Genomic DNA, 288,358 nt, shown 5'->3' with positions numbered 1-288,358 from the left:
GTCATTTTTCAGTTGACAGTCCAAAGGGAAAAGTGGTCAGTGCCCCTGACTAGTCAGGTGTTGCTTGTTTTAAAAATTCTTGCAGCACACAGGTTGAAAATCGCTGATTTAGACTCTTTGATACTCTGGATGTGTCATTTGTAAAATGAAGGTGAATGGATGACGATTGATAACTCGACTATTGAAATGACAACTGATAAAGAAAAAGGTTGAGAGGATTAGTGCTATGTCTAGCAACAGCAGTTTCTCAAAACATTCTTGTACTGTCACAGTGGTCACCCGTGCCTGGGGTGGGTTGTTATTTTGATGCTGGCATCGGAAGTGCATTATGTGTGGAGTGTGGCGTACATGGTAAGGATGTGTAACCAGCATCTGATGGAGTCGTTCTCCACCAGATTTGTGCTGATCCCATAAAATGACAGAGTGGAAATGTCTACTTTAAAAGGCACATTTTACAAATTATGTCATGTCTTCATTTTCCTCATTAAATGATTAATTTGGCTTTAATCTTGAGGAAGGAATTAACTTTCTACTCTGCCAGCTATCTCTAAAATAATAAAAAAAAAAACCTTTGAAATATTTCTGAGGCTCAAGAAGAGAAGTCCCCCACTCTGCAATGTTATCTTCCTACTCCCCAAACATGCTTCTGCAAGTTAATATAACAATAACAAAGTTTTGTTATGTTTATAGAATGGAGTTTTCAGCAAGAGCTAAAGGTAAAATATTTAAACATTTTACAACAGACATACATTCACAAAATCATGATTTATTTTTTTTAGAAAAAAGAATAAAAATTTTAATACCAGTTTTTACGATCAACTATGTTAGCTTTTCCAAATTGGAAATCTAATATGCTGAAATCTTCAGGCTGAAACACAGGAACAAAACAAAGAAATGAAATAAATTACTAAATACTTGTTTCATATTTAATTGAAAGTTTAAAATCTGTGTTAAAACCAAAATCAATGGAGCACAAACATGAATAGTACTTTTATAACAAAAATATTGTGAAGATTTACTTTGCCAGATATAGACCAAAGAGGAAAAGGTAGGATTTCATTGCATTTATAAATATAAATTCAGAAAGAATCAATGTGAGCCATGTACCAAGTAATCAAGTGGCATTATTGACTATGTATTTATTTCTTTATAAGTAACACTAAAGAAAAGGGGAACACTCTACTTTTATTTCAGTGAAAATGATGAAATCATAAACACAGCTCCATCTGTCTACCATATTCTTACAAATCATACATGACCACTACTGCTATAAGAAAGCAGGTAAGAAAATTTAGCAAGTTATTAAAGATAGGTTACTATAGAAAAGGTTTGTAGTTAATATTCTCAGAATTACAGAAAAAATGAAGAAGCTACTTCGCTCTTTGCAAGAATCAATAACAACAGCTATTTATTTTTAGTTAAGCTTCATTAAAATTAGAAACTCTGCTTGTGAAAGATAATTATCAAGAGGTTCAGAAGACAAGCTACAGCCTTGGAGAATAACTTGGCCTGAGACATAACTGATAAAGGACTATTATCCAAAATATAAAAAGAATTCCTAAAATTCAACAGTAAGGAAACTGACTATCTGATTAAAAAATAGACAAAAGATCTAAACAAACATCTTACCAAAGAAGATATAAGCAGATGAAGGGAGACTTCACATTATGTGTCATTAGGGAAATGCAAATCAAAACAATGAGATAGCACGGAACACTATTAAGATGGCCAAAATCCAACACGGTGCCAACACCAAATGCTGGTGAGGCTGAGAAGCAGCAGGCACACTATTTATTCCTGGTGGGAATACAAGATGGTGCAGCTACCTGAAGATGGGGTGGCAGCTTCTAACTATAAATGCACTCTTACTCCATGATACCATAATTACACTCTTGGGTATTTACTCAAATGAGGTGAAAACTTACACTCATAAAAAAAACCTGAAAATGAATCTTTATAGTGGCTTTATTCATCGTTGCCCAAACTTGGAAGCAGCCAAGATTTCCTTCAATACGTGAATAAATAAACTAAGTACATCCATACAATAGACTATTATTCATAGCTAGAAAGACATAAACTATCAAGCCATAAAAAGACATGGAGGAAATTTAAATGCATATTACTACATGAAAGAAGCCATTCTGAAAGAGATACATATTTATGATTCTATGTTTATGACATTTTTGAAAAGGCACCTTTAAGGAGACAGTAAAAAAATAAAACTGATGAGCATCATAGGTTGTGGGGGAGGGGTGAATAGATGAAGCACAGAGGATTTTTAGGGCAACAGAACCATTCTGTACGAGCCTATAATCAGGTGGATACCAGGCATTACACATTTGCGAGACACCCATAGAATGCACAACACCAAGAGTGAACCATAATGTAAACAATAGATAGTTGGTTATAACAATACAGTGCAGGTTCATCAGCTGTAACAGACACACGTTCTGGTGTGAGGTGTTAATAATAGGGAAGGTTGCGTGTCTGGTAGGAGTGGCAATGTTACATGGAAACTCTATTTTCTGTTGAATTTGGTTGCAAAGCAAATACTGCTCTAAAACATTATGTCCATATATATTATTTAAAAGCCTATTTTTTAAAATGCAGTGAATGGCCAGATATGGGAAAAAATAATTTATATATTTCAACTATTGAGTTGGAAAGAAATAATGTAAAAATCACTCGGACTCTTAGTTGTATTGCTGTTGCATGTCTCTAAGCTGAACTGCATTGCTGTTTCAAAAAGTTTTTAGTTCTTTGAGTTGTTCAATCTATCATCATTAAAAAAATACCAAATTGTGCTTTCTGGAGATTGCACTTTATAAAAGCATTAATATTCTAACTGTAAGTCTGAGAAATACATAGTATATTACTGTGCATATCACCATATTAAAAACTTTGAAAGGTCTATGCAGGGGTCAGGAACGTTTTGGCTGAGAGAGCCATGAACACCACATATTTTAAGATGTAATTCCGTGAGAGCCATACAATGACCCATGTACGTTACGTATTATCCAGTAAAAATTTGGTGTTGTCCTGGAGGACAGCTGTAATTGGCTCTAGCCACCTGCAACCATGAACATGAGCAGTAGGAAATGAATGGATTGTAATACTTGAGAATGTTTTATATTTTTAATGTTATTATTTTTTTTTATTAAAGATTTGTCTGTGAGCCAGATGCAGCTATCAAAAGAGCCACATCTGGCTCACAAGCCATAGGTTCCCGACCCCTGGTCTATGGTAAAAAACAACAACAAAAGAAACAACCTTTACTCTTTTTTTTTTCTGAAGCTGGAAACGGGGAGGCAGTTAGACAGACTCCCGCATGCACCCGACCGGGATCCACCCGGGACGCCCACCAGGGGGCGATGCTCTGCCCATCCAGGGCGTCGCTCTGTCGTGACCAGAGCCACTCTAGCACCTGGGGCAGAGGCCAAGGAGCCATCCTCAGCGCCCGGGTCATCTTTGCTCCAATGGAGCCTTGGCTGCGGGAGGGGAAGAGAGAGACAGAGAGGAAGGAGAGGGGGAGGGGTGGAGAAGCAGATGGGCGCTTCTCCTGTGTGCCCTGGCCGGGAATCCAACTCTGGGCTTCCGTACGCCAGGCCGACGCTCTACCACTGAGCCAACCGGCCAGGGCCCCTTTTACTCTTTTAACTGAAGCCTTTCCAAAATTTATTTAAACATGAAACTATTTTCTCATGAAACATTTATTTCTTATATATTTAAATAAATATATTTAAATATCTTTAAATATTTAGTTCAGTGTTCCATGAACCACAGTTTGAGACACAGCTATCTTAAAATGCCTTAAAAAGACAATCAACTACTGTATAGAAAACAAAATTTTGTTATTACAATGAGAAAATTGAGGAAATATTTCTTTTTTTCCCAGCAGAAGAGCTATTTCCTTTACAGTAAAAGATAGTTTTAACTGTAGGTATCAGTAGCATCTATCTGCCAGAAAAAATGACTGAGATGGCCCACTTCAGAGCTTTATCATACCAGGTACTCCAAGAAGCTAAGGACATGCACTGCACTGGAATCTTAGTCTTCTGTGTTTATGAGGGTGGCCCTTGTGTCCTGTGGTACTCTGTGTCTTTAATTAATGTATGAGAAATTAAAAAAGGGGGAGTCTCTCTGCTTCCAGAGGGGAGAGTAAGAGAGTAGAAGAAAAGGAACATCACAGCGGAGACACCTGACAAACGCTGTCTCAGCCGGGTGATCGAAGCTAACGTCAAGAGTGACCCTCACGTTCAGAGTGGCAGCCCTCAAGATGATGGGATGGCAATCGCACTGCACCTGTGCGGCCTTCCTCCCCAAACCACATTGTGCCTGTCTGATCATGAGAAAGACATCAGACAAAACCAAAGCGAGGAACATTGCACAAGCCACTGGTGAGTATTCCTCAATGTCGCCCAGGCCATCAGAAACAAGGAAAAGCCAAGAGACTGTCATAGACCAGGAGGAGCTCAAGGAGACATGACGATTGGATGAGATGTGCTGTCTCAGATGGGGTCCTAGAGCAGAAAAAGGACTTCCAGTACAAACAAAGGAAATCTGAACACAGTGTCCAGTGGAGTTAGAAGTCATGTGCCAATAGCACTTTCTTCATTGTGGAAAATGTTTCTCATTAGTAGAATGTGCTAACAGTAAGGGACCGTGGGTGAGGGGCGTACAGAGGCCTCTGCAACACCTTTGGGACTTTTCTGGAAATCTAAAGCTATCCTGAAATGAAAAGTTTAATTATTTTTAAAATCATTTAGCCCTTTACATAAGGCATTAGACAGCAGCAATCTTCCCTCTCGAGACAAATGTATTATTAAGAAATGCATTATTTTATTAACATTTACAGGGCAAATAGGTCTGAAATCTCTCCTTGCCCAACATGTTTTTCAACTTGTCTAAGATTGCTTGGATTTCATAATTTTTTGAAAAGTGTGCAAGGGTAACCTTAGCTATTTTTTCTTCATTTTCCTCCTGTTTTTATCAATAGCTGTATTCTCAGAATCACAGCTGCTCCTGTCATGAAAAATGCATTGCCCGTTGGCTTCCTTCCTGACAAACTGACACCGTTTGAGTAATGGCCTCATGTTTCCCAGGAAGTTGTGAGACCAGCATTGAGTAAGGATATATATCAAAACTTAGAAGATAGCAAATACACTTTAGTAGGGTAACCTGAGTAAACGCAGAAAGTCAGGAGAAGTACACCGGGTTCCCCTTATCTCTCATACTTTAGCAAAGGCTATTTGAATATTCTACCCAGCCACATCTGTGACCGATCCACGTGCTGTGATTGTAAATGCAAACAATACAATAGTAAAGAGTGCAGCACAAGAACATTGATGATTTATTGAAAATGGATGGCCTTCATTCCTTTAACCCCTTTAAAAATCTTGCTTACTTTTATAAATGGTGTCTTCATTATCTGAATTTTGCTAAATATAGGAGGAAGAAAACGATCATATACATTTATAAATGTCACATGAAGTAATTCAGCATCCAATACTCAGTGGTACTTATGTAAAACTTTTAAAAATATACTTAAATAGTACCAAAATGTAAACAAAACAGATGCTGTAGCACAATCAACCAGCAGTCACAAGACCAGCACTCTGGAACTGTTTTGCTCATGAGTCATTTGGCATATGTCTCTAACTTTGTTCTTCTCACCCTTCCTCTCTTACCTAATGGTAAATTACTGGTAATGCTCTGCCCTCAATATATCTCAGTGCCTCCATGTGGATCAAATATTATATGACATCTTCATGGGGAAACATAGAGCTTTGGGTATTTACATGGGAGTCATTCATATGAAAACTATACTTGAAGCCATGGAATCAAAGGAAATATTGCAGAAACATTGGTGTAAGTCGAGAACAGTTACAAGGATTGGTCCTTGCTTCCTCCAGTCCCCCTTTCAAAGTTCAGGGAAGAGAGAAGGAGCAAAGAAAACAGATGAAGGAGTACTTCGGTCAGAGCAGCAGAATGAGAAAGGGTTCAACTGGACCCATGGCTGCTGACAAGTCAAGAAATGCAAGAGTCAAAGAGACTGTGGTTTTGGCTCTGTGGATGACTTTTACAACTACAGCTTTAGAGCAAAGTTTGGGAAAGAGAGCAGTTTGAGGAAAGAATGTGAGCTATGGGAGTAATGTACCAAGTATACAAAACTATTTCAAGTTTTGTTATAAAGAAAAAGAAAAAAGAGAGAAGAGGTAGTAGTTAGAGGTGATGGGAGGGGTTTGGGCAATGAGGTCTACACTGCTTTGACTCTTTCCACTTAAAAAATATAGAGTGTTCTAGTACGATATATAGCATGATGTATCTAAACCTAAATCTGGATGGATGGAGTTGATCATTTAAAACAACACAGGGGAAATTCTAGGAGTACACCCATCAATTAGGCATCATCTACTCAGATACAATGTTTAATCTGTGGCCTGCTCAGGTTGATTTGTAATATTAGCTATCATGGGCTAGTTCTAGAATAAGTGACAAGGAAAGTAAATACAAGGTCAGACAATGGGACACCTGAAATAATGAGGTAGAATTTGTTTGATTTATATTGAAGGTAAAAAGCAGGTAGCAGAGCTGGAGAGAGAAAATATGGTCAGAAGTTGGGAAGCAGAAAGCCAGAAGCTGGGCTTATGCTGCCATTTCTAGGTATTTATGCATGTATGTTTATGCTTATGCATGTATGCATGAATTTGGTCTCTTTTTCTCTTCGTTCTTTTTTGTCATTGTTTACAATTTCTAGGGAGACAAGAAGTTTTGAGACAAAGTTTGAGGTGTTCTCAGCATTGAGTTGTTAATATCCATCTTGCTTAAAAAGCAGTCTTTAGAATTTGGGTCCCAGTGATTTCCTTCATTAACCTTAACGGAGGTATTCTACAATAAGACCAGTGTTAGAAATTATGAAAGGGGACACATCTAGTGATGATACTAACACAAAAACTATACTAGTCTGATGAACCATTATATTGATGTGAGGTGATTCGTCAATTTGCTAACTTGTTGCAGACAGAAATTTTGTTTTAATTAAATCATATTCTAAGGAGTTGATTCTAAAACAAGGCAATAGAGGATAACATTTGTGAGTTGGGTTGCTCATGTTAGCCTGTGGAAGCTGTAGGGCAGGAGTGGAGATGTTTAACCTTGATTGTAAACTCAACATCTGGCAAACTGCCTGAGGCCATGCATAGAACTGGGTAAAATAATAGGGCTCCTGAGGAGGAAAGGACAGCCCAGGGACAATGAGTCTCCACAGAAGATGTGACTCATTTCTCTAAACCCATCTCCTTTAATGCCTTAGTAATTAACAGAGAGACCATCCTATATCATGATACAACAAGCATCTAGAGACCAGAGGACCATTTCAGGGAGAGAGAATCTTTTAGCTCATCTTGATGCATTAAGTTCTTGACATGACTCTTTTTTCTTAAATAAAGATATTATTGATAACATAGAGAATATTTTAAAGTTGTATCCTACTATGAGATTAAGCTCTAACACTCAGGGATGAATTCCATGATTCCCTAAAATTAATTTATTTTCAAAACCATAATTAACAGTTCACTAAAATCTCCGGCACCATCATAGCAATAGAACAGCTCCTAAAATTCCAACTACATGCTCATAAAATTTTGATTACTTCTTGTAATCATGCCATCTGGTAGCTTAGTTATCATTATAGCTTAACACTTACTGGGGACTGGGTGGTTTTTGAAGCCTTTGTTCAGTATTTTCATAATTCGATAACTTAGGAATATAAAAGTAGTTTTTCATCTTTAAAATAATTAAACTATAAATCAGTTGTTCATATATGAAAGAATAATTTAGCTGGTTTCCTCGATATCAAGTACTGCAAGCACTTCCTTTAACATTTATTAAATCCTTGTTGAGTTTAAACTCAACAGGAAATTGTACCTCCGAGATATAGATAAGGCGATTTGGAACATAACAGTATTATCTTCTCTCCAATAATGTAATTGCAAGTAAACTTAAAACTAAATGTCTTATTTTTAATTTTATGCAAACTTAACAATTTGATACAACCTTATATCTTTTAAGATAATAATAGAGATTCCTTTAAGAGACTCTGGAAAGCATGAGCAGAGTCCTCCATTCTCAAGGGTGGCTCTTGGTGGAGGCACCAGGCGAGCAGGACTGGACAAATAAAACTCTTGCTACCTCTGAAAGGGCAGTTGGGAAAAGAAATGGAAAGGGTAGCTTGGTGATACTGACCCCTAGAGAACCATAACAGATGCCTTGACCAACACCTCTCTTTACAGAAATCTGACTTTGCCTGTTCTTGCCAGACTCTGTCTACCGGGGTCGGGGGAGGGGGGTCAAATCCTGCCTCTCAAGTATTCCTGATTGGCAGAGCATCCTAGTTTCAACCTGCTACCTGGGAAACTGCGAGCACACAGCGAGGGCCACCTCCCAGCCCCACACACGAGCCTGACGCTATGTAAGTGTCCCAGCAGGTAAAGCTCACTCCCAAGAAGCAAGCAGAGGAGAATACTCTGCAGGTCCATCACAAGAAAATATAAGCTGAACACTTAAGTCAGCTCTCTACAGGAGAGATGGAGGAGGAAGGAAAGAACAAGGAAATCAAAATAATTGGCCATTTAGAATTTTTAAAAATCATATCATTTTAAAAGTTCATGATGTTTCCTTGGAGTACAGAAGAATACCTAAAATCTCAAAAGTAAGTTTAGAATACTGAGAGAAAAAAATGTCTCAAGCCATGGAAAAAATAAAGATAAAATAAAAGAAGAAATAAAATAAACAAAATAAATACCTGGAAATAGATAGGCAAGGCCTGATGACCATTATTATTACATATTATCTAGGAGAGTATACAAAAATAATAAGATAAAATAAAATAACAATTATAAACATTGAGTAAATAATAAATTATTTTTTCCAGTATAATTTTATACTTAAAAATCCACAATCAACTGAGCAACTAGATAATAGTTTTTGTATTCAAAAATATGAAAGTCAGGATATATACAGAAAAAGGATAATTCAAAAATGTTGAGGGGCCTGACCTGTGGTGGCGCAGTGGATAAAGCATCGACCTGAAACACTGAGGTCGCGGGTTTGAAACCCTGGGCTTGCCTGGTCAAGTCACTTATGGGAGTTGATGCTTCCTGCTCCGCCCGCCTCGTTTCTCTTTCCCTCTCTCTCTCTCTTTCTCCTTTTTCTCTAAAATAAATAAAGCCTTAAAAAATGTTGAGGGGCCATTTTCACCAAACTAGATACCAGAACTTAGTGGAAAAAATAATAAAATAAACATTATTCTGATATGCCGACACACAGACTAAGGGATCATGCTGCAGAGTCCAGGAATAACACTCAATATATAGGAAAATACATCGTATGACAAATGTGATATTGCAAGTGTGAAAAGCATGTTACACTTAATAAAATGTGTTGGCACAAGTGGAGATCCATCTGGTTTCCTATCATTTGAACCCCTCTCTCACATATTATTAAAAATAAATTCCAGAGAGTTTAAAGACAACTCTAAAAAGAAAAAAAAATCGATATAATACTGTAAATAAATTTTCTTGAAAACACAAGAGCACTCTAAGAGTGGAGATTCTTTTTATCAAAACTGAAAATGACAGCTTTATTTTTCTCTATATACCACACACTCACAGAGTATCCCGAGAAGATGTAAAATACTTTCTAATAAATAGAATTAAAATTCAGAAGAGGTGTGGGCTCTAGAGTGAATGCAGCTCAAACTATTTTCAGATTTAGGTTTTTCCTTTTCTTCTAGCAAGGGCATCCAGGGAGAGCATTGTACATAATTCATGGAAGTTGAAAATGCTCTTTAAGCTGTCAAATCACTAAGCAAGCTCCTATTAGAATAGGCAAAACAGGAAGTACCACAGCAATAATTTTGAAGTAAAAATTCCTATATGTATACTGAAAAGTAATCATAAACTTTCATTTCTTACTGAAATCTCAAGGTAAGAACATTAAAAGGCAAACTATAAATGATTCAATGAATGACAATTCTATGCAAGGCAAGCCATTGTTGTTTTTCATAGCCTAAAATGTGCACTTAATTTTAAAAATGTGGTTACCAGGGGGAAGATGGTGTGGGGCAGGGTTGGAGGAGAGTGTAAAGAGGGACAAATATAAGGTAACAAAAAAATGATTTGACTTTGGGTGATGGGTACACAATACAATCAACAGTTCAAAAGCTATAGAAATGTTCACCTGAAACCTATGTACTTTTATTGAGCAATGTCAGTGTGTTAAAGTTAATTTTCTAAATAAAATTTTTTTAAAAATAATGCTGGCCCTGGACAGTTTGCTCAGTGGTAGAGCGTCGGCCTGGCGTGCAGGAGTCCTGGGTTCGATTCCCGGCCAGGGCACACAGGAGAAGCGCCCATCTGCTTATCCACCCCTCCCTCTCTCCTTCCTCTTTGTCTCTCTCTTCCCCTCACGCAGCCAAGGCTCCATTGGAGCAAAGTTGGCCCGGGCGCTGAGGATGGCTCTGTGGCCTCTACCTCAGGCGCTAGAATGCTCTGATTGCGGCAGAGTGACGCCCCAAGATGGGCAGAGCATCGCCCCCTGGTGGTCATGCCGGGTGGATCCCGGTCGGGCGCATGCGGGAGTCTGTCTGACTGCCTTCCTGTTTCCAGCTTTGGAAAAATACAAAAAAAATAAAAATAAAAATAAAAGATAGTGCTTTTCTTATAATAAAATGATAAAAATATACACTTTTCCCCCAAAGTTATACATTTTAGGAGGTTCACTATATTAGTAGAAAGACATGCTAAATCATGGTGATAAAAGACTATCATTATGGAGCACCCAAATCCATCATGTTAAATAGATTTCACATTAATCACGCTTAAGTAATCATAATCCATTATGATAATGTAGACTAAAACTAAACATCAACAACGTATTTGCAGGACAACACAACTTGGATGTAGCAACTACCTACCCCTCACCACAAAATTGTAAACAAAGGTTGTCAGCGGTAACTACACTCAATGCAAAGCACATATGTGCAAAAGGTAAGTTTTATGGCTCCAACAACTGGGCTAACTTCATTAAAACGCACAGTACAATATACAGAGGATGTACTCTAGAACTGTACAACTGAAACCTATATAATATTATTAATCCATGTCACTCCAATAAATTCAATAGAAATAAATAAAACAGATTGACCAATGTCATTCAAAGCTGAAGACTCATTCACATCCCATCGTCCGTGGAAGAGCCTAGGTCCTATCCCATCCTGCATGTGTGTGTTACCGCTTGGTATTTCATAATGAATGTTCACAACTTGGAGTATTCTATAGAAAGAACATGTTAACAACGCCTGCGACCAAGACTTGACAACCTGGCTAAATGAGCTAAGACAAACGTATCCTCTCGCAATTTTTCAGCTGTCTTCTAGCATTCTGTCACCAGCTGCCACAGAGGATGTGTTGAGGGTGAACACAGTAACAGCCTCCTTTCCCTATTCAATCCTAGCAGTTATTTTTTTTAAATTTCTTTTATATACCAAGGTTTCATGTGAGATAGTATTTGACTAATGGAGTTCTTCTGCAAAATAAATGAAATAATGTAAATTTAAAAACTGTTTCCACTATAAAATAAGTAAATAAATACATTTGTGTGTGTGTGTGTGTGTGTGTGTGTGTGTGTGTGTGTTCAGGTCACTGCCTCAGGCAGAACATTGAGACAATAAGATAATTAAGTGATCCTATTTAATTTCCCATTTCTCAGTGATTACAGTCCTGAACACCTTGTTCTCTGGGGAAAAAAAAAAAAGCAGTTTAATCTATTACACTCAGTACTAGCTGTTTGTAGTAAGATAATCATGTCTCTGATTTCATCGTGGCCAGAAGTAGAAGTAAAATTAATTTTTGCCAGAAACTACTGTGGGATATTGAGGAATAATACATTACAAACTTCACAAAACTTCAGTCAAATACAGAGTAGGGCAAGAGTAGGTTTACAACTGTTGTAAGAACACAAAACACAGAGATTATTTTGTATTATTTTTTATTAATTATTGTATTATTTCTCATATGAACAACTGTAAGCCCACTTTTGCTCCACCATATATTACCAACATTAAATAGGCTACTTATAAATGTATTTGCCATGTAAGAAAAATGTAGAGAACAATATGTATATTTTATTTTGAATCAGAAAATATGTTCTTTGTTTGGCTCTGTGGCTACCATACACATTTTTAAAAGCCTTTTATTTGTCTGTATTTTATAATATCATTGAAATATGAATAATTTATACATTCTCACGAAATCTACTTGTACTATGAAATGGTTTAAAGGGCATAAATATTCTTTAAGAATCAATAGCTGGGGGAAATTTTTATATAGAGATATTCTGCAAAGTCCTAACTTGTATTTAAAAATATTTACTGTAGACTAGGGAAGAGATGTATAATAGCATGTTTGTTAATAGCATATCTGACGAAACACTAGATTATTTTCCTTGTTATTAAGGAAAAAATGTCATTCAGGACTGAGTCCATACTCTAATTTCAAGACATATTAGTTCATATTCTTACTTCTCAGGATTACATGATAAAATAAATATAAATACATGAAATATAAACATTTCCTCATATCTTTTAGGGCATTTGCAGTGTGAGGAGACACTACTGTGTTTCATACAAGGTCAGATATGGTTTTTCATCAGAGACTTCTTGTACCAAACAGCACCACCCACCCCCAAGTCTGCTAACACACAGGAACAGGCGTCACAAAAACACGAGAGGCATGAAAACCTGCTGTTTTATCAGCCAGAGACAAGATTTCAGAATTTAAGTAGTGTTTACAATATGTAGGTATATACCAACTGAAGACTTTTTTGAACACTAATTTCTAATCCTTTCAGTCCAATATAACTTCCCTTACGAATAAAACAAACAAACAAACAAACAAAAAAACACCTCTTTTGATTTATAGGTTAGCAAATGGTGACTCTTAAATCCTATACGCGGCCCTGGCCAGTTAGCTCAGCAGTAGAGCGTTGGCTGGCGTGTGGAAGTCCCGGGCTCAATTCCCGGCCAGGGCACACAGGAGAAGCACCCATCTGCTTCTACACCCCTCCCCCTCCCCACAGCCAAGGCTCCATTGGAGCAAAGTTGGCCCGGGTGCTGAGGATGGCTCCATGGTCTCTGCCTCAGGTGCTAGAATGGCTCCAACTGCAGTGGAGCAGCAGCCCACCTTCTGGTAGGCATGGCGGGTGTATCCCCATCGGGCGCATGCGAGAGTCTGTCTGTCTGCCTCCCCTGCTTCTCACTTTGGAAAAATACAAAAAAAAAAAAATCCTATATGCATGATTTATAATGAGGAAGAAATATGGTTCAGTTTTAAAAGACCCTTCTAAAGTGGTTGGAACAACAAAACAGGAATAACGGAGACTGAGAATTTTATGGAAGAATGGGGTAAATCACTGTCAGTCACTTATTTAACTTGCCACATATGGATTTCTTTAAGGTTAAAATGGCTTCTTTTCTTTTCCAAGACTATCCATCCATCCCATAAGTGTCTAATTTAGAGTGGTGTGGGTAGATGAGTCTGTGCTTGAGAAAAGCTTGACTCATTATACAAAGAAAGATTATGAATGTGGGTGGGGGGACATTGCTCACTCATGACTGACTCATCAGGACTCTTTGAACATGTGAGACTCTTCCATGAGGTGGTCATGTTGATGGTAGGTATGTGCCTTTATGTTTACGAGGACTTCGCTCCTACCAGTGGGTGAGCCAATTGATTTTCTGCTTGCTGTAGTTTATTTGCCTGCTGTGTCAATGTTCAGATAAAGTATATTATAATGGCTGAGTCTAGATATGATAAATATGTGGGACATCCAGGTTCATTTATCATCTTGACAGCGAGAATAGTCTTCTGGCCAGCTGGAACTGGACAAAAGTGTCCCAGGATGCTGGAATGGGCTTGGAATGTGTCTGCTGTGATCAGAGGGCTCATATTCTCCACTATTTCCTATCCTGATGCAACGTTCTTGAAGAACCAAAAATTTACCGTAGAGTTCTTTCATATTCAGTGGTTAGGGTGGTGTGGGGGAGGAAAATCTTTTGGAATTTCTGTGATCTCTTCCATATGAATTACTATAGCTCTGATTTCCATCAGTTTTCTTCAGTTAAATAAGTAATTAATAAAAAAAAACCCGGCAGTTTAATTATGAACTGCCATCTTGTATTCTAGGGGAGTTTGAACCAATTAAGATTTTTTTAAAAATGAAAAAACCATTAGAATATCAGTATAAAGGCAACACAGATGTGAGTGACATTGGTCTATCCGGTGGTCATCTTTTAAACCATATCCTACACGCTGGTTCTGACTGCTTTCTAAAGCACAGTTCTGATCAGAGCCCTGCCTGGCTCCACAGCCAGATGGTTGACCCCTTTCTGCATGGCGTCCAAGCCCCTAGGAAACTTAGAAAGTCAAGTCCTTCCACAATCTGGTTTCTGCCTAAATATTCAGTTGTATTCTTTATTCTCTTTAATACATTTTTGGGGGGAGCAGGGGACTCTAAGATATCTAGTGTCTGATATCTATACATTTCTTGTTTATTTTCTGTTTTTCCAGTTGTCACATTGGCCTCAGACTAGATTTCTCTATCTTAGCCGCTTCCTCAACCATACTGAAGGTCAAACAGCTCTCTGAGGTCTTTTTACATACTCACCATCAGACTTCACTTATTTCTCTCCAATTTTCCACAGTACTTTATTCATACCCCTCTCATAAAATGTATTACTTCATGCTTTGTACCATAGTACAATCAAAACACTGGAGACGGAAGCCAGTGTAGGTCACGCTTAGTATTATAAACAGAAGAAGCTAAATGAAGCAATGGGGAACAACATTTTTGCTATTGTTGAACTCATTACTCTCCACAGAAAGCACACTGGAAATTATCATTCTTATTTCATACCCTGTAGTTATACAATTTGTCTTTTCCTATGTTTATTACACTAAGTCATCTGAAATACTTTCATTGAGAAATACAGCTAATATGTTCAACGACCTCTCACTACGGTTACACTGGAAGCCTTGAAGGTGGCTTTCATGCTCTCTGGTTGGTTTCCATTCCCTCTAGAATTATTTTAAAGATAATCATTTATGAACATCAAAAATGTTCAATAAGAATATACACTTGGGAAGGAGGGAGAGGGGGAGGAGAGGGGGAGAGGTACAGAGAGAACTGGATGGAGGGTGGCAGAGGACGATCTCTCTTTGGGTGATGGGTATGCAACATAACTAAATGACAAGATAACCTGGAAATGTTTTCTTTGAATGTATGTACCCTGATTTATTGATGTCACCCCATTAAAATAAAAATTTATTTATATATTAAAAAAAAAAGAAAAAAAAAAAAGAATATACACTTTAGAAATGTCAATTTTACATAAATGTTATGAGACATAATAATTGACTCCCTCTCTAAAAGCATAAAAAGCCATAATTTTTAGCTTACAAAAAATTTTACTTATAAAAATGTGTCTTCTGACTATGACTCTTAATTTATACTTTGAGTATCTTCTAACTAAAATATGTCTTTGCTATATATCTATGCTATATAAATACAAATGTTTTTTTTAATGTATTGATTGATTTTAGAGAGAGGGAGAAAGAACCCTCAGTTTGTTGATCCACTTGTTTATGTACTCATTGGTTGATTCTTGCATGTGCCCTGACTGGGGATCAAACCCACAACCTTGGTGTATGGGGACGATGCTCCAACCAGCTGAGCTACCCAGCAAGGGCTACAAATTTTGTTAAAAATATTGTATAAATTTTTCCTTCAGAACACTCTGGGAAAGAAGAAATAACCCATTTTTTAAATGCTTCTAGTACTAATGAAGCATGTAATCAAGCTTTTTGAGTCATTCTTAATTCTAAGTTAAATTAACGAAACAAAATATAATAGGTAAATACAGAAAAAAATGCATTTTACACAACAAATATTCAGAAAACATGTAAAGCAAGGATAGTTTTTTTTTTAAGGATAGTTTTTTAATTAAAAGTCAGAGCTCCTGATTAACAAAGATATATAAACAAGAGAAGTGAACAACTGATTAATAAGCCATTATTACAATAAAAGATCTATGGATTAAAGATGTCATTTACTAAAATAACCATGAAGGAGAAATGGTAGCTGATTCTGCTTGGAGGGTCACAGGAAGTTTGTTTTAGTGGGAGAAAGAGTATTTCATGTGTGTAAAATGCATCATAGTCCACACCAAAATTGCATATTTGATGTATGGAAATGAGTTTCCCCTAAATGACCATATTCCAGAAATAAAGAAGAGGAATTATATTCTTCTTGTCAGGTGTAGAGTAATAAAATTTTGATTAAAATCATACTATTTATTTAGAACCACTATAGATAAGAACAAAGCAAACAGAACGCAGCGCTGATATCACTTCCTGGGGGACATCTTGATCCTATGTCAAAAGCACTTTCCTCATTACATCAATAAATTCCTTTACACTAAATTCCTCTGGCTGCAGATCTAGGGTTTCTTAAATAACAGCAGCGTCAACATCCCCACAATCAGCTCTTTATTTCATGACTCAATTTATGTCCCATTTGAATTTCACTTTCAACATTATTACTTTGCACATATCATTTTACATGCACTCTTATTATTGCAAACCAATTCCTTCTTTTGATTGGCCATTGTTGTAAAATATTACATAGGCTTGTGACTGGGAGGACTAATGTGCACTTTCTGTTTTGCTGTCTATGTGTGAACTTTGTCCTAGAGAGCACAAGTAGACTCACATTTAAATTTCTATTTTATAGTAACCCCTCCCTATTGACTACTTTAAAATTGCCTTCTTCTTCTTCTTCTTACTCTAAATCTTTGATTGAAAGGTGTTTTATTTATCTTCAGTCTATTTTGTTATCTGTGATACAGTCGTCCCCCTTGATCTTCAGGGAATACATCCCATGACCCTCAGGGGATGCCTGAAACCAGAGAACACCTAATGCTCTGTGTTCTATGATTTTTCCTATACATATATACTTTTGATAAGGTATGATTTATAAATTAAGCACAGTAAGAGATTAACAAAAATAATAAAATAGAGTAGCAGTAACGTCATGCTCTATTGAAAGTTATGTGAGTGGGCTCTCTCTTGTCTCTGACTACCCTGTGCTCACCCTTCTTGGAACACTGTGAGGTGACGCTGTGCAGACGTAGTGGGTGGAGTGCAGGGAATGACATAGGCACAATCACACAGATAGAAAATTCCTTCTTTTCATGCTGGTGGCTGGGGCCAGGCAGGTCCGCATTGGCTTCAGGCCCATGACAGAGGAACTGCAGCACCCAAAAGCGTTAGGCCATTCCTGTTTATTGGAGGTTCGCAGGGATAAGAGAGTGGATAAATAAAGGAAAACCGCTTTTCGCAGCGGAGGGGAAGGGATCAGGGACACCACCCCTCGTTGTGGGGGAGAGCAATCTGAGAGCACCCCTAGCCTTACATACACCACACACACACACACACACACACACACACACACACACACACGGCACTGCCACTCACACACTAATCAGGCAAAGTGCTTGCAGCCGGGACACCAGCGAGCAAGCCTCACACAGCTGTTTTCCTGATGCTTCTCACTGTAGATCTTAGTGACCTCAGCATGCAATCACTTTTCTGTCCTCTCTGAGTAAGAATTTTCCTATTTTCACTTAAAGGAAGCACTTTATGGCTTCTCTTTGGCATATCCGAATTGCCAGTATCACTACCTGTGGGGCCCTGAGTCCCTGAGATGAGGGTTAATTGACCACAAGGGCGTTAGCACCTGAGGAGGAGATGGGCTGCTCTGTCCCTAAAGCGGAGTGCCCACAGCTGGAGACGCTGGGAGGAGCCACGTTCCAGGTGAGACAGCGCAGGAGCTCATCCCTCAGAAGGGTGTGCCCTTTAGAAGTCACCAGTTGTCAACCATTCAGTGCACAGATGATGTGTTGTAGAATTGGGCACCTGAAATCTGTATAATTTTATTTACCCATGTCACCCCAATATATTCAATAAAAAGGGAGGAGGAACCTAAAAATTACAAAATAAAATGCATGGATTGTTTATTTCTGAAAATTTTTCATTTGCTGTTTTAAATTGTAGTTGACGGTGGCTGCACAGCACTGTGGGAAGTGCACTCACAGATAAGGTGGATCCCTGTATTCGAGTTTTTATTTAGCCTCTGTAGTCATAAACTCCATGGTTGTGATAGCTAATGCTTTTATTTACATTTATTTGTAATAAAATTTAATCTGAATTTTGTAAATATAACATAAGCTATTTAGATTTTTTATTCCCAGATTTAACAATTGAAAGGTAAGCTGTACTATTAAATTTTTTATATGTTTTATCTTATATTCAGAGAATAGACCTGTAGGATTTCACCTCTTTAGATGTTACTATGCTTTTTTTCATGTCTAATAGATTATCAATTGTTTTAAATGTTTTATGGATATTTAGGGGAAAATGTATTTTCTATATTGAGTGCTGACTTTTCTAGACACATTAAATATACAATTATGGATAGATTGATAGAGAGACAGATGCCCTATGTCACCTTAAACACCTTGGAGTTAGTTGCTTTTTTCTCTTTTGCATTTTCAAAGGAAGTTGATAGTATCTTTTGTCCTCCCACACTACCCCCAAATATTTACACTATTGTGATTCCTAATTTAATTGCAAGATAATTTTCTTATGTCTTATTTAAAACTTCTATTTTTACTTGCTTTACATTAAAAAGCTGTTTTTCAGCAATAATTTAGATTTAATGTAGACACGGTTTTCCAATTTTTTATGCATCCCATAGCCTCCATGTCAATGGAACACATATCCTGTCACTTTTGCTTCTAGAAATAGTGCATATATGAAAAAATCATTTCCTTCACTTTTAGATCCCTATTTGGATATTCATAGAAGGTTGATTCTGTATCACACGCTCTCAGAACATCAGTATTTTCCTCTATTTTCTTCTGGTACTGTTTTTCTAGTAAGAACAGGAAACATAGATGTTGAACATTGGGGAAAGGTGTGTGACATTAAGTTAATGGGTTCCCCTGCTCAGCCTATCTCAGCCTATCCTCTGTTCCTACTTACACACATTCCCCCCACTCATATTTCATCCAAACATTGTAGTGGATTCCAGCATGGAGAAAACGGAAACCCTAACAGGGATAATATATCATGCACATCTTAGCTGCTAACATGTACATCTTTAGCCAGCTAAAGCCCTGATGTTCCTCCCAAACGATGTAACGCTAAGCAAAGCACTTGGGACCTAAATGCCACCCTGGGGGAAATGCTGAATCAACCAATTACTACAGTTCGAAAATAACACTCCTGTGACATTTGCAAAATTTGTAATGTATTTGTGTTGTTTAACATTGGTGTTCCTTAACAAACTCTTCAACTTCATAAGATGGTGATGAGAGTGATGACTATTTCCTATTATTTGATGTCCCAGGAACATAATGGGTACTCAGAAAGTATTTATGGGACTTAATTGAATAAAGGGAATTGAACATTTTGTGAGTGCTTTACTAAGAAGGAAACACAGTGACCTTCAAAAGGCAGGATTCTTGCATTAGGAAAAAAAATTTTTTTCTAAGCCAATGGCGGAACATAGGAAAAAATGTTAGAAATGTACATCTTTTCATTGAACAAATTACTGACTTGCTTTTTTTTAGCATACTGAGTGTTATAAATACGCTCTTATTTTTTTTAATCAGTGATTAAGCTCTATGATTAGCTGAAGCGTTTTATTAGACACTCACATAAATTCAGGCTACAGAACTCAGTGAGACCTATAACGTTTAGTATACGGACGGTGCCTAAGTTTGATCACACACTGTTAGTAGTCTTGTCTCTGATACCTATCTGCCACCACCTGCTGCCACCTCCCTCCCTTCAGTAAAGACTAGATATTTTAGATACATGGTTGTATAAGACTTGTACATGTCTTTAAGATTATAGAGTTCCATGTCAGTCATACAGATGTAAAATAACAATGATTTCTTTCTTATTCACATTACTTATCCAACAGCAGTCATTTGGAGGAATCTGCTCTCCAACTTATGGCAGCCAAAAGTCAGAAATCCAGGCGCGTCTTCAGGGCCCCATCCTCTGCCACCTGCAGAGGAGAATGCTTCTTTGCTCCCTCTAGATTCTGTTGTTTGCTGGCAGGCAACCCTTGGAGCCCCTTGGCTTTGTACGTGCCTCCCTCCAACCTCTCTCCATTATCTGGATGTGGTCTCTCCCATTTGTCCCTCTCCTCTTCTCATAAAGACACTGGGCACCTTGGATTGGAGAGGACAGCAAACAGCTAGTTGTCTCCCACGTCCGTGAGCATAACTCGGAGATGTGTGACTCTGCACAGCGTCCCAAAGCTCCCCGGTGGAATCCGGCCCTCCTTGCCTGCGGTGCAGACTGGCTTGGTAATCAGCCTTGATTTTCTTCTTCCTCTCCCACCGTCCTGCTTTCCCCCTCCTCTGCAGCTCCATATAAACCACTTACACTTCAGTCCCTGCCTTCAGGTCAGCTTCTGGGAAAACCCTTCCCAAAACAGACAGACAAAGCAAGTCACAGGGCTGCACCAAACTTTGAAGGAAATCGTAGCAGCTATTCGACCGTGCACCTAGAATAGAAGCACCCGAATTTATTATGGAGGACGACACTGGGATGGTTTGTCTCTGCTTCTCCTTTTCTAGAAGTTATAGCTCTTCTTCTTCTTTTTTTGCCTGCCCTTTTCATGCAATGTTGAATGTTGGTGATATTAGCAAGCCTCCTTTCCATTTTCTGCTTCAGAAAATTATTCTAATGATTACCAATCACGGTTTTCCTGTACTTTGCTATTAGATGTGCTTTATTCAACTTAATCATTTTCCTCTAAACCCATTTTGCGTAGATGGACTTTCTCAGGTTAATAAAGCCATTCTCCTCTTCCTGTCTTGGCCTGGATTCCACAGAAGACAGACCTTTGGGCAAAATGTACTATGCCAACTCTTTCCAGAGGGATAAATAAAGCCCCTGTTTAAGCGCAGCGAGGAGAGGAGGGAAGGGCAGCAGCGCCTACCAGGGAAAATGGTAGGAGTGTGTGTGTCCCAGGACCCGCCACATCCTCACAAGAAACAAGCTACTTGCTCACGACTTGGGCCACCTTCTAAAAGCTTTATGAAAGCACTCCGCTGCAGAAGAGCTGGGGGGCAGAGGAGGTGCACTCTGGGCCTGGGTCTCACACCCCTCCAGCCCTTCTGTGGGCAAATCAGAGCCTCTGAGATCCGGTTATCGATGATCTGGACGCTAAAACGTGCTATGGCTCTCCAGGAAGGCGGGTGCGAGGCTGAGCAGAGCTCGGCCCTCAGCCCTCGAGGGGCCAAGAAAACGCTGCTGGCGGATGGGCTATTGGCGGGCAGAACGCAGGGCATGGCCGGACGTCATGCAAGACACCCCGCGCGTCTCCCATCTTCTGCTTCCTTCACCCCACCTCCCGCATTCCGTATTTAACTGAAACTCGGATTTTTCTCCCATTTCTCCAAATACAGATTTTTAGAACTGTTTATTGTAAATGAACCTGGTACAGTATTGAAATGTATTAAGTCCTTATTCTGGGCCAAGTACTTGGGCGAGGCATTAACAGATTATTTTGAATTAACTTTATATCAAAGGAGTTCTGTGTTATAGAGATATATGATATTTTTGTGTGGGTCTACATGTTATTTTACATAAGTGCTGAAACATAATCATGCCACATTTGTTAGTTTGGGAAGGTGCATAGTTCTTTTTCTCTTTTAGCTTCTTTCATGAAAGCTTTGATTTTAACCCCTGCATACAGGAAAATCAGTGTACAAATCCAAGTAAGCCAAGCTATACTTTATTATGTATTCTTACATATTTTAATGTTTTTATGCAAGTCCATATAATCAAAACCAGCTCTATTGTATATATAAAGAATACACACATAAATTATATAGACACATATATACATATATTAGTACACATAAATGCATATAGGAAAATGATTTAGTTAAATAAAATGTATCTAATAGAAAAATATAGGAAAACCATGATTAACATGTATGCATATATGTGTACTGTACACACAATATATGCACAGATATGTGGGTATTTAACACCAGTGTACTAATAACTTTATCTCTTTATTTCTCATACTAAGCAGTATTAATAAAAACATTTTTGCATTTCACCTCTCTCACTCAATATCTCAAAATAGCTCTTATTGGCTAGTGTAACTTTAAATATTTTAATATTTTCTTATGCTCTTGAATGTATCCTAATTCATTCCATCATGCCATGTTTGATGAGTATTTACTTGGTTTCTTGTTAGAAACCCGTGGGAACAAATCTGACACACCATCCTTCATCATACATATTTCTGTATTAGCAATTATTTTCATGGAACAAAATACAAATAGCAGAATTGTAGGGTTTAAAGACATCTGTGAATTTAATTTCAACAACGTCGCCAGATATGACTTTGGGTAAATAAGCCAATCTGGAGGCAAAAATAAATAAATAAATAAGATTATCACACAGCTGATTAATCAGGTTGAAGCAAGTCCTAGTAAGACTCATGCCCATTGGGTAATGTGGTGACAGGGTGGACAGTGGAAGCAGACCCAGGGTCCCTGATCACGTACCCCCTCCATTTTTCTGTCCCATGACCTTGGGCAATTTACACTTACTGACCTTTGTCCCCCAGTTTTCTTATCTATAAAATGAGGGCAATATAAGTCCTATGTCATAGGATCACTGTGAGCATCTGCATCTGTGTGAAGTGCTCCCAAGAGCATGTGGCATGCATTTCATCACCACCATTGTCATTGTCATTGTCATTATCATCATTTTGCACTCAAAGGTCAGACTTCTTAGATGATTTATTCCCACTCCATGTAAAAAGATATCATCTTTATCTCAGATTTGAGTTGATCTAAGCACCTTCAATGCCACCACCAGTGTCCCCCAATAACGATGCTATCATCCCACGGATTTTGCTGACAACTTTGGTGAGACACGAGTTCCCCCCTCAATCACAAGCTCTCTCTGCTCAATTAGCCCACACACGGGGAGTCTCTGAACTCCAGGGAAGTAGTTGTCCCCTTGGGAGCAGCCATATGCCCCAGTTTCCTTGGCCCCGAGAGCAAGAATCCTGAGGCATGTGCTACTTGGTTCTTCAGAGAGTTCTCCAGCACGGATTCCAGATTGCTCATAAAGCTTCTGGAGAGAAGCCACCTCATTAACATACCCATTGCAGCGTCCCCACACACCCCCACCTCTTCTCACTGTCTCCTGTTCCCTTCTCTCACACCTGTGCTTTCTGGGGTCACCTCCCAAGCAAACTGCCTATCTGGGTGTCACTGATTCAGGTCAGCTTCTAGAAGCTCTAAGGTAAAAAAAAAAAATAGCCTCAAAGCTTGGGATAATTAATTGTGTGAAGATTAACCACTTTGTTTATTTTTTTATCAGAACAAAGATGCTAGATTACATTACTGTTACCTGTGTATTTCTTTGTTCTTCTGAATATGTCTGTGTATATGCATTTTATACCCATATGTATTTATATATGTGTATATGTTCATATTTGTGTGTCTATAGATCTCTCCAATATTTTTACTCTTTTGTTCTGTGTGTGAAAATAATGTTCACATTTATATACCAAGCATCAACTGCAGAAAAAAACAAACAAAATAGTGACCATAGGTGAATTCATCAACCAAAATTTTTAGTTAGAAAATCATTTTTTCTTCTCAAATTATTTTGTGAATAGGTATGCATATGTGAGCTCCATTTAAACCTCTTTGAGTTTCATCATTTTTCTCAAATTACATACATCTTCCATCAGCTTTACTTCTTCCTTTATGATTTCCTCACATTCTGCCTTCAGGATACCTCTGAGAACTTGTGTTCCTCTGTGGACCCAATAAAACTGAAGCCTGCAGCGGACACTAAGTGACAGCCTCTCTTCACTGAGAGAGGGCATGCAGGACGCGGGGCATGGTAGATGCTTGGAGTGCCCAGAAAACAGGCTGCCTATCTTATTTTTTAAGAATCCCTGTTCCCAGGTTCTTATATATTCCCAGGCTCAGCTCCCAGAAGCTTCTTCTCCATTTCTGGGGGCCAGCCAGATCAGTCACATACAGTGGGTTGACTTTGACCTTCCTTTATTGAAGACACAGATCTATGCCTATCAACCTTTTCCCTAGATCCATAACTTCCTCTTCCTTCAACTACCCACTATTTGTATTCAAGAACAAAGCCAAACCCCAGCTCTCTCCAGGTAACCCATAGGACAAGGCCCAAAGCTTCGCTAACATTATCAGCCCCTACGCCTCACCCAAACTTAGCCCAGAAGGTGAGAGAGATAGAAAATTCAGTCAGGCCAACAGCGTATGGTGATGCCCCTCTGGAGACACCTGGGCTTTTCTTTTTTGTTTGTTTTGTTTTTGGTGACATCTTCAGGCACTAAACTTTTCACCAGGGCAGTATAACATAGCTGTTAAGAATGTCGTCTCAAGAGCAGGATTACATGGATCCAAGTCCCAATTTACCAACTAATGATGATGATCCAGGCATCATCATTAAACCCCAAGTGCCTCTGCTGTTCTTTATAATATGATTAATGACACTCACTGGTCTGTCTCTCAGGGAAGACCAAGCAGCTCTCACTCGAGTCTAAGCAGTTCGAGAATAAGTTACAGCTACGCCCAAAGTGTCTGCTTAGCACAGAAGGCACACGGACGTGTGCAACTTGGTAAAAGACAGATGTCAACTAGATTTCAGAAGAGTACACACTCACCATCCATTTCACAACAGAGTAGAACCTATTCTCGTTGTGAACAGCCAATTCCTAGAACAACACTCGGAGGCAGAGCGGAGCGATGTGCACCCAGAGATTGGCCCCACGTGTACCCATCGGCTAAGTGTGGCCACCTATCTGTGGGTGAAGAGGAGAGAGGTATGGGGGCCGTAATGTGTCTCCTGCACATCTCTCTCTGTGGAAAGAAGAGAAAGAAAACAGGGAAAGGTGTCTTCCCTGGCGCGCTGAGGTCTGCCAGCATCTGAGACAGTTTCTGTTCTGAGACTTCTTGGAGCTTTGTCGTTAGTCCTGCTGTAAAGAGGGCAGCGGCACCCCCCCCCCAGGTGGAGGTGAGCTGTCTGTCAAGGCAGGGGCAACCCCACCTGTACCTTCACGGAAAAAGCCAGGACTTCTGAATATCCTTCTGGGACTCCTGCTGTCAGATTAGATGTGATCACTCTCAGGTCTTTATCATGGGTGACAAATACAGGCTTTAAATGAACTCCTCAGTTGCTCTATTCCCATTCTGTTCCTTTTCTCACCCAAAAACATGTCTAGCTACAACCTACTATGCCTTTAGAAGCCAAAAATAGTGTGATGTGCATAAAACTTAATGCATAATCCCAATCACCAATGTCATCTGAGATGTGTCCCTGATTTTAATCCTATACAATTATAAAATTGCAAAGAAGACCTTAAAGATTAAATATGTAGACTCTTTTTAAGTTAGAATCCAAAGATAAAAGTCCAAAGCAATTAAAATTAATTATTGTAGTCTTATAAATTAAAAATCTAAAACCCCCAAATTCTTATGTTAAATTTAAAGGGGAAAGAATCAGTCTCCTGAATTTTGTACTCAATCTCATCTCCTTCAGAAGCATGCTGGATGACTACCCGAGAGTGTGCTTCTCAGAGCAGCTCATGACAGTTTAGGATTGCCTTCTTCAAGAGGTGTGGTTCCTTCAGGGCCTGAAACATTAGGGATGCCACAAGCTCTCAAGTGTTTTACTTTTCCTAGTTAAAGGAGTTCATAAAACACCGAACATTATCAGTTTGCTGTCTCCAGCCCCATCAAATTTAGAAAACAAGATAATCATTAGCCCTTAAAACAGCCATCTCAGGGGAAATGGTATTCCCAGAACTCAGTACAGCGTGCTACCAAAACCCATAGCAGAAACCAAATGGGAGAGCCTGCAAGAGATCGTTTTCACGGAGTTACCCTGGCCTGAAGGACAAGCGGTCTATTTCTTTCATTAAAAATCTCTGCCCTTTAACCTTGCAATTACTGGGAAGCAGTCACTCTGAAACTATTATTACTGGTACTATGCAATTGTTAAATCTAAAGGAAGGCTTCCGTACTATTTCTAATTAAAAAGAAACTTGTCATCCTTCACCTTGAGATTGTGAAAAACAGCCACGAGTAGCGTGGTTGTTTCCTAACAGCACTGAAGACTCGGTGTGGAATGCAAAGGTAGATCTGTAAGCACAGACAAGGCTGACTTTGGAAATTCTAGAGAGAGTTAAACCTTTCCAGGCTAAAAATCAGCTGAAGCCTTAGAAAACTGTCGGAACAAATATTGCTAGAAGCCTCTAGTAACCTCCAAACAAAGCGAAGAGAGAATTGACTGCAGAAATCGGTCAGAAACAATGCCAAACAGTGAACCAGTCCTAACTTTCTAAACACCGTGCTGAACGCACAAAAAATAAGGCTCTTTCATACTCCTGCCCTTTAGAATTGCTATGGTAACCTATCCCCTAATTGTAGTCTCGCTATGTAGTTTGTCATTATACAAATTTTCAAATTTCAAGTTGCAACCTTCAACCAGAACCATTGGCTGAGTGCCCAAAGGAAACTTACTAACACATATTCAAATTTCTGAATAAAAGAGCAAGTTTAACTGGTAATATAGTTAATACTGAGCTAACTAGATAGCCGTGCATAATCTACCCCATTTATATCTCATCCCAACTATAATCCTAGCTTCATTTAGTGATACGTGACTTACTCCATAAAGAATTTTAAACATATTGCACTTTCTTCTTTGGATTCGTCTTCTCCATACCATTTCTTCTCATTTGCTTCCTTTATCCTTCCTGTCTCAAGACTGCAGTAGCAGCTAACACTGATTTTTCAGGAGGAATCTATCATGTGCTAACACTTAACAAGCTCACCCTCTGTATTTGCTCACACTTGGCTTGGTGAGCAGGTTAACTCATGAGAAACCATAAGAAAATGCATGCTTCTGGTTGATACGGATCAGCCGGAGAGACATTTTCTCATCTCCAGATCTTCACCCTGACAAGTTCATTCTCAGAAACCTGCAAAAATGCATCCTATAATTGACCTCCAGTATGTTTCAATAGTTGGCAAGAATGTTCTCCTTAAAGCAAAGTTCCAGAATCTTTCAGAAGCTGATGAATGTTAAGATTATTTTCAGGGTTTCTTTTGGTTTATTAATTTACTTTTACTACAACGAAATCTTCAGCATTGAACAACCATGGACAGAGCGTTTGTGATCAGTTCAATTATTTCTGCATTTCTACGAATAAACATAGAAATAATGGGTGAGGGTCAAAGGGATTTTCTAATTTTAATTTTAACATATGAAGCAAGTTTGCTTTCTCCAACACTCCCTCAAAGTGTTAGTTAACCACACTTTCTCTAGCAGTAAAGAAGAGGCAATGGGGTGGTGTGATTGGAGGGAGATGGACAAGAATCATACAGAAGATTTTGCAACCCAAAAGAAGAAATTTGGGTTATAGAAAGTTCAAAATAAAGTTTTGAATAGCTTTAAGCAGAGAAGTCACATTATTTTTAAAATACTACATAAAACACTGATTTGCCTTGTGAGGAACAGGCAAACTTAGAAGCAGGGAGAAAAGTGTAACAAAAAATAATGTAAGATTTTTTTTCCTAATTATTTGGAATATGAAAGTATTTTGAAATCAGTTCCTAATATTACATATTTCTCTATTTTTTTGTTTGAAGCAATTACGCTAAAACTTAGGTAGACTATATATTCTATATGCTTGTTTTTAATGAATGCATTCAAAGAAAACATGTCCAAAAAATATAAGAACGTTGTTAAAATAAATTAACAAATCAGATGCATTAAACAGCACTTCCTTGAAGAAGTTTGCTTGGAAAACTCAGTGTTAAATAGATCTTTCTCTCTATTATGCTCTTTTATATCAAGCATCTTGTTTCTATTTTTTATCATAACAATTCTCTGTTATTTTAGTTGTATATTCATCTGTGTTTTCATCAGTGTAGAGTGCATCTTCCTATCAGATCCTGCCTGTGTGTCTCTCTTTCCCAATGTACTCTGGGATGTAGCACAGGGATGTGTGCAGGACAAACAATACACCAAAGTAAACATTTGTTAAATTAACAAATCAATATTGATATCTTAAAGACCAAAGGGAAAAAAACACTTATTTATTTTTACTTCCATAGCACATACAGGGAGACCTTCGTAGACACATTTAAGGTATAAATAGAAGAAATTACAGAACCTATCCATTTAGGAATATACTTTCTGTAAGTTAATGTATCATTCTTCTATTTCATACCATTGAATACCAGCCTTGGGAAATTACTGATGCAAATGTATTTTAAACTGACAATCTAGTTATGACACATGTCATTACTTATTATTTGAAAATAGTTTGTCTATCAAAAACATAATTTATTTTCTAAATGATTTCTGCCTCCAGTCTGCATTCTTCTAGATAGCTTGTACAAATGGTTATATTGAGATAGGAAATTATTGCTGCATTTGAGAAGTAATTAGAAATTAAAATATGTTGTACAGAATACACAGTTGAATACAATACAATAGCGAGGGAAGACTTCAAATGAAGTTCTAATAAGTAGAGTTAAATAGAAAATTTGGGACTAGGAGTTTTGCTTAATAAGTTTGCAACTAACAGGTTGGAAAAGTTTACAGTATTGATATGCCTTGAATTGCTCTTGATGCTTTTAACAAGATGTGAGTTATAGTGAGGTGAGACTTGGCCAGATACCAAGAAAAATGAAAGTGAATGGAATGTCACTAAAGGAGGCTGTCTCTGTTCTGGACTGCCTTTTAAAATGACTTGAGTCCAGTAATTTACAGCTTTACAGGATTGTAAAAGCCAATTAACTGTATATGGGCAAGCCACAAAACAAAAGATATGATTTTTGACGAGCTAGCTCAATTGTACTAAACTAATTAAGGATATCTCTTTTTTCCCCCAAGACTATTATTTTTACAGAGCCTCAGGGTAATTGCCATTAGCTTGAAAGGACAGAGATATGCAAGCACAAGCCCCCCTAAATAATAAAGGAGGTTCGCCCTGGCCAGATAGTTTGGTTGGGTAGAGCACTGTCCCAAGGCACAGAGGTTGACAATTTGATCCCTGGTCAGGGCACATACAAGAACAGCTCTGTGTTCCTCTCTCTTTCTCTCTCTCTCTCTCTCTCTCTCTCGCTCCCTTCCTCTCTTGCTGAAATCAAAAAATAAACTTTAAAAAAAGAAGGAAGTTCATCAGATTTCAGAGCTATGTGCACCAATTAACTTCATGTAGAGCTTATTGAAAACAAATAGACATGAAGCCTGCCAAAGCTTGAAGAAGTTGTATTAGCACAGAAATTCCAAAGTTTACAAGACTGCAATTATTTAATTCTTAAAGTTTGCTGTGTCCTATGCTACCGGGGTCCCCCATGAGGTATCTCTCAATCTGGGCATTAGATGAGATCACTGAAGATCACAGATAAGAAAGAAACTTCCAGAGTTTAAGAAAAACAATGCACAAGTTTTCTTCACAAATGGCAAAGGAAGTAAGGAAGCCGGAGAGACCATCCAAGGAAGCAGTATTTGAAAATGACCTTGGACTGACCAGGCAGTGGCGCAGTGGATAGAGGGTCGGAATGGGATTCGGAGGAACCAAGGTCACTGGCTCGAGCAAGGGGTTACTCAGTCTGCTGTGGCCCCACGATCAAGGCACATTTGAGAAAGCAATCACTGAACAACTAAGGTGTCGCAGCAGAAAATTGATGATTGATGCTTCTCATCTCTCTCCCTTCCTGTCTGTCTGTCCCTGTCTATCCTTCTCTCTGACTCTTTCTCTGTCCCTGTAAAAAAAATAATTAATAAATAAATAAATAAATAAAAATAAAAAATAAAATAATTCACTAAAAACAAAAAAAGAAAGAAAGAAAATGACCATGGACGATGAATTCTTTCTCATTCTTCCATTTCTTTTTTTTTTTAACAACTATTTTTAATGGGGCGACATCAATAAATCAGGATACATATATTCAAAGATAACAAGTCCAGGTTATCTTGTCATTTAATTATGTTGCATACCCATCACCCAAAGTCAGATTGTCCTCTGTCACCTTCTATCTAGTTTTCTTTGTGCCCCTCCCCCTCCACTTTTCCCTCTCTCTTTCCCCCCTCCCCCCGTAACCACCACACTCTTATCAATGTCTCTTAGTTTCACTTTTATGTCCCACCTACGTATGGAATAATGCAGTTCCTGGTTTTTTCTGATTTACTTATTTCACTTCGTATAATGTTGTCAAGATCCCACCATTTTGCTGTAAATGATCTGATGTCATCATTTCTTATGGCTGAGTAGTATTCCATAGTGTTTATGTGCCACATCTTCTTTATCCAGTCATCTATTGAAGGGCTTTTTGGTTGTTTCCATGTCCTGGCCACTGTGAACAATGCTGCAATGAACATGGGGCTGCCTGTGTCTTTACGTATCAATGTTTCTGAGTTTTTGGGGTATATACCCAGTAGAGGGATTGCTGGGTCATAAGGTAGTTCTATTTTCAGTTTTTTGAGGAACCACCATACTTTCTTCCATAATGGTTGTACTACTTTACATTCCCACCAACAGTGAATGAGGGTTCCTTTTTCTCCACAGCCTCTCCAACATTTGCTATTACCTGTCTTGTTGATAATAGCTAATCTAACAGGTGTGAGGTGGTATCTCATTGCAGTTTTGATTTGCATTTCTCTAATAACTAAAGAAGATGAGCATCTTTTCATATATCTGTTGGTCATTTGTATTTCTTCCTGGGAGAAGTGTCTGTTCATGTCCTCTTCCCATTTTTTTATTGGATTGTTTGTTTGTTTGTTTGTTGTTGAGTTTTATGAGTTCTTTGTATATTTTGGATATTAGGTCCTTATCTGAGCTGTTGTTTAAAAATATAATTTCCCATTTAGTTGGGTTTCTGTTTATTTTGTTATCAGTTTCTCTTGCTGAGCAAAAACTTCTTAGTCTGATGTAGTCCCATTCATTAATTTTTGCCTTCACTTCTCTTGCCTGTGGAGTCAAATTCATAAAATGCTCTTTAAAACCCAGGTCCATGAGTTGAGTACCTATGTCTTCTTCTATGTACTGAATTGTTTCAAGTCTTATGTTTAGATCTTTGATCCATTTTGAGTTAATTTTAGTACAGGGGGACAAACTGTAGTCCAGTTTCACTCTTTTGCATGTGGCTTTCCAGTTTTCCCAGCACCATTTACTGAAGAGGCTTGCTTTTCTCCATTGTGTGTTGTTGGCCCCTTTATCAAAAATTATTTGACTATATATATGTGGTTTTATTTCTGGACTTACTATTCTGTTGCATTGGTCTGAGTATCTATTTTTCTGCCAATACCATGCTGTTTTGATTGTCGTGGCCCTATAATAGAGTTTGAAGTCAGGTATTGTAATGCCCCCAGGTTCGTTCCTTTTTTTTAGGATTGCTTTGGCTGTTCAGGGTTTTTTATAGTTCCATATAAATCTGATGATTTTTTGCTCTATTTCTTTAAAAAATGTCATTGAAATTTTGATGGGAATTGCATTAAATTTGTATATTGCTTTGGGTAATATGGCCATCTTGATTATATTTATTCTTCCTAACCAAGAACAAGGTATATTCTTCCATCTCATTATATCTTTTTCAATTTCCCTTAACAATGATTTATAGTTTTCATTATATAAGTCCTTTACATTCTTTGTTATGTTTATTCCTAAGTATTTTATTTTTTTTGTTGCAATCGTGAAGGGGATTATTCTTTTGAGTTTGTACTCAATTGTTTCATTGTTGGCATATAGAAAGGCTATTGACTTCTGTATGTTAATTTTGTATCCTGCGACCTTACTGTATTGGCTTATTTTTTCTAGTAGTCTCTTTGTGAGTTCTTTGGGGTTTTCGATGTATAGGATCATATCATCTGCAAAAAGTGATACCTTTACTTCTTCTTTTCCGATATGGATGCCTTTTATTTCTTTGTCTTGTCTGATTGCTCTGGCTAGAACCTCTAGCACCACATTAAATAAGAGTGGAGAGAGTGGACAACCCTGTCTTGTTCCTGATTTAAGGGGGAAAGCCTTCAGTTTAGTGCCATTTAATATGATGTTAGCTGATGGTTTATCATATATGGCCTTTATCATGTTGAGATATTTTCCTTCTATACCCATTTTATTGAGAGTCTTAAACATAAAATTGTGTTGTATTTTATCGAAAGCCTTTTCTGCGTCTATTGATAAGATCATGTGGTTTTTGTTCTTTGTTTTGTTGATATGCTGTATTACGTTAACTGTTTTATGTACGTTGAACCATCCTTGAGATTCTGGGATGAATCCCACTTGATCATGATGTATTATTTTTTTAATATGTTGTTGTATTCTATTTGCTAGTATTTTGTTTAGTATTTTAGCATCTGTATTCATTAGAGATATTGGTCTGTAGTTTTCTTTTTTTGTGCCATCCTTGCCTGGTTTTGGTATGAGGGTTATGTTGGCCTCGTAAAATGTGTTGGAAAGTATTGCTTCTTCTTCAATTTTTTGGAAAACTTTCAGTAGAATAGGAACCAAGTCTTTTTTGAATGTTTGAGAAAATTCACTGGTATAGCCGTATGGGCCTGGACTTTTATTTTTGGGGAGGTTTTTAATGTTTTTTTCTATTTCTTCTCTACTAATAGGTCTATTTAGGCTTTCTGCTTCTTCTTGACTCAGTCTAGGAAGGTTGTATTATTCTAAGAATTTATCCATTTCTTCTAGGTTGTTGAATTTAGTGGCATAAAGTTTTTCATAGTATTCTACAATAATTCTTTTTATATCTACAGTGTCCGTGGTGAATTCTCCTCTTTCGTTTTGGATTTTGTTTATATGAGTTCTTTTTTCCTTGGTAAGTCTTGCCAAGGGTTTGTCAATTTTGTTGATCTTTTCAAAGAACCAGCTCCTTGTTTTATTGATTTTTTCTATAGCTTTTCTGTCCTCTATTTCATTTATTTCTGCTCTGATTTTTATTATCTCCTTTATTTGACTAGTTTTGGGTTGTTTTTGTTCTTCTTTTTCTAGTTCCTTAAGGTGTGAAGTTAAGTGGTTCACTTGGGCTCTCTCTTGTTTGTTCATATATGCCTGAAGTGATATGAACTTCCCTCTTATAACTGCTTTTGCTGCATCCCATAGATTCTGATATGTCTAGTGTCATTTTCATTTGTATGTATATATCTTTTGATCTCTGCACTTATTTCGTCTTTGACCCATTCATTTTTTAAAAGTATGTTGTTTAGTTTCCTCATTTTTGTGGGATTTTTTCCCTCTTTTTTGCAGTTGTATTCTAGTTTCAAGGCTTTATGATCAGAAAATATGCTTGGTACAACTTCGATTTTTCTGAATTTGCTGATGTTGTTTTTGTGGCCCAACATATGGTCAATTCTTGAGAATGATCCATGTACACTGGAGATAAAAGTATACTCAGTCACTTTGGGATGAAATGTCCTGTAGATGTATATCATATCCAGGTGCTCTAGTGTTTTGTTTAAGGCCATTATATCTTTGTTGATTCTCTGTTTGGATGACTGATCTAGAGCCGTCACCAGTGTATTGAGGTCTCCAAGTATGATTGTATTTTTGTCAGTTTTTTTTTTAAAGTCAATAAGTAGCTGTCATATATATTTTGGTGCTCCTTGGTTTGGTGCATATATATTAAGAATTGTTATGTCTTCTTGATTCAGTCTTCTCTTAGCCATTATGAAATGGCCATTTTTGTCTCTGAGTAATTTTGCTGTCTTATAGTCAGCATTATCAGATATGAATATTGCTACGCCTGCTTTTTTTGGATGTTATTTGCTTGGAGTATTGTTTTCCAGCCTTTCACTTTGAATTTGTTTTTATCCTTGTTACTTAGATGAGTTTCCTGTAGGCAGCATACAGTTGGATTTTCTTTTTTAATCCATTCTGCTACTCTATGACTTTTTATTGGTGACTTTATTCCGTTTACATTTAGTGTAATTATTGACACTTGTGAGTTCCATATTGACATTTTATACATTGCTTTCTGTTAGTTTTGTGTGTTGTTTGATTCTTCTCTTTTGTTTTTCTATCTTTTGATTTTGTTTGGTTGTATTCTATACATCTTTCCTCTGTTGCTGGCTTTTTAAATCATGTGCTTCTGTGGTGGTTTTTTCAATGATGGTTACCATAAGTAATGAAAAGGGGTTCTACCCTGTTCATTGTAGTGCACTGTCTTGTGAGTACTTTTGCACTCCATCGTCCTTTGCTACTGTTAATCTCCATCCTCTCCCCCCCTTTCTTTTTGTTGTTGTCACAGTTTAAATTTTGTTTTATTGTGTTCTTCTTGGAGCTTTTACTTGTGGCTTTTGTTTTTTTGTTCTTTGTATCTGATTGGAGAGCCCCCTTTAGTAATTCCTGGAATGGGAGTTTTCTGATGATAGATTTCCTCATCTTTTCTGTATCTGTGAATGTTTTTATTTCTCCTTCATATTTGAAGGATAGCTTTGATGGGTATAGTATTCATGGCTGAAAGTTCCTCTCTTTCAGGACTTTAAATATTGGGGTCCACTTTCTTCTAGCTTGTAGAGTTTCTGCTGAGAAATCTGATGATAATCTAATGGGCCTTCCTTTATATGTTGTATTCTTCTTTTCCTTGGCTGCCTTGAGAATTTTTTCTTTGCCATTGGTTTGTGCCAATTTTGTTATGATGTGCCTTGGAGTAGATTTCTTGGGGTTAAGAAAACTCAGAGTTCTGTTTGCTTCTTGAATTTGAGGCTTTAGTTCTTTCCACAGGCTTGAGAAGTTCTCATCTATTATGTGTTTGAGTATGTTCTCCATTCCATAGTCTCTCTCTTCTTCCTCTGATATACCTATTATTCTTATGTTATTCTTTTTGATGGAGTCAGATAATTCTTGTAGGGCTATCTCATTTTTTTTTAATATTTGAGTCTCTTTCTTCTTCTCTCTGTTGTGCCTCAAGTTGCTTGTCTTCTATTTCATTAATGCTCTCTTCTATCTGGCCTGTTCTATTAGCTAAGCTTGTTACCTTGTTTTTCCCCTCATGAATTGAGTTTTTCATCGCTGTTTGATTTGTTTTTATACTTTCAATTTCCTTGGAAATATATTCTTTGTGTTCATTGAGTTGTTTTCTGAGCTCCCTAAATTGCCTTTCTGTGTTTTCGTATATATCTCAGAGGATTTTTAGGATTTCTATCTTGAATTCTCTGTCATTTAGCTCCAAGGTTTCCAATATATTAAATTTTTTCTCCACAGATTTTTCCTCATCTAGCTGTGTTAACTCTCTTTCTTTTGTATCCATGATATTTGATTTTCTCTTCCTTAATGGCATCTGAGGGTGGTTTTGTTGATAGTATTAATGAGATTTAATAAAGAATAAAAAGTTTAAAAAAATAAAAAATCGAAAAGTTGTTTTTTTAAAAAAATTAATAATGAAATAAAGAAAAATAAAATTAAATAAAAATTTTTTAAAAAAGGAAATTATTCCTCCCCCTCCTTTTTTCCTCTCCTCTCCTCTCCCCTCTTTCTTGAGAAAATCCTGTGGTGAACTGTGAATTATATTGTATTAAATAGAACAAACAATGCCTGTAATGGAGGGCCTGAATTGGGGAAAAGTAATAAAAGGGAAAAAAAAAAGAAAAGAAAAAAGAAGGGGGTATGGACCCACAAAAAGCAAATAAAGAAAAAATTTAGCTCAAGAATAAAATGATTTGCTTTTACGTGTTGGTTGACTAAGAGTTATCATGAGAGGAATAAGAGAGAAACTGGAAAATAGGGGGACAAATTAAAAAATTACTATTGTATTAAGTGGAACAAGAACTAGATAAAATAGAGAGCCAGGGATGGGAGCACTGCTAGTGAGTTAAAAAGGTGAAATAAAAAACCTCCAAAATGCCACAAACATAAGTTTGAGTCCCAGGTAAGATAATTTGTTCATTATTGAGGTTTGAAGGAGAGGAGACATAAAGGAGAAAGGAAGAAACTAATATAGAGGGAGAAAAGAAAGAGAGAGAGAGAAAAAAAAAGAGAGAACCACTAAAAGAAGAAAAAAGAAAAAAGAGGAGAGAGAGAGAGAGAGAGATAGAGAGAGAGAGTTAAGGGTTTTGGAGTCCAACCCTCATAGACAGAAAGGAAGAGGAAAGAAAAGATAATGGGAGATGAAACCCTTATGGGCAGTGTAGTTCAAGTAGAGGAGAGAATAAGGCCGGCAGAGAGTTAAATGACCAAATTGGAGGAGGAAAAAAAATATATCAAGAAGGAAGATAAGAGAAACAAATGAACAAATATAATAAAATGGGATAGGTTATAAAGTCTGCAGATTATTTTTGATTTTGAGAGGTTATTTTCTTGCTTTTTCTTTTCTCTTCCTCTTCCTGGTCGGTGACTCTGTACCCCAGGTTCTGCCTCTTTGGCATGCTCAGGTAGAGGTTTGCAGTTGATAAGTCTTTATGGTGATGTCATGTACTGTGCTTCAGTCTCGTTGGCAGTCGAGGCTCATTAGCATTTATAGGCGCCGACAGTGAGAGAGTCCGTGTTCCTGGAGCCTCTCTCCTAGTCTTTCCTGCCTTGATTAGTAGCCTGATAATTCAGCTATGGGGTTGCTGCTGCCTCTGCCTGGATAGTAAGAGGCTCAAAGAGCTGGCAACTCCCCATTCTATTCCCACTCAGCACAGGGCTCTGGGTAAAGCTCAGTCAGTCAGAGCTGCTAGCATAATCAGGCGGGGCTTCTGCCCACTCAAAGACCTCTGGCTCTGCCACTCTTTCCGGTAACACGGGCGGGCACCCACTCCTGGGGCGCTTGGAGGAAACTCTTGCTCACTATCTGCGTGTGCAGACCAGGATTTCAGGCCGGCAGTCTCACACTCTGAGTGAAACCCCCACCCACATGGAAAAGTTGCAGCGTTGGAATTGGCTCTCGTTCCGTCCCCATGCATGGCTTTTTCAAGGCACTGGGGCAGCCCGAGATTCCACTTTTGGCCCACACAAAGGCACCTGACTCTGCCTCTCTGTGGGGTAACACGGGCGCACACAGCCGAGGCACTTGGAGGAACCTCTCATTCACTATCTGCGTGCGCAGACCAGGATATCAGGCCAGCTGCCTCACCCTCTGAGTGAAACCCCCACCCGCATGGAAAAGTTGCAGCGTTGGAATTAGTTCTCACTCCCTCCCTGTGCGCGGCTTTCCCAGGGTGTTGGGGCAGCCCGGAGATTCCGCTTTTGGCCCACACAAAGGCCTCTGACTCTGCCTCTCTGTTGGATAACACGGGCGCCCACTCCTGGGGCTTTGGAAGGAATCTCTCGCCCACTATCTGCGCGCGCCGACCAGGGAATCAGGGAAAATGGCTGCCCCACTTGTTTTTCTTTGTCTCGGTTTGGCGCGAGTGTTAGCTTGTATTGCCCGGGTTGCCACAGGAACAGTTTTTCCTCGGCTTGGGTTTCCGTATCACAGCCTGGTTTGGCAATTTGTGCCGCAACCTGGATCTATTCACCCCGTTTTCCCACCTTAGTTTCTATATTCTCAGTTCCCAGCGAAAGCCACCCTGTTTAGGTTAGTGAGGAAGGCAGAGCATTTCTTATTCCCTATTTCCCCCGGGGTTTGGTTATATATTTAGCCAATTTTTCGCTCGACCATACCTTCGGGTGTATTGCGAAACATCTGGAGGCTCCAAGGATAAGTTTTTCTGTTTCTGGTTGAAGATCTTGTTGAGTTTGGGGGAGGTTTATCGGTATCGCTTCCTACCCCGCCATTACTCTGATGTCATCTCCTCGTTCTTCCATTTCTAACACCTGATCTCTTCCTCTGGGACCCCTCAGGTCTTCTATTGATTGTTTTTCATGTCTGAGGCCTAATCACTTGCTCTTTTGATAGCTTAAAGGCATTCTCTCCTAGAATAGTGTTGTAATAATCCTTCCCTTTTGTTTCACTCATTATTTGTTTAGTGAATTTACAGTTACGTTTTCTTTGCATGTACTTTTCATCCAAAAAATCTCTAGATTTTTCTTCATTTTGGCACATAATTTTTTCCATTATTCTTCAGGGGATACTTAACATAGCTTATCCTAAAAAAAAAAAAAAAGATTATTTGCTTGATTGTATATGTCTTCTCTGTTGTTTTCTGCACAAATCACTTTTTACCAGTTAACAGTGATATGTGAAAGAAAGCTAATCTACCTTTCTTCTTGAATATTGGTCCCAGGACTTCTATTCAACATATATGCCCACTATATAAAAATACTTTTATTAGGTACTTATAGTTACAAAGATGAGTGCAATTAATGTTTGTGGGAATAATGTTTGTCATCCAGTACAGTCAGGCACATGATTTAAAGGCTATTATGAGAAATTTTCTACATCCAAATATTTTTCCCGTGATAAATATCTTGATTTTGTCACATTGCTGTAGGGGAATTGAGTCTTTGACGTAAGACGCTTTAGATAGATCAGGAGAGTTCAAGTTCAGGAACAGTGAACATATGACTTGAAATGGCACATCATTTGGATACTACTGTGAGTGTAAACACCTATGTCACCATTTTTCTCTATCTGAGGGCTTCTGCCTTTTTATCAGGACTTCTGAACTTCCAGTGTAACAACCTACCATCTCCCCCACCCATGCCTTTATACATGTACACACTCCAGTGTTTTTTTATCTTAATGTGACTCTTCCATTTCTAGTAGAGCAAGAGTTACATGAGAAAGTATACTGTAGAAACTTTTTAAAAATACATTAAGTCTTTTAAAAAAGCAAGATGGCATTTCGAATTTATTCTTCAACATTGACTTTAACCAAAGGACAATTCCTAATCATCATAAACCAAAAGATATAATGCCTTACTCCTTTTTACCATATTTTCATCTGGAAGAACAACCAGGATAAATGCATTCACAACTTACTGCTCTCTTAAAGAAAGCAGTAATAGGCTTTCAGAAGCAACCTTCGAAGCACACTTAATTATTTAGCAACATTTAAGTACTCTGCTCTTTTTTCACTATAATTTAATACCTCTAGCATAAGAATTATCCACATACAAATGTTTAAATAGTAGTCATTGAATAAAACTGCAATTAAATTAAAGTTTGTAGAAGCCCTGTTATGTGATAGAATATTCCAGGTGCTAATGAAAACAAAGAATTCATTTATAAATATTAATATTAAATATTAAAGACAATGACAAATGTCATAAAAGGAAGATACATTAATTATTTCCCCTCCACTGTCACCACCACCAAACTCTTCACTTCTTATTGACTATTCTACTTTAAGATCTTGGTTCTCCAATTTTTATATCTGAGAGTCTGGAAATACCAGTTTTCCAACCTCTGCTCTGAGCACACAACCTTGACCCCATGAATTGGTGCCTGTATCACAATTAATGTCACATGCACTTCTCTGAAGTTTTCACAAATAGGCAAGCTCTAATGCATTTTCTTTCTTTTGTCTGGTTTCAAATATCCATGCCACACACTTATATTGCTTTTATAATTAAAAATTAATTGGGGATGGCAATTGTTATTGGAAAATTATACAGAGGACAATGAACTTCATGATTTAACCCTCTGAAATTAACGGTCTCAGTACGTAACACAATGGATGTTAATGTGCCTCACAACCCTAGAGGAGGCATGGAAGCACCATTCACATATACACTGGGGGGTCTAGTAGGTGCAGTTATCTTAGAGACTTTTCCCAGGGATTGCAGAGCAAACAAGATGACTTTCCCTGTCTCATCTCCTTTGGGAGGTGATATGAAGTCCACCTCTCGCTCTACAGACACAGTCTGAGCTGGCAGCAAACCTAATGAAAGGAGAAAGAGGAATAAGAACACTGAAAAGCCAAGGAAGAGCCTGAAGCAACAATAAAGACCCCTAGTTAGGTGTCTGGACCACCAGTGGAGGGTACAGGCTAAGGAGCTGAGGAGCAGTTAGGGTGACCACCACAAGGCAACATGTTGTGGATGACAGGAGTGTGCTATCAGTGAGAATTAACAGTGCCAGTCATAGCCGAGGGCTGTGGCAAAGCCTGGTACCATGTCAGCGATGTGACAATCTGACATTAATAAAGACATAATGTGAGTACAAGTGAAGAGAGAACAGCGCCCAAGCATGCAGAGGTGGACAGTAGTCCACATTTCTACATACGACATAATATTACTGCAGTCCTCAATGTTCATTGTGCCGAGCTTTCTCTAAAAGACCAGATGTGATGGTCTGGTGGTTCCCAAAACCTCAGGGATTAAAAAAAAAGTTTTCAATCTCAACCTGTCTAATGAGGCTTACAAAGAGACCCAGAGAGTCATTATAAATCATTTAACAACCATGTTTTGTGATACCTTGCTTTTATTCAGACCAGGTTTTAACAACACTGATAAAGGCTTGCGTTTCTTCTTTAACATTCAGGAGAGTCAGTTTCTTCTTGAAACTTCCTCTGGTAGGAAAATACTGTCTCAGGAGAAATGATATGCTATTTCTGAACAACTCAAACCATAAAGGACTAGTAAACTGAGAAAAAAATATCCCTTCCTGTACCTTGTACCTATTTCTCCCAGCTTTGATCTCTAAGACCAAAAACAAAACCCAATCACTTTTTTAAACATCCACTCTAATAAACACTTACTTGGGGATAATTAAAATTCTTATCCTTAAGTAGGGAAATTTATCCAAACACATATTTTCCCAAAAGAACACTAGAGCTATAGGGACAGGTTTGGAGACAGAATGGGCATTTTTACCATGAGTTTCCATTTAATTATTTTTCTTACTATTTCTCCCCAAATTAGCAAAAATATTATGTTAGCTATATAATTTGAACACTTTTTACATTTATTTTTTTCTAACATGTTAATAATATGTTTCTTAACATAGAAAAGACTTACCAACAAAGTCACTGGCATCTGGTCTTAGATATTTGTTGGTTCCTTCAACAAATTTCTGGTAAGTAATTCCATGGTAACTTTTTCAGATTCATCCATGATAGCTGATTTACTCCAGTTTTTATAAAATAATAAGAGCTGCAATAATGTCTCCTTTTTTCTAAATTTTATGTTAATGTATTTAAAATTTTTAAAATACAATAAAAGTTTACCCATTTTGACACCCCCACCTCTGGGACCTACAAATCTCTACCCATATTTTCTATGTCTATGAGCATGATTTGTTTTATTTTAGGTTCTACATATAAGACAGGTCATACAGCATTCTGGTACTTGTTTTTCTCTGTCTGACTTATCTCACTCAGCGTAATGCCCTGGAGGGCCATCCCTGTTAATGCGAAGGGCAAGATTACATTCTTTTTTGGGTTGAGTAACATTCCACTGAAGATACATATACCTCAACTTCTTTATCCACTTATCCATCATTGGACACTTGGGTTGTTTCCACATCTTGGCTATTGTAAATAATTCTGTAATGAACATGGAGGTGCAAATATCTTTTCGAGTTAATGTTTGCATTTTCTTTGGATAAACACTCAGAAGTGGAATTGCTGGATCACATGATAGCTCCATTTTTAATTTTTGAGGACCCTCCATATCATTTTCCACAGTGATTGGACCAATTGACATTACCACCAACCGTGCACAAGGGTTCCTTTCTCTCCGTATGCCTGCCAATACCTGTTTTGTCCCTTTCTGATAGTAGACATTCTAACAGGTGGGAGGGAGGAGATATATCAGTGTGGTCATGTCTGTCTTATTCACAGCTATAGCACTAGTTTCTAGGTAGCCCAGGGTATAATTGCTGTCTTAATTGACAACTTGAATGAATGAATAATCTTTAAGAGAATGTTTCCCATTCATTAAATTATTCAGCATAACTTTCTATACACTCCTATTTTCTTTTCATTTAAAAATTATTATGTATTTTGCCCTTTCTTATTTCCAATTAATAATTTATCTCCTGTTGATGATTAGATCAGCATTTCCAGAAAATAAAGTGCTGGACTTAACGATTTTACTATTTAGTTTTATATATATATTATATATATATTAAAATTTATATATATATTTTTAAAATATATATTTAAATTATATATTTTTTTTAAATTTATAACACTTTCCTTTAACTTGGTATAATAGCCTACTTTCCTTCACTTAAAATGTATTTCAGTTGAATAATTAGTTTCTTTATTTCTATTTTTGAGTAAGAATATTACAACATTAAAACTTCTAAGCCCCAAAGCCAGACAGCTGAAGTCCATAGGAACTGTATTTGGAGGCAGTTCCGAACCCCGTCATCCTTTAGATTCCCCAACAGAATGAACAGAATACCTTGTAGGGGTCTGTTAGGGTTACATGAGTTAATATACATAGTTCTTAGAAGAGTTTCTGACACACAAAGAATGCTATATGTCACATACCATATTATTTTTAATTGCTTAACATGATTTACAACCATGGATTTATATCTCAGTAGAGCTTTGAATATATGGCCCATGATATTGTATTGCTATACAGTGTCCCTTCATTGTATATTTTAAATTTTGTCATTTAATAAATTCTTCAGCCAGTCTTTCATTAGTGTAGCTGACAAAAAAATATCAGTGGTTTAAATTTATTTAGTATTCATATGTACTTTCGTTAGTGATTATTGCAAAATGCTATTTATTTTTGTCTGCTGTTTGCAGGTGTATTGAAATTTGATCATTTCATATTATATAATGTCATAAATTTTTTGAATTAATTGATACATTACATAAAATATAATTATATTCAAATTATAAATGCCTCATGGACATCTTATGAGTTTATAAGGTATAAAATATGACATACATTTAGTGAACAATTCAGATTTTTACTGTTAAAGCCATCATTTGTGGCATTAATTCATCTTATCTTTTAAAATGAGTCCCCTTTTTGCCATTTCTTGCCTTTTATTTTCTCTTCTATATTTGCTGTATAAACTATTTTTAATCTCCCATCATTTTTAGAGAACCGATATGATTAAGACCTAAAATTGTCCTTAAGGAGAGCTAAAATTCAAATAACACAGCAGTGAACTCAAAAAAGCAGAAAACTTTGAATTTGTTCTTCCCCCAATTATCTGCCACGGATCTAATATTATGGCACAAATGCAGAATATTTTAGCTATATTGTCAGATAGTTCCACAGACATTCTCCACTTATCCTGTTTTCCTTTCTGTTGCCTAAATTAAATGTCACTTAATGCACCTGATGCTTCCCTGTGTTCTGCTAGGACCCGGCGCCAACTGACATTTAAAATTCAGGGAACAGGAGCAAGATAAGCGGACACCCTTTCTGACTCTTTTAGTTATTTGAATTACCATGGTAATGAAGGGGTTGAAGAAGGAAGACACTGATGAATCATTGGGGTTTGTGAAACCTTGGTGAAAAATTGCCCTTCTGAGTCATGACTGACCCCACGCCTTGTCTGGTCCCATGGTGTGGTCTATAAAATCTCCTATGACTCATTAAGCCAGATAGCCTGTCACTCAGCCTTAGTGTGTGTTAGGATATATCTAAGGGGGAAAAATCATTGTATTTTCCTACTTGCTCTTTGAATATTCTTTAAGTATAAATGTCTTATCACTGGTTTGTTTCTTTTTTGAGGATATTAACTTTTATTCTTTCCAGATGGAGGTTCTGAAAAGCTTTCATCTTTTTCTTCCATTCTTTCCTTGATTTTATCCGGCTCTATTTTTATATCATAGATCTTCTCTTTCTTCAAAATCAATATTCTCCTTACTTTAAAAACGTGTTGTAAATGCCCTCTACAAGTTGCTTGTACATACTTGAAGTTAGTAATGATATTTATTTAATTAGTTAGCAAGCTATGTTCAGGGGTCCATATGGATATGTTGAGTATTTTCCTCATCATGAACAAGAAGATGCCTGTGCTATTTGTCTGAGTCTGCTAATAGAAAGTTAAATGCAGTCTTTGGTAAAGTAAATGTTCTTTTCCTTCAATCCTCTAAATATTTTTCAAGTAGTTTGTAATAATTAAAGTGATAGATAATGCAATTTATATGCATAATATGCTTTAAGGTTATACTGTTTTCATTCAACTGTCATTTGATTTTCACATCAATTATTTGAAACATTTTGTTTATATTGGATACCCACTTTAATTTTACCAAAGAAACTTATTATCAAATAACATCAATGATTATCCAATCTTTCCCAGTTCACAGAGCTTATAGGTTGCAGAAATATGACCTTAAATGATAGCATGTGACTTTAAATCTTATAGTCTTCACTGACCTTCAAGTTGCCTCTGTTAAGATATATTGTTGTTTTAAGCTTAAGGTAGTTGTACAATATAATATCAAATGTTGTATTTGTTATATTAATGTTGATAAATACTATAAAGACAATATTAAAACACCCAAGCATACAACATCTGTGAATCAACTAGAAAAACCATTTTGACTGCAATTATTAAGTTATACACCTTGCCTATTCAATAATATTTATATTTGGTCCTGTCATTAGATTGAACTAAATATGCTACTTAAATAGAACAGTTTATCTGTTTCTCTGAGTTTAAAAATAATGATGATAGCTGTGATACATATATATGACGTTGATCATCTGTGAATCAAGATATAATGTTCCAAAAAACATGGAGAGGACAAACCCTTACAGCAAAATAATTTTTTTTTCTAAGAAGAAGACCAGCTACTATGCATGCTATATGAACTATGTGATGGTCACTATTGCCTAATATTATTATCTAATATTAGTAGACATCTCTAAAAGTGACATTCAGTTTTGTTAACTGGGAAAAACTGAGGTTCATGGAAGTTTTATTTTCTCTTGCTCTGATGATCATGCCATCTCCACAACAAACAAGGTTTCAGATATGCAGTGTAACCTAATCTAGGAAAAACACCCCATCACTTCTGCTATTCTATTCACTAGAAGTTATTCAAAAGTCCAGCCCACAGTCAGGAAGAGGAATTTCATGGGACATCATACCAAGAGGTGGGAAGGGTCTTTGGGGCCCAGTTCAGAGACTGTTTATTAAAGTGATGAAAGTGTAAATAGTGTGAGATGTTTTTGGCGTGTAAGAAAAACAGAAATAGGAGCACGTATCTGTCCTTCCTTATACCATCAAAAAAGCAACAATGGAAAGATAAACCCCAAACTAATAAAAAAAAAACTGGTTTCTTAGAAAGAGAGGCAGAAAACAGAGAGAAAGTGACAGAAAACAGACCTATATCACTTGATGAGCTTTGTTTGATAGATTTGACTTTGGAAACTTGAAAATATCTTACCTGATGAAAATCTCAGGAGGAAAGAAGCAGCATTTCTTAAATATGGAATCTGTCAACACCAATTTGAGTGAAAATTTCTTTGAAAACTGATCATTTTTCTCTTTTAAAATATATTTCTACAATAAGAGAATTTTATTTCTTTGTAACTGAAAAACTTTGAACCAGTAGCACAGCAAAACAAAAGAAAGCTAAACTAAAAACAAATAAACAAAAAAAAAACCCCAGATCATGAAAACTGCATTTTATTTCCCATTAAAACAAACAAAGGTTCCTGGGAGAAATAATGGATTTCAGGGCTGGAGCTGGAAATGTAGAAGCTGAGCCTGGGCTATCTTAGGATGGATCACAACAAAGCTATTAGGGTCCATGGGTGCCTGATGAAAATAAACAGCAAGAAATGTCAACAGAAGCAGCTCCTTCTGGTCAAGGATGGGTTGAAATACAAAACTCCATTTCTGATGGCATTCCAAGGGCAGTAGGATTTCCTTCTGTGGTTGCTAGAATCCATTCAATATTTATGAAATATGGTTGATAGAGGTTAAGGATCAAGCATATTCCCTACCTTTTTTCTAAGGAGTTTGTTTCAGGGCAATTCTGTAGTTGGCCAAGGCAAGTTTTGTTTGGTAAGAAAATAGCTCATAAGTGCAGGAATAAATTAGGAAAAAACCCACAATTTTGCAACTCCTAATAAAATAATGCATTTAAACAATGATCACCAGTTGCTGCAAAGACCATCAGGTGGAAGGTCGGTGGAGAATTTTATAATGTATGGATCAGGCTGACAATACTTGAACCCTCTCATCAGGGGGACCCTTAGGCATTTTATTCCTTTTGATGTGATTGAGTTGGATACAGTATACACAATACTTCCTATAAATCACTCTTTAAAATTTTTTGTTTATTTCTCAGACTTGAAATTCAATATTATATTACTTTCAGGTGTACAGCACAGTGGTTAAACATTTATTAACTTCCAAAGTGATTTGTCTGGTAAATGTAGCACCCACCTGCGAGCCTACATAGTTATTACAATGATATTGACTATATTCTCAGTGCTGTGCTTTGCATCCCTGTGACTATTCTAGAACTACCAAGGGATTTAGTATTCCTTAATCCCTTCACTGTTCTCACCCAGCTCCCTGAGCCCCTCCCCTCTGGCAACCATTAGTTTATTTGTATCTGAGTCTTTCTGTTTGTTCAGATAAATACCAAGAGCTGGGATTGCTGGGTCATATAGTAGTTTAATTTTTAAATGTTGAGGACCCTCCCTCCATACTGTTTTCTACAGTGGCTGGACCAGTCTGCATTCCCACCAACAGGGCTTGAGGGTTCCCTTTTCTCCACACCCTCATCAACACCTTTCTTTAGTTGATGTATTGATGAGAGTCATTCTGACAGATGTGAGGTGATACCTTATTGTGGCTTTAATTTGGATTTCTCTGATGTTTAGTGACATTGAGAATCATTCCATATGTGTATTGGTCATCTGTATGTCCTTTTTGGAGAAGGGTCTATTCAGGTCCTCTGTTTATTTTTCAATCAGACTGTAGTTTTCTTTTGTTGTTGTTGTTGTTTGTTTTTTGGTGTTAAATTGAGTTCTTTATGTATTTTGAATATTAACCCCTTAGCAGATGTACCATTGGCAAATATCTTCCCATTTAGTAGGTTGTCTTTTCATTTTGTTGATGGCTTTCTTAGCTGGGCAAAAGCTTTTTTGTCTCATGTTGCCCCATTTATTTATTTTCTTTTTTCTTCTGTTTCCCTTGCCAAAGAAAACATATCCAAAAAAATATCTATTACTAAGAACAATGTCAAAGACTTTCCTTCCATGTTTTATCTAAGATTTTTATGGTTTCCAGTCTGACATTTAAGTCTTTTTCTCATTTTGAGTTTATTCTTTTATGTAATATAAGAAAATGGTCCAGTTTCTTTTTTGCATACATGCAACTGTCCTGTTTTCCCAACACCATTTATTGAAGAAACTGTTTTTACTCCCTTGTACATTCTTGCCTCATTTTTCATAGATTAATTGACCATATAGGTGTGTGTTTATTTCTAGGCTCTCTATTTTGTTCCATTGATCTGTGCATGTTTTTATGCCAGCACCATGCTGTTTTGATTACTATGGTCTTGTAATATAGTTTGATATCAGGTAGCATGATACTTCCAACTTTCTTCTTGTTTCTCAAGATTCCTTTGGCTATTTGAGTGTGTGTGTGTGTGTGTGTGTGTAGTTTCATGCAAATTTTAGGATTGTTTGTTCTATTTCTATGAAAAATACCATTGGTATTTTGATAGGGATTATATTGGATGTATAGAGTATTTCGGGTACTATGGGCATTTTAATGACATTAAATCTTTCTACCCATAAGCATGGTATATGCTTCTATTTATTTGTATCTTATTCAATTTTTTTTTCAATATTTTATAATTTTCTGAATTTTGTATCACTTTGGTTAAATTTATTCCTAGGCATTTTATTTTTTGATGCAGTTGTAAATAGGATTGTTTTCTTAATTTCTCTGATAGTTTGTTACTGGTGTATAAAAATGCAATAGATGTCCAAATATTACTTTTGAATCCTATTATATTACTGAACTAGTTTATCCATTTTAATAGTTTTCAGTTAACTCTTTACAGTTCTCTTTATAGAGTATCATCTCATCTGCAAATAATGACAGTTTTATTTCTTCCTTTCCACTTTGAATGCCTTTTATTTCTTTTTCTTGTCTGCTTGCCATTGCCAGGCCTTCTACTACTATGTTGAATAAAGGTTGTGACAATGGATATTCTTGTTTCCAATCTTAAGGAAAACACTTCTGGCTTTCCACTGTTAAATATGATGTCAGCTGGGAGTTTTGTCATATATGGCCTTTATTATCTTGAGCAATGGTCCCTCTATTTCCACTTTGCTGAGAGTTTTTATCATAAATGGATACTCAAATTTTGTTAAATGATTTTCCTTACAAATTATTCTTGAAAAAATGTACTCAAACTTCTACATCATATTTCTAGTTAGCAGGAAGTTGGAATCTTAGGTAATACTGCAAATGGTGCAATGAGGATTCAATCAACCAGATTGAGAACTGAGCCAATTAACATGACAAATAACCTAGTGTGTTAAAATGGCAAATAAACAAACAGTCTAAGAGGGAGAGGGTACCTATTATAGACACACACACACACACACACATACATTGCTATATTAGAAATGTAAGTATCAAAAGTAAGTGTAGGATAATATCTAAATCATATTAGGATATTAAAAGACCTACATAAGCACATGTGCAACTACATAATTATTATGCAATTATTAAAAACCAGACTTGCAAACTATACCACACCATTGAGTAAGCACTAATATTATAGTTGAGACAAAATTAATCCCTGACTTCAAATACTTTGCAATTGATTTGTGGAACAGATTATTATGGAGGTAGAAATTATTGTAGACTCCAAACCAATTTTAAAATCATGACTCTTCATTTAAAAGTCTCTGAATCTGTTTCTCCATCTTTAAATGGTGAGTACTTTTTGCTTAACACATGGGGCTGCAAAGAAGGCCAAGTAAAATAATATACTTAGGCCCTGACAGGTGGCTCAGTGAATAGAGCATTTGCCCAGTGTATGGAAGTTCCAGGTTCAATTCCTGGTCAAGGCACACAGGAGAAGAAAGCATTTATTTTTCCCCCTCTCCTTCTCCTCCTCTTCCCATCCCATAACCAGTGGCTCAATTGGTGTGAGTGTGGCTTTAGGCACTGAAGATAGTTCTGTTGGAGCACATCAGCCTCAGGCACTGAAAGTAGCTCAGTACTGGAGTATTGGCCCCAGATAGGGTTGCCAGGTGGATCCCTGTCCAAGTGCATGTGGGAGTCTGCTTCAATATTTCTCCTCCTCTCACCTAAGTATAATAATAATAATGTATTTAAAGCATCTGCAAATTTAGAAGCCTTCATAGAAAGAAAAGAAATAATAGTCATGCAGTATATGTAATAGCAAATGAGTGGACTGGACAGCATGCCCAGGTATTGGAAGAGGGAATCATATTAAGGTAAATGGAGTTTAGGCAAGTTTTCTGGGAAGGTCAGAGCTTGCGTTCCTTCCAGAGTGACAGCCTCAGGGACTTTGCCATGTGATCTAAGTATCTGCCCCAGCATCTGGTGCTCTGCATGCTTGACAGACCAAACAAATGTTTGCTACAGCAATGACTGACTAGGAATAGTATGCTGATAAGGCAAGTTAGAGTTCCTATTGGGTTCTATGGGCTCTAGATGAAGATTCCTAATAATGATGGGACAAAAATCACCCCTGGGGTAAGGGGTGTGCTACTTTGTTATTTGAGCGTTCATATTGCTCCCCCCCCCCTTCAATCAAGTAATTTCCTTTTTCTCTTATGTTCCCAATAGGGCTAGGAAATTTTTAACTAAAAACATGGAAAAATGCTGTTCCCTATAATGAGCAGAAATAAACATTATCTTTCAAACCTTTATTAAATATAGATTCTATAAGTTATAAATTTAGCTCTATACATATTTTCTCCTTAATTAGAAACATCTTGTTACTAAGGTACTAAATATTATAATATTCTTATAGCAAAAATCCATGCATTGCCTCCAGCCAAAATTCAATACTTCCTATTTTTTCCTTGAATCTTATAAAAATCGTATCACTTTGAAATGCCATAAATGATAGTAATTTTAAATACCATAAAGAATAGCCTATTTTAAAATGCCACGCTTTCCTACATGAGGGGAAGAAAGTTCTTCATTGTTTTTGTTTTAACAAGTTGATCATTTCAATAAATCATTTGCATCCGTGGGTAACAGTTACGGTCCCCACTTCCCCCTTCACCATGAAGAGCCTCAAGCCACTTTTGGTCACAGTTAAGCAACACGGCGTGCATAAATCCATCCCCTCCAGCCGGGGCTGCTGGTAGGGCAGGGCGCTGGCGACGGGCTGCCTCACCCGAGCGCCTCGTGCCTCCAGCAGCTGAGGGATTGGACACATGCGCACGATTGGTCTCTTTGTGTGCACGGGAAAGGGCTTAGCGTCCACCCACACTTCCAAACGGGGCAAAACCCAGGACCGCAAGCCTCTGCCCAGGGATAAAAATGCACTGTAAACACGGCCTTGGTAATACACGATTGTCTAGCTCCCACTGGCCTCTTTCCTTAGAAGCGTCCCCGCTGCCTTTTCCCGGGGTCCAATTGGGAGTGGAGATCAAGAGCCCCGGAATAAGGCGTGTGTCCTCCGGCAGCTGGCACTGGGAGCGCAGCGGCCGAGGAGCCGGGCGGGAGCAGCCGGGGCGCAGGGGAGGGGGCCCGGAGTGATGGAGCTCGTCTGGAGCGCCTGAGAGCCCAGCCACCTCGCGGGCCAGAGGGAGGGAGCCGCGCGGACGAATGGTCCCGCCCCCCGCCCCTCCCCTCCCCCGCGCCGGGAGTCGCGATGGTACGCTGCGGCCAGCGGTGCGCTGCCGCTGCCGCTGCCGAGTGAGGCGCCCGCCCGTGGGAGCCCGGGGGTGGCGGGGGCGAAGGTGGGGACCCGCGCGCGGAAGGTGGGTGCTGCTCGCCGCGCCAGGCCGTGTCCCCCATCCGCGGCTGCCCTGCCACCCACCCCGCATCTCTGCCGGTGGGAGATAGGGGGGCACTAGGCGGAGGCGCGCTGCTGGCGGCAGCTGGCTGGATGCGGGACCTGCGCGGACCCAGCAGCGGACGACGGCTCGGGACTCGCAGAAGCCAAGCGCGTTGGCATGGCCTCCAACTTTAACGACATAGTCAAGCAGGGCTACGTGAAAATCCGCAGCAGGAAGCTGGGGGTGAGTGGCTCGCAGGGCTCTCTCCTTCCCCTGCGCCCGCCTGGCGCGACCGGCTGAGCGGGGGTGGGTGGGGGGGGGGGTGGGGAGAGGTGACCCGCGCGGAGACAGGGGCAGCGAGGGGCCGGGCCTCCCTCAGGCAGCGCGCTTGTTGCTCGGTGGGCCGGAGGGTCCGCACCTGCCGCGGGGGGCTCTGCACTCCGGGCCGATGGCTCCGGGAGCACCTGGGTCCCCATCACCCTGCGCGCGGGGCTGGTTTGGAGCCAGACTGAAAAGTGGTGTAGACGACAGGGGCTGGCAGGTCCGAGATGGATGTGCCTCTGAGGGCAGTTTATACACAGTGGGAACCGCCGTGGTCTGTTCTCAGAAGTGGGCGCCTGTCGGGCAGCACTGCTCAGTGGCAGGGGGTGGGCAGACCCGCCAGGGTGTGTGTTTAGAATCCCCATTTTCTAGCCCCGGCTTCCCAAGCCAATCGGGAAATAGTCGTGATGCCCAAGCAGCACCGCGAGTCCCCGCCGGCGACGGCCCGCGAGTTGCCCGCTGGCTGGCTCTCTGGCTGTGTGTGCGCCCGGACAGGTGTCCTTGTGCCCGGGTGCTCGCGGCCGCTGACACAGAAGCGTTCGCGACAGCAAAGTTTATGGAGACCTTTTCATAGTTTTTTCTCTTGAAAGATGCTCTGCCTGACTTGGGACAGAAGCAATGTAGAACCCGGGGTTCAGAACTTCTCTAGTGACCCGAGCAGAAGGTAAGGAAGGACACGTGGATGGTCGCGGAGGACCTGGGGTGTGGGCAGGAGGGCGCGGGAGAGGAGGGCTGACACCCGGAGCCAAGAGCTCCCCAAAGTTGGGGGCTGTGGGAGTGATCGCAGTGACTCGCACGAGGTCCCGCGGGACCGCGCGGTGCAGGTGGGCACCGACCTGGGCCTGCTGTTCCCGGGCGGGAAGGGCAACCCCGCTGGGGACGAAACGTGCTCGGGTTTTTTGGATTCCCAGGATGTCTGTCTACCTTACTGTTCTCAAAGTTCCTGCTCAGACAGCTCCGGAATCCGAGGGCAAAGCGGGCCTTGGACAAGAATGCCCCTTGCGCTCACAGCCGAAGGGAGGAATACTACAAGCTAGCGAGGAGGAGAGGGGGAGAACCTCGTTAATGTTATCACGAAGAAAAAAAGATAAATATATCTCTAGAAAATTAAAGTAAGGTAGGGGAAAGTCAACAGGCACCCAGAGGTCTCCCTGCGGGGAGGCGGTGGACGCGGGTGTTGGAGGCAGGAAAAGCCGACTTGCCTTTCTGTACTGCCTCTGCTGGGGTCACGTTCACGATGCAGATTGTCCCCCAAGGATACAAAAGGGACCCCTTCTGGAACTTCGGCAGATCTGGAGAAGCGGGGAAGACAAAACTGGGTGACCACGAAGCCCCTCCCCCTCAGCCTGGCGCGGGAGGCTGGGGCCGCAGACCTCGAGCCGGTGTCGAGCTGCTTCTTGGGTAGAAGAATGTGCCTCACTCAGTCTTTTCTCGGGAGATAAGGAAGAAGCCACGTGAAAAGCTGCAGTTGTCCAGGCCAGAGGCCGATGGCTTCTCGCAGCTGCCTGGACGCAGTGTTGCAATCTGTCACCCTCCCAGCGGTCAGCCAAGAAAGGAGGAGCGGAGCGAGAGCCAGAGGGGAGAATCGTTTCAGGAACTTGACCTTTGAAGCCCTTCTCTCTCCCTACTTCGTGCTTATTCTTCATTCTTGCTCTTCTGGGTTCTGGGGATCTCGATTGTGTCCGACACCTCAGATGGTATAAGCTGGAGTCCCCCGGGGCGATGTGTGTGTGTGCGCGCTTCCGTGGAGACACAATGTACGTGAAAAGGAGACCGAGGAATGCAACACGGAGAACGGTCCTCCTTGTGCACTTGGTCCGGGTCTCTGGGATTCCTCCCGAGGAGAGCCTTCCAGAACTCCGTACAATAAAAGCCGAGTAAGCAACCTAATTGAAAGCGAGGACCCAGGATCCACGGAAAGAACCCTGAATGCTCTTGGGGTACGATGGCATCATCAGCCTGTGAAATGCCCTTTAGAATTCCTTTCCCCTGAAGATGTGTGCCAGTGTACAGCTTTTACATTTCCAGAGCTGCTCTCTCCCTGCACGCTGTTGATAGTAATAGCTTTGTAAAGGACAGCCATCCCGGAAAACAATAAAGCATTTTTACACACAGATGACTTGCTTTTGTGTTCCATTTGTACTTGAGAGATGCGAACTTCACAGAGGTCAGTGTTGGAACCATTTTTGTTTGTTCTCATCTTAAAATATTAAAATAAATTAACCTTGACTCTTTCGAAGAATTTTTTTTTTTTTCAAAAAAAGCTTTGGAGATGCTTCCCTTCAGAATATTCTAGTACCCACAAGAATGAATTCCAATGACAAAACTTCACCCACTTGGTTGTGTGAAGCTTAATATGTTAAGTGGGCCACTGAGATGATAAAACTCTCTAAGTGACTATTGTGTGCCTTAAAAACGAAAATGTATAGTCATACCCCAAATCATAGAAATAAGAATTATATAAACACATTTCATTTTCATAGTTAACAATACATTTTACTCATTTCATGGACTCAGAACTGTGGACTTTACCAAATAAACTGTGTTTAACTCAAAAGATACATAATGATTCTTTTATGGTTTGTGTTCAAAACTAAATTATAAAATAAAAATAATTCTAATGAAATATGTACAGATAGTTGATTTCTTATGGACAGAACCCATGCTTCAGAAACCTAATTTTATACTATTTTAACTGGGGCAGGAGAGGGGAGGGGTGGCCCGACTCCGAGGTGAGTCATGTCAGAGGTTTTTATGACATGAAAACATATTTTGAGATGAAATATACCATTGACCCCTCACAAAATTAGTGCTTAGTATCTGTTGAATGAGGGCAGAAAAGCATTTTTGCTCTCTGGCCGTGGGCCCGCCCTTACGCAGGCATGGCCAGGTGGAAGTGGTTGAAAGAACCCTGTCGTGCATCTTCTTAGAGATCAAGTGCTACCTGTTGAAGAAAGTTCCTTAGCGGATACTATGTCAAAGTGGTGTTAAGTATTTTATCTGAATTTTTGTTTTGAAATTTGTCTTATCTCATTAACCAACTTTCCTTCACTTAAGAGAATAATTTTGAGGAAAGAAATAGAATCGTTTTTCTGAATTTTATTCTTGTCCTTTAAACTTGTGTGTTTTAGTGATTAAGTAACTTTGACAACTTTCTTGGGAAGTATTAACTGGAACTAGGCATGAATATACCCTATGTCTTAGCAATTGCCATTCATAGGAGGAGACGTAAGAAAAAAAATATATATGTTATTAAATTACTAAAATATCAAAGGTATCAAATCATTAAAAATATAGGGTCATAGCCTGACCAGGTGGTAGCACAGTGGATAGAGCGTTGGACTGGGATGCGGAAGGACCCCAGTTCAAGACCCTGAGGTCGCCAACTTGAGCACGGGCTCATCTGGTTTGAGCAAAGCTCACCAGCTTGGATCCAAGGTCACTGGCTTGAGCAAGGGGTTACTTGGTCTGCTGTAGCCCCTCTCCAACCCCCCCATCAAGGCACATATGAGAAAACAATCAATGAACAACTAAGGTGTTGCAATGAATAACTGATGATTGATTCTTCTCATCTCTCTCCGTTCCTGTCTGTCCCTATCTATCCCTCTCTCTGATTCTCTCTCTCTGTCTCTGCAAAAAAAAAAAAAAAAAAAAAAAAAAAAAAAAATATAGGGGTATAACTAATAGTCATTTCTTTAAGTTTTATATTAATTTTTCATTATGATTGTTTCTATGACTACATTATGCAACATGCCTGGTTCATGGTAGACCTCCACCCTTTTACCTATTGATACTGGTTTTTCTAAACACCAGACACTGACTTGCCTTGCCACGATGTAGGAACATCAATGCTTAGGAGTATTTTGTATTTAACGTCAACTTTTTGGGACAGCAGTTCTCTTTGCTTTGAGCAAAATACTTTACTGGGTTCTGTATTTGATACAGTCAATGGGGAGGGTATGGTAGGATCTTAATCCAGAGCAATTGCTTGAGCATAGGTGTTTTAGACTTCTTAGTCTGGCAAAGTAATGAGCGTGGGTGGATGTGCATGAAGTCACGGGAACCCGAGTGGAGGCAGCTAGGGGATCGCACCTCGGCGGCACCTGCGTGGAGGTTCCAGGCCACCATACTTCCTCTGCTGGGGTGTTGGACCTTCTCGTCTGTGCCAGACTAGCTCTTCTCTGTCGGTTTTTTAAAATGTCCCTTCAGTGTGTGCCAGCTACCAGTAGCACGGATATGCTCTAGGAAACCCTCCACTTCTGGGCCTCCCAGTCTGTGTATCTCACCAGCTTCAGCCTATGCTTCTCACACTTGCTGTCACATGTGCATGGGGGAGGGGCAAGGATCCCTGCACCACGCTTTGCCCCCCTTTCCCGGTAGGCCTCCTGTTCTCCCAAGACCACCGCTGCCAGAGTTCTCCTATTGGCTGTCTCTTAAAACCGTATTCTCTTTCCCTTGCAACCTTTATTTAGTCCTGAACCCTGCGGTTTTTTTTTTTTTACTTTTTTTTATTTTTTATTTATTCATTTTAGAGAGGAGAGGGAGAGACAGAGAGGAGAGACAGAGAAGGGGGGGGGGAGGAGCTGGAAGCATCAACTCCCATATGTGCCTTGACCAGGCAAGCCCAGGGTTTTGAACCGGCAACCTCAGCGTTTCCAGGTCGATGCTTTATCCACTGCACCACCACAGGTCAGGCCGCCCTGCGGTTTTATTCCCACTTCCCAAGCAGCATCTCTAAAGTAAATATTTTAAACTTCCATCTCACTTCCATTCTCCAGATGTGCTTGCCCAGATTTCTAGGAAACATTTCCTGCTTGACCCTCGTAGCGCACCCCAAGCCAATGAAGAGTCCGAATAGAACACACGCTTCTTCTTCCCAGACTAACCACTTCGTCAGGCATGAACATATATGTAAGGAGACATTTCTAATAGCACTGCCACTCATTTAAAAACGATTCAGTATCAGATCTCAGCGACAGTACCGGGTCTTCCATTTCTCTGAGGCACTATGAACAACCAAATGCTACTTCCTATTGGTGCCACCTGGGAGCGTCATCAGTGATCTGTTTCCAGTTGAAATTCTGCTTCTCTAACTTCAGGTGGAAGTGTTGATGGGACCTCCGAATGGTTCCTTCTGCTGCCTGCTCCATTGTCCATGTAGACCTGCCAGAGTAATTTTCCTAAATTTCAGTTTGAAACATATAATTCCCTCCTCTTAAATTTTCCCATGGTTTCTCATGACCTAGAGTAATAATTAAATTTAAATGTGTAATTCAGAGCTGTCCACAATAGCCACCATAGTTTCGTTTAGGGATTTTAAAAAATTATGTAATATTTTAAGCATGCCGGAAATTACGCAGAATCATATTACAGACTACTCATGTTTTACCAATATCATCACAGGACTTTTTCTGATTTAAATTTTTTTTAAGATAGAAAAATGTTGAGATCTGAAGACCCGTTTGAATCTCTTGCCATTTAACACACTGCACATGTGAATGTAGTATTTATCTGTTCTTACAGAGATCTAGTTTGTTCTTTTCAATGGTTATATTGTCTTGTATTGCATGAACAAACCCACTTCCTCTGTTAATGGACATTTATAAGGTTTTTCTATTTGTGCTTCAACAAATATGCTTGCATAATTCTCTCTTATCACATGTATCTGAGGTCCTCCAGAGTGTGCAATGCAGATAAAAGTAGAGTTGCTGGTTTTTAAAAACATGTATGTTTTCACTTTACTGGGCATTTTTAGATTGCTCACAAGTAATTGTTCCAATTTATTAGTCCAGAAACAATGAAATGAGAGAACTTCTTCTTTTTAATTAAGTTTTATTTTTTTTTAATGGGGTGACATCAGTAAATCAGGATACATATATTCAAAGATAATATGTCCAGTTTATCTTGTCGTTCAATTATGTTGCATACCCATCACCCAAAGTCAGATTGTCCTCTGTCACCTTCTATCTAATTCTCTTTGTGCCCCTCCCCCTCTCCCCTTCCCTCTCCTTCTTCCCCCTCCTCCTGTAACCACCACACTCTTATCAATATCTCTTAGTTTCACTTTTATGTCCCACCTACGTATGGAATAATGCAGTTCCTGTTTTTTCTGATTTACTTATTCCACTCCGTATAATGTTATCAAGATTGCACCATTTTGCTGTAAATGATCCGATGTCATCATTTCTTATGGCTGAGTAGTATTCCATAGTGTATATGTGCCACATCTTCTTTATCCAGTCATCTATTGACGGGCTTTTTGGTTGTTTCCATGTCCTGGCCACTGTGAACAATGCTGCAAAGAACATGGGGCTGCATGTGTCTTTACGTATCAATGTTTCTGAGTTTTTGGGGTATATACCCAGTAGAGGGATTGCTGGGTCATAAGGTAGTTTTATTTTCAGTTTTTTGAGGAACCACCATACTTTCTTCCATAATGGTTGTACTACTTTACATTCCCACCAACAGTGAATGAGGGTTCCTTTTTCTCCACAGCCTCTCTCCAACATTTGCTATTACCTGTCTTGCTAATAATAGCTAATCTAACAGGTGTGAGGTGGTATCTCATTGCAGGTTTTTTTTTTTTTTGCATTTTTCTGAAGCTGGAAACAGGGAGAGACAGACAGACTCCCGCATGCGCCCGACCGGGATCCACCCGACACTCCCACCATGGGGCTACGCTCTGCCCACCAGGGGGCGATGCTCTGCCCATCCCGGGCGTCGCCATGTTGTGACCAGAGCCACTCTAGCGCCTGAGGCAGAGGCCACAGAGCCATCCCCAGTGCCCGGGCCATCTTTGCTCCAATGGAGCCTTGGCTGCGGGAGGGGAAGAGAGAGACAGAGAGGAAGGCACGGCGGAGGGGTGGAGAAGCAAATGGGCGCTTCTCCTATGTGCCCTAGCCGGGAATCGAACCCGGGTCCTCCGCACGCTAGGCCGACACTCTACCGCTGAGCCAACCGGCCAGGGCTCATTGCAGTTTTGATTTGCATGAGAGAACTTCTTTTATCATATCCTCAACAGTAATTGATACTGCCATATTTCTTTAAATTATTAAATATTTCAGGCAGACAGAGAACAAAATTTTATTCAAAATAATATTTTTCTATATTTTCTTCAGCTTTTAAAAAAATGAAATAAAATTGAAGTCCCTTCTATATGCCAACACAGTAACTTCAGAAGTAAACATGTTTATTAATTCTATGAAGTTTTTCTATATTTATTAGTTTTATATTGCTTTAAATAATATATACTATTACTTTGTATAGTTTCCACTTTATAAAATTGGAATTATGAAGCATGACTTCCTGAAACATTATTTATTTTTTTGCTCAAGGTTATGTTTCTGAGATTTTCCATTTCAATATATAGATTCCAGTTTATTCTTTGATCTCTATACATACTCCTTTATATAAATACTCCATAGTTTGCATTTCCTAATGCAAGTGTACAAGACTTCTCCAGGTTCAATGCATTGAAGTGGATTTGCTAGGCATTGGCTGGTCCGTATCACAGGTGGGCTTTCCATAGGTGTCTCCCAACACATCCTCACTGAGTCTCCTTCACACTATACATCTCACCAACACCGAGTGCTGTGAGACCTTTTTTTCCTTTGGGTGAATGGCTGTGTTAAAGTTGTACTTCTCTGCAGTTTGAACATGTTTTTGTACGTTTATCAACCTATTTATCTTCCTGGTTTGTGTATTATCTCTTTAGTTTCATGGCCCATCTTTCTATATGATGTCACTATAAAGGAGTTCTATCTATATTTTGAATACTACTGTATTTCTTTGCAGTTATAAACTATATATTCTCATGTTATGGTTCACCTTTCATTTTCTTATAGTCTTCTGTGTCTTGCTGATATTTTAAATTTTAGTGAAATCATCTATTTTCTTTGTGGCTTATACTTTTCGAGTCTTATTTAAGAAGTCATTCCTCACTGCAACATAAAATTACTATGTCCTGTTTTATTTTGTTGTTTTCCTGTAAATCTATGTACACTTAGATTTTTTAATCAACCTATAATTAATCCTTAATGTTAGATATAAGTTTGGACTATTTGTCTCCGTATGTATAGTTAGTTTTTCACCTCCATTTATTAAATATTCTTATCCATGCGCTTGTTAAACCAGACCTATTTCTTATGTTTTCAAATTTGTACTTCCAATATGTGGTTGTATTTACTTGTATGTACTTAATGTTTTGTTGTTGTTTTAAATGATATTTTTTCTTTTAAATGAGATTTTCTAACTGGTTGCTGCTAGTTGATATGAAAGCTGTTGTGGGTTTGTTTGTTTTTTCATATCTATTATCTAGCAGGGATTCAATAACTGAATACTGAATAGACTGAGCTCTTGCTCTGTGCAGTCATTATGTAGGTTCCCGGGGTATGTCAAAGCAGAGAATACGAATCTTAACTTCTAGGAGCATCTATAATAAGGGGTCAGGAGAGTAAACAGATAGAATTATACATTCCTTTTGCACAGGAAGACAGTGAAAACATACAAGGCAACTCTGCAGTTGAGAACCAGGAAAGCCCAGGAAACGGGGCTGCCTTTGAGTCAGTTCTGAGGGAGGAGGCGGAGCCCATTCGGTGGGTGTGGAGGTGGGATGGGGCAGATAACTGGGGCCTGGGGAAGGGGCCATGCAGTATCTTCACTTGTTTTGTTTTGCTGCGTGTATTAAATATGACATCCTGCATTTAGCAGTTTCTTGAAAGCTACAGCCATTTAGATGATAAGAATCTATGTAAATTATCAAGACCAAAGAGAAGGAAACAAAAGAGAACTTGAAAGTATATTATAGTTAAACACTGAAATATTCCATAAGAAAGTTTAAACTAAGTGAAATTTTTCTCTAAAAAATATTAAACTAAACCAGTTTGTTGCTACAATTCTAAAATGGGTTAAAAGATACCAAACCTACAGAGAAACTGAATGAAGAGCGAAAACTACTTTAAGCTGACTGTTTATACACAATACTGTTTTGAGAAAACACTAGGAACAGGTACCCATATTTCTGTATTTCAACAATATTTAAATATGTAAAATTAATGTTATTTACAGTTTAGTAAATTAAACAGTGACTACAGGCAGTCTAATATATTTGTTGTTGTTAATGCCTAGAAATTAGAGTTCAGAGTTTATATATTTAAACTCTCCCTCAAAAAGAAGTTGTTAGTGGAAGATAATAAAATTTTATTTAAAGCATGTATTAACGCAATTTAAAAATGTTTATTGGAAAGCACTTATTTGTGTCATGCTTGCAACGTATAAAATGAATTAAGCTATAGAGTCGCTCCCTAGGATTTCATAATTAAAGATAAAGTGAGCGTGTATTATATTTTCTGCCCAAGTAAGTGTTATTAAATCAAGGCTTTAAGGCAGTGGATGTGTCTGCTTGACCTCAGAACACAGTGCTTTACTTGTTTTAATGGTTTTGATTATTGCAAAGTCATGGAGGTGGCAGCTTGTGAAAACAGTGGTATAAGTAGAATTACAGACACCGTCTTCTACTCACTCAGTTTGATTTAAAAAGCTCGATTCTTTGTGTTTTAATGGGTTTGAATCTACTTTGTCAATGTTAATAAAGTGTCAGTTTATTTGTAACTTGAAGAAGAACACGTCCAGGGTTTCTAGGGGATCTGTTATCACCATCCTTATTAATGCTCGTTGAACACTGCGGCTGCTTGGAGAACTTGTAATGGTGCACTCTTAGAAAGCAGGCTTCCGTTTTCCTTCCTGAATTTTTTTTTTTTTTTGAGATTCAGTGCAATACTTTAAAAATGGATCATTTAATTGAATGGCAACACATAATAATTTGGACTTCGGGGAAGCTTTCTCTGATATTTTGCAAGTATCTCTTAATACATTGCAATAGAACTGGCAGGGGAGATTTAAGTGAGCAATTTTTTTTTATTGCACTAAATTTTGTAAGTTGACTAGAAATGTAATAAAAATATTCTTAAACTGAAACAGCTGGCAAACATTAACCCAGATAAAGCTAAATCACATATCCTTCCAGGTCTCATGCTGGATGGACTTGGGAACAGAGTGCGCTGAGTGGCAGTTGCTGGGAAGAGGCCCCTGCTGGTCTCTGTGAGCAGAACCCAGCCAGGCTCCAGCACAAGGCTTTAGAAGCATTGCTCTGTGTCTTCTGTACATATACACAGCAGAGAAAAAGACACACAGATAATATTCTTTTCGTTTGAGCCACCTGACCTGGGTATATCTAGTTTGGAAAGAAAGGAGAGTGTGTCTTTTCAGGAACTATTTAAATATATAGTCACTCATGTGACATGAAAATAACCAGAGAGAGCACAGATATAGATGAACCACAAGAATTTCCCATTTGAGATTTTGTCATATTTTTTCATATATATATTACCTCACATTTTCTATATTTTGTAAAGTGTTGCCAAATCGTGGTGAATGTCGGAAGAATGTTGTGTGCACAGGTTGTATAGCCCTAGATTAAGCTAGGTTTTTTATTTACACATGATTTTTCCACTGGGGATAATGCATTTCCCATTTTATTGTGCCTTTTAGCTATTTCTTACTGGCTTTTGTTCTCCGTTTTCTGAGCCCAAGTATGGCAGGTTGCAGCCAGGTGGGTGGGGATGTCTAGGAGACTCTGGGAACCCCTATGGAACAGTGGGGACAAGGTTCACAGACAGGTAGAGCTGTGCTTGAAATGGTCTTCAGGTTTTCATCCATTCCACAAACACCTGGTCCTCCCGGCCTCATCGTTGGGAACGTTACTGCCATTGCCAGGGGCTCCCAGGTCATCTCGGACGAACTACTTAAGCACCCTGCACTTGAAGCCTCTCGTGGGAAAAGGGAAAATAACTTTTCCCTTGAGGACGGCAAAGAGGCTGAAATAAAATGAAAGGAGGCAGGGGTGCACACATGTGAAGTACACAGGGAGCCCCACGTGCCGGCGGTCTGCTGGGTTTGCATGTGGGAGATGCGTGCGCGGGGCCATGGAGAAGGTGGACTGGGTAGATGGAGATGCTGAACCTCTCGAGTTTGAGCTGTGGCTGGAGTCTGCTCCCTGGTGCCCCATGATACCGGGGTGGCTCCAGAGAGTCACAAATTGAGGGAAGGGAGCCAGGCTTCCCATCCCACACCAGACAGTCCTAGCCTCTAGCTGTCCTGCTCCAATTTGTCATCGAATCATGTTGAAGTTTAAGTGTAACGTTTTTTGTTTGTTTTTGGTTTTGTTTTCATTGAGGACCTTGTAGCATTTACTCCTTCTGTGGAGGGTTTTGGTTTGCCCATTGTTTCACTTTTCAACGCAGTTGCTTTGTCTTCTTGGATTTCCATGCTTATCAAACGATAGGTTTTGTTTCCCTTGATGTTGAAAAGCATTGAACATCACACACACACACCACACACACACACACACACACACAAAGATGGACCTTATTTGAAATTGCAATCTTTGAAGAGGGAAAAAAAGTGTGTACATAGTCCAATTGGATCTTTAATAGACGTACCGACCGAGTGGTGAGATCCAGCAGCTCTTTAAGTATATACTTAGACCCCACTATTGGACTCTCAACAGGCTGATTTGAAAATCAGTGGACTGCTTTAAACTCTTGAAATTACAATAAAAGACAGAAAGACACTAAAATCAAACTTTTCAAATTAACACCTCCTTATTCCTGGTAAATTTTGTGTGTTTTAAAATTCACAGCAAGTCAGTCCTAATTGTCAACAACAAAAATATATTACCCTTATATCAATGCCCAATGACATTGAAGTAACATTTCATGCCAGTTGTTATTATAACACTGTATTACTGTCAAAAATAGTATGAAAGTATGACAAATATTCTAGTATAATGGAGCTTAATTTTTTGGAAATTCAATAATATGGTGTTTCTTTTTTGTCCATCTTATGATGGACAGAAAACTACCTATCTTGTGATAGGTAGTTTGATGACATTCCGAGAAGAGAGAAAATAAATCTAATACGTCATCTCGGCATGTAAGCTCTATTGATGTATAATTTAACCTGGATGGTTTTGAATTATATTACTTATAAAGAAAAATATGTAAAGCCACGCCAAACTTACCCCCCCATGACTCATTTAAGCACAGGTAGGTAGCACAGATAATTTAAATTGACAAGTTATTTCTAAATCAGAGAATTCTGTTTCTTTGGGTCACCAGAACATGTATATACAAGTCTATATTATTCTTCTTTATAATAGAAATATCAACCACGGGGGTATATACACAGTAATAGTTCATTCACTGGGTGTTGCACATGAAAAGCACGCCAGGTGTGCTGTGACACAAAGAGAGGGTTCAGGTAGGAACAAAACACCAGCATCCATAACACAGCGCCCAGTGTTTCGAGGGCCATAGAAAGACACAAACTATTTTTGATATTGAGAGAAAAGGACAAATCGTTCTAGGTGGAAGGAGGGGAATGTTCAGAAAACTACTTTAGAAAGGAGATATCATTTAAGCTGGCGATTAAAAATATGGTTACCTTGGGTTATGCAGAGATGGGGTAAGAGAACGAAATAAAGAATTCAAGGATTTGGATAATCCTAAATTGTGTACCAACTGTGCATAATTAATCATTCTTTCTTTTACTGTGGGTGGTATTATTTTTTAAAATTTCACCACTAGTGTTATCTTTGACTTGTTGTATTCTCTGTCTTTAAAACAGAGTAAATTTGCTCATCTTATGAACGCTTAAAAAAATTATCTGGAATCTCTTATGTACTTTTAATTTTTAATTATCTTTAAGGATTCTTAATATGCTTGGGAAACTATTTTTCAGCCAATAGGAATTTTAATTCTGCTTGATACTTCTTTACATACTGATTATTATCTTACAAACATCATACTCTTTAATTATATAGTATATAACAATTTATATTTTTATTAGTGTTTCACCACTAACTAAGCTCCCTGAGGTTAGAGACCACTTTCATTGTTATCACTACCTTCTCATAATATAGGCTGACTGATGGCAGTTGCTCCATAAATACTTGTTGAATTAATAAATAAATAAATAGAATGTAAAGAAGGTTTCTCCAAACTGATTTTACCTAAAAATCATAATGACTCATTTTTTTTCATTTGGTATCAAGAGGACACATCAAGGGTAGTTGACCTCACAACAAATGCATTAGTAGATTCGGGGTCTGTGTTAAAATCTTGGGAACTATATAATTCTGAACATGATATTTGCATATTGATTTTTAAAAATTCCTATATTTATAGGGAGATTTGAATATCTGAACATCAACATTGACTACCTGCTGAGCACATAGCTCCTTGCTCAGCAAGCAAGGAAGACAGAGCCTTTAGGAGAACGTGTATGGACACCATGGCTTAGTAGTTACGGGCATAGATTCTATTGCAAGGTTGTCTGGCACTTACTGGTAATGTGACTGTGGAAGTTTATCTCCTCTTTGTTCTGAACTTTCCTTTTTTGCAAAATGGTATTGGGGTGAAGACTGAGTGAGATAAATCCTTTAGAAAAGTGATGCAAGTGTGTGAAACAGTGTGTAATTATTATATCATTACTAGTACCATGCCACCCCACTCTTCTGGCCACAGCTGCTTAGGACAGAAGTTCCTCTTTCTAAGCTGGAGAGATCTAACTCTGTGTGTGCTCTGTGGCGACCTCTGCCTATAAGAGAGTAACTGACTGATAGGATGCTGTATGTGTGTTCCCTTTGTTTCCAAATTCTCTTAGCTGCCTTGATGGTGCTGTAGATGAAGTCTAAACTCAACATGACATCAAAGCCACTCAGTATCTGCCCCTCGCCTCTCCAGCATTCCCCTGTGCTACCTGTTACCCCTGGCACCATGTGCTCTCGCCACAGAGAACTAACTACCTGCCATGGGCTCCATCCTGCATCTGGGAGATGCTCATATTGCTCCCTGCACATAGACCTGCAGCATTCCTCCTACTGAATTTGCTGATTTAAGTTCTCCTAGAGATGGTGATCCCAAGTCCATGGTAGAGCTTTGTGGTAAATCTGAAAATTGGGAATTGAGTCCTCCAATTTTGTTTTTCTTTATCATGATTGTTTTGGCTACTTGGGGTTACTTACAATTCCATACTGAATTGTGAATGCTATACATTTTTGCAAAAGGCCAATGAGATTTTGATAGGCATTGCACTGACTAAATAGTCCACTTGTTGGGGGCAGGGATATTGTTATTTTAACACTACTGAGTGTTCCAATTGATGAACATGGGACATATTTCCATTTATTTAGGTCTTTAATTTTGACAGTATTTTGTAGTTTAGGCATTTCTTTGGCTAAATTTGTTTCTAAGTATTGTTGATACTATTATAAATAAAATTGTTTCCTTAATTTTATTTTCAGATTATTTATTATTAGTAGGTAGAATTCCAGCTGATTTTTTCATGTTGATCTTGTATTCTGCCACTTTGCTGAATTTGTTTATTAGCTCTAACAGGTAGTGTGTGTGTGTGTGTGTGTGTGTGTGTGTGTGTGTTTCTATATAAAACATCAGTCCTTCTACAAATACAGGGTGGGGCAAAAGTGGGTTTACAGTTGTTTCTATGGAAAGTAATGCAATAATAATTAATAATACAAGAAGATACTCAGTGTTTCGTATACTCACAAACATAAACCTACTTTGGCCCCTCATACAGATGCTTTTGCTTTTTATTTCTTTTTATTGCCTAATAGCTCTAGCTAGACCTCCTAGCCCAGTGTAGAATACCAGTAGCCAAAGTGTTTGTTCTTTTCTTGTTCCTGATCTTAGAGTAAAAGTGTTCAGTCTCTCACCATTGAGTTTAACGTGAGCTTTTCCACAGATGTCCTTTATTACGATGAGGCAGTTTCCTCTCATTTCTAGTTTATGGAGTGTTTTTATTATGAAAGGGTTTTGGATTTTATCAGATGATTTTTTTCTGCAGCCATTGAGATGATCTATGTGGCATGGCTTTTTGTCTCCAATCTATTATGGTGTATTACTTTGATCGATTTTCATATGCTGAGCCACACTTGCATCCCTGAGATAAATCCCACTTAGTCATGGTGTATAATTTTTTAATATACTGCTGGATTCAGTTTGCTAGTATTTTGTTGAAGATGTTTACATCTATTTTCAAAAGGAGTATTGGTCTATAGTTTTCTTATGATTTCTTTATTTGGCATTGGTATCAAGGTAATTATTTTTTAGTAGAATGAGTTAGGTGTGCTCTCTTTTCCTTTTCTATTGTTTGGGCGAGTTGGAAAATGGTGTTAATTCTTGTTTGAAAATTCTGTACAGTTCACAGGGAAACCGTCTGATTCTGGGTTTTCTTCTGTGGCTGGAGGTTGATAACTGATTTAGCCTCTTAAACTATTATAAATTTATTTGCATTTTCTATTTCTTCTTCAGTCAGTTTTGGTAGTTTGTGTTTCAAGGAGTTTGTCTATGTTACATTGAATTTTCAATTTCTCAGCATCAATTGTTCATTGTATCTCTTATAATCCTTCTTATTGCTATAAATTCTGTAGCAATGTTGCCACTCTCATTGCTGAGGTTAGTAATTTGAAACGTCTCTGTTTTTTTCTTGGTCAGTGTAGATCAAGGTTTGTCGATTTTCTTGTTTGTTTGTTTGTTTTTTTAAGAATCAACTTGGTCCTGACAGCCTGCGCTAGAAGTCTGGTCTGCTGTTTCCCTGGCCAGTGGGAAAAGTCCCACAGGCAATTTAAAATGTCACAGCTATCCCTCAGGGCAATGCAATAACATCTTTCTTCAAAAAGCTTTCTTTGGTGGTTCTAACTTTTGGGCTTAATTCCAGAGCTCTGTAAAAGTGAACTTTGATAGTTTTCACTGGTATGTTATTTGTTTCTGTGCAAAGACAGAGCCCTGCAGTTCCTTACACTATCAATTTGGTGATGTCACTCCATATTGGTTCTCAATAGTTGATGACACCATGCTTGATTCTTAATGAGGGATTATAAGGACATGTGTTACCTTTTAAATCAAATATTAGGGACAACCTAAGTGACATACTTAATATGTTCAGCAAATACTTATTAAGTGGCTTTTATATCAGTTAACACATTTTTAAAAAGCACAATGTAACAAAATATTGATACAAACTACATATTAGGGTGAAGAATTAAGAGCTTTTTTTTTTTAGTGTTAAATCCATTTTTAATTAATTTTTATGTATGAAGTAAGATGAGGTTCAATTTCATGCTTTTCCATGTGGATATTCAGACATCCTGTGTTCCTGGATTATTAAATGTCCACACTATCCCAACCAATCTATAGATTCAGTGCAGTCTCTATTAAAATTCTAAAGAAATCTTGCACAGACATGAAAAAACCAACTTTACAATTCATATAAAATCAAAAAGACCACAGGAATGCATTGCCAAATCAGTCCTGGGAAAAAAGAACAAAGCTGGAGACATAACACTTCCTGATTTTAAAATATATTATAAAGCTATAGTAATCAAAGCAGTGTGGTACTGGTAAAAGCCATCATGTTGACTCGTGGAACAGAATAGACAACAGAAATAAATCTGCACATACCTGGTTTATTCCTCTTCAACAAGGATGCCAGGAATAAACAATGAGCAAAAAATAGTCTCTTCATCAAATGGTGTTGTGGAAACTAGTAGGTAAGCTTCTAACTATAATCACAGGATTCTACCCGATTCTGGAATTCCATTCTTGCTGTGTAAAAGGTCACTTGGGCTACTTTCTCTCTTAAGTCAGCAGAAAATCTTTGCTACATTGAGGGTCTCTAAATTAATTTTGTACATGTGTTTGTTTGAATACATAAAGTGAACATGGCTTGAACTCTTTAATAGAAATATATACCCATGTATTAAATATTGATATATTGATACATTTTATGTATACTGGTATATATATTATTTGTATGCATATGAATAATTCATACTATAAATATCTCAATGACATCTTTTCCAAGTGCTTTCCCTCTCTTTTTTGGTATATGGGGCATATTTGTTAGAATCATGTACTGGATAGTCACAAATGTAGGTTTTGAGATACATAGTTGATTAATGTGGCAGTTTGTTTTGCATAGAGATATGAAGTAAGATCCATGGAGACGGGATTTTAACTGACAGCAGATGAGAAGCATAGAACATTTCAGGGGTAAATGCAACAGAATAAAATGTAAAATATTGGCAATCCTTCTTTTTTCAGTCAAATTACCTGCAGCTGTATTGGCAAAGGATTTGTCATTTATATTCAAAGAGCTAAATTATGAGCTATTTGAACTCATTTATCTTTTTAAAATTCAATGCAAATAATGACAACATTAACCTTTTTCTTCTCTCTAAAAGAATGAACTAGTTTGAAATGCCAGTTCTCTTGAGAGATTCTACTACAATAGTGTATCCAGATTAAAATCCAGAATTTAAAGGTGAGATTAAGAACTCTAAATTCGTTTTAAGTAGAAGAGACACAGGTTTCAAATTTGTTTCTACCATATAAAAAATTATCATTTAAAGATTACACTTGAGAATCATATCTATCTACCACATCAAAATGTGTTATTTTAAAATTATGCAGAAACTTTGTTATTCAGGACTACATTTCAAAAGTAAATTCTTTTATAACTTTTTAAAATTTTAGTATAATTCAAACTCAATAAAGGAAACTTTAGTAACAGCTAAAATTTGCTTTTACACATTTTAAAACTCATTGTTTTTCTGAATGGTGGACGCATCCTCTCATTTTAAATCAACTCCCCAAGTTTCTCTTTGCCTGTACTGTTGGTCCTCATGTTTTATTGAGTGGGAAAACACCAATAATAATTCACAGCTAACCCTGATTAGTGCATTAACATGTGTTCAAACTCTCAGCATTTTACTTTCTAAGTAACTTAATACCACGCTCTTCGTGTATTTGAAGAATGTCTGATGTCTGATGAATGACTCGCAAATTCTCAAACAAGACTGGAGCCCAGTCAGCCTTGTCTTCAGAACCTGGGCTCGGAACAGGGGACTGACTGCTTCCGACAGCGATTGTCTTCTGGATCTAAATTTAATTCTCCATGACTAAGCTTCTGCCAGGGCAATGAGAACTCTCCCAGCATTGAGCTCAATGAATACTTTTTCATAGTTCACATTCGGGGGAAAAAAATCTCAATGGGAACTATGAAAGCAATGTATCCATTATATCTGCTACTTGGCATCTATCTATATAATAGATATTTATACTCCAAATACTTCTTACTAGAAAGTGTAATAGTATTTTGATGTGGTATCTATGGATAGAAGTCATTGAATAAAGAACTTGCTTTCTTATTCAAATGTTATTTGTGTTTAAAAACAACTTTTTTCTTCTTTAATATCAAGTATGTATTCTTTCAGAAAATCTCAGTGTGTGATCAACTTCTGTCATTATTCATTTTGAAATTTAAATTGTTCCCAATATGACCAGTGATAGCCTTTCCTGGCTACTTTCTGTTTGTCTTTGTCACACTCTGATCAACCTTTAAGTACAATAGATAGGAGGTGTTAGGGAGGGAGAAAACTCTTCTTTACCAAAGAATGAGCAGTAAAAATGCAAAATGAGTAATGCTATTACAAAAAATATACTCTAGCCCTGGCTGATTGGCTTAGTGGTAGAGTGTCAGCCAGTGTGTGGAAGTCCTGGGTTCAATTCCAGGCCAGGGCACACAGAAGAAGTGCCCATCTGCTTCTCCACCCTTCCCCCTCTCCTTCCTATCTATCTCTCTCTTTCCCTCCCACAGCCAAGGCTCCACTGGAGCAAAGTTAGCCCTGGCACTGAAGATGACTCCATGACCTCCACCTCAGGCACTAGAATGGCTCTGGTTGCAACAGAGCAACGCCCCAGATGGGCAAGAGCATCATCCTCTGGTGGGCATGCTGGGTGGATCCTAGTCAGGTGCATGCAGGAGTCTGTCTGATTGCCTCCCCGCTTCTAACTTCAGAAAAATACAAAAACAAAACAAAACAAAAACAAAAAATATTTTTTCACAATCACTAAAGTACCCATTGAATCACTCTGGCATCACCAATCGAGTGAAAATAGCAAAGAGAACAGCCACAACTTAAATGACAAAACTTATCACCAAGAAAGGCCCTCTGAGATTACTGTAACCTGCTCTGAGGCAAAACAGGAGGTCTCCATGCCAATAATAATATAACATATCAATAATATAATATTACAATAATATTATAAATATATTGATGTGGTATACTTATATATAAACAGTAATTAAATACCAATAAGTTTTTTAACACAAGGAAAACCATGCTTTTATGTATTATATAAAACTACTGGATGGCCTAACTAGGCGGTGGCACAGTGGATAGAGCATCGGACTGGGACATGGAGGACCCAGATTTGAGACACTGAGGTCACCAGCTTGAGTGCAGGCTCATCTGGCTTGAGCAAAAAGCTCACCAGCTTAGACCCAAGGTCGCTGGCTCGAGCAAGGAGTTACTTGGTCTGCTGAAGGCCCGTGGTCAAGGTACATATGAGAAAGCAATCAATGAACAACTAAGGTGTTGCAACAGCAATGAAAAACTGATGATTGATGCTTCTCATCTCTCTCCATTCCTGTCTGTCTATCCCTATCTATCCCTCTCTCTGACTCTCTGTCCCTATAAAAAATAAAAAATAAAAAACTACTGGATGGACTTGACCAATGTATTTGTATTTAAATATATTAATGTTTCTGCATACGATTACATGTTCTGAAACAGTAATTCAATATAAATTCATTCATACCTTTTCATGGGCAGTAAAGAAATTGTATCAAACCTATCAACAATGAAAAAAATGTGTGGTGAGTTATTGGTCTGAGAAGTTTGTATTAACTGACACTTTTGTGAATTTATTACTTTCCAACTAAGCTACTGAATCTATTATATTTTAACTTGAACAGAACTGGTAAACTAGTGGCATCTATCCTAAAAAGAAAAACTGTATTTTCCTTATTCTGTATTTCATAAACATTGTTTAAAAAGCCCACTACGGCCCTGGCCTGTTGGCTCAGCGGTAGAGCGTCGGCCTGGCGTGCGGGGGACCCGGGTTCGATTCCCAGCCAGGGCACATAGGAGAAGCGCCCATTTGCTTCTCCACCCCTCCCCCTCCTTTCTCTCTGTCTCTCTCTTCCCCTCCCGCAGCCAGGGCTCCATTGGAGCAAAGATGACCCGGGCGCTGGGGATGGCTCCTTGGCCTCTGCCCCAGGCACTAGAGTGGCTCTGGTCGTGGCAGAGTGATGCCCCGGAGGGGCAGAGCATCGCCCCCTGGTGGGCAGAGCGTCGCCCCTGGTGGGCGTGCCAGGTGGATCCCGGTCGGGCGCATGCGGGAGTCTGTCTGACTGTCTCTCCCCGTTTCCAGCTTCAGAAAAATACAAAAATAAAAATAAATAAATAAATAAATAAATAAATAAATAAATAAAATAAAATAAAAAGCCCACTACAACCTTTCTTGAAATTTCCTCTTAAGCAGGCTCTGGTCACTTTGGACTTCCCAAAGCAGCAGCAAATCTTGCTTCCCAGTTAGTCCTTCTAACTCAGTGGTTCTCAACCTTTCTAATGCCGTGACCCCGCAATACAGTTACTCATGTTGCGGTGACCCCAAACCAAAAAATAATTTTGGTGGCTACTTCATAATTGTAATTTTGCCACAGTTATGATTTGGAATGTAATTACCTGATATGAATTTTGTATTTTCCGATGGCTTTAGGCCACCCCGCTGGGGTCGCGACCCACAGGTTGAGAACCACTGTTCTAACTGGTCTTAGTTGTGCATATAACTCTGCATTTATTTTGTGGTATTTTTCACTAACCAGAAGGTTTATGAAAGCAAGCATCATGTGTGTTTTTTAACTGTGTGTTCCTCAGATGCAGCACAGGTCTTGGCTGATAAAGGTTATCAGGAATTATTTATAAAATAAAATGTTAGTCTTCTTGCATAGGGGCTGTGTGTGTGTGTGTGTGTGTGTGTGTACGTTCACTCGCGTATGTACCCTCAGACCTCCCCTTTGGCTGTGAGGGTTAGAAATATTTACAAAATGTATCCTCAAACACCAGCTTCCTCTGAATATTTTGAATATTTTGATTACATTATTGCTGCTTCTCCATTTAGATATTAAAAATTCTAAATGACATGGGTGTTTAAATGCATATTTATTCAACACATTCTTATAAACAACAGAACAACTCTGTCCGATTTGGGCTCAATTTTTTTGGTCTTTATTAAAAGCTTCAGTGAATTGTTTTGGCCTAAAAATGTTTTTACAGCACATTCGTGAATTAACTGATTAATCCTTCTGCTAGAAGATTACAAAACCCTCAAATCTGTGCAGAATTCAACAAATCTAGATTAATAGCATTTAAGCATTGGCGAGGTGGTTTCTCTCCGGGGCTTGAGCAATTATTTTTAACTCTTTGGCCAAGTAACCGGAGCCATTCAAGATCGTCCTGCCTTTTGAATTCTCTGAGGCAGTCGGCCCATTTTTCATTACCTTCAGCAGTGAGTTCCTTTCATCGTGCAGGTTAGTCTGTGGCTTAAGCGGTGTGCAATCCATCTCGCCCTGCCTGCGCACTGTTCCCCTTCTTCCAAGGTTTCATTAGCGCCGGGCATGCAGAGATGAAGGGCAGCATTTACGAGATGGCTACTTATTGTTGGCCTCTCCCGCAGCGATGTGCTCAGTTACCGAAACACTCAAGTTTTGTCATCTGACTCACTGGAGCATTTCCCTAATGAATTCCTAAGTCAGGCACTCGAGGAAGGAGTCCAGGGAGCTCATGCGAGGTTCTGCAAGCCAGGAGGAAAAGAAGGCTTTTTCCCCCCTGTCTCCTTGTGTGTGTTTTCATCTTAATTGGGCTCTTTATCCTGTTTAGATTTCCTGCCTCCACGTCTCTGCCATCAGGATGTGCTCAGCATCCTCCTGACATCAACTAGGGCTTCAACGGGCATCCTTGTGATGACTGCTGCTTTTGTTTGAAAATAATCTCGACTGTTGACTTTTGTCAATATTTTGTTCCCTCAGCCGCTCCCTCCTGTGTTAATAGCATTCTGAACTCTGGACCTAAAAGCATAAAGAGCTGGGCCCTCTAAAGATTTGGCAGGTTTTAAAGAGTATGATGAGTCCTGGGCTTCTATCGTCATTGGACGCTGTACCACACTTAATGAGCGTGACACCCCAACAGCGGCTGTGGTGTTTTCATAAACACGTTTGCATAATGATAGACTCGTCTCTGAAAAGAAATCATCTCATCAATGTGAATCCCAGTAATTTGTTCACAGATCCTGATGTAGGATTGACGTTTTCCAAAAACTTTTTTTTTTCTGTTGAAAGCTGGTCTCAGGAGAGTGCCCATAATATGTGTGTCACTGGGGGGTGGGGGGAATGTTTGTTTTCACTGCTTACATTTTAGTTATTATGATCAATTTTCATATTCTTGAAGGAAAAACCTATTGCCCAGATTCTCTACACCTTTACCTTCAGATATGCTGACAGTTTGATGACGTTTGATTTTTTTTTTTTAATGAGACTTTATACTGGACTATGAGACCGGCAGCTGACACACAGTGACATTTTTACTTCAGCACCTCTAGTCCCAGACACAGGTGTTCAGGGAAGAACCTTGCTATGAAAATTAATGAAGGAGAATGACCTATAAGGTAAAGCAGCTACATTATCTATAAAATTCTGCAGCTAAAACATTGTGGATGTCTTATGTTTTTCAACAATTTTTTTTTCCATTTGGGTTTATTGTGAGCAAAGCCAGCCTGAATTAATTAGCAAAGTAAACAATAAAATGCCTTAAAAATGTATAGTATTGTTACATAAAGTTAATCAGGGCCCAAAGAATCAGCTTCCAATAACAACAAAAACAAAAACTACCTTTGTTTTTAAATTTCAGATCACACTTGTTAAGACTTCAGATAAATAAGGTGTTGATCCAAGTTACCTTTATATTGATACTGGGAAAAATGATGACTTTCATTTCTTTCCTTTCTTTTTTCTTTTCTTTTTTCTTAAATAGAACGGAGAAAAGACCATGTAGGCACCCCTTGTCTAGGACATGTAATAACATCAGAGAGACCATGACTAGTTTTCACCTCACTATGTAGAGGGGCAGGAAAGGACCCCTCCAGCCAGTCTGCAGGGTATGATACAGGCAAAATATTAGCCATGATCTTATTTCATAATGGTATAAAGAGAATAGTATTAATAATGTTTGAAAGAATGATGAAAATATACCATATTCTGTTAAAGCTGCCAAAAGAGGTTATATGACAATCACAATAATTCCTAGTTATCATTAATTCAAGCATAAAATCAGACGACCATTTTAAAGTGGCAAGTATGAATGTAATAATAAATAAAAAAAGCAAGTAATTAATATGAAAAAATGGCAATGAACCAAATAAGCATTTGTTCTGAATCAGGAATGTGAAGTGATCCTGCTCTAGCCATTAAAACACAAGTGTTTTCAATACAGTGTTAACTATTGAAAACGCATGTTAATAGATAGAACAGGACCACTTACTGGAAATTTTTAAGAGTGGATTTCAGATACTCTCACCACGCAGAAAAGACAGTAACAATGTGAGGTATGTGCATTAGTGCAACTGTAATAATCATTTCACTGTGTACTATCAAAGCATGTTGTATACTCTGAAGATATATTATTTATATTTTTAAAATAAAAATTGCATTTTACCATTTAAAAAAATAAATAAAACAAGTGTTTTCACTTATATAAGGAAAAAATTGTGCTTAAAAAAAAACAACAGCCTTCCATATGCTACCAGACAAACACTTACTATGGCAGAATGATTAAAAAAGTGTGTTTCCCTGTATCACTGGTGTAAATTATTCTGATGAGGCACACATTAGCTCTTAGTCTTGGTATTTACAATCATTATTATTATTATTATTATTATTATTATCGTGATGTCTCTATATGAAGTGATGCATGACATAACTCATTACCCAAAGGAGGGATAAGAACTCCCCAATTCTACTCTGAGTTACAGGATGAAAAAATGGTTTCCAGATTTGAAAAGCAGTATCCCATGCAATGGACCAAAATTCAATTTTGAAGTTATTTTATAGCATTTTCAAATGAAGTGAAAACTCCTTTTATTTTTCACTTTAATGATTCATTCTCCTTAGGTGATTATCATGATTCATGTGTCGTTCGTTCCTTGGCTAGTCTGGTAGACCCAGTTGCCATTATATAACGGTGGCAGTTTGATTTTTTTCATTACCGTAGAATCCCTTTCCTTGTGTGCAATATAGGAGGTTTCTGCATTTCAGGAAGCACATTATGAATACTTATTTGACAAACAGAACCATGTCACCAAGAAGATTCTTCCAGTCAATTCTGGTCCACTTAGAATTTGAAAGTCACACTCAACACATTAATAACACACCCACTAGATCTCATTGCCTCCATGTACCAGGTCTGCTGAGAAGCCGTGGGCAGCGTCTATACTCTTGAAGAGCAGACGGCTCAATACATGGGTGTCTACTGTATTGTGTCTGCAGTGTGTATACATTGTATACATTATTTTTAGTTTTATACAAGTTTAAGTACATAATGAAACATTGTATCCTTATCCTTAGTTCAAATAATTATGCATTGCTTTAAATTCAAATAATTTAAATTTGTACAATTGCTTCATAGGACAGGGAAAAGTAAGAGGTTAAGACAAATGATAATGTGATTTAATTTTTAAAAAAATGCATACTGTTTGTGAACCGTTCCAGGAAGTTAACATGGGAAAGATGTTAGTAAAGCAGTAAAAAACAAAGTATAAGAAACTTGTCTCTAATTAAACTAATAGTTGATGGTTTGACTTAGGTGCTGCGGCTAGAACATGGGAGCTCTATCCCCATGGAACTTTTGTTTTAGAGGGCTGGAAACAGAGAATAAATACTGAAAAAAAAAAAACAAATAGCTGAGGCTAAATTTATGCTAGCTGTCTACGGATATTTTAAAGCATGGCAGCCTAAGGAAGGCAGAGGAAGGCCATTCTGGACTTCGGGAGCAGGGACTTGGAGTGTCTGAAAAGCAATTTGCAGTGATCGGCGGGACATTAACCAAACAGGGCTTGCGAATCATGGCATGCTGTCTGGATTTTATCTCTGATGACAGTGCACCGTTTTCAGCAGAGATTTGTCCTTATCTGATTTGTATTTCTTAAGGATCACTCTGGCTGCTGTGTTAAAAGTGGATGGGGGCCTGAAGAGACCACCAAGAAAGGAATGAGGGAGCCCATTTAAGATGCTGTTGCGATATTTCTCACACCTGGAAGAAAATGTTAATCGGTGAATTCTGAATGAACAAGTGAGCGCTCCTTTGCTTCTGGCGTCTCAAAGATTAGCTCTGGGTTGAGCAGGAAATACAGAGAGACTCTCCAAGCGCCTGATGAATTTGCCTGTGCTCTTGCTGATGGATTCCGTTTCTCTCCATTTCTTTCACGGCAGGTTTCAGGCACCCTGTTTTCTTGTCTCCATTGGGCCTCCATTTTATCACAATACTCACCTGACAGTGTTGATTATGAAATAATAATACGTATATAAATTATTATTTTTATTATTTTACTCATTTCACTTATGGCTCAGGGACTGTGATCAGCGTTTTTGCATGTGGTAGCTCATATAAATTTATCCAGACCATCCTATGAATTAGACCAGGTCAGCGTCCCCATTTTACTGTAAGGGAACTGAGGCTTGGGGTTTGTACTTCTTTCTTGTTGATGCCTGGTCCTCTGCCCCATCCCCCAGTTTTCAGGACCTGTTCCCCCCAGGAGTCCCCAGGAAGGAGAAGACTCTTCAATTCTTTCTAGAACCTTTTTACCTTCACCTTCATTCCCATTTCCACAACAAGAGAAAAATTGAGGGGGAAACACATATGTCTGTTCACATTATTTCATCAAAGATACATTTTCGGCCTGACCTGGCAGTGGTGCAGTGGATAGAGCGTCGAACTGGGATGCTGAGGACCCAGGTTCGAGACCCCGAGGTCACCAGCTTGAGCGTGGGCTCATCTGGTTTGAGCAAAAAGCTCACCAGCTTGAACCCACGGTCACTGCCTCAAGCAAGGGGTTACTCAGTCTGCTGAAGGCCTGCGGTCAAGGCACATATGAGAAAGCAATCAATGAACAACTAAGGTGTCGCAATGCGCAACAAAACACTAATGATTGATGCTTCTCATCTCTCCGTACCTGTCTGTCCCTGTCTATCCCTCTCTCTGACTCTCTGTCTCTCTAAAAAAAAAAAAAAAAAGATACATTTTTGTTTTTCTTTTCCATTTGTCCTCCATCACAAAGCCGGGCCTAGAGGCAGACAAATGATCTGAGTCAAATGATCCAATTCAAGAACTTTGTAAGGAACAAAGAACGTCAATCACAGGTTATTCATGTCAGGGTGACTTCTACCCTGTCCTTATCTATGTTGAAGAAGCTTATACTGTCTTAAACCTCTTCAAAGTCAATGGTTGGCCTTTGTGTCTTTCATGGCAGTATTACTATGCATCAGAGGGAGAAGCACATATTATGTTTATCCCATGTAGGACAATTTGACAAGTGCAGGCTTAGGTTGCTTTATTATAATGTGAATATGGAATATTTATTTTATTTAAACTCAGCAAATAAGTGGTTAGATCATTAAAATAAAATTTTTGGCCTACAAGTAATTTCAATTTTACTCTTGCTGTGGTTTTTAGAAGGCTGAATATAGTCCAAGGGCCTATACATTAGAAAGTATGTCAAAACTCTAAAAGCAATTTTTTTATTTTTAAACCAACTTATATACAGCTCCCTGGGAACTGCCTCTGCTTGCTTTGGCAAGAAAATCTTTGGTCACAGCTTACCTAAAATAGTTCCAAAGGTTTCTCGAAACAGCAGTTGACCGTCAGTGTATTGAGAGCTGGGCACTTTTTATCAAACACACAGACTAATGCCATCTCATCATTCTTGTCATTGGCAAAACGAAAATAATCTTTTCATCAATACTATAGCCAATGACAAAAATTATCTGTAAGTAAAAACCTGAACAAATCAAAATGTGTAGAACAAATGTAATGCTTTGTTATAAACAACAAGGTATTAGATATGTATATATTTTGGGTAGATTTAAATGTACCCCAAGGAAACTGGAACTAGATACAGATATTTCAATTTTGAATTTCAGGTGCCTATATTTGTACTGGTTGTAGCATATTGAGGAAAATGTTAATAAAGCATTACTGAAGAAATAACAATTTAATAAATAAAAACTTTATACCTCAGTAGTTTAATCTACTTGAGCCCAACAGGAAAACTATTTGTATAACATATTCAACCATTTAAAAAGGAAGAAACTGGTTAGATACGTAGAAGATAACATAGCCTGACCTGTGGTGGAGCAGTGGATAAAGTATGGTCCTGGAACATTGAGGTCACTGGTTCGAAACCCCGGGCTTACTTGGTCAAGGCACATGTGGGAGTTGATGCTTCCTGCTCCTCCCCTCTTCTCTCTCTCTCTCTCTCTCTCTCTCTCTCCCTCTCTCCTCACTAAAGTAAGTAAATAAATAAATAAAAGGTAGAAGATAATATTGGATTGTTATTTCCCCTGGCAAGTTGGAAGAACAGGAGTATTGCTCTTACCAAGAGTAAGTAGTTTACAATGCAATGAGTGAAGCTAGGCATTAAGATCGGACCCTGGGGAGAGGCACTCTATTGATCATAAATACCACCTACTATTTTGTCATGTGCCCTTAGGACCCAGTAAAAAATAAAGTGCTTTGAAACGAGACGCATATTAGAAGGGTTAAACCAGGAAACACTGACCCCAGAACTGGCAGACCCTTTGACGAGGGAAACCTTCTGTGTCCTGGGCTAGTGCGCGCTGCACACTCCTTCTCTAAGCGAACCCTGGCATGCACGGTCTCGGCCGACACTACCTGCAACGCAGCCGCTGTTCCCGGAAACAGAGAAGCCCAGTGCTCACTGGCGTCTCACTGAGCTATCCAGCTGCTTGAAATTTAATCATCTCCTTTAGACATATCAGCTCTTCCAGCAAATATGTAACAGCTACTCCTGTCTTGCTTTCCACGTGAAGAACTTTATTTTTGTCCATTCTGTTGTATAAATGATGATCTCCTAGTTCTAGGAAGCAAGCATGAAACAATCTGAGCTACTTTTTCACAGGTCCCCGACTTTTTAAATGCAGTTCTGCACAGGCACCGTTTGGTGATTTGGGAGTTATTGATTTGATCCATTTGTCGGTTGTAAAAGAGCTAGCTAGCATCTTTTGAACCATTTTTCTTTAGTACATAGGAATAGTTGTGTTTTTTTATAATATATGCACACATGTGAATTTTTTCTCTGCAGATACATAAGAGCAGGAAACTTTCTAGATATTTCTAAAACTCTTTGTCTCATAATGAACGCCAAGTTCCCGAGAGTTCGTCTCCTATTTTCTGAAGAGTGGGTCAGCAATAGGGTTTCCGGGGCTACACACACAATTGTCACTTCCTTAGTCCAGTTCCTAAAGGAGACAAACGGTCCTCTCAAAAGGAGTCATTAGGGAAATGCTGCGGCCCAGCCTGTGAGCGGTCTGGTTTGGGAAAAGCGACAGGACGGGGACGTGCGAGCCAGCCTGGGCCAGCCCCCCTGACAGCCACGTGCAGGGATCCTGCGGGCCCTGAGCTGATGGTGACAGCAGCCCTTGGGGACTGCAGGCGCGGGGATACGAGGAAAGGCAATACAGCCCCCCTGCTCTCTTCCTCCCTCGACCCCTTTGTCAGAACCCCCAAAGGAACCATCTGGAAGCACAGGGGCTTGCCTTGCAGTCCACACAGAATAGCCTCTGTGACTTAGAGCAGGACAGGGAGATGCGCGACTCTGCAGGGGCCCGAGGACGTGGCCTCCGTTTTTATGGACACAGTGAGAGGCGACCTGGGCTTACCAGTGGAGGTCATTGGTTCTGTCAGTGACCCCATCACCGGGTTTATTTGCATAGTGAGCTTGGTGTTGAGTTAAAGACAGGTCGGTGAAGTGATGGCTGCATTGTTGTGTGTTCACAGAGTGACTGCCAACCCTATGGTGGCAATATACAAATTTAAAGTTTGGAATAAAATGTGGAACTTTTTTCCCTGGGGGGGCTCAGCACCCACCAATAGGCCTTCACCGAGGAGAGGGGGTCCACAGACGTGTCTTAAATATGCCCGGGGCTTCACTGTCCGTCAGTTCCTTCCAAAGCTAACATTTTCTGTTCTATCTTCCTGTTTACACAGGCCACTCTGGTCCAGGAGGGTTCCAGTTAGAAGTTAAAAATGTGGTAGTGAAATTCAAAATAGAGTTCTCAGAGTCCCCAAGAGCAGAGAGGGTAACAATTTGATTCACAATCTGAGCCACAGGTAGAGTCATTTACAGGGAGAGCAGAGGAGGATGGAGTGTGCCTCCCACACCTTGCTCTCAATTTATAAGGGGTGTCAAGCTAGTTGATAGGTGACTATAAATACAGAGGCAAGTTTTGAAGGGTTCTGGGATCGTAAGAGTACAATATTTTTCTCCACTTATATTTTGCTGCAGGTACATTTTATATATATAATAGTGGTCACCATACTAACTTTTTAGAGATTTAATTGTAAGCTTTTGGGGAGTAAAAACAGTCAATTAATAAAAGTTAATACATGTAAATTAAAGCATTTTTCTCTATGTAATTTATTCATTAATATCAGCAAATTTTTGCAAAAAAATAAAAAGGAAATATTCTCTGTCAGTTCTGGTTAAAGTTACAAGGAAAGTATAATTTATTCCCTTAAGGAGAAAAAAATATGGTATTTAATAGTGTTAACTAGATCTAGGAAAATAACTTAAGGAAATATTTATAATTCACAAAGTATTTTGAATGAAGGATGGCACTTACGTGATTAAACATTTCTTTTGTATCTGTTCAATCTCCTGTGAGTATGTGGTAGTGACCTGATTTTAATTTAATTATCAAAACCACTAATAAATTTAGACATAAATCAAGAGAGAGCAGGTCAATTCCAAGAGTTATTAATAAATTGGCACACTCAAAACTCATTTAATTCTTCAGCCTCTAAACTAATGAGATGTTACAGTCTATTTGTTGGCATATTAATATAGCTGAATGTAATGCTATTAATCAAAGATGTAACACTTGAAATGGTAAAATAGATCTATTTTAATAGTGATAACTTACCTCAAAATAATTTTAACTAATTTAAAGATAAATTATAAAGTTCAATTTTTAAATAATGGTTATAGACTTCACTATAATTTGAGATATGCTCATTGATGTGCAATTTCTAAGGTCAAAGCTAAGAAACAATATACAAGGAATGCTTTTTTAAAACAAATTTTATCTAACTTTTGAGATGGCAAATGAGTGTCCAAGAATATTAATTATTATGAATAATTAATTAATATGAATATTAATAGACAACCACAGTAACAAGAACCTAACACATTTTTCATTTGTCAATTATACATCCTTGACTAAATTATTCTATGGAAATGAGGTAACTCATCTAAAATATTTTTGTAGCCTCTTCTATAATTAATATAATTCTCTGAGTTTATATCATCAAACTAAAGCTAGCAATATATCTAATCTGTTTGAGTTAATTAAGATATATTTATCAGTTTTATTTGCAAATGCATGAATGAGTACACACATCAAGGTAAACAGATATGATCGTTAGCTTCAAAAGCTGTAAAGTCTGGGATGTAAAATATTGGTGCTCGTAAAGAAGCAAACGACATCCATCTCAGTGAAGAGTTCAATAAACAACTTCATAGATAAACACAAGCCGGTATTTTTTCTATTGGGATCTCCCCTAAACAGGGAAGTGTGGTTTGGACTGGACGTTACTTCTGCGTTGTAGTGTTTGAAAGCACATAGTTAGGTAAGAAGTGTTTTATGCATGAAACACAAGTGGGGAAAGAGTTAGGATGTTGATGAAACTGAGGTCATGTTCAGTGTGAGGGTTTTTAAATAGGCACAAGATCATAGGACAATAGTATTGCAGGTATGTGATATAGGTTAGGACAGCTTTCTTCTATTTTCCGGATGTTGAGTTGGGTGGAGGCTGTCCCACTACAGGGATCTGTGTGGGGTGGACCCTGCAGGATCCTTGGAAGAACTCACACACAGGCCAGAGGTAGTTGGGTGGTCAGTCCACCTCAGCCAGAGAAGTCAAACTTCTTGACTTCCCAAGTGGGAAGTGAAAGGAAGAAGTATTTCTTCTTTTTCCTCTATACCTCCTCCTATCCAGCACCAGGGGGTGAGGGGACAGTCCAGCCTAAGATGGGGACTCAAATTCGGCTGGACTTGGCTCCTCACGGTGAAAAAGCATCCAAAATCTGGTGGTCCACCCAAGTGTTATAGATGAACTAGAACATGAAAAATGTCAATATAGCACATTGGGGGGAAGAGACTAAAGAAAAAATTTAATTCATTTATGTTTGCGTGCCATGGAGCTTAAAACAGTGAACACGCTCATTGACGTCTATGATGGAAGGAAGGATTTCATTCTCGGACTCGCCATTGCCAAAAAGGGGATATATGGTAAAAATGAAAATGACAAAGCAGATGAATATTTCATAGAAGAATGGAAAGAATCCATTTTTAAAGTTTTGGTTTGCTTAGCCTATGTGGATCTCTGCTCTCTGGGACCTTTCTGTTTTAAATATCATTCTAGTGTAGCAGATAAGCAATGTTATGAATACAAATGAAATCAAAGAATTGTATAAGGCAGATGAATAACTTAAAATATTAATAACTCAAAATAGCTCTTTCCTCATTCCCTGGCTTCAATGCTGCCACGCAGTCCAATAGGTCTGAGGCCCTGTGGTCTAAGGGGACTCATTCTGTTTATAAAATGGGATCTTAGGAGACCACTCCCACAAAAGGCTCTCAGGCTGCGGGGCGGCGATGGGCCTCTGTCCTTCCACAGAGTTTTAACAGATGGTGGAGTCATCACTTTCCTGCTGGTTTCTTCTTCTGATCTTTGTGTCTGTCACCCTCTCTTGTTTTCTGAAACTTTGTAGCATGAAAATCCTTGCAACGCCTTTGTCCTAAGTAACTGCAGGTAACACTCACACCTCAAGAAAGTCTTCCTTGCCCTGGCCGGTTGGCTCAGCGGTAGAGCGTCGGCCTGGCGTGCGGGAGTCCCGGTTCGATTCCCAGCCAGGGCACACAGGAGAAGCACCCATCTGCTTCTCCACCCCTCCCCCCCCTCCTTCCTCTCTGTCTCTCTCTTCCCCTTCCGCAGCCGAGGCTCCATTGGAGCAAAGATGGCCCGGGCACTGAGGATGGCTCTGTGGCCTCTGCCTCAGGTGCTAGAATGGTTCTGTATGTGACAGAGCGACGCCCCGGAGAGCGGGCAGAGCATCGCCCCCTGGTGGGCGTGCCGGGTGGATCCCGGTTGGGTGCCTGTGGGAGTCTATCTGACTGCCTCCCAGTTTCCAGCTTTGGAAAAATGGAAAAAAAAAAAAAAAAAAAAAAGAAAGTCTTTCTTCCAGGCTGTGATAACAAATGGTGCAGGAGAGACCTGCTGACTGGCCCCAGTGCCTTAGCAGACGGTGAGCTTCTGTCATTCTCAACACTACCAAACTTAGAGAAGAAGGACCTTAGGGAGACATGGGTCTTCATGTTTCTTTCCTACTTGTAGTGCTTCCTTTAGAGAAGTTAATTGCTTTCTTTTAAGGACTAAAATAATTTTTCTGCCCAATGATTGGCATGCACAATTGGATTTCCTCATTTGATTTATTTAAATTTTTTAAATTTTCAAATAAAAAAAGCATGTTTAGCTTCTTCAGAATTAATTCTAATGTTTTCTTTAGCTACAATATCAAAAACCAAGAGATTGAGGGCTTTCTGATCTTTGCTTACATCCCATGACCTTAATATATATTGAATCACCATTTACTTAATTTATACATACCAAGGCCCAAGCCTTATCACTGAAAGTTAAATTTAAATTAAATGTCCAGTGAGTCTCTCAGAACCAACACTGGCTGAAATAAAACACTTTGATGAACTGATACTATGTAATATGTGTTTTGTTTTTTTTTAAAAAAAATCAGTCTCTATAATGTAAGCAAGTTGAAACACTTATTTTATAGAAGGAATCCAATATATCAGCTTCATAAGTTTGCTTAGAGATACTGAGTTGATTTATTTTTGGTGATGAGAACAAGGGCTAAATTTAGAAGCTATCTTTCTTTTGCAGTACAAACCAAAAATACTTCCAGACATTTTCTATTTTTTTGTACTTTGTATTTGTTCAATGAATCAAAGAATTAGTATAGAAAAACCTAGATGGATTTTAAACTTTGCATATCATCAGATAATCTATTTTAAAACAGTTTTGATTCTTACTGACCCATGAAAACCTAAACATATAAGAAGAGTACTTTTTAAAGTACATTTTAAACAATTTCTAGGGTTCTTTGAAAAAAAAGGAATTCAACCATACTCATATGAGGAAAGAGTTGTAGATACAATTACTTCTCATTTTTCATGGTCATTATGTTCTATGTAGTCATGGGGAGCATTGACTTAGCTCTCACTAAACCAATTTTCCTTGGAGAAATACAGAGTTTGACCAGGTCATCTTGGTCACAACATTTTCTTTAACTGATCAGTACATGCACTTATTTCAAGTACATTGAAAAGCACATTAAAGACATATAATTTACTTCCCTTCTGTCTGTCCCTATTTTCCCTTTCTCTGACACTCTATGTAAAAAAAAAAAGAAGACACATTATTTAATATGTATTTTTAAAGACTCATTATTTCATATGTATTTTTGACTGATTAACCTTGAGCTCATGGCAGCAGACCTGTAACTGCTGCCCACATGGAGCTTATCTGGAACACGTGTTTTCTTCCTAAGGCCCACGACAGCCTTTTTGTGCTTAGAATCAGTGGACAGCACCTCAGCATGATGCTGGCATCCATTTTAAACTGTGAAGTCACCAACAAGAAGCACAGAAGTGTAAAAAACATGGCTAGTAATGATACCATGAAAAAAAGACCCTGTTTACAGTGAGCGGGCTGAAACAAAAGTCGGGGCATTGCTTTATTGGGCGCCAGTTGACAGTAATGGGTCTTGGGGTGACAAAAAGTATTAACAAGAGGACGAATTGGCAAGTATAGCATTGACAGATAATGAGGATCAACTGTGTTTCACAGCGAATCCTGTAGCATCCTTTTGAGAGTTACCGGGACTCTGGGCCCCCATAATCAGCTGGAATTCCTGGTCCGCTGAGCCAGGGCTGAGTGAGGCTGCAGGCTGCAAGGCTCTGTACCAGTTTGAGTTCAGATCTGGGGAATCTAATTTCATATACAGTATATATATATATATATATATTTTTTTTTTTTAACTTGGGTTTCTATGTTAGATAGGTTTATTTATTTATTTTATTTTTTTATTAATTTTACTAGGGTGACATCAATAAATCAGAGTACATATGTTCAAAGAAAACATGTCCAGGATATCTTGTCAATCAACTATGTTGCATACCCATCACCCAAAGTCAGATTGTCCTCTGTCACCTTCTATCTAGTTTTTTTTTGTGCCCCAGTCCCTCTCTCCTCCCCCTTTTCCTCTTCCCTCCCCCCCTCTCGTAACCACCACACTCTTATCAATGTCTCTTAGTCTCGTTTTTATGTCCCATCTACGTATGGAATAATGCAGTTCTTGTTTTTCTCTGATTTACTTATTTCACTTCGTATAATATTATCAAGATCCCACTATTTTGTTGTAAATGATCCAATGTCATCATTTCTTATGGCTGAGTAGTATTCCATAGTGTATATGTGCCACATCTTCTTTATCCAGGCTTCTATTGAAGGGCTTTTTGGTTGTGTCCATGTCTTGGCCACTGTGAACAATGCTGCAATGAACATGGGGCTGCATGTGTCTTTACGTATCAATGTTTCTGAGTTTGGGGGGTATATACTCAGTAGAGGGATTGCTGGATCATAAGGTAGTTCTATTTTCAGTTTTTTGAGGAACCACCATACTTTCTTCCATAATGGTTGTACTACTTTACATTCCCACCAACAGTGAATGAGGGTTCCTTTTTCTTCACAACCTCTCCAACATTTGCTATTACCTGTCTTGTTAATAATAGCTAATCTAACAGGTGTGAGGTGGTATCCCATTGCAGTTTTGATTTGCATTTCTCTAATAACTAAAGAAGATGAGCATCTTTTCATATATCTGTTGACCATTTGTATTTCTTCCTGAGAGAAGTGTCTGTTCATGTCCTCTTCCCATTTTTTTATTGGATTGTTTGTTTGTTTGTTGTTGAGTTTTATGAGTTCTTTGTATATTTTGGATATTAGGCCCTTATCTGAGCTGTTGTTAGAAAATATAATTTCCCATTTAGTTGGCTGTCTGTTTATTTTGTTGTCAGTTTCTCTTGCTGAGCAAAAACTTCTTAGTCTGATGTAGTCCCATTCATTAATTTTTGCCTTCACTTCCCTTGCCTTTGGAGTCAAATTCATAAAATGCTCTTTAAAATCAAGGTCCATGAGTTTAGAACCTATGTCTTCTTCTATATACTTTATTGTTTCAGGTCTTATATTTATTGTTTCAGGGGACAAACTGTTGTCAAGTTTCATTCTTTTGCATGTGGCTTTCCAGTTTTCCCAGCACCATTTGTTGAAGAGGCTTTCTTTTCTCCATTGTCTGTTGTTGGCCCATTTATCGAAAATTATTTGACCGTATATATGTGGTTTTATTTCTGGACTTTCTATTCTGTTCCATTGGTCTGAATGTCTATTTTTCAGCCAATACCATGCTGTTTTAATTGTCGTAGCTCTATAATATAGTTTGAAGTCAGGTATTGTAATGCCTCCAGCTTCCTTCTTTTTCTTTAGGATTGCTTTGGCTATTCGGGGTTTTTATAGTTCCATATAAATCTGATGATTTTTTGTTCCATTTCTTTAAAAATGTCATTGGAATTTTGATGGGAATTGCATTAAATTTGTGTATTGCTTTGGGTAATATGGCCATCTTGATTATATTTATTCTTCCTATCCAAGAGCAAGGAATATTCTTCCATCTCATTGTATCTTTTTCGATTTCCCTTAACAATGGTTTGTAGTTTTCATTATATAAGTCCTTTACATTCTTTGTTATGTTTATTCCTACGTATTTTTTTCTTGTTGTTGCAGTCGTGGAGGGGATTAATTTTTTAAGTTCGTTCTCAAATGTTTCATTGTTGGCATATAGAAAGGCTATGGACTTTTGTATGTTAATTTTATATCCTGTGACCTTACTGTATTGGCTTATTGTTTCTAGTAGTCTTTTTGTAGATTCTTTGGGGTTTTCGATGTATAGGATCATATCATCTGTAAAATGTGAAACCTTAACTTCTTCTTTTCCTATATGGATGCTTTTATTTCTTTGTCTTGTCTGATTGCTCTGGCTAGAACCTCTAGCACCACATTAAATAAGAGTGGAGAGAGTGGACAACCCTGTCTTGTTCCTGATCTAAGGGGGAAAGCCCTCAGTTTTGTGCCATTTAATATGATGTTAGCTGATGATTTATCATATATGGCCTTTATCATGTTGAGATATTTTCCTTCTATACCCATTTTGTTGAGAGTCTTAAACATAAAATTGTGTTGTATTCTACCGAATGTCATTTCTGCATCTATTGATAAGATCATGTGGTTTTTGTTCTTTGTTTTGTTGATATGGTGTTAACTGTTTTACGTATGGTGAAACATCCTTGAGATTTTGGGATGAATCTGACTTGATCGTGATGTATCATTTTTTTAATATGTTGTTGTATTCGATTTGCTAGTATTTTGTTTAGTGTTTTAGCATCTGTATTCATTCGAGATATTGGTCTGTAGTTTTCTTTTTTTGTGCTGTCCTTGCCCGATTTCAGTATGAGGGTTATGTTGGCCTCATAAAATGTGTTTGGAAGTATTGCTTCTTCTTCAATTTTTTGGAAGACTTTGAGTAGAATAGGAATGAAGTCTTCTTTGAATGTTTCATAGAATTTGCTAGTATAACCGTCTGGGCCTGGACTTTTAGTTTGGGGAGGTTTTTAATTGATTTTTCTATTTCTTCCTTATTAATTGGTCTGTTTAGACTTTCTGCTTCTTCTTGACTCAGTCTAGGAAAGTTGTATTGTTCTAGGAATTTATTCATTTCTTCTAGATTGTTGAATTTAGTGGCATAAAGTTTATCGTAGTATTATACAATAATTCTTTGTATATCTAGGATGTCATTTTGGATTTTGTTTATATGAGTTCTTTCTCTTTTTTCCTTGGTGAGTCTTGCCAAGGGTTGTCAATTTTGTTGATCTTTTCAAAGAACCAGCTCCTTGTTCTATTATTTTTTTCTATAGTTTTTCTGTTCTCTATTTCATTTATTTCTGCTCTGATTTTTATTATCTCCTTTCTTTGGCTGGTTTTGGGTTTTCTTTGTTCTTCTCTTTCCAGTTCCTTAAGGTGCGAAGTTAAGTGGTTCACTTGGGCTCTCTCTTGTTTGTTCATATAGGCCTGAAGTGATATGAACATCCCTCTTATCACTGCTTTTGCTGCATCCCATAGATTCTGTTATGTCATATTGTCATTTATATTTGTCTGGATATATCTTTTGATCTCCATGCTTATTTCTTCTTTGACTCATTCATTTTTTAAAAGTATGTTGTTTAGTTTCCACATATTTGTGGGGTTTTTTTCCTCTTTTTTACAGTTGAATTCTAGTGTCAAGGCTTTATGATCAGAAAATATGCTTGGTACAACTTCGATTTTTCTGAATTTGCTGATGGGTAATGATTTTTAAGGCCCAACATATGGTCAATTCTTGAGAATGATCCATGTACACTGGAGAAAAATGTATACTCTGTCACTTTGAGAAGAAATGTCCTGTAGATGTCTATCATATCCAGGTGCTCTAGTGTTTTGTTTAAGGACAATATATCTTTATTGATTCTCTGTTTGGATGACCAATCTAGAGCCGTCAGTGGTGTACTGAGGTCTCCAAGTATGATTGTATTTTTGTCAGTTTTTGTTTTAAGGTCAATAAGTAGCTGTCATATATATTTTGGTGCTCCTTGGTTTGGTGCATATATATTAAGAATTGTTATGTCTTCTTGATTCAGCATCCCCTAAATCATTATGAAATGACCATTTTTGTCTCTGAGTAATTTTGCTGTCTTATAGTCAGCATTATCAGATATGAGTATTGCTACGCCTGCTTTTTTTGGATGTTATTTGCTTGGAGTATTGTTTTCTAGCCTTTCACTTTGAAGTTTTTATTCTTGTTGCTTAGATGAGTTTTCTGTAGGCAGCATACAGTTAGATTTTCTTTTTTAATCCATTCTGCTACTCTGTGCCTTTTTATTGGTGACTTTATTCCGTTTACATTTAGTGTAATTATTGACACTTGTGAGTTCCATATTGACATTTCATACATTGCTTTCTGTTAGTTTTGTGTGTTGTTTGATTCTTCTCTTTTGTTTTTCTATCTTTTGATTTTGTTTGGTTGTATTCTATACATCTTTCCTCTGTTGCTGGCTTTTTAAATCATGTGCTTCTGTGGTGGTTTTTTCAATGGTGGTTACCATAAGTAATGAAAAGGGGTTCTACCCTGTTCATTGTAGTGCACTATTTTGTGAGTACTTTTGCACTCCATCGTCCTTTGCTACTGTTAATCTCCATCCTCTCCCCCCCTTTCTTTTTGTTGTTGTCACAGTTTAAATTTGGTTTTATTGTGTTCTTGGTGGAGCTTTTACTTGTGGTTTTGTTTTGGTTTGTTCTTTGTATCTGATTGGAAAACCCCCTTTAGTAATTCTGGAGTGGGGGTTTTCTGATGATAAATTCCCTCATCTTTTCTGTATCTGTGAATGTTTTTATTTCTCCTTCATATTTGAAGGATAGCTTTGATGGGTATAGTATTCATGGCTGAAAGTACCTCTGTTTCAGGACTTTAAAGATATGTGTTCACTCTCCTCTAGCTTGTAGAGTTTCTGTTGAGAAATCTGAGGATAATCTAATGGGTATTCCTTTATATGTTGTATTCTTCTTTTCCCTGGCTGCCTTGAGAATTTTTTCTTTGTCGTTGGTTTGTGCCAATTTCATTATGATGTGCCTTGGAGTAGGATTTTTGGGGTTAAGAAAACTCAGTGTTCTGTTTGCTTCTTGAATTTGAGGCTTTAGTTCTTTCCACAGGCTTGGGAAGTTCTCATCTATTATTTGTCTGAATATGTTCTCCATTCCATTTTCTCACTCTTCTCCCTCTGATATACCTATTATTCTTATGTTATTCTTTTTGATGGAGTCAGACAATTCCTGTAGGGCTTTCTCATTTTTTTAAATTTTTGAGTCTCTTTCTTCTTCTCTCTGTTGTGCCTCAAGTTGCTTGTCTTCTATTTCACTAATCCTACCTTCTATCTGGCCTGTTCTATTAGCTAAACTTGTTAATTTTTCAGCTCATGAATTGAGTTTTTCACCTCTATTTGATTTGTTTTTATAGTTTTAATTTCCTTGGTAATATGTTCTTTGTGTTCATTGAGTTGTTTTCTGAGCTCCCTAAATTGCCTTTCTGTGTTTTCTGTATATCTCTGAGTCTTTTTAGGATTTATATTTTAAATTCTCTGTTGTTTAACTCCCAGGTTTCCAATATATTAAATTTTTTTCTCTATAGATTTTTCCTTATCTATCTGTGCTACCTCTCTGGCTTTTGTATCCATGATATTCAATTTCTTTTTCCTTAATGGCATCTGAGGGTGGTTTTGTTGATAGTATTAGTGAGAATTAATAAAGAATAAAAAGTTAAAAAAATAAAAATAAAAAAGAATAAGTAAAAATTTTAAAAAATTATTCCCCCCCTTTATTTCTTTTCCTCTCCTCTCCTCTCCCCTCCTTCTTAAGAAAATCTTGTGGTGGACCATGAATTATATTGTGATAAATAGAACAAAAACTACCTATAATGGAGGGCCTGAGTTGGGGAGAAGTGATAAACGGTTAAAAAAGGGCGTATGGACCCACAAAATGCAAAAAAGGAAAAAATTTGGGTCAAGAATAAAATAATTCACTTTTAGGTGATGGTTGACTAAGACGTATGATGAGAGGAATAAGAGGGAAACAGGAAAAAAAGGAAAAAAATTAAAAAATTACTATTGTATTTAGTGGAGCAAGAACTAGATAAAATGGAGAGCCAGGGTTGGGAGCACTGCCAGTGAGTTTAAAAAGCGAAGTAAAAGAATCCCAGAGTGCCACAAAGAAAAATTTGAGTCCCAGATAAAATAATTTGTTCGTGATTAAGGATTGAATGAGAGGAAAAGTAAAGGAGAAAAGAAGGAACTATTTTAGAGGGAGAAAAAAAAAGAAAGAGAAAAACACAAGAAGAATAAAAGGAGAGAGAGAGAGAGAGTTAAGAGTTTTGGAGTGCAACCCTCATAAAGAGAAAGGAAGAAGAAAGAAGATAGTGGGAGATGTAACACTTATGGGTATTGTAGTTCAAGGAGAAGAGAGAGTAAGACCAGCAGAGAATTAAATGACCAAATTGGAAGAGGAAGAAAATAATCAAGACAAGAAGATAAGAGGAACAAACGAACAAATATAATAAAATGGGATAGGTTATAAAGTCTGTGGATTATTCTTGATCTTGAAAGGTTATCTTTTTGCTATTTCTTTTCTCTCCCTCTTCCTGGTCGGTGACTCTGTACCCGGGTTCTGCCCCTGTGGCATGCGTAGGTAGAGGTTTGCAGTTGATAAGTCTCTATGGCGATGTCATATATTGGGCTGCAGTCTCATTAGCAGTCGAGGATCATTAGCATATGCAGGCTCCACCAGTGAGAGAGTCCATGTTCTCGGAGCCTCTCTCCTAGTCTTTCCTTCCTGGATTAGCAGCCTGATGATCCAGCTATGGGGTTGGTGCTGCCTCTGCCTGGAGAGTAAGAGGCTCAAAGAGCTGGCAAATCCCTTCTCTATTCCCACTCAGCACAGGGCTCTGGGTAAGGCTCAGTCAGTCAGAGCCCCTAGCATAATCAGGCGTGGCTTCGGCCCACACCAAGACCTCTGACTCTGCCCCTCTGTCCGGGAATATGGGCACCCACTCCCAGGAGAATCTCTTGCCCACTATCTGTGCTCACCAACCAGGATATCCGGCCAGCCGCCTGTCACTCCCAGTGAGGCGCCCCGCCCACAGGGAAAAGTTCCAGCGTAGGAAATTTCGCTCCTACTCACTCCCCGCGCGCTGCTTTTCGGGATGCGGGGGCGACCTCAAGACTCCTGTTTTGTCCCACAGAAGGGCCTCTGACTCTGTCCCTCTGTCTGGGAACATGGGCGCCCACTCCCGGGGGAATTCTCACCCACTCTCCCCGCTCCCTGACCAGGATATCAGGCCAGCCGCCTGTCACTCCCGGTGAGGTGCCCCACCCGCAGGGAAAAGTTCCAGCGTAGGGAATTTTGCTCCCACTTACTCCCCATGTGCTGCTTTTCAGGGCACAGGGGTGGCCCCAAGACTCCAGATTCGGCCCACACAAAGACCTCTGACTCTGCCCCTCTGTCCGGTAACACAGGTGCCCACTCCTGAGAGAAATTTCTTGCCCACTCTCCCTGCTCACCATCCAGGGTATCCAGCCAGCCGCCTCTCACTCCTGGTGAAGCCCCCACCCGCATGGAAAAGTTTGTGCGTTGGGAATTTCCTTCCTGCTCCCTCCCCATGTGCTACTTTTTCAGGGTGCAGGAGCGGCCCCAATTCTGCTTTCGACCCACACAAAGGCCTCTGACTCTGCCTCTCTGTCCGGTAACACAGGCGCCCACTCCCGGGGCTCTAGGAGGAATCTCTCGCCCACTATCTGTGTGCGCCGACCAGGAGATCGGGGTGGATGGCTGTCCCAAGTGCCTTTCTTTGTCTGAGTTTGGCACAAGCGTTAGCTTGTGTTGACTGGGTTGCCACAAGCACAGTTTTTCCTCGGCTTGGATGTCCGTGCCACAGCCTAGTTCAGACGTTTGTGCCACAGTCTGGTTCTATTCACACCCTATGCCCGCCTTAGTTCCTATACTCTCAGTTCCCAGTGAAAGCAGCCCTTATTTAGGTTAGTGAGGAAGGCGGAGTGTTTATTCCTCCTTATTTCCTTCGGAGTTGATTATATATCCAGTCAATTTTTTGCTCAATCATACCTTCCTGTTTAGCGTGGAACTTCTGGAGGCTCCAAGGATAGATTTTTCTGTCTCTGGTTGAAGATCTTGTTGAATTTTGGGGGAGATTTATCGGTATCATTCCTTATGGTGCCATTTCTCTGACGTCATCCAGATAGGTTTATTTTTAAGAAGTGTATTTTTAATGTACTTTATAAAATATAATGGATAGGAAGTTTTAAAACAGAAAAAGGGAGTCCTGCTCCTTAGGCAGTTGGAAAGGCATGGTTTTGGGCGGTCATGTGACATTTCCATGGGTCCAGGACGTTGAGCAAATAGGGCAGCAGATACTCTGTACAGGTCCTTTCTTATCCATCCCCAGGCTGTGCCCAAGGAGGGAGCCATTGACCTGCTGGTACCTTTCTGCATGAAGAGCCTTCAGAGGAGGGAGGGAAGGCCTCCATGGCTGCTGATCATCAGGTCTGGCCTTCTCAGGGAGACAGAACCCATAATGCTCTGGGTGGGAAAACATTTTTCTGGTCTGATTTAAATGACCAGACGAAATAGTCTCTGATTCTTCTAAGAATTTTAAACCCAACATTTGCACATCTTGGCCTAAACATAGAATAATATCCATTATATTTTTCTCTCCCTCTATCTCTTCTACCACAAAACAAAACATAAATCTAATACCATCATTCTTGGAAATATTCTCAAGAGTGGTTTCAGATTTGCTTCTTTACCTCTAGAGTGAAATAATTACAAAAATTATTAAATATATATACACTTATGATAGTAAAATTATTCTATGAAATAGAATATATATTTACATATGTATTTATATAGTTATTATATATACATACATTTATAATAAAATCTATTATATATTGACAATATATAATTAATTTCATATTTATTCACAGGCCCAAATTTATCTCATATTTATTCACAGGCCCAAATTTATCCCATTTACTTACAATAAGCATTTAATGAACACCTACCATGTTTTAGGAAATGTTTAATACTTATTTGTTCAATGACCCTGTTAACCAATGTTTCTTCAAAGGTGCTTTTCAAAATGAAAAAAATCAATTTCTATCAAGGACTACAGTCAAAAGAGAACTATATAAATATTGGAAAGTAGAGACTCTATGCAGCACTCGGAGGAGAGAATAAAATGACTTAATGATTGATTAGATCAAACACACGATCACATAGATGACTGATTACCAATCTATGTGTCACGTTGTAAAAACATTAGCTAATAATTAGGAGAATGTAAGCAAGAGAGAGCATCACTTGTCAATTTGAAGAATTAAAGCAAACATGTAGCATAAACATCTTGGTTGGGGGACCCAGCTCCATTGGTTCATCTGGGATTCAGGTTACAAAGGGGCCACCATGTTGTGTACATACTGTTTGAGGCACATTGCCTCCTTAGTTGCAGACACAGAAGACTGAGAGACTGCAGGATGAGTCTTTCCACTAACTGAGCTGAAGGTGACATAAGTTGCTGTTACAGACTAATATGATGTGGCCCTTCTAAGGGCAATGGGCCAGGAAATATGAAAAGCAGCTACAATGCTGAATGAACTGTGTATCTGATGTCAAAAGAGTGGTGGCAGGTGATTAGATGCCATCTAAAACCTGAAAATATTTCTCAACCAGTACTTAGGTCAATGTGTGTCCACTAAGCCACTTGCAGGATGCAGGCAACTATGGATGACTTTTGGTTTAAACCCATTATTCACTCCATAAAATACATTGATTTTCACCCAGTGATGCTAACTAATCCAGTACAATGAGTTTCTAACAGTGTGCTTAGAACCCTACACATCCACGGAAGTGTTCCGGGAGTGATCTCTGCAGAAAAGGGAGAAATCAACTGGGCAGGAATATCGCCAAACTCCAGTATAAATTTCCTAGAAAAGAAATATGCTCATCTGTTTTATTCATTGAAATTGTGAGGATAATTTTGTTAAAAAAAGAAAAGAAAAATTTCTGATAATAAAGAATCATTTGAAAACAAATGGTATTTTACAGGAAAAATCAATTAATGCCCATCACTGAGATGACTTTAAGATCTATAGCATAAAAAGAGAATTTTAGGTTCTTGACAATCAGCCTCTTTGACTTTGCAACAGAATATAAGAACATATATATCTGAAGGGCTGTTATTAACAACTGACTTTACTTGTGATTAATGTCTTCCCATTTCCTTGATGTTTGAGTATCCAAGCCATCTAATTCTAGTATTAAAATAAATTTACTAATTTATAATGTTTATATATTTGAGATTTGGATTGTTTATGAAGAAATCAATGATGACAAAAGTCAATCACTGGAGCCTGACCAGGCGGTGGCACAGTGGATAGAGCATCGGACAGGGATATGGAGGACCCAGGTTCAAGACCCCGAGGTCACCAGTTTGAGTGCGGACTCATCTGGTTTGAGCAAAGCTCACCAGCTTGGACCCAAGTTTGCTGACTTGAGCAAAGGGTTACTCGGTCTGCTGAAGGCCCACGGTCAAGGCACATATGAGAAAGCAATCAATGAACAACTAAGGTGTCGCATCGAAAAACTGATGATTGATGCTTCTCATCTCTCTCCATTTCTGTCTGTCTGTCCCTATCTAAGCCTCTCTCTGACTCTCTCTCTCTGTCTCTGTAAACAAAAAACAAAAACAAAAAAAAAGTCTATCACTGAAAGCATAAATTATGATAGTTTATTACTTTCATAGAAATATATTATAGTGAATACGGAAGATATAAAATTATATATATAACATCATAATAAAGGAATTATAAAAACTTAGAAATGCTTTTCAGCTGCATGTATCAAAAAAGTTGAAATAATGGAATCATATTAAAGCATTCATAATAAATTTTGAACAAGCCTTTAAAGAAAATTACTCTTTAGAAAAATGCCACTTCTTTCATATTAAATGCATGGTTCTTACTTTCATTTGAGCAATGTTATGTAAATATTTAACAGAGAAGTCTAAATCATTGACGGAAATTACTGTAGTGTTGTTTGAGCCTCTGACATTTATTTCCCTTGTGAAACCCATTTGTTTCCATTGTTTAATATTTAAGATACACTGCAGATTAAAAGTTAAAGATGGATGAGAATCAACTGATAAAAATTAAAACTGCCTGCGGCCTTTGAGGAAAATACACTCCAAGTATATCACTATAGATGAAAATTGTGTATAAAAAGGTAGAATTAATTTTTTTGGCAATCAGATAAAGATGCAGATTTTTAAACATTTTTCTTGTTTTTCTTTCCTTCTGTATATTAGTGAATAAGCCAGTGCCAGTGCCTTTTCTTACCCTAATAAACTTGTTTAAGACGAGGACAACCTTTTCGACAACTAGAAAAGAGGCATAGAGCTGCCAGGCGTGTGCCTTGGAAAACTAACCCACATGGAACCTGCTTATGCGTTTCATGGATGGACAAGTCAAACCTCTAAGTAGTAATAACTTCAAATAGCTTAATTCATTAGAAGTAAAGACAGAAACATTACTGTTCATTTTGCTTGTCTATTGTCATGACCTAATTTACCCCCCAAGCTAGTGTCCTGAAATGATGACATTATTTTATTCAAATGTTGCCAAGATTGAAAAGGGCTTGCTGGGTGGCTGGTCCCTGATCTGTGGGTTATCACAGGAGTGAATGAGGTTGGAGGGTCTGTCTCCACAATGTGAGTTTCTTCACTCACAGGTCTGGTGCCTCGTGCCTGCTGGATCCTGCACCCTCTCCTCAAGCAGACTGAATCTGTAGGGTCTCTCCCTGTGGCCGAGAGGCCCCTCACAGCTTGGATTTTGTGCCACCTTCCTATACCAGTTGGCTTTCAAGAAAACGGGAGCATAAGTTCTCCCTGCTGTGACAGGGGCTGGGACCTGCTTCATTCCATCATAAGCTATTGGTCAAGAAGTCAGAAGGTCTGCCCAGTTCCCAAGAGGTGGAGATATCAACTGATCCTTTTAACAGGGGAGAAGCAAGGTCACATTGCCGAAGAATGGATGGGATGGGAGATGTCATTGCAGCAGACCTTGTAAAATAAAATCTGCCACAATTTTTAACCAAAAAACCTGAACATTTAGAGATGGAAACTCTCCAGAATCACATGTCAAACAATAATCTATTGAGAAGCAAAGATCTTACTAACCGTGAATACTGTTTAATGAAATCTGAGTAACTACGGTATTCAATTTTCAAAGTAAGATGTCCCTGCATAAAGGTGTGCCAATTTTTAGAAATTCCTGAAATAGGTTTTAAATTATGATCAACAAACAGGGGGTAAAACATTCAAATAGGCCTCATCGTTTGAAAAGGGGGATACTTCTGTCTCATGGACTCTAGAAGGAAATACACAATGCTAGGGAACCGTGAGATGTTTGGACGGATCTGAAGCTGAGGAATTTATGTTCCAGCTTAAGGCACAGACACAAACAACAAAAATTAATGTAGCTGAAAATGTAGTCAGCACATTTCATATTATTCTGTAGTTCCTAATTAGCTGACTAGTCTTTGGTAGTGAGGATTATAGCATCCTTTAGTCATATCTTCCACATGGATTCACAATGGAAAATTACAATATAATGGGTTTCCATGTCAAATATTAACCTAATTACCAATCTATGTGATAATCACCAGACTATATGGAGGAAGAAGTGTCATCATACAGAGGACTGTCATCTCATCTAGGTAGCTAGATGAGTAGGCAACCCCCCCACACACAAAAAATAAGTATTTTTTAAATATGTGAGGTCAAAAGAATCTGTTAAGTTTAAATATCTAAGACTTAATCAAAACTGTTCAAACTACCCCATTCTGTCTAACAAACCACAAGCCAGGAGATGACACAACACTTGCTTAAAAAAAATACTGTACTCTTTCCTCACCGACATAATTGTCTATGAAATTAATAGGAAGAGGGAGTAGAAAGCATATAAGAAGTTTAATATAGGAACGTGTGACTGATATTTATCTGTCTGTAGCTTCTCGTCACTGCTAATTTCAATCTGTGTGATTATATTTGTATACCTTGAGCAAGGGACTTAATTAGACAAAGTAGTAATCATTTTGCATCCAATGAATATCAAAACCTGAATGAGCATGTAACAAATAATATTCAAATTTAAAAATGTATTTATTATCATTGAGGGAACATATTCTTGATCTGTTCATTCAAGAAGAAATATTTTTTCTTAAATAAAAGTGATATCTTTTATTACATATATTTAATATTCAAAATAACACTTTATGGTGGGTTAAACCTACCATAAGCCATCAAGACACAAGAGTCATCAACAGAAATTTTCAAGATTGCTTATAAATCTTGTGATCTAGGTTTTTGCGATTCCACAAGAGAACTATTTAAATGCTTTTTCCAGTTTTCTACCAATATTTCCAATTTATTACAATAAAAAATTGAAGACTTTGAATAGGAATTACATAATAGAGACCAAAACTAAACGGTTTTGCATTTTCACATAGATATGCTTGGTTAAGGCATATTTTAATTCTCCTTTCCTCCAACAGCACCTTTCCAGACAAACTGTCCACTTAATATATAAACTCATACCTAAATAAAATATGAATACTTAAATAAAATAGTTCCTACAGAATGTTATTCTTGGGTGAATACAAGCAAACTACAATTCTGCCATTGTTGAGATTCTCATCTCAGGGTGCTGTGTATTTAGGCGATAGCAAAGGGATGTAAAATGCTGTCATTATTTCCAGTCTTCAGAACAGAAATAGTCACAGCAGCAGGAGCAGTTGTTTTGCTAATAATGTTCAACTTGATGGAACTCCTCTGTCTAGATGGTAGTATTATTAAATCAGTGTTGCAGCAAACAAGTCTAATGGAAGGGTGGTGATTCAGTGTGAATTTACCCTGCGATTACCCTCCTAGGAGATTAATACTTTAATTTGTGTTTCATGAGCTTATTATTATTTTAGAATCATTTTGGCTAAAATTTGATAATTCTTTGAAATAAATGAATCCCAAAATTCTTATTAAGCACAGAAAGCAATAAAAAGTAAATTTATCACTGAATTGGAGCTGCTGGGTATTGTCTATTTAATTCTTTATTACTTGTATATATCTTTTTGGTGCTATTAGAATTGTACAATATTGCTTTTAGGTAATAGCAACCATTAAATAATAAAAACATCTTCAATCATTTGACAGGACAGATTACCTCTCACTGATCTTACCATCAATTTTGTTTTTGTGCATACAGACTACTGTTTTTGTATTAACTTCTTTACTAATTGCTTTTAAACATTCATGCCAAATATTTTTAATGAAGGAAATGAGTTGGAGTTTTGTGATTTAGTTCATTTCATTTAAATACCAAACGCTGAGCCAATTATTTTTACATTTTTCTATGGTTTTCTGAACAGAACTTGCCAAAGTGAATGTCATAAATTTGTATTCTAGCCAAAGCAATCTACGTAACTATAAATTGGCCACAATACAAGGTGTTAGCATGTTTAAAATTATGTTTAATGCAACATACAAAAAGGTGTTATGATGCTAAATTGATATAAAAGAGAAAGGAAATAAGATTTGCTTTAGTCAATTAGGTCAGTTTAGGAAATCATATGTTAAAGCTAATTCTAACTCAAGGTATTATTTTAGTGATTTAAAAAAATATGTTAGTTTAAATTTTTTCCTTGTCATCTTCTTCTTCTCCACTTCTCTTTATTTTTCATTTTAACAAAATTATAAATGTTACTAAATCATAGCTGAAGTTAAGTGAACGAGACTAGGAAGAGCACAAATAATTCTGGCAACACTATCATCTTTACAAAAAAAAAGTAAAACTAAAACAAAACTTGTTGGCAGAGGAAATGGATTTTGGAGAGAGAGATGATTTGAACAGAGAGCTCCATATGTGTTGCTTTCTTTATATTAAAAATGACTTTCTTCATACCTTCCACATCCTGTTATTAAAACACTGTTTACAGTCGCGTAACTCTTCGTGACCTTGAGCCATTTGCGTCATTTGCTGTTATATCTTGGTATATTGCTCTCACACATGATGATGGTCTTTTCTTTTTTTAATTGAAATGCATTGTATTAAGTCAAGATCAAGGTGCAGATCTATAATATTGTGATTCTGTGAGTTTCTTTGCAATTCTCTTTCTCTCAATTTCATTAGGGAGTTATGATTTAAGAAACCACTTGCTTAGGAATTAAAGGTAAATATTGAAGGACTCAGGTAACACAAAGAGCAAGAGATCTTCAAAATTTACAAAAACCTGGCTTCCACTTCATTTTTTCTCTTCAGACACAAAGAGATATGGCGTCTCATATACAGGGACGCATTGGCATTTTTCCAATTTATTATTATTATTTTATAGCACAGCAAGTTAGAGAATTTGGAGGGTAAGGCACATGGTTATATTGACATATTAAAAGTTCTCCATTTATTGATCTCATCAGTGGTTGCCACATACCAAACTTACCCCATATGTACTACTGCAATTAGTAATACATCCTACAAAATATTAAACAATCTGCCTTGTTAATTACACAACGTAAGTACCTTGACACACCATTGACTCTATAGCTCTTCTACTTAAGCTCTTTTAAGATGTGGTTCATTTCCCTCTCACTTCAATTAGGCACCCAGCAGACTGAAATTACTCTTCCTGTAGTAACACACACCAGCATGTTGGGTAAACCGAGAAAGACGCTGGCTTGCTGCGGTTTGGATGTAGATGGGACCTGCAGTTTGGTTATTCTTGGGCAAGTGGTTGAATTAATCCTGGTTATCCCAGTAATGCCACTTGTATTGGGTATTAGTTGTTTTTTCTGCCCACCCAGCCACACCTCCACCTTCCTCCTCCACCTCTCTTTCATGTGCATCCACACACATGCACACTCACACGTTTTTTTTGGTTAAAAAAGCAGCTTCTCTGTTATGTCCAGTGATCAAAACACCAGGACAGGTTCTTGCTCTGCTAAGAAACTTTGGGCAGAGACTAAGGAAGAAGTTGTAACTGAAGCCATCATCATTCTCATAATAAAAACGGCACCCAAAACTTCAAAAAAAATGCATTACCTCTCTATGAAAATCACGTTTCGTATTAACAGATGGACCTGCCATGTCTCAGTACTCCCCTAGCCTTGCCCCATAACCAGAGACATGAACATGACACTCCACCTTGCCAGTCAACATTCCCATTCTTGCATATAGTATTTTATTCAAATGTGGACATTTAGTCCAAGCCAAGCCTATTGGGGTTTTCCCCTTGGACTTTGCTCTTTAAAACTTCAAGGAAGTCTTTATGTGGATAGTTGGGAGAAGAAACTGGAATATGAGTATTAAACTGAGGGCCTCCTGTAACAAGGGATATCATCTTTGATACGTATGTTATCAATCTCTCTGTCACTTGGCCCCCATCTTGGAATCTGAGGATTTGGTCTAAATCAATGGTTTCTATGATTACTATTTCTTAAAAAGTTTATGTATTTAAAGAAAAAAAAACCCTAATATGTGCACTGTAAATTCCTTTAGCTGTGTATTGTGTTATATACAGCTTTTATCTTATATAGTATTATATGTGGCTTTTATCTTATATAGTATTATACTCTAAAGTGAATATGTATCACTGAGGCAAATGCTAGATAAATTTTAACCTTATTTTTATTATATAGCACAAACCTCTCACATTATTCAATATAGAAGGTAAAATAGTATATTATAGAATTTAACTCTGAAATCTATTTCTTCATTTTTATAATTATAATTAAAATAGAGCAATGAAAGGCTGCTTACTAAATTTGATGCCAATTTTAGTTTAAATATTTTAAATTTGAACAATACATGTACTCGTTTCTGTTCATTTGTTTGTATGGAACAAATAATGGCAGAAAATATTTTTAGTCTTGTCTAAAAGAAAGAGGAATAAGCTCTTAAGATTTTAAATGTATCCTACATCTTTCACCTCAAACAATTAAGGTTGTTATTTTTTTAAATCCATTTTCATTTTAAAGCCAGGTCATAACCCTTGCTGGCAGGAGAGACAAAGCCCCCAGGCAATCATGCAGAATGCCCCCTCCCTGTCGGTGGACTCGAGTCCCCCATTTTTCTGGAAGACACAGCTAATCAATGCATGATTTGGGCTTAGTAGGCAGGGCCATTCATCCCAACACTCATCTTTGTCTTCTGTCCATAATCTCAGACTAATTAGAAGTGCTGCTCAGTGAACAGCATGACATGGTGGGACATTGGGTCAAGTGATTGATGTTGAACTTTTAATGACTTCCGATTGGCTCTTTGTATGTGCGCTGCTCTCCTTAAGGTTAGGAGGATGTCACTGTTTCTTTTTGTTTCCCCAAGTGGTTACCTGTTCTAACTATAATATTAACACACATGAGATGAGACACATGTTTTTACATCAAAATTATCTCTTCCAGCATGGTCGATCATGTGCAATTTATTGTGTCTGTCTTTCCCCTTACTTCTTTCAGACCATGGAAGCAGGGATGCAAAAGAGGGATGCTATCTAATGATGCCTAACTAAAGAGAAATCTCTCTATGTTTTGGGTCAGATGACCTTTCTAATGCATATTAAAAAAATGAGAAATTTTCTTTTTGCTTTCTGAATCTAAGGTGAACCTGATAATAAATTCAGCTGCCTGTCAGCTTCAGTTTCCTGATAGTCACTAGATAACCTCCTTGTTTTTTTTCTTTTTTTGTCATTGTGTGGTCAACTATTTGTCTTGTTTCCCTTTGTTTTGGAGCCATCTGAGGATGTCATTACCACAAAGCCAGTGACATGCAGAATAAATAAGGAGTCCAGGCATGAGCTACAAAGATAAAAGCTATTTTTAATATGCTTTATTGCTGCTACAGCTCCAATGGAACAAAAATAGAATGCGATTTGAAAAAAATAAACACATGTCTAAAAAAGAGACAGAGAGAGAAAAATCAGAGAAGTCAATGGAGAAATAACTTGGAAGTGAGACCTCTGTGGACATTAATCATTTCACTCTCACTTAGTCTGACTAACTCCACTTTGTGTCAGCATTTCTTTGGGGAGGAAACCTTTAGTGTAAGACTAGTATCATAGAATAATAATGGTCTCCCCATCAACCTTGCCTTCCCTTCCTGTCTGTCCGTCTCTCTCTCTCTCTCTCTCTCTCTCTCTCTCTCTCTCTCTCAAGCTATGATCAAGTGAGTTGGGGAAAGTCTTACAATTGAAGGAAAGTCTCATTATTGTAGAGCAGCGGTTCTCAACCTGTGGGTCTCGACCCCGGCGGGGGTCGAACGACCAAATATGTATTTATTTAAAATACATATTTTAAATAAAATATGTATTTCTGATGACTTTAGGTGACCCCTGTGTTTTGGTCGTTCAACCCCCGCCGGAGTCGAGACCCACAGGTTGAGAACCGCTGTTGTAGAGCTTCTCAAAGTTTTCAAGCATGCTAATAAGAATTATAATGTTCTCAAACAGATGTATGCATTTCCAAACTCTTTTGACCATTAATATTCACCAGTATTCAACTAAGCCTATACTGTTTTGGTTTCATTATATAGAAAAAGCTGATCAGTTCTGACTTCTCTGTAGCTTTGTAATTCCCAACACATTTTAAGTTTCCATTCCAGAGATCATAAAATACTTGCAAATGTAGGACTGAGAGATCAGGGACTATGTCTGGTACATCTTGGCATGCCCATAACATTTTAAAAATGCATGCTGTTTCAGAAAGTTTTATCTTCTAGGCATTGTACAACTTGTAATGGAGTCAGATGTAACCTTTTCTGAATTTGAAATAAGGTGTGTCCTAGTGACAATGGCAGAAACACAAATACATAATGATTACTTAAAGAATTAGAGTTATAATACAGGTAGGCATAAAACCCTGAGTATTAAAATTCAGGGAAGTCCTAGATCCACCATGGATTACACAGGATGAACAGTAGAAGCAGTATAAAGAGTGCCACCATTTTGATCTAGAAGAATTATTTTATGACATGTAGCCAAGGAATAAAACAAAGACATGATAAATCTAAATCTTTTATTGGAATTTTTACATTAACATATTTTGACATTCATGTTCCATGAATGGTTTCTAAGCAATTATTTTTTTAGAAAATAAACAACAGACCTATAATACACACTTCACTTAAAAATAATGTATTGCCTTGTTTATCATTCGAAGAGACAAGTCTAAATTTAAACTCTAAACTTGCTTTATTGTAATGCATGTTATAGGTTTGATCTATTGGGTTTATCCAAGCTTTTCTATTTTGATTTTAAAACAAACTTTTTATTTGACGGTTAAATATGTTTTCACTTTAATGGTTTTTTTAGACACCGTAAATATTGACCCGTCATCAAAGAAATTTTTTGCCACCATATAATTTTTTTCCACCTTATTGGTTTTGTTTGTTTCATTTATGTGTTTTTGTAACTGAGCCAAGAAAATAGTGCTTTGTCAGCACCAATAATGTTTGTGCCGCTGCAGACTCCAAGAAACTCTTTTTCCTTACAGTAATCATTATGGTCATCTGACCTACAGAAAATGTTGGAACATAATCTGCAAATGCATCAGGTGAACATGTTTTAAAGAGCTTAATAGCGACTTGGAATTTTGATCTGAAATGGCCCCTAATTTATAAATTTGCAGTCCTAAATGTCTCTCTGACTTCCATCTCAGTTTTTCAGCAGTTGGGGTAGTGGAGAGATGATGTGCAGAAGTCTAATTTCATTACAAGGGATTTTATCCACACCTGTCGGCCTTATAAGGTGGCTTTCATATTCAGGAATGCGTGAGATGCTTTGTGTTTATTTTGCATTTGAGAAACACATTAATTTTATGATTTTGCTACTATTTTAGTCAAACTGGACAGTTCTACATAACAGTTGAATTTATGGAGTGAATTAATTATTAAAAATTAAGCACTTGAAAATTCTATTAGATTAAGCAAGCTAAACAGAAAAAAATGAAATGAACAATGTTTTCAAATATTCTGGGTATCATCACCCTTAACAGAAAGAGTATTTTATTAAACATTGTTCTACCTTCATGAGATATTTTATGTAATTTAAAGTTTTCTTAATAGCACTTCTACTGTGTCTGTTGTGAAACTAGGGTGTCACTCTCATTGTCCTATATTCCCTAAGTAGAGTGGAAAGTGTAGTGACTTCTACAGAAGTATAGACATGGCATGAGTGTCTTCTAGTTATCTAAATGTTTTCAAGGTTCATCAATACTGTAGAATGCATCTGTCCTTCATTTCTTTATATTGATGAATAATATTCCATTATATAGATATCCCACATTTGAATTATTCATTCATCAATTGATGGGCATTTGGGCTTGTTTCTACTTTTTTGGGGCTATAATGAATAAGGCTGTCAACAATTATGTACAAGTTTTTGTATGGACATATTTTTCATTTCTCTTTGGTATAACCTTAATGGTAGAACTGCTGAGTCATTTAAGTATTTCCCAAATTTCTTTTGGTAGTGATTTATAATTTTTCATTCTATTGTAGTCTTAGAATATACTTTGTATGATTTCACTTTATTTAAACTCTCTGAGGTTTGTTATATGGCTCAGCATATGGTCTATCCTGGACAGATTTTCATGTGCACCTGAGCTTGGTACATTAACTTACTGAGAGACCAAAATACTATGTCTTTATACTATTTCATTTATATACCCACATATATAAATACTTCTGTATGTAAACATGTATCTGTCTTCATAGCTCATCCATTATCACAGGAGTCATTCTAGCCCCCTTGCTTGTCTGTAACATTCCACTTAAACAGTGAAAACCCTGATCCCACCCTCCTCTATCGGCTGTGGAGTTGTTTAATCCCACTGCACCTGGATAGTGGTTTCAGAATTGTTAACTTTACCTCTGTTGGAACCACTCTACCACTTAGAGTCAGTGGATGTGTGTAGTTATTTTTGCCATTAGATTTCCATTCTCTGCTCATTTCCAAAGTCACTTAATTCAGCACCTGCTCCCTCCCCCACTTCAGTAAGGTGGCTTCATAAAGGTAATCCAGTCAGATGATCTGGTCATGTAGTGCATGCCACCTACGATGTCCATGCTTTCCACTGAAAGTCAACAGATTTGTATAAGAATGGAGCCTGCTTTAAAAAGGCAAACGCTGAGCTTCATTGGCATGACTTCACACTCACAAAAACTAGTGGTTCTGTTTTAGATACCTAAAGAATAGAATAGTCACCATTAATGAACTTGAAGCTTGGCTGTCAGCACAGTCATAAAAGTCATCTTCAAGTGCATTTGTTTCAATGTACAAATGCATAAACTGAGACCGAGATACAGGAAGGATGCTGTCACTGTCACACACAGTGACAAGAGAGCCAGACTAACGTTCAGGGTACTGTAGGATGAGTGCTCTTTTCACTATTCTTTCCTATATTCTTCAGATACAATTATTACCAGAACCATAGCTTTAATATTCTCTATTCATATTCCTTTCAGGATTTTAAATTTTCTAAGATACCTAGAGTTAATATGAGATGGAAAAATAACCTTGAAATAAACAAATACCTCATTCTTCAGTGGGTTTTATTTACTATCTTGTTAGACTTCTGAATCAAGTGAATTAAAGCTGGGAGGACTTTGATTTCTGTATTGGGCATTTAGCCAGGACATTCCCTGAAATATAGCCTGCCTCTTGCTGCTAGTAAGACTGCTTCTCCCAAAGAAAGTTCCAACTTCTCCAGTGTCACAGTGAGAAGGAGCTCTCAACTGTCCTCCATTCCAACACTTATTTGTTTAGATTTTCTGTTTAAAAGTGAGGTTTAATAAAACTGGATCTCCATAGTCTGAAGATCCATCATGGTCTGGAATTCTCCCTGAGCCTCATTAATTAATCTGCAGCACTATCACGACATCTGTAACATTGCTCAACATTGTTCTTGGTTGGAAACTGCTACACAACATCTCATTAGAGCAATCGGCAGTGCTTACATTATGTGATTTACTATCATTCTCTTGCCAGGAAAGGAGAAAACACAAGTGAGTTTTTGTTGCCCTGAAAGACCCAAAGATGGTCTGCATTTTGAGGTTGTTGACCCTTTTGTAAGTTAGATTCCACAATGAACACGGTGTGTTGATTTAGTACTCTTATCTCCCCTCTCTTTTCCATCTCTCTCTCTTTGCACGCACTCACATGAGCATATCCCCCTCGCTATCTCTATGAAAGGGAATGATGTAGTGAATTCAATTATTACCTGCCTGAACTGAATCATAGTCATGCACCAGGCACTACTGAATGCTCTATCAATTCCATTCTCGTCTTTATTTAATCATTGGAATTCCTCTTTGATTTCCTTCTCCTTTGCTCCCCTATGCAGATACGCAATCATTCTTTCATGGCATTATGACTTTTGTTACTGGCAACTTCTTTTAAACCCCCTCAGTCAGCAGTATTTTACACCATCATCTCCGACACGGGTGTCATTTTTCAATGGACTCCAAACTCTCTTTGCCAAAGAAGTTTCCCTGTCTGCCATCTCTGTAGTCTGCATTCATTTCTGTAGCTAACATTTATTTAACGCACTGTGACATCAACTTGGAATGGAGGACAAATGTGTGCTGGGTCTCAACCCCTGCCACGTAAAGCTATCATTGCAACATAGCATAATGAGTGTTTCACTGTGGAAGTATACCCTGTGCCCAAATACCCCTTGTACTTTGTTTCCTTACTTCTTTGCTCACCATTCTTACTAAGCAGGAAAAACCCCTTTTCTACTTAATTAAAATTCAACATTTCGATCCTCTCAGGTTTAGTGTTAATGTTCCTCTATTCCAGTGGTCGTCAACCTGGTCCCTACCACCCACTAGTGGGCATTCCAGCTTTCATGGTGGGCGCTAGCAGAGCAACCAAAGTATAAATAAAAAGATAGATTTAACTATAGTAAGTTGTTTTATAAAAATTTATTCTGCCAAACTTAGCGAAATCCGACATAAAGTACTTGGTAAGTAATTATTATTATATGCTTTAACTTGCTGTAACTCTGCTTTATAAATTTTATAAAGTAAAGTTACTTCCCTACTTTATAAATCACCATTACTGTGGAACCGGTGGGTGGTTAGGAAATTTTACTACTAACAGAGATACAAAAGTGGACGGTAGGTATAAAAAGGTTGACTGTCCCTGTTCTATTCTATGGAAGCATCAGTGACAACAAATGGGAATGAAACCCTTATTCTATTTTCTTTGTCTTTGCTTCTTAATTTTTAAAATGTTTTCTTTAAAATTTTTTCCATTTTGTTAAATTTATTGGGACAACACCAGTTAACAAAGTTGTACAAGTTGAGACTCTTATTCTTAAACTCCTTAAACTGAAGGGCGCACAACACAGTCAACACAGTTCAAATGCCATAGAAATGTTTACCTGCTACCTATGTGCTCTTATTGATTAATGTCACCCCATTAAATCTAATTTATAAATAAATAAATAAATAAAATTTAATATTATTTAGTTGTTACTTCTTTATTTCATAATTCTACAAATTTATAAATTGTTGTTATAATAATACATGAATCATCTAAGATACATGACCTCATTTTTGTAGCTCCAATACACCAAATAGGGAATTAGAGAGGTTTACTCTTTATGTCTTGTCTCTGGTACTTTCTAGCTGAGTAGCCTTGGGCTAGTCTGTTAACCATTACTCTAAATCTGTTAAATTAGAATTATGATGGTATCTCATAATGTTATTTTGCAGATAAAATGAGCTTATGAATGTGATCATATAAAAGGCACCCAAAATTATTATTGTTATTATAAATATGATTATCATTCTTTGGGCTACTGAATTGATGCGTGAACGGCACCGGAAACTGAACAAAATCACACCATTAGTAACTATCAGAGCTCAGGTCCCTAGTTCCAGAGCCCTCTGCCCTAAGTACCCTGCGACGTTGTCTGGGGCACATTTTTATTTCCCTTGTGGCTGAAGAGTTATCTTTTCTACTATAAGTACCAGGCAGACAGTAGCTGCATCTTCCACTCTCTCTCTAAAATCAATAAATAAAAAATCAAGAAATACTCTCATGATTCTGTATGAAACAATATATGTTAACTAAAGAAAAGGCATTTTCTCATTTTATAAAAAGGTGAAAATCAAAGTTTTCCTGTCAATTCTGGTCAAAATGTGTTTGATTACTCAAAAATGGTGATGGAATAGAATAGGTAATAGGTTTTTTAACAAATTAGGTCATATTTTTCTTTAAAATAAATATTCCCTGTCAATAGCTTTAAAAATTTTATGGAAATAAAATTGTAAAAATCAAATGTCAGTAGTGGTTAAATATTTATAAATATATGTGTTATTTCCTCAGCCATCCATTTTAAATCCTATTCTTTTGGGACCACATGAATACAGACTCATGTTGAGAAGTAGTGACATTTGTGGTACTCTAAAAAACTAAGGGGAAATAGTAGTACAACTGTGTTCTTCAAGAAAATAGGTATCACGTGTTTATGTTAACTCAGTATTTTATCCTCCATCAGAAAAACATGATTATTTACTGAAATGAGACATTCAATCATCTATATTATGTGCAAATAGCTTCAAATTTATTTTAAAATGTACACTGTGTATGTTTCAATGAACTTAAATATAATATTGCTCATTGCTGACATCATCTCAATGTTAACTCAAAATTAAATCTGAAAATTTCCTTCTTTTTCAACCATTTAAGTTGTATTCTCATTATCTTCTAAAAACTTATTTTTAGAGTGGCTTGTCATGTCTTCTATAATACAGATAAGGCATGTCTAACATTATGCCAACAGAATTTCCTATTCAGTCAAATTGAATAAAAATAAGGTACTAGGCATTATGTCACTTGAAAAGTATAAAAATGGAATTGATTATTATGCAAATATAATCATTAACCTGATAACTGTAGGAGAAAGGAACTTTAGTAGTTGTTTTATTTAAGTGACTAATATAAGAAGTGCATGTTAAAATACATCTTATATGGACAAAAATTTTATTTTGCTTTAAGCATCCAGTAGAAAAATTAAGTACTTACATGTAAGGTATAATATAATGAATTGTATGTTGTATAAGTTTAGATACTTATAAAGTAAACTGCTTTATTTTCCTTTTTCAATTATTTGTCTCGGTTTGAAAATCAAGGAAATTAGCTTCCTTTTTATAATTCCTAAAGTATTGGTTTATATACTTTGATAGAACTGTTTGATTACCAACAGATGCTTGGAGACAGAGGATGAGGAGAACTGCCAGAAATGAGTGTGAGTGTGTGCGTGTGTGTGCGTGTGTTCTCAAATAGCAATAGAGTTAATAGTACCACTCATCCAATCAGGTCAGCTTTGTTTAGCTGTAAGGTAAGGGAAATCATTTCTTCTCTCTTGCATGATTGGTATTAAATAGTCACCGTTTAAGTGTGACATTTATAATAAAAATTGAGTTGACTAGTCTAAAATGCACCCTGTATGAATCATTTTATAACTGTATTCTATTTTAATGGGAAAAAAATGTGGAATAATGGGGGAGGGGGACCAGATCAGTATTAGCAAAACTGATTTCTAATCCTTTCTTTCTTTCTTTCTTTTTTCTTTTTTCTTTTTTTTAGCAAGAGAGAGACAGGGACAGACAAACAGGAAAGGAGAGAGATTAGAACCATTAGCTCATAGTTGTGGCACCTTAGTTGTTCATTGATTCATTTCTCACATACATGCTTGACCAGAGGGCTCCAGATGAGCCAGTGACCCCTTGCTCAAGCCAGCAACATTGGGCTGTAAGCTAGCAACCTTTGGGCTTAAGCCAGTGACCATATGGTCATGTATACTATGATCCCATGGCTCAAGCCAGCCTCCCCACACTCAAGCTGGGGAGCCTGTGCTCAAGCCAGATGAGATTGTGCTTAAGACAGTGACCTCAGAGTTTCGAACCTGGGTCCACAGCATCCCAGGTCGATACTCTATGCACTGTGCCACTGCCTGGTCAAGCAAACTGAGTTCTAATCCTAAATATTTAATTAAAAAGTTTCAGGGCTAAAAATTTTAGATAGCATATATATATGATAGACTAGAGGACTTTCACATCATGTTCCCAATTTTAAGGTATCCTTCTATGTTTTGTTATTAAATACAATGTTTCTACTATTTCTCAAGCTATATTAATAAATAAAAACCTAGAGTTATTCAAATTTCTAAACAAAAAAGAAAATGACGTAAGATCGAATCGTTCTGATGAGCCTCGAATTCCCTTACAAAGATTTGACTCCAGAAAATAATATATCAATACCTACGAAGTTCTTAGTGATGGAAAATCTTATTCAAAAATCTTCTAATTGGCCAAATTATATTCCAAATATCAATGCATCAGACACATTTTCCAAAACACAACAGATATTAAAAAGTAGAACACTTAGAAAGAATTCTTGAAAAATAATAATGAAATAGCAAATCCTGCCAGAATATAGAGATGACACAGGGAAAGGACCAGTGCCAGACTCAGTAGCTACAAAATTAGTGCAAGGTCTCACAGAATCGGGCATTTACAAAGAAATTTAGTCTGGTCAGATAGACAAAGAATATCATAACAAGGACACATGGCCATATTCAAGGCTGTAAGAACTCTAGGGCTGACTATACCTACAAACCCTTCTTAGAAAAAATAATGGCATAAAATCAGGTCTATTGACATGTGTGGGTAAAATTATCCCTGGAATAGAGGGTCTATGAGAAAGAGATTTTGGTAAGCACTGAATCCATTGATCTTTAAATCATTTCATTAATTATGAGAGGAACACAGAGTAAACACTATAGAATTTGGTATGAAAAAATATGACAACAAAATACAAACTACTAAATATACATATAGCTAAAAGGAAAGAGTAAACTAAATGTCTTTTATTGAATCTAATTTTTTTTTAATTTTATTTTTTTAATGAGGCGACATCAATAAATCAGTATACATATATTCAAAGATAACAAGTCCAGGTTATCTTGTCATTCAATTATGTTGCAAACCCATCACCCAGAGTCAGATTGTCCTCTGTCACCTTCTATCTAGTTTTCTTTGTGCCCCTCCCCCTCCCCCTTTCCCTCTCCCTTTCCCCCCTCCCCCCTGTAACCACCACACTCTTATCAATGTCTCTTAGTTTCACTTTTATGTCCCACCTATGTATGGAATAAATGCAGTTCCTGGTTTTTTCTGATTTACTTATTTCGCTTTGTATCATGTTATCATGATCCCACCATTTTGCTGTAAATGATCCGATGTCATCATTTCTTATGGCTGAGTAGTATTCCATAGTGTATATGTGCCACATCTTCTTTATCCAGTCATCTATTGAAGGGCTTTTTGGTTGTTTCCATGTCCTGGCCACTGTGAACAATGCTGCAATAAACATGGGGCTGCATGTGTCTTTACGTATCAATGTTTCTGAGTTTTTGGGGTATATACCCAGTAGAGGGATTGCTGGGTCATAAGGTAGTTCTATTTTCAGTTTTTTGAGGAACCACCATACTTTCTTCCATAATGGTTTTACATTCCCACCAACAGTGGATGAGGGTTCCTTTTTCTCCACAGCCTCTCCAACATTTGCTATTACCTGTCTTGCTAATAATAGCTAATCTAACAGGTGTGAGGTGGTATCTCATTGCAGTTTTGATTTGCATTTCTCTAATAGCTAAAGAAGATGAACATCTTTTCATATATCTGTTGGTCATTTGTATTTCTTCCTGGGAGAAGTGTCTATTCATATCCTCTTCCCATTTTTTTATTGGATTGTTTGTTTGTTTGTTGTTGAGTTTTATGAGTTCTTTGTATATTTTGGATATTAGACCCTTATCTGAGCTGTTGTTTGAAAATATCATTTCCCATTTAGTTGACTTTCTGTTTATTTTGTTATCAGTTTCTCTTGCTGAGCAAAAACTTCTTAGTCTGATGTAGTCCCATTCATTAATTTTTGCCTTCTCTTCTCTTGCCTGTGGAGTCAAATTCATAAAATGCTCTTTAAAACCCAGGTCCATGAGTTGAGTACCTATGTCTTCTTCTATGTACTTTATTGTTTCAGGTCTTATGTTTAGATCTTTGATCCATTTTGAGTTAATTTTAGTACAGGGGGACAAACTGTAGTCCAGTTTCATTCTTTTGCATGTGGCTTTCCAGTTTTCCCAGCACCATTTATTGAAGAGGCTTTCTTTTCTCCATTGTGTGTTCTTGGCCCCTTTATCAAAAATTATTTGACTATATATATGTGGTTTTATTTCTGGACTTTCTATTCTGTTCCATTGGTCTGAGTGTCTATTTTTCTGCCAATACCATGCTATTTTGATTGTCGTGGCCCTATTGAATCTAATTTTATTAACGATATCTCATTTTTATCATATTGACTCTATTTATCCATCTATTTATGCATGTGCATGAACAAAGGCTCTATGTATATTGACTATTTTAACAATAACAGTTTCCATTTGGTGAAAGCCTTCATGTCTTCTTTATACTTCTATAGTGTTTAAAATTTTTACAATTAGTCTAGTTGTCATTACTTTTACAAAAAAAATCACTCAATTTTTTATTCTTAAATTTCAGCAGTAAAAGAAATGCTGCCTATGGAATCATGTGATTCCATAGATCCACAATGCATCACCATATTTTTTGTTTTAAAAGTGTTCTCAATCTTGCTTTAGTTCAACTCATTCATTTTACAGGAGAGGATAAGAAAGTCCAGGTGCCTTAGAAAGCTCTCCAGTATCACTTAGCTGGTTAGTGATTGAATGAGCGAAGAATAAATTTAATCACTCCTAAATTAATTAACTAAAAGTATCAAACACCAAGGCCCTGGCCAGTTGGCTCAGTAGTAGAGTGTTGGCCCAGTGTGTGGAGGTGCTGGGTTTGATTCCTGGCCAGGACACACAGGGGAAGCGCCCATCTGCTTCTCCACCCCTCCCCCTCTCCGTTCTCTCTGTCTCTTTCTTCCTCTCCTGCAGCCAAGGCTCCATTAGAGCAAAGTTGGCCCTGGGTGTTGAGGATGGCTCCATGGCCTCCGCCTCAGGTGCTAGAATGGCTCTGGATGCAATGGAGCAATATCCCAGATAGGCAGAGCATCATCCCCTAGTGGGCAGGCTGGGTGGATACTGGTCGGGCACATGTGGGCGTCTGTCTGCCTCCTCGCTTCTCACTTCAGAAAAATACAAAAAAAAAAAAAAAAGGAATGTGCATCTTGACATACAAGAAAGAAGTATTTAGATCCTATTTGAGTAATACAGACAAAATTATTTATAACGGTGATCCCCTTTGAACTTATAGAAGACTTTTCCATGTTGGACTTCTGCTTTCTGCCTGTAACAATGCCTGGTGAACCGACTCTGACCCTAATGGCCTTTCCTTTGCTCAGCCTTTCTCCTCCAGGCTGTGCCAGGGACCCCACCTTCTCTCAGTCCACCTCAAGAATATTACTGCCATGGCACTATCTTTAGTGACCTGAAATTATTGTTGTTTGACTTCTCCAACTAAGTGACATGTTCCTTCAAGTCAGGTTTCATTAATTACCATAGTCCCAATGCCTAAAAATCTATACACTCAACGAATTAGTGAGCACTTACTGTAAGGCATGTTGATAAAAGCTGGGTCACTCCTTTGTGTCTAGAAGAGTTTGTGAATTTTACCCAGATAAGCAAAATCTACTCTGTTCTGGTCTTACATTTTTGAATAAGGAATAATGTATAGCCTTTATCTGGCGAACACATTTCAAAGATATCATCAACATTGCCTGGCCAAGATTTTGATGAAATCTCTTTTACAGAGGGACCTCTCTCTGCTTTTATATGATTTTTATCACAGTGTGTCTCAAAATTGTATTGACAATATAGACCAACATGTCTGAGATGTACCAGAGATACAGCATCTAGTAAAAATAAACTTCTTATAAAGCTTTTCATATTGTTATTTTTTTTCTAGACGAATGATTGAAAGGTTTTAAAAATGGACTTGTATCTGAGCAGAGATTTTAAAATAAAACTGTCACGTTCAATTTGATGTTTTATGATGGTGACATATGAGAAATACTGTAAAGTTACAGGGCTATCATTATTTTATTTAAATCCTAGGTAAATAGGCTCTTTTCCCATGTATCTTCTTGGCCGGAAAAATGTGTTTTGCTAATAGAAATGTTATATATGAGAATTTGCCCGGAAGATAAAGAGGAAAAGCGTGAGGTGAAAGATAAGTCATATAGCAAGTTCCGTAGCTTTCAGATTACAACAGAGACAACCACAGACCTATTGTCTACTTCTTACTATTATTTCTTTTAAACAAACTGCACGCTGTCATTTTTCTCCCAATAAGAATAGTTAAAAAGCACCTCAGATGGTTCATTTATCTTGCACAAAGTCATTCTGTACGTTCCCACCTACTCTTAAATCACTGGGAACCTCACTCTCTACTTATTCCTGTTACCTTTCTAATTGGCCTCTCAGAATCCCTTTAAATGCCAACCTTCCCTTTTCTCTTTTCTTTTCCTCCCTCAAGCAAAAGGCTGTCATGATCCCCTAAGACCTGTAGATAGTTCCTCTGGTCTCTTGTTGTTTCATCCATAAAATAGAATAATAGGCGTACCTACCCCACAGAATTGCATTTCACTCACAATTGACTAAAGATCAGTGGATTCAATGCTTACCAAGTCCTTTCCCATAGATTCTCTTTTCCAGAAGTAATTACACCCACATGTTTCAATGGACCTAATTTTATCACTGAGTTATTTGTTCTAAGAAGGGTTTGTAGGTATAGTCCTTGAGTTCTTACATCTTTGAATATGGCCATGTGTCCTCTGTAGTATATTCATTGACTACTTGGCTGACCTACATTTCTTTGTAAGTGCTGGAATTTCTTTCAGATAACTGCAAGACTTCACTGACAACATTTTAGTAATTCCTTAGATTCATTAACAAATCTAGCCAGCTGTTAATGGCCAATTGAAATCAAACCAGTAACTTCGATTATAATCAAGTTCATTAACAAAAAATTCACATCATTTGAAACCATAGTATAAGTCCCCCAGGTAAAACCAACACCCCAGTATCATCATTATACTTAAAGAGCAATGGATTATTAGAGGCATTGAATAGTTCTATTTTTGGTTTAACGATTCCATTCAAGACAATTCAGAAGGTGTGTAGATTTAAGCCAAGTTGATGTACACACTAATTTGAAACAGTGATAGAAACATGTTTGCTGATTTGGTATTTTAAACATATTCAACTTTACAGTTTAAAGAAGCAGCAAAAAAGCACTAGGTGTTGAGTAGCACGAGAAGACATTGGATAAGGGTGGTAATTTACATCAAGAAACTGAAGTAAGATAATGTTTTCACAAGGAGGATATATTTAATAGCAAGAAGTGATTCTACAAGATAGACTGGAAAGCATCCATTTTACAGAAAGGCTACACTTTAAAACTTTCTCAAGAGCAGTTTTGGTAAAGCAAATATTTAAATGTCATCATATCAAACTCAATATAACTAAATTAGTCAAACTTCTCGTCTCAGGTTCTCTGACAACAGCCTAAGTGCCATCATTCGCTTACCTATGTAGATGGAAAAACTTAGCTATATCTTTATTTTGTATTGAATTTATTGGGGTGACACTGATTAATAGAATTATATAGGTACCAGGTGTACAATTCTGTATATTTATTGTGTATTCACCACCTCAGGGCAAGTCCCCCTTCATCATAATTTACCCCTCTTCACCTTCTTCTTAATTCATCTCTCTCCTTCACTCGTGTTGAGTTTACTGTGATATTCTCTCTCATAGTCCTCTCCATCATGGGTTCATCTTTTCTCTGTCCGCTGCCTCCTACACTGGTTGAGTTGTCTGTTATGAATGTACTAATTACCTAAAGATATTTTTATATTTTCATGGTTATTGTTCACCTTGAAACTGGTCTAATATTCTTTCAATATTATTGCCATAATATCATTCCCTTAATAAAACCAATCATTAACTCCCAGTTTCTGCTGCATCAACTGAAATGTCTGATTTTAAGAGTTCTTTACCTTTTTATTTTTATTCTTCATTTCTTTCTTAAATGTGCTTTTTTTATTCAACTCAAACCATTCTTACTATATCCCAGTGACATCTTCATTTTGGGGTTTGCCCATAGATGTCTGAGATGGTTTAGGTAAAAAAAGAAATAAAAAATGTCAATGGCAACACCAAGATTTGAAGCTTCATTATCGAATGAAGGAAACAAGAAATCCAGGAGAAGTAAGCGAAAGAGAAAGTATATATTTGAGCTTTGGTTTAGTCATTTGACTGTCTGACTGCTCAAAATGTCAGCTGAAAATTGCAATCCTGAAATTTCAGGAAACAGGTTTTGGCACGAACAAACTCAACACTAACTGGGCCTATAAAATAAAAATTAAAAAAAAAACACTGGTTGTATGTGGGAATACAGTTTGATTATTGAGTTCCACCTCTACAAGTGACCGATGACGATAAAATACCATGAATTTCAAACAGTGTCCTTGATGTAGCGCCAAAGAATACCCTAATTGAAAAGGCCCAAAAGGCACGGTTCTTTCCTGGACATCTTGAGCAGAGAGAAAGGATTTTTGTTTCCTTTCATGTCAGTTTGTGGCTCCCCGAAAGCAGGGAGGTGTTGGAACAGTACTTGAGAGCATCCTTCCAGGGACTGCAACTGTGTCAAAAAAAAATTGCCACCTCTTAGAGTCCTGCTCAGTGAGTCTGCTGTACAACTAGTTTTCAGTCACATGATAATGATGACAGTTTTACTGTCACTGAAAACTTCCTGCTGCTGTGAAGCGTTTCCTTTCCAGCTGGGACTCTGAACCAAGTGGGCATTCTCTCCCTGCGTTTTACTGATTGGCAGGTGGACAGGCACCACAGACAGAGCTATACATGTCCAGGTGAACAACAAAAAACACTTGGCCTCTTTAGAAATCATCACTAGTGCCAGCTTTGGAGCCATCACGTGTCCTTGATGCATTTTAACATTGTTTTCCTGGCTAAGGAGAAAGCAAGATAATAGACACAGGAAGCACTAACACATTCATGTTGGTCTTTCCAATTATATGAAGTGAAAAAAATTGAGGTAGACATATTGCACTTCAAGCATTTTTTCAATGTTGATGGATTTCAATATTTTTGGGTGGCATTCAACAGTGGTGAGTGATGCCAAGCTCTTGGGTTACAAAGTCAGTGAGAACTTTCTCATACACATGAGCTTTATACTCCAATGACAAAGAAGTGTTTAATGTTTTGGGTTTTTTCATTTATATTTAGATAGGTGGATGTTTATTCAGCAACAGAAGCATATATATGTACGTGTATTAACTACTTTATTTTTTTAAGTGTGTCTTTCAATAGTACATAAGCATTTTGTGAGAGGACAAAGACCCAAGACTTAAGTAATTGAAATTACTCAGAATCTAAGCCTTCAATAATTATGCCTGCATAGACTTTGCTTATTTATTTGTTGTCTTAATAGGATATATTCATCAGATAAACCATTATAAAAAATAATTGAGTTCCATAACTCAAGTTATCATTTCTACAGTGTTTTGCCGTCAGAAGGGAACACCCGAGATATGCCACTTTCTTCTGTATTTTTTAAAATCTCTGGAGATTTCCATGACTCCTTTTAGTGTGATGGACTCCTATAATCAGCAATTCTTCCATGTTCTTAACCAAAATTCTATTTGAAGTACAGGATGTTCATTAAGTCAACATCTTGTGATAGAAGAGCCCCATTGAATCCACTTTTTGGTTAAGTTGAAGCTTACGAATGGGTCCCAGCTAAATAATGTAATTATGGCTATGAACTAAAGCCAAGAAATCTGCCGTCCACTTCACAGTGAGTCCCAAAGGATGCCCTCAATGCCGAGTCACCTTCGAAGGGGAACGTTCTATGGGACAATGATTGCTCTCAAGGGAAGTGGAAGGGAATTGAGAGGGTTTTTAATTATGGCCAGCTTGCCGTTGGTCAGTGCCCTGGAAGACGAGAACCAAGGAGCCGCTGCAGGTCCCAGGGATTTCTAAAAGCTTGGTAACAACATGGAATTTTCTAGAAGGAGAATCTGAAGCCTGTTTGTGAGACAGCTGACCTGTGTAGGAGATCATTCTGAATGCGAAGGTAAATCAGTGATTTCTGCAGAAGAGAGGGCAGCGGCGTCTCACCAGTATGGGCACCAGGAGTGTCAACCCTTGGGGACACACCACGGAAGGAAGTCCATCTTGTCATGAGCAGTCATTCTTCTGTTCACAGGCACAGGGCGCCTGCACCTTCTGATGCCTGGGGAGAGCAGTGTCCGACAAGGCAGCATCTCCTCCCACTCCTGTTAACAACACTTCTTCATTTTGTCTCATGGGGGAAAAATAAAAGTGAGGCATCTACTTTTACTTATGTGGTTCTCTTTCAGGTTCGCAAAGAATTTGTATCTTTCATTTATAAGGAAAATAAAACCTATCCCTTTATTTTTTCCTCAAGAGGACTGTTTTTCTGGTTTCCAACAGGCATTTTTATTGCCCATCTCTGCAAATTCTCCAACTTGCTCATAGGAGGCATCAGTTGTAGGGCCTAACACAGAACATAGCACACTACTTTTTTTAAATTCAGTGACAGAAGGGGAGGCAGAGAGACAGACTCACACATGCCCTCCCCACCAGGATCTACCCAGCAAGCTCACTAGGAGGTGATCCTCTGCCTATCTGGGGCCATTGCTCCATTGTTCAGCAACGAAGCTCTTCTTAGCACCTGGGGTGAGGCCGTGGAGCCATCCTCAGTGCCTGGGGCCAACTCGCTCCAATTGAGCCTTGACTGCAGGAGGGGAAGAGAGAGAGAGAGAGAGGAGGAGGAGGAGAAGGAGTAGAGAAGCAGACGGGCGCCTCTCCTGTGTGCCCTGACTGAGAACTGGACTCAGGACATCCACACACCAGGCAGATGCTCTCCACTGAGCCAAGTGGCCAGGGCCATAGCACATTATTAAAACCCTGTCTAAAGAGTAAAAAGAGAAACACTTCTCTGTTTCCTTGTGCTCCTGCTTGCTTTATGCTTCTGGTTTGAAAGTTGCTTTCAGAGCACTGACTCATGCAGAATTTGACTTTACCCTGACACAGAATAATACCTTCCAGATTTTCTGCACGAAGGCCTTTTCCATTATTTGACTCCCATCACAAAACAAAACATTTTTTTAAAAACTAGGTCCAAACACACACACATACAACCTCTGCATTTACTAAATGATTCTTTTATTACTTTAGGCTTAAAATTCAAGTATACACTGATCAAAACAGAACTATCCCATAACCATGATGAACTTATCTTATTTTTCCCAGTGAATTGTTTTAATCATTTTATTGTGAGATTATCATTAGACTTTTGAAATGTCAATGTAACTTAATTGAGGCAAACAGAAATTGAAGACCATTGTGCAAAATAGGCTTGAAAATTGTCAAGGTCATAAAAAGCAGGAAAAGAAAACTAAGAAATTCTCAAAGATCAGAGGAGACTATGGAGATCAGATAACTAAATGCAATTTGGTGTCCTCCATTGGATCCTGAAAAAAGCAGGACACCAGTGGGAAAAACTTGTGATTTCTGCATTTAATCTGTCATTTAGCTCACAGCATTTTACATGTGTTAATGCTTAGTTGTAAAAAATTGCTCCATGATTATTTCACATTTAATATTAGAGGGAGATAATAAGTAAAGCATTTACAGGAACTCTAAGTACCATTTTTGCCAACATTTTATAAATCTCACATCATTCTGAAATAAAAAAAAAAGAATAGCTTAAGGGCCTCCGCTTGGTAAACAGCCTATTACGGCAAGTCTTTAGCAATCATTTTTATCTACATAAGGTTGCCTCTGTTCGTGTAATAGCAAAGAGATAAGATACCATTGAAAATACCCAATCTGTTTTTTCCTTATTCACTATCAGCTTTTCTCTATAGCAGCATTGAGTACCTAAATGGAAACACTTAGGCTTTCCGATCTGTGTTTAACTCACTCTTTAGTGGAAAATAAATAGACACACAAGATGGGGCACTGTAGTCAGTGTAGAGCATGTGTGATTGTGTATTTCCATGAACATTATAAGGCTTCCTCGGATCTCACCATGGTTTCTGAGTTATGAGCAATACGGTGCAGAGGGTGCATTCCTCTGTAGGAAAGAACAGAAACCATGTTACCAGGATTGGGTCCCAGTTTCATTCAAAGAGAGTCCACCTACCTTAACTAGTATTCAAATTCCATTATGAAATTACCAGGAAATAAACATTGATCATCTATGCACACCCTACTCTGCAAGGATAGTCTTACTTATCTGCCTTCAATCTCTCAAACATCGTATGCAGGTCCATGTGGTGGTTTCTCACTTTCACAATATTGCTATGATGACAACTGCCTCCACTACCACCCCCAGAAGCTCTGCCAATCAAATAAAATTGAAAATATGTGTTGTCAGCTTGGATTGTCCTAACAGAATACCATCCACTGGGGCTTGAACAACAGATATTGTGTCACAGTTTTGAATGTTCGAAGTCCGAGATCAAGGTGGCAGCATGGCCAAGTTCTTGGGAGATCCCACTTCCTGCTTTCTTAATGGTGTTCTTCCATGACCTCTATTTCTGTGAGAGCTTGGAGAGAGAGAATAAGTTCTCTGGTGGCTTCTTTTTATAAGGTCACTGATTCTATCCTGAGGATCCCCCCCAATGAACTCATCTAACCCTAATTATCTTCCATAGCCCCATCTCCAAATTCCATCACCTTGAGGGGTAAGGAATTCAACATATGAATTTAAGGGACACATAACTCAGTCCATAGCAGTATCCAAAACCCAAGAGTTGCAGATAAGAACTATACTTCAAACACAGTGCAGGCTGTCTTGTTAAATCCTCAATAGCTACTTCATGAATTACAGGAACCCTCATTTATAAATGAGGAAGTTATGTCTTAGAGAAGATGAAAATAAGTTCTGCAAGACAAGACATTTAATAAACAGCAGAACCCACACTGAAATGCAATTGTTCTGACTTAAAAACTGTATTCTCAGTCATTACCGTGTAATACCCTAAATCCTAGTATCAGCATGTGGGATTGATACTAAAGATTGAGAAAAGTCATTTATTCTGGGCAAAAATTACTTCATGTTATATTGTGGAGAAAGTGATTTTAGGAAGAGAGTTAATTTGATACATTAAAATTTTTTTATCAGCTGTGTATTGAGATGTATTAATATATTGATTAGCAATATCTAAACCCGTTAAATAAGCAGAAATTCATTTGTATTGAGAGGCGTTATTTCAACAGTTCTGGTCTATTGGTATTATTACATATAACATAATTCTCAACAAGCAATGATTTTTACAATATATGCAAGTAGCCATAATGGTAATGGATATGCTAGACCTAGAGTCTGTTGCTAAGAGCATTTTATCAGTTTTATATCATACTACGCTATCAGCTTTTTAAGTGCATTTTTAAAAATTTACTCACAGCAAGTTAATTAATTAATTAGATAAGTTCTTGATGCCACTAAACTCATGTGAAAAGATAGGTAAGAGCCTGACCTGTGGTGGCGCAGTGGATAAAGCATTGACCTGGAACGCTGAGGTTGCCGGTTCAAAACCCTGGGCTTGCCCGGTCAAGGCACATATGGGAGTTGAAGCTTCCTGCTCTTCCCCCCTTCTCTCTCTCTCTCTCACTCTCTCTCTCCTCTAAAATAAATAAATAAATAAATAAATAAATAAATAAATAAATAAATAAATAAATAAGATGGGTAAGAAAATTTCTTTATTTCCTTTCAGATTTTCAGACGATGCTGGTTGGTTTTCAAAAAGGCTTCGAGTAAAGGACCCAGAAGGCTAGAGAAATTTCCCGATGAAAAAGCGGCCTACTTCAGAAACTTCCATAAGGTAAGGCTCAGCCCTTGTACATGCTGGGCAATAACTGGACCCTTGGCAACAACGGGAGAGACATTTCTTTTGATAAATGAAATCTGCAAGGGAAAAACCACCTGGCCAGGATAAAATGTCTCTGTTGCCATAAAACACAAGTTATTTTTCTCCTTTATTTTAATCATTTGCTGTAAATGCCAGAGGTACCTCTGCAAAGGGGAAGGCTCATTTTTATTACTGCTTTGCAGAATGAGATGACTCATAACTCAACCAGATCATTTTCCAAAAGTGCTGAGTAAGCGTTTTCCCCTCTGTTCAGGTTAATTGTGCATTTGTTACTTTGATTTAAACCACCGGCAATATTTAGGATATAAAACTTTTAAGGCTCTAGTAAGTAGTGCTGATGACCCTGTTAAGGGACATGCCATTTGCTGTTTATAGCTTTTAAAGAGATAGTGATAATTAAATATGCTGATGTGTAGAGATCTGATAGGAATTCTATGAAAGAAACATCAATTTCTTGAGAACTAAAAGTATGTAAGAAAGAACCCTACAATGATGTTGAATGTGCTGCCTGAAGTTATCTTTTGTGATAATATCAAAACACAGCCAAGTGTTTTATAGTATCATGAAGAATTGATGTCAAGGCCCTGGCCGGTTGGCCCAGTGGTAGAATGTCGGCCTGGCGTGCAGGGGTCCCAGGTTCGATTCCTGGCCAGGGCACACAGGAAAAGCGCCCATCTGCTTCTCCACCCCTCCCCCTCTCCTTCCTCTCTGTCTCTCTCTTCCCCTCCTGCAGCCAAGGCTCCACTGGAGCAGAGATGGCCTGGGCGCTGGGGATGGCTCTTCAGCCTCTGCCCCAGGTGCTAGAGTAACTCTGGTCACAACAGAGTGACTCCCCGGAGGGGCAGAGCATCGCCCCCTGGTGGGCAGAACGTCGCCCCCTAGTGGGCGTGCCGGGTGGATCCCGGTCGGTCACATGCGGGAGTCTGTCTGACTGTCTCTCCCCGTTTCCAGCTTCAGAAAAATACAGAAAAAAAAAAGAAAAAAAAGAATTGATGTCGAAACTAAGAAACAGTTTGGCTCATTGGTAGAATATCTTAGTATTCCGTAAAGCAGGGGTCCCCAAACTTTTTACACAGAGGGCCAGTTCACTGTAACCTCAGACGGTTGGAGGGCCGGACTATAAAAAAAAAACTATGAACAATTTCCTACGTACACTGCACATATCTTATTTTAAAGTAAAAAAAACAAAACAGGAACAAATACAATATTTAAAGTAAAGAACGAGTAAATTTAAATCAACAAACTGACCAGTATTTCAATGGGAACTATGGGCCTGCTTTTGGCTAATGAGATGGTCAATGTGCTCCTCTCGCTGACCACCAATGAAAGAGATGCCCCTTCCGGAAGTGCGGCGGGGGCTGGATAAATGGCCTCAGGGGGCCGCATGCGGCCTGCGGGCCCGTAGTTTGGGGACCCCTGCCGTAAAGATGTAATGAGATTAAATGTAACTAGGTATTATATTAATGAATGGCATTTTATAGGTAATCCCAGACCTCTTGGCATATGTTAAGTTGTAGCAGAGATGTGATGTGACTTGAACGACGGCATAAGTATTGGATAGATTTTGGATGTGGTTTGTGGAAATAGACACAACATCCTTAGGGGTTAGCTATTGGGTGTAAATGAAAAGTAGGGCTCATGGGCGATTCATGGTTTGGACTCAAGCAATAGAAATGTGGGCAATGTGATTTATGAAGATGAAGGAGACTAGAAGAGCAGACAGAGTAAGCATCACACGCTTTCACTCCATATATGTTAAATTTGAAATCTCTATTATGCACTCAAACTACAATGTCAAGTAGCTAATTAGACAAATGTGGGCTGGGATGGGAGGAATGTCATTGATACAGTTATTCTTTTTGCTGTGATTGGCATCTTGATGGTACTTTATTCGCAGCACTGGCTAAAACGTCTTTGGTAGAGAAGGACAAACGAGGGGGGTAATTAACACTCCCAACAGAAGATTAGACGAGGAGGAGGAACCATAATAGAAGTCTGAGAAAAGCAGGCAGTAAGAGGAAAAAAATAACATTAGAGTAAATCACAGGGAAGCAAGAGAAAACTGGGCTAAAGGAAAAAGAATGAGCAAGTGGTCATCTGTGTCTAGTTTGAGAGATTAAGAAACTTGACTGAGAAGGGACCATTGGATTTACTACATGGAGGTCCTTTGCCAATAGCTATTGCAGTGAAATATGGGGACTAATCTCACTTGAAGCGCCTTACACGAGAAAGAGAAGGGAGGAAGGAACAGCCACTCCAGCAATTTATTTCAAGACATTTTTCTGTAAAATTGAGCCAAGATAGGTGACAGATGTGATCTGAAACTATGACACGTATTGGAACATACCTGTATGATGCCCAAGGGAATGATCTAGGAGCCCTAAAATGTGATTATCGGGTTTGGTCTTTCCCAGAACCAGCGGTCATTATAACAATAAGGAAGGAAGAGAATGAATGCAGATACGAGCAGGTTGGCCAAAAATCAATACTATGGCCAGCACTTCAAACACATGTGCACCGCATGTGTGTGAGCTCTCTCTCTCCAGTCTGTGAATACTAAGCAGCAGACAGTCAAGGGGAGCACAGTAAGAATAGGAATCATTAATCTTTTAATAAACAGTGAAACTGATATCATTGACTGTAACTTGAAGCTCCCTAAAGCGCTTTAATAATTCCATTTAGTATGTATGACAGCTTATTTATTTTGTATATGAAAGCTAAGACGTATCTTTCTCATGGTAAGATTAAAGTTTTTATTACCACAACTTACTCTTCCTAGCATTTGGGAGGCTTATTCTGTTTCCTAGTGATTTAAATTCTCTTCCAGAACTTAAAAAAATATATATATTTATTACTTCAGTAATTGTGAACACAAATGGTGAATTTAGACCAATTATTATCACTGATACAACAGTGATAATAAATTGTAAGGGTTATTTTCAAGGAACTTATGTAAATGAATTCCTCTTATTTTGATTTTTTAGCAAGTTTTGCTTAATCCTTTTAACTGGCTGTCTTATTATAGACTTTGGGAAACTAATCAGAAGTTTTCATTTTGTGTGTGTTCAGTGTGAAATGTCTATTAGGTGTTCAAATTAAAATATTTCTGTCAGCATCACTACTTTCCTTCTTCCTACACTCTTAACCAGCTCTATGACACTGACGTTTGCTTCTGTTTTTTTTCTTAGAATGTATATCAAATTATCTTTTATCATCTTTATTATTCTATTATGCTATTCTTTATTACACAGTTATGATCTTCCCAGTAATCAAAATTATATGACCATTAAGCAACTCTAACATTGCTCAAATTAAAGTACAGATTTTCAACATAAATATTTGCTTTCATTGGGTTAGAAACTAACATACAATACATGCTGTGTCCAAGAGAGACCTCCCTGTTTATGGAAAACACTGTTAAACCCAAGTCAATAGAAGAAATAAAACACCATTTTGATCAAATAAATTATTCTGTGAGACCACAATGTCTAGTGATGAGAGAAAATGAATCCACAGGTGCTCTTCTCATGGGTACCACAGGGACAAGAATGGCCATACTGTCCAGTCCTGCCCTGAGGAGGAAATAAGACACTCACCATGAACTTTTTAAGAGTGCTTGGAGCAGTCAGTCAATAAATGCTGAGATCTTATCATTACTTTAAGATTTTACAATCAAATGAAATAAGGTTTGTAAAGAGCTCTCTATGATGGAATACGATGGCTTTGTGAAGCACAGATATAAAAGCACAAGGGAACAGTTCGTTCTGCCTCTAGGAATTAGGACTTTCCAAAGGTGAGCATCAAGGGGCTTCTTAAAATGACTCTGTTTTGACAAAGCAAATTGAGGGAGAGGCATGCATTATTAAAACAGATAATCTAGTGGCTTCGACTCTGACAGGAGGGCTGGGCCAGGGAAGATAAGTTCAAAAGAAATAGGCGGGACATATGAAGCCTCGTAAGTGCCTCACTTGGGAATTTGGTCTTCATCCTTTAAGCAATAGAGAAGTGGTGAAGAGTTTCAAATGGTTTTTCATATCTTCAAAACAATCAAATGACTAGGATAACAGAGATTGTATACAGAAAAAGGTGCTCATTGAATATTATGCTATTCCCACTTCTTCAAAATCAGCAACAAAGTCCTGAACCGGGAAAGATAAGGGAATGTAGAGAAGAAAGGTTTGGGTGTATTTTCCAGATAGAGTCAAGTAGGAGTAAAAAGATGTAATACCTGATTGGATATAGAGAAAATGAGAGGAGTAAGACTGATATCTTTTTGAGACTGGATGTCCTGTGAATGGTCATACTGTTCATGGAGATAAAGACTAGGTCAGGGAGAGCCATTTTCAGTGGTGAAGAAATTGTACCGCTATTTGTAAATTATGAGGTATTTATGATGTGCATTCAGGTGGATATTTCATTAAGCAATTAGAAGTCCAGCCAGACCATAGTGAAACTGTTCAGGAAATCTGTTGGATAGAATTAATGTTAAGGTGGGTATATTATCAACACTTCTCTATGAAAAGCTAATTAATGCAAAATAAAACTGTTTTTCTTTAAAAGGCAAGGACAATAGTGCCATCGGAATGTTTCACTGGTATTCCAATTCTATATTCATTCAGAATTACAAATAAAAAGAAGTGACTGTTGAATGAAAAGAAAAACCAGTTACTTCAAGAAATAATAGAAAATTATAAAAAGCAACCTTTAAATGAGTAGCTATTAGTAGAATAAATGTAAAAAAACTGAACAAATTTATAAAATTTTTAGTAATTATCAAGTCTTTAAATATGCTCCTAAATAAAAATGTAATAATTCTAGAAAGATAATTGTTCACTTTACCAAAATGCAAAGTATGAAGAATACTGACATTTGACGACAAGAGAACTTTAGAGGCTCTGTTTCCTAGGGACTGCCCCTCTCCGTGACAGTGAGAATGGGCGTGGGTGACACAGAGAAGGCCACCCCAGGGGTCAGGCGGCATAAAATTTGTCCAAAGCCTGGACAACCAGCCACTGAGTCACAAAAAGAAACATTGAGAATAGCCTTGATATTTTTATCCAGCAATATAATCTTGCTCCTGCAAAATGAAAAATGGCACCATTGCTTCCCAGGGCCTTTTCCATTCAGAGAATTATGAATCCTACTTTTCAGAAGTGAACTTCGGGGAGGCTGTAAATTCCTCATGGTTCCCTCTGCCAGTCCTGTGAACAAAGGAAGATCTCTTTGTGAAAAAGCCTGGCCTATTTGAAACCTTTGTTTTCTCTTGGGCAATGAATGGTCAGTCCACATACTGTCTCCCCAGAACTAGGAAGGAGAATGTTCTTCGTTTTCAAGATGGTTTGAAGACAGAGACTAGCATGAACTTCCCAAATGGTTCCATTTGTTCATGTTTAAGTACTTTAAGGTTGTAATTGGTCGATTATTATTGTGATAGGCCCTAAAATCTGCTATAGTACTCAATCGCCATAAATCAAAATAAGCAATCAAGTGAAATGTTTCCAACCTACATGAAGGACTTCTGAAAAATAAGCTAATGACTCAATTATTTTTTTGCTGACTTTAACTTTTTGTACTACGCTCTAACTCAGGGGTCCCCAAACTACGGCCCGCGGGCCACATGCGGCCCCCTGAGGCCATTTATCCGGCCCCCACCACACTTCTGGAAGGGGCACCTCTTTCATTGGTGGTCAGTGAGAGGAGCATAGTTCCCATTGAAATACTGGTCAGTTTGTTGATTTAAATTTACTTGTTCTTGCCTGACCTGTGGTGGCGCAGTGGATAAAGCATCAACATGGAAATGCTGAGGTCGCCGGTTCGAAACCCTGGGTTTGCCTGGTCAAGGCACATATGGGAGTTGATGCTTCCAGCTCCTCCCTCCCTTCTCTCTCTCTGTCTCTCCTCTCTCTCTGTCTCTCTCTCTCTGTCTCTACCTGTCCTCTCTAAAATGAATAAATAAATAAGATTAAAAAATAAATAAATAAATTTACTTGTTCTTTATTTTAAATGTTATATTTGTTCCTGTTTTGTTTTTTTACTTTAAAATAAGATATGTGCAGTGTGCATAGGGATTTGTTCATAGTTTTTTTTTATAGTCCGGCCCTCCAATGGTCTGAGGGACAGTGAACTGGCCCCCTATGTAAAAAGTTTGGGGACCTCTGCTCTAACTGGAACATACATTATTATAAAATTTATGAGTACTAATAGTTTCATTTAGACATTTGATATGTTTACTGCATAAATCGGTTCTTATATAAAACCTCTGTAAAATGGTATTATACTCTTTTTTTTACTTCCTGATAGAAAGGAATTTAAAATTCAAATCACTGGCTGCTAAAGGAAGTTATTAAAAATGTATTAGGTTTGAAAGTGTAGCTGTATATAATTGTCATAACAGATATTCAAAACAAATTTATTCTCAATGAAAACTGAACTAAAGCAATTTACATGGAATCAGCTAATACATTTTCTTTAATTTTCTGAGCAGATGAAAAAGAAACTGTAGAAATTTTAATGAAATAAATGAGGGCTATCTTTAGGGAGAAAAATATAAATCAAGCCAGTTAGAAGAATGAATGGAGAGAAAACTACAGGACACCCCAGTGCTGAACACTATGTAGTGTCAGAAACGTGATGCCTATATTGGGATCCATTTATTTCTATATCCCCTATAACCTGACATCGATAACATCGTTTTATTCTTTCTTCTTTACTCCTATTTGGAGGTGTCAGGATTTATCTTTATGTAGAGCAAACATCTAAGAATGTTGGGAGAAAGATTAAAACTTCCTTTTGAAGAAAAAAAGTCACTGTAAATGTAGCACGTCCTTAACAGTAGCAGCAAAATCATGGATACGTGTGGAAATAGCACATATGAACAATGTGTTGTGTTGAACATTTTCATTTTTATTTCAATGGCTATGGGCTTGAATAAGCAGAACTTAAAGTGATGTAAAGGGTTTTAAAGGCTTGATGTCTCTTCAAATACTTGCTGGAAGTTTCCGGAGTGATAATCATTCATTCAGGTTAAGTAAGGCATCTTATTCATTCATTCATCCATCTGTAATCTCTTATCTTGAAGATGTCTAAGTTTTATGAACCTAAACCCCTTTTAACACTCATTGGCTCCTGGCATAGTCACATATTAATCCATTATTGATCATTTTACTTATGTTATCTTGATCACATGCTAGTCACTAAGGGAAGACTCAAGAAATGGAATTTGAAAAGTTGGTCTTTTGTAGGGTGAAAAGGAGGAGGGAAATGCCCAAGGCAGGATGAGTGTCTGTGTAGTGTCTCTAACAGAGGTGAGTGTGTTGTTATTGGGCAATTCTAAAACCCAGAAATTAGCAGAGGAGACTAAGAGTTAAGACCTTCACGTGGTGGGGATTGGCAAAGTCAGAATCTCAAACTCAAAGGAAACTCCCAGAGTTCAACTTGGTCATTGTGATGTTTGGATCAAGGTCAATTAGAATTCTAAAACACCTAAGATACCTCCAATAAAAATCCTCAGTGCTGCCCTGGCCGGTTGGCTCAGCGATAGAGCGTCGGCCTAGCATGCGGAGGACCCGGGTTCGATTCCCAGCCAGGGCACACAGGAGAAGCTCCCATTTGCTTCTCCACCCCTCCGCTGCGCTTTCCTCTCTGTCTCTCTCTTCCCCTCCTGCAGCCAAGGCTCCATTGGAGCAAAGATGGCCCGGGCACTGGGGATGGCTCTGTGGCCTCTGCCTCAGGCGCTAGAGTGGCTCTGGTCACAACATGGCGACGCCCAGGATGGGCAGAGCATCGCCCCCTGGTGGGCAGAGCATCGCCCCTGGTGGGCAGAGCATCGCCCCTGGTGGGCGAGCCGGGTGGATCCCGGTCGGGCGCATGTGGGAGTCTGTCTGACTGTCTCTCCCTGTTTCCAGCTTCAGAAAAAAAAAAAAATGAAAGAAAAAAAAAAAAAGAATCCTCAGTGCTGCTTATGGATGCTACCAAAAATAGATCAGTCAACAATCAGGATTCTTGTTTATAACCTATTGCCCCACAACACGTATCTGTTCACTGAGAAATAAGGAATCCGACTTAGAAAATATCTGTTATGTTTAGTCTGAGCTTGACAGAAGTATGGTTTATGTTGGCAAAATTACTCTTTATTCTATTTTTTAAAAACTATTTGGGGGGGGGCAATCATCTGTAATGGTACTACATCAGAGAGAAACCTGGTATGACTTAAATAGTACTTTCCTCTCATTTTCCTAGCTGTAGATTGCAAATAATAACTTAGCTCACAACAGAAGATGATCATTTCATGTTAAGTAACATGTAAAATGTAGAAGAGCTATGGTTTTACAAGTCATTACTGTCTCCTACTTGGCATCTTTGAAATCAGGGAAATAATTCATACCAACTTTAGAAAAATATTGAGACCGATTTGCAAGACGAAGTACCTTGTAATTTCAAACAAGTCATTTTACATGGCAAATCAGATAGTCATTTGGGAAAGAACATTCAATAGGACAACTTTGTTATGATATTGTTCCCATTATTTCTGAAGCATTTTACATTTATTCAATGGACTGATACCTGATTACCTCAATTATTATTGCAGAATATCATCAGTGCATCTTTGGTTTTTAAAAATCTTTTTTTTACCTATTAACAAAGTCTGGATAATTGTGCAATCTCTGACAGATGGGACAGGAGACAAGCTTATTGCATAATGGTTCACTGAGGATAAATTGTTTTTCTGCCATTAATGGAAAGTTATATATTGTACCTCAGGTATTGCATGCCTATCTGTTTACAACATGCAATCTGAAAATTATTTCAGTAAGAATTCATTCATAAATACTTTGTACATCACTATAAATATCTATTTAGAAACCTTTATTAATAACAATGATGTTTCACATAGTTTAAATTTGTACAATATTTTTAAATTTTAATGCTTTTTTACATCTAATATATCAATTAAAAAAGTTAAACTTTTAATAAACCATTAAGAAGCCTTGATTACAAACCAATAGCAGCCACTTAAACTGATTTTATTAATTAGAGAATAGGTTTTTAATTTAGAAAACCATGCATTTTGAGGTTCAATGAAATTACTTCTTTTCATTATACCTTTGTATTTTGTTCTACTAAAAATTATTGTTACACCTAATTTGACTTCCTGAAGAAATGCTTAAAACCTATACAATATTCAGGGAAATAAAGTGATGTTTTTTCTTTCATTTATTTGAAACAAAAATAAATAGATTTAAAATGCAACTATTTTTGTCTAGTTCTCTTTTTTTATATCTTTGAATCAAGGTAATCATATTTACATATCTAGAGTACTATACAATTAAATTTTAACCTGATTTTCATTAGTCTGAATTGCTCCTCTAATTCTTTTATACTTTCCTAAAGTATGTCTTGGTATAAAGAAAATTGACCTCCTATGCTTGGGGCTACCATGATAGTCTCCTTAGAGCCGGGCCAAAGGCAATTCCTAAACTTTTATTCCATTTCCATCTTAAAAGTAAACCGATGTGGTCAGACCTATCATTATCCCCAAAGGTCTTATCTTTTTTGCAGTTCAGCCACTAACAATAATTGAGGTACTACTGTCATTTTCAATTGCTGGGTAACAAATGACCACAAGCTCAGAGGCTCAAAATACTCTCATTTCTAAGCCTGCAGTTCTGTAACTCAGAAGGTCCCACTTGTCTATGTCCTCTGCTGAGGTTTGCACGAGCCTAAGGTCAAGGTGCCATTCGGACGAAGTCATCTGGTGGCTCTGGAGAAAACGATGCTTCCAAGCCCTATCTGTAGATGGCCCCATCAGTCCTGCACAGCCCTAGCTCTGAGGCTGCTGCATTCCTGGTGGCCATTCAGAGGGGCTGCCCTCCACCCTTGATATGTTTAATCGTATCCTTCTCTGGGACAGTAATGGCACAACAAATCCTTCTCAAGCTTTGTGTCTCTGCCTTTCTCTTCTGTGACCAGCTGGAGAAAACACTCTGGGTTTAACAAGCTCCTGTTACCGGGTCTGGTGCACCTGGCATATCTCTGTGCTGGGATCTAACTCTTGTGGAATACTATTCAAATTTGTGTTTTATCTTTCATTTGGGAAGGGAATTTCTAGGCTGACAGAAATGAGACGGCTACCTTCCCCTCCTTATAGTAGTCAAAACAGTATGGAAATGGCACAAAAACAGACACATTTACCAGAAGAACAGAACAGGGAGCCCAGAAATAAACCCGAGCATCCATGGTAAACTGATTTTCAACTAGAGTTTCAAAAGCACACAGCAGGAGAAGGACAGTCTCTAGTATAAAGGTCGTTGGCAAAACTGGATGTGCACATGCAAAAGAAAGAGAACGAACCTTCTCTTACACCACAGACAGAAATCAACTCCAAATGAATTAAAGACTTAACTGCAAAGCCAGAAACCATAAAACTCCTGAAAGACAACATACAGAAAGAGCTCCTTGACACTGGTCTGGGCAGTGATAATTTTGGACAGGACACCAAAAGGCCAGGCAACAAAAGCAAAAAGAAGTGGGGCTAAACCATTGCATCCTTTGCCATTATGCCCACACCCAAATAAGTAAATAAACAAAGCAATAAATATACATACTGATTGTATTTTCATTTTTACTTAAGAATGACAATAATTAAGCAATGCAAATTATTGATTGTTGAAGTTACAAGCAAAATGACTACCTTTTTTTTCCTCCTCAAAGAACACCTATTTTAATAAGAGGGTGTTTGACAAACTATGGTCATTCAGACTTTGGTATCTGTCAGACATCTTCTCGAAAATGAAGTAAATGTGCCTGTCTGCAAGGAGGAAATAAACTGATGGAATTACATGTTAGGCTATAAGGACCATAGATAGTGATTCTTCTGATGGATCTGAGCAAAGTCGATCCAGAACATTCTGGAAAGGATCCACCATGCTAGGTGCCATTAAGAGACACTCATGGAAGAAGTCAAAATATCAACTTTAATGTGGTTTGAAAGATGTTGATTCCTACCACCATGGAGGACACTTCCAAGGATTGAAGATTTCAATGGAGGAAGTAACTGCAGATGTGGTGGGAAGAGCAGGAGAACCAGAATTGGAAGTAGAGCCTAAGTTACTGCAATTTTATGATAAAACTCACGAAGGAGGAGTTGCTTCTAATGAATGAAGAAAAAAAGTGGCTTCTTGAGCTGCTTCTGGTAAAGATTGTTGAAATGAACCACCAAGGATTTAGAGTATTGCATAAATTGAGCTGATAAGCACAAGGCGGGTTTGAGAGAGCTGTCTCCAGTTTTGGAAGGAGTTCAATTGTGGGGGGGAAAGCCAATCAATGCAGCAAATGCTGTTGTTCTTATTTTAAAAACTTCCCACAGCCTCCCCTATCTTTCACACCCAAAACCCTGATCAGTCAGCAGCCATCAACATCAAATCAGACCTTCCACCAGCAAGAAGATTATGACTCACGCAAGGCTCAGATGATGGTTAGTTACCATTTCTTAGCAATAATGTGTTTTAGTTAAAATATGTGCATTGCTTTTTAAAACATAATATTGCACACTTAATAGATTACAGTGTAGCATAAATATAACTTTTATGTGCACTGGGAATCCAAAACATTTGTTCTTTCAGAAGTATATTTTGAATTATTAAATAATACAAGAATTGACTGATATATTGTTGAAATGCTATAGAATATCACAATCTTAATGTTGATAATGATTTTTATGTCACATTGACGGGTTCTAGATGAATAACATTTTTATTTTGAAACATATGAAGACATCATTTTAAAAGTTGTTTTTCATTGCCTGACCAGGTAGTGGCGCAGTGGATAGAATATCGGCCTGGGACGCTGAGGACCCAGGTTCAAACCCTGATGTCACCAGCTTGAACACGGGCTCACCATCTTGAGTGTGGGGTCTCTGACTTGAACATGAGATCATAGATATAACCTCAAGGTCACTGGCCTGAGAAAGGGTCACTGGATCGGCTGGAGCTCCCCCAACCCCCATTAAGGCACATGTGAGAAGCAATCAATGAACAACTAAGCTGCTGCAACTATGAGTTGATGCTTCTCATCTCTCTCCCTTCCTGTCTCTCTCTCTCTCTCTCTCTCTCTCTCTCTCTCTCTCTCTCTGAGAAAGAAAAGAAAAAAGTTGTTTTCATCTATGAAAATACAACACTGAGAGTGAACAGTGAGGATAAGAGATTGAAATATGTTACATCTTAACCTCAATTGTTATGACTAAAATATTTTTTAAGTATATATTGAATTGAGGAGGAACACTTCTAAAGATATACTGACTCCTTAGTGAACATTCTGGTATGATTTTAAACCATTTGTAATCTAGTACACACTTGTACTTCCTACCCAAGACAAGTGAGAAGTGGAACTGTATCCTCCTCTTGAGTACTTTGCCTTCCTGACATCTCTTGAATGTCTTAGGGCACAGCAAAGTGGATGGCACCGCGCTAACGATCAACAACAAAAAGCTGTGCCCTGTTCTGGAAACCAGAGTAACAACGTCTGCTTGAAGAGGCTGTCTGCTTTGCTAAATGTAAATTCTACAGAAGAGCAGACACTTTAAAACTACATATCTGTCAGATTGCCCAAGGCACAGAAGTCAGAAAAGCTCCAGCGCTTGCTACATTTTAATAGGCTATTCATTAGTTTGTTTTCTTGATTTTTGCTATGAGAGGATGAAGAGATGGGAATCCACAGTATCTGTTCTAATGCTTTTTTTTTTACATTTGTAAATAAAGATACTTTAAAAAGGCCCCAGAGCAGAATAAGTGTTTTCATATTCTTTTGTACAACTAGGTATTATATATAATGTATCTTATATAGCAGCTTATCACTTTTTCCTCACTTGACATAAATTACATGAATTTTTAAGTGAGACAAAATCTTCATTGCTTTTAGACTCTACTTAATTTTGGTAAGATCCCTTGTTTAGGTAAAAATTAGCAGTGCTTGAAAATAATATCTCTTTTTCAACTATAACTTCAATTCACTATGTTAGAATAAAATTTGGCTTAAATGTTACTTGTGTTAATTGTCAAAGAATTTAAAAATGTAAAAGTTTAACTTTATTTGAGGACATCTGTTAATGAACTTAAAATTGAATCATTGTTCCAAAAAAGCATTCTCATCTTTCTCCCCAAGGTATTTATTCTCATATATTGGTGTCTACATTTTCTTTCCTGTAAGAGGAAGTGAGTATTTTCTGATAGATAGAAAATATATACAGTGCATATGTGTGAATACATATAATATGCATGTAAGTGCATATATGTTTACATATATGTTTGCATATATACACATATATGTATTTGCATATATATATATACAAGTATACAAAAATCACCCCTCTTACCCATTTTAATTTTGTTAATCTAATGAGATAATTACAAGTAGAAAGAGAAACAAACATGAACAAAGGATATATTAAAATTAACTTTGTGGCCATGGGACGGAACTGTGAATTTATTGTGACTGAGAATAAAAGGGCTCCTGCAGATAGCCAGCACAGCAATCCTGAGTAATGGGCTTCTTATTTATGAGGCTAGAAGTCTAGGTCATTATAGCTTTTAGAAGGAAATGTGATGAACAACATCAAGCTCTTAAAAATGTAGCCACCCAGTTATATTTTACACATATTATTTTACATGACATGGCTACTATTTTTGGTCATATCACGATCGTTTAACTCTTTCTATAATATCAGATTCTAATCAACATTCAAGATATCTGTAATTGTGGAGGACCAACATTTTAAACATACTGAATGTATTGTACATTTTTGTCCATCTTGAATACTAGTCAGTGATTGATGGTGCTCCTAAGATCGCATTGTGAGTCGTGAATGGATTTAAATCTTTTCCCTTTACAAAATTCATCTTGGCAGTTAAAACACATGATAAAGTGCAAGCACTGAACAGTAACCAAGCCAGTCAAACTGGTGCCCTTGTCAAACACAAAGGAAATACCCAGTTCTTGCCTACTCTCTAGCTGTTTCCTCCCACCTAAGGTTGGGGGTAACTGAATGACACTGGTTATGATCAAGTCCAGAGGCACAGGCTCACTAAAACACAGACATCTAACCATTTAACTATAGAATGCTTCCCCCCCACCCCACCCCACACACATCTCACTACCACATGACAAAAGGACTATTGACACCAATTCTTTTTACCCAGTACATCAATCTAGCTATCAAGAAAAAATTATAAGGCATGCCAAAAGACAAAAAACACCATTTGAAGAGACAGAACAAGCCTCAGAAGCAGACATGGCAGGGATGTTGGAATGAATGATGAGACCAGAAATTTACAACAAGTATTACAACAAGATCAAAAGTATTATATCAAAAATTAAGAATATCTTTCATGGACTTATAAATATCTGGACATAGTTGAAGAAAGAATCTATAAGCCTGAAGACATCTCAATAGAACTTTCCAAAACTAAAAAGCATAAAGAACAAAGACAAAAAAGAAACCCAGAATATCCACAGACTATGAAACAAATTATAAGAGCCGTGAAACATACATCATGGAAATACCAGAAGGAGAAGAGAAAAAGGAACAGAAGAAATATTTGAAACAATAATGACTGACAGTTTCCCCAAGATTAATGTCAGATACAAAATTAACTACAGATTCAGGAAACCTAACAAATACCAAGCATGATAAATGCAAAAGTAAAAAACAAACAAAAAATATACACTAGGTCTACATTTTCTAACTATAGAAAATCAAAGATAAAGAGAAGAATCCTGAAAGAAGCCAGAGGGAGGAAAACATCTTGCGTGCAGAGGAATAAAAAAAGAATTATATCCATTATCCCCTTAAATCATTCAAGTAAGATAGTTGAAGAAATATTTGATATGATGATAGTAAAAAACCCTCCAGTCTAGAATTCTGTACCATGCAAAATTATCCTTCAACAGTAATGCAAATGTAAGACTTTATCAGACAAATAAAATTGAGAAAATCTGTTGTCAGTAGACCTGACTTGGAAGAAATGTTAAAAGAACTTCTTTAGATAAAAGGAAAATAATGAGGATTAGGCAGTCAGACATAGGTCTGACTATAAACAACAACAACAACAATAAAAGCATCAAAAAAAAGTATGGGAAAGTAAAATTCAACACCATGTGCATTTTTCTCAGAATCACATTCATTGCTTATACTTAATGACACCAGAATTTTAGTCATTTCATCTGCTAATCAAAGGTGTCAGTTACATCATGACTATAGTCCCTACCAGCAACTTGCCTGGTAGATGGGAGACAGGTGAGATATTAAATTCAATCGACATTTAACAAAAAAATTATTGAAACTCTTCTGTGTGCCACAACTGCTATTGTTTGCAGAAGATACAATTTTAATAAAGGCACAAGTCCTTGCTTTCATGGAGCTATTATTCTACATAATTTTAGACTATTTCAAAATTCAGCTAACAAGGACCAAAATTGAGGGCAGAATAGAAGACATTTGGCTTTGTTCTGCCTTTTTGGGCTGCCATTGATGGAAAAAGGAGTAAAAATATTCATTGGAAAGAGTTTTAAAACAGGCATAACTTACTTTGCTTAAGCACGCACTCTGGTCTACGGCGTAGGCTGTACACTAAGTTTAAAAATATTTTTCTTTCAAGGTAACTGAGCTGCATAACATCAAAAATATAACCAGACTGCCTCGAGAAACAAAGAAGCATGCGGTGGCCATTATCTTTCATGATGAGACGTCCAAGACATTTGCCTGCGAGTCAGGTAAGCAATTATAGCCCCGTCTACAGCTTGAGGCAATTGAGCTGCTCCTGAGACAGCGGCCCAGACGGATTAAGATACACCACTGAATAGGACGGCTTATTGTGATGAGAATACACCGTAGAAGACTAGTAAGAAGCTCAACATAGTGATTTTTACAGACGTTTTTGGTGCTTGTTGATTATCTGTCCATGTCTGTTTGTTGCTCCCAGGAGGCCGGAGGACTTTTTAAGGTTTCTATTCGAGCTTGGAAGAATTCAGTAAACAGTGTCTGGGAGATGTCATTAGGGCGAGGTTAGAATTTGGTATCCGGGAGCTTGTCAGGTGCAGCTGGAGCTATTTATTGGGTATGGCAATGATAAGGCTGCGTTGCAGTAGTGTGGCATGGCACAGCACTCGTCCTAGCCCCTTCAAAACAGTCCTCAGAGCAATTGGTTGCTTTCCTGGGTTATGTACTGTGATTAAATACATTTCAGATTAAATCTGAGCACCTCAGTTCAGCAGTATTGAGGCACAAGGCAGTTCCTGGTTTGAACTTGCAGAATTTTTCATTTTGGAATCCCTGTGCTCTATAATATATGACTTGGCTTCCTATCGCTTTTTAAAGATTTTGCCTAATGAAATGGTGCATTCATTTTATAATGGATAGGAGCAAAAAGTACTAAGGGTTTGAAATATATGAATGTAAAATAATAGCCAAGTTTCAGGAAAAGCTTTATAGAGTACTTTTCTTAAAAAATAGCTCTGGATTTATAGTTGAAGTTTATAGGAATAAATAATACCAGGTTATATATTTCTAAAACCGAAAATGTCACTTTGCCTAAATAAAATTGCACATACTTCCTCATCTATACTTACCTCACTTTTACTAAACAATTAGACTTTATCAAACTGCTCCTTCTTCCTTGAATGCCTTATACCTTTTACTATACTTTTCTTCACCTGTCACCTGACTTTGTTTCCTCATTTAAAATTGACTTTTTGGAGTTGCACAGAATTGTGTTCACTGTGCAATAACAGAACTTGTTCCCATTCTATAACAGAACTTGTCCCAATCTTGCTGGGGTCATATATTAATATCCGCAAGTATTTGTGCCTTCTTGTTCACTGTCTTAAAACTGTCTGTAACCAATTCATTTTTTTCCCTGAGCTCTGAAATAATGTTTCATATTAAATCCAATATCAATCAGAAAATTGGTTTTCCAAAAAGATATTAGATAATTTTCACCATTAGTGGTATGTTTCAAGTTTCCATTTTCACTACTGTTTTACATTGTGAAATTGTACAGGGCCATGTTCTGGATACATAGGCAACACTGGAGTCTATTATTTCAGAGAAGAAGGATGTTGATTTATGTTCCGAGATGATTCAGAAATGCAAGTTCAGAGTTGTAAACCACAACTCTGAATTTGAAAACTATCTAAAATTTATTTTTATTTATTTATTTACTTTTGTAGCAGTGATGGTTTCACAGTCTGTGTAAAATTTTTGAGAAATGAAGGGCTCTTTGCTCAAAGAGAATGACCTTCATTTTCAAGAATTTATGTAAAGTAAGGCAGGAGTTAGGTCCAAATATAAAGACAGAAGAATGCCTCTTCACCTTATGACTTATGTGAACGCATCATTTTTTTTATAACCCCATTTTATGTGTAGATATAACAGTGTGCTTAAAGCTAGTAATAGATTATATTTCAGAAACAATGGCATGAATTTTAAAAATTATTCTCATGATACTTGCCCGTGGAACCAAAGAAAGTACTTGAAACACAATAACGAATTTGAGTACTTTTTCTTTCAAATTATAAGACTCAAACAAGAAAACAGTCAGGAATGTGAAAATCAAAACATCAAGAAGATTCAAGCCAAGATTAAATGGAGCTCTGACACTTCTTTCTAATGCAAACGTAGATAAAAGTGTACTCTCATAATGGCTAGTTGGGAATGTGAATTATTTCAATTATTTTTTTCCAAGAAACCTGGCAAACCGTTATGAAATAAATATGCATATCCTTGACTCTGTGAACCTCTTTGGAATCTTTCCCATATGAACATATGTACCAGCACATGAGAATGTAGGTTTAAGCACATCAAAAGGAATGACAACAAAATTAGAAACCATTGAATGCCTATCAAGAAAATAGTTGAACAAATTATGGTATATTCTTATAATAAAATAATATGCCATCATTAGGAAGAGTTCTAATTAAACTGATAACTTGAAGACATTCCATAAAGTTAAGTTCTTTAAGCAAAACGACCAGTAGAGAAGTTCATACCAAACAGTCACATTTTATAAAGTAAACAATGAGCATGTGTGTGTGTGCTTTACCAAGCATTCCTGAGGTGAGGGAAGATAGCAGTGAGGTAGACGGAAAAGAAAGACGCGGGAAAAAGACAAGCAAAAGAGGGGAAGTAGGAAAATAAGATAAACAGAAGAAAATACCCAGCATATAAACTATCCCATTTACATGAAATGATGCATATCTAAAGTATACATGAACACATCCAATTTTCTTTTTAAGTTAGTCATCAGGGATACGCTCATTTAAACCATAGTGGGATATCAGAATGACTAAAATTTAAAAAAATAGTAATGCCACCAAATGTTTATGAGAAACTGGATCACGCATACACTGCTGGTGGGGAAGGTAGAATGGTATAACCATTCTGGAAAAATGGTTGATGGCTTCGTATAAAATCAAACATGTAATTTTCATAGAATCCAGCAACTGTACTCTTAGCCATTTATCTCAGAAAGAAAGTAAAACTTATGCACACATATACACACATACCCCTACATCCGTATAAAAATGTTCACACTAGCTCTTTTCACAATAGCGCCAGCCTGGAAAGAACCTAGATACCCTCCAACAAACTGGGGCACATTCATGCCATGGAGAACTCTTTAGCAATGAAAAGGAACGGACAGTTAATCTACTCAGCAACCTGAGTAATTAGCCTCCCTCCATTGCAGTCTATCCCCCTCCAAGCTCCCCCTCCCCAGCCCCCTTCTCTGCCTGCAATCCCCACATTCTTGTCTGTGTCTATAAGTCTTTTTTTTCTTTGCTTAATCCCTTCACTGATTGTTATAAGAAAGCATTTTTCCCAGAGGATTCTCTAAGGTTTACTGACTCTCAGGCTTCACGTAATCTCTCCTACCACAAATAAGTCCAAAAAGGATTTAGCCAAAAATCCTTCTTGAATTCAAAATGAAAGGTAATAGACGTGCACGTAAGCCTTTATTTTGATTATCATTTCAGTGAATATGCAATTACAAAACCTGTGTTGCTCCACCTGTGACATAGAACCTGCAGACATGAGAAATGAACTCATTATGCATCTTTGTTAGATGTAAACACCAGACAAAAATCTGTTCCTTGGTCTTAGGTGAATGGAATCCACTGTGAAATCCAATAGCTATTTATGAATATTATAATAATGAATGGGTATATGTGTGTATAATATGTGTCCATATTTTTCACCAGAAGTGTTTTTTATTTGATTTTTTCAAAAGCATTTTTATTTCCCAATTAGGAAATCCTTTGAACCATGCGGATCATTTAATTTTACAAGGACTCAATTTATGCTTAAGAATGAGGGAAGGGCCTGAGCAGGCGGTGGCGCAGTGGATAGAGTGTCAGACTGGGATGCCAAGGACCCAGGTTCCAGACCCCGAGGTCGCCAGCTTGAGTGCAGAATCATCTAGTTTAAGCAAAAAGCTCACCAGCTTGGACCCAAGGTCCCTGGCTCAAGCAAGGGTTTACTCGGTCTGCTGAAGGACCGCCGTCAAGGCGCATATGAGAAAGCAATCAGTGAACAACTAAGGTGTCGCAATGCGCAATGAAAAACTAATAATTGATGCTTCTCATCTCTCCGTTCCTGTCTCTGTCCCTGCCTATCCCTCTCTCTGACTCTCTGTCCCTGTAGAAAAAAAAAAAAAAAGAATGAGGGAAGGGCCCGTCATATAAGCTTCTATACATCAGGTTATAGGATGTTTTTGTTTGTGGTAATAGAGCTAATTTACTAGGAGTGAACCAGTATGATGATTTACTATAATCAAATCTGACTTCAAATTATTAAAATATCGTTTATGTAACCCAAGTAACAGCTGGTTTGCACCCAGTACAAAGGAAGAAATCAATTTTATTGCGGTTTAAAGAAGTTAAAATAGGGTGTGACATGGGGAGAAATATTCAGGGTTGCCGCTCAGAGGTCCGTGGTCTGTGGGTAAACATCGTACTTCAGTTCCAAGTGGAGTCAGTTCAGCACTTTTGTGAGCAGTCCATTTACTTCGGGGATAATGGGAGACATTTCTGTTTACTGATTTGTTCAGTACAAAAGGCAACCCAAGTGAAGTTGGAACAACTTGTATTTCTAGCTGACTCAGTCACTGTGGAATAGAGTTACTTGGTTTATAACCATCTGTTCCTTTAGCTATCCTGCTAAGAGATTTGGAAGAAATGACTTTTAAAAAAAAAAAAAAAAAAAAAAAGCAGAATCTAGTGGCCTTATGTGATCTGAAATGTGTTGGGGATTTTGAGGTCAATTCTTGATGCTGTTGGGCCGCGACAATGTAATGAGACTTTAATTTTTTTTTAATTTTTTTTTTTTTGTATTTTTCCAAAGCTGGAAACAAGGAGAGACAGTCAGACAGACTCCCACATGCGCCCGACTGGGATCCACCCGGCACGCCCACCAGGGAGCACTCTCTGCCCCTCCGGGACATCGCTCTGCTGCAACCAGAGCCACTCTAGCGCCTGGGGCAGAGGCCAAGGAGCCATCCCCAGCGCCCGGGCCATCTTTGCTCCAATGGAGCCTCGGCTGCGGGAGGGGAAGAGAGAGACAGAGAGGAAGGAGAGGGGGAGGGGTGGAGAAGCAGATGGGCACTTCTCTTGTGTGCCCTGGCTGGGAATCGAATCTGGGACCCCTTGCACTCCAGGCCGACGCTCTACCACTGAGCCAACCGGCCAGGGCTGAGACTTTAAATGTTTAATGTTCTTCGCAGACTCACATGGAATAAAAATTACCAAACCTTCAGGTGCACCCTCTCACTAAAAAAAAAATTTAATTTGGCAACATTGGGGCACGCTGATCTGGTTGGTGTCATAAACAAATCAGAGCTGGAACGGATCTGAGCAGACTTGAGGAGAGTGGACGCCCTAGTTGAGTCCAGGCGCGGATGCGTCCCGGGGGCAAAAGGGCCGAGTCTGTCCTGTCCCCGGCACCCGGGTCACGGCTGCAGGGAGCTGACCCCGCCGGGGCTGAGCGAGGCGGGTGCACCGCACCGAGAAGAGGGTCGAGGGTTTGGGACATTGGGACAAAGAGGACTAACTTCACGGTTAGAGGAAAATAGACAAAACGAATTGAAGGCTATGCAGGTAAGGGCAACATGGATGAGGCTGATGGATCCTGGTTTAATCGCCCACAGATTAATAAACTCTAGATGGATAAACTAGAAATGTGTCTATGGATCGCCGACAGATGGATAAACTCTAGAAATGGACGGACTGAGAATAAAAGGGCGTACCAGGCTGTGTGGGCACTCTGCCTTCCCGTCACCCCGTCTCATCCTCAGCACACTGTCCTGCCCACGCGGCTGCCCCTGCCGGGTCTCTGCCCTCCATGGCATACAGTCAAGCATTAGCGAACGCTGTGCCACCTCTCTGAGACAACCAGCTAGATGCCCAGCGATGAGCTTGGAAATCGGGTGTGTCTCCGCAGAGGTGACTGCGGTGCAGGAGGCAGGGCCCTGGCTTCCCCGAGTGGGGGGTGAGAACTGAGCGAGTTGGGGGTGAGAACTGAGCGCTGTCAGTAAGCAAATGATGAAAGAAAATAGTCAAATACCAGTCAAGAAAAATGGCAAGGAAACCTTCTCCTCTATGCGAGGCTTCTGGGACAACTCCAGTCCCACCCCTGCCTTGCTGGCATGTATTCCTGTGCCATTATACAATTTCATGATCCCGGACATCACAAGCCCAGGGATTTGACCTGGAAATGGTCGGCAACATACGCCTCTCGGGATTCCCACGTGAAACTTCTGAAATCGGGATTTACCAGCAAAAATGACCAAAACCATCATAGGCAAACAAAAACCATGGGTCCAAGTTAGAAAACAGACAAGTTTACCTACAAGGGTGATTGCTGCATGCTTTCTAAAAAATAGCAAAGTTAATAAGCTCATGGTTCATTGGTTTGTCGTTGATTTAAAAAATAAAAAGTTGACAGTAGTTAAAAAATGACGGTGTAAATTTATATTGATTGACTTGAAAAGATGCCAAAGAAGTGAAACATAGTGTTCGCAAAATACATGGTCAAGTGGGCCCTGAATTTCGAACAAGCAGGCGAACACACACTGTAGTGCCAGTGGTCGAGTGAATACACAAAGGAAAACTGCCCCTCGCGGTAGCAGCTGAGGGAATCAGATAACCACGCCTCACAGTGACAGGAGAGCCATCTGGGAGCATCACCACCGAAAGAAAGTGCCCATAGCTTTTTATAGAGACACACACGTGGCTTTCTGCCATGTGCTCGTGCACTAATCATGCGTGAAGTGCTTGCAGCCAGGAAGCCAGCGAGCAAGCCTCACAGCTGTTTTACACACACACACACACACACACACACTGGTCATAAAATGCAACCTACTGAAAATTCACATCAATGACTGCCATCTTTAGGGACTATCAGTGATGTTCTTTTTATCTCTTCCTACTCTAAAAGTTGTTTAATTAGCATGCAATACTTTATTATTTTATGCATTCTTAAAACATCATACATAGATGACAGTCTAAATAATAGTATTACCAACACCCTGTGAACTTACCGACCTCTTTAAGAAGTTAATAAATCAGGCCCTGGCCGGTTGGCTCAGTGGTAGAGCATCGGCCTGGCGTGCAGAGGTCCCGAGTTCGATTCCTGGCCAGGGCACACAGGAGAAGCACCCATCTGCTTCTCCACCCCTCCCCCTCTCCTTCCTCTCTGTCTCTCTCTTCCCCTCCCGCAGCTAAGGCTCCATTGGAGCAAAGATGGCCCAGGCGCTGGGGATGGCTCCTTGGCCTCTGCCCCAGGCGCTAGAGTGGCTCTGGTCGCGGCGCCCCGGAGGGGTAGAGCGTCGCCCCCTGGTGGGCGTGCCGGGTGGATCCTGGTCGGGCGCATGCGGGAGTCTGTCTGACTGTCTCTCCCTGTTTCCAGCTTCAGAAAAAATACAAAAAAAAAAAAAAAGAAGTTAATAAATCAAATGCCGTAAAGCTATGAGGACATGTGATTTTTGTTGCAATTCTGCCAGTCTTTAGAACTTTATTATAATGCTTTGCATGATTTAGTAAGCATTTGTGATTTCTATTTATCTCTAGAAATCATGTGGGGGGTGTTTTTAAAATCTATTGAAATACATTCCATACTCCATTTTTTGATCAATTGCCAGTTTTCCTTATTGTCATATTTGTGAACTTCTCCCACTTGGATAAACATAGCACTAGTCCATTTTATATCATTGCAGGGTTATATCATGCTTATTACTGATAACTAAATTATATTCTTAAAATGCATCTACTCACTCAAAATTGGCATCTGTTGTGCCGGTGGCCGAGGCCAGGCAGGTCCACACTGGATTCAGGCAGAGGGTAGAGGAACTGTGGAGCGGAAAGCCTGGAGCCATTCCCGTTTATGGGAGGCTCGCAGAGATGGGCCAGCGAATACACAAAGGAAAACCACTTTTCGGGGTGGACAGCAAGGGATCAGGAACCCTGCCCCTCACGGTGACAGCTGAGGGAATCAGGGAACTGCATCTCACAGCGGCAGCAGGTGAGCGATCTGGGAGCATCACCTCCGAGGGAAAACACCCGTAGCTTCTCACAGACACACTCATGGCTTTCTGCCACGTGCTCACGCACTAATTGTGCAAAGGGCTTGCAGCCGGGAGACCAGCACGCAAGACTGACACACCTGTTTTCCCCACAGCATTCATCAGTGTATAATTACATGGTTCTTTTCCCTTAGGCAGGTAACAGAATAGACTATTTTTACCTGTTTTCTGCAGAGCCATGCTTCAGAGCCCAGACTGAGTTCAAATCCTCTTGTTCCCTGATTCCTCCTCTGTCAACGGGGCCGGTAGCGATTTCACCTCGTGGGTGGGTCACAAGGATGGAATATCGCATGGACAAAGCCTAGCACCTCTTATGCATTTGACAAATGACAATTAACAGAGGGCGGGGCAAAAGCAGGTTTATAGTGGTGAGTACACAAAACAGAGTTTATTCTTGTATTACTCTTTACTGATTAATGTATCATTTTCCATACGAAAAACTGTAAACCTACCTTTGCCCCAACTTGTATTATAGCTATTTCTATTTTGAGTCCACTTCAGTTGGGCACACTGAAGCATTATCCTGAATCAACTTTTAAAGTCATTTTTCTGTCACATGGGATTTTCACAACTACTTCCACAGTTGTGACAGGTCTGTGAATTTTTTGTACTTTCCTAGACAGGCTTTGGCCTTAGGAAATTGTCAGTGTTCATAAAAAGTGTCCAAGTGTTCCTGATTTTAAGCTTTAGAGCAGTTTCAAAAAATCCCCCAAAACACAGTGAAATAAAAAAAAAAAATAAAACACTGGTTTTCATGTTGCTTTCAAAACCATCGTAGGGCTACTTGGCTCACAAGCGTCACGGCCACACAGCCTTTGAGCTCTTCCCAAACACAGGGGCTCATTTGTTCTTCCCGGAGCAGCATCCTGCTTTTCAGAGTCCTCTGGACCTGACCAGACGAGACGACAGCCTCTGCCACCGACTGCGGGGTCCAACGGCTGCAGCTCACCTTTTAGTGACGTGCTTGGGAGAAAGTGACTTTCCTTCCATAAACCTTGCACTGGACATCTTTAGAAGGGGGATTAGAGACAGGAGTACAGTTGCTAATCACCAAGCAGGGTGACTGGAGCTCATTCCTTTCACTTGTATACACACTGTCATTACTGGTATGATGTACTTGTCCAGCCTCTTTCTTTCTTCTTCCTTTTTTAAACTATCTGAAGTGTATAGGGATTATATATATATATTCCCTATATATATTCTTTTCCTATTTGTTTTAAGGAAGATTTTGGCCAGTGGATGGGAGGAAGCAAGGGGGTGAGTCCAGGATCGAGGTGGCTTGCCAGAAAGTGACTGCACAGCGGTTGACAGAAGTTTCCGCCATATAAGGGCAGGGGCAGATTATTGGTCTAGATGGAGTACAGAGTGTTGAGATGAAGGCCCTCAGTGGGGTAGACGGGAAAGACAAGAGGTGCTTTCTGGGATTAGAACCTGTGAAAATAGTTTGAATGGAAGAGGTAAACTTTGGTCATTTACAATTTTGTGCATGTGGGGAAATAGTTAATTCCTCGATCACAAAAGGCGGTGCCCGGCCCAGCATAGAGTCACACAAAGCAGCTGTTCGTAATCATGTATGAGGAAAGAGGGAAAATGACCTCATGGTGTATTTAAAATCATGTCACTGAAAATTCATCCTAAAGCACTTCTTGCGCTGGCTTCTTGGGAGGATGTAATTTTTACAAAGAAGTAGAGTAATCTAACCCTTAACTTGCAAACCCTGAAGTACAGGAATAGATTTGACATTCATTTCCCTTTCGCTGTTTTTAGTTTCAACAGATATAGGTGCCAAAAAAATGCACCTGATACCATCCTAAGAAAGTCTATATAGAAAACCCTGTGTCCATATAACACCATCTGCGCATGAGCCATGTCATCCCAATAAATTAAAAATAAATTGAAAATAAGAGAGAGAAAACCCCATTTCATTTTCACAAGCGGTCCTTTTTGTTCGTGTTTTCCAGGCACGCACTTTCTTATTAGATTAGAAACCCCATTGCCTTATGGTCGTGACTCTTCCAGCTCCTTTGGGAGAGACAACAGAGACTAGATAGAGAATTGTGTTTAAGTCCACAGTTTGAGAGCCTTTGTCTCCTGTGAATTCGAGCTTTTATTATAGAAACACATTACAGTGACATCTGCAGGATGTATTTGTTTTGATAACTGCAATTTCTTAGGCAGAAGAGATGACAGAGCTGCCTCTTAATGTCTGCATCCCAGCGCGTCACCGGAAATGCCATGGGACCAGCAGTTGGGTTTTGTATTGAAGTGCCCTGTTGCTCTCTGCTTGAAGCTGTGTTTTCCTGTCTGAGAATGCACTTTTTCAAACAACATACAATAGCGGAGGTTCACTAAATTGAACTAAATTTGTTTTTAAATAATGAGGCAGATGTCAGCACCAAGTTAGATTTAATGCAGGTCACGGTGGCCTCCTTAGACAAAGGGTTTTTCAGGCATTGAGTGGAAATTGCAGAATGACACAAAGAAAATGGAGATTTAGAGATGTGAACTAGTGGTAGGCACACACACACAAAAAGCATTATTATGGGTTAAGAGATACAAATGTAAAAACTTTAAAAAAAAACAATGATTGAGTTTGAGACTGGATCCCACTTGAGAATGCGAGAAATATAAGGATTTCTGGGCATGTTCCAGACTGAAAAATAACTCCCAATGTCCACCCTGCCCCTCCTGAACCGCGTGAGAACAAAGTAAACACAGCCGTCTCCCTGTGTCCTCAGGGCTTCCTTTAAACATTGTAATCATTGTGGTGGACATTTCTTGTGTTACATTCAGGAAAGTTTTCCAGCACACAGAAAAGGTGACAAAACTTATGTAACACGTAACTAGGAAAGTAAAAGTCAACTTAGGTCCAAATAATTTTTTGAACATCAGTGTTGTCTAGGTGACGCTGGCTCTTAATGCACATAATCATATCTGCAAGGTCTTTGTCATCCAAGTAAGTAAAGCTGCGTAAGGCGCTGGGGATAGCCCAGTCGGGTTCAGCCAGTGGTCGGCTCCTGAAATCCTTCCAAGGATGCCTCCTACTATTCTGCAAATACCACTGTGCTTCCTGCACTGTGTTCTCTTCCATGGATTCATTTAAACCTCCCCACAGTCCTCACAATGCTTATAGGAGGCTATTACTCCCAATTTAAAGGTGAGGAATGCAGCTAAGGGCATAGAGAGGCTGTGATGCTGAGTTGGTAAGTGCGAGAGCCAAGGTGTGAATACAGAACCTCCACCCCTAGCTGCTGTATAGGTGAGTCTTCGTGTTTCCACCTGCAGAAGAGGATGCTTTCTAGTGCTGTTAGCCATCAGACAGGATTGATAGCAAACTCCGGGCCTGAAGCACACCCACATGAGAGGTAGCTACCATGGCTTTTTTTGACTCGAGAGGCTGGCTGGCTCTTTCATCAGTCTTTGATGCAGACTAAAGATCGATGCCATGTCAACATCTTGAGAGCTCTAATGTTTAATAAATCTGAAAATGGTTCAGAAGTGAATGTGTTTTATTTGCTGCCCCCCTGAACTTCTTTCCCCTTTTCCTGAACCATCCTCCAAACACTTAAAGATATTCCATTATCGTCGTCACCATTTCTACTGCCGCTCACTTTTTCTCCCGCGGTTCCAGGAGATCTGGTATCTCATCATAATTTTTACTTCTATCTTTGACCAGTAGAGATATGTTTTTAAAATGTTGCAAGCTTTTGCTGCCACTTTTATAACAAAGGCTAGCAGCAAAGAAACAAGCCCTTTTGGGTTGTGTGCGTTTGTCGTCTAGAACCGGATAGAAGTGCGCGCTTTTCTGTAATCAGAGGAAATGTCCCAGGAATCATCATCCCTTTGCAAACAGTGATTTGGTGTCACTTTTCATGAGTAGGAGTTCTCCCCTTTTAATTAAGAGACCATCCCATTAGATCCCTAAACCACATGCAATTAACCCAACAAAACTTAGCCAGGGATGAATTTCACAAGATAATTGCTTTCTGATTCTTTTTTCTTTTTAATTAAAAAAAATGTTGTTTCCATTACAGTTTACATTTACTATGGTTTTGTATTAGTTTCGGGTGTACAGCATAGTGGCGAGAAAATCATACTTCACAAAAGTGTTCCCCTGATGTTTCCAGTACTCACCTGGCGCCATATGTAGTTACTAGACTACTATTGACTGTACTTCCTGTGCTGCACTTTACACCCCGTGGCTGTGGAGTGCCTGCCAGCCTGTGCTTCTCGGTCCCTTCACCTTTTGCACCCAGTGCCCCCACACAACCTTCAGTTTGTTCTCTGAGTCTGTTTCTGTTTTGCTTGTTCAACAACGTTGTTCTTTAAATTTCCCAACCAAGCAAAATCACATGGCATTTGTCTTTCTCTGACTGACTCACATCACTTAGCATAATGTCTTCTAAGTCCATCTGATTCTTTGTAGGGGCCACATTTTCAATTCAATTAACTGATTCTTAAGTGTGTGTTTTCCCCCTTAGCAATGCCATTTTCATTTGTCATTAAATTTGGACTGAGACTTAGCTTTCAAATCGCTTTATCCCAGTGGTCCCCAACTTTTTTTGGGCCACAGACCAGTTTAATGTCAGAAAATATTTTCACAGACCGACCTTTAGGGTGGGACAGATAAATGTATCACGTGACCGAGACAAGCGTCAAGAGTGAGTCTTAGATGGATGTAACAGAGGGAATCTAGTCATTTTTAAAAAATAAAACATCGTTCAGACTTAAATATAAATAAAACGGAAATAATGTAAGTTATTTATTCTTTCTCTGCGGACCGGTACCAAATGGCCCACGGACCAGTACTGGTCCGCGGCCCAGGGGTTGGGGACCACTGCTTTATCCTACAAATCAGAAGCAGTCCCTTCTTGGCTGGCACGTACAACATAGCGTGCTGATGCATTCTTCACTTCTTGCAGCAGGGAGGGTACCTAATCTTATTAAATACACTCCTTCTTTTCCCCAACTGTTTTTCCAGTTTTGAAGATCAGTTTTCTTTTAAAGCTCCTGTGTATCCCATGGTAGCATGTATACATTTTATTTATTTATTAAAATATTTTTTTAAGATTTTATTTGTTGATTTTTAAAGAGAGGAGAGAGATTGCAGAGGGGGAGAAGCTGGAAGCATCAACTCACAGTAGTTGCTTCCTGTCTGTACCTTGACTGGGCAAGTCCAGGGTTTCGAACCAGTGACCTCAGGGTTCCAGGTTGACACTTTATCCACTGTGCCACCACCGGTCAGGCCGTGTGTATACATTTTAATATTTTAAGTGCTGCCTTCTAAGTAATTATTAAAATATACTGGAAGCTGATATACATCTTAGAACTACTTGGCCAGGTAACTCTCAAGAAGATCTGAAAACTGGTTTTGTTCCATTCCTTCTAGTATTTTCCCTGTCTGTGTCACATAGGCAGATGCCCCAAGTGTCATTTAAAAGGCCATAAAACACTACAGCAGGTGAGCTAGGAATGCCGTAAACTCTTTGTTAGTGTCAAGACCAAGCCAGAATTCACTTTAAGAGCACCAGTTGGACTTGCTTTATTATATTTTCATGAGTCGCAATCCTGAAAGGAACATGTTTTATGGCTGGAGAGTAAGTTTGTTTTATAATTTGTCAGGGAAATAAAAGCTATGGCTTGGTCAAGTTTCCCACGAGTGTATCTCGGAAGGGTGATTCACTTCAAATTGTCTCGGTTGACACTTCTGCTTTTAAGAATGAACTTTACAGTAGCCCATACACAAAAGGGAGGCTGGTCAGTACCCAGCCAACCCACCAGTCAGACTCTAGGTCTGTGATTGATCATATATATATATTGATTTTTGCTCCATAGGTAGAAAGTCACATGGGCATGCTCACCTGAGTAAGTTCAAGTTGTGATGATAGGAAAAAGTGTTCAAGGCTTCTGAAGTATTTTTTAAGCAGGTATCTTAAATGCTTTGGAAAAGATGCAACTTATTGATGGCATGTGTTTTGGGACCAAGTTCAGGACTCAGTATTCACATAAAATATTTAAATTCTATGAAAAATGTTCATAGACCAAGGCTTAGCTACTTTGAAATGCATTTAACTGTTTCAAACTTTTAATTGATAAATATTATCTCTATGAAAATAGTAACTAAGGGACAGTTGATAAGTCAGTGGTTTCATGGGTAGAATTAAGTGAATTCCAGGATATAGAGTCGGGAAATATGGCCCCATCTCTCTATTCCTGGACACAGTGAAGATCGACCTTTTGTTAAAACCGACATCGCAGGTGCATCTAACTTCAGATAATACCTGACACCACTGCTCACTCCTGAGCAGGAAGACATTCTAATGTCACCGGTGTCCTCTTTCCTCTCCCCTTATCACTTTAAACCCCCACTCAATTCATCTGTTTACTTTTGTTGATGATAATTACCAGAGAAAAGGATCTATTCACCCTCCTGCATTCATTTTGTTTTTCTTCATTCATTCAAAAACATGTATTAAATGCCAACCATGTAAATGCACGGTTCAAGGCATGAAGGATACAGCTATGAGCAGGCCGAGGGAAGTCTGTGCATGCCCAAAGCCCGTTATGGTGGGAGGAGACAGGAAATACGCACAAGAAGTAAGCCAAGTGTTTGATAACTGGGTGTAGTAAGTGCCACCAAGAAAATCAAGCAGCAGGAGAAACTGGTCTTACCCACAAGAAAAGGAAACTTGCTCAGATTGTCATGACAGGAGCAAGGTGTCCAAGGAAGTTAGGCTCGTCCTCTCCCACAGAGCCTGGGGACGGGGTGCCATTTTTCTTGATGATGGTGTTGCAGCAGGATGCTCTTGGGTCATCCTTGGGTGCTGTAACTGGCAACGAGGCTCTTGTAAAGGTCCCTATCTCAAAAGGGCAGCGTCAGTGCCCTAAGGAAAGGGAGCAGAAGGACCCCTGTGGCCAGGTCATCTAGATTATGTGATGAGGGCAGGGATGAGCAGAGGTCAGAGACCCAGAGCCAAGCTGAGGGGAAGGGACAAATAATAGTTTGGCAAGAAGGGCAGATATTGGGGGGCATAGAGCCCTGCCACATCATGATCTGACTCACTTTTTAACAATGGAGAAAAGCAGGACCCAGGGGCAAAAAAGGAAGACTGAGAAGAAGGGGTGAGACAGACTCAAGTAAACCAGAGGAGAGCCGTGTGACATTGACAGATAAGGAGGAGGATCCTCAGCTGACAACACGCAGAAAGACTGCAAGTGGATGCAGCCCCTGAGGCCAGCCCAGCGGAGCAGACAGAGATGCTAAGACACATCTGCAGGCACACTCAAACCCAGAGTCGGCAACTGTGATGGTGCAGCATAGGCAGTGGGTGCTGTGCTGTACGTAATTAAGCTTCCTAAATTCTCCATTGATCTTGAAGCACAAAATCACAGGTGTCAAACCAGTCAAGAAAAGGGATGAAGAGTTTGAACAAAAGTAGCAATCCTAGTAATGTAATGGGATTGGTGCTTGAGTAACGTAATGGGGTTGATGCTTGGGACGGCACTCTTCAGTCTAATTATCCACAAGTTCCATTTGTATGTAAAATATAGAACTGTCACTTCATAAAGCTGCATAAAGTAGAAGTAGAAGAATCTAAGATGCATTTTGTCCTTTACATTAACTTTGTACATAATGCAAAAAAAAAAAAGTGGTTTCCTAAAACAATTCCTACAGAATCAGTTTTCACTTTGACCACCATGAGGAGCAGGGTAATGCACAGCACCTGACTCAAAGAAATTTGGTCTACCTTGGTGTTTCTCCAAACTGCCTTCTGTAGACCCCGATTTTTTTGGTAAGTTTAATAGCTATTAAATGAAGAGAGAATGGTTGAGTGATCAAATGTTTAAGGAATTCTGAATGAAACAGAGGTGAACAGTTTTATTAATTATAGAAATACTTCACACATTCAATATTTTATGGTAAGTCATGCCTCTCTAAGAGAGTATTATTTTCTAAATTCTGACTACGGACCTCCCCTTTTCTTAAACTGTGACTATATCTCTGGAGTCCCGTAGAGATATATAGAAACAATTATTATGTATATTGGTTTGAGAATACCTTAGACATTGGTCTGAGAGTAATTCACACCCTCATGGAGAAATTTTCCTTAGATGGATTGGAACTTATGGGCACCCAAGAGTTAAGTGAGGTCAGCCAGACCAGCGTGGGCACTAGGCAAGCCCAGATACCAAGGTTCAGGGCTTGTCCACATACAAGAGGGGACCTCGCCCCTGGCCAGAGGGATGATCCCAGGCTAGTAAAAACTCCTCCAGTTTCTTCACCAAGGCTGAAATGCTTCAGTCAGAGGGAATGTTGGGGCACTGCCAGTTTGAGTATCGTGGTTCCTGCCAAATGAACCCAGCAGCTGTTCGGAGAGCATTCAGTCAGCTCCAAATCTTTTCAGTAGCTTCAGTTTTTTGGTCTTCATAGCCTGGCCCCCCTGAAGCTATACAGAAGACCACTGGAGTCTTTAGGGACACAACAAGGGGAGGTATTTCTGAAATTTGTTCTGTGTACAAGGGCTCAGATGGAAGTCTGCTGAACTTTACGATATTAGACATGATTGTTGCTTATGTTTTTTGATCATAGTGCGTGGCTGTATATTAAACCTGTTACTAACATATTTCGCATCCCACATAACGAGTGGCAATGTAGCAGGGCTTTTCCTACATCCTTCTTGCTTCCTGCATCTGTCATGCTCGTTGGAAGAGGAATTTGCAACATAAATTTCTTTTAATGTTAACTTATTTAGAAATGGAATAAAAACCTTCCTGAGGACTTGGCATTGAAAAAGTAGATAATATATATTTAGTTATATATCGCCAATCACAATAGACTTTTTATCCTATGTGAGTTTCCATTTTGAATGGCCCACTGGGAATAGTATTCTTCTCATCACCTGGGGGACTGGAATTAAGAATTGTTATGGAACTAGATACATCATGTCAACAAGGCAGTAAGAAGAGAATGTGATGCATTTAAAGGGGGCTGTTGATGTCCTGTCCCTGTAAAGCTCAGGGTTGATATCTATCATTTTTATCTTGAGGGACTGATGCAGGGGGCAGGTTCTCAGGTCTCTGCTTCTCAACTCACACCCTCCTTCAGCACCAGTCTTTGTTCTATCTTCAGCCCCTCTGGGACTCTCATGAGAAACTGTAATATACAGCTGAATCTACATTTAGTAGTTTTGTTTAACAATTCCTGAGTTCCTAATGAACACCTGTTAGGAGATGCAAGTGCACCATGCACACTATACAAACAGCAAGTTTTCAGGAAAGACCTGAAAACCAAAGCCTGGTCACCGTAAAGGAGATGCTCGCAAAACCAACTGGATAAGGGACCCTGGATGTCTTGACTGCATTGCTCCCACTAGTGTGCCATGTGTCTTCGGAATTTAGAAAAAAAAGGAATGACCCACTTTGTCAAATTTTAATTCCTCTGGATTTTAAAAAATATTTAGTAACATTTATGTTTAAATGTATTTTACTTTCAAACTTTCTGCACAAGTGAAGAAAACTGTATATTTCTTTGCATTCAGTCATTTATTATTCATGAAACTAGAACACAAATAGTCTGTCAGACTCTAGCCAGAGGGCTGAATTTAGGCTAAGAGGCTTGCTGTTACCATAAAGTGTTGAAAAAAACATTGAAATCATAATAATGGGGGGTAAATACTAGTTCTTCTCAAGGAAATGTCCCCCACATTTCACAAAGCATTAACCATTATATTCATGTCTCTTTCCAAAGATACAGGCATTATTTTGGATTTCTTTATTCTCTGTTGAATGGTGGAATTACATTCTCACTGCATGCATTGCATTGTACCTTACAAATCTTTATTGAATTCCAATGAAATGCTTTTGGGTATTGCTGAACACTTTCTGTGTTATTCAGAAAAATATATTAATGATATAAATGTGTTGGCCTTTCCCTAAGATGACAGTACCTTAAGGCTGTAAAAATTAGATAAGTAATTTTCAATGTTTAGACATTTTAGTGACTGAGCGGGGACATGGCAACCTGGAAGGAATGAGCTCAAACTGCTTCATAAATGAGAATCAGGATATTATATTCACGGTTGAATTTGGATGCATTTCTTTGCCAGGAAGTTACTCCTGTTCTAATAACATATCTCTAGCTGAGCCTGCTTTGGAAACTACAGCTCTCATCTTTTTATTTAAGCACATTTTGAGTATCCCTCCTGAATCAAGCACTGATGAAGGCAATATTCACAAACAATGACTGTCTGAGAAAACATGCTTGTTCGTTGTCTCTTTGGATGAGGAAGTTGATCACCAGGGGTTTGGAGAAGACATCATTGTTCACATGTAAACCCACTGTCTTCTGAGGCTGCTGGATTCCCGAGAGAATTGCCTGCCAACGAAATCCTGACAATAATTGGCAGTAGAATTTGAGACACTGACGGATAATGTATGACTGGCCGAGCCCGGGGGGACCTTCCATGAGTAACATGGTAATTTACTGCATCTGACCTGAAACGCCAGCAATCATCAACTCTGTCACTGCTCTGTCTCATTTGGGCTCCTTGGGTCATGTGAGCACTGTATTGTCCTGCACATAGGTTAACCACACTGAGCCCCTGCCCGTCACCTCGCCCGACCCCACCAGCGGGTCCCTGCATCCTGCCTGAAGGACTCCTCCACCAGTTCATCAGTCAGTGTAGCTGAATGCATTACAGATTATTCAGACGCACTGCCCTATGAGAGATGTTTGGTCCTGGGACTGCTCCCTCAAGGAAAAAGAATAGTTCTATACAACCTGCTGACTTGGGCATACATTATCATTAAAAAGCAGATGTGGTTTATTTGTCCTAGGAGAACATACAGTTCCAGCTACTAGACTGTAGAACCTTTGACACTAGGAAATTGAGTGTAATCTTTAAGGTAATCAAGACTTTGGCATTGGGGGGGTGCGGGGGGCTTTTGCATAATCTGTAGTTTTTAATATACATATCTCCATCCTTGTGTTCTGAACTTTCCATTTGAGACCTCTAAAAGTGATCAAAAGTTCTCAAAGTCCTGCATTCAGGTTTTTTTTCTTTAAAATATTATCTAAATAACCTTCTACTGCTAGGATTAAGATATTCTATTAGCTTTGTGGAAATCCTTTGCATCAGAATACTGTGTATAGGATGAAATCTGGGACTATATCCTCTCATAGGTATAAATTTTAAATATATATTAAAGTCACCTGGTGGCCTCTGACAATTACAATGATTTTACCAGTAGAAGGTGTCATCCTCTTACTTGGCAACCAGGTATTTAAAAGTAAGATCTCCCTAGACATGTTTCTCAATATTTAGACATGCATAGTTTCAGCATTTTATTTAAAAACAACATTTATTGGTCAATTTATAACTATACACATTCTACACTTTCCCACACAATTAATATAAAGAGAAACAGCATTTGGTGCAAAACAAAATAAATATTAGAATTAAGTTAATTCCCAAAACAACAGTATTTGGGGCATTTACCCTAAATTAGGACATGGTAAGGACACAGAAAATACTAGAAGGAATGAAACAAAATCAGTTTTCAGATCTTCTTAGGAGTTACCTGGTCAAGTTGTTCTAGAATGTGTACTCACATTCAATTTATTTGAATAATGTATACATGTTACCATGGGATACACAGGAGCTTTAAATTAAAATTGATCTTCAAAAATGTTTGGAAAAACAGATGGTGAAAAGAAAGACCCTATTTAATAAGATTAGTTACCATCCCTGCTACAGGAAGTAAAAGAACTTTACAATGACAGTGTTCAGGGGCAAGTCCTAATAGGCACAGATGACACAGATATCAAGAACAGGAAGCATAGACCCCCACATCAGGTGCCTTTCTGTCACCCTCCCACCTGTGGCCTCACACAAGACTCCCTAGGACAAACAAAAGAAGGAAACCATGCCGGCAGGGCTCCCAAATTAGTTACCAAGACACATCTGTGCTTGCCAAGGGGGACTTCTGCCACACGAGAAGTTTACTCGTGGGTATTCCTGAAAGACAAGGTAAAGAAAAGTCTTCTGTGTGGCCAAGCTTGTTGGCCTCGGACCCTGGGACTCTGCATTCTGTGATGACAGAGGCTAAGACGCTTCCTTGCCACTTCTGCAGATTTGTGTCCTGTCGCTCTCCCTCGTACTGACTGCCACATCTTCAAGCCTCTCAGTCACTCTTGGCCATGGGCAGCTTGTTCCTAAACCTCTGATTGCGGTTGCCAAAGGTCCCACGGCTTATCAATCCCAGTTTGTGGCCCAATACTGTACAACATGTATGCAAATGAAGTCCACTTCGATGGGAGAGGGTAAAATCACAGGCCGAGAAGGGACTGTTTAAGTAGAGGATGAGACTTCACTTTGGTGTAGTATTTACAGTTCCAGGATGACTCTGTGCATGTGTGTGCCTGCGTGTTTCTGCGTGTGCATGCGCGTGCGCATGCATGCATGCGTGTGTGTGAACCTTACAAGGCTTAGATTTAGTCTTGAAAGGCAGAGCACCTCTCTTCACTTCTGAACCCCACACCCGCTGTCTGACACCTGGAGCCCTCAGGAGAGAAAGCCCCCAGACACGACTCCTCCAGGAATGCCTCGGGTTTGTCTGATCACCAGATTTCCCTTGCCATTCACTTTTACTCTGTCATAAATCTGTCCAACAGCTCACTGATCAACATTATTTAAAGAGCATTTTCTATAGAAAGGAGGTCACAAGAGATGTTCAGGAAAATAAATTTTCATGCTGATAGGAGTTTGGGAAATACAATATAGTATGTCTCCCCTTTTGAAAATTCATCAGGTACATTTACATATTAAAGGCTTTTAAAAAAAAGAGTAAAAAATAGCAATAAAAAGACACTTTTTTCCGTATTCAATTCAGCAATTACCAAACTTATGGGCCTACAGAATTTCATTTTATCTGTTCCCACCACTTTCTCCTCCTCCAAAGGTTTCAGAACCTTCTTACCATTTAGGGGAGGAAAAAAACAGAGAGAAGTGACCATTCTAGCTTCAAAGTATCCTTGTAGCACATTTGTGTTCACAAAATTTTAGAATTGAAAAGGCCCTGAAAAAATGTCTAATCTAGTGGTTCACAAATGTTCCACCTTGTAAAAACATCCTACCTAACTTTTCCCTATATATACATTTTGCAAGACGTGCTCTACCCGTCACTTGGTAACTGATAATAACTTCTTCTTTTTTATTCAGCAAAGGGTTATATAGTCACTTCCCAAAGCCTTTGACTAATATGAGTGACATATTTACTTTGGTGGGTTCATAATACTTCCAGCAAAATATCGAAGGATCTTGATATTTTAGTTGGCAGATTTTTAAGTTTTCTGGAAAAGAAGTGGCTTCTTATTTTTGTGATCTCCTAAGAACAGGAGATTTGTATTGTGCCTGTGCCCATTATTTCCAGAGAGCATACTTTGGGTTCAGCGAGTATGAACTTCAGACTTTGACGGCCTTATCTGAGACCCGTGCTGTTTGGCAGGGCAGAGACGGTCACTCAGAGCTCCTAATTCCCTGATCTGTCACCTTCCTGGTGCCTTTGATGTTTCTAGGGAGTGGGGGTTGGCAAACGTTTTCTATAAAAAGCCAGATAAGGCCCTGGCCGGTTGGCTCAGCGGTAGAGCGTCAGCCTGGCGTGTGGTGGGCCCGGGTTCGATTCCCGGCCAGGGCACATAGGAGAAGCACCCATTTGCTTCTCCACACCCCCCCCCCTCCTTCCTCTCTGTCTCTCTCTTCCCCTCCCGCAGCCGAGGCTCCATTGGAGCAAAGATGGCCTGGGCACTGGGGATGGCTCCTTGGCTTCTGCCCCAGGCGCTAGAGTGGCTCTGGTCGCGGCAGAGCGATGCCGCAGAGGGGCAGAGCATCGCCCCCTAATGGGCAGAGCATCGCCCCTGGTGGGCGTGCCAGGTGGATCCCGGTCGGGCGCATGCAGGAGTCTGTCTGACTGTCTCTACCTGTTTCCAGCTTCAGAAAAATAAAAATAAATAAAAAATAAATAAAAAATAAAAAGCCAGATAATAAATATTTTAGGCTTTGCAGGTATGCAATCTCTGTTGAAACTATTCACCTTTGTTCTTGTGGTGTGAAAAGAGTCATAGACAATGCATAAATGAAAGAGTATGGAAGTGTCCCGATAAAACTTTATTTACAAAAGAACTTTATTACAAAAAGATGGCAAGCAGAATTCAACCCATGTGCTATAGTTTGCCAACTCCCGCTGTGGAACACTGTCTTAGACCCTTGCCCCGTTATAGGAACCACCTGACCTTTAGGGTAAACCAGGGAGTCCAGTGTCTCTTTTATAATTCTGATTTAGGAGGTGGCCCAGGAATCTGCAGTCTTTTCAAAGACATCAGGTGATTTTTTTGCCATGAGGTTTGGCAGACATTGATTTAGGCCAGTGGTCGGCAAACTCATTAGTCAACAGAGCCAAATATCAACAGTACAATGATTAAAATTTCTTTTGAGAGCCAAATTTTTTAAACTTAATCTATATAGGTAGGTACATTGTTATTAACTTAATTAGGGTACTCTAAGCTAGCCTTTGCTAAAAACTTAAGGGGCCATAGAGCTGCATGTGGCTTGCGAGCCGCAGTTTGCCAACCAAGGATTTAGGCAAATGCAGTTATTTTCCGTATTGTAATATTAGGAAGTCACAAATGTGTATTTTCAGTTTTACGTGATTAATAAATCTTTTCCAACATGTGTCAGGTCAGGAATGAGTCAAAAGAAACTTTGTATTTGGCTCCAGTTTCATTCAGCACACCAATCTGATTCAGATCCTCGATTTGCAGCTTAGTGTATGTTCTTGTTTCATCCACATGGACTCTTATGTGGTGCTTCAATCACAAGAGCTCAAAGAAGGAACCAGAAGCATCCTCTCAAGGACCTGAGGCTTTCATAAGGAATAACCACCCCCAATTCCACCCTACCCCTCCCCTCTCCTGTTTCTAACCCCTGGTATCTGTCTTCTGTTTCTAACATTTTGCCCTTTCAAATTGTTCCATAAATGGCATCATAGAATATGTAATTCTTTGGAGACTGCCTTTTTCCACTCAATGTAATTCCCTTGAATGTATCTCCATAGTTGAATAAAGTGTACCCAGGAATTGATCATTTTTTCAGATTTTCCCAGTACACAAACAAACTCTTTCCATATGTAGGTGGTAGTTTCCTTAATTTCGAGCAAGGTTTAGTTTTCTTAGACACACATCAGTCCCACTCCATTGTTTTGTTTTTCTTCTCAGGTCTCCAGTTATGCATATTTTAATTATTTTTCTTCATTTGTACAACTACATATTTTTTCCATACCTGTTTCAAGATTTGACCTCACAATGGTAGGTGTTTGTTTTATCACGTCCGCCGTCGCCTTTCTGGGGAGCTTGGTGCAGAGTAGGGATTGCGTTATACGTACACTGCTCTCCGGTTATTTCCTACGAAAGTAATTTCCACCAGCTGATAGATCTGTCTCTTTTTCTAACGTCTTCCCTTAGTAGTTCTGCATGGATGTCACCTTGCTTTTTATGAATTTTTAAATAGTATATATATTTTTTTTAAATTGCAGGTGAAAGGTAACGAGATGACTGGCCCGCTTTAATTCTTCTGGGCGTGCGTTTGGAGGAGGTGGGCTGACAGCCAGATGCCTGCTAATTCTAACCCCCTGTGCTGCTTGAAGAACTCTGTACTCTTTGCTTACTTCTCTTTTTCACCCTCAAACCTCTAAGGGATGCTCCCCTCTCCCTGGGGACAGGTGCTCATGAGATGGGCCGTCCAGCCCTGCACCCTCTTAGGCCCTTTCCTTGTGGTTCCCAGAGCCAGGCTTCTGCCCATCAAGTCACAAACAAGTGATTCCTATATCCCACCCCCACCCCCGGGAACGGGATCCCCATGCTCTCCGGAAATGGACCCACCGGTGTTTCACATCACAAAGCACACTCCTCTCTCCTCTCCTCCTCAACCTCTACTTGCTCCTCTTGTTCTATACGGACGCTGCAAGTGGTCTTCTTCACACAGATATTTTTCTTTTTTTCTTTCTTCTCAGTGTACTTGTAAGGTGCTATTTCCGGTACCTGTTGTTTCCTGGTTTATTGAAGAGCCTGTGCTGGTGTTGTCGCCCTGGTTGAAGGGTGTGATGTGCAGGACCCGCTGACAAATCAGGAAGCCACCATCTCCCTTTAGGAAACCACAGGTCCCCAGCAGCCCGAGTGGGCAGTCCCAGATCTGCTGGTTGACAGCTCATCACCTCCTGCAGGTGACCACATCATTACAAGGAAGTGCAAAGAAACAGAGCATGAGGTTTGAAAGCAGATGACTGTCACTAGGTTGAATAAGACACAGCGACTCTAACGAGAGGAGTGTGTGTGTGTGTGTGTGTGTGTGTGTGTGTGTGTGTGTGTGATAATCCCTTGTTTCTTCAACACGCTGCGCCCCACTCTTCCAGAGCACTTTTCATTCCTTGAACGTCCATAAACATTCAGCGGACTGTCTGGGAATGAGGAATGGAAAGCATTGGAGGCCTCTAAGACAAGGACGTTTATGTGTCCTACTTGCTTAAAGACTGTTCTGGAAACAGACATCCCGTAGATGAACTCCACACCATCAGCATGGGGAAGGATGGCAGTAGAAAACTGCATGAGAGGGACAGAGAGGTCCTGTTTCTGAGGCAGGAGGGGCCTGTCATGTGGGACCCTGGCAGAGACAGCTGCAGGCTCTCAGTGGGAATCAGAATGAATGTATTTCTACTTGTTCGACTTCTGCTTATTTTAGAAGTGGTTTCCAGTGGAGAAGAGGCTCTCACATACTTGCTTAGATGTAGAATCATCATGAAGTTTGGCGTTGCTCTGTTCTCTTCTTTCGTTGTTAAAAAGTCCTTTCAAAATTCACTTTTTACCTTTATCCCACACCTCGAAAGGGCCACTGTAGTCACATTTGTGTTTCGTTAATATCTTCGTTCCCTACAGTCATTTACTATCTTACTTAAGATGAATATTAAAAAGAAATAAATTCAATTTTTTTTGCTGCATTTCAGAATATTTATAAGTTACGTGCAAACCAAGGTTACAACGTATTTGTTTCTGACAAAACAAAACAAAATAAAGGTACATTTCCTTTCTCTTTTCCATGGAAGGGTGGAAAGGGTGTAGTCACCATTATTGAGAGTTTATATCAATGACCTTTTACCAGGGAATTTTAAAATCACAATAAAATATTATTATCTCTAGAATAAGGACTAGAACCCACCGAGGTGGGAGTATGAAGCTGTGTGCACTGAATAGCCCCCCATTAACTGGTGGGCAGCACTTCAGCGCCTGCGAGTTAGCAGTCCTGAGCACTCCCGTGTCCTTGGCCAAGTGCCAGCCAGCACATGGTTTGCTTGTGCCTCAACAGAGTTTACAGAGCAATCGTGAGGACAGCCCCCTTGCCAGATGCGGTAAGTTGGCTGTTCATGCAATTAGGAACAGTGGTAAATTCTCTTTATTTATTTATTGCAGAAGGTCAAATCCCTGGCCAATTTCAGATGTACCTTCTAAAAGAAAATCTGAGAGAACATGAACTGAATCAGAAAGAGAGAGAGAGAAAGATGGTCTGTGCCACCGAGCACATAACCCCCCTGGATTTGGTATTATTCAAGCATAGCCTCCAGATCGCATGTCCTGGAGTCCCGTCACTTCCTGGTCCCGGTCACTTCCTGGGAAGAAAGTTTCCCTGATTCTCTGACGGTCCCATCCACACAACTTTCTATTTGAGGAGTCTGCAACTATGTCTCTTGCTAAGGAGGGACACATGCCAACCAACTTCAGGCAGGAGGTGGACACTACTATTTTCATCAACAGTTATCACTCACAAAACTTAGAAAGCTCATCAAATTATTGAAAAGAAAGAGAGTGAATCTATGTTCATTAAAAAAAATAGTTACAACAAGGCTTCTCCCAAAGTCTTATTTCTACAATGAAAAATGTCTATCTAAGAAAAGTGATTCATGACGACATTAACCTGCTCCCCTTGTCAGAGGTCTGAAAAACGACACATTTCCTTGTACTGACTGAAAATGTACAAATCTGTAGTAATAATGAGGAGAGGGGTCTGTTAGTTTGGGTCATGCCCTGTCACTGCTAGGGGTTTGCCCACATCTGTTAGGATGAAGAGACTTTAATTTACTGACCAGAACAGGTAGTCTCAGAGCTTGGCTGTTAATTTATATTGCTGTGAGGAAATTTTTCTGCACAACTGCTTTTTCTTTTAATAGTTGAATCATAACAAACTCTATGACTGCCTAATTAGAAAACGCAAAAAGAAATCAATTTAAAATGAATTTGAATTAATGAGTTCAGTAAAATAGCTTGCTAAAAGATCAATAGAAATTAATGACTTACAAAGAGCAATACATAGCTAGATAAAGTAATGGTAGCAAATGACTTTATTGCCAGTGTCAAAAATGCCCATGAGGGCCCTGGCCGGTTGGCTCAGTGGTAGAGTGTCAGCCTGGAGTGCAGGAGTCTCGGGTTCGATTCCCGGCCAAGGCACACAGGAGAAGCACCCATCTGCTTCTCCACCCCTCCCCCTCTTCTTCCTCTCTGTCTCTCTCTTCCCCTCCTGCAGCCAAGGCTCCATTGGAGCAAAGTTTGCCCGGGCGCTGAGGATGACTCCATGGCCTCTGCCTCAGGCACTAGAATGGCTCTGGTCGCAACAGGGCGTGCCGGGTGGATCTCGGTTGGGTGCATACGGGAGTCTTGTCTGACTGCCTCCCCATTTCTGGCTTCGAAAAAATACAAAAAAAAAAAAAAAAGCCCATGAAATTCCTAGGAGGAGACCATCTGAGCACAGTGTAATACCCATATAAATACATCAACCTTTCTAGAATATAAAAGATGTCAAATCTTCCTATATTCATTTATATATGCAATGTAATTTCAATAATTCGACTTCAAAAAAAATTTGGCCACTAATTCTACAATAGCTCTCTCAAGGGACATGCCGTGGGACAGTCCCTGACATGAAGCATGACAGCAGGCTGCCAGTTTATAAGTAGCTTAAATCCCAAAGGCTGGGACCCAGGTAGAAAGAAGCAGCCATGAGCAGAGAGCTGAGAAGAGCTTCAGGCTCTTCTGTGTGTTTACTCAAATAAAATTAATGACTGTAAAATTTCCATTAACTTGGAAGTTCTGACTCTAAGACACAGATCTCAAAGAGACCGGCTGCTTTCATTGTTTCGTAATGGTGTGCCAACATGGGACAGTGACTGTTTTCATACTAGTCTTCAACCACTAAAGTAATTTTGCCTCTCACTAATGATAAAGTCATCAGGACTAAAATTTTCGGAGGATTCCTCTGCCACCTCACTTGAGCTCAGTTTGCAGTTTTTGTACTATCCTGAGAAGCCAGACATTCTTCCGGCCATTTATTATGGAGACATTTTATTAATCTACACTTGATCTTTTTTTCTGCTTGGGTTGCAAATTCAATGGTGGAGAGAGCTGATGCCAAATGTTTTAAGAGGTGGACTGGCGCTTCAGAATTTATCAAATTATATTTAAAAGTAATTAATTGAGCAAAAAAAAAAAGAGAGAGAGAAAGAAGCAGTGTTGGCATCTCCTAATTAAGATGCTGAAGGTCACCAGCCACAGCTAAGTCGCCCAGGAGCATGTGTGCACTGCAGTGGAGCTCCCTTCCTGTGACATTCTCTAATAACAGGGCAGAGTTCCTTTATGTGCCCTTGTCAAAATAATGCTTCTCAAATTCAGCTCATTCTTATCAGAGAATATAAAAATGTAACACAATTCATGATGACTTAGTCGATTTTGGTTGTCCTATCTAAAGAATTGCTTATGAGCATACAGCTCTAATGTAATGAAATAATTTTGGAAACTGAAAACAAACACAGAAAGCTTACACAAAACAGTGGAACTGTCCCAAGTCACCTCTAACTGTAAATGCACAGTACAAATGTGTTCTTACTTGTTGGTCCAAACCAGAAACCTGAATTGCCCACCCTGGGGCCTGCTCTGAGAAGCTATGTTTCTAGGCTTTGCCCAGAAACAAGGAGCATCAGAAAAGCAGCATCTAACCTAGTTCCCACCTTTGTTCTTCTAACTAAACCCGGAATGTAATCTCCCCATCAGTATTTTGATTCAGGAACTAATCTCTCTTTTCTTTCATCTTCCTTGTTCCTCTTGTACTTCTGCCTTGAGGCTCTTACATTTTAATCAGGATATACGTTTATCTCAGTTTTAGAATTCTTGCTCTTAATATCTATTGCTTACTGCTTTCTTTACCTTCATTTCTTAAAAAAAAGGGAGGGGGGCTTTTTCTTTGAAAACGTTTTTCTCCTACTCTGACAATAGACTCAAAATTCTAGGTTCTTTACCTATTTTTTGTTTGGGCTTTTTTCTTACTGCCTTTGTTGTGAGATGGATACCATCTGTGGACAAATAGAAACTATTTGAACACAGTTGCACATGGATCCATTTTAATCAAATTTTGCATGCATACTCGGCAATCGGTGTCCACTGGGACTTCTCGTAGTCAGTTTCAGAAACTGTGCTGTGGAAAAAAAATTGACTGTGACCCACAAGTAAGCAAAATGGTAATGATTCGAAGATGAGTCTCTTGTGCCACGCCAACAACACAAGACCACCCTACAGCCAACTCTATGACGATTGAACAGTCACCTACTGAATTTACTGCTGAAAAACCCATCTGCAAGCCAAGTTAAAACAGTCACTTTCATGGAAACATTTACTTGTTAGGGACAAATGAATTTAAGCAATAGGATAGAGCCAGGTTTCAAGGTGACATTTTTCACTTGAGTGCCAGGGCCTATGAAGAAAACCAGTGAAAGCTTTTTGTCTATTGATTTTAGAGAGAAAGGAAGGGGGGGTAGAGAGAGAGAGAGAGAGAGAGAGAAAATTGATTTGTTGTTTTACTTATTTATGCATTCTCTGGCTGGTTCTTGTATGTGCCTTGAATGGGGATCAAACCCACAAGCTTGGTGCATCAGGACTATGCTCTTTCCAACTGAGCTACTGGCCAGGGTGAAAGGAAGCTGTCTGGAACCATCTCTAAGCCATTCAGAAATGACTCCATGCTGTCTCCTTCGAACAGTGTTTTGGTTCTCAAGCCTCTTAGAAGATAGCCCAGTTATTAATAAAAACAAGGAGGTGAAGGACAACTTTTACCTGCAGATTTTGCTAGAGAATGTGTTCCCCTTTGGGACATAGTTTAGAACTAGAATGGAACCAACCAATTCCTTGGTTTCCAGGGTAATCCCTAAACTGTAATGTATTCTGAAACAATTTTGCATTCACTTCACCCTGCAAGTTTTATTTTAAGGTTCTCCAACAGAAAATAGAATCACCAGTCCTTGAAGCACAGCAAGTTTCTCTGGCCAAAATCCACCTGAAGGGTGACAACTTGCCCCCATGAGAGACAGTGACTGTTGGTCCATGTGTAATCTTCAAGTCAGTTGGGAGAGCACAGATACTCTGTTGAGCACTGCTAATTGGAAATATATCTAAGAAATTCTGGAGATGCACAGTTCTAGAAAGAAGGAGAATTTTGCTCCTCCCTTTTCCAGGAACAGTAGTGTGTTTACACTGACTGCAAACCTCTCCTTACTGTTGGACGTCTCTCTAACCATTTGGTCTCATAACTCCACTTATTCTTGCATATCATCTCCCGTAAACTCTCAGTATTTGAAAGCAAATGATTTTATTTTTCATACTTGCATGCTAAGGAAATTTTTTTAAAGTCAGGATAGGATATTTTATTTTTGATCAGAAGGGCATTAAGGAGTAAGGAGGCAGAGGAAAGAAGAGTCTGTATTTTGGGGAGTTTGCTCCTTTCTCTCCAGTTGTTCCCATCAGCTGTCCCTTGTCAAATAGCTCTTTCCTACCCCTTTGCCTAATTGAGATTTTCTGTTTGCTTTCTGGTCTGAAAATCCAAACCGTCAAGCATAAACCTGCATCTCAGATCCAGCATGTAGTTCTTCCCTTCTCCCTAGCTTGTGCCTCCAGGAACGTGGAGCATAGTCCTTGCCCCCCAAATTCCGGCTTCTCTGTTGTGTTGCTGAGTTCAGAGAGAAAGGACAGAGGAAAAGGTACCCACCTCTCTTTGGACAGCTAGCATTGTTACCATTCTCTCTCAGATATTCGGGATCGCTGGAGGGTAGGTTCTCTTTGGTGGGAACCGGGAGGTCTTGGGGAAGTTCTGAAGACAGTCTGCTCACCACACAGACCCTGGTGTGTGCACAGGTGTGCCTCATCTGCCAGACCTATGCTCCTGTCTGTTGGTCTGTGCCAGCGTCCACCCCCACAGTCTGTTCAGAACCTCCTGTCGCTGTAACCCTGGGGTCTCCTCTGCAGCCCTCAGCCAGGGCAGGCGGCCCTCTTTTATCTAGATAGGCCAGCTGTGAACACAAAAGTTGTCACCTCCACTTAGATGGGGGTGACTACAGATTTCAAAACATCCAACAAGGGTGAGACCACTCCCCAAATTATCTGCGCTTGGTCCCAGAATGTGTCTTTGATTTTGTAACCGCCCACTTCCTCTCCCCACATTTCTTAGCTTTTATATCCAGGCACAGCGCTAGGGTCTGGAGGGCCGGGATCGAGGAGGCGCCTGCACACCAGGATCTGAGCTCCTGCATTGGCCGGGAAGGTCAGACAGGTGACCCAGCAGTGCACGGAGGCGATGACAAGCGCACGTGCAGAAGACTGTGGGAACACAAGGGGAGGCTGTCCTGCCTCAGCATGGCTCTGAAGGAGTTAAACTGAGAGGGTCGTGTCTGAAACCAGCTTCAGAAGATTGTTCAGGGTGAGGGGAAGGGGAAGGGAACAAAAGAGGGAACATCGGGGAGAGGAAACAAACATTATTTTCTACTTAGGAAAAACATCTAAAAGCTCCCACATCTCAATTTGACTTCATGGGAAAAGGCTCTTTCTCTGTTTCTTGCTAAACAGAGACACTTACGTTCCATCTTTGCTGAAGTGCAAGAGTTTTAGGCTTTTACTGGTTTCTGATCTCCCAGCAGAAAAAGTGAGACACAGAGAAAAGTCATAAAATATCAGCCAAGGCCCACGAAGTGACAAGGAGATGCCAGCTTTCAAGAATGAAAAGCATCACCAGAGTGTTGTATATTTTCAGGACTCTATAAATTTCAAATGACAATAAGCCAGCTCTCTCTGTTCTTTAAGGAATAGTACACCTGATGGGAGGCGGGTGGGATTTTTCTTCACCTTCAAGCAAAGCATGCATTTAAGAACATTTTAATAACAATAAAAAAAAAAAACATTTATCACCCATTAATAGCAAATTCGCCCAAAAGAGTTTGATGTACTTTATTTAGCATTGCTGGTTTGGCTGAAGACAACACAAGATGATTTTTACCTACATTTTTCCCAAGATGATTATAAAAGCCAAATCCAGTGAGGACTAAATATAATAATTTTTTGTCTGTGCACAAAACTAGTCCTGTCTGCATTTTACAATAAATTAACCCAGAGCCAATTCAGTGTTGTTTTTAATTCTGCTACATCATTCAGACCAATGGCCTGTTTTCCGTCTATGTGATGAAAAATTGTCCACTGTTTTCAAATATAGCCCACTTTGGGTCATTTAACTATCATGTTATTATAAGGTCTATTTCCAGTGAAAGCAATAAAGCCAATTAATAATCAGTTATTAATAGGCATTTATTAAGGGTCTGGTCTGCTTTGTAAAGACCTCTTCTGATTCAAACGGATATACCACTACTCTCCCCAGAAGTCTGTGAAGAAATTCAGGGGAGGAGGGGGGAGCTAGTCACTTTTGAATCTATTTCTATTTTGCCCTATTTCTGATCATCGCTTTCCCTACATCCATCAACCCGTTTGTTTTATAATTCACTCGCTCAGGTCCATCCTCCTCTATGTGCCTTGTTATTAACAAATACCATTCCATTTTTCTTTTGGAAGTTATTAAATCCCTTCAGTTAACTAATCCTACACTGAATGAAAACATTTGGGTTTCTGTCCTAGCAAAAAAGTCATTTACCTGAATTAAGAACTTGCTTATAGCTGCAAGCTATTCAGGAGGGGGAAAAAATCTTAATGTAAAAAGCACTTCCCTCATGAAGAGAAAAAGATAGCAAACATTGTAGGATGTTTTATGTCTTTATTCCTCCATAAAGAAGTTTAATTATTCTCTACACTAGATGTAGACTGAGATGGAAGTTTGAAAGATAAAAAACAAAAGGCACTTAGTCTATGGAAAAATAAATAGTTAAAATGCAATAGGTTCAGCTTATTGCAGTTATATGTAACCTCATTTCTTAAAAAAGAATAACATGGAATGCTGAAAGATAGAGGATAATTCAGAGAAAACTACTAGTCAAATAATGATGGGATGAAATAAATTAACACACAATAAAAGATTAAAGGACGTGAATACATAGAGTTTGCCTAAGAAAGAACAAATAAAAGGCAAAGTTATAATAATTTGAAAGGTGACTATCAAAACGATTAAAAAACAAAATCTTTTGCAATAATGAAATTCAGCTTTTCTGCAACAACACTGTTAGATCAGGTATGCAAATTACAAAGGTTAATATATAGTTTTGAGACGAAGGTTTTGAGTTGACCTGATTGAACTGAATATGATAAATCATGCAGAGAGAATGGAGCACTGACTGTTTCTCAGATTTTGCTACATGAACTCAGGTCTGTCCCCAGCTGTTTACAGGTATCATTGTCACTACCCAGGATGTGCCTTCCTGCCCAGTCCGGCCTGAGTCCTCCAACATTCACGCACAAATGCACACTCCTGCATGTGCTCTTACAAATACCTCCCAAAAGAACACGCATCCTCACGCTCATACACACACTGCCACACGCTCTCACCAATCCCCTCCCACTCACATGCACTAACACCCACTGACACTCACACGGACACACACACCCTCACCTTCTCCCTGCTGTCGTGCAGGACTCCCAGCAGATTCCGTGACCCACACCCCCCACTTCCTCCCCGGCTAAGCCCTCCAGAGTACCATGGACAAGCTCACCTGTCCGCTCACCTAGACTCAACAACGACTGAGAAAAGCAACTGTGCTCTTCATATAACTTCCTCTTAGCCTGCCTTACAGTGAGTTCACTGCACCTGTTTGTTAAAAAATGAACCTTTGGAGACATCTGAATTGCAGGGGTCCCCTCTTTCTCTGTGGCTCTCTGTCTCTCTCTCTGAAATTGTGTACAATTCAGTCTGCATTTACTTTGTTTTTATTACTCTTGCTGTGTCTATTCTTATATGCTACCCACTACTAAAATGCTAATGCACTATGACTTTTAAGACCAGCTGCAAAGACACCTTTGTCTGCTCATGGAAGCCCATGGGTACATCTTCTGTTGAGATGGGAGCCCTCCCTGGCTCTGGTCCTCCCCAAAATGCCACATCCACTTCCACATGAAGGAGTTGATTCATAAGAGGGCTTCATAGAAGCCCTTTATCATGTGGTTGTTTTCTTTGTCTCATTAAATCCTAAGACAAAAGAGTTCATAGAAGCAGTATGTGACACATTTGTTTAACCTCGGGGCACGCACTGACTTAGTATTGAAAGCAAACACTGGGACAAAGATGCTTTGGCATAGCTAACGTCCTTATTTTTACTCCAAACATTCTAATAGATAACCTCAGCTTCCTCTATGGAGTACTGGAAACATTATTGAATAGAGCCATGCAGATGAGATGTTAATTGAATGTGCTTTGACTGATGATTTTAAATTGAATTAAAATTTAATTTGGAGTCCTGACAACATTATTCAAAACATTAAAATGTAAAAAGGAAAAAATATAGTCATATTGTCTCCCTTAGCAAAAAGTTAAGGTTTTCTAAAGATACAGTAAATTGTTTTAAGATTTTGACTGGCTGTTAGAAACGCTTTCAAAACTGTTATACATTTTTTAAATCAAACTCATATCTCTAACAAAAATTATTTTCAGTATATGCTATTGTTGCTTCTGTAAACTTCTTTTAAGAAACCTGACATTCCCTTGCTGAAATAAAAAAAAATTTTGAGAAAGCTGTGGTCCTCAACAATTGCCCCCTGCTGAATCAGTGCCCTTGCTGGACAGAAGGATTGCTCTCCAGGCTGCTGGGAAAACAGCCAAATGGCCCAACCCAGCCTCTGACTCCACCTGAGCCAGGGACCAAGCTCACAGGAGAATCCACTTCCATGATGCCTCTTCCACAACTCAGACAATAGCGCCTGAAATAGCCAAACCATACCTTTGGTAAAGAAAACGCCTGTTGTGATTGGAATAGGAGAACTGTTTTCATCAGACTAGTAGCATGTGGGCAGTTTTATGCTCTTTTATTTTAATTTTTACTTTCTAACAATATTTTATGGTCTTGATGAAACGAAAAATGAATGATAAATTTGCCTTGACATCTCATTGGTCAAACCTGTATTTGATACCAAAACAGCATTAACTAGCACAAGAATAAAACATGAACTAGACTCGATGGTATTGACTACGGAGCAGAGCAGCTGGTATTTAAATCCAGAGTCAGAGAGAGCTGTCACAGATAACTCTTCATGGGGGATTTAAAATGCCAAGGTAAAGGTTGGAATGTCACGTATGCAGAACAAGGAAAGATTTGATGGAAATCTATATTGAAACTGTTCTGGTATAGATTTATGCTACATGGAAAAGTCAGAAATTTCTGGTCAGGTGTCAATGGAGAGTTCTTAACTAACTTCCACTGAGATGTTTTTGGGAGCTTGTCCCAAAATTTTTGACCTCATACTCTTTTTGAGAGTCTCTGAATATTAAAAAGAGCTAGAAGACCGGGGTTCCAATTTGATCTTGGTGTTGACCAATGACAATAATGTGCTATGGAACCCAGGTACAAATCTAACCCTTAGCCATCTCACCTACGCAAGGTTTATATTGGAATCAAATTTACTTATGTTTGTATGTAAAAGTATTAAATACTGCAAGACTCTGTATAGATGTAAGACATTCTAATGTTTGAAGCAAAGTAAAATATAAGAATATAAAGAAGTAATAAGAGTAATAGGAATAAAAAGAGTACTTATCTAATCAGTACCTTAGATAATTGGCATTTGCTAAAGAAGAATGATACTTTTAATAGCCTATTTTTTTAAAAAAAAATTTAAGTAAAGAGATCCCACTTAATAATAAAACTGTCACATTCTTGTGTGGATCTATGGTCCATTGAAATCAGATTGACTCGGAGATCAGACCCTCAATCCTCACAAATCTGTCACATTTAGCAAACCATTCACTTGCTTAATCCAGCTGACATTTTCACTAATCATGTATATATTTTCATTTTATATTTAATTAATTTTTCTAAGGAATTTTCCATCAAAAATAAAATCAACCTAAGACATACCAGATAGTGAGCACATATTATATTTGTTATTATATATAAGTAAAAGTACATTGAAGCAATTTAAATCACCTGAAAAGATAATTTCAAGCAATGAAAAATAATTGTGGGGATTTTTATTTTCCACTTCTTGAATATAGCTTTGTTGTTTCCTCAGTGTAGATTTTTAACAGTTAGTAATTCCTCTGGGGAAATGGTCCAGGAAGTGCCCCTCCCCCATGATCCCTGTGCCTGACCTGAGGATGTGTGGTCATTTGCAGAGCTGGAGGCTGAGGAATGGTGCAAGCATCTCTGTATGGAGTGTCTGGGGACCAGGCTGAATGACATCAGCCTTGGGGAACCCGACCTTCTGGCGGCGGGAGTCCAGCGAGAGCAGAACGGTGAGTGGAGCCGCCCTGCATCACTGTGAGTACGCTAACAGTCATAGGACTCTGCCGCTGAACAGGAGTCCAGAAACGTTGCAGACCAGTGATCTTTCAAGAAAAAGAAACGGATCGATCTGAGCTGTTTTAGAGTCTTCCTCAAGATTGCATAGTAACTGGAGATAATACTGAGATACAACCCGGGTCTCCTGACCTTTTTGGTCTGTGACATTGCCATTTATCTAAATAAATAAGTTATCACACTGTAGATAAGGTTTTGAATGTACAACTTTCTTACATTTTCTTCTTTGAGAGTTATTGTACTGTAGACTCCATATTAATAAATTTGGCTTATCATGTTATTTATCAATGAATTTTAGGGAATTTGGCTACTACAATGTCTTAGGTTAGAATGCTCCCCCCCCACACACACACACACCAGAGATTGGGGGGCTTGAACAACAAGAACTGATTTCTCACAGTTCTGGAACTTGGAAGTCCAAGGTTAAGGTGCCAGCAGGGTCAGTATGTGGTAAAAACTCTTTTATTTATTTATTTATTTATTTATTTATTTATTTTGGCTTGCTGACAACCACCTTCTTGCTGTGACCTCATATGATACAGAGGGGGAGGGGGGATCTCTTGTGTTTCTTCTTATAGGGCACTAATCCCTTTATGAGAGCCCCACCCTCACGACCTCATCTAAATTTACTTCCAAATACTCCATCTTCAAGTACTACCCCTTCAGAAGGTTAGAGCTTCAGTATATAAATTTAGGATGGGGAAGAGCACAGTTCAGCCCACAAGAACTAAAAGTAGGAAAGTACAGTGAATGAATTCTCAGAGTATACAAAACTGAGGTTTATGAGACACATGGAGTTTACTTCCTAAGTTTACTTCCTCTACTGTTCTGTAATTTACAGACATTTCTGACATCTCTCAAGAATTTGTGCTGCAGGATCTTGACTAGCACCTCTAATGAAATCAGAACAATATAATGAGTTCCTTCTTCTCTATTTTTGAAAAATAATTACATCACCACCAGATGATCTAGTAGTGGTATGAAAATAGAAAACATTTCAGTGATGCTTATTTTGGATGACTGGTGTTTGAAAAGGTTGACAGATATCGGCAAAGCTTGACGCTAATTATTAAAAAGACATTCTGGAATTGTGTGTGGTTAATAAATGAGAGCAGGGAGATGTGTGACATGCTAACACTTCATGGTTATGATCTTGTTGGGAATAATAATGTTCTCCACCATCGCTGTCTCATAGTTTCTGCTGAAGCATTCTTGTCTGTTTGTTGCTAAACTGAAAAGCAAATTTTCCACGCTAATTGATAACAAACATACAGGCATGAAACGTTGCCTGTGCTGACCGTTTTCAGAAAGCCACGAAGGTGTCCCTGCGGCTCCCTTCCCAGTTTCCTTTCTACATCCCAGGTTCTCTTCCACTCTGTCCTGGGTTTCAGCCATCTGGTCCATTTTCCAAAAGCAGCACTAAGTGCAGAAAGTCCATAATCACCCTGTCCAGCGTATTCTGCTCAGTTTAAGGGAAGAAACTCTTACTGATAACATTTTTCAAGTACAACATACAAGACTAGGAAGAAAGCCACTAAATTAGGCTTGTGTGTCTTGGTCAGTGTGAATTGATTGCTTTTATTTTAATTTGGGGTTGTATATGATTTCCATCCAAATGGATAATGTACTCCTTCAGTTGTTGTAAATTTTGTATCTAACTTGATATCAATGTCAAAGTGATTTGCCTGGTCCATAAAGGGAAATTTTTTATGTAATTATTTTTAGGATAGGACAAGCACAGAATTCAATGCGAGAGCTATATACAAAGCACAGGCAGATATGGCCTGCCGTGGAATCTTCAGGCCATGATACACATGCAGGTTACTCCCCACAGACAGGTTACTCCCCTGTAGTGTCAGTTCCTAATTTCTGTGTGAAAATAAATGAACGCTTCCTCATGGGCCATCATGATGATGAAGTGAGATCATGTAAAATAAAGACTCACTCTCATGCTTAGCCTAATTAAAAAAATCACAAGTGTTTTCTTTTTTTCTTCCTTTCTTCCTTCCTTCCTTCCTTCCTTCCTTCCTTCCTTCCTTCCTTCCTTCCTTCCTTCCTTCCTTCCTTCCTTCCTTTTTCTATTAAGTGAGTGGCAGGTAGGCAGAGAAAGACTCTCACATGCACCCCAACTGGAATCCACCCAGTAAGCCTCTACCAGGAGATACTCTGCCCATCTTGGCTGCAGCTCCGTTGCTCAGCAACTGAGCTATTTTATCACCTGAGGCTGAGGCCAAGGAGCCATCCTCAGTGCCAGGGGCCAAATTTGCCTGAACTATTTGAACTATGGATGGTGGAGGGGAAGAGAGAAAGAGATAGAGGGAGGGGTGGAGAAGCAGATGATCACTTCTCCTGTATGCCCTGACCAGGAATCAAACCCTAGACTTCCACATGCTGGGCAATGCTCTACTGCTGAGTCAACCAGCCATGGCTACCAGTGTTTTAAAGCCTAAGTAAGAACAAAGAAATCAAAAAATAATTCCTGACTATCCTTGAGAGAAGACCTGAAATGATAAAGCTGTCCTCTCATGGCTTCCGGTCACCACATATTTATATAACGCTTCTTAAATAAAAAAAAAAATTCTTAACTTCCTAGTTCACATTTGAAGTCATTAATATGAAGAAATTGTAATAAATCTTTTATGAAACATTTGTCATCACAGGTTATTTTATTCCCTTAAGGCATTTTAATATTAAATTATATAATCTACTCTTCATCAGATATATTATTATTTTATTATTGATATGCCTGAGTTTTGTTTAGAACTTCTCCTAAGCCATGAGGTACATATGTGTGCAGAGTTGATGTAATGAATTACACTGCTGTGGCTTGCTGGGAGCTGCTGGTACCCTATCGTCAAGGACTCCCTGCTGAGCCTTGACCAGGGCATCTTTTGACATTCAAATTTGCTACTTTTCCTCTGCTGTTTTTCTGACTCTTCAGACTGCTTGATCTTATTTACTCTGAAACTAGCTAAGAATAAACATTTGTGCAAATAATTTTTAAATGTGTAATGTGTGCTGCTGAGATAAAAGTAGTTATCGATTAAATTCTCTGCTATAGTCTTTATCTAATGCCAACAGCTGCCTTTATATTGACTCAGAATCCCACGTGGTATAAGTAGGGAGAGGTGAGGCAAACACTCACACACACTCAGACTTACTCTTATACTCCAGCTAACACGGTCACAAAAGTGGATGTTAAGTACACATTTTAAACTTTAAGTTCTTTCGACTTCCAGAATCCTCTCATCCTCCAGTAGTATTTAAGATAGCCTACAGTGACCTTGGAAAAGATTAATGTTTGCCCTTATGGTCATAGTTTTTTATAAAGGATTCACAAGACATAACGATTCTGGAAAGGAAATGTTCCATATTAAATATTAATAAAGAAGGTTGCATCCTAATGAAAAGGCAACTCATGTGTAGGAAATTCCTGCAGTGCAGGTAGAAGGGAACTCAGATCTCAAGTCCAATTTGTTACTGACGCCAGAGTCCACCGTCTGGAAGAAACTGAAAAGTTAGCCTCAGACTTTGCCATCTGGTCAATGCAGAGTCAGATCTGAGGGTCTGGTTTTGTCCAGGACCTAGTGTTCCTGCTTATGAATGGACTGGAGTGGGCAGGAATTCCTACTTTTAGTCAAAGAACAGATAGAGCCTTTCTTCAGAACCGAAGCAGGATTCCAGTGATGTTTCTAAATTATTTACCTGGGCTGCCATGGCAACCATGCTCCAGCATTCCACTCAAACAACCTGGTAGTCACCTGCCTATTTATTCACCCATCAAACCTTTCTGAGGCTAGATTATGCACTAACCAAGTTGAGGAAACATAGAGAATTACGCAAAATAGGGTCGTTACTTTTAAGAAGCTCACAAAGTAGTGAAGGAGACAGAGCTTTATAAACAAGGGTTCTCATTGTTCTTTAAAATAATGAGGTGTGACTGGTCACACAAACTCTCAATAGCACTGAGCATAGAGCACGTCTTTATACTTGGCGCATAGGAGGTTGGCTGGGGTTCAGCTGACTTAGGCTTGAGTGCTGCAGAGATTGGCTTCAAGCCACAAGTGGTATTCACATGTTCCATATGTCTCATCTTCCTTACACTAATAATGACTCAAGGGATATTAGAAAACAAAATAAACAAACAAAAAAAAACAGCACAGCAAGAGGGTAAACCCAGGCTTGCAATACAATTTAAATGGCTGCATGTGTCATGCCCACTGACATTTTATTGGTCAAAGCAAATCCTATGGCCAAGCCTAAAACCAAAGGGGCACAGAGATGCACTCCACCTGAGAGGCCACGACACAGGTTAGAACCCACTAATATATCATTTGTTCCAAATATAGGCACTGAACTTCATCCAAAGGGTCTTGACCAAAGAAAAGAAGACTGCTGTTCAGCCATTATCTATATTCCTGAATCACTCTGTTTGGTCCAAGTTTCATTTATACTCTTATATGAGATCACGCCTTTTGATTTACTACTTATCACCCATTGGGAATTGTGGTGGCAATATGAGTGATGAATTTAATGCGAAATGTTAATACCTTACCTGATTGCACAGATAAATTTTAGGATTAATGGAATGGTAGATATGCATTGTATTGCAGATTATTGATAGAGCAATATTCTTTCTTCATTTTTCAGCCATAGAATTGATCTTATTTTGTCTTTTCTTTACGAAATGAAATGTGAAAGCATGTACATGTTTGTTTTATAGATCAATAACCTAAGTAAAAAAATGAATCAAGATTATTTTAGTCAAAAATATCTAGACAATTGATTATAAATATTGTTCATATGGTTACTAAATTTCAAGCCATCATGCTTAAATTACATTTATCTCATTTGAAATCTGATTTTCTTTTTTTGTGTCAACAAATCCTTATTCTGCAAAATACCTGCCACAGAAAAGTTTCTTTTTATTATACAGGCATTGTCAGCTCAGTACAAGCAAGCAGTCAGTGTTTAAAATCCAAGCATTCTGATGGATGATAGCACATTCCTAAACATATCAATCCTTTTCCAACTGCAGCTACACCGTTATGCCTTTCAAATAATTAATTCAACAGCACTGCCTTTAATGCACTATTCACAATTAAATTCAAACTCACAAAGATTTATCTGCCAGTAAGTCTTAAAGTATTTTGTTATCCTGACTCATTATTTGTTTATAATTCCTCAATTCTTGCAATATTTATTGATCACTTACTTTATCCAATACTATAGTGCTAAAATCTAGGGATATTTTATAGGACACTTTATAGGTCATCCAAGGTCTTTATGCCCTGAAACTTACAAACTAACCTTATTTTTCAAAATAAAGTGCAAACAGTGCATTAAAATGGAGGATCAAGGGCTGCAGAATTTTGTGGTAGCCTCGGAGACTCACAAAGAGTTATAAAGTTAGGTTTGAAATGAGTGCCTAATAGTTATATTTTTAACTATAAAATATTCAGGAATGAAGACAGATAAGTATTTTTATATTTGCTCCCCAAAACACATCTGAAGTTCTACAGACAGCAGTAACAAATGCCTGAAATTATCATGTGCTGAGATTGCAGGTGAACATGATGGGTTGGGAGAGTCAGTCTGAGTGTGCATGGAATACTTCATTCCACAAGGGTGAAAATGAGTCAATTCTTGCTTTAAAAAAGACACTCCTAGCCCTGGCCAGTTGGCTCAGTGGTAGAGCGTCAGCCTGGCATGCAGGAGTCCCAGGTTCCATTCCTGGCCAGGGCACACAGAAGAAGCACCCATCTGCTTCTCCACCCCTCCCCCTCTCCTTCCTCTCTGTTTCTCGCTTCCCCTCCCGCAGCCAAGCTCCATTGGAGCAAAGTTGGCCCGGGCACTGAGGATGGCTTCATGGCCTCTGCCTCAGGTGCTGGAATGGCTCTGGTTGCAACAGAGCAATGCTCCAGATCGGCAGAGCATTGCCCCCTGGTGGGCATGCCGGGTGGATTCTGGTCGGGCACATGCGGGAGTCTGTCTGACTGCCTCCCCATTTCCAACTTCAGAAAAATACGAAAAAAAAAAAAAAAAGACACTCCTGTCAGGAACTGTGTGTATGACATCCACTTAAGATGCTGGAGAAGTGGATAGTAAGCACCATTTGGACTGAAACCCACGTGGCTCTTTACTCTTCTGTCTCCACCATACAATTGACCCATTTGATTTTTTTTGGGTTTTTTTTGTTTGTTTTTTGTATTTTTTTTTTCTGAAGCTGGAAACGGGGAGAGACAGTCAGACAGACTCCCGCATGGGCCCGACCGGGATCCACCCGGCACGCCCACCAGGGGGCGACGCTCTGCCCACCAGGGCACAATGCTCTGCCCCTCCAGGGTGTCGCTCTGTTGCGACAAGAGCCACTCTAGCGCCTGGGGCAGAGGCCAAGGAGCCATCCCCAGCACCCGGGCCATCTTTGCTCCAATGGAGCCTCGGCTGCAGGAGGGGAAGAGAGAGACAGAGAGGAAGGAGAGGGGGAGGGATGGAGAAGCAGATGGGCACTTCTCCTGTGTGCCCTGGCCGGGAATTGAACCCGGGACTCCTGCACGCCAGGCCGATGCTCTACCACTGAGCCAACCGGCCAGGGCCTGACCCATTTGGTTTTGACCATAGAGAATGCATACAAAAAGTTGTAGAATGAGTGAGTAAATTAATTAATGATTAAGAATAGTTTAATCTGCCTGACCTGTGGTGGCGCAGTGGATAAAGCGTCAACCTGGAAACGCTGAGGTTGCCAGTTCAAAACCCTGGGCTTGCCCGGTCAAGGCACATATGGGAGTTGATGCTTCCTGCTCCTCCCCACTTCTCTCTCTCTCTCTCTCTCTCTCTCTCTCTCTCTCTCTCTCTCTCTCCTCTCTATAATGAATAAATAAAATCTTTAAAAAAAAAAAAGAATAGTTTAATCCTTTTCCATATACCATACTCTTTACGTCATATACCATATAGAAAGAGGCAGTATACACAGATGTCCCCCAGGGACATGGTGGCACTCTCTGAAGGCTGTAGGTAGTCAGACAAGTTAACACGGAGCTGCCATACTTATGCCTCTTTTCTCCCTCTTATGTTTCTCTGCAGAGCGGTTCAACGTGTACCTTATGCCGACGCCAAATCTGGATATTTATGGTGAATGCACAATGCAGATCACTCATGAGAATATCTATCTCTGGGATATCCACAATGCCAAGGTCAAACTGGTGATGTGGCCTCTCAGCTCACTGAGGAGATACGGGCGGGACTCAACGTGGTTCACCTTTGAGTCGGGAAGGTAAGCTCTGAGTGCAGCAACCAAGTGTAGAAGGTGTGTGACCGATAGACTCCTGAAGGAAAGGTTCTGTCTACTAGCACCTCAGATGACCATTGTTTTTATAAAGGGTGGAATTTGCAAAATATCTTCTCTCTCCAGATTATTGTTTATAATCTAATAAAACTGTTAATTCTATGGTTAAGTTAATTACCCCATTCAAAATCATTTCCAACTCTTAGGCTGGCATTATTATAGTGTCATAATTATTTGAATCATGCAATATATGGAAGTTTGCAATACTATTACAATATTATACTTTTGTTATATCCTACTATCTTTTTAGTATACTAGGACTTCCATAAAATTCAGTGTGTCCATGATGGCATTCTACGTGTTTTATAAACAAATAATTTTTAAGAAAGTTTTATATAAAGTTGTTTGTTTGTTTTTATTAAGTGAGAGGTGGGGAGCCAAACAGACTCCACAGGCACCCTGACTGGGATCAATCCGGCAAGCCCTCTACCCTGTGATGCTTTTCCCATCTGGGGTCACTGCTCTGTTGCTCAGCAACTGAGCTATTTTAGCACCTGAGGTAAGGCCATGGAGCCATCCTCAGCACTTGGGGCCAACTTGCTCAACTACTCAACCATGGCTGCAGGAGAAGATTAGAGAGAGAGAGAAGGAGGGGTGAGGGGTGGAGAAGCAGATGATCACCTCTCCTGTGTGTCCTCACTGGGAACCCAGGACTTCCACATGCCAAGCCTATGCTCTACCACTGAGCCACCCATCCAGGGCCATATAAAGTTGTTTAAATATTACTTTTTAGGTTTGAAATAAGTGAATAAATATTTACTTATCCAGGTGTTTATGTTAATAACATTAGATAAGCATAAATATTAATTCAGAAAGACAATGCATGTGCCAATTCATAATTTATGGAATGGGTAACTCAGATTTTAAACTCAGTATGTCAAGTCAAATACATTGCTTTCTTGATTACAGCATATGGATAGAATCGATAAATGTCTGAAATGAATCCATCATTACTTCACCATCATTGTTCACAGACATGATTTAAACATGAGCTTCAACCAAGTAAATCAATGTCTGTATGCTATGACCTCTTTGTGATGTTGTTATCATACACCCAAGACAAGACAAGGTTAGGGGATTCTATGTGAGACCTTGTGTATCACATTATGAAAATGAATTTGCGGTGTTATAAAGTCATTATAGTGAATTTTTGTTGCACTTGATATAGCAATTTTCATTTCTTAAGTTTCTCTTATAAAACTGTTAAGTACTTAGTCAACGTCAGATTCTAATACTATCTATCTAAGGAAAACCAGATGTCTTTTAAAGTTTTAAAGGGGAAAAAAACACATAAGCAGAAGTAATTTTACAAGTCTGGAGCCCTTTTGCACTGAGGTAATATTAAAGTCTCTACCACATTGATTTCTCTAACAGCCTCCAATCCTGGGTTTACATAGTGGCTGTGACTTCACTCAACTATGTAATTATGTCTGCCTAGATACTGACAGTGTAATCATAATCACATTCTAGATAACTATCAGGAAATAAACATTTTCATTAGAAAATGAATATTTTTAGGCATGCACACTATTTTAAAAGTTATATAGCTTTGAGAAAGGGATTAGGGATTAGAGAGTCACTGGCCTAAATTTTATTATACATTTTTTTTGCTGGCCTTAAAAGTTAGTGTATTATATATAAAAAGAAATGGTTTACTTTTCACCAGTTAGCAATATACCTTCAGGTTCTCCTAGCTTAGATCTTTCTCCTAGATTTCCCTGTATTTTCTTATTTTTATGGAGAGCAATTTTACTACCTCAACTGTTTCCTCATTTCAGTAGGTGTCTCAGGATTTAAAAAAAATAGTTATTCTTTCTTTTATTGTGGTTATGTAGATTTTTTATTTCATTTATACCCAGCTACGTCAGCTTGGACCTTGCTCCTTCCGAGTCTTTAAGGGAAGTTGTCTCTCTGAGGTTTCAGAATTCTCAAACAAAACAGCAGATCACTCAGTGTGCATTTGGCTTACCTGACACTCAATATTAATTGATTTTCTATGATTTTGATGATTTTTAATAAGTTTAAAGTACACAAAAAAAATATATCAGAATAGGTGAGGTCCATAATCCCCAAGGTTTTTCTGTTTCATTTGGTTTCTAGTTCTGTTAATTAATTTATTTATTTTTGATTTAGAAGATAATTTTTCTTTGTTTTTATTTTTGCCAGAAAAGCCTTCTTAAAGAAAAAATATTTTAAAATTATAAATTATGTTAACACTCACACTCCTGTGTGACCCAGGAATCAGGAAAACTAGATGTAGATCACAGCTCTGTCACTTATTCATAACATAGGTGGTACCATTTGACCCTCTGGCCTTCATTTTTCTTTTTTGCATCAGGAGAATCATAATCTGCTACCTAGATGTGTGTGGAGAGGTTGAGTAAGTTAGGAAATATAAAAGGCATGCATCACAATATTGTCACATAGTGGGCATTGAATATTGATGATTAACCACTCTTTATCAGAATTTACATAATTTGCCCTTTCCTAGTTTCTGAATGAAGCTTCTACTTAGGTCGGAAGAATGCTTCCTAGAGAATTCTGCTAAGTTAAAGCCTTAGCCAAAAACATGGGAACTATGGTAAGAGAGAGACACCAAGCCAAAAGCTTAGGAGAAGTTTGCATTCGAATGCTGGAGAAATCATTATAAACTCAACATCTACAATCGAAGTTGGTGTTGCCTGCCATGAGTCAGGAATTTGAGGCCAGGAGAGAATAGAAAGGTACAACAAGACATTGGAGTACAGACAAGGCAAAAAACTGAGTAGTTGCTTTATACTAACTGGTGCTCAGAGCAAAATGTGTAAGTTACCAGGTGCCTAGTTCATTGAAGAATCAGCAGATCTATAAGAACTCTCTAATTTCCCATATGGAATTCTTTGGGATGAGTTTGCACCCCAATATTATTGCCTGTGGAGAAATCAGAGTATAGAACAATGGAAAACAAACTACTTTACCCTTAAAATGTTAAAGGAAAAAACTTAAAGGAATCTAAAGGATACAGGCCTAAATATATAAGCTAAAATTATAAAACATATAGAAGAAAACAAAGAAAAGTATTTGTAATCTTAAAATAGGCAACGATTTCTCAAATGCCACACCAAAAGCATAATCTACAGAAATATATCGATAAGTTGGGCTTCATCAGAATGAACTTCTGCTCTTCAAAAGACATTCTAAAGAAAACACACAGGCAAGCAAAAACAGGAAAACTCTAGCACTCATCAAGAGAGTAACTATGAAAAAAAACAGGAAAGAGTAATGTTGGTGACGTTGTGGAGAAATTGGAATCCTGTGCACTGTTGGTGGAAATGTAAAGTTGTAGGGCCTCTGTGAAAAACGGTGTAGTGGTTTCACAAAATAACTGAGAACTTGTAAGCAAAAAACAAAGAGGATTTGAAAAATTCAGAGCCTTGAGAAATTGGGAAAGGTAATTATGTTCAATCACCAAAGAGTCGACGAAAAAAATGAGAAAGTCTTTAAGTGACAAAAGCAAGTTAGAACAGCTTCAAGAAAAAAACCCAACAGATTAAATGTGTAATCTCTACACTTTTTTTGCCAAAATCTCTCAACTGATTCAGGTATGGCAAGGTAAAAAGCAGTTGAAGAGTATAATGCCTGGGACAATCTTTTAATTAGACACAAATGAGCCATGATAAAGAGTTGATTGAGTGTGCCTCTACAGAACTTGATAAAGTCAAGATAGCAACTTTAAATCAAAAGAGTTTTGGAGAAGAAGAAATAAGATATTATAGCAAATCAGAGTAGGTCTTCAAAAACATTCCAGAAACGTGGTGTTGCCTTTGGTCCATATGATCAACTGGAATTACATTTATAAACAACCTAGTAAGATTTTGACAGGCTTTTACAGGGCGGGAAATCCCATAAACCCTGAAATATTTATGACTTTCTAAGTCATGACCATGCCATAGACTGGATGGCTTCAACAACAGATATTTAACTGTGAGCCACCTCACAGTCCTGGGACTGGAAAGGCCAAGGTCAAAGTGCCGACTGAGAAGGTTCCCCATGAGGGTTTGTTTCCTGGGGTGCAGGCAGCGGCCTTTCCACCGTGTCCTCACACAGCAGAAAGGAAAGGAGAAGAAACAAGTTCTTCGGTATCTCGTCTCTTAAGGACACTAATCTTATATCTCAGAGAACCACCTTTCTGACCCAACTGAGCCTGGAAATACCCTCTGCTCAAATGCTGCCTTGTTGGTGGTTGAGGCTTCAACATATGAATTGTTGGGGGTGTGGGAGGGACACAGTTTGGCCTAGAGCATGCCAGTTGGGGAATTTTCCAGCCCTTGGCCTGTTGTGGCAACTGACATGGTCTAGTGCTGAGACGTCTGAGCCACACAGTGGCAGCCACAGAGTTGTCCCCAACCCAGTTGCCCCATTGATTTGTCCAGACCCACACCAGACAAAGCCTCGGTGACAAATGGACCTTTGTTATGTTCAGCCGTTGAGATGTAGAGTTGACATCATTATCATTTTTAAAAGTACAAGCATAACTTAACCTATTTTCTTAATATGTATGACCCTTCGGTGATTGCAATACCCACTCACTAAATAAATACCTCCATATTGCAATTCCTACGTTATACTAGAATCATTGGTCAATCTATCTCTCCAGGTGCCCTGTGGGCTCACTAAGGACAGGGATTATTTTTTAGCCATCTCTGTTTCTCTAGTTCTTATCAGAGTATTTGGCAAGTGATTGAAAGCACCTGAGGCTTGACCAGGTGGTGGCGCAGTGGATAGAGTATAGGACTGGGACGTGGAGGACCCAGGTTCAAACCAGCTTGAGTGCAGGGTCGCTGGCTTGAGCATGGGATTATAGACATGACCCATGTTCACTGGCTTGAGCCCAAAGGTCACTGGCTTAAAGCCCAAAGTCACTGATTTGAGCAACAGGTCACTTGCTCTGCTGTAGCCCCTTGGCCAAGGTACAAATGAAAAAGCAATCAATGAACAACTAAGGAGCCACAATGAAGAATTGATGCTTCTCATCTCTCTCCCTTCTTTCTGTCTGTCCCTGTCTGTCCCGCTGTCTCTCTGTCTGTCACAAAAAAATAAAAATAAAAATAAATCATACCAGAGAATAAATGCAGGTTTTGAATGTCACAAAAATTTAAATCATAATGTTCAACTGAGTTTTAGTTGCATGTTAGAGGGAATAAGAAAGACCTTCTCCTTTAAAAGTTTGCATTGAAGATATCTGTGATGTTTTAAAACAATGCATCTATGCAAATTTTTTCTGTAATTCCAAAGAAGTAATGCTAAGACAAAGCCATTTAGGAACTTAGTGCCTTTTTTTCTGTCTATTTGGTAAATCTTTTGCTACTATAACACTGGTACTGATTTTCTCCCCCAGGATAAAACATTAATTAAATGACTTAGGAAACGGTTCTTATCAAGAAATGGAGGCTCTGATCTTAATTTTTGCTCCATTAACTTTAAAGTTCAATACATTTTTATTGAGCCCACACATACTTCAGTGTGAGTTGCTTTGCATTAATTGGTCTGTAGGGATTCCAATGACAGTTTGGCCTTCCTTTTAGGTTTTTTTATTCTCACTTCAGAAAGTTTCTAAATTTTAGTAACAGTGATTAAATCAAGGAATGATTGCCAGAATCAAAGAGATAAAAATCAATGGAGAGAAATGTGAAGCTCTGTTCTGATCTCCTCCACAGACTGGAGACAGGTCATCACCTACAGCAATAAGACGCCTCACAGGAGACAACTCTTCTCTGGGACATTTAGAACAGTTGAGCCACTCATTTGTTAACTATTGATTGATTCATTCAAAATATGAAATACACATATTCTCACATTTTGGAAGCCGAGGCATATTCTGTTGCTATTATGACATCTTCTATTGAATGGCATCCTTCATTGGTTGCAGCCCAGGGTGACAGTGATGTAGTCACCATTGCGGGCATGCACACAGCCCTGGTCAGAGATACCCATGTCCTTCTCTCTTCCATTGACATCATGTGCAGTGTTTGTGCCTCTCTCCTTGAGTTTAATTATATTTCGGTTTAATTGCAACTCTTCGATGTTTTGGTCAAGAAACCTTTTAGAACCATTTGAAAAAGGAACATGAGTCCTGGATGCTCTCTACAAACTCACTATGAACACTTTCTGGTAGATAATGTCATGCACCAACTAGCATTAAACTTACTGAATACGTGCTGGTGGTTTGGAGGGAAACCGGCACACTCTTTAGTGAAGATGGCCATAGCACCAGCACTCCTGGTGGTGAGTGCAATGACATTTGAGAAAAAAAGAACAAAGGGCATGGATAACTCTGGGTTGATTCACAACAGTTAGACTCTGTAGGTGTGAAAGTTTTAGCACTTCCTTCCCTAATTTATTTTATTTGTATTTTTCTGCATGGATAAGAATAATATACTATAATTCATGACAAGTGAGCCTGAGTCTTTCAACACATATAAAAAATGTAAGTGATAAAAAAACAACCTTGTATGATAGTACAATTGGCACATTTTTCTCCCTCAGTGATATAGAAAATGAGGATGGGCCTTGTCATCATTGGTGTTTTATATTTGACAGAACAGACAGTTACTGAATCCATATTATATGCCAAGCATTGTTCTAGGTCCATGATGGCGAACCTTTTTATAAAAACCGCCCACTTTCGCAGTGCTGGTCAACCTGGTCCCTCCCACCCACTAGTGGGCATTCCAAATTTTATGGTGGGCAGTAGCAGAGCAACCAAATGGCGACGCAATTGGCCCACCATGAAAGCTGGAAAGCCCACTAGCGGGCAGGAGGGACCAGGTTGACCAGCACTGCAAAAGTGGGCGGTTTTTATAAAAAGGTTCACCATCATGGTTCTAGGTGGTGGGGACGACTCAGGGAACAAAGACTTCTGCTTTCCGGATGCTAATAAGCTATTTAGACAGGAAAGTAACAAAACAAAGAAATTAGTACAAACATGCATAATATATCACATGTTAATGAGTGTAATGGGGGAAAAGCATATTAAAGTGATAGACATGCTGTGTGGGTGGGTGCTGTTTGACAGGGTAATCAAGCCTTTTTAATTTTTCTCAGAAAAATATGTTAGACCAAAGGTGTCTAGCAGGGAAGACGGGAAGATGCCAGCTTTCAAGTTAGAGTCCGAGTAGGTGTGGAAAGTGAGAAAAACATGACTCACTTTCGTATATGACTTCAAGAATTAGCCCAAGCAACCAGAAGAATGCAGTTGCCATTTACTATAATATAGAATACTGAAGAAATGAAAGATTAGGTTGAAAATCAGGAGTAGTCATTCACATATGTCTAATACAGTCTATTGTTCTCATTGTTCTATTTTATTATTGTTGTTCAGCTTTTACTGTGTTTAATCTGTAATTACACTTCATCAAAAGAATATGTGTACAGAGGGAAAGTATGTGTAGTGTTCAGTCCTGTCTGTGGTTTCAGGCATGCAGTGGGGGTCTTGAAGATATTCTCATGGATAAGCGGGGACTACTCTATTTACTTTGATATCTGTCTTTAAGAGAGAGGGTATGCTATTAAAATTTCTGTCACTGTGACCAGCTCCATGCACAGGATAAGTTGTTTCGATAATGGCAGCCGGAGAAGACATCGTGCACATATTTATGGCTTTATTCTCTACATTTTTTATTTTTAATTTCTGTTTTAGCTTTGCCTAAACATCTTTGAAGGCACAATCATTTCTTCTATTTATTTGTATGTTTTCCTGAGTTTCATAACTGGATGCAATTCTTTTGACACATGTATCATATTCACCTATAGACAGATTTAATGATATGCTAATGAGCTATGGATTCAGGACCCCTCTTTAATAAAAGGCGCCCTGGCAACTTCAATATTGAACATATGTGATCAATATTTTTGTCATTTAGCACCGGTAAAATATTTTTCTGTTCTTCTTATTAAAGTAAAAGCCTTCAAAACTGTATAAACTTTGGACCCCTCAAAACCCCAGATCTCTACCTGCCTGATCTAGAGCTGTTTGAATCATACTGCTCACAAAAGCTAGGGGAGACTTCAAAAGGAATATGAAGCAATAAAATATATCCCCTAATTTTTGTGAGCAGTATATTTGTGCAATATGGGTACTGGATTTGTATAAATATATCTACTTATTTTTTGCCCCTTCCTTTCCAAATGAAATAAAATAATCTCATGCCTAAGATGGCAGCCTCATCATGACACATCGATGTCTGGATCACATAGGCGTGAGGTGGCCGGTCCTGGCCCTAAATTTCATCAGTGCTCTGAGTCAAGTGATAAAAATAAGTTATAAACTCAACAATGAACCCCACGGTGGAGAAGGAAGTTAACACACCTAGTCTGTGACCCCCCTCTCTCCCGAGAAATTCTAAAGGGCACTCCTCCAGGGAACAGAGGGAAAGCAAGTGTCCAGTCTAACCTTGTCAACATGCTGAGTGGCCACCTGGGAAGTGGACTAATGATACTGCTGGGGGGAGGTTCTGTATCCATGGAGGCTCTTAGCGGCATGCCCCTGGTTTGGGATTCCACAACGGTGGAATTATGAGACAGAGCTCCCTAGAGAGCGCCACTGGCACAAGATATTCAGGACATAAAATAAAGGTATTTCCTAGCGCAACACTCTCTGCGGGCTGACCCAGCTGCGGTCCTCACTTACAGACCTCATGCATCTGGGGAGGTGGTGCACATCCAATTCTAGGAGAGAGGTCCTGAGAAGCAGGTGACCCAAAGCTCTGCCTGCCTTGCTGGTGCCTCTTGATTGCGGTAAATGTAATACTTGTAACATCTCTTGACACTCAGACCCTTTGCCCTGACTAACCCCCAATATGCTCAAAAACAGTTGACAGAATATAAGTAAAACAAATTTAGATTTAGAACAGAACATATAATCCATTAATGTTTCTTAAAAATGAGTAACCTCTTAACATAGCTTTTTTTTTTATCAATATACCTGGGTCAGATGAAAAAATAATAAATAAAATAGATGTCTATTAGCACCAATATACCACCAAGTTGGATGAAAAGAGCTTGAGGAGATTTTGCAGGGAAATCTATCCTAATCATTAAATATTTAGCAGTATTTTTTTTTTTCATTTTTCTGAAGCTGGAAACAGGGAGAGACAGTCAGACAGACTCCCGCATGCGCCCGACCGGGATCCACCCGGCACGCCCACCAGGGGCGACGCTCTGCCCACCAGGGGGTGATGCTCTGCCCATCCTGGGCGTCGCCATGTTGAGACCAGAGCCACTCTAGCGCCTGGGGCAGAGGCCAAGGAGCCATCCCCAGCGCCCGGGCCATCTTTGCTCCAATGGAGCCTTGGCTGCGGGAGGGGAAGAGAGAGACAGAGAGGAAGGCGCGGTGGAGGGGTGGAGAAGCAAATGGGCGCTTCTCCTATGTGCCCTGGCCGGGAATCGAACCCGGGTCCTCCGCAAGCTAGGCCGACGCTCTACCACTGAGCCAACCGGCCAGGGCAGCAGTATTTTTATATGGTAAATAGTTTATGGCTGCTGTAACATTCGCCAAATTCAGTGAGTGCATGGTCAAGAATTTTGCTTGCATTGGCTCCCAGAACGACCCCAACAGTACATGAATCATGAAGAATTTGATGTGAATAATGTGTGCATAAATCAAATTATGTCGCAGAAACACATTTTGTATATTTCCTTTTATTTTCAATTTTGGTTGTAATAAATATAATTTAGAAAACCCATTCTTTAGGGAAAAAACACTAGAATGAAAAAAGAAAGCCTTTATAGCTGAACAAATTTGACATTATGACATTATACATTCCTTACATTAAGGTCATGTAATGACCAGAGTATGAAATCTCAGGCAATCCATTCCAGGTTAAAATTCCCTTGAGTGAGATATTTAAACTCTTTTGAGCATCAGTTGTATCATCTGAAAACTGGAAATTAATTTTGCCTGGTTCGTGGTGTTGTTTTATTTTTTCTTTATTTTTACTGATTTATTTAAGTGACAGGAGGGGAGATCGTGGACAAACTCCCGCATGCACCCCACCAGGATCCACCCAGCAATCCCCATCTGGGGCCAATGCTCAGATTAGCCAAGCCATCCTCAGCACCTGGGGCCAACTCTTGAACCATCTGAGCCACTGGCTGCGGGAGGGGAAGTGAGAGAGAGAAGGAGGAGAGGGAGGGGAAGAGAAGCAGATGGTTGCTTCTCATGTGTGCCCTGATCTGAAATCGAACCCAGGATGTCCACATGCTGCAGGACCAATGATCTATCCCCTGAGCCAACTGGCCAGGGCCATGTTGTTCTAGAATTAAGTGAGATGATGTATATATAAGGAAATGATCACTGTCTGACTTGCAGCTAATGGGAGACACAGCTACTATGAATTAGATCAATTGTTGCCTTTTGTTTTAATTGAAGGCCGTATCTGAACTTAAAGGACACCAGAGTTTTCTATTTCAGAAGAGCGATTGCAAACCAGGTCACACACACGATAATAATCAAGGTGGCATATGCTGACAACTTTTCAAGCTAAAGACATCAGCTCCTCCGCCTCCCCCACCTATTCTGCGTGGCAGAACTGTCAGTCAGGGGGTTAGTTAACCACACAGGCCTAAGGAATGAGAAACACAACTTCTGACATTTGGCTTGGCTGATGCAACGAATCCTTCCCTCCTCACACTCTTTGAAATAAAAACTTTCTCTCTGGAGTTGCCTTTGAAAGACTCACGCTCCATTGCTCTGTAAAGGGATTGTATTTGAAACAAGTCAAATCAGAGTTTGAATTGGTCATGTCAGCATTGAACGCACCCCCACTGGCTTTCTATTTGCTTTTCTATTACCACCATGAACCCACTTTGCTTGGGCACGGATTTCTGAGGCTGTGATGTTTGCGTTCATTGCATTATGATCAAGGCAATTGGCAGGAACTGGTTCATTCAGAAGAGGGCTAGACAGCAAAAGCCGTTCTTCTGGAATTAACTAATTTATTTGAAATATCCTGCTCACAAAAATGAAGGGATATTTGAAAATGAATATAAAGCAGTAAAAAAAAAGAAGAATTTGATCTCTTTTAAATTAAACAAGAACATCAGAAAAGCAAACAACAAGTCAAAGAAAGTTGTTTGATTATGCAGAAGAGATGCAAAACCAACTTTTATTTCATTGGTGAAAATGCACTCACTACACAAAAGGCTGAAAGGACTGGAGCATCTGCACGTTCCCTTATCCTCTCTTTTTTGTGAGCAGTGTATAAAGTCTAATCAAAAGGAAAAGGGATGCTTTAGCAATATCATTTCAGCAGCCGGAATCCAGGCTCTGTTCAACAGACTTAGTTCTATTTCCTCCTGGCTGGTCCTCCTGGCTGGCTGAGGAGGCTCAGAACCAATTTCTCTCTCTTGGGGAGGTCAGAGTATAACACAGATACCCACCCGCCAACCCAACCCCGATAAAATGGTGCCCTCCTTGAGGAAGCATCTTTCCTGCCTACGAGATCATTGAGGACTTCGTTCTCTGAGACCCACTTATTCGGTACAGCTAAACCTTGAGGAGTCAATTGGAAAAGTTTTAGCTAAGAATGGGGCCATGTGATGAGAATTAGGGGTCAATATAATCTGCAGCTAATTTCAATTATAATCATTAGTGACAAACAGTTAAATGCATTCGTGAGGTCCTCCTGTAGTGGATCTCTTTTCACTCTGGAAACAGTGACCACCTTACCCCAGAAGAGCTAGGGTTGTATTTTTGTATTTTGTTTCGCGTCTCTATGTGGGCAGGTTCTGCTGATCCTCCCTGCCACCACACGGTTTCCGCCTGTCCTCATCTCCCTTAGCACGCCCCTCTGTTGGTTCACTTCAAGAAAACTCTTGGATTATGCCTTCAGTGACTAAGAGTTGCGTTAAGAGAACAGACTTGCCCTGGCCGGTTGGCTTCAGCAGTAGAGCGTCGGCCTAGCGTGCAGAGGACCCGGGTTCGATTCCCAGCCAGGGCACACAGGAGAAGCGCCCATTTGCTTCTCCACCCCTCCGCCGCGCTTTCCTCTCTGTCTCTCTCTTCCCCTCCCGCAGCCAAGGCTCCATTGGAGCAAAGATGGCCCGGGCGCTGGGGATGGCTCTGTGGCCTCTGCCTCAGGCACTAGAGTGGCTCTGGTCGCAACATGGCGACACCCAGGATGGGCAGAGCATCGCCCCCTGGTGAGCAGAACGTCGCCCCCTGGTGGGCGTGCCGGGTGGATCCCGGTCGGGCGCATGCGGGAGTCTGTCTGTCTCTCCCTGTTTCCAGCTTCAGAAAAATGAAAAAAAAAAAAGATAACAGACTCTGCAAAAATGATAAAAGCATCTTCCTCTGGTGACTTATAACTCCTGCCCTAGAATGGTGTCTTAAATTCGGCTCCTTCTATTCTCACAGGAGAATAACCTGTGAATAATTTCTAATTTCCAAGTGGATACCAAGTGTACAAAACTACCCACCCCACCCCCAGCTTCGAGGGAACACCAATCTGATTTCTATCCTTACAGTTGTTTTTTCAAAAGAATGTCATTTAAATGTCTGGCTACTTTCACTTAGCATGGTGCCTTTTAGATTCTCCCAGAGTGTCTCATACAGGGGAGTTTATTTCTTTGTATTGTGCTATACATATACTACAAATTCTTTACCCACTTTACCCACTCACCAGTTGAGAATTTTAAACATATTTTAGTTTCTTGCATGATATAAACTCGAGTTCTGGTTTTAAGGAAAATTCTCTTTCACTTTTTCTCTACTCCAGAGAGATTGACTCAATTTATCCCACCAATTTCTACATCCAATATAGATTTGTTTCTGGATAGTAATCCCTAAACAAGGTGATATTTCATCATGGAAAGCTTCTGTAATACAAATATTAATATGTAAAAGTATTAATTGACGCATTTTTTTCATTTAAAAAGATATTTCTCCATATGTAAAGCATAAGCTTTGAGAAATAAAAAATAATTTATGAAATCAATAGAAAATATGGGAAGTATATTTCATGTTGTGCCTAATAAGTATTGATCAACAAAAGAAAGTTACTCAGAGTACAAGGGTAATTCTTTTAATAGGAATTATTACTATTCGGGTTTGGTAAGGTTTTCAGACCAGGAGGTTGTTTCCATTAAAAAGATGGTTACTCACATTTCCCAGGGGGAGGGGCGTCCCATGACTTGGCTGGGGTGGGGCCATGTGGAAAAGCCCCAGGCTTAGTTGGGAGGAGTCAGGGAACCCTGGAAGAGGGCCTTTTTGGGGGACCTGGGGAGACAGGCTGAGCAGGCTCAGGAGTGGCTGGTTTGAGTCATTTCAGCAGGTACAGGGGTCTGAGGGCTGACCTTAGATTTTGGTTACCTCACCCTGGAGTGATTAGGGCAGGTAGATAGTGACCGGGGTGTGAGCGCCCAATGAAGTATGTAGGTACTTGGAGGTGGAGGCTCTGGAATGGTAGGTTTGCACTTCCAAAGCATGCCTGCCAAGTGAGTTATTGACTGTCTCCAGGAATCGGCTACCTCTAGAGTTGGAGACAGCACCTTTAGAATCAGCAAGGTCCTAGATGCCAAAGCATCAGAGCACAGAAGATAAAAGACACAGTGAGTGCAGTAACGTCTTCTGCCTGTGTTCTTCTAAAACACATACTGCTTCTGAGGCAGAGTCCACTGAGGCAAAATCCTAGGTCACTGCCGCTCATGGGAGTGAGGGCAGAGGGACCTTGGTGTCCGCCCCGAGCCCTAGGGACTCCGAGCAGCAGACTGGCCTCTTGGCGCCTTGGCAGCAATGGGGGGTGGAAGGAAGGAGGTGGAGGGGAGCCCCCCGCTGCTGGCTGAACGCTGAGGGAACACCATCTCCACGCAGCCAGGACTGTTGTTGAGTATAATTCTCCGAGCCAGCGACTGTCCACCTGTTTCATCTCAGTTCACATGTAAACTATTAAAATTCTGCAGCACATCAAAAAAAAAAAAATCTTTTGCTGATCTGACAAAAAAATAGGTATAATTTTGATGCATTCACACCGGGTGGCTATTATTGTGTTTGGCTCTTGTCATTTATTTTTTATTTGGCAGTCTAAGGAAACAGAGGTCAGTGCCCCCTGACTACACAGTCGGGTTCTGTATGTTTGAAAAATTCTTGCGGCACACTGGTGGAAAAATCTCTGCTCTAAGCAGAAACCCTTAGGTGAGTTGGAAGCACATTTTATTAAGAAAGGTACTACGAGACAGGGTTTAAAAATTACAGGGTGGTGAAATTGTTAAAGTGTTTCTGTAGTATGATGATGAGACTCCTATTTTTTAATAAAAAAAAGAAGACTATTTTGTGCCAGGTAATCACTGGCTTGGAGAATTAAACTCAACAGCAGTCCTGGCTGCATGGAGATGGTATTCTCTCATCAATGAGTTAGCAATCACTTTCTGTCAGGCCAGGAGCTCCCCTCCTACGTGGACAGGAGTGTGTCTGCTGGTGTAGCACGAGTCGGGAGTTCCGCCATATAGAAAAGTGCCGTCACAGTCATTCACTGGGAACACTTGCTTCCTCCCTGGTCCACTGGTCCTCTGTCTGCCTCTCATTCTGTAATGTGACCAAAGACAGCATTGACCTGGCTGAGGACTGGAAATGAGGACTGGAAATGAGGGTGAGGATGACCACCCATGTAAACAGATTGGACTCTGGCAAAAGGGAAAACTTGGGAGTCCGCTCAAAGTCTAAACAGCTAAGACACCGGGAATCCAAAGCAATGGTTTACCAGATCCTGAACCCTAATTCTTCCCTCATCTTAGAGGAGGAAAGAATATAATTAGATTGCTGGAAGCAAAACATGATGGACACCTCAAGTCCTTGGCCCTGTGAGGTGGACGAGCAGTTGATATTAGCGTTCATTCTTTGCAACAGGACACACTTTAAAGGTTCAGCGTGAAACCATGATTCAGGAAACACAAGCTTTGCATTGATGGTGTTTATGTATATTTTAACACTAGATTTATGTTATGAAGCATAATAATAGCTAGTGGCTTCTCGAGATATTATAGTATATAATTACACGTTTAATTCCGCTTTGGAATGATCTTTCTCTCTGTCTCTGTCTCTATCTCTGTTTATTTTCCTCTCTCTCTCTCTCTTTCTCTCAGATATATTTGTTGTTACATGCTAGTGAGTCAGCTCCGACACCTGGCAACCCTATGAATGAGTGATATCTTCAGCGACCAATCCTCAGCGGCCCTGGTTAGCTCCTGTAGACTCATGCCTGTGGCTTCTTTGATGGAGTCAGTCCATCTCCTCCTTGGTCTTCCTCCTTGTGTACTGCTTTTGATTCTTCCCAGCAGTCATTTTCCCCAAAGCCCTGCCTTCTCATGATGTGCCCAAAGTTAGACAGCTTCAGTTCAGTCATTTTTGCCCCCCAGTGATGCTTTAGACAGTTTGCCTTAGGGGCCCACTTATCCAGCCTTCTGATGGTCCGGGGTATCCACAGAGCTCTCCTCCAGCACTGTATTCCAACTGAATAGGTTTTCTATCCATCAGCCTTATGCACTGTTCGACTTTGACATCTGTGCATAATAACTGATAATGGGAGAGTGCGGATGATCTTAATTATGGTCTCTAATGTCACAACTTTGCTCAAGGTCACATCTTTCATAGCTACGCTCTTTGTTTTTCCCTTACCCACACCTTTTGTAGGGAACTCCTTCAGTGGTCAATGCAGTCTTGTGTCCCAAGCCCTCCCTAGCATTACAGCCTTTATGATCATAGATAATTTTCATAGTTAATTCTCGCATTGTGGCCTACTGATGAAGCCCTGCGACGCTGCACCGAAACTGTCTCCACGTCTTTGGTGTGTGTGCATATAAATGAATTCTAGAATCAATAAATTGTCAGTCCTATGATTTTTTAATTTAAAGAAATAAAACTTAACTTATAGTACATTTATTTCTCAAAAGCTATGTGACTGTCTTTACTTTAAGCGACAGAGAAAGCCTCAATGCCATAATTCTCTTAAGACGTCCTTCTTCTCTTGAGTCATTCCGCCCGCATTCTCATTCCAAGGGCAGAATCTGTAATGGTGGGATCTTGAAGAAGGCAAACATAAATCATCTCAGGAAGAAGATAATATGCATTTTAGAGGGCTCAAATTATTTCCATAAAATAAAATTTATCACACAATAAAAAATTATGAGAACACACAGCAAGTGGAGACAGCATGGAGAAGAATGAGAAGAAATGGTGGATGATGAAAACAAACCTGGAGACACCAGACCCTGGAGTCATCATCTGCAGATTTTGAGGTAAATGCACTCACACCCTTTAAAGAGATAAACAACAAAATTGGGAATTTACCCAACACACTGGAAACTATTTTTAAAACTGAGAAAATGAGAATATTCAACAGTAGCATAAAACAGCAAAAATTGTTATTGTTATTATTAGTAGTATTGATAATACTTTTATCATCACCACTATCTCTAACAGTCCTCAGAACTGACTGGGCTCAGCTAAGCAGACCTTGTTCATTCATTTGTCTCATGTGTTTAAAGCAAGCAGGTGGAGGCTGGCATGAAACATCTTCCTTGATCACGTGTCTGGAAGCTGATGCTATTCAGATCTAGGTTTCCACTGGGGAGTAAGCTGGACCCTTATATGTAGCCTACCCGATGTGGCCTATGCTTCCTAAAGCATCATGATTGAGTTCCAAGTGCAAGTGTTTCAGGAAAGAAGGGGTCAGGTCGAAGCCAGCTTTTGTGAGTTAAAATCGAAAGTCAGAGACGTCACTTGTGTCCCATCCTGTTCTCTAGAATAAATCACTAAGACAAGCCCAAATTTAATGGAAGTGGATCAAGACTCCTTCTTTTGATAGAAGTAATGTCAAAAAATATGCAGGTCTATACAACAAATAAAACAACAAGCATTATAAACTAATTAAATGTGTATAGCTACAAATTAGGCATACCCAAAGAAATAATTAACTAATGGGGGGAAAACTCAGAAGGAAATATCCAGATAAAAAATTATAGACAAAAGTCTGGAAGAGAACATGGAAAACAGAATTCTTAGGTTTAAGTGGAGTCTTAGAAGAGAAGAGAGAATTGGACAGATGCAAGATTTTAAGATATAATGACTGAGAATTTCAGAAATAATAAAAGAGATTGTATCAAAGAGTCAAGAATTTCTACTAAACCTGAGATGAAGAAATGAAAAAAAAACTGCACTTTCAAGGAAACAGGTTATTTTCAGAAGTAACTTATAGCTAATAGCTCAATAGAAGTTATGAAAGCCAGAGGGGGGAATGGAATAAAATCTGTAAAATACTAAAGAAAAATAACTGTCTACTTAAAATTCTATTCACAGTGAAAATGTTCTTCAATAGTTAATGCAAAATAAAAATATTTTATACAAACCAAGTCGGACAGCTGACCTTCAGAAAAAGAAAAGCAGATATACTAAAAAACATATTTCATGTAGAAGGAAGCTATCCCCAGATAGAAGATTAGAAATACAGTACAGAATAATAAAAACTAAAGATAGAAAGAGTGAAGAGGTGAAACTTAAGAAGCAGATTCTAATGGTTATATGGAAGGGAACATAGGAGAACTCTTGTGATTTTGCCAGTTCATTCTTGAAGAACAAGCTGAGAAGACATGCCCTATCAGGCATCATCTGCATGAGAATAGATCTTGGACCATTAGAAGAAACATACAAACTCTTATACAGATATTTGCTTTATAGCCAAATTGGTACTGGAGAACCAATGATGCTGAGTCAGCTGGCTAACCCTAGCGAATAAAGAGTAACAGAACCCAACCCCCAGTTTTGTTATTTCTAGACATTACAATACTCTGAATCCTATTTCAGGATACTGGAAGGTAGAATACATTGAGAAGCATGATAAATCTAGTGTGAATCTGTTCAAATATTTTTCTATTATGATATTAAGTCAACTTTCAACTCAGTACCTTTACCTCTCAATTTTTTAACTGAAAGGAAAGTTTTTGGGTAATAAGATTATGACAAGTGGTCAAGTCAGGGATAGTTCAATGTTTGCATTTCCCTTTTGATCCTATGTTAGTTAACTCTAATTTAAATGTTTTTTCTTAGGACAAAGAAGAGTCACTAAGGTGAAAATAGAAAATTTGAATATAAAGTCCAGTTCCTTTAAATCTAAATTATCACAGTTGATTTCTTGAAGGATAGTAAGAGATGAGAGTTCATACAGTTGAAAGTTTTCCGTCTATCATCACCATAATTTTATTGTATATAATACTTTATTCACTCATTTATTTCTTCATATAGTCATAAAATTTCACAGTTTTTGGGTTCTAGCTTTTGAATTATAATTAGCATGGTGATTTTATGATCATGTCCCCTTAAAAGACTATTTCTTAAAGTCAAAATCAAAGTTTCAAAAGATTCCTCGTAAGGCCTCAGGAGTGACGATTTTAATCAAACAAACATACTTTAAAATCTAAAGAGGAGGAATAAATAAATCCCTATATTAAGGACTAAAAACAACCAGAAAAGAAGGACTTTTCTTCTGTTCCTAGAAATGACCTTACATCCTGCCCCATAAAGGTCTTTGTAGATTCAACCTCAACTGCTTATAATTTTTGTCCTTAATGCTGCTTATGTTTACCAGCATAAAGATTGCACACAAATCCCAAAGCTTCTCTTTATCAAGTTGTAAATAAGAAGAGCCGACCACATGTACTGAGGATATTATACAAATGTCTAGATTAGAATGTTCCCTCCTGTGGTCCTGTCAGATCACATCAGTAATTGATAGAGACTGTCGCCTTCATTCCTTCTCTGAAAGTTCTTGTCTCCAACAAGCTAATGCATTTGCGAGCACATGCAAGCACACAAAAAATATTTGCTTAATTATTTCAGAGTGGTTGTAGCCCACTCTGAAATACTTGGAGAGTGAGAATTTTTTTCTGGGCTTATCTCCTCTTCTAATGGGAGGACCTTGATGAATTACTCACCAGAGTTTCCAAGGTAGCTAGCTACAGATCTGGCCAGATTTAAAATAAGCATAAACATAAAATTTTCAATAAAAATATGCTTATGACAATATAAGCTAGAAGGCTAGGAAGAGAATGCTTTGGTTATCTGAAAGAAAAGAATAAGTTTAATTTACTCTCTTCTGTCATCTTGTGCAGTGGCACACAATGCACACTCAGGTGTAATCGCCAACTGCAACAAGCATTCTCATCTCTGTGTCCTGACACTAGTCATCCATCAAAAAATGCTAATTATATTAGTTCTTTCCTAAGCCAGCTCCCTTGGAAGGAATTTGCAAAATGCTGTGGAAGCATTACTATGAATTTACTTAAAGTATGTATTTCATACATTTATTGATGAGAACAAAAAAGAGAGAGAAAATAACCACCGAAGAATTATTTTTCCTGCAGCTACAAAAGACAAGCTAAAAATAAACAAATAAATAAATAATGTAAACATCTATTTTTTTAAAACTATAACCAAGAGAAAGAATCATTATGTTTATTCTTTTCAGTGATGCCTGTGGATATACGGAATAAAACCTGTTTGACCTGTTTTTAAACAAAGAGCCTCAACAATGAGGGAATTTTTAGACTGTCAAAGGTCAGTTCAAGGGTGTGTATGAATTTGGAATGTTATGGTCAATCGAAACAAGTTGTAATTAAGAAGAGCTCAAAATTGAAAGCTCTCTAAAAAAAGGAAATGGTATTGTTTCGTACCTTGTTTCAACAAAGATCTTAATTTAATTCTACATTATGAGATAAAACTCTATGTTTGAGTCATTTGGGTAACTTGAGTCACTGAGCTTTAGAATTCTTAGTATGTTCTTCAAGGAAGAAAATGATGCTTTATACTATTCACATTTATACCGTAGAACTTCTGGTTCATATTGATGAGAAAGAGTATTATCCAAATAAAATACTATTTTTTTTCTTCTAATGAGTGCCTCCAAACAGCCTAGCAACTCCTCATCAATGGAAAGGACAGAGAAGTGGACGTAAACCTGACGTCTCAGCCTGGACACACTTTTCCTTTGATTGAAAGACAGGAGGACATTAGTGACCAAGCTTTAGAAACAGATGCCCACCTCCTTGTCCCTTCTTTCAGATTCAATATGCACTGGACCACCTGGTAGTTCAACAGGACCGAACATCCAACCTAAAGAGTGCAGCTCTTGAATTTTTCACCCTAGTCATTATCCCAGTCTTCTGGAGAATCCCTTAAGGACTACACACTGTGTGAGCTCATTCTCCCTAGATAGCTGTGGCTCAGGATAGAAAAGCCGTGGAGTAATACATATTGCTGTATTGCATTTGTTTTAGTCATGGACTATCCCGCCTGCGCCAAATACAAGATCATATGGCATTAGCCTCTGTCTAGATATATATATATATACCCTCGGAGCTCATTTGAGAAGTCTTCTAAGTCAAGGCCCTGATGTGTTTGAATCCGGTGCAATCTCTCTTAAGACTAAAGCCCACAAAACTTATTCTTTTCTGCCTTTTAATTCTTCTTTTTTGGTTCTTACTATTTAATATTCTTAACTTCTGTTGTTAATAGTCAATACCCACATTCATCTATTGACACACATGGCCAACACGCCTCTGAAAGCATTGCTGAACTTTCCATGCTCAAACGTCATGCTCTGAGCCCCAGTGCCCTAGCTCAGTGGTCAGCAAACTCATTAGTCAACAGAGCCAAATATCAACAGTACAACAATTGAAATTTCTTTTGAGAGCCAAGTTTTTTAAACTTAAACTATATAGGTAGGCACATTCCTTATCTACGTAGTGCCTGCATGTGGTATTTTGTGGAAAAGCCACACTCAAGGTGCCAAAGAGCCACATGTGGTTCTCGAGCTGTGGTTTGCCGACCACTGCCCTCGCTGCTCTGGGCGCCCCGGAGAGCACGTCTTCCTGCGACGTCCTGGGAGCGCATTAATTCTGCCATTGTTAACATACTGATACTAATAGTGCATGAAGCAAATCATGCATTTCTACAACATAATATTTAAAAATAATTTTTATGGGTTTTTCTTTTTTTGTATTTGCAAAGAATAGTACCATCAGCTATCTGTTACTCTTGTAACAAGTTACCCAAAATTTAATGGCTTAAACAACAATATGTTTGTCTTAGATTATCTGTTTTGCTCAACTGGGCCAAGGTTCCACTGGTCTTGGACAGACCCTGGATGATCTGAGAAGGCGTCTCCTACTGGCGCAGTGGCTGTCTCAGTGACTACCGTGCAGGACTGGGACGGGGTTCCACTGGTCTTGGACAGACCCTGGATGATCTGAGAAGGCGTCTCCTACTGGCGCAGTGGCTGTCTCAGTGACTACCGCGCAGGACTGGGACGGGGTTCCACTGGTCTTGGACAGACCCTGGATGATCTGAGAAGGCGTCTCCTACTGGCGCAGTGGCTGTCTCAGTGACTACCGCGCAGGACTGGGACGGGGTTCCACTGGTCTTGGACAGACCCTGGATGATCTGAGAAGGCGTCTCCTACTGGCGCAGTGGCTGTCTCAGTGACTACCGCGCAGGACTGGGACGGGGTTCCACTGGTCTTGGACAGACCCTGGATGATCTGAGAAGGCGTCTCCTACTGGCGCAGTGGCTGTCTCAGTGACTACCGCGCAGGACTGGGACGGGGTTCCACTGGTCTTGGACAGACCCTGGATGATCTGAGAAGGCGTCTCCTACTGGCGCAGTGGCTGTCTCAGTGACTACCGCGCAGGACTGGGACAGGGTTCTCGTCATCCTTCAGACTACCTGGGTCGTTCACTCGGTGGCAGGGAGCCTAAGCACATAAGCAGTTTGTAAATGGGACCTATCAGGTCCCATTTTTTATTTCCCATTAGTCAAAGCAGGCATTAAGCTGGCAGAGAATCAGAGGATGGAGAAAAATGCCACCTTCAACGGGAGGAGCGCCAAGGGCATGGATGCAGGATGGGAAGTAGTGGGTGGCCATTTCTGCCTCCCATGATTTCCTAATGACATTTATAAAACGGGGATGTGCTTTGAAGTAGGTGTAATACGTGCAAGTATTACTATCATTATGATATGATTAGCACCATCATGCTATTGTTCATCATAGCAACCTTCTGAGATATACATACTAGCCAGATTATTTTCCCTTTTTATCAGTGAGAAAACTGAGACACAGGGAGATGAAATAACTTGTTATTAATTAAGTTCAATCCCAGCAATAAAGAAATGATCCACTCTAAGAGTTTGAGGAGGATTCGGTACAGGAACTATTTAAAGATGTGCAGGTGTGAATGGGGGAAATCGCGTAGGCTGGTACAGCATCCATGACTTAGCAGCGAAGAGTTCTTACCTGCTTCTGGCTGGAAGGAACCAGGAAACCGGAGTCCAGAGAGACCTTGGATCCTTGGAAGGGGAAAGTCTGCCAAAGCCCCAGAGTGGAGCCAGGATGGAAGTGGGAGGGAAAGTGCCCCAGTGTGCCCTCCCACCTCGTCTCTGTCAGGGCCCCTTTGCCCAAACCAGAAGGCAGGCAAGCCAGAGCCTGCACAAGTCTGCCAGACAGACAAGACAGGGAAGGATGGAAGATTACCAGGGTACAAAATGAGAACGTTCTATACACTCAAGGTCACATAAGTCATTATTAGCACATCTAGCAGATAAAGCCCTCTCTATGGAGCCTGAATCCAGAACTATTTTCTTTTCAACTAGAAGATTTTTACGTTAGCACATGTTTACATTAACAGCAAAATACATGATAACCTCTTAAATTCATTCCCATTTATGTCTATTGAAAATACTAATAACCAGTATTCAGCACCAAGATCTAAAATGACAGCACACTTTTTCTGAGGACATATATTTCACTGCTCTGTTGACTAGTAAAACTAGGTCAAAACGAACCGCACACAATCACACAGAACCCCTAACGATGTAAGAAATTCTCACTGAAAGAAAATAGTTTTTCTTATTCTTTATGCCAAGGTAACTTGCCATGTTTTAAATAGAACCCCAGAGAAAAATACACAAAGTCACCCAGATCCAAAATCAGAAATTCAGCCTTTCCATTTATTCCAATCCTGATCATCTATAAATATTTTCTGCATGCCGTGTTTCTACTAAACACGCAGAGAGCTGACAATTGCTGTAGTAATGGGCTGTTTTACCTGCAAATCTAACATTATCTCCGGGCTCCGCTGCACTAAATATAGGCGGGGAAACATAACCTGGCCCCGGAGAGCACCAGTGAATTTCCAAAAAGGCAGCTCGACTGGACTTGGACAATAGACACCTTCTGCTATGGGAGGAGCAGGTTGAGAATGACCTTTCCACGAGCCGGTGAAAGAGCGAAGTGTTTTTTGTTCCCTGCGCAAACACTGTCTGCGCCTGGTAGCAGCAGAGACAGCTGTCCCCATGCAGATCTGCCACTGTACCAGGGGACACAGTTGTTCCCAGGCCAGTGCTCGGACGGGGACAACTGCTCGTGTGACTGAGCACATGCTACGCGGTGTAACACGCCTGCCAGAAGCTTCGTGGGTCACCGTTTGAGCACAGGAGCCGCCGTCTCCTCGGCATTCCAGTTCTCTTTTATTTTCTACCTCACTTATTCTTTCTCCCCCTCAATCTATAGGGAACATCTAATGGAAATTGCAAGAGAAAATAAGCACTGGGAACTGAAATGAGGATTCATTCTCTGGACATAATAATAATAAAAAAAATAGATGAATTATATAAACATAAGGTAACTTCACAGCTCAAGCGTTTAGAATTGTAGACCACAGAGCCATTCAAAACCTCATATAATTGAGATTCCCTAACATCTTTTCTATGCAACAAAAGGAATGGCATCACAGAGTTATTGTTTAGCAGCTAATGATGGTTTATTCGCGAGCAGAGAATGTTTAAAAGGAGCACCTCGTGGAGCTTAAACGACTCGCACGCTGAAAGGAGTATTTCTCACCGAGATTGCTCTGATCCATGATAGGTATTTACAATATGCAGCCAAGGGCTTTGGCCATTAAGTAAAATAAAATAAAACGTAGACTGCTCGAATTCCCATTAGGTCTCAAGGGTAAAAGAGTAAATTTCTCTCAACTACTTTCCTTTGGCATTTTTATTCCATTCTTTACAGCAGCTGGTGCTGGGCTGACAACAGTGGGGAAGATTGCAGTAAATGCCCACCTCCTTACAGTCCCACAGGATGGCAGCCAGAAGGGGTGCTGGGCAGCCAGCTCCATGGCCAACCCCGTCGCTGCCTGGCCACTCAAGGAGAGAATCTGGGAGCGCCCCCTCCAGGGGTCCGGTTGTTAAATTAGCACATGAGGTACCTTAACCAGCACTCACTGGAATAGGAATGCTCAGTTGGCATCACCTGGCACTTACGACTTCCTTCCTTCTTCCTGACCCACCGTGAGACTGGAATCTGCAGGCAGCTCCCTGACTGGCAAAACCAACCAACACCGAATGGTGTTCACTTTGAAAGACATAAAATTGTCCTCCCCAGAGAAACAAAACTTGGTTTCTATAAATTCCTCTCAGCTCCCTACAGCATGAATTCATTCCTACCACCAGCCCCTCCACTCTCTTGAAGGCAATTCATGAGTCCAGACATTCCTGGACATAAGTGTGAAATTTGTCCTGGTCCGGGTATGGAGACGGGGTGAACAGGAGGTGGTAGAGAGAGTGTCAGCTACTCGGGAGAAGCTGCGGGAACTCCTTCAGGTAGCTTTTCTAAATCATCCCCCTCACCTTGCAGCCACATACCAGATTGGACACAATGCCCTGCTTACAGTAAATTACAGACAAATGTTTGTTGAATGAATAAACAAGCTAGTGAAAACCTGGTCCTGGGAGGAGGCTCGGTGCTTAGCGCTCCCCACATTCAGTAGAGAAGGAGGCCTCCCAGGGCTTGCTGCAGAGCACTTGGGTCAGACTTAGATGTGCAGAAGGGCCAAATGGAATCATGAGCTGAACATTCAGGAAGAGGCCACACCCCCTGCCCAAGGTCTGTTTACCAGTCCCGCGTCTCTCCTTTCACAACTGACACGATTACCCCCATGACTCTCTGCTTTCGTCCTTGGTCGGAAAGAATTTGTTAGTCTCACGCACCTGCAGCCTAAATTAGGGAAATGCAGTCAGCACACTCAGAGCTGAGGGCAGAATGAGCATGGAGAGATAACATCTAGAATATTCTCCAATGGTGGAAATCCAAAAAGTAATGTTTTTACGTTTTAAAATTGACTGTTTCCTCTGCTTGTTCTGGTCTTTACTCTGTCTTTTCTGGCTCTTTAGAGCAGTGGTCCCCAACCCCCGGGCCACAGACTGGTACCAGTACGTGGGCCATTTGGTACCGGTCCGCAGAGAAAGAATAAATAACTTACATTATTTCCATTTTATTTATATTTAAGTCTGAACGATGTTTTATTTTTAAAAAATGACCAGATTCCCTCCGTTACATCCGTCTAAGACTCACTCTTGATGCTTGTCTCGTAAATTCAACAATTATATTGTAAAATACCACAGTTTTTACACTGGCCACAAAATTTTATTTTGTGCATTTATCCATCCCACCCTAAAGGCCGGTTCGTGAAAATATTTTCTGACATTAAACCGGTCTGTGGCCCAGAAAAGGTTGGGGACCACTGCTCTAGAGGACAGAGCAAAGTGGAAGATACATTGGTTTGAATAATCATTTTTCTCAGCTCAATGCATGTTGATTTTTGTCACCGTTTGGCTCACTGACCATTCCCAAGTACCTTTCCTTCCCTTGAACCGTTTCTCTGTTGGCTGCTGCTCCCCCTTACTGTAATGGTCCTCGTTTCCTACGAGCGTTAACCTCATCTGAGCACGTGTTCTGACTCACGCTTTCCTCATTCCAGTTGTGAATGGTCACAGCACAAAGGATGCTTGCGCTCACATAGTATCACTGTCCCGGTGACCCTCGCTTCACTGGGACTCTGAGATGTGGCTGAGATCCAGGTCAGTGCAGCTTGTTCTAGTACCTGTCATCCACGGTGCTCAACATCTAAAAATACATTTCTGGTTTTGGCTCTCGCTGCGGTTTTCTGACAATGACAAGAGGCTCTTCAGTAATCACACCAATCAAAATAAAATACACTCAGTCCACTCCATACCCTCATTGATTGCAGAGGCCAGGAATGATACAGTGGAGGAATTGGAGAGAGATGTGAGCAGAAAGAGTTTTGTGGTTGGTTGGTTGGTTGGTTGGTATAATTCATAGCTGTCATCTGTGACAGAAATTCTGGGAGAAGCATACTCAGATGTACTGGAAGTAGCTCTCCCCAAGTGTTTATCCCTATTCTTTTAAACTTTTTGATATTTAACTGTCCCTAGCTATCTGGGGGTCTACTGTAACTTCTGCTGAATCTTGGTGGAAACCCTCCCCCTTCAATCTGTAATAGCAACACCCCCTCTTGGTGGACTGAGCAGTCTACCTCTACAGGTTTATTCTAATTTTTCTTTTTGTCTCTACCTACCTCTGTTTTCAGAGCATAAGAACCTAACTGGGAAGAAATTATGGAAAAATAAGGATGATGAGATGCTAAAGCACTATAATACAAGTCTATACCTGATTCCCCAGGAGAAACAAAGATGATTGGTTTATTTTAACCTAGAATACATCAGCATGAACCTTGATGAGCGCTAAAATGGGATACCTAAGAAAGTCAAAGATATCAAGGGATAATATAAAGTAATTGACACTTTCATTGATGATGATGGGGAAATACTGATTCCATTTCTTAGCTTCTAGGTTAAGGTGATTCAAATGATCTGTTCTTGATATTATTTTAAGGACTACAGTATAGATTGTTAAATGAAGTTTTAAAATTAAGGTTTAAAATTTACTAACCTGGAATAATGATGTTTGATAATATAAAAAAAATCTAGGTAATTTAATTTAAAATTCTTTTAATTTTTAAAATATAAAGTAGAGTTATTCTTTTCATCATGGCACTAAGTTTTAATTTCTGTTTCAAACAAATGACAAAACTGAAGCTTAAACATATGCCCACATCTTTTGCAATACAGATCAGTATTTGCCCTCAGTATCTTAAACTGATTTTTGTTGTATCATTTTACTGGGTGCCTGTTTGATCGTGGCAAATAAAAGACTCAAAGTTGTACTCTGAGTGGTCTGTCAATTAAGAACCTCTAGAGGAAATTTTAACACAATAAGGATAACCAACGCAATAGTTCTTAATCTCTAAAACTAATTGTTATTCTATTATATACTTCATATAACCATCTACTCATCTAATAAATTTTTAAGTGAGAAGCTATATATCAAGTAAAAGCACATACAACTCACAAATTAATGTTTATTTACTTATTTCTGTTTTAAATTATGATTTAAAAAATATTTTTCAAAAGCTAATACAGTGCCTGGCATGTGGTAGGTGTCCAGCAAAAATAAAGTTAACATTTTTTTCAATTCCGTGAAAAAGCTAATGAATAAATATAATTTAAAAAGAAAAGGCAAGCATTAACTAAGACAAAATCAAATATAATCTTAAGTTTCTTTTCTATGTAGACTATAATTTAAATACTTTCTTCTGTAGTTACTTAGATGCTGAAAGTATCTTTAATATAATTAATAAATTACCCTAATTAACTATATTTAATGCAAAAAAGAGAATGGAAATGTAATTTTTAAACCCTGATTACATGCTCTTTTGTTCTGAGGGAATATAATGATCTCATTTTTAGGTTTCCTTCAAAATGGGGAAGAGAACCATAACCCTTCTGTTCTAATTCAGGGACTAAGTATTAGCAACCTGCATGTTAAACTATGAAAACTATCCAACCGTAACTTAGCAGTCAAATTCACTTTAGAAGAGAAGTATAATTTCTAAGCGATAGAATTTTAGCTTTTGCTTGACTTACTCTGTTATTAGCTTTTCCCCTGAAAAAGAGGTTGGAGTATATATACTCGTAGCTCAGGGGTCAGGAACCTATGGCTCGCGAGCCAGATGTGGCTCTTTTGATGGCTGCATCTGGCTCGCAGACAAATCTTTAATAAAAAAATAATAAATTAAAAATATAAAACATTCTCATGTATTACAATCCATTCATTTCCTACTGCTCATGTTCATGGTTGCGAGTGGCTGGAGCCAATCACAGGTGTCCTCCAGGACAACACCAAATTTTTATTGGATACTGCATGATGTACACGGGTCGTTGTGAGGTCAGGAAATAAACTTCCCTCCTTTTAATCAAGTAGTCAGCTAGCTAATTGCAGAAACCCTTTGGACGAAGAAGATGGCTAAAAGAAAAAAAGATGAGGAGTATCATACTTTTCAGCAGAAATGGACAGAGGAATTCGCCTTTGTGGAGAGAGCAGGTTCTGTAGTGTGTCTAATATGCAATGATAAAATTGCATCGATGAAACAGGCAAATATAAAGCGGCACTTCGACACATGCCATACTACATTTACATTGAAATATCCAGTGGGGGCAGCAGGAAGAAAGCATGTCAAGGACTACTGTGCAGAGTGCAAGCTAGTCAGCAGCAACTCCGTGTTTGGACCCAACAAGGTGACTGGAATTCGGCTAGCTTTGCTGGTGCTTTAGCAATTGTGAGAAACGGAAAACCATTCACAGATGGGGAGTATGCCAAAACATTCATCCTTGATGTTGCCAATGAACTTTATGATGACTTTTTGGATAAAGACAAGATAATCAAACAAATAAAAGACATGCCTCTGTCGGCAAAAACTGTTCATGATCGTACCATCATGATGGCAAATCAAATTGAGGCAACACAAGTGAAGGACATAAATGCAGCACCATTCTTTTCTCTCACTTTGGATGAGTCAACAGACATAAGCCATTTATCCCAGTTCAGCATGATTGCAAGGTATGCTGTTAGTAACACACTATGTGAGGAAAGTCTTGCTGTTTTGCCTATGAAAGAGACAAGAGGGGAGGTTTTATTCAAGTGTTTCACTGAGTTCACTAAAGAAAAAAATCTACCGATGGATAAACTTATTTCGGTGTGTACTGATGGTGCTCCGTGCATGGTGGGAAAAAAACAGAGGATTCATAGCGCTTCTTCATGAACATGAAAAGAGACCCATCCTAAGTTTTCACTGCATCCTACATCAAGAGGCACTTTGTGCTCAGATGTGTGGTGAGCAGCTTGGTGAGGTGATGTTGCTGGTCATTCGGGTGGTCAACTTTATTGTTGCCCGAGCTTTAAATGATCACCAGTTTAAAACACTGCTGGATGAAGTTGGGAATAATTATCCTGGTCTGCTTCTGCACAGCAGTGTGCATTGGTTGTCAAGAGGGAAGGTGCTCAGCTGTTTTGTGGCTTGTCTGAGTGAAATCCGGACTTTTCTTAAAATGAAAAACATCGAGCATCCTGAGTTAGCTAACACTCAGTGGCTCCTGAAGTTCTACTATCTCATGGACATGACTGAACATCTGAACCAGCTCAATGTGAAAATGCAAGGCATTGGAAATACAGTCTTAACCCTTCAACAAGCAGTGTTTGCATTTGAAAACAAGTGTTTGCATTTGGAACTCTTTATCACCAACATTGAAATAGGTCGTTTACTACACTTTGAAAAACTGGGAGATTTTAAAGATGCACGCACAGCAAGTGACCCTGCTCAACATTTTGATCTCTAGCAGCTAGCGAACTTTACATCTAATCTCCTGCAGTCATTCAAAGCATGCCTTGGAGAATTTTGTGAGTGCACTTGTCTTTTTAAGTTCGTCACCCATCCACACGAGTGTGCAGTGGACAGCACCGACCTGAGTTACATTCCCAGTGTCTCCATCAGAGATTTTGAACTACAAGCTGCTGACCTGAAGGCCTCAGACATGTGGGTGAATAAGTTCAATCACTAAATGAAGATTTGGAAAGACTTGCACAACAGCAAGCAGAGTTGGCAAGCAAACACAAGTGGGGAGAAATAAAAAAAACTTCAACCCGTGGACCAGATGATTGTCAAAACTTGGAACTCACTTCTCGTCACATTACCACACACTGTAGCATGTGAGTATTGTTGTACTGACAATGTTTGGCTCTATGTATGCATGTGAGCTGCCTTTCTCACATGTAAAGAACATTAAGACCAACCTACAATCACATTTAACAGATGGAATTCTCAACACCTGTATGAAACTTAACCTCACCATTTATCAACCAGACAACAAAGCCATCAGCAAAACCATGCAGTACCAGAAGTCACATTAATGGTAAGAAGTACTTTATTCATCACTGGTTAGCAACAGCATAACAATGTTATTAAAAAGAATTCAGAGACTTATTGTACTTTAAAAGTGTTGGTCTTACATAAAATGCACACATTTACTTGTACAGTGTGTCCGTAAAGTCATGGTGCACTTTTGACTGGTCACAGGAAAGCAACAAAAGATGATAGAAATGTGAAATCTGCACCAAATAAAAAGAAAATCCTCCCAGTTTCTGTAGGATGGTGTGGCAGCATGTGCACATGTGCAGATGATGACGTAACACCGTGTATACAGCAGAGCAGCCCACGGCCATGCCAGTCGAGATGTGGACAGTACAGAGGAAAGTTCAGTGTGTTCTGTGGCTCGTTAAATTCGAATTCATGACCAAAGTGCAATGTGAATATCGGCGTGTTTATAACGAAGCGCCACCACATAGGAATAACATTACTCGGTGGGATAAGCAGTTGAAGGAAAACGGCAGTTTGGTGGAGAAACCCCGTTCTGGTAGGCCATCAGTCAGTGACGAGTCTGTAGAGGCTATACGGGACAGCTACCTAAGGAGCCCTAAAAAATCTGTGCGTGCATGTGCTCGACAATTACACCTAAGCAAGACTACAGTTCATAAGGTGTTAAAGAAATGTCTCTGTTTTACGGGGTACAAGTTGCAGCTGTTGCACACTATCAAACTGGAGGACAGACCCACACGATGCGCATTTGCTACAGATATGCTTCATCAGATCAACAATGATTCAAGATTTTTGCAGAAGATTGTGTTTAGCGATGAGGCGACCTTCCATATCTGTGGACATGTTCATCGCCATAACGTCCGAATATGGGCTGCAGAACATCCTCATGCCTTCGTTGAGTATGAACGTAACACCCCTAAAGTGAACGTGTGGTGTGGCCTGATGCATGATAAGGTGATAGGCCCATTTTTTTTCGCAGAGCAGTCTGTGACGGCAAAGTCCTATCTTGACATGTTGGAATTGTACAGTGCCACAATTTCCGGAAGGTGTCATCTTTCAACAGGACAGCGCTCCTCCACACTACTGTACAACCACCATTGTTCGTGAGTTTCTGGAGAGAACATTCCCCCAGCGGTGGATAGGCAGGGGTTCTGTCAAGTCATGGCCACCATGATCCCCAGATCTGACGCCCTTAGACTTTTACTTTTGGGGTTATGTGAAGCAACATGTGTACATTGAATGTATCAACGACAATCACTTAAAACAGAGAATCACAGATGTTATTCACTCTGTTACACCAGTGGTCCTTACCTGTGTGTGGCAAGAACTTCACTATTGTTTAGATGTGTATAGGGCAACAAATGGAGCCCACATCAAACTGCACTGAATAGGTATGAAACTTGGAGAGTTTTCCTTTTATTTGGTGCAGATTTCACATTTCTATCATCTTTTGTTGCTTTCCTGTGACCGGTCAAAAAGTGCACCATGACTTTACGGACACTGTATTTAGTGTTAAACATATTGTATGTCTCTCACGGAATTACATTTTAAAATATGTGGCGTTCATGGCTCTCTCAGCCAAAAAGGTTCCCAACCCCTGTCGTAGCTCTTTCACGTGACAGACACACAGCCTCCCTCACATAATTTTAAAATGGAATGAGGGCACATCATCTGGGAACAGGAGAATGTTATCAGTTCTGTGTTTTCATTTTAACTGGTGCACTGAATTCAGAACACACTAACACCATGGGCTCATTCCCCCTCTCTCCCCAAAAAATAATGTGCCTCTTTTTTACATTTTATTTTACTTTATATATTTTCTATCAGGCACTACAAACTCAATACCTGTCAGAAAGTCTTCATATTGATAAATGTCATTTCGATAAACAAACATAGCGTATTGTATGCTTTTTTGTGATTGACAGTTGGGAGTTAAGGATGTTAAAACTCTTAATTCTCAAAGAGTATCTAATATTTTATTTTAATAAACTACTGGGGAATATGCATACAGGGCGAATATAAAATTAGCTATAAATTTTGTAAATTTTTTTTTTACTAAGCCTTCATAAATATGTAACAGTAGAATAATAATGGTGATAACTTATGGTCCTATATTGAGGTAATTAAATAGCAACTAAGGTCTAGGACCTATTTTCCACCTTCACATAGTAAAGTTTTCAATTTTCCATTTCTGAGGCCGAAAGGATGGTAAGTGGAGAGTATCATACATGTGTATCTCTTCAAGGACAAACTAAAGCCAGAGCTTCAGACCATTCCAAGGAGACTGAATGGGCTTTTGCAATGAGTTGGGGGGGGGGGCAAGGAAAGAAAATTTGGAAGAAAAAGTAAATAGAATAAAATTAAAACTTTGAAAATGTCTCAAAAGATGGAGCTATTCTAATTAATGTGATTGCCACTGGCCATCCCTGAGTACACAGTGGAGGAACTGTAAAAATTTAAAACTCGTTTATACTTTAGAGACAATTGAGGTCAATTCTTTTATGAAAATATTTAATTTTGCAAAGTATCAAAACAGCATTTCACAAGCTCATTTGCCCCAGAACCTGGAATAAAATCAAAGTCTCCGGTTGGCTCAGGTTTCTCATCTTGTTTGAGGGAAAGCGTTGTAGCCCTAACTAAGGTACCAACTGATGATCCAAAGCAAGAACAGCCGCCATCTATGTTCAGCGTTTGGGGCCATGGAGGGACTCAGTCAAGAAGCAGAGGACAGCAAATGTTCTCCACCTTCCTCCTTACAAAGCGGTTGACATGAGCTTGGAAGCACAGAGGGTTTGATTCCAATTCTGCGGTTTCAATGACCAACTGATTAACCTTGACACATACTTTCCAGGCGCATCCATGGAGGTTCATGTCTTGGAAACCTGCTTTGTGGGAAAAGGAAAGGAATAGAGGCAAAGGGAAGACTGCCTTCAAAAGGTTTTATTGATACCTAGCCCTATCCTAAGCTCGTGCTCTCTCCACTACAAAAAGTTTTTGTGATGAAAGAATTGTGCATGCTTCTGTGCCCGTCTTGAATGAATGCAAAATCTAGCTTAGTGACAATAAGCTTACCGTACAAAATCATGTGGCTGGGTTCAGATCAAAGCTCAGCCATTTAAATTTTAATAATCATAGCTTGATACCCCTCCCTTTTTCTGAGTTTATATAGAAATTCTTTCCCATTTTCTTCTAGTATATTTTTTTTTATATTTGCTTTCTCTGGGATTTATATCAGTGGAAGTAGACACATGGATCTAAGTATTTTCCAAATGATGTATCCAGAACAGCTGATTAGCTCATACTTCAATCATAGATTTAACTCTCAGGTGAGTTGAATCTATTTCTGGTCTTTCTATGCTGTTGCTTTTGTTAGCGGACTTGAGGGATCAGTTTGCCTGCACGCATCAAAGCCCAATAAGACATGAACAAGAGTTTGCAGCAAAGAAAGTGAGGGGTTTTTTTCTTCTTGTTTTGGGTTTTTTTTTTAGGGAGTGGCCCACTCCTGGAGACAGGTAAAGTATGCTCAAAGACCTGGCACTTCAGTGCCTTCCAGGGGATGGGTTATATGGGGTCAAAATCATTATCATGGTGACTCAGGGAGTCAGGTTGGGTAGGGGTTAGTTGATCAGTGCAGCTGGTCCCGAGGTCAGCCATGACCTTGCTTGTCTGGTTTTGCTGTTTTTCTGGGCCTAAAGCTGGAATGCAACTAAGGCCCAGATTTTATCTCTGGTTTAACAAACTGACTCTGCAGCCAACAGACCCCAGGCTTTGCTCTGAAGATGATTTGATGCTGACCAGAATTCCATTGTCCTGAGGGCTGCATGACTAAAGGGAGTGGTTGTGCAAGGGAGAGGGAGGCCGATGAGTCAGGGGGCTGGATGGGGTCAGTCTGAATCAAAACAAAAGAAAGGAAAAGAGCTCCTATCCAAGAAGTGAAGCGTCTATGCCCTCACACATTTTGCGTGCAGTTGGTTACAGTAGATCCAAGTCTGACTCTCCAGAACTCTTGGGAGAAACTCCAGCCTTTTTTCATAGCTGCTTTAATAAATAGTAAACTGCTAGCCTTGTTCAATGACAGTAAAGATTAAACTGTTAATGGAACAGAAGCATTCATTAGTTTTAACTGCTCTGCAGAAAAGCTGTGCTTTTAAGAATTTTTTTACCTTCTATAATTAAACATTAAATTTTAAATTCTGTATAGAATCACCACTGGGTTTTCAGGAAAGCACTCCTGTTCCAGTCGATGGTGAGAGGTTTGAAATGTCTGCATGCATGGAGGGTAACTATGTGGCCGTTCAAGGTATAGACCAAATTGCGAAATGTTTGGGGAGAATGGAGTCAGATGGCGGTGAAGGTGGACAAAGTCGCCAAAGGTCTGCAGATCCATCCGTAGCAAAGAGCTTATCAAAAGATTCACAGAGAAAGATAATGAAGCATCCACTTTTACATTCTAAAAGTGACCCGTTCTTTGAATTTCAGACTGTGGGCTATTTCTTTTGTTTGTCATTTGGAAGACAGACTGGAATCCTGAGGCTACGCCTTTGTAAGGTGCTACAATGGAGACTGGCCTTCAAGAAAGGTGGGGGGGGGGGACTAGCAGGTGTGTGGGAGGGGCTGCTTCTCCTGTGACACTGCCTCGGGGCACCGCATATTAGCGCTGTTTCTCCCTTGAAGGCAACTATGAGAATTTTACAAAGAGCCATTTAGGAAAAGACTAGGATTTTTAGATCCTCAGACAGTAACCTGTGTATGACTCGCCTGGGGCTGTTGTTAAATGCAGGTTCTTAATCAGTGTCTAGACAGGGGCCCAGGTCTGGAGACCACACGTTGAATACCAAGGAGACTGTCATCAAATTTATGGCCTCTGTCCCTTTGCCATCTTCTCAAGTACTGGCTTACTACCACAAAACCATTTAGACACCAAGACAAAACCCCATCTCCCGCCCTGTTCTCCACCAGCCTCAGAAGAAACATGTTGGGAAGAATAAACAAAAAATCTCAACTGTTTATTCCTACACCAATGACAAAAGTCATCAAGATGAGTCCATTTTAACTGGAGAATTTTTTTAATTATTTTTTTTCAATTACAATTTCCATTCAGTATTATTTTCTTTAGTTTCTGAAGAATTTTTACTTCACCCTGGCTTCAGGTACCCTGCATTGAAGGAAGAACTCTTCCCCCCTAAAATTCCTTTGCTTTATAATGCCAGCATGTTTAAATTTCTTCTTCCTGATCAAAGGGTCAAGTTTACAGTCAGTTTATTTCCGAGGCTAGGTAACCCTCTTCTGTAAACTTCCAAGCTCCCTCACTGGGCAGAGTCGAGTGGCTGGAAGTAGATGGGGGTGTCAGACCTTTGCTCTCTGTGGCTGGGGATGAAATAACAACCTGTGTCTTCCTTCTCTCATTTCCAAAGGCTCATAAGCAGCGCTTTTCAGATGACAATGAACCAAGCTCAACCTCAAACAACATGGGCTTGCCACTGGTCACTGTTCTCTTGCTCCTTCTGTCGGATTGCTTTCCTCCTCTGAATCAGCAAAGAAAGTTCCCTGGTTTCACCTTATGAAATCTCTTCTTTTCCCCCCTCCCAGATTTTCCATTTCATGCCGTGTATTTTATTAAGATCTCTTTAGCAGAAGCTAAGTGCTGGCCTTCAGGAGCCCTAAGGAATGGCAGTCATGGCCTCTGGAATGTCAGAAGCCTCGAGACATTTCTTTTCTACCGAAACCTCCCTGGGGAGTCATTGAGAAGCACCTGAAATCTTTCTGGTGCCAGAGGACATAGTTTGGCCTCATAAACATTTTGTACAAACCTTTTGATGTTATAACCTGAAAACCAGCAACACAGCGATCCAGTTAGTATCCAACAACTGCCTGGTAACATCATGTTGTTCTTTTTTCTCAAGGCCTCCAACTGTTTTTAAGAGCTGGCTTAAAATAGTAGTTTAAAATATTTTCCATTTTAAGATTGCTCTTTATTGATAAAACTTACCTATAATCCTGTTACCTAACTGTCACTGATTGCATTCCAACAAAAACTGTTTTAGGCCCTGGCCGGTTGGCTCAGCGGTAGAGCGTCGGCCTAGCGTGCGGAGGACCCGGGTTCGATTCCCGGCCAGGGCACATAGGAGAAGCGCCCATTTGCTTCTCCACCCCTCCGCCGCACCTTCCTCTCTGTCTCTCTCTTCCCCTCCCGCAGCCAGGGCTCCATTGGAGCAAAGATGGCCCGGGCGCTGGGGATGGCTCTGTGGCCTCTGCCCCAGGCACTAGAGTGGCTCTGGTCGCAACATGGCGACACCCAGGATGGGCAGAGCATCGCCCCCTGGTGGACAGAGCGTCGCCCCTGGTGGGCGTGCCGGGTGGATCCCGGTCGGGCACATGCGGGAGTCTGTCTGACTGTCTCTCCCTGTTTCTAGCTTCAGAAAAATGCAAAAAAAAAAAAAAAAAAAAAAACTGTTTTAAAAAGGTAATTATAATTAAAGGATGCAAAAAGAATTCATATTCCGATTATTCCTCTTGAATTTATGTAATAGAAATTTCTAATTATTATATGCTCTCAGAAATGACAGCAATTGCTGCATAATAGTCCATCAGATAAAAATAGTATAATTAAGCCACCATTTCTCTATAGTGACACTGAGATTAGTTCCATAATTTATGATGAAAATGGTAATAGCTAACATTTTTGAGTGCTTAATATGTGCTAAGCAACACTAGAAATATTTTGTACATCAAGTCTTGTAACTGTCATAAGGAACCTTGAGGCGGGAACTATTGTTTTTCGTATGTTAGAGATATGAGGAGAAGGTACAGGCAAGTCACTCAGCTTGCCCAAGGTCACACTGCTGGTAAGTGGCAGATCCAAAATTCAAACCCAATAAAATAGAGTCTCCTCTATGCCATGTCGTGTGTTAGGCTATGCTGGGATTTACATAAGGATTACCCAATGTAAATAAAGGCTTCAGCCTATGCATGCAAATTCATAAACTACAGTTTTACAGTCTTGTCATTGGTTCCATGACACTGTGCGTGCAATTGTAGGTTTTTCTTAAGTTCTTCCCATTTCAAGAGTATCAAGTTATAAGAATCAGTGCTGTCATATCACAAATGTAAAAAATCCTGTGAAAATATAACTATCTGTTTTTATTCTTTATGCACTGGGCAATCACCCAAACCACTTTAACCTGTTTCTTTAAGCTGTTGTGAACACTTCATCTAAAAATCCAAATATAGTTAGAGTTTCACCCTTAGATCTGTTCTCATGTGCCATTTCAAGATGTGTTGGTTGGTGGGTTGGTTGGTGTGTTGGTTGGTTGGTTGGTTGGTTGGTTGGTTGGTTGGTTGGTTGACTGGTTGGCTGGTTGGCGGGTTGGCGGGTTGGTGGGTTGGTTGGCTGGCTGGCTGGTTGGTTGGTTGGTTGGTTGGTTGGTTGGTTGGATGGTTTGGTCAAGGATGAATCTGCTTCACTAATGCCTGTAGAAGTCAAAGAGGAGGGTAACACAAGGCAAGAGAGTCTCTTGCATGGAGAACTGTTAACACACTTGAATACATGAAGACCTATCTCTTCCCTGTCTCTGTTCTCACAGAATGTGTGACACAGGAGAAGGACTATTTACTTTTCAAACAAGGGAAGGAGAAATGATCTATCAGAAGGTCCATTCTGCGACACTGGCCATAGCTGAACAACATGAAAGGTTAATGCTGGAGATGGAGCAGAAGGCCCGGGTAAGGCTGCTTCCTGGGTATCCGAATCTGAACAGCTTGGGAATGAATGTCACTGAGGTCTGATGCACCTCAGGTGTATGTGGGTCCATCCATGTCTTCACCTCAGTGTCCATACCCTCCCCCACCCCGGCCCCCAGAGCTCACCCTAGTCACTCAATCTCACCTTTCAAATTCCCTATTCAGCTCACAAGAAAAGAAGTGATTTGTGGCCACTCACAGGAAGCCCTGCATTCTGCATTGTCTATGCATGACCTATTGCCGTGGTCACCCTAAGAAAGGGTGGAGTGCACAGAGAACGAAATAAGAAGCAATGTGTTCTGCATATCTCCATATACAGCTGGACAATCAGAAATTCAGATGTAGGCCCAGGAAAACTAAGTAACTACTAGCAAGGATTCCACTTTTTATTTTGTCTTTTTCTCTATCCTTGACTTCCTGAAATGTCTATGTCTTTCAGTGTGTTGATTTCAGAGCCGATAATAAAATGTTTGCGGAAGGAGCTCCTATCGTTCACTGAGAATGATTTGCCTATTATCCTGTCCTGAAACTGTACTACCTATGGTTTCAGAGTCAAGCTCAGAAATGATTTAGTTAAAAATCTGAAATAGTAAGTTTTACAAGTAGCTCAAAAAATATATATTATAAGCTGTATTACTGACTTGGAAAAGCAAACAATGGAATGATTATTGGCTACACTCTTAAGAGGTGAGTATTGACTAATTCTACAGGATGTATGGAGATGCAGGAGATTTTCCCTGTGAGAGAGGACAGGTGGAGCTTTGGGAAATATGGAAGGGTCCCTCATTAGAAAAACAATGATTCTATTCCAGTTTAAGACTCCAAACTTCCCCATCTAGAGTTATAGTCGTTTTTATTCTAAAACTTCTCAATTACATAACATTTTAAAGTATAAAAAACTTTTAAATATAAAAACAAAATAGTTTAACAAATGACCTTATGTCATTCTTAATGCATTTTTAATTTTTTTCAGTACTGCTTACATAACTTTTTCTCTCTCCTTAGGATATGACTTAAAGAGCTTTCCTAACACTTAAGGGTAACAAGTGGAAATGATAAGGATGACAGGACATTTGGCCTTCCACAGGGCACACTGAGTAGCTTGATCATTAGTACGCTTATTAATGCAACTATGGGATTAATTGAAGATGCATTAATAGGAGGTTGCTATGACTTAATCTTCTAGATTTGGCTTAAATTTAAACCATTTGTAACAATCATCTAATTAATATGACATTTTTCTAATGGCTTAAATAAGGTTAACAATACACCTGCCAAATTTTTAATTATTTCAGAACCTAGCACATTTCTTCTCAGCCCATATTTGCAATTTGCTGGTGCTTATTGGCAACCAAAATTAATCATTGTGGCATCAGTGTCTGTTACGTAGTTAACACCACCTAGAGTAAGATTATCTCATGTCCTTGTACTCTTTTAAATATCAAAAGTTCTTCATACTTAATTTAATCATATGGGTAAGCCATCACCATCATAACATTTTGATCAATGAGTCTGAAAACACCAGCTGGGCTTGTTCATATTGTCATGGCAATGGAGCCTGGTTGGTTCTTGGATATCAACTTTTCAGAGGTCCTCAGTCCAATGACCTCCACGGAGGATGGTTTCTGCAATCTGAGAGGACAGCCTTCCCCCCGCGCTTCTCACACCTCTGTCCAGCAGAGAAATGGAAATTTATCATGAGAGAAAAAGGGATAGCAATCTCAAGTTATCTGTAAATTTTCTTTCCTTACTAATCCCAAACCAGTCTTGTTTTAAAGAGAGCTTAGTTTGGGGGAATACATGGTAAAATGAAGCCATGGTGATAAATTTTAAACTGGTACTATTTCTGAGAGCATACTGAGATTCAAATATTTGAGGATTTTAGTAAAGCAAGACATTTCAACAAATGGCACCTCTGTTGTTTTAATTTCACAACGATCATCCCTGTTCTTTTGAATAACAATCATTTAAAAACATGTGATCTTGTTTTCATTTATAATGTAAAATGAAAGAAGCAGCAGCATTAGCTTATTCTGCCATCCACCCCATTGGCATAGAGACATGTGTCTAACGCCACATCCATCTCTGTGGAAGGCAAAGTAGAGAGGGCCCCAGAGAGGAGAGAAAGCATGGAGCTAACTGTATGTAAACTCACCTAAATAGCAACTCCAGATTCAGTGAATCAGCTCTTCCAGATTTATACTTGATCAAGAAACTTACCCAAGTATTGACTACTACCAGCCCATGAAATAATTTTTGTCTAAGTAAGTGCATGAACAGGGAAATACTGTTATAGTGCATCAGTTCCAAAATGCAGGGTTTTTTTTTCACATTTGAGCATCTCTCAAGTGTGGTGTGAGTAATGGTTTAATTAGTGACACTATTCTTTCATGGTTCTATGTAAAATAATGTTGTCTTTCAATTGATTGCATCTTAGAGTGCATAAGACTTGTAAGACATATTCTAAGGACAATAAATTGTTATTCCCAACTATGTCTAAAAAGTATCTTTAAAATCCTTTCAAGTCTATTTAACAGGACCATGAGTACCATGTGCTCCTTTTGAGTTTTTAAAGGAGTGAGAAAGCCTTGCAGAGTGCACTCTATCCTGGGCAGTTTGGCTTCCCCTTCAGTAGAAGCATTCATCATACCCACATTTTGCAGGAATCTCCACCAGTTATAAAAATAATAATAGTAATAATCTGAAGAACCTGGATGTATAATAGTCTGATGAGAGTGCACAGAAAATTGTACTACATTCCACAATCTCTTTTCTGGGTATTGTTCATAGATGATTAAGGAATTCTAGGAAAAGTTTCAATGTGAGATATGTGATTGCAGGAGGTATATAGTATCTAGTATGTGGGGAAAGCTGCTAATTAATTCCTTCTTCAAAGTTTTAGTCATGAATCTATTGCTCAATATTATCAATTATTAATCATAAGACAAGAGCCTTCAATAGTACTGACTGTGACCAGTTCCCCGTGGAAAAAGGCTATTCACATAATTGTGAAATTTTGTTTTACTGACTGATAGACACTGATTGTAATCAACCAACACAAGCTCAATTAGAACAAATTATCATAGCCAATAATTAAAGTGGGCCCGTGACTTTGATGAATCAGTTCACTTACTATTATTTTAGTTTCAGAACACTAAAGAAAATGTAGTCTCTAAGTAAACACACAGTAAAAATACACATTTCTGTATAAATACACAAATAAGAGGGAAACGGGGAGAGGGCGCAAACAGTGCTGTATCAATAGTAAAAATTCTATTCACATCATGTTCTTGTTCCTTAAAATTTGATCAACACAGAATTTAAAATATACAATAATAACAATTTTTTTTCAAGTCTAATGAAAATAGTATTCCACAGTCTGTTTTTAAATGACACCTAGTAGCTTCCATTAAGTGGCTGCATGAACTGCATTTTATTTGTTAATCTGGTGCCGACTCAGGAAGGTGTCTCCTAATTCCTTTCCATTTATCTTGAATAAAATAAAAGATTAAGTGGCAGATATCTCCTATTGAAAATTCAGTCAAGTCTGTGAGAAAACAATTGATCACAAACCTTCCAACTTGCGAGGCTTTTGTGCATGAATCCGAACAGTGTGGAGCTTGGCTGGTTGGAGGTCTCAGGTCAGGGGAGGAGGGTCTACTTCTATAAGGGTTTTAAGTTTCCTGAGCTCTTTTCTAAGAACAAAGATAACTAAACGTTCTCCACTTGTGTTCACCGTTTCCATCCTGAGCAGCTCCACATTTTTTCCTTACCCTGACATACATTTCACATGTCACATTGGCCTGTTTCCTAACCGTGTATATTTACTGTAGTGTCTTTATAGCGTCTGTGCCTGCCAGGTCCCTCAGGCCTCAGACATGCCAGGGATCAGGACGCATCCACCCAATATGAAGCATTTCACTCCATTACACAGAAGAAGCTGTGACTGTTTTTCCCCAGAATATATTATACATGCATGACTGCATGTGGGTGTGCATGCACGCACACATACTTACACACACACACACACACCTTGCTACCAGCATGTCTCCAATCTGTGTCTCACCTGACCATCCTCTCCATATTGATATTTCTTGTGTTTTGTACTTCTGTTAAGGTCTTAGACTTAGATCCAAGTGCATGCCTCTGCTTTCATCATCTTTTCCTTGATCGCTCATTCTGCACAGATTTCCATGTCTTGACCACTCTATACATAGACACCTCTGGTCTAAGCCGCCTTCCTATGCAGTTGTAGAATAATGCAGCAATTCTTCCTGAACACTTTGGATAGAATAAACACTGTGTTAACATATATATAACACTTCAGGTGGATTATATTAATTCCAAATTAGAGATTAGGAACAGTTGAGTCTCAAAAGAAAGTGTAAGTATCTTGCCTGAGGTCAAATGACCAGACAGCAGTAGAACTGATGTTTGATAACAGGGCGACAGACAGCAAAGCTCTGGTGCTAGGTTTCTGTGTACATATCATGGCGTTCTGCCTTGAGCATCAGCCAGACACTTGCTTTCCTGCCTTGATCCAGTGGAATTGACCCAATTGGTGTCATTTTCATCTTATCTGTTCCCCAAAGAGATCCCATAATTTATTTTATAGTGAGTTATGGGGAAGAGGGAATAACATTATGGTCTTTGAGGGCTCAGAGACATCGCTCACTGGCTGAGTCATCACGAACAAATTATATTATCTCTCTGAACCTCCTCTTCCTTGCCTGTACAGCTCAGGTGGCCTATCTGCACGTGGGTATTAAATGAGATGACGTATGACAACAGTCTGCACACTGCCAGGCACAGAGCATGACTCATAAGTGCTGATGTATCAATGCCAAATATTTCCTCTCCCAATTGAACAGATTTGTGTCTCAGGTGCTAACATGATTTTCAATTTCCTACGCAATAATTAGGGAGATACAGAGCAAAAGGAGAATTAATTTGTTAACATTTTTATACAGATGAATTTTGTGGGTAAACACAAATTAGCATTAATGCTTATCACAGGGGGAGGCACAATCTCAAAACAGCACAGGGAAATTGCAAAAGGCAAGGTTGCCTGGATAATTTTTGGTCAAAGCAAGAAGAGATGTCACTTCACACTTTCAAAAAAATTACAGCAGTCATCAGGTAGCATAGGTCCTCTGGGCAGCATAGGTCCTCTCAAAGTATGACTGAATTGTCACATATTTTAATACACTGGGAAGGTAGCTCATTTTTCCCAGTAGCAACAAAGACTAAAGAGCAATGAACTCAAGTCAAAAGAACTGTATGCTACTAGAGGTTCTGTAGTTGGGATTTTACCTTGAGCCATTTCCTGAACTTCTCTGGATTCTGATTTTTCTACTGAGAATGTGAGAACTGGCAGATTCCTCCAGAACGACTCTAACCTTACATTGCGTGGCCTGTGCACTTGGTGAGCTTGGGCTTCCTCCCACCATGGCAGCCTCAGGTAGTCAGGTTTGCATGGTGACTCAGAACAATGGAGGGAAGACTGCCTTCAATGTCTTAGAGGACATACCACAGCAGATTTGATGTCGTGGCTGCCATAGGTTATTGATCACAGTCATCACCAGACAGCCCAGATTTAAGAAGAAGATACCCTGATGCCCTATTGTTGAATGCAGGCTTTTCAAGAATTTGCAGCCATGTGTGTTCTTCCACAAAAATAATGCAATATCTAATACTATTTATGATGCAACTTTATTTGAAAGACATCACACAGAAGCTCTCAATGGTAATAAAATAAAATAAAATAAACACAAAAAACAAAAACAAAAAAAAAGCAACCACAGAGGTACAAGTAGAATCATGATTCTATTCTTGATGCATCCAGGGTATATATGGCCTTAGAAAAGTCATTGAGTATCTAAAAGCCTCAGCCTCCTCTCATTTTTAAGAGGGATTCTGCCCCCCTTTCCCACCTCCTAGGTACAGTGGTACCTTGAGATACAAACAAAACAACATTCTAGTTTTTTAAGGTACGGGCTGCGACTCGGTCTGCATGTTTGTTTGAGATCCGAGCAAAATTCCAAGATACGAGTCGTGATTCAGAAAGCTGCCTCTAGTTGGCGCGTTGGCGCACAGGTCCAGTATTGGCAGTTTGATATATAAGTTGACAGACTTACGAGCTCAGTTACAGAACGAATTAAATTCATATCTCAAGGTACCACTGTATTTTATGAGGATTTAACTAGATAATGCAAATGGTTTCTGGGCCAAATGCCAGGTAAATAATGACTAAAAGAAGATAAACACATAGAATATTAATTCAGCTGAAAATAGGGAAAAGATATTATCTATACACATGCTCTCAATGCCTAGGAATATCTCCTAGACCAGTGATCCCCAACCCCTGGGCTGTGGACTGGTTCCGGTCTGTGGGCCATTTGGTACCAGTCCGCAGAGAAAGAATAAATAACTTACATTATTTCCGTTTTATTTATATTTAATTCTGAACGATGTTTTATTTTTAAAAAATGACCAGATTCCCTCTGTTACATCCATCTAAGACTCACTCTTGACACTTGTCTCATAAGTTCGACAATTATATTTTAAAATACCACAGTTTTTACACCAGTCACATAATTTTATTTTGTGCATTTATCCGTCCCACCCTAAAGGCCGGTCTGTGAAAATATTTTCTGGCAGTAAACCAGTCCGTGGCCCAAAAAAGGTTGGGACCACTGTCCTAGGCCATATGCAGATGAAATAAAAGAGATTAATGGATGATGAACAATACCATTTCTTGAGAAATAAGCCCAGAGATTTTTAGAAAAGCAGAGGAAATCATTAACCAGTGGATTTGGAAAAGTAGGGGTTAAGCGATGGAGGTGAGGATGGGTCCTGGGACGAGGAGAACTTTTACAGGTGGAGTTTAAAAGTGTAGCTCAAGAATGGAAAATAAGTTATTAGACCCTAACACAGTTGGGAATCATTATGTGTCCATTAAAGTTCCATTTTCATGTCTGAAATAGTACTTCAGTCCACAAGAGGAAAGGGGCAGAAACATGTTAATTAGTGATTTGAAAATAATTAACACTTTCCCTCATATCTGATGAAGTAAGTTTTAAAACTAAACAAATATATAGAAAAGGAAATACAGATTTCATTGTGTGTGTGTGTTTAGAGAGACTACGTTAATTGTGCATCTTTTCAAGTAGCTATAAGGCATATAAAAAATGGCCATATATTAGATAAAAATTAAAAATAAACTTCAGTATACAGAAACTACTCAGGCAATGTCCTCTGATCATGATATATTATTAAATGAAAGTCAACAAAATATGCACAAAACAGCAATATCTCAACAGAATGCACACAAACAATCTTCTATGTAAAAGAGGAAATGAGGCCACAATTATCTAACTTAGAATTCTTTTTATTCTACTTAGCAGGCCATTGGGAAGTGGGCAGTGACATTGAGAAGCCACTGCTTTCATTCATAACCTAATAAAAATGTTAAGGGAAAATACTGAATCCAAAAACAGAGCAGGGCAAGAACAGAAGAAAAACAGAAGGGGGAATTAATGAAGACAAGGCGAAATACAGTATTTAAGAAAAACTGAAAAATAAAAGTTTTAAAATAAATATAAAAACCCAAATCTCAGAGGTGGTGGGAGGATGACAAAAAGGAGGGGGAATGGGATCAATACAATGGTGTGATAGCTTTGCAAAGTAACAGATGGTTACTAGACTTAGTAAACATTCTGCTTCCCAGAATGAAAAAATAAATAAAAAAAGAAACAGAAGAAAAAGTACTTTAGTACTTTCATCCAATTTGAGGAAGATGAATTTATTACTAATGATTGACTATATGCTAAATAATAATAAAAATAATAATATATCTAGAATAAAGATTTAAGAGTAGAGTGCGATTAATACTGATTCATTGTTAATGGACATCACCAACACTAATTAAAGATTTATGTGTCCAATTAAGTGAATACCCCATGTGAGGCATTGGCATTAAAGGTGAAACGCTGTTTTTTGTCCCAGTGACAATTTCATGAAATGAGCCTTGCCTCCATCCCTAACCGTCCTGGGAGGATGCCTTTCCTGTGTCTGAAGATCCTTCACAGCTCAGCACACAGAGCCCTGCCCTCAAGCTTCTGGAAACTAGATAAGTGCCTGGGGCCACGCATCCCAAGGATTCTAGAAAGCACTGTCTTCATTGTAACCCAGAACTGTGGCTCCATCGGCCCACGCCCTGCCCGCTAGCCAGGAAATGCCATACAGCTGTCACGCCTATTTTCATAACAAGGAGGGAAACTTTTGAAATTCTGGAAAGATGTAAATATTGGTCACCATGTTGCCATTTGGAGCAGTCTTTGTAAAAAGAACAATACCTTCAACAGGGACAGACTTTTAAATACACAGAGTTAGGGCCCTTCTGAGGCAAGACAGACAGTCCCGAAATGCCTCACCACTAAAAATGTAAAATCAAATAGGTACCGTATTTCCCCATATAGAAGACACATCCTTTATTCTAAGAATTTGGGGTCTAAAAACTGGGTGCGTCTTATACAGTGGTTGTGGCATTTCAAATGCTATAGACAGAACTGAGGACCAGGCAATACTGAAGACAGTGATTCATCATCAGACACAGATGAGGACAAGCTAATGGATGGGAATTTTGACACTGATGAGGAGTTGTTTGAATTTTATGATGAATAAATCTTGAGTTCCATAACTCTATGGAATATATTTTTTTCAAATCTTCAGCCCCCCAAATTAAGGTGTGTCTTATACACGAGGAAATACAGTAGGTTCACACCCTTTGGCTTCAGCCTCTATTAAAATAGAAACACCTCTTGGTTACAGGGCACTGAGGTCCTGTTACGCCCTCTCAGGTACTTTCCTGGCCGTGTCTTCTGTGAAGGGTGGTAACAGCCCATGCAGAAGTATGGCAGCATGGGGCTGGGGACCCCTCAGAGGAAAGTGCACGTGCAGCCAGCCCACGGGCCTCTCAGGCTGCAGAGTACAGAGCTGATCGTCTCACCTCCGAGTTTTGCCAATAGTCAGTATTCAATTAGGGGAAATTTGAGATTTCATTAATTAGAGGACTGCCTGTTGTCTGTGAGGAAGTGAATGTGTGCCCGGATGGCATCAGAGAAATGAGCAATTAAATAAAATCATTTCTGGGTGTTGTTTTTTTAACCTGGAGTGAATCAATTAAAATAAACACTCTTCTTGAAAATGTGATGTGAAGTATTGTGCTCTTTGAGCTGATCATATGCCCGAGCACCTGCTGTGATGTGTGATCTCTTCAGCTAACCTTAATTTTATGTTTCCAGTAAGAGAATATGCCACAGTTTTTTATCACAGAGCTTCTCAAGGAAAAACACTTTTTTAATATACAAGATCATATCACAGGACCAAGGTTCAAGAGCTCTTCAAGAACGGAGCCCTCGAGGAGGGGTGGGAGGAGCTGTGAGGAAACATTGTAAGCCAGGGAAATGGGTCAGAAAGATACGGCGTCCTGTGTTACAACATTCTGGGGTCCCTGTTTCAGAAGGGGCTTTCACCTGCATTTTTTGAGCTATTTTAAAATTCAATTAATCATAGAAAGCTGATAGTAATGGAAATAATTCTTTGTCATAGAAATACAAATAAACTGCCCTGAAGGAAGGTGGGACTAAATGAGATGAGTGTAAATACTTTGCTTTTGTCATTTTCCTTGGTAAAATACAATTGATTATTTTTGTGGCTATAGACCAGCATTCCTGATTGGCAATGTGTCCTTTGAAACCAGCTTGAAATCAATTGTACCCTCTTTTTGTTCCCCTCTTAATTTTTTTTTAATTTTTCTTAAATGAGAAGTGGGGAGGCAGAGAGACACACTCCCACATGTCCCCCAACCGGGATCCACCCAGTAAGCCCACGAGGGGGCAATGTTCTGCCCATCTGGGGCCATTGCTTTGTTGCTCAGCAACCAAGCCATTTTAACACCTGAGGCAGAGGCCATGGAGACATCCTCAGTGCCTGGGGCCAACTTGCTCCAACTGAGCCACAGCTGCAGAAGGGGAAAAGATAGAGATAGAGAGAAGGGAGAGGGGGAGGGATGGAGAACCAGACAGTCGCTTCTCCTGTGTGCCATGACCAGGAATCAAACCTGGCACATCCACACACTAAGCCAATGTTCTACCACTGAACCAATCGGCCAGGGTTGTTCCCATCTTAATTAATGAGTGGGATTAAATTGCTTACAAGAGTTCATGTCATGTTTTTCCAGCCTATGATTTTACCTTAAAAAACAAAACAAAAAAAAAACAGTTATCCTTCAACAGAAGCTTCATGCAAGGATCTGTAACAACTCCCCTTCTCTCTCGCCCACATTTCACCCTCAACTTTGAAAAAAGCAGATTTTGGTTTAATATTGTAAATAAAGCCGAAGACCCGTTTTCTTTCTCTTCCAGCTTCAGACAAGCTTGACCGAACCAATGACGTTATCCAAGTCAATCTCTCTCCCTCGGAGTGCGTACTGGCAGCACATCACCCGTCAGAACAGCGTGGGCGAGATCTACAGTTTGCAAGGCAAGTACCATGATGTTAAATGGAGTCGCGGCACCGCCGTGAGCCTCCTGCGCGCAGGCCAGGAGTTCTGCGAATCGCCTTGTGTTTGCATTGCTGGGCTGTCCTCCGTCTCCACGTATCAGTTGTCCCTGGCCAGGGCGGTGGCTCTGAGACTGACAGTGGCTTTTCTAAAGCTATCATTTCAGACGTGGGATAAAACTCATTTCACAGCTCATCGATATGGCCTACGGGCTTGACAGAAACATTATCCAACACGCGTTCTCAGGAGCTAAAAATAACGAATAATACTGGGGTCTGTTTCATGGTGCGTTTTACAGAGGCTTTCTTTCTTTGCATCTTTATTTCCGTAACAGGATTGAATGTAAATTCGGGAGGCTGACTTCGGGTTCCGGAATAAAGTACCACATAAATCTACTCACAGCGATTTTAAGGTTCAGCCAAAGCCCTGACATAGAGATATCATGGGTGGGGGGACAGGGAGGAAGGTGGGACCAAATGAGATGAGTGTAAATACTTTGCTTTTGTCATTTTCCTAATCATAAGTGGTTAACTGGCAAGGGGATGGCCCGTCAGAGGAATCAAATAAACAGGTAGCAGGTATGGATGGTGTCAACAGCAGAAACCTGGGGTTTGGCGGTTCTTTTCCTATTCCTTCCCTTTGTCCTAAAATGACTAACTGAATCCTTCAGAAAAATATTCAGCTGCAGGCAGCTGGCTAACAGCTGACCAAGACTGGAGAAAGCAGGTGCTAAGAAAAACAGGCTCATGAAACAGTGGAAGACACTCAGTGAACAAATGTTTACTGAGTACAATAGGCCTGAACATAATAGACACCCCGTATGTATCTGGTAAAGGAATGACCACTAGGACCCTCAACGTAGTTAGACACTCAAAGTATTTTTTTCCTTTTATACTTAAGCTTGTGCTCATATTAGCACCACTAAGTGTTATGACAGAAAAAAAAATTGTGACAAGCAAACTGAGATAGTGTATTTATAAAGAAATATTTTTTTTGCCATGATTTCAAACCTAGACTAATAGAAGTTAATCAGTGGGGATTCATGATTAAAGATACATTCTGGGGAGTGATATTGGTGTCATGATAGAGTGATAAGACCCCTTTTTATGTCCTAAAGTTACAAATTAGATATCTGTAACCCAGCAAAGGTTCCTCTGATCGTCACATACCAGTACATCTGGAGGTGGACGTATGGGACCCTGTAAGGAATGGTGGACGCAGGTAGGGCAGAGAGGGAACAGGGTCCTCAGATGGAGTTTGATGTCTACCTTGGCCCCAGCTGATATGGCAGTGGTGGGCAGTTGGGGTGCAGCCCCCACACTGGCCCAGTGAAAGGGCAGAGGGATAAGCCAGCATACACCATGTCCCCCACCATGCGGCAGGTGCCCTGCGGCTGAGGTGACTTGGGCACAGTAGGACCCACCACCTTGGTCACACAGTCATCAGCTTCCACCATCACAATGATGTGCTCCTCGCCATGACCCAGGAGGCACAAGCAGCAAAGGTCAGAAAAAACAAAACCTTGAACTGTCAACTGGAAAGCAGAGGAAAGGTCTCTTGTGGTCAATCTGCAGAACTGTTCCAATCAGAACGATATCTAAACAACATGGCAGCTCACCCCCTACCTCACATGCGCGGGCAGAGAAGCTGTCGGTCAAAGACTCCGAATAACAGGGTAAGACACTAACCCAGAAAGAAAATGTCAAGTCTCCGGAAACCAAACTGAGTCACAGAAGGCTGATTTAAATGACAGAGAATTGAAAGCTATAGTCATGGAGAAACTCAGTGAGGTACGAGAAAACTCAGAAAGGCAATTCGATGAGCTCAGGAATAAACCTAGTGAACAAAAGGAGTCCTTTACCAAAGAGACAAACTGGAAAAGAGAACCAAACAGATATTCTGGAGCCGAAGAGCTCAATGAATGGGAAGAGGAATGCATTAGAGAGCACTGGAAAGCATATTGTATGATTTACCTCACTAATATTAATTTCCAGCAAAATTAGAGGCTTGAAATATTTTATCGATAGGATGAACAATTTACTTATATGGTTTCCATATCACATATTTTTGTTGTTTGTTGTTTTTATGTAACAAGAATGTGCCGCGGACCAGCACGGCTCCAAATAACGGTGCAGAATTAAGGAAACACACTTTGTCAAAACAAAACCAATGGGATCGGGAGGACTCCTCAAACTGCCTGGCAGTATCTGAGTGCCCCACAGCCCCAGTTTGCTTTATTATATAGACCTATGCAAATCAAGGACCCTGAAACAAAGTTGCACATCAAAGGCTAAGACAGGAATTCTCCCAAGGCAAAAACAGGATACATTAGTGAAATTTACAAACATCTGAAACAAACAAAGAGTCAGAGGAAGGGCATGTATATTGCTTCCTGCAACCCAAGGAAGGAAGTGGAGTGGGTGCAAATACTCAGCATCAAAGCCAAATATGGAGATGGAGGGGGGAGAACTTAGCCCCCTGTCAAGCCTCGAATCTATAATGGCTTTTTGCCATTAATAGTCCACAACAAGAATGCATTAATTTAGGTAATTACTCTAAAATAAATAATTGAATGCATTCCATATAAATTACAGTTTACTATATGTTTCTTTTTATTTTCTTAGAGCAATACATTTTATCATTTTATATATTCCTCATTTTCTGGTTATATTTCATATAGTGATGTATAAATATTCAGCTCACTGCAGAGATAGATAATATATAGATAGATAAAGTAGATATAAACTTGTTAGTGATACTTTGAGAGTGGTGATTTATTCTGTTTTGTTCTGTCCTATTGAGGAAGTCTAGTTATGCAAAGGAGAAGAGGCTTTGACCATAGTTTTAATCTGGGTGTAATCTGGACAGAATAAAACTACTGACACACAAAATTAAATAAAAATAGAAACACTGAACCTCTGTACCCCAACAATACACCTACATTTCTTTTTCCAGCAAGCTGAACTAAGCACTGTGGTTATTTGTGTCTTATTTCCTCTCCTTTACAAAGAGGAGAGCATAGTAGGGAAGCTTTCATCATTGAGCTTCCAAAGTCAACAGAAATATTTGGCAATGCCAGGTGTTGCATCAACAGGTAAACCACAGGTAGCATTAAGAAACAACAAAAGCCTGACCAGGCGATGGTGCAGTGGATAGAGCATCGGACTGGGATGCAGAGGACCCAGGTTCGAAACCCTGAGGTCGCCAGCTTGAGCACAGGCTCATCTGGCTTAAGCAAAACTCACCAGCTTGAGCTCAAGGTCGCTGGCTTGAGCAAGGGGTCACTTGCTTTGCTGTAGCCCCTGGTCAAGGCGCATTTGAGAAATCAATCAATGAACAACTAAGGAGACACAACAAAGAATTGATGCTTCTCATCTCTCTCCCTTCCTGTCTTCTGCCCCTATCTGTCCCTCTCTGTCATACACACACACACACACACACACACACCATATATATATATATATAATCTTTAGAATTTTATCATATTCTAACAGTGAGTGAATTTAACGCATATTGATTGTATCGATATGCGTTAAATTCAGCAGGCTGTCATTCAGAAGATAAAGAGGGAAATATTTTCTGTGTATAAGGTTGAATTGATCGGGATTCATTATTAAGCAGCACATGTACCAGCATTGGGGAAAACATTCATGGCATGTAAACAAATCCATTCTGTGTTAAGACCCACCCATCACTTTGATTGCCTGTCAGCCTCAGAACTGCACTTTGCTCAGTTTTATTGTGTCTATTTCTGTCACCGGCTTTGTAGCTATAGAAGCAAAATGCACTCTAAAAGACCGGCATAGCCATACCGCTTTTACTTTAATGTTCAGAAGAGAAGTTCTCCACGCCACTCCGCGAATGGCGCTCAGAAAGTATGGGCTGTTACGGTTTCCCTGGTGTACTCTAGCTCCCTGGAGTCAAAAGACAGAGACAAACAATAATTAGCTTTCACAAGTGCATGTTCGCCAGGGTAAATACAGGGCAACTACTGTTTACAACCTCTTCCCCTTCATGGTTTGTGGCAGCTGCGTCACCTCTTCCTGCAGAAGTGTCACATAAGGACTTTGGCTTTTCTCGAGTTTTGCCCGATAATAAGGATGATCTATTTGCATTTGAAGGTAATTTTCTATTTATATTTCTCTAACATCTTCTGCGTTTATGAAAAATGTTTATGTTACACAACACATTCTAGAGATGTTCTGCTCTAGAAGACGGAGGGGACCCTAAACTCCTAAAGGGAAGGAAACGTGGTTTCAGACTCTTGACTCAAAAGATAATGCTTAACACATACCATTTGTTTTTATATTGGTCGAACTGTGATTTTTAGTGCTAAGGCTGTCAGCAGAACACATGTTGGAAGTGCAAAGCTAAAAAAGAATGGAAAGTAGGGAGGGAGAGTGTAGAAGGGAAGAAAAAAGGAAAACAAGACCCCATGAGAGGGTTGGAATTGTTCTTACTTTAAGGTTCTCACCTGGACTTGTAATCACCATTTTATGTATTTATACCACAGGTTATATAGCAGGGTCTTTGTGAAGATGACAAAAGCATTTTCTGAAACATGACAAACTAGTAGAAACTACTGATGGTACAAGGCTCATGCTGGCTCTCATGGAGTGTTTGCTGTAGGCAAAAATGAAGTAGCAAATGCATTCTAGGGGATCCCTGGAGGGGGCACCCTTGCTATCTCATCTCCTCTCTCAGCAGAATTCTCAACCAGGGCTGCGAAGGGAAGAGTGTCTAGTCCCCCCGCCACCTGCTGGACAGCCCTGCTGTTCTTGGCCCACGCCCCGGTCTTGGTGGCATGCCTGTTTCTTGCTTTAGGATGACTGTCACTCAGCACACACATGCTACCACTGGTCTTGATTTGGGAGGCACAGGGATCACTGTGAGGGGTTGAAGATGTGTTCCTCTCCCCTGACAGCGAGTTCTGTCTCTCTCCTCCTGCCGCCACCAGCTCCCATGATGAGGGAGCCAAGCCTGCGTGCTTAGAATGGTCCCCAGGGAGCCAGGAGGGGACTGTGCTCTCCCGCCTAAGCTTTCCCGGGACATTTATGAGTAATTTGCACACAAAATCACATGGGTTATATGGTGACTCATTTTTTTTTACTTTATTTTCCTTCTTTTTCCAAGTGAGATAGACTCCCACATGTGCCCCAACCGGGATCCACCCAGCAATCTCCCTCTAGGGTTGATGCTCTGCCCATCTGGGGCCATGCTGCAACCAAGCTATTTTTAGCATCTGAGGTAGAAGCTGGACAGGAGCCATTCTCAACACCTGGGGCTAATGTGCTCAAACCAATCCAGCCATGACTGCAGGATAAGAGAGAGAGAAGGGGGAGGGGGAGGGGTAAAGAAGCGGATGGTGGCTTCTCCTGTGTGCCCTGACCAGGAATTGAACCTGGGACTTCCACACACCAGGCCAACGATATACAACTAAGCAAACTGGCCAGGGTTGTTTTAATTTTTAAATTCAATTTATTGGGGTGACTGACATTGGTTAATAAAAGTATATAGGTTTCAAGTGCACAACTTCAATATACATCATCTGTATATTGTATTGTGTGTTCACCATCCTAAGTCAAATCGTCTTTAGTCAGCTCATAGTTGATCCCGTTTACCCTTTACTGTTCCCCACCCCCTCCCTCGGGTCACCACCAAACGGCTGTCTATAAATCTTTGTTTCTTTGTCATGTTTATGTGTTGCTTCCAGTTTTATATCCCACATATAAGTGAAATCATACGTTTCTTAACTTTTTCTGACTTAATTTCACTCAAGATCCATCCAAAACGGATCAAAGACCTAAAAATATAGGACCTGAAACAATGCATTGCGTAGAAGAAAACATAGATACTAAACTTACGAACCCTTTGTCTTAGAGACAATTTTATTGCTTTGACCCCAAAGTCAGGGGGAAGAAAGGCAGAATTAAGTGAATGAAACGGCATCAAACCAGGGTGACTCATTTGTGAGCGGCCCTTGATTCAAGGGTGACTAGGGGAACCTTTGTCAAGGTGGTCAATTCCACTTTCATTACCACCAACTGATACTCAAGTGCCGGCTCCGAGCGGCCCCACCGCCCCCTTCTGTAATCTGTAATTACACTGCAGGCCCCGTGTCAGCGCAGCAGCGGGCCTGATTGCACCGAGGAATTTGATGTTTGCTGAAAAGGGCGCCCGCGGCTCCACTGTTGCCAGAGAGCCAGGAAGCAAACAAGCAATTAGAATTAGAGATGACTTTCAGAAAGTGGTAAACAGAGTTCTGCCACGGACGGGGGAGGTGAATCAAAGGATCCACTCCTCTTCGCTCCACCCACTCTGCTCCTCTGTTCATCTTTGCTGCCCATGGTTGGGTTGCAAGATCACATTGTACCTAAACAGCTTCCACCCAGATTGCCTGCTTAAATTTTTATTCTATGATGTTTTCCAAGTTGCAAACTTAATAAAAGCCTCCTGTAGCATGTTAAAAAAGAAAAATGGCACCAGCAGTAAAAGGAGCCTGTACATGTCCAACCACCGTCTTCCCTGTGTTCCGTCTGTCCGTGGTCAGGTCGCATCAACCGTGACCATCCGCCAACCGGAGCGTCACACACTCTCAATGAGACACAGGCCTGCCGGTGGCCAGTGGGCAGCAAAGCTGACAAACATGCACCGTTTTCTAGAATCAGCACTGACTGTCTGTTAGAGCTTCTTTGTGAACATTCATTGCATATCCTTACCTTCAGAAGGGTACGCCAAAGGCAGGGAATGCCTCCCTGGATATCCATTCTTAAAGATAAATTCATCCATTATACCGCCAAGAGACACCATAAAAATGCTCAAAATACTGTAGTCTCTGTGAAACAGTCCTCGCACCCTGCAGCCATAATCAACAGCCCCTCCCATGCTCCCAGATGTATCTGTATAACTTTAATATATGGATGCATTCCTTTATAAACTTGCTCCTTCCCAAAGGTTGTCTGGTAGCAATTTGGAATGATTTTGATTCCCCACGCCCACCCCTGGGTCAGTCCCACCATGGTGAGGAGATGCTGTCTATGGAGGTGAAAAGCTTGAGTCTTGGAGCTAAGTGAAATGGAGCTTGAATATGAACTTGCCCATCACTGACTTGTATATCTTTGGGCAATGTTCTTCAACTTTCTAAGCCTTATTCGGGGGGGGGGCCTCTAAAATAAGGATAATAGTACCTATTAGGGTATATCAGTGAGATTATTTATATAAGATATAAATGTTCAGTAATTATTACCACAGTCAATATACTGAAGTCAATTAAATTTCTACTAATCAGCTTTTTTCTGATAAAGGGAAATATGCTATTCTACTCCAATCTATTATGGTATTTACTTTTTTATTTTTCTTTTTTTTTTTTTTGTATTTTTCTGAAGTTGGAAACGGGGAGGCAGACAGAATCCCGCATGCACCCGACCGGGATCCACCCAGCATGCCCACCAGGGGGCGATGCTCTGCCCATCCGGGGCACCGCTCTGTTGCAACCAGAGTCATTCTAGCGCCTGAGGCAGAGGCCACAGAGCCATCCTCAGTGCCTGGGCCAACTTTGCTCCAATGGAGCCTTGGCTGCAGGAGGGGAAGAGAGAGACCGAGAGGAAGGAGAGGGGGAGGGGTGGAGAAGCAGATGGGCGCTTTTCCTGTGTGCCCTGGCCGGGAATTGAACCCGGGACTCCTGCACGCCAGGCTGACGCTCTACCACTGAGCCAACCGGCCAGGGCTTACTTTAAAAATGTTATTATAGAGTTTCTGCTACACATAGGGAATTTAGTTTTTTCCCAAGGACTTGATAAAACTCTGGCATTAAGAAATGGTTTCTAGCCTGATCAGGTGGTGGTGCAGTGGATAGAGCATCGATCTGGGACATGGAGGACCCAGGTTCAAGACCCCGAGGTCGCCAGCTTGAGGGCAGGCTCATCTGGTTTGAGCAAGGCTCACCACCTTGAGCCTAAGGTCGCTGGCTTGAGCAAGGGGTCAGTCTGCTATAGCCCCATGGTCAAGGTACATATGAGAAATCAATCAATGAACTAAGGAACTGCAACAAAGAATTGATGCTTCTCATCTCTCTCCTTTCCTGTCTGTCTGTCCCTATCTGTCCCTCTCTCTAAAATTAAAAAAAAAGAAAAGAAATAGTTTCTAGCCTGACCAGGTGATAGCACAGTGGACAGAGCATCAACCTGGGACACCAAGGACCCAGGCTCAAAACCCCAAGGTCACCAGCTTGAGAACAGGCTCATTCGGCTTGAGTGAAGGGTCACTGGCTTAAGCATAGGATCATAGACATTACCCCATTGTCACTGGCCTGAGCCCAAAGGTCGCTGGCTTGAAGCCTAAGACCACTGGCTTGAGGAAGGGGTCACTGGCTTGGCTGGGACACCCCAGTCAAGGCACATATGAGAAAGCAATCCATGAACAACTAAGGTACCTCAGCAACGAGTTGATGCTTCTCATCTCTCTCCCTTCTTGTCTGTCTGCCACCCTTGCCTGTACCCACTGCCCTCTCTCTTACAAAAAAAAAAAAAGGTTTCTAGCTTCTAAAGTTCTAGAAAACTTTAGATAACTCTCAGTCTAACCCTAAATTTTTAATGCAAGAAATAAAAAATACGTCAGGCAAAAAAAAAGTCAGGCTTAAGAGTTCAGTGATTCTTTCTTCCACCCACCCGTGAGTGTAAGTGAGACATCACCTTCTAAAGAGAGGAGCCCCTTCACCCAAGTCATACTCTTCTCAACCCAGGGAAGCCTAGCAAGGGGCACTGGACCCTGGTTTCAGGCCAGAGAGAAAGAAAACTCCTGCAAGGACTTGACTCAGCTCGACGCAGAGAAGGTGCCCCGACCCTGCTACCCAGGCTCCGTTCGGGCTGATGGGCTTCCTTGCCCTGAGAGCTGAAAAGCCTTCCAGAGAACTTCCTAACTTATCTGGGCACCAACCTTCCTCGGAGTGTAGATCAGGCCTGCTCCAGCCAGTGATTACTAAATGTATTCTCTCCTGGGACGTGTTCCCTGGGCCAGACCGGGGTTAAAAGCCAGATGTCGATTGCTAAGTAAGTCCTACTGATGTAGCACAGCAAGAAACCTAAAGACCAGGCACACTGTGAAAATGCAAGTCAGCCAGCCTTTCGACATTTAAACAAAGTAGCTCCTCAAAGATAAAAGACTAGGAGTTTCCAGACGTTGTAGTTGTATTGGATGAGTATAAGCCGCCAATAGTCTTCTTAAACTGCTTCCTGCTCTTAAAATCTGAATTGAGTTGAATCTGAAACTGTTTGTTCATACTTGATTTTTCTCTATCAAGTTTCCCCCACCTAAGTTTTATAAGCAGGTACCATAGTAAGTTCTATATAAATCTAACTTTATGGAAAATATCTACATATGTTCCATCTTACATAATATTAGTTCGGGGAAAGGATAATACAACCAAAACAGAAGCTTGACTTTGTCACGTATACATATATGTCCACATGAACACACACACAGAACCATTTGCCTCGTATCTATTCATCATATATTGTTTCCCTCAGAAATATACCCGTTGCCTGACCTGTGGTGGCACAGTGGATAAAGCATCAACCTGGAATGCCAAAGTCACTAGTTCAAAACCACCGGCTTGCCAGATCAAGGCACATACAAGAAGCAACTACTATGAGTTGATGCTTCCTGCTTCCCCCTCCCCCCACACACACATACACATACCTTTCTCTCTCTCCTCTCTCCAAAATCAATAAAGTATTAAAAGAAAAAGAAATTAGAAAATCTTAAAAGAAAAACGTACCCGTTAGGTTAAATTTCACAAATTATAAACTACCTAAAAGAACCTTTAGGAATAAAAAAAACAATAGTTCAGCAGTTCAGTTACATTTTCTCCCTTGACCTCTAGTTTCTTGTTGTTCCTGTTTTTTTTTGTTTGTTTTTTTTTTAACCTCATCTCTATCTCTGACCCTCCAACTCAATAGACCCTAATCCCTGGCTATAGGCTTAATAATTGGATTTTGTACATTTCACCCTTTTATTTCTTTTCGTACACCATGCCTGGAGACTCGGTAGTGGTCGGAGAGTCAGAAAAGATGAGATGCATCGGAAATCAGCATCATTAAGGTTCCACCCGCCTGAGAATGAACTGCGGAGAGAGTGCAGAGGGGACCTGGAAGGTGGCCCCCAGCGATGGTCCAGCAACCCCGCCCACTGCCCTATAAGTAACAGATGCTTATCGGAAGCTTGAGGCTTCAGATTTCAAACATCCAATATCTTAAAAAGGCAGAGCACAGTAATCTAAGTTTTTGTAAGATGAATTTGTTAAGAATTGAAGCCGTGTGCCTATGTTCTACTGCCTGCATTTTAACACGGGAAAAACAGTGTACGGACATGTTCCCAGAAAGGTTTGGTTGCCGTGGCTACATCATGCTGGTTTAGAAAGTTTATAACATTTGATTTGTTTTCCTAATACGAGAAAGAAGTTGAATGCCAAATGTTAGAGGCATAACATGTCTTTTACCTATAGGTTTAAGATAAAGGCGTGTGATTTTAGAAGAACATTTTCTTACCAGCAACACCATTCTGGAACAGAAGAAATTGGCCTCATCAGAAAATTCCATTCCGCCCCATGAGTTAGGGACATTATCTTTCTGCTGTACCTTGAGGACTGGCCATTGTCAGAGGCCTTCGCATGTCTATTTTAGAATTCTTTGTGTGGCTTTGTGTGCTCAGGAAAGGGGACTGCCCAGAAACAACACATAGTCTTCAGTTTCTAGCTCGACTGCCACCAGCATAGGGAAGTCCCATTACTGTCCAAGGGTGATGGGTTTCAATGGGAGATGGAATAGCAGTCGTCATCTCTCCCCTTCTGCCCATCCAGGTTCATTCTCTCTAAATCATAACCAAGATTTGCAAGAATAATCCCTCTAGAAAAAATAAAATAAAATAAAAAGCAGGCTGCAGCCACCCTCAAATGTGCTTTCCATGAGACAACACAGGTGGAAGCCACTTAAGCAATTTGTGAAAAACCCACAGTATTTCAAAGGCGAGTTCTCTCTGGCGTGGGCATTGCCTTGCAAAATTTTGTAGAACAGCTTTGCTCCTCTTCTGGGACAGATGAAAGCACATGTGTGTGTCACTTAGTTGGCTTCACTCTGGAGAGTGGCTGCGACTTTTCATTAGGACTTCTCGAGCTTTTGAACCAGGTGTTACAGTGAGTTGCAACGTGGCTCCTTGTGTTCCATTTCTTTAGGAGTGTCTTATTTTGGGAAATTTCAAAACCACTTCTTGGTAGCAGATTCCTTTTATTTCATGCACTTTCCTCCCTCCTGAGTACTTTCTCTTTTTTTCTTTAAGCACCCACACCAACATGCAGAGCCGACCTGCTCTTAGTTCACGGGGTTTCCATTATGAAGCAGAGAGCCTCTTAATCAAGCTCTAGTTCCCTGAAAGGAACAATTTTTGTCTCTTCCATTGAAAAGTGCTTCTTTTTGTTAACTTATTTCTAAAAACCTGCCAAAATTCCAAGGAAGAAAATACTTGAAATTTAACTGAAATTGATTTAAAATTTTTTGGTTGCAAAACAAATACACTCTCATTGAAGAAAGTTAAGACACAGAGAAGTAAGTGTTTAAAAAAGTAAAAATCACTACTAATGTAATCATATATTATTAACCTTTTAAAGTATAGCCATATAGATAAAAATAGAAATTGAGATGAAATTCATATATATTTAGAAAATTAAGCTCACACTTCATATGAAATCATTTGATAGGTTCTTTTTTATTTGCATATTATATTGAGACTAAAGTCTAACTATATGACACTTAGGGGCTGCGTAATATTTCACTGCAAAACCCTCAGGTATTTAACCGTGGATTGCTTGTCCCACGAGAACATTACCACCTGCTTTTTGCTACTAAAACAAGGCTGCAATTGTTCACCTAAAAATAAAAATTTAAAAAAGCCTTTGAAAGCGAGAGGCAACAAGCATTTATTGAGATCAGTAGGAATAGCTATTTGGTAAACGGTGGTGATTCAGGCAGAACCCACGATAATGTTCTGAATGGGAGACTCAGGCAGTGGGTATTAAGGAGACAGGAGGATAACAGTGTCAGCCATAGAGGGATGTTAACTCTAAACAATGTTTTTAATTGTCAGCCCAGTAGTCCTAATGGCTGCTTTCTTGTTATCTTCACAAAGAGTTCTGTGGGAAACAAGGCTGCTCAGGCCCCAACCAAAGGTTACTTTGCCAGGTCTTCACATTCTGGATTTGAGGCATAAGACGTGCGGACAGGTCCTCCAGCTCCATTTTGAAGTTGCTCCATTTATATTGTTGTTTATACAACAAACCTTCAATTACAAATTCATCTCTAGTAAAAACTGGGTTTTGGTGAGAATCTATTTTCCCTAGGAATAAAAATATTTCTCCAGAGTGATTTCACTTTATTAGGTTGGACCAATTGAGACTGCCCCTGTTGTAGATCATTAACTGTTAAATACTAATAGTAATTTCATATGGTCAACCTAAACAACAAAATGAATTGAAAACTTGAAAATTATAATGAGCTATTGTAAATTATATATTTGATAAAATTGTTAGATAATATGCAATCTGTTTCTAAGGAAATAAAAAACTGAACTACATAAAATAAGCTTGAGCAAAACCAAAAATTAGTTAGAACATTGTTTTAAAATATTCATGGGTCATTAATAAAAAGTGACTATAAAAAGTGAGTTTGCAAACAGGCCACAAATATATATAAAATAATTAAAACCCTATATATCATGTGCTCATATTTTCTGGCCATAATGCAAAAAAAAAAATAGAAGCCAATGACTAAAAGCCAAAATATAATACTTTAGAAATTTAAATACACATTTCTATAATCTTGAATCCAAAAAAAGTCACAATAAAGGGATCTATAATTGGAGCTATAATATAAAAAAAATATTGCATCAACATTTAGGAGATGTAGCTAAGGTAGAAGACACTTTATAGCTTTAAATATTCATATTTAGAAAAGAATAGGGATGGAAAATCAATAAGCTAAGCATTCACTCTTAAGGTTAGATGAGGATCGTACAAAATGAAAAAGAAAATTTGAAATTCACTTATAAATGTCAATACAAAAATGCATCCTCATAACCTAATTTATCCCAGAAATGTTAGTGATACTATGATTTATCACCATAACATATGACTAAGCAGAGAAGTTAAAAATAAAGAAGGTAAATTTTTTTTTTTTTTGTATTTTTCTGAAGCTGGAAACGGGGAGAGACAGTCAGACAGACTCCCGCATGCGCCCAACCGGGATCCACCTGGCATGCCCACCAGGGGGCGACGCTCTGCCCACCAGGGGGCAATGCTCTGCCCCTCCGGGGCGTCGCTCTGTTGCGACCAGAGCCACTCTAGCGCCTGGGGCAGAGGCCAAGGAGCCATCCCCAGCGCCCCGGCCATCTTTGCTCCAGTGGAGCCTCGGCTGCAGGAGGGGAAGAGAGAGACAAAGAGGAAGGAGAGGGGGAGGGGTGGAGAAGCAGATGGGCGCTTCTCCTGTGTGCCCTGGCCGGGAATCGAACCCAGGACTTTTGCACGCCAGGCCGACGCTCTACCACTGAGCCAACCGGCCAGGGCCAAGAAGGTAAAATTTTTGATAAACATTTTAGTGCCACTGTAACTAAACAGATACTTCTTATATTCTACAAATAAATTTCTTAGTTACAGATGGAGAAGATTGACTAAAAAGTACATTTCATGTGGTATCACATAGGATTATATCATGAATGGTCATTTAAATTGAGGTTTGCAGATAAATGTGATTGAAATCATTATGTCACTTAATTTCTAGAAAGAAAATAGTTTGAAAGGTACAGTTCTAAACCTGTGAAGCGTCCTCTGTCAAAAGAAAACCCTGTCAAACTAAGTGACCTGTTCATCTAGGCAAGAACCCTGACATAGTATTTACCTTTGAAAGAAAACTGTTGTATTACAAACAACTAAAATTACATCTTTTCTAACAAAAGAGGGAGATTACATTAAAGAAGAAGACTCCTTCCCAGACCTGGGCAGCCCATTGTTCACATTTGAAATACAGAATTAGCTTAGGCCAAATAAGAGATCAGAAAGAACAATATAGCAGTTTAATTATGACCCACAGTTAATAACAACACATTTTAATGACTATGAAAAAAGTGGAAATATTATACAGAAAATAAATGCACATAGAAACTACAGAAAGAGTGGATGTTTTGAAGAAGTGAGCTTTTTATTTTTTTTCTGTCAATGGCTAGAGAATTTTAAAAATCTAGCACTATCTGGACATTTCAGGTGTTCTAAGATTTTCTAATGCTTTGTGTACCTCCCTGAAGAACTATCTTAGGAGGGAGCTGTCCAAGGATGAGAGCAAGCTATATTTCATTAAATCATTCTTATTTTTTAAAAAAATACCATACTAGATCAGAAATGATTTGGAATACAAGCTTGCTCTTCACACACAGTTTTATCCTAAGGTTCACCCATCCTGTCTCCCTTTCCTGTGGGTTCTCAGATTCTGATCACATTGGCCATCCCTGTGCCACGCAGCCCATGAACGTTGGAAGAAATGGGCAGGACCCTGATTCCAGGAGTGCCCACATTGGTGGGCTTTGCTAACTGGTCTATTTTATTTGCTAAGCACCCAACAGGTAGCTGAACCCCACTCGCTACTCTGTCTGCCAATATCCCCAGGAGTCTGGACATCCCCTAAGCCCTTCGCTCGCTCACCCTCACCATTAGACAGTTCAGAAAAACGAGGTCGTGCCCGATTTTCTACAGAGCGAATCCCAGTTTATAAGCATAAGTGAGCTCCTTGTAATGAGAAGGTATTAAAGGCTCAGTTTTGTTTACATTGTAAAGAGGAACACAAGAGTAAGTGGAAGTTGGCACTGTTAGGTAACAAATCAAAATGAGGGCTTACACAGAAAGCCCATCCTTAGAGCGATGTTAAGCATATGACCCATCTACACTTGGCACTGAAACAGTGAGTGAAACCATCCACCAGGTCCTAGCCAGTCATTTGGAACACTGGCCAAGGTGGTTGGCATAAAACAACAGGCAACATTGCCATCAGAATGTGTCAGCTGCGGTGACAATGCCTCATAAGCACACCCAGGTCCCTAAAAGAGCCACTGTCAAGGAACGAAGGCAGACTCCCTGATCAGAAAGCATCAGCTCAGTTACCGCTCGGATATGTCCCAGCTCGTAGATGTGGAGGGCAAGCAGCTGGTTCGGCACCCCTGAGTCTTCACCGTTGGCAAAGCTGTCTCGTGGGACAGTGGAAATGTTTGCCTACGGATCTGAACCGCAGAAATCACGTGGCTCATTCTAGTGCAGCAGGGCACATAACTTCGACTCATTGGAACAAGGATAGCATTCCCACAAGAAACACTTCCTTAAAATAGGAAAGTGGTGATATTTATTAGAGTTTCTTAAAGATAAATAGTGTTTTGTTATTATTTTTTAAGTCTGTCAAATAAGAACCAAGACCATGTGTGTGGATTATGAACATGACCATACAAGTCCAAGGGTATGTGAATTGCGGAAAGTGAAGGTATAGAATTTTCACCCCTCTGATTCCGAATCCCATCTTTCACGGGAGTGAGTAGTACTTATCTGTAAGCCTTATGTAAATTATTACCTATTTGTCAAATAACACAGCATATATATGCATATACACACAGGTGTATTTGTGAAATCTGGTTTTACAAGAATTATGTGTCTTATAGGACCGATCTGAGTTTCCTTTGTTCCCGTTTGCTTTCTGTATCCTGAAAACACTTGCATTGCATTGGTACAACTCCCTAAATAGAACCAAAACCAAAGAAAAACTCACTTATCTCGATATCTTGCAATAATCCAACACAAAATAGAAAATCAACAATTTTAACTGTATAGCTGTTTTAATTACATTTATTTTATTTCAAAAAATTTTTACTTAGATGTAGCACTGCATAAATCTGAGGTGTATGTGATGGTTTGATACACTTGCATAATGAAAAATGATGACAACGCAGCATTAGCTAATACTTTTATCATGTTGCATAACTACTTTGTGTGTGTGGTGGTGGTGGAAAGAACAGTTAAGATCTACTCTACTCTCTTAGCAACTTCCCAGTACACAGTTCAGTATCCTTAACTACCGTCAGCATGTCCCACCATAGCGCTTTAATAACCCCCGAAAGGTATTCTTTGACAACGGGAAGTTTATCTGTATACCTCTTTCATATTGTGGTAATGGGCAGTGAGCAACGGAACACACAGATTCTCCAAGTTGACCTTTCTCCAGACAATGACCTTCTCCTTCGCCTGATGACATGAACACGTACCAAAGCTATACAGCTAGTACTTACCCCAACATGCCACAATGTTATCAAAAAATAACATCGTAAAACAACTTTGTACAAACACACAGTGCAATATTTCTTTTGACAAATTTTTGATCCATTTACTAGTCACGTGCAAGCATATTAAATATATTAAACCCAGTTCTTTTGAATCTAGCTATGGCTAACCACTAAGCTTTCAGCTGGGACTGTTGGAATCTTGTGCTCAGAATACATTTTTTTAAAACACTTTTTCTTCTCAATTTGAATAACCCAGCAGGTATTCTGCCACTGAGGTTCCTACCACTGAGGTCCCTACACAGCTACAACATGAATCTGAGATTCTGTTTCTAAGATGCAAAGACACTTCTAATCCCTGACGTCATATGTATATTATATAAAAGGCACCCCCGACTTCCTTTTGTTACTACAGTGGAGTCACAAGATCAACGTCCTCAGACTTGAACAGCATACAGGTTAAACCCCAATTCCTCCATTACCTGCGATTAGGGATAGTCTCAGAGGAAAGGGTGTTTCCTGAACCAGCTAGAGAAGCATCAGGAATTCCTGCAATTTAAAAATATACTGTGTTTTTGAGAGCCATACTTTAAAACCTAAAAAGTCTTTATAATTTGTGGTACTACCTAATTAAAAGCACACTCCATGTAAGAACATTTTTGATTCCTTTAAAAAACAACATGGAAGATATTTAGATCCCGGTTGTCGGTGTTCAGCCATCTGTGCCATACAACAGTGTTGTGTTGCCTTTCTATGGCACATCCCGGTGTGCAGGGGAATTTCATCCACCAAGAATAACAGCAGTCAGTTCTCTGAGCCACAGAATTATACCACGTTACATGTTCATCCAGGTTTGTGGTTCTTGACCATTTTGGTAAATAATCCTTCAGGAAATGACTTTTACAAAAATTATGCAAATTACAGCAAACCAAACAATAACAGTCTTTTTTGAAAATTAGTATGGTCCGTTAAAAAAATATATAAGAGACTTACTTGTCCATGGTCACTTTGCCATATTGGTTGGGTCCCCATTTTTATACTTGACCTACTAAATGTGGCCAGTACTGTTGTAAATAGTTCTATCCAACATCCAAATACACTTTAGCCTACTTTCTGCAGAAACTCTGTTTCTGTGATGTGCGGGGGTAAGCACTAGCTGTCTAGCTTCGGTATGTGTTAATGTCATCAGGCAAAGGAGATCATCGTCTGGAAAGTGAACACCTATTTCCAAACCCACCAAAGTATGGTCTTTTTCATCATTATGCTATTTCAGCCCTAAGAGCCCATGTTATTTCTTTAAATGAAGTGGTATTTTGGTTTAGGATTACTGGCCGTGAACTCAGGGACTGCACATCATCATTCACAGAGTGAGGTTTAAGCTCGGGGATTTCAGAACAGTCCTGCCAAATAACTTGAGTCCTGTTTTACTCTTTGTCACCACATTCATCAAATTTTGTTGACAGGTAGGACGTAAAGTGTGTTATTATGGGTGTTGGGAACCCGGGTCTGTCGTTAACCTCCTGCGCAACCTTAAGGACATTGATTGCCCTCTCTGGGCCATGGATTTCTCTTGTAAAATACATAACAGAGGATAGACAAGGACATTTAAGCTTAAAGATGCTCAGCCCTTCGCTTTGCCTGATGCAGGATGTTTTACAGTGGTTCAATCTCTTAAGACATGGGACGCAGGGTAGAAGCACGTTTCTATAGAGCTACGCATTTGTTTATTTTGAACCACGAAGCTCTCTGCAAACATTTTGCAGAGTTTCAGAGCGCATGCAAAGGCGGCCTGATGGGATTGCTTAGAGAAAGCAGAAATAAAGACAAACACCTTGGAACAGCATTGCTTAATGACAACAAGGGTCCCGTTCTCTAATGCTTGCACTGATTCCACAGATGTTTGCCAGGCACTGACTGGACACTAGGCACAGGGCCAGGCATCCTGCCTAAACCAAGTTCAGTCCATGTACAAGCTGATTCAGTCACCCACCGACGGCACATTTGGGAATTTAGCTGTTTGGCAGACAGGCTGAATGGAATGCCTTATTGCATTCAAAGTGAAGGGCTTTAATATGAAGCGTTATCTGCTCTTAACCACCTCGTAAAAAGTGGCCAAGCGATACACTGCCCTGTGGACGGGCCCAGGTTGATTTTCCCTCCGAGGACTCAGACTACAGACTGGGAAGAGAGAGCGCGAGCCATCCAGCAATGAAACACGATCCCCCAACCCCGGGCCGGAGTGTTTTCTGGAAGAATGATCTTTCTGCCTGAACGTTCCTTTCAGAGATAAGAGAAATGAAATGTCACGGCAATTATCCCTGGCAGTGGGCAGACAGAGTGGGGGATGCTGGTTGTGGCCAGAGTCCCAATTACTGGATTAGGCAGAGAGGGATCTGGGTGTCCTCTGTCACTTTGAGTTGAGCCTAGTGACACTGTGGCGGGAAACGTGATTGAAATTCCAGAGAAGGGTCCCAGAGACCTGCAAGCGAGTGTGGCTCGCTTTGAGGGTGAATCAGGGACCAACAGTCACGATTTCCTTCATCCAGATGCTATCATTCGCAATGTGGAAAACGGTTGCTGGGAATTTGCCTGTCGTGACATTTACAGAGTTCTCTCCTTGCCCTTCCCCTCAGTTCACTTTCATTTCTTTTACTATTTTGTAAGTCTAACCATGTGGATCGGGCAAAAATGACAGAAATTTCTGCTTATTGGCTTTCATTTGAATGCCAGGGTCCAGAGGACATAGGACGGCACCATCTTCGAGGGGACTTGATCAGTCCAGGCAACTCTGACAGGTATTAGCACGCATATTCTTAACAGTAGAGTGTGCTGTGCACCCTCCACAGCACAGATCAGTTTCAAAAAAGACCAGTCTTGCTTCAGAGATAACGTTTGTAGAAAGAGTCAAGTCACTGGCAACTTGCTGAGACTTCCTAGTGAACGCACTTAGAAAGTGAGTGTGTCAAATTTGGGACTGAACACTGTTCCAGAGAAAGAAGTCAGTCAGAATCCCACACTGGCAGGCCTGTCAGGAGGCTCAGGTAGCAATGGCTTGTCATTCTCGCAGTCTCCAATGTATTTGGTGTTGTGTGACTTCTCCTGACAGTGACGTCTTGAGCAGAGAGTACAACTGGAATTCAAAGCATGGAGCATCTGTGTGATTTTTTTTTTTTTAGGAAAATTCTTGAAAATACTCTTGTCTGATAACATGTTTTAGCAAGGCTATGGTGATTTACTCTGGCTGGAAATTGCACCTGTTGATTCAGTAATTTTATAGAGATTATTCTATTATTTCCAGTTCTTAACTTACCTCCTGGTACACATAATTGCCTGTATTTATCAGAAAAGAATTAGAAACCAATGAAGTAGACCTTCACAAAACCTACCGCAAGAATGTCAAGTCTTTTCACCAATTAAAACACAAAGGACAAATGATTTAAACATTAATTATTTGTTAGCATTGCTCTGGTATAATTTTTATACGTTTCTTTGAGAAAAGAGTGGTATTTGGGGGGGGGGGGATAAAATGCCACCATTGCTATAATCTGGTCATTTTACCCCCTGAGTGCACACTGAATGTGAAAGAAGAAAATAAACAACTAGGAAAGGAAAAAAGTATCGGGTTTTGTGTGTTTTTCTTTTTGTTTTTGCTTTACATTCATGTTTTATGTTTCTGTTGCATTTTTTGGAAAACTACATTTACTGAGTTGCCTCTTAAAAGTAGCTTTTTTATTTTCATTTTGGAAATCTATAAAGTTGTCAGAATGTTGCCTCAGACAATACCCTTATACACCCTTATACACCCAGGCAGAATATAAACAAAAAAAAAAGGCTGGAATCTTCTGTTTTGATAGTGCTACAAAAAAAAAAAAGCTCAAATTTGTTAATATACCAATTTTTTAAAGAATATAATAATAAAAATGAACTTGATATAAGTAATTGTTAATGCAAGTTTCTATAAATGAGTTGTCTTCTGCTTTCATAAGACCCTATCACCAGTTTCCCAAGTGGATGTAAATTCTTCCCTTTTTGATCAGCCATCATATTTCTTTCTTTATTTATATGACACTATTTTCTAGTTTGTATTACAAATAATATTACACAGAGTTTATGCTCCCTTGTAATTACGGTAAAGTTTTCACTTCTTCAGAGTGCTTATCACTGCCTGATACTAATTTCTTCTTTTTATTAATTCTTTCATCAAATATTTCTTAAAGCCAATCATAGTGAACAACACAGAAAGACATGGCTGGTTCCCCCAGGCAATCTTTCTCTTTAAAAATGATTCTTAATTCAGATTTTCATCACTGTTTATACTCTTGAAGTTTTATATAGACTTATAGAATAAGCCAACTTAACTGACTTATTTTTTTCATACAATTTATTTTTTGTTGAGTTAAATTTACATACAATAAGATGCACAGATTCTAAGTCCCGATCTCTGAGGTTTGAGGTTACACTCCTGTAACCACCAAGAGCAAGATGTAGAACATTTTCACTGCTCCAATAAGGTTCACGTGTGTACTTTTCTGGTCAGATTCCCTGCCTTCAAACAACCCATTCCTGATCTCTGTCACCGAAGAGTCTGTTGAACTTGTTCTCGGATTTCTACACATGCCATCAGACTGTTGATTACTTTCTGTCTGGCTTCACTTGCTTAGCAGATTTTTGAGATTTATTCATATGGTTGTGGTGTTTAATATTTTGCTTCTTTTTGTTGAATATTATTTTATTATTGTTCCACAATATTGAATGTAATTTCATTGTATGAATATACCAGTTTGTTCATCCTCCCTGTTAGTGGTACCAATGTGGCTCCTTCCTGGTTCTTACTGCGGGACTTTGGGTAAGAACAATGGGAATCTGTGGCATTCTGTCTCCATCCGGCCCTCCCTGCCAGGTGGATTGGCAGGAGATTCTTTTAGGGCTATCAGGCCATGAGGACCAACAGCTTCTCTTCTGTGAGTGAAGGGAGTTCCTTCAGTTCAGAGTAATGGGTGACACCTGTGGCCTGCAGTGTTGCTGTTCGATGTGACACCAGATAAAAAAAATCACTAAAACATAAATCAAAACTGTAACCCTCTATTTCAAGATGAGATGAATAAAATAATGCAAGACACGAGGGAACAACCTGGATTACAATTAGAAAATCTTAGACATTAGGAGGCAAAACTAGAGAATTAAAAATGAAAGAATAAATCATTTAAAAACTTAAAATTAGAATAACATATAAGAGATAGTAGACAGAGCAGTACCTTACAAAAAAAATAAAAGGCCAAAAGGAGGGATACATTTAAAACCAAAATGAAATAAAGAGATAAAAATCACTGGAGAGAAAGTGTCGAATATCAGTATATAGTCAAAGAAAATCCAACAAATAGGTAATAGAATCCTTGATAAAGACAAGCAATGGAGGGAAATAGAGAAATTATTTAAATAATGACTAAAAATGGAAACATACTTTGAAACAATAGTAATTTTTTCTTTTATTTTTTGCTTGAAATAAAATTTGAAACAATAATGAGAACTCCAGCTACAGTGCCATGTTCTATTATAATTAACATGACTTTGAAGAGAAAGAAAAAAATCATTTGGACATTTAGGGGTAAAAAAAGCAGCAGCATATATGGTTTATAAATGTAAAAATATTAGATTTTTTTTCTTTTAGACAGCAATATTTTATTCCAAAAGTAAATGAATTAACATTTTAAAGATACTCAAAGTAGTATATTATAAGCCAAGTTTTTATATCAAGCAAAATGGGCATTCAACTATAAATGGCACAGAACCACATGGGAGAACTCAGTGAATATCATTCCTATAAGCCCTTACTAGGGAACCCACTAAAGGACACAATTTAGACATCCAAAATGACTAGAAAGAACAATAATTGAATGACTAGTTATGAGTGTAACAAAGTATACTAACTGTAGAAAACTAAATGAGAGGTGGAAAGCAGTAGTATATATAGTCAGAAGTAGTATATGTCTTACAGTGAGTGGATAGAAAATAAACTGTGGTCCATCCTGACAATGGAATATTATTCAGTGCTAAAAGGAAATGCACTCACTATCAAGCCCTGAAAACAAATGGAAAAACTTCAAATGCATGTTATTACTAAGTGACAGAAGCCACACTGAAAAGATATACAATATACTTAGGATTCCAACTCTGTGACATTCTGGAAAACACCAAACTGTGGAGATAGTAGAAAGATGGGTGGGCAGTTGCTAGGTGGTGGGGGAAAATGAGGAGGAATAAAGAGGAGGATTTGGAGGCAGTAAAAATATCCTCCTGGTACTGCAATGATGGATATATACCTTGATCATTTTCAAAACTGCTAGAATGTACACCACCACAAGTGAACTACGGACTGAGGTTGTGTCGGTGAAGGTTAATCTATTGTAACAAACGTAGAGCTCTGTTGGGTGATGATGATGGTAGGGGAGGTCATGCATGTCTGGGGGTCTCTGTACTTTGGAAGAGTCTATGGGAAGTCTCTGTACTTTGCCCTCAAATTTGCTATCAAATGAAAACTTCTCTAAAATATTGCCTTAATCAAAAAAAATAACTGTATCAATTATATTGTATTTACACCTTGGAATATGTTTTTAAATCTCTGAAAATTTAGGTTATCTAAAATGAACTCATCTGCCCTGGCCAGGTAGCTCAGTGAATTACAGCGTTGTCCTGACATGCCAAGGTTGCAGGTTCAATCCCCGTTAGGGAACATACAACAACCAATCAATCTCTCTCTCTTTCTCTCTCTCTCTCTTCCCCTCTCTCCCTTTTTCTCTCCAAAAAGTCAATCAATAAAAATAAGCCAAATAAATAATGAGATCCAGACATTAATCTGACCAGATTTTAAGAAAAAGGAAACTTTTTTTGTTTTCTGTTTTGTAAATTTTTGGACTCTCTTAAATAAGTTAGAATAGTAGCATTCTACTTATTTTATTAATACTGTTATTGTAAAATTTAGAAAGAAAAATTCAGCTTATTGCTGAATTTGTGAGGTCATGGAGACAGCATTGTCTCTTTAAGGTATGGAATGTCGCTTCAGGTCTATACCCCTGCTGTGCTTCCTAGCAGATGGGATAAGAGCGTGGAGCTAGACGCAATTATTGAGGACTAGCCATGTAGAACATCTATTGTCTGTCTTCTAAAGTGCAAAATAGAACTAAATATGGTTCTTACAAGTCACTAGCTTGTAAATAGACCTCATCATGAGTATGTAAAAAAAAAGCATGCATCCTACTGCCTAATAAAACTTACAGTTGGTGCTATGATCATTGTTTTACTATTATTACTAATATACTGACAGCAAGCAAGAAATTGAGCGGACAGGAAACACTTCTTTGCTTGATATTTTAAACAATTTCTTAAAAATTATTTTTTTTAAATAAATTTTTATTAATGGTAATGGGATGACATTAATAAATCAGGGTACATATACCGTGCCATCACTGTGACGTCATCCTTAAAAATTATTTTTAATTGAATTGATTAGGGTGACACTGGATTACATAATTATACTGGTTTCAGGTGCCCAGTTCTACTACAGGTCTCTGTGTGTTTCCAAAATCCATTAGGATGTCACACAACTAGAAGTTCTTCTATGTGTGTGTGTGTGTGTGTGTGTGTGTGTGTGTGAGAGTGTGTGATAGAGACAGAGATTATCAGAGAGAGGAACAGATAGGGACAAACAGGAAGGGAGAGAGATGAGAAATATCAATTCTTCGTTGTGGCGCCTTAGTTGTTCATTGATTGTTTTCTCATATGTGCCTTGACGGGGGGGCGGGATACAGCAGAGTAAGTGACCCCTTTCTCAAGCCGGTGACCTTGGACTCAAGGCAGTGACCATGGGGTCATGTCTATGGTCCCACACTCAAGCCAGCAACCCTGCACTCAAGCTGGTGAGCCCACACTCAAGCCAGGGACCTTGAGGTCTCAAACCTGGGTCCTCCACATCCCAGTCTGACACTCTATCCACTGTGCCACCGCCTGGTCAGGCAGAAGTTCTTCTATTTTTAAGAAGTTTTTCTGTAACAAGCAATATGCTGAAAACTAGCTGAGAAAGACTAAATATTTTAAATCTGGGAATACCTAACCTTGTTTTGTAATTATTAACTCTCACCTGCCTATGACCCCAGGTTTTAGGAAGCACTTCTTATTTGGAAACCACTAAAATTGTCCATTGGGGGGGGTAGTATGAAGTGTGTCTCCAACAACTTCTATATCAAAAGAAAGATGCATATACCATTTTCACATTGCTTGAATACTTGTGATATTTTCCTGGTCATGTCCCTAACACGTCAGGAAGCTCTACAGATGAAAGTACAGTAACAGTAAGATTTTTCCATGAGATTTCAGCATCACGGCTGTATCATGCAGAATCAATGTGCTGAGTAGTTGGGATTCCTCATTGGAGGAATAATAAATTCCAGCATAATAAATCCGAGGTGTGGCTCTGTCCCAAGTCAGTCACTTCTAATGGTCCCTTAAAAACCAGGCCTTCTATTACAGTCACCCTCACTCACTTCCATGGTTCCAGCTCAATACACCATCAGCTGGAAAACCCTCAAACTTCACTGCACAACTTGATTCTCCAAGCCACTTGGCTTTACCATAAAGGCAAATAAAAGTAATTATAATAGTTATCTTTCAAGGGATGGGAGTTGCTTCCCAGCATACACAATCTTAAGGCAACAAATTAAAATCTACAGGAAAGAAACATTTGTGGTTCAGCTGATTTTTATGGAGTTGTTCTTACTATTTTTAGTTTTTCTCTATTTCTGGATGCACTATAAAAAAATTGGAGCCATTCAATTTGGCTCCCATTTTTACTGCATTGAGACAGTCAGTGAAATCTGAGGCCACTAATCTATAAATTTTCCTAATTTCAAAAGTATTTGAAGATTTTATTTAGGCATCCTCCTTAATGAAATAGCTTCTCACTAACTGGGGTTTTAAAATACACTCTATTTTACAATTAGTTTCTGCTCCTTCCATTATATTTTTGAACTGCTTATAACAAAGAAGCTAAATGATATCTATATTTATTTTGTTTCTTGTTTAGTTCCTCTTTTCAGAAATCAGTTATGCTTCCAAAATTACCCACTATGCTTCCAGGAAAGTCGTTAAGTGCTCTTATCAAACATGACTCATCCAACATACTTTATCTGTATACATGTCTAATAGGCTTGCTTTGACACAAAAAGCGTTGCTACTTTATTTTGTCAGAATTGGTCATTTTGGGGCAGGGAGGGTATCATGTGAATATTTCCTCTTCTCCAAACTTTTTCTATTTTGGTTCCATAACAGTTTCAGAATGCTAGATTTTTTAAATTTATTTCTGAAAATGGCCTGTGTAAACATGAGGCATCTCTTGTCACAGTGACTCATTGTCACAGGTGCAGTTTCTTACCGGGCTCCTGGGACTCCAGTTCTGCATGGTGAGGTCACTCTGCCAAACTCAAATGCACCATTACTAATATCTTGATGAAGTTAGTACTTCAAGAAATGCGTGACTTTTTTATCTAATATTACACTCTTTCCAGAGAACACGATAAATGACTTTTCAACCGTGTGTTTTAATGATTTTGTTGGTACAAGAAACATACCTTTGGACTTTTTCTCATTGAGCAAAATACGTTTACATCCTTGGGTTGGAAATACCCCCATACATTAGAACTTAGAAAAGAACTTGATTCAGTTATAGCCTTCCATCATTCATGAAACTATAGTCCCAAAAGGTCACTGTGGCCTGGAGCATGTTGATGGAGAATACAGTCTTCTGCTTAGAACCAAACAACTCCACCTACAAGCACTGTGATCTTACGTAAATCATTTAATTATTTTGTATGTTGTAATCATCATCTGTCAGATAAAAATAATTATAATACATAAGGATACAAGATATTTTTGCTTTTAAATATTCACTTTTTCCCCCTTGTTTTACTTAGTTGTGTAAGGCTGCCACAGTAGACTGAATAATGATCCTTCAAAGATGTCCATGTCACACCCCATGAGGATCCTGGGAACCAGTGGGTACTGGAAATATGGAGGGGGAATACTCTGTCAAGGACCCGATTGTCTCACAACTATGCTGAAACTAATACAGAATAATATTGACTGTAAACTGTTATGGAAAAAATAATTTTTGTAAAGAATGCAACAGTTGAGGCATGGGAAAGACTAAGGCTCTGCTGAGAAGCAAAGGGGCGCCCTCGCCCTGCAGGAGCACGCTCCGTTCAAGTGGCCTCTCACTGCGCTGGGCTGGGGGGCTGAGGAAGCTTCGCTGGGGATAGCTGAGACCCACCCGCGTAACGACTGCCATGAGGAAGTGCCATCTGTAAGTCAGAACTGGCACAGCACATAAAGACACAGTTCCTGCACTTATGGTTTACAACCTAACGGAGGCACGTGTACCGGGAGACATTAAACTCGTCCCCAAACCAGTATTCTTCATCTCGGAGGACAAAAGTTCACAAGCAAGCACTTACCAGGGCAGTTTTATTTCCCCCATTCTGTCTGTCCTTTGATGGAGGACAGGGACGAGAGGATCGGGGTCTGAAGGGATGAAGCACTCTTCGAAGCGTGCAGAGCTTTGCAAAAAGCAGCAAGTAATGAGAAGTAATGATCCAAGACCTCAGGGTGTTGATGGGACTCTTCAATAATCCGTGAAAGCTGAAATTGATGGAGTCCTTTTTTTTAAAGACACATAGCCACAGGCAAAGTGGGCGGGGCCGCAGTTTTGTCTGAACCTGTTTCTACTGTTCGGTCACCTTCATTCAATGTTCCGTAAACCAGAGCAGGGTTCAGAGACCTCGACATATGCGAGCAGAGAGCAAACAAGGAGACAAAAGCCAAGCAGGCCATGGACTCTGCAGCTAACTCCTGACCTGACACAGGGGCTGTAAGGACCATGTCTGAGCATCGCCGGTTAGCACGCAGCACGTGTTTTCTGGAAGCTGTGGCCAGTGACTTGCAAGCTTAACTGAAACATCTGAAGGTACAAATATGTGAACTTGAACTGCGTTGGTTCTTTCTAACAAGTTTTTCGTTTTATTGTCAAGAGGAGAGATATCATGATAATTTCCCTTCATTATTAATTATTTGGTTTCTGAAGCTAAGTTTATGGTATATGTGTCTGTGTGTCTACTTAAAGAAAAGAAGTATGTTTATGGTTTACTGTAGATTTTTCCTTCAAGGTCTCTTGAGTGTGTTTCAAAGTTTTAAACTAAAATTTGCATTATACCCATTTAAATGTTGGGTTTCTTTTTTTTTTTTCTTTTTTTTTTGTATCTGGGCTCTTTTTAGTCCTCTAAAATAGCCAGAAAGAATTACTGCTTCTGGTATAATTAGTATAATAAATGACATTAATGGTAGCCTCATAATTTACAAAATTAATTTTATTTATGCTGCTTAGATGGTTTTGCTGCCTATAAATTCTTATTGGAGAGCAGCTGAATAAAATATAAAATTACAGGAATATGCTACTTCTATTTTTGGACTTGTGCTGTATGTTGTTTTAGCCTATTGCAACTTTTAATGCTGTAAAAGGTCAAATACTCAATGCAATGCACTTTTTAGTGTCTGCACTAAATGCCACATTAATCTGAGCATAATTAATGAGCTCATCCTGTATTTATTAAGCAGGAAAATAGGATTATTTTCCTCAGAACCCATGAACCTGGCAGAATAACAGATAAGAGACATAAATTTTGCAGCGGCTGCCTTGTCTAGGAACAAGCTCTGCAGCTCAGATAAACTCTTTTTCAGTTTAATTTTCTGAGATCCAGAATTACAGTATAAATCCCATTTATCAATCACTGTAGTCTCATTATCGTCAACCTGAAGAATCAATATTTTACAAGGCAGGTTAGGTAATTGGAGACACACACCACTAGGCAGGCTATTATATAACATTATTATGTCAAATGACAAGCTTGTTCGGAAATCGGGTTGCATGCAAATTAGCCTTTATGTCTCTACAAATTTCTTGGATGTAAACACTATCCATTCAAGTTCATCATATATTCAAATGGAAAATAAAACCAATATTGGATTTCCGTCAAGTTTTAGGCAGAACTGGTCAAAAGACGGTATATCATGAGCATACTCTGTTGTAGTTGCTCGTTATTGAAAGTGCCAACCTACATAGTTTTAGTGACAATGACCACTATCTGTGTGCTACCGAGCACAAATGGTTAAAACTGAAGGGCATTGGAAATGGTGGTGGCTGGTACTTAAGTCAGCAGCATCAGTATCATCCGGGAACTTGTTAGAAACGCACGTCCTCAGACCTGAGTCAGAAATTCTAGGTGCGGAGGCTAGGAGTCTGTTCAGAAGTGCCTCTGGGTGATTCTGGTGAATGCTTCAGTTCCCAGAAACTTCACCTCATTTTGTCCAATTTTGGTGACAAGAAAACACAATATATTACTGAATGGTAAAACTAAAAGGAACCTCAGATCTCTTGGCTTCCCCAAAAAGAGCCAATTGCCACTCATCTAGGTAAAAATGAATATTTGTGGACCGTCTCCATGGTGATATCCAGAGTGCCCATGTTCATGGAGCATGGTTTCCAGAAGGAGAGGCAAACGGGGAAAGTATACATGTACCATTGGCTATGGAATGTCAACAAGTGACAATGCTAGCAAAAAAAATCAAGCAGAGTCCAGAGGAAGTTACAGAGAGTACAGTTTCAGCAGGCCAAAGAGGCCTGCTCCCTGGGGGAGCTTGTGTTTGTTGTTCTGGAGTTAGGAATTTCCCCTCCCAGTTTCTGTCTTGAGGAACTCAACTCAGCCAAGAGGGTGTAACACAGAGGAGAGGGCCTGGGGTAGTCAGTGTTGAGGGAGGGGGGGTTCCAGGACCTGGAGGAATGCTGGGATGGCCCCCCGGAGAGAAAGGAAGAAATAGACAGTGACCTAGAGCTTGGGGCTTTTGAGAAAATCAGCTGAAATATTGGCATTGAACTGTCCCTAACCACTGAAGGCTAGACTAATAGGACCCGGAGGAAAAGAAAAACAAGGTCTACCAGCAAGCACTGCAGAATGGCAACTCAGCAACGAAGTCTACCGGTAGGACTTGGACAAAGGAGAGTCCTGACAGTGGTGTCTGGCGTGACCACCAGTAGTCACTCAACCTCCAGTTGTGACCGGGGAACTCTGAGAGATAGTTCTCTTGTAGCCGCCTTTAACGAGGCTATTGAAAGAGTTCAGTAAAACAATGTATATAAAAATCTTACACACATAATAAAGGGAGTTTGTGGTTTTACCATTGTCAGTGTCTGTATTAGAGGATGTCCGCGTGTCACTCTAGAAGCAGGGAATATTCTTACAGGTACAATGGGCATGAGGCCATATCATTTCCCCAGGAGTAAACTCTTGGATCTCGGCTGCTCATCAAACAATTCTGGGATGTTGGCTGTGAGAATATGCCAACTGCCTCTTCCCCAGGGACCAGCTGGAAATTGTGCTAGATCTGTTCCAGCACCTCTAACCCCAGAGATTGAGTGGGATTTGGAGCCATGATCCTAACACCCAACCCCACACTAACACCCCAGATCTCATGGACCTATATGAACAAAAATTATTGTGCTTTGTAATTTCTGCTACAAAAAATTCAATATCTTTAATATATAATATATATGTGCAAACATAACGAAACTTTCTGTAGTAGTAATTGTCAGTAAAAACCAAAAGGCAGAATAGCATGAATAGTTACACACTCATTGATGAGTTTTTCCAGCAATGCTCACTTCAGTGCACACTGAGCAGGAATCAAGCAACCACTGTGCATAGATTAGCTCCACAAGGTGCATAGATTAGCACAGAGTGAAGAGTGGGAGGGACTTTTAACCTTAAATTTACTATTCTTATATCTCTTTCCACGCAGAGGTTTAACATTGTGCAGAATTGCAAATTTAAACATGCAGGTGTAATATATAAACATGCTAGACCTATTGTTATTCCACTGAAAAGCCAAACCCACTTGTAAAGGTTAAAATGACATACCCATTGGCCATTCATATATTGTCCTATTTTTGTCAATAGAATCAAGGGTCAGCCATCCTGTGAAAATGGCCCAGAGTGGTTAAAATGGTCTAGCATCATGAGACAAGTCAGCGACTGAAAGTTTTCAATAGAACAGAGTATGCCTGATTCTCAACATACTTCTCAGAACCCCAGCCTCACACTTCCTGTGTGGGTCACACGTCTTTGCAGTCCACACACGTTCTAACGGATAGCAACAGGATATTCTAAAATACACTGACTGCACCTTCTCAGATCAGTTCGACTGTCTGTTAGAAGGGACAAAAACAACAATAACAACACTATCTTAACAAAAGAACTCTGATAGGAGATATAGTCACCAGTGAATCATCCTCCAAATCATCCTCCGAATGGTACCCAGCACAGCTTGCAAGCCATTTACCCTGTAATCTCTTTATTTTCTGTCTGTAAAGTACCCTATTGTGGTGGAGCAATAGTCTCTTAGAGCAATTTTAAGGGGCAGGAAATTTTCTGAGAACAATTTTCCATATTCAGATTTCAGCATGCTTCCCTTTTTTTTTAAACAAAGCCTCTCACAGGATAAAAGCTGCATTCTAAAACCTCAAGAATCACTCATTGTCTCTGTTTTGTGTTTTGCCCTAACCTAAAATAAATGTCTTTCTCCACTGTGAAAACCAAATGAGCGCTCTGATGCTTCTTTTCCATTTCATCCTCATGTTGACAGCATGCCACTGTTTTAAAATATCATCTGGAGAGAAGACCTTCCCCACGAAAATAGTAACAGCAGCAAAATCTGTCTCGTAACAGATAACTTCGTCACTTCCTCTCAGATGACTGCACTGTCATTCCTGGAAATTAATTCTGAGTTACCATTATTTCAATCCCATGAGTTTGAGTAGCAAGAGTACCAGTTACCTAAGTCTTTATTCCCTAGTGAAAACAACGTCCACATTCATTCTCTCTTTCCTATGTTTCATGGAATTATTCCACTCCCTTTGTGAAACTGTCCTACTGGTCACTATCATGTAAATTCTCTCAATGAGACATGATGTGTATTTCAGCTAAGGAAAGATTTCACTAAAACTTAGCAGACTTGCACAAAATACTGAGTAGATGCAAAATCCAACAAAAATTTGAAGGCACTGCCCTTAGCAGTGGGAATCATTAAGTATCATTATTTATTAACATTGCCAAGAACTGTTAAGGATTTACAATGTCACTCTACGTGCAAGCTAGCCAGCTAGCTTGGCACACGCAGTTCAGTGAATTATGGCAGGAGAGACAGGAGATTCCTGGGTCAGAGACAAAGGCACCTTACAACCCACAGCAATAGCATTAGCCAGAGTACCAGCATTTACATCGGTTTCCTGCACCCCAGGTCTCCATAGGGAGATGCAAAGAAGGTCGAGTGATACCTGCATAAGAAAATAGGTTGTGTTATGGGAGAGGAACCGCAGGTTTAGGGAAGCCTAATATTTTATAATGGGCAAAAATGCAGCTTGACGTTTGTCTCAGAAGGAGCCATTCTCTTTGTTCTATGGGACACAAACAAATCTTCGCTTGTACTCCAGTGAAAGAGCTAGCTCCCTCTCCCCAGGCTGTTCGCTCTACAAATGTCCTTGGAACAGATTGTGCAAAAGAACAAGACTTCAGTTCCTCTGCTCACATATGCGACAAACTTGTGGAGGACGTCTACCTACACTTTCACCACCTAGGTCTTGCCTCCTCGTTTCCTCACTAAGCCCGCATCTGTTGTGACTTTTGAAACCTTTTAAACTGGTTCATTCATTGGGGTCAACATATTGTCCTGAAACTTAAAAAAATCGTTTTCTTATGCTCATACCTAACTTACATGTTAGACAATCCCATTTAGCCTTCTATTATTTTAAGTTTTCATTTTAAAAAGGCCACATTAGCTAAGATCAGGCCACATAATTAAATTACTTTGATTCAACAGATAATTATTGACCTTTAAGCACATACAAGGCAATGTTGAGAGCTGTATTTCTATGTTCTGCTGTCTGTGCACAGAGGTGTGAGTTACTACATGTATATACATATTTCATCTTTGTAGTCATTCATGTTTACCGAGTGCCTGCTGTGAGCCTGGCATTCTACGGGCTCCAATGAAGCTTCCTCTCCTCAAGGTCAGTGTAAGTTCACAGGGGAGACACAAGGAAAAGAGATAAATAAGACAGGAGCTGGCGGAGAAAGGGGAGCAATGTGTAAGGCTTCCTAGATGAAGTTTTAAGAGTATATATAGCAGAGGTCCCCAAACTATGGCCTGCAGGCTGCATGCAGCCCCCTGAGGCCATTTATCCGGCCTCCCACCACACTCCGGAAGGGGCACCTCTTTCATTGGTGCTCAGCGGATGCACCCTGTGCTCCTGGAGTACCACGCAAAGCGTGGTATCACCCACAGTACTACTCTGGTGACGTGGGATGCACACGTCACGGCTCCAGAAGCGCGTCATATCACTTGTTACAGCTAGCAGTGACAAATATGGAACCAGACATTGACCATCTCATTAGCCAAAAGCAGGCCCATAGTTCCCATTGAAACACTGGTCAGTTTGTTGATTTAAATTTACTTGTTCTTTATTTTAAATATTGTATTTGTTCCCATTTTGTTTTTTTACTTTAAAATAAGATATGTACAGTGTGCATAGGGATTTGCTCATAGTTTGTTTGTTTTTATAGTCTGGCCCTCCAATGGTCTGAGGGACAGTGAACTGGCCCCCTGTGTAAAAAATTTGGGGACCCCTGATATATAGGAATTGGCCTGGTAAAAGTTGAAATGCAGGTAAGTGTTTGGGTGGGCATTCCAAGCAGAGGAAGGAGCCCATGTCATGGTTCAAAGAGCCTGCTTTGTCTGAGCCCTGCAGGTGGTTTGGAACAGGCCCTTTGAGTAGAGAGTGGGGCAGAAACAGCAAAGAGAGCAGGATGGGGGATGGGAACACAAGTCAAATCCTGGGATCTGATACACTTAACCATCTATAGCTAGGAAAGGGTTTAAGGGGAGCAGCCTGGTTAGAAGGGAGCCACAGAGCTTTGTGTCGAAGCCATGTTTGTAAGCCATATGTTTACACAGAGTTTGATAGGAGTGGAGTGCAGCTGACGGGTTTTGGACATGTGGGTGAACTAAAGAACACACAGTACCCTTGGCAGCACACTGAGAACTTCCACTTCTGTGCGAGGGAGTTCACCTTTATCCTGGAAAGGTGTAAGGGGGGGGGGGGGGGAGAGGTCACCAGGTGTTCATAATCGCCGTGGCAAAGAACAAATTACAAGAAAGTGGCTGCTGTTGTTACAGCAGTAACTCAGACAAAAGAATATTGAAGGTCAATTATAATTGAAAAATAACACTTCAAAAATAATAATAAAAGGAAAAGTTATGAGATTTGCTCGCAGCCTTGCCTCTATAATGTATATTTGTTTGGAAACTATGCCCTTTTGACCCAGGCAGCTCGATTCCAATGCCCACGTCTGTGTACCAATGTCATCACGAGCCAGGCACTCTGCTACTTGACCTACGACCATGTCTGACCGGGAGTCACTAAGGAAGGGCTGGGACCAGCCATAGGGACTGTGCTCTCAATCAGTCCCTTCCCTGTCCAACCGAATTGTAGTGAAATCAGTCCAGGTAACATGATGATATTGCAAAATGACAATTATCCTATAACAGATGTGTTTTTTTAGCCTTTTGACATGAGTACTTAACATGAAAAAATCACTGATAGCCTGTTTCAATCTCCTCCACACAGAGTAAAATAAAAATAACTAATTATAAATTAAAAGCTAACAAGGGGTTAAGGCAGTGGTTCTCAAAGTGTGCACCAGGATGCACTGGTACACCCTAGAAGATTTCCAGGTGCGCCCTATGGTATTCCAGAGAAATATGTGCCTGTTGGGGACCAAAACACCAACAGGGATTTTGGAGTTTAGATTTTTGGGGGACAGAGATGTGGGGAATTGGCTGTAAGCTGACAGTCTTCCTAAACCCCCACCTTACTTGCCTGATTAGGTTGAGAAAGGCTGTTAAGCTGTGGTGCTGGATTGTTTACAGTCACTACCCACCCTGTTCCCTGGAAAGATTGGAGGCAAGTTTCTTCTATCCTTTGTTTGGTGTAAAGTTAAGATGATATGTATGGTGGGGGTTTTCTGCACTCAACATAATTAAGAGTAAAAAGAGAGGAATTCTTCAATGTATTGACAAGGAAATGAGAGTTTGTCTTTCAAATATATGCCCAAACATTGAAGAAATTGCTAGGACACATCAGGCTCATGTTTCTCATAAACACAAGAATGAAAAAACTTAACACATTCACGCTGGGACCTGCCAAATTTACTAAATCTTACTAAGAATGTATCTATATATATAAAAAGATAACTTTTTTGTCATATTTTTATTTTTTAACCCCTTCTTTTTTACAAATTCTAAAAAACATAACTCAAAAATGTAACATAAAAATGTTTTTTAATATCAGAATAAATTTAATTTTGTCATATTTATTTTGTTTAATTACCATAAAAGCACACTTGGACTTTATATATATTTTTTTAATATTTGACTTATTATAACATACTTCTCAGAAATTTGTATATAGTGGGCCTACAATTATTTGTAGGATTTTAAATGCACCCCAACTTCAAAAAGTTTGAGACTCACTGGGTTAAGGTGATGACTTTAACTGCTGCCTACCAGGTACAATGACACTACAAGGCCTAATAAGGGTTGCTAAGCCTCCTGGAGAAAGGGTCTGGGTTTTTTTGCAGTGGTTTCTCATAAAACATAAATGTTAAGAGAATTCCTCTTTTGTCATATATACACTTTGAATCCATGTACCTGAACCTCTATTCTCTTATTCTTCATTCATCTGGTGTTTTTAATATTAATCCAGACACGTTGCAATATCTACTCTCTAGGATCAATAGACAATCATCTAGATTTCAAATTCCCAGGTTTGGAAATTACTGCATAGTTTATTGATTCTATAACTCAGAACTTAGAATACTAAATTGATTTATACTAAGAAATACTTGTAGATCTTTCTCAATAAGATCAAACTTACATCTGGGATTATCAGACTATTTTCCGGGTCTCTAAAAAAATCAACCTAACAGTTATTAGAAGGAAAAACTCTAGGCAAATTTTACAGAGAATGAATGAAAAACCAGATCTTTATCGAGTGCTAAGCATAATTTTGACAGGTATTCTCAAACTTATTTCAGAAACCCTCAGACTAAATGCAAACTTAACCTTGTATCTACTGCAAAATAAAACTATGCTATGTTATATGAAAACCAGATAGTAAATTTTAAACAATTTTATTAATGTTCCTCATATTTACTTTAAGCTTTTTATAAATTTCCTTCTGTGTAATCTTATGTAACATTCAGTAATTTATGCTATAATATTTCTGTGGTAACTCAGTTCTCTAAGTATATATTATGTTGAGAAATCTCATTTTCATGGAAAAAATGTTTCTTTGCATTGGTTTTAATTTTTAAGAAAAAAATTATAGCAAATGAAATTTTTATTTTCTCCTTAAGAGATCATCTTAAGGACAGTCAGCTCATATTTACTTTGTTACTGATTTTAGAAGATTAATGTGACTTTTCAATAAATATGTTAAAATACCTCAATTATACCAGATTTCTACCTGAACTGGGAGTACTCTACTTCATGATCTTAAATAGTTCCTTGATTACTAAAACTATCTACAAATAATATGTTCAAAAATACAAACAAAAGTTAAAAGTAGAAAAAAACATCAATAGATGATTTTTTAAATTTTATTAACATTATATTTGAAATTTTATAACTGAGCCCTTGAAAATAGCAGTGAATTATTTCTAGTTCAAAAACTAAATATCTGCCCTGGCCATTTGGCTCAGCGGTAGAGCGTTGGCCTGGCGTGTGGAAGTCCCAGGTTCAATTCCCGGCCAGGGCACACAGGAGTAAGCACCCATCTGCTTCTCCACCCTCCTCCCTCTTCTTTCTCTCTCTCTTTTCCCCTCAAAAAGAAAAAAAAGACAGTAAAAAAAAAAAGTATCTGAATTTTTTCATTATATAATACTTCCCCATCCCTCTGATCAACATTAACAAAGTTTTGTTTTATTTATTCTCTACTCCTCATGTTATATTTTAACTTAGATTATTTCATTTTATTGGCTGACACAGATTGCTTGTAAACTCCACAATTATTCAAATGAATTCTGCTAACACTGAGGAGTTCCGCCAAGTTTTACAAAGAGATCACAGTTGTAGAAAATTAATATCCCAGTATATAATTAGAATACAAGAGAAATTACATGCAAGCAACAGTAATATATGAATGCTACATCAATCAGAATAATAAATATAGGACTATTTTTATTCTAGAGAATTTATTAAATATTAAAAATGCAATTCTGTGTGAATCAAATTAAACCATCTTTAAGGCAAATTAAAGTATTTTAAACTACATAATGTCAGATACTTTTCAGTGTTAGAATGTTATTGCTAACTTACCAGTCTTTGTATAACTGTAGGCTAGGTACTACATAAAATGAACAATATGCATTTTTCCATTCAATGCTACTAATTTTGGTGTGAATCTATTATGACGCAGAAGAAAGACTCACCTTCATGGCTAGGGTGGCTTCACCTTTCTTGTCATGTGGTCTGCTTCAGTCTCAGGAGTTGGTAGGTGTGATGCTAGTGGCCAAGGCCAGGCGGGTCTGCACTGGATGTGGGCAGACAGTAGAGGAATTGTGGAGTGGGAAAGCATCGGGCCATTCCGTTTAAGAGTCTCGTAAAGGCAGACAGGCACACGGGCAGGAAAACCACTTCTCCTGCAAACAAACAGCAAAAATAGCCCCTCCCAGTGGCAGGCGGGCCATCCACAATCCACCATCCACCCTGAGCCTAAGCACCTGCAGCCCTGCAGAGCTGCACACACGTGGTGCTGCCCCTGCTCACACGCTCATCAGGCGAAGTACAAGCGAGCAAGCCTAATATGCCTGTTTTCCCAATAGGAGGTGTCACACTTTGTTCAAATAATGCAAATACTGAAACTTTAACCAACAATTTCCTTGTTCATGGAGCAGAATCAGATTTCTCAGACTGGGGCTTGTATACAAGGGGAGAAGGGGGTGGGAGGAATACATAGATGGGTAGTTAAGAATTATTTTCTATTAAAACAAATGTGAATAGGCCCTGGCCAGTTGGCTCAGTGATAGAGTGTCGGCCTGGCGTGCGGAAGTCCCGGGTTCGATTCCCAGCCAGGGCACACAGGAGAGGTGCCCATCTGCTTCTCCACCCCTCCTCCTCTCCTTCCTCTCTGTCTCTCTCTTCCCCTCCTGCAGCCGAGGCTCCACTGGAGCAAAAGATGGCCCGGGCGCTGGGGATGGCTCCATGGCCTCTGCCCCAGGCACTAGAGTGGCTCTGGTCGCGGCAGAGCGACGCCCCCTGGTGGGCGTGCCAGGTGGATCCTGGTCGGGCGCATGCGGGAGTCTGTCTGCCTCTCCGTTTCCAGCTTCAGAAAAATACAAAACAACAACAACAACAACAAAAACAAAACAAATGTGAATAGACCATGCAGTAAAAACCAAAATTCAAAAGGACTTTTAAGATACTCATAGCTGTTAACAAACAGGGTCGCTTCTTAATTATAGCCTCCTCCAGGGTATATTTTCACCTTATCTGCCTGGTGGGCTGAGCTTCAGGGAAAGTTTAGAAAGCATTTCAATCTAGTCTCTGTCTAGTGGAGTGAATCCATATGTCCCCGCAAGTTTGTGATTCAAGCCGCAGAGTTGATTTTTGTTGTGTTTATTTTGTTTCCATCAACAGTGCCCAAGGGCATCACTCAACCAACTGTGGAGGAAAAATGCTTAATTATTTCTCTCTTTTGTTCTCATCCTCCTTGTTGCCCCAAAGCAAACAGCTTTTGTTCAGCCTTCCTCCGTGCAGTTGCGATGGGCTGCGTGTTGTGTTTTGATAAGTATTAAATGGCCTCATCTGTGCCTGGTGTGGAGCGAGGTGGTGGAGGCAGGAGAAGTCACCATTTAATGAGCAGGTAGCTGAGCAGTCGTTCAGGGAGGCGAGGAGGGGAGCCATGCTGACCTTGAAGGAGAATCGTGTTCCCGACCTGCTGTAGCGAGGGGATGACACACACCACGATGGTGGAGGACGTGCAGACAGTGGACAGAAGGTCTGACAGGAACATCGGCCCCTTCTGCAGAGAAGGAAGGGAGAAAACAAACTTCTGTGGAGGGGCCCAGCCACCCAGGTGTCTTCCTGCGTGTTTCATTTAGTCCTCAAAACAGCTGGAGAAATGTGCCCCATCCAGGGAGGCAAATGAGGCACAAAGCACAGGGGGCGGGGGCGGAGCTGGAGAGAACACAGGTCCCTCGGTCTCAGGAGTCCGTCCGTGGCAGCGATGGTGTCTGCACGCACTGGGACGCGAAGGTCACGGCGGCGTGTGCGGCGTGTGCGGCGTGTGCGGTGTGGTCACCGGTCCTTCTAAGCTTTGCTGGGACTGGGCTCGGACCCATTATCTCCTATGCATCATGACCTGCCTTGTCTGGTGACCATCCCCAAAGTGGCTTGTGAACCCTGTGAGGTCAGGGACTACGCTGCCCCTGCCTTCGTCTCCCCTGTGCCGTTTGGAGCTGTTTTAGCACAGGTTGGCCATTATGAGTTGTGTCGTGGACCCTGGACACCTAAGCTTTGAGGGTGAAAATCTGTGTGTTCACAGGCAAAAAGACGCATCCGAATCTGCAACCTGAGCTTAGCTTTTAGCCCACAGGTAACATGAATTGAAGATGATTTCCAGCATTGCTCTCATTCATGTACTTCACACTTTAAAAAATAATAACAGGATAAAACCAAGGCCTGGAATGTAGCCCGAACTTGAGAATTTCCACCTGGTTTATGCTCATAAATGCCAGGACCTCTAATTAAAGGAACTGTGAATTATTATCTAACAAGTCAATGGTAAGATAAAGGGGCAAAATTGTTAAAATCCTAAGTCATTTTCCCATATAAAATCAGTGTGTCACAACCTTGTCCTATAAACATCCTGTCAAAATGCCACCTCTGTAGGGAGGCCATCACTGACCAGCTCGTATCGATGGCCCTGCTGCAGTCTGCAGTGACATCCTATCTCTCACTCTGGTGAGAGTACTTAACGCAGCAGTTCTCAACCTGTGGGTCGTGACCCCGGCGGGGGACCAACGACCAAAACACAGGCGTCGCCTAAAGCCATCGGAAAATATGTATTTCCCATGGCTTTAGGCAATGCCTGTGTTTTGGTCATTCGTCCCCCGCCGGGGTCACGACCCACAGGTTGAGAACTGCTGACTTAACGAGTATGAATTCAACTTACACATGGCAACTCACACTCTAAAGAGCCATATGATATGTTATCCCCCAGAGTGCAGATTAGGAACCTGAGAAAACTGAGTGAGTCTCTCAAGGTTGGTTCCACCTTGTGAAAGCAGAGGATGCAGGTGCACCTGGTGGTCCAGCTCCTGAGCACCCACTGCTGAGCTCCCCAGCCTCCCGGTAACCTCCCCACTCTTCCGCTCTCCCACTGCACTTCTTACTGCACCTGCGTCTCCCATCTGAGAGAAAAGACACGCTCACAGGCACGGTGAAGGGTGGGCAGGGGCAGGAAGCATGGCCGCCCTCGGCCTAAGGAGCAAAGTGGGGTTTGGGGGCCTTGGTGGAGGGGGAAGGGAGCAGAAAAGTCTGGAAGCTTGGAAGGAGGCCACGCTACAGAACCTCAGGGCGGGCCGGAAAGAACGGCCCATGCGCCTCTCCTCCCTGATCTGCTCGTGTTGAGTCTTCACAAGAGCATTGGGCCAACGGGGAGTCTGAAACGATTTTTATGTGGCAAGTAAGATTTGACTCTCACATGATTTCACATTAAGAGGTCCTACCAGATTAATTAGTTTTGGATGACCTAATCCACTTGCATTTCCTCCCTGGATCCTAAGCTTCAGACTCCTTGGAGAAAGCACACCTGACAACGACCCGTGCGTGACCTTGACCTTGTGAAGAACAGCACCACCTGAGGACCTGGCCAGATGGTCCCTGTTTCTGCATAACAAATTGCCTTCCCTTGAGGCCTCTCCACTGTTGGAATCCATGGGAGTCTGAATGACCAGAGTAGCAGGCTTTATTGAAAGGAAGAAAGGAACCCTGCCGGGCACTTCTCCCAGGGAGAAGAGCCTCAGTACAAGCTATAGAGATGAATTTATAGGGTTAAAAGGAGGGTCTCAAGCAAGTGAGTGTTGAGTCAAAAGTCCTGGTATGCTTCCTTCTGCAGTTTTATGATATCGGCTTCTTGGAACGTTTCTCCTCAGGGCGGCTGACCAGCTTCCTAGACCTTTTCTGTTTCAGGGGCAATAGTCCAGTAAGTAAGGGTGGAGTCAGATAGACAAGTGGAACAGCAAAAGGGCAGTTTGGAAGTTCTGGTGAATTCATGTATCTATCATTTCTCAACTCTGTGGTATGATAAAAAGAAAAAAGAGGTGGGGGGAAGGAAAGGGTATGGGGTTCAGGAAGGAGGTTTGTCTTGGATCAGCCATCTTCTGGAGCTACTTCCTGCTGTTATCCCTATTGGGGCCTCCTTCATGAACCTCTCCCTGGGGCAGTTGGAGTAGGGATGTTTTTATAGAGTTCCAGATTTTTTGTTTTGTGAGGGCAGGTTTCAGGGTTGGTGTGTAGGGTTAGGTAGATTTTTCCAGTTTTCTGATTGGTGAAGGTCTGCATGAAGTTCTGTAAGAAATTAGTGAACAAAAGTAAGAGGCAGGGTTCAAAAGTTAGAAAAATAAATAGGAGGGTGTGTGGGCCAATAAAAGGCAATAGTGAAGACACCCAGTTTGTGTGAAACCACTAATTCCATGTTTACGAATTTGCTGGGCTTCAGTGGGGGGGGGGGGATAAGACAGGGCAGTGGCCAGTCCCCATGCCCCTGGACCCACTTTTGTAGAGATTTCTAAAGCAACAAGAACCTATACAGTTCGTTTGGTCCTTAGATTGACGGGTAGTGTACTAGGAACTGGAAGAGGCTTATGGGGTGGGATTAGGTTGATATTTGGGGTGAGATAGATTAGGGTACAGGTTTCTGTCTAATTAGTAGGAAGACACATATAGGTATTGGTCCCACACGAGTAGAAAGCACCTGATTGGGTGAGGTAGGTTGCGAGGTGAATAGAGAATAGAAGGACAAGGGGTTAGTTTTGTTTCTCTGTTTCTGAGCTCCAGATGATAAGAGTGGAGGAAAGAGCCGCCCTTAGCAGCAGTGGGAGTTGTCAGGATCACGGTGTGTGGACCTGTCCACATGAAAGTCAGTCCTTGGGTGATGTAATGCTGGAAGCTCCTCTTGGACAGTTTTTAAATGGTTTGCTGAGTAACCTGTAAATCCTGCAAGTACTTAGGGAAAGGGTGGTTACATTTCTACACTTTGTAGTTAAGAGTTTAAGTCCTAGTGACCACTACTTCTAGCTGGAATTAGCAGCAGGTCCCAGTCTATAATAGTCATGGGGCATTGAGATAAGAAGAATAAAGGAGATGCTATACATTAAATAAAGTAACAAAATCAGACTGTCAATACCCACAGTAGAGATCTTTGAGGGATAAATAAACCTCAAATATTCAGGTAAGGCATAGCAGATGGCCCTTGTGTTTACAAGAAGTGAGATTAGTTTATCTGCTACTTGAAAGAAATACTTTAAGCTCATGAATGATGTCCTTGGGCCTTCAGTGGCAATTCCCAGCATGCTGGGCAAGGTCAGGTCACAGGTAGCTGGAGCAGGGCTTGAAGAGACTGAACCCTCCCTCCATGGAGCAAGGGGGCAGCTTACCTTCTCATGTCCCTCTTTCTACAGCAGAGGTGGGGTCGGGAAGCGTAGCAGGCTTCAGTTCAATGACCTTTCTTTCCACTCTGGAGCAGGGCCCTGATGGAATCCTATGAAGCCCTTTAGGGCACTGGAGTCTTTAAGAGCATATGCCAAAAGCTGGTATTTCCTGACCTCTTTTGGGCCTTATTTGCCTTTTCTGTTACTTCTTTGGCCATTATAGACCTTAAAAGCCATGTTCAGAAGATCTCACTGAGGGGCTTGACTAAGAGAGCAAAATTGAGAATCCAGTGTTTATAGAAGCCTCTTAGACCAAGGAAAGAAAAGATTTGATCTGTGGTGGTAGGTGGTTGGAGACTGCGGAGAGTTTGAGTTCGATCTAGGGTGAGAACTCAGGTGGTAGGGGTTAAGGTGATGCCCAGATAGACTACGGACTAAGAGTGAAATTGAGCCTTAGCAGAGAAGACGCGATATTTCTTCATGGTGAGGAAGTTAAGAAGGGTGGAGATGTGTCTTCTTGAGGCAAACAGGGAGGGGCTGCAGAGGAGTAGGTTATCTATATATTATAAGAGAGTACTAGTTTTAAGATTACATGCTGCTAAATCCTGAGCTAGTGCCTGCCCAAACAGGTGTGGGTTGTTTTTGATCCCTGGGGTAAGACAGTCCATGTAAGTTGCTGGGCTGTATTAGTGTCCGGGTCAAGGCAAACAGAAAGTAAGAGTCAGGGTGTAGAGGAATGGTAAAGAAGGCATTTTTGAGGTTTAGGATTGTGAAGTGAGTGGCATTTGAGGGAATGTGCGACAGTAACTTGTAGAGATTAGGACTACTGGATGGAGGGGAACTACTGCCTCATTGATTAGGTGTAAGTCTGGTACGAGGTGATAAGCCCCTGAAGGTTTCTGAACAGGAAGGATGGGAGTATTGCAGGGAGAGTCATGGGGATGAGTAAGCCTGGTTTAAGAGGCAGGTAATTACTGGTTTAAGGCAGGGGTCCCCAAACTACAACCTGCAGGCCGCATGCAGCCCCCTGAGGCCATTTATCCAGCCCCCGCTGCACTTCCAGAAGGGGCACCTCTTTCATTGGTGGTCAGTGAGAGGAGCACAGGATGCAGATGTATCCTGGAGTATTGTATGTGGCGGCGTCACTCACGTACAGTACTACTTCCGGTGATGCAGGATGCACACGTCACAGCTCCAGAAGCACATCATATCACCTGTTACAGCTAGCAATGACAAATATGGAACCGGACATTGACCATCTCATTAGCCAAAAGCAGGCCCATAGTTCCCATTGAAATACTAGTTAGATTGTTTATTTAAATTTACTTGTTCTTTATTTTAAATATTGTATTTATTCCTGTTTTGTTTTTTTACTTTAAAATAAGATATGTGCGGTGTGCATAGGGATTTGTTCATAGTTTTGGAGTTTTGTTTGTGTGTGTGTGTGTGTATTTTCTGAAGTTGGAAATGGGGAGGCAGTCAGACAGACTCCCGCATGCGCCCGACTGGGATCCATCGGCATGCCCACCAGGGGGCGATGCTCTGTCCATCTGGGGCGTTGCTCTGTTGCAACCAGAGCCATTCTAGCGCCTGAGGCAAAGGCCATGGAGCCATCCTCAGCGCCTGGGCCAACTTTGCTCCAATGGAGCCTTGGCTGCGGGAGGGGAAGAGAGAGACAGAGAGGAAGGAGAGGGGGAGGGGTGGAGAAGCAGATGGGCGCTTCTCCTTTATGCCCTGGCCAGGAATCAAACCCAGGACTCCTTCACACCAGGCCAACGCTCTACCACTGTGTTCATAGCTTTTTTTATAGTCCAGCCCTCCAATAGTCTGAGGAACAGTGAACTGGCCCCCTATGTAAAAAGTTTGGGGACCCCTGGTTTAAGGCCTTAGACTCAGACACAGTTAAGGAAGAGAGGAAGCAGAAGGACGGACAGTGTGAACAGCTTAGATGGAAAGAAGGAAGATAGAATCTGCAGGAGGAGGAGGAGGATTGGTGGTGGCGCCATGTTGTTAGAGGAGTTAAAAAGATTTAGAGCTCTGAGGAGAGAGAAGAGGATGAGGGATAGTGGAAGGCCGGCGGGGTGAGGGGATGAGTCAAAGAAGAAAAGGAGACAGAGCCGCCCATCTGTGAAGAGAAGAGAGGGGGCTAGTGAAGAGAAGAGAGGGGGCTTTCTGGAGGGAAGAGAGATTTGCAAGGGACCAGAGAGGGGTCCCGAGAAAGGGATGCCCTCGGGGATCAGGAAGGAGGGGGAGAGAGTTAGGAGTTCATGGAGAAGGAGAGATTAGGAACAGAGGTTTTAGGTGAGGTTTCTTTGGCCAAAAACGGCCTGCGATTAGAACAGGAGGCACAGAAATTAAGGACAGGAACAAAGGGAGAAGAAAGCCTGCACGTAAGGAATTTCTGATGCCCTCCCCATCCAGTGGCAGAAATTGTCAAGATCTCTTAGGATATTGTAATGGTAGTAGAAAGCAACCTGGCTAGGGGCCCAGACTTTTGAGGAAGTTCGTAGAAGCTAGCCACTCAGAGTAGAAACCTCCCAAACTGTGAACCTCAGAGAGTAGGGTGAGTCCCGAAGGAGTAGAGGAGTAGTCTCTGAGGCCTGAGATTGGGAGGAGCCCATGTTCCAAGGAGAGCCTGGCTGGATGGTTTAGACTGAGAGGAGCCCACAGTAGAGGAAACTGGTGAGAGAAGGGGGCGTCCCCACCTTCAGTCACAGTTCTGAGAGGAGAAAATCTCCATAGAGAGAGAGTCTCAGACAAGAGGTCATCTCCCCAAGGCTGAGATCCCGGGACGTAGGAGAGGGGCCTGGCTAGGCACACCTAGACTTTCATAGAAGTCCATAAAGGAGTAGAGGCAGACCACTCATAGATATGGGGCCCAAAGTCAAAACCGTCAACCAGGAAGAGGTGTTTTTAGAGAGAAATTTGGAGGCCAACCAGAGAAGGGGAGGGAGAAACTCCTTACCATTCTGGTCCAGCAGGGGTTCAGGACAGGGATAGACTGCCAGCCAATCAACCTACAATTACACATCCAAACAGAATCAGGGAGTAAGCCCGGACAAGCTACCGCTGTCCACTGCTTCCCTGGTTGTAAGTTTGGACGGCAAAGTGGGATTGTCCAGGCAGTTAGTACCCTGTCCCAGGTTTCAGCACCAAATGTTGGAATCCATGGGAGTCCGAAAGACCAGAGTAACAGACTTTATTGAAAGGAAGAAAGGAACCCTGCCGGGCACTTCTCCCAGGGAGAAGAACCTCAGTACAAGCTATAGAGATGAATTTACAGGGTTAAAAGGAGGGTCTCAAGCAAGTGGGTGTTAAGTCAAAAGTCCTGGTATGCTTCCTTCTGCAGTTTTATGATATCGGCTTCTTGGAACACTTCTCCTCGGGGCGGCTCACCAGCTTCCTAAAACTTTTCTGTTTCAGAGGTGATATGAGGTCAGATAGACAAGTGGAACAGCAAAAGGGCAGCTTGAAAGTTATGATGAATTCATGTATCTATCACCCACCAAGACCCGAAACAGTAAAAACCAAGCTCAGACTATCCCCTATTTTGGATGAAATGCAGAGAACACTGGGTCTTCTCTCCCACCAAGCTCAGACTATCCCCTATTTTGGATGAAATGCAGAGAACACTGTGTCTTCTCTCCCACTGAGCTCATGCACTAGATAATTGTCATTCCCAACTATGAAGAAGTATTAATCCCGGCTTAACACGAAGGACGAGGAGGACGTTTATCAGAAGCCTTGGAAATGACACTTTCTCCCTACATTCTAAACATTCTGACACATTTTTCAGTAATGATTTCTGAGTTTTTTGTGTGTATGTTAGCCCAATTTTCCATCTCAGGGGTGCAGCTGAACGACAAAAAAGCAGAAAGAGAATCTTCTGAAAACACGTCTCCTGTGAGATCTCACGTTTGGGGAGCTATTTTAGGAACCAGAAAGGTATATCATCTGGGTTAACTGTATCACAGAATGGGTTCAGCTCCTCACAAACCTGCTAGGAAAAGCCAGGGCCCCGATCACTCTCACCGTGAAAACTTTTTCCTGATAATTGATGGTTACTGCTTAGGATGAAGTGTAGTTTTCCTACTCAGAAAAGGTTTCAAGAAAGTGTGTAATTTGCTTCTCTATGCTGAAAGCGATTATAAAAGAAAAGAAAGCAGGATACAGACTCTCCATCAAAAACAATGTGAGTTTTTGTGGGGTTTGTTTTGTGTGTGTGTGTGTGTGTGTGTGTGTGTGTGTGTGTGTGTGTTGGATAAGCATCTGCTTTGGTTTCAAAAGCTGAAGGAGAGTAGAAGTTTCAGATCCTTAGAAAATTTACCTGGCTCTCTGGCATCCACGATGGTTGACAGAACAGCCTGAGGAAAAAAACAAGTCCCGTAGGTAACATTTTTACTCATTATAGAACAAGTCACCATCATCTCTATTTCTACCCACTTAACCGGAGCTCAGTCTGGAGGAAGTGCGAGCTCTGATCTGTTTTCTTTTCTTTTTTTTTTTTTCATTGTGTTTTTTTGTTCTGCTATCACTGTTTCTTAGTACAGCCCTTCTTCCTTTCTCCCTCTCCAGGTCATGGGTTTGGTTCTTCGAAGATGTCACGGGCACAGACCTTTCCCAGCTACGCCTCGGAGCAGAGCGAAGAGACTCCACAGTCCTTGTCCCAGCCCAGCAGCTATGGATTCAGCTACAGCTCAAGCCTCATTCAATGACACACAGAGAACCACTGCTGACCAGAGAGACAGTCTGTCCCGGACCTGCTTGAGTGGTCATTGCGCCCTCTGCCTCTTGGAAGCCCAATTGCAGTAGAAGTTGACATGGGTCGCGTCTAGCCCCCATCCCAGTGGAAGGCTCAAATCTGGAGTTCCACTTCCTTGATTCTGTGGCTAAGTGCTTTATTTATTGAGTTTCTTGGGGGGAGGGACATCTAGGTTTTACAAAAATAGAATCCAAATTGTATGAATAGTTCTTTGATTAAAAGTCTTTGGATTTGGCAATCACAACAGCCTGGGCACCGTGAGCATTGACCACACAGGGTTGTTTACCCAGTTGGTGTCCTCATGGCTTAGTTCTTTCATATGATGACAGGATGAGTCCTTAGACATAAAGGTGACCCACCGCAAGCTGTGTGGCTGGAAGGTTTCACAGGGACAAATCCAATAAGCTCTACAAGTGGCATCCTAACTCTCCATATAAATAAGCCCAGTGACAATTAAGGAAACATGAAATTTAGAACACACTGTTGAGCAGGGCCTTATAGCTCTACTTGTGTCCACGCGTGCATGTGTGTGTGTGTGTGTGTGTGTGTGTGTGTGTGTCTGTAGACAAATATAGATATGAATTTTGCTACATCCCTCTATCTCTAACAAATGTTATCAACTCTGTACTGGGGGAGACAGGTCATGCTCACTTGAATGGTCAAAAAACGTAATTTGGTGCATTAAAACCAAGAGTGTTATGTTGAGTAGCTATTTTTAAAACAGTGCTGTAAAAATAAAAAGGCTTCTTATTAGCAGAACTATTTATATAGTCAGGTCTGCCCTGATGACAAGCGGGAAAATGTGAGGTGGGGGATGCTTTGGAAGCACACGAACCAGGTTAGCTGTCCTACTCGTCAAGTCACCGCGCTTTCTGGTTAACGTTCCCTTGTTGGTGACAATAGCTGTTTCCCCTGTGGCCATCCTGCTGAGCGATGTGGGAAAGATTAGGTGTGATGACAGCCGGCTCCCATTTAATCTCAAGAAAAAGGACTCCAAATGAGAAGCCATTTAAGAAGGAGATAAAAACACCCTTTGCCAGAACTGAGCTCTGTTGCAGTCAGGAGAACAGCAGGCTCGGGAGTGTAGATATCATTTAAGCCCTCACACATGCTCTCTCCAGACAGCCGCTGGGGACTCGCTGTTCAGTGTGTCACCAGGAAGTGCTGGGCTTTCCTTTCCTTTTACTGAATGCGGGTTGGCTGGCACTAAGAGAGAGTGGTTTAAATACAATTTTTTTCTTTTATCTTTGACACTAATGGCCAACCTTCGAGTTTCAAAGGGAAGGGGTGATTTCCTCATGAACGAAAGCAGTTTGGCTAATTCAGTTCAACATAGTTTTGCCCTCAATTTTGGAGTTTAGTTGAGTAAAACCAAAAGTGATTCTGCCTGATTATTTGATGCCAGGCGCCCAGGATGGTCAGCTCCGCAATACTCCCAGGGGCTGGAACAGCAGTGAGTCTGGGCCACGTAGGAGGAAAACCTGGTATGTTTGCTTTTTCCTTAATAGCAAAATCTTTCAAATTATTCAAGTGAGTCTGTTAAAACACACCAGTTTGGCTGATCTGTGGTAGGATGTTTTTCTATCCCTATCCATAACCTGAATGCAGATCCACAATTCATTTCAGAGAATTACTACAGAATGAAATGGTACAGGGTTCCTCCTTGATAAATTCACCCTCATAGCAACTACCAGACTCTCTGCAGCTCTCAGATAAGTATGAAAACCCCTATCAAGATGCTAATCGTAAGAGCTAACGTGGCTGGGAAGAAATAATTATCCTGAGCTTTCAGGGATAAAAAGGAAGTTGCTGAAAGGCTCGGCGCTGAGTTGTGCCAATGCAGCAGAAGAGCAGGTGACTGGTCCCTGCAGAGGACAGAGCTCCCTGGAAAGCCCGGCTCTCAGAGCTTGAACGCCTCTGCATTCCTTTAGCATGAGGCATTCGCTTTGACGATGGCGAGTGGAGCTCACCAGAGCAACTCCAAGCCGAGACCGCCTGAGCACAGCTCCTAGTGGCGTCTTGCTCAGAGCAAGACTCTCACAGGCTCACTCAGTCGAGCTGTTGCTTGGAGACCACAGGTTTCTCCAAAGTGACTCGTGGGGAAAGGCCCTCAGGGGCCTCAGTTCCTGTCTCAGCTTTGTGAATGTGCCTGGAGCACAGACGGGTCCAAGGTGGAGATTCTGCTAATGAGATGAGTCTGCTCATGTGTCCATGGGGTGGGAGACACCGTACCTGCATGACGTCCTGCAAAAACACCATTTTCTCATGATTGTAGCAGTGAGCATTAACTGAGGGAGGGCCAAAGACCAGGCAAAACCATGGGCAGTTCGTTCTGAAAACCATGTCGTAGCAAGACTCTCTCTGAGACAGAAATCTCCTTCCCATGCTTTTATCCAATCTCATCGCAATGAGAACAATGCTATAAAATAGCTCATGGGACGTTTTTGGAGAGATTTGTTCTAGCACATACTCCTCAACTACACTTAACGATTGTAGGCAAGTCAAAATTACTGATATACTTGACATAAAGCAGTGAGCATATTGTAATAAAAGTGACAAGCCGATAAATCTTTGACAAAAACCAAAAATGAAAAGTTACCAAATCAGTCTCCTGTAACTTCGTGAAATCAATTGCACAGGAGCAAGTAGAGTGGCCACAGGCATGTACTGGGCTCACTCACTAGGTTTTTGACTGAAGATGCCTCTACTTCGCAAGTCATTTTTCTCCCTCCAGAAATGGCATTCTCTCTTTGATACATATGTAATGCTTTCATTGAGAGGGAGAGACTTGCTATGAACCAAAGACAACTTTTGGCTCCTTTTGAAAGTGACTCAGTTGAAGGTTCCATCCAGATAGGGACAGGTGAATGAAGATGATCACAGCTTCCACACTGGGTGGGCAGAGGGCAATGATGACAGAACCCAACACGGGTCACAAAGGCTCTTACAAGACCAGAGAAAGCCCAGGGGAATATACACACTTTACACAAAGATTACAGGAGACTGTAATCTTTTATGTCCCCAATTTTTTTCCGATAATATTAATTGTTGTACAAGTGACATTATATTTAAAATATGCAAAAAAGTACAAAATAACTTTAACACAATAGCTTACTATGCTGATGGGAGGAAAAAAGAAAACACAATGTTCAGTTATTCATAGAATGAATAGTGGGTGCTCAGAACTAATTTATTTATGGGGGTTGCAAATATTTGTGAGTCACTAGGTTCTGGTGACTGCCACAATTTGAACTTAATGAAATAAGAGATATATATTTACTTATATGTTAGGGAAGATGCAGTTTGATAGGGCATGTGAAATAAAGTGAAACGTATTTATTAAAAGTCAAGCTCGACTTTTTCACCAAGTAGTAACTAGAGGACTAATCCTGGTCTCTTGTACAATTTCTCTCTGTCTTCATTGGGCAATTATGTTTGAAAATCATCAAGGACCTAGAAAGCGGTCAGCCAGTTATGCCTCCCATAGACACAGTGTACTTACAAATCACTTTACCCTGCTAACAGTGGCTACAGATCCAGTTGATTGCATGTGCTATCTCTGTAGTTGATATTAAAGCACATCATAAAAATGGACATCTGCCCCTCACTCTCTGGCCAGAATCTCAGAAAGCTTTGTGAAAAATTGTGAGTACTCTATTCCCTAGAATGATTTGAGCCAGTTCTTAAAATCAACCATTAATGATACAGTGAAAACAAGCTTAGCAAATTATATTTATAAAAAGGTTGTAGGCCAGTTTTGATTATTACAGCACAATAAACGGGCAGTATACCATCAGTAGGGCTGAGCCTGCAGGCCTTGGATGCTTTATGTTATAACAAATATTATACTAAAAACTGCTCAAAGTGAAAAGAATGCATTTTCCTACAATTCTATTATGTCTATCAACGTCTTGTGATGTCAAGTTACCAACAATTAACTATACTTTACAATCCCTGAACCTCAGCCTTCTCAAGATACATAAAAATTTGCCTACTAGACATGCATTAATAATTACAATAATAGGTGATAAGCCACACCAATGAATTTCTAGCCGGTGAAATTTATGGAGTACAATTTCCCATGGAGGGTTGAAAAGGACAACTGAACTAGTCAGGAGGGCAACCATTTAGATAAGATTATAAAGACTCCAATGAAATGTCCAGAGTAACACTCACGTACTTTCTTAGCATTCTAAGAGTGGTTCCATGTCCCAAATTGGGCCTTCTTTACTAGTTTCACTAGTGTTAAGGCTGTGAGACAACATTCATCATATCAATTTTGAAGCTACTGCAAAAAGAAGACCCATTACCAACAACTATGCTTCTTTATTTGAGTGAAAATCATTTAACACCAAAGAACATGCAACAAGAATGCCCATGGTCAATTGTCTCTACAGGAACATGAGGATCATTTTTGTAGGGTCGCCCTCATTGGAGTTTCGGCATGAAGATATATCATCAGGGAGTCAGGCTGGGGACCGAATGTGTCAGAAGTGAGGCACAGCCCCATGTGTGGGTGCTCCCCAATGTACTTGAAAACTTAACCCACCTTTTTCTCCCCCAGACAACCACAAGTCCTTACTTTCTTACTGGAGAATCTGAATTTCTGTTGATCATTGCTATAATTTATTCCAACGAGACGAGGCATTAGGTAGTTGGGAGACTCTGGCAGAAGTATCATGAAATTTGGGACACGTTCTAGTTAGGAAGGATGCTGGCTAGCTCTGGAAGTGATCATCACATAGAATAAAAGTTCCACTGTATGTTCCACTCAGGAGAAAACCGAAACCCACAGATGCTCATAACTTGTTCGAAGGCAAAATAACGGTCAGGAAGTGGGAAGCTAGCAGGTGCCTGGTCCGGGAATGTTTCCGTGGCCCCCTCCCATCTCCCAGGAACACGCAGTGGAAGTTGAGAAAGATCACGTGGCCTGTGAGTGAATAGGCCTTTGTACATTGAAGTGTTTTCTCATATTTTTCAAATGTTCCTAACTCTTCATGGACTCATCACCAGCTCTGTCAATAGAGAGGCTGTTTGGGGCAATTCCTTAGATGTATTGTAGGTCATGAATGATTGCTCTAAGTGTTCCTATTCTTAACACTGTCATCCAGTTCTTTGTTGGAAATTCTGACTTATTTTTTTTCTAACGTGATGGTCAATATATATATATATATATATATATATATATATATATATATATATATATATATAAAGTAGGTGTCTATGTTTTGTATTCGTACTAATTCATGATAATGTAATTGTGATTATTATTTGGAGGGGTTTTATTACTCTGTAGCATTTTGGTTTAATTATTTATGTCATCTGTCACAACTTTTTTAGAGAATTGATAACATCAGGGCTACATTTTTTATGAAAATGTCAAAAAGCTTCCATTTTCAACTGAAATTTGAGGAATGACTTTTTTATTTTTACTTTAAAATACCGCACATCAAATTTTTCCTTATACACACTTACATAGGCACTTATTTAAATTAATTTTAAGTTTAGATATTTTAAGTTCAGATAAATTAGAAGTTAAAATGACTAAATAATATGAAAACCACATTTTACTTGTGATTTTTCATGCACTTTTCCTTAGTTTAAAGCTTTAATATCTTGTAAACATTTTAAGGAAAAAAATATGCTTGTCATAGGAAATGTCAACTTCCTACTGATAACTCTATTTACTAAATTATTTTGTCTACCTTCTATGCCTGCAACCCTAGTCTATATGTCATGTTCTGGGCTTATTTTATTACTTGAGACAATGCACTTCTTCAATCTGTTCTCTGCTTTTTTTTTGGATGATTTTAGACTTAAGGACAACATCAAACCAACCATTTTGTAGACACAGAATAATGTGTCGAATAAAGCAAGGTCTCCCCCCTGACCCTATAGCTCTGTTCATGTGGAATTTGATTGCTGTCTGAATTCACACAAGTGACCCACATCTCCATAAGAGTTGCTTAATTTCAACCCAAATTTTGAACCCAAAATTCAAAAACCCAAATTCAGGAAAAAAAGATTGAGATAATGATTTTTTTTTTAAGTCACTGCAGTTTTTCTCTGGAATAAAACATTGTGGAGATGTTGTTACGACTTTTCAGTATCTTGAACTATTTGTCAGAGGGGTTGAAGGGCAGGGGAAAATAAAGAATAAAATGGTTCTAGTATTTTTATATTCAATATAAATCAGAAATTAACATGATGTAGGTCCCTATGAAATTATTTGAGTCATCAAATTCAGATTTACACATCTGTTATATAATTCAATGAACAATGCTTATTCTTATAAAATACATATATATTTTATAATATATATATATGTGTGTGTGTGTGTCAGTGGTTGAGTAGAGAAAAAGAAGCTCCTAATTTTTATGAAGACCTGCACCAGAGAACAGAGATTCTTTTCAGTTCTGAGACACTGTGGTGACAGGCAGCAGTACATAAATCACAGCCAGAAGTCAGTCCACTCCCTGACAATAGCGAGCATGCAAGCCAGTACCATCTTTGCTGCAGATGACAGGATGCCTCTCTTAGCACCCTCCTCACACCAACCCTAACACACACACACACACACACACACACACACACACATTTTGACTATAACCTATTCTGTCTGTCCTCATGTAGTTATCGTTTTCTTGGGTCCTCACGGAAATAACCTATTTTGCAAAGCCTGTATCCCTACAAATCTTCGAAATGTATTAACTTATATGTTTGCTTTCTGTAAGTTCTTTTTAAATCAATTTATATATACTTTGTGAAAGTCTTATATGGTAAATTATAGAAGAATATCATTTGTGATTGATTAAATAGAATTGTTTATGATCATTTTGATAATAACTTTGGACCCTACACCCTTCTTAAAGAGTAGAATACCCTTTACAAATCTGCTTCTTCTTTTGGAAAATATATGATTTGACAGACTTTATTTTTAATCACAATCTATTCCAGATAATAGTTTGGGGACATCTGTTCTTAAATACTAGCTGAACCCACTTTGGGAATGGAATACGAAGGAATGGTGTCCTCGTAACTTAAATGGAAGTTTCTGGCAGAACAAAAAATACTATAATAATGAGGCAACAATTAAATTAGGAAATTAAATTATTTTAAAATCTGTCTGTGTGATTTTTCTCCTTGGTAAAAATACATGAAACATATAGTTTAGAATTACCTTTTTCTAAATTTATCATTTGTATATCATAGCCCTCAATAGATATACTTATCTATTGTTATTCATGTCTTACTCATAATCATAAGAAATTTACAAATGAGGTTGCTACCAGGAGGATCATTTATAGTTGTGCAATATTGAAATTTTCTCCATCACTTAAAAACATAAAAAAGTAAAGCAGTTCAAAAATACTCATTTACACAACAACTTTGCATGATTGAGATGTGAACATCTATCTAAATTGCTGGGTTTTACCCAGGAGTTACTGAATATTGTTAGCACTGTAATATAATCTTAACATTTTTGTTATGTGATGAACTGTAACTATGTAATTAAACAGAACTCTGACAATCATATTCTTCGAACCTTTAGGATGTCACTTATTCCTTTATTTATTGGCTTGCTATTTTCAAAGTAAAGTAAAAGAGGCCCTTTTTTAAAGGTAAGGTTACTGAGAATTCATTATGTATTTCCAGTGTCTTCCTAACTGCATGCTTTAATCGGATGTAGTTTTTAGAAGGAAGACTCTGGATTGGTGGAATCGTGGAATATTAATATGGAAAATGACAGCAGCGACCAACACTTAATATTTTCTAGTGCTGTGGCATCCAGAATCTAGTTCACTGGCTGTCATACCAGCACACAGCTAGAGAACAGTTTTCCCTCCAGCACGATGCTCACCCCCTAATAATAACAAAGGAAATTTATTGAAAATGAACATTTTGGTAGACAAATATTTAACATCAAAAACGAGGAGCATGCCGTCATGGTCACACGAGCTACCAATGATTTCTTTATTGTTTTCCATCCTACAACAGAGCGGTGGCCTCTGTCACTCGGATTTTGATTGGTCTGGAAAGACCCTCACAGAACCCATTAGTCAAATTTAACATTTAAATATTATTGGGCTGTTCTTTCTGGTTTGCTAAATTAATTTGTTAGCAGTATTTTTTTTTCTTTCAGAGAGCTATATCTTTAAAGAGAGTGTGAAGCTTCCATACTGTCAGAGAAATGAAAGTGAGCGAGAGAGCTGACCCCAAAGAGATATTTAATGTCACAAGGCACAGCGCTGTAGCAGTGACTGTTATTTTTGTCATGTACAAAGAGAAACAAAACCAAATAACCCCCCAAAGTGGCAGAACTGTTATCCTGATTTTCAACATAGTCAAGAAATGAATAAATCTAAGAAATTTTGATATTGACATGGTGACATATTAAAATGAATGTTGGAGTAAGAACTGAATAAAACAGCTAAACGCTCAGGGAAATCCAAATTGCCTGATATCAGGGTGCTTTAGGAAATCAAGCTGCTGATTTATATGATCTCAAAGGCCAATCACAAAACCAGCGGTTCTCAACCTGTGGGTCGCAACCCCGGCGGGGGTCGAACTACCAAAACACAGGAGTCGCCTAAAGCCATCAGAAACACTGCACTAAACACGAGTGCTGGCTGCCTACAAAACCCCAGTAAAGAACATGCAACATCTCTGACACTTGGTCCTCACAGCTTTTAATTCCCTTCGATATGCTTCTGGGTTGGGTAGGGTTGGGGAGCTCTGACAGCAGATGGGTGTGAGGCCTTCCCTAGGGGACAAGTGGAGGTGGCTGGAAGTGGGGGGGGCAAGAGAGATCCCCTCCCTTGCTTCCCAAGTCCTGTTCGGAAGCAGAGCTTCTCTTCTCCTTCTCCTCCTCCTCTTCCATTCTCGTCTCTCGTCTCTCGTCTCTCCCTCTCTCTCTAATCAGGCCTTGCTCCTTTTTTTAATCACAAGAAATTATTATACAGCATAGTCTAACAACTTCAACATGATCTCCTGCTATTTGAATTGTCAAGTTTTTCAAAGCCTCTTTTTCTAAAATTTCTTATTTCTCTCTTGACACAAATTTGCGCGTAAGACAAAAACACCCACTGACCATCCCTTTCTGTGTATGAGTGAATCACAGAACTCTGCCTGACATGTCTCATACTCTCCTGAATATTGCAAACCTCTGGTATAAGGCAGCCAAAATAGATACACTGTTTTTCAAATTTGATTAATAAAACAAAAAACATGAACTGAAGAGCCAAGATTTCAAGGGTGAGAAAGATCTGGGCCCTCCTTTGAGGAGCTCACTATTTAGGGATAGGTATGCATTTCAAGTCATGAAGCAGGTATACTCACTTGGTCTAGTGCTGTTCAGCCAATGTCCCCTGCCATAGTTAATTATTTTCTTGTTCTGATATCCATTAAAAAGGATGTTTTAGGTAGCCTGCTTTTTTGAGATTTATTGGTTGTTTTTTCTAACAAATACAATTATATTTCAGAAAGCTAAATATAGAAACTGATGTCCAAAAAAATCAAAATTAAAACCACCCCTCAGGGATAGCTGATTCGACTCATTCTAACTCCAGTCACCTCACTGTTGGTGATATAAGTCTAAAAGGGGGGGGGGGGGAATGCTACACTCTATTGTGAATGTCTTACCCACTCCCCTCCCCTGGCCCTCCTTCCCACCACAGCTGGACGTCCTTCTCAACACCGAGAGGGGATGGTGTTCTAAATTCCAGACTATATGTAAAAGCGACTCTTTTTACACATTCTCGAAAGCACTCCCCGAGCAAGCATTGCATAGCAGACCACAGGGTGCACTGTGTCTTTCTCGGGCCTCTCTGGGTTTGTTTATCTTTCTTTGCATTGTGTGTTGTCTTCTGGAGAAGCCTATATGTATTATAGAATTTATTACCTTTTGCTTCTTTTGGACTAAAAATTAAGGAAGCCCGACGTGGATCGGAGCAAGCTCAGAGAAACTGAGCGTGTTCTCATCCTAACCTTCAAGTTTTGTTCTGTATGTTAATTAATGGTGCCCAAATTTCGTATACCATAAGAAATTTAGGCCTGGCTCTATTTTGCTTCAATTTTAATTAGTATCGTAATGTTTATCTTGCTGATGTCTTAGAGTTACTATAGGAATCAAAGAGAAGCATGTAAGAGATTGCTTCTGAAATTATATTAATAGTACACAGCAAAAACCTGTAATACTATATTTTGTCAGCAGCCAAACTTTAAAACAGCTAGCTACTCACTAGTTATTATAATCACGATCAAACAGACACGGGGACTTATAGAAAGGCTAAAAGAGTTATCTGTCTCTAGAAGTGACTGGACAATGCCATTTCATTGTACAATTGTGTGAGCTAAACAAATAAATCAAAATTTGCTTCTGATGCTCTGCATGTGATAAAATAAAAGGCTAAGATAGGTCTGAACTGAAGCCATAGGGAAAGCCAAAATAAGGAATTTTAGTAACAGTAAGAATAAATTGAAGAGCTCAGTCTTACCCAGGCCACTGATTAAAGAATAACAGTCTCACCATAAGTCCTTCTGAATACCTGGGATCAGGGCTGTAATGAGGACTTTATTGAGTAAGAATCAAGATCATCTTAAGAATGAATTTCCAGATGACGTCAGAGTAATGGCAGGGTAGGAAGCAATACCGATAAATCTCCCCCAAAACTCAACAAGATCTT

General features: G+C 39.6%; 1 protein-coding gene across 2 annotated transcripts; it reads left to right on the top strand.

The window, feature by feature from the left end:
- The first annotated feature begins 50,839 nt into the window (after positions 1–50,839).
- Positions 50,840–280,168, top strand: DOK6 (docking protein 6). Of its 2 annotated transcripts, XM_066246533.1 has the most exons (8): positions 50,840–51,225; positions 123,257–123,364; positions 139,063–139,177; positions 174,711–174,830; positions 181,978–182,167; positions 219,973–220,111; positions 230,557–230,674; positions 277,487–280,168. In XM_066246533.1, the coding sequence occupies exons 1-8, from the start codon at positions 51,160–51,162 to the stop codon at positions 277,624–277,626; spliced, it is 996 nt and encodes a 331-aa protein (XP_066102630.1). In that variant the 5' UTR covers positions 50,840–51,159; the 3' UTR covers positions 277,627–280,168. The 2 variants fall into 2 exon arrangements, with proteins under 2 accessions (XP_066102630.1, XP_066102631.1); XM_066246534.1 differs by lacking the exons at positions 230,557–230,674; positions 277,487–280,168 and adding an exon at positions 220,295–220,610.
- The last annotated feature ends 8,190 nt before the right edge of the window (positions 280,169–288,358 follow it).

Source organism: Saccopteryx bilineata, chromosome 11 (assembly GCF_036850765.1).
Source record: "Saccopteryx bilineata isolate mSacBil1 chromosome 11, mSacBil1_pri_phased_curated, whole genome shotgun sequence".
NCBI classification, from domain to species: domain Eukaryota; kingdom Metazoa; phylum Chordata; class Mammalia; order Chiroptera; family Emballonuridae; genus Saccopteryx; species Saccopteryx bilineata.
Note: the sequence above shows the minus strand (reverse complement) of the source record. Positions and strands in the feature narration are given on the sequence as shown.

Bases quoted from the DNA above. Each gene is read 5' to 3' on its own strand.
- DOK6 (XM_066246533.1), top strand. From the start codon at position 51,160: ATGGCCTCCAACTTTAACGACATAGTCAAGCAGGGCTACGTGAAAATC. The intron at 123,365-139,062 runs GTAAGGCTCAGC...TTTTCTTTCAAG, and splicing joins ACTTCAGAAACTTCCATAAG to GTAACTGAGCTGCATAACAT. The intron at 182,168-219,972 runs GTAAGCTCTGAG...CTGTTCTCACAG, and splicing joins TTCACCTTTGAGTCGGGAAG to AATGTGTGACACAGGAGAAG.